The following is a 288,358-nucleotide window of genomic DNA, read 5'->3' as shown; positions in this document are numbered from 1 at the left end:
TGAGTAGCTTTATATCCTAATATCATGCTGATGAATCTCATATTGATATCTGTTACATCAGTAACTCTTAGGGACCTTTTGTCAAATGTTGCACCAGTTAGGTTTATAATTAGGTCATTGGAAACCTTCTTAGTTTTATCTAGTCTTTTACCAGTGGCCGGTAACCCTGTCACAACTTTCACAACTTCCTTGGTGATCTTGTGGATTGCATCTAACTAGAAAAATTCACCATGTACCCTGCTTAAGACTATCCTAATCACATCCTTGGGAAATTCAGGAATGCTAAGGATCTCTGTAAATTCTAGGGTCTCAATGATCTTGTGTTCATCTTTTATATTGCCAGTATTATCACATATCACAGTTTTAAACATGATTCTAATTTCTTCATCTCCTAACTCTTCAATGTTGTAGTGGATGTACATTCTGGGGTCTTCAACATAAACAACTCCCTTAGGAATTTGAGAAAAAGCACCTAAAGTATCATCCTTCTTTGCTATCTTGAGAACTAACTGAAATACGGGCTTAGGTCTTTTTATTACTTCAACAATAGTAGGGTTTGCTATATATTCAATTGCAGAGGTGGATGCCATGATTAAATACCTTTTACTGCCTTGGATGGATGATTGCTTGGAGTGCTCTTGCTTCTTGCTCGAAATGCCTTAGCTCGGAATCTTCGTGCTCTTCATAAATTTGAAATCTCGGTGAAATGAAATGGAGCCAAAACCTTAATTTTATAGTGTCTATTCGCCATCTACCACATTAATTGCATGTCGTTTAAGTATTCACTTAACATTGTTTGCCGGTAATAAGTAATTTTTAACTTCTTATCTCTAACCGAGGGAATAATAATACACGTGTCATTAGATTGCCAAACCCTCAAAGAAACTTTCTTCAATTAGATGAAGAACTTCCTGCTGGTGGAGCACTGCTCTGTCCTTCCAGTGAAGCATCACTCTATCCTGCCGGTGAAGCATTGGTTGGTTCTACCGGTGGAGGAGTATTCCCAATATTTAGATCAGCTTTTTTAATCCATTGTTTTGAGAATTCTTGCTTAACCTCTTCAACTTTTTCTTTACCTTTCGAGCTAGAAATTTTGTTGTCTACCGGTGTTCCTTTACTTCTACAGAATTTAGCAATATGCTCAATCTTGTTACATGCATAACAAGTTACATTATTCTTCTGAATATCTTTTCCATAACCTATGTCGGTTTGTGTTATGCACTGATTAGATAAATGTCCAAATCTTCCACAAACATAACATCTCACATTCATTCTGCAATTTTCAGAATTGTGACCTACTTTGTTGCATTTAAAACATTGACCGGTGGGTGTGTTGATATTCTGATAATTTCTAGATCTACATTCATTTTCTCTATGACCACACTTATTACAGTTAAAGCATTTTCCATTGAATTTATAAGCATTAGGTTGTCTTACTGATTTGCTGTGATCTTGAGTATTTGCAGTATCGGAGCTTTCACCAATTTCAAAGCCAATTCCAGAAGTGTCACCTTTAGGTTTTAGGTTTTTCAGCAAGGTGCCAAGTTCCTCTGAGCTTTTCTTGAATTTTTCTTTTTGTTGATTTGCAGTTTCTACTTCTCTTTCTAAGACTTCCTTTTGTCTCATCAGTTCATTTGAGTCATTCTGAGTATGCATCAGATCTGTCTTCAACATGTCATTTTCATAGCTAAGTCTTGTGTTCTCATTTGTTGCATCACTTAGTCTTCTGGTCAATTCTTCTTCCTATCCTCAATCTCTTTGCAAAATCTCATAGTCATATCCTACATTTCATTTTTTGTTGTCATGATCTCTTGTTTCAATTTGCTTATCATATCGTTAAGTGATTCCTTTTCATCATTCTCATTTTGCAATTTTTCACAAAGTTCTCTTCTCTTATTTCTTGCAACAGTAAAATTTTCTTGAAGTGCCTGAATGATGTCCTGAGCTGCCCTTAAATAATCTTCTAGTTTGATATTTTTCAATTTCTCTGCATCATAGTCTGTAAGAGCTTCATCAGATTTTCCATCTTTACCAGTGACAAGATCTTCCTCAAGCTGTTAGGATTTTGAAAATAGAGGACCAGGCTCTGATACCAATTGTTAGGGATCCCACATATACTGAGAGGGGGGCGTGAATCAGTATCTGACTAGTTAATGGAATTTCTTAACTTAAAACATGCAGAACATAATATAACAGTGTACCGGTATGCAAGAAATAATGCAATAAACAGAATCAAGAACATCCACATGAAAAGCACACCATAACACAAGATTTTAACGAGGAAACCCGGTGTGGGAAAAACCTTGGTGGGATTTGTGACCCACAATATTCACTCACTGGCCAATAAGAGAATATTACTTACAATAGGGGCCTGCACATGCAGGAAGGCCAACTGCCTAGAGCTCACTGCTCAAAGGGAAGTCTCACTGACTTACAATAAGGATTATACAAATCCAATAACTTGTATTACAATAGCATCTTCAATGCTTGATTCAGTACCGGTTCCTGCTCTGTTCTTTACATATACCCCTTGACCTATATTTCGCACAATAGGCCTGCCTAATATTTTCCTATATATCTTCTACATCTCATTCCAAATATCTACAATGATCTCTTTTATATATAAGATTCATTTTACAATTTGCCAAGTCGGCTTACACATTTTTACAATAATAAACAAAATATAGTATAACAAAATCCTGTTGGCCTCTGTGCCGGTATACTTCCTTTCTTCTGTACCGGTGTCGGTGTCCTGAGTGCCGGTGTAGAGTGTGATCTGCTGATGCCGGTATAATGCTTTTGCCAGTGCCATAGGATTGCAAGGTTGCCATCAATGACAAAACCTTCAATCACATACAATGTCTCATTGGAGTGTGCATATTTCAACCCTCTTACCAAGCCAAAACTCGCACGGGTTTTGAAAAACAAAAAGTACTATTCACAGTTCTCCATAACCCGCACGGGTTTTGAAAAACAAAAAGTACTATTCATAGGGTTATGTAGAACTAAAATCATTATTTTGTGTTTCACAAAACCCATACGGGTTATGAAGACATAATAATGTATACTTGTAAACTTAGCATTTACTACACATATGTATAGACATACATATATAATACATGTGTTTATGTATGTATATATGCATATAAATAGTTATATATACTTATATTTATATAGATATATGTATATATGTTTGTATACATGCATGTCTATCTTATTTTCCTCTCTCTCTCTCGTCTTCCTTCCCCCATCACCATCTCTGTCTATTCTGAGCCCTAATTATCCTCCTTGAGCTCTATCTCATCTCTCTCCCCTCACACTTCTCTCTCTGTCGAGTCTCTCACCCTTTTCTCCTTCTCCTTCTCTCTCTACCTCATCTCTCTCACCCTCCCCTCCTCCTGCTCTCTCTCTCTCTCTCTCTCTCTCTCTCTCTCTCTCTCTCTCTCTCTCTCTCTCGTTATCATATCCTATTCTCACCCTCCCCCATTTCTCTCTCTTTCTCTACCCCTCCCTCTCCCTCTCCCTCCTCTCCCTCTCTCCCTCTCTCTCTCTCTCTCTCTCTCTCTCTCTCTCTCTCTCTCTCTCTCTCTATCCTAGTCTCCCTATTATGCCTTGCATATCCATTCCCCATTAGTTTCCATGTCTTACAATATGGGTCTCATGTCTTGTCTTGTCTTTGCTTTTGCTCTTTTCTTTTGGTTTCTGACCTCGGAACTCCGGAGTCTTGAGGTCCCTTTTCTTTTGTTCTTTTCTATTTTCTCAGAACTTTGGATTCTTGGAGTCCTGAGGTTGGTCCCTCTTGTTCTTCTGTTGTCGTCTTGCCTCAGAACTCTAGATCTCCGAAGTCCCGAGGTACGTGTTCTGCGTCTTTTGCCTTGGAGCTCTGAATTTTCGAGGTTTTGTGTCTTTTTCCTTGGAACTCCGGAGTCCCGGGGTCTTGAGGTGGGGCCTTTTTTTTTTGCTAGCTCGGAATCTCGGAACCTTGGAGTCCCGAGGTCTTGTTTAAAGCCTTCGTACAGACTGGCTTGGGAGGGGGTATAAATAACAATGATGAAATTTTAAAGTTCATTTGCGCATTCAGAGTTCCTTCTTCCTTGCTTCCAAGCCGCGAACCTCCAGACTTCTGAGTTTTTCTTGGCGTTTTGGGCATTTTGATTCACCAGGTTAGTGATTTTTCTTGCCCCTTTTGGTTGTTTTGTAAATTAGATTTTTCTTTCCTTGCCAAGTGTTTGTTTTTGCTTGCTTTCTTTTCGTTTCTTTCATCCTTTTTCTTTGCCCACATGCCCTGGTTTTCCCAAGCCCAGAACCTCGGACCCCCAGAGTTCGGGGTGGTTCTGGGATTTATCGACTATATTTTTAATGACCCCGAATCCCCAGAGTTCTGGATTATTCCTTTTTGCGAAGGATTTCCTATCTCCCACCCCAGAACCTTGGAGTTCCGAGGCCGCTCTTTTTTGAAAGTCTTTTTGCTAAATCCTTTTTGACTCGAGACCTCAGGATCCCGAGATGAGCTTGATTTCCCAAACCCGGAACCCCGGAGTTCCGAAATCAAGTGTTATTTACCCAGCCCAGAACCCCGGAGTTCTGAAATCAAGTGTTATTTACCCAGCCCGAAACCCCAGAACCTCGAAGTTCCAGACCGCATCAGTGACTATTTATCCTGGAACCCCGAAGTTCCGGACCACATTCATATGTACCTAGCCCAAGACCTCAGGACCTCGAAGTCCCAAAGTAAATAAACTTTTATGATTATAATCAAGGACTAAAAATTTGTTTTATCTTGCAGATTCGAGTGTTTAGATGGACTCATCCTCCAACAAAAGAGGCAGAGAAATTGATAGACTCCCAAACACCATGAAGTATCATTATCAAGGACAGGTCTACGCTTTGAAGCTGGATGATCACATCAGGTGGGTCACGGTTACAAAAATTGGCCATATAGAAATTGAGGATATCCAAACTCAGTTAGAAAAACCTAGATTGGAGGCCCTCCACCAGAGAATCAAAAGATTGGGCCTGGTGGAAGCCACTATCTTTCCGCAGTCAGTAAAAGCACCCGAGTTCATAATGACAATTGCCCCATTTTATAACCCGGATACTAGAAAGTGCACATATGCACAAGGGAAAACATTTATAGACTTGTTTCCCAACATGCTAGGGTTCATGTTTGGCATCCCAAACAGAGAAGAGATATTCCTTTTAATTGAAGAAGAGGCCTTAAAGGCATGGAATGACAAAGTTGCAGCAAATAAAAGACACATGAAGGAAAATTGGTTGGAAGAAGAAAGGAAAACATGCCTCAAGGCAATAGAGATCTTGAGGGCAGACTTCAAGGAGCCTCAAAAGGACTTAATCATTATGTTGAGTAGGGCCTTTGGCAAGCGTGATTGCAAGCATTTCCATCCCTCGATGTTCCAGTTTATGACCATTATCTTAATAGGGAAGCAATATTTTGATTGGCCACAAATCCTCTCTCATAATATCTGCAAACAAATGAAAGAAGTTCACCAGGCCCAAAAGTTCTTTTTCACATCTTATGTCATCTGGGTAGTTGCCAGAGTTGGAAAGTTCCCAGGGCTACAGGTAGAGGGTCAATTGGGAGAGGAGGAAGGATAGAAGAAGGTATGGGAGTATTATTCCCAACTCACTCTAGCCAATGTAAAGGCTCATTTCAAGAGAATTAATGATGCCTTCATTTTCCCAGTAATAATCAAAACTAACAAGGGATATAGGATACCGAATTAGCCCGGAGGCCGTGGCAATTATCCGAGGGTGGGCATGTTGGCTCATCCAAAACCCACGCTCAACCTACATCAGGGTTAGCGGATTCACAGGGAACCCAATGTTGCTGCTCCGATACTGCAATGATAGAGTAATTTCGTTGGAGTATGTAAGGCGACTTTTGGGCCTCCATTCTCTTTTGTCTTCAAAACATGAAACAGGTATTGATTTCTCGGTATCAATTGGATATTTTGCGTGGTCAAAAATACATGTTGCAAAATTAGCTGAGCTAGAGCTTCAAGATTTGAACCTGAAGGAATATGATTACGCTAGGGAGTTCTATGATCCCTATGGGAAACTCAAACAAGCTATGCCTAAGGCATATGAAGGACACAAGCCAAGACTGGAGGATTTTTGGGCTAACCTTAAGGATAGTTTTGAAGTCAGAGAAAAGAGTTATAGTTGGTTGTCCATGCCATAGATTAGAGATTTTGGAATTGAAACCAATCTCCCCAAAGACCTCAAAGACAATTGAGACTTCCTCGATGTGGCATACAAAGGACTAGAAATTGATAAGAAACCTCTCACTCCAATGAAGTGGTCGGTGAATGAAGATCTAAATATTGAAAAATTTTCTCAACTGGTCATCAATAGGACCAAGCAATGGTTAAGCCAAAGGGTAAGGCCCAGTGCCTCAAAGGAAAAACATAAGGAGTCCACTTTAGGGGTACCCCAATCATGGGGTTACAAGGAGTATGCTCGGAAGACAAGGTCAAGCTCAAGACAAAATACATCCACCGATCCGGGTGAGGGGGAGAAACCTTAGGAAAGCACTGAGGACTTAATGAAGAAACTCCAAGAGAAGATGAAGGAGTCTGAGTTGTTGAAGAAGGGAGCAGACCTTGGACTGACCGATAGTTTAGGAGCAATACCACTTGCCAAAGTCCTTCCACCAAGGACAACTATAGGGTAGAGTGTAGGAGAGGGTACCCAAGAACAGGAGGAAGAAATAGAAATTACTGAGAACATACCTACTCAACCACCTTCAATAGATGCCAAACAAAATCCAGGTACCAACGCCCCTACACCACCACCAGTTAATATACCCACAGGGAAGCCTGGAGTGCAAGGCTTCAGGTCTACCACTGAATGAATAAAAGTTAGGAACATTGAATCTGATTCAGATCAGGAAGAAGAGGATCTTGAGAAACATCGACCACTTGAAGGTGAGAATGAAGGGGATGAGGCAGAGGATCTATTGAATGAAAGAATAGTTCTAACCCCTCAAGATCAAGAGGACCTCCTCAAGGATATAGCAGTCGAGCAAGGTGAAACAAAGGCAGGTGAGGGAGAGATGACATTTAATGAAGAGGTCAGTGGCAAATTGGGAGAGTTACATAATTAACAGGCCCTCCAAACAAATCTATCTCGCCAAGTTACCTCACCTCAAGATCTTGGGCAAACAGAGGCAGAGGAAAGAGATGAAGCAGTGGAGCAGGTGGAGGTCCATGTAATAACTGCAGACATAGTGTCACATCAAGGTGACAAGGATGAAGATATACCACAATGGCTCGAGTTCACTTTTGAGAAGAAAAAGAGAAAAGTGGAGCTTCCCAAGGTCACTTTACAACAAGTAATCACTGAGGAGCCACCAAAGGCTAAGAAGCTAAAAACCGTTCATCATTTATCAAAAAAGGGCTCTGGTGAAGTGATTGTGAATGTGGCAGTTCCACTCCAAGCTGAGGGACAAGCTTCTCCTAAGTATCAAATATCCTAGGTAAATTTGGGTAAAAAAACCAAGTGGGGAGAGCTAGATACTTTGGAGCTAGCCACAAGTGTTGTCAAGGGGCGTGTAGAAAAAGAGTATACTTCAAACATGGAGCTCAAAGCGCAACTAGGGCAATACAAGTAGCTCCTGATTGAAATGAGTAAACCTCTAGACTCTTGTATGGCTGATGACCTACCTTCGACCTCATCACTGCCAGAGGGAGAAGTGAAGGCACTAGTGGAGGTGAGACGAGTGGCTGCTGCAGCCAAATCATGGACCCAAGTAACTGGAGCTAAGATTAGACTATTTCTACAGGATATAATGAAGATATACTAGAGGGCAGTACAGGCAGGTGGAGCTTTAGCTTCTTGTGCTACGCAATGGCAATGAAAGCTAATTATTTTTAATAAGCAGTTCTGAGTTTTGAATAAAGTATTGCGGTTAGGGGCGAAGACAATAATGGAGGAGGACCTCTTAGGAGGGGACAATTGTGAAAACTTGCAATCCTATGTGTACATTTTGGAACTAAAGACTGAAATGTTTCAGCAGTATATAAAGGATTTGGTAGAGATTCGGGTCCCTCTCCTCAAGGAAATTTTGTCATATGAGAATTTTGTAAAACATATGCTTGGACCCTTCGGTTTAGGATTAACTAGTACCGGAATAATGGAGCAGCAACAAGTTTTGAATTAATGGGATGCATACGAGGCTCAACACTTAGGACCTTCGGCTCAATTCGATGTCGCCCTCATGGACAGGTATACATACTTGATCACTCAGTGCCAAGAGGTGGCAAAGACGATAGGGGAACTAGAGAAAGGAAAGAAGCATGCAGATGAAGTGTTGAAGAAATATAAATTTAGAGTTAAGCACGTAGTTGATCCTCCTGTTCAAACATTTGCATGTATAATTGTTAATTATAGAGCTTTTGCCAACAAATAAGGAATAAACGCACAACTGCTAAAGACAGTAAAGGTTTTTCATAAATCCTTAAATTTTGTATTTTTAGCTGCAGCTCCTACTCAAGTTCCAATTTTGAAGAGAAATCTCACATGACTATGAAAACGTGGCTCACTTAGCATGGTCTTCGTAGTGCTCATGCAATCCCCATTTTGTAGTTGTTAAGTGGAGTATCAAGGCATAAACTTGCAAGTTAACTACTACTCCTAGTTTCAGTTCTTAATTTAGGTTAGATTTATTTCCTAGATAATAGGGCAAAAAAATTCTATAAATTGAGAAGTTGGATTCATTTTTAAGGGTCCCCAAATTGATGATTTGTGGCCCACTTAGAGATCTTTAGAGTATTTTGTAGATTGTTAAGAAGTTTACTTATTTTTGTTATACATTCATTGAGATTAATACAAGAAGCAACTTGTAGATTGCCTGATCTACTTCTATATTCTACGAAATTGTTTTGTGTAATCTAGTAATGTCTATTATTTGGAGTTAGCAACATGGTTCGATCTTTTGTTTATTACTTTATGAATCATATTGCGCACGTCAGTCCTTTATGAGAATTATTGTGATAGGTCGTATTGTTGATGATTTTATTTCCATAAGTCTGTGAAATTGATGATTTTGCAGGTTTATTGGAGGTCCGTTGTTGAATGCTAACTTGGATGATATTTGATATTTTATTGGATTGTAGGGAACTAACTAAGTAGCTCATTAAGTTTTTATTGTATTGGTTCCATTGTTATTTTCTCGTTTCTTTGATCTATATTTTGTAGTTTATTTTTCATAAAATCTTAAATTTTAAAATACAAAAAAAGAGGAAGTTTGACCATTAATTACCATTGGGATTAGTTTCAACCAACTAGCCCCTTAACAGGTATAGCTACATCGACCATTGGGCTTCCCATCACCATCGTGACCCAACTATAGAGACCTTGGAGTAGTGAGTTTTCCTAAACTCATTGCTTTTCAGGAGAGATGGTGAGTGTTTACATTGGCTACCTGACTGTTGGCGGGTGTGTCAAAAACAAACGTCAATAGAAACTGGCGCTAGAAGGAGGGCCTAGACTAGCCCCCTCACTAGTTAACCACATATGGTACTTCTAAGAGACGGATTGATGCCCTTTACCCAAGCTAACCTCAACAACGAGCAAGACGATATTCTTACCTAACTATACAATTTTGCTTGGGATAGTACAAGAGATTATAACGATTAGTTACGAGCAAGACAAGTCTTGGAAAATGGGAGAGAAAAGGATATATGTATAGAAGTAGAGGCACAAAGACAACTTAATCCTTAGGTGAATTCATAAGAAAATCCACAACCATCTCCTCACCAGAGAATTAAGGTGCTAAGCTGGATCGTATATCATCTTTCTCTCCCGAGAGATTCCACTGAGTCCTTAGGAGTAGTTCTTCACCATCCAACTTAGTAGAGTTAGGACCTACCAGTAGGAGAAATAGGAACAAAGATAAGGAAAAACCCTCAACAACCTCACCAGTACAGTCATCCATACTCAATGTAGAAGATCAACTGATTCCTAGTCCTTAGCCTATCGTTGCACCTTTTGTGACTCAACATCCACCATCACCACCTTCAATGGCCTACTTTAAACATGACACCACACCACTAGGAACCATACCAGGGGGTATACATGACCTACCTAGAAACCCGGATAAATTTGCAGAAAATTTTATTACTTGGGGGGACGAACGACTGATGAACATATTGAAGCATTCAAAGATGCAGTCATTCGTAACCATATTGAACACCAAGATGTAGTATGTAGAATCTTCCCATATTCACTTGGGGAGAATGAATACAATTGGTACCTAACCTCACCTGCAAACTCTATCACAGGCTGGGATGTCTTGGAGAAGGCTTTCATCGATCAATTCTGAGTGTACGTAGACCTCGGAACACTATGCCACGAGTTCACTTCTCTTAAGAAATCACAAAATGAGCCATTAACGACTTTTAATAGTAGCTTCCAAAGGGCATTCAAGAGGCTACAAGATCCTTACCAGGTAGCACCTAATGTAGCCATCGACTCATATCTAAGAGCTATCGACCCTTGGACTACTATGTTTATTAAGAAGAGTGTTCCCCAAGATCAAAGGGACACTTTGGCAAAAGTCTTCGTGCTAGCAATCAATATGAACCATGAGTTGAATCAAACCCCAGGAGGGATCAAATATAATCTACCTATAGGGGTGAATCAAGGAAACTACAATCAACTACCAGGTGTACCCTTGCCTCTACCTGTAGGTGCCCCAACGATGAGCCCGGTGCCAATCTATGCACCCCAACCTCAGGTGAATCAACAATTTGTTGCCCAAGCTTTGACTTGGCAAAATAATACCAATAGCACCCCACTCAAATGCAATATGCTGGTCAAATGCAAGGGGGAAGTCAACAATTTGGTAATACTAACACAACAAACCAACCTCCAACCATGACACTTGAGAATCAAGGATCTCATTTATCTGCTGAAGTAGAAGCCTTAAAGAAAATGATCTCACGGGTTACTTCAGACTTGAGCCAGCTAAAAATGAATCCTCCAGGAGGGTATAATAAATCCCAACCATATAATAATTAGTGGAACTATAATAACCAGAACCAAAATCAAAGGTATAACAACAAACCTTATGATAGGCAGTGGAATATGGGTCTGAATAAGGGTGGGGTGAACCATGATCACCCTAAAGCACGAGATAACCCAAACCACATGCAAAGTGTTAACCTTGCGGATATGAATTTGCTAACAAATTGGTACATGTTGCACGACACATCTGCACATTCTAAGGTTAATTGTGCTCAGTTAGAGAAGATCATAAGAATTGCTCAAGCTGACTCTCAGCCAAAAGATTGTTCCAATGATGAACCCGATAAGGTTATTACTGCCATGCTGGTCGATACCTTCCTGTGCAAAGAATTTAAGGTTGAAGCTGAAGGTGAACCATGTGTCTACGATGCTCAGGCATTTTAGACCAGAAACAACTACTATCTTAGGAGTCAAGGCAAAGCTCCATTAACGGAGCCACCTCCCCCGACGGGTGGGTTTGTACCTCCTGATGCGAATGCAAGCAACAATCCTCACCCTCCTCAAACTTTTCAAGGAGCATGCCCTAGACAAGCTCAAGGGTAAGATTATGTTCTGAAAGGATCATTTGATGTTACTAAGGAGATGGAGAGGACTACCACCACTATGTCCCTAATGGAAGTACTGAGATATTGCCCTGAACAGAAGAGGGCTCTCCTTAGAAAGTTGGAATTGTTAGAGTCACAAAGCAATGAGGTTAAGATGGCATACCTTAATGAAGTCAACGCTGACATCAGCAATGATGTAATAGAAAATCCACCATTTTTACTAAGTTTGAGGATATGTGGAAAAAATTTACACAACTGTTTGGTAGATTCAGGGGCTTCAGGAAACATAATGCCCTACTCTATATGTCAGAAGCTCGGACTTAAACCAGTACGTGCAAATAGTAAGGTGGTACAACTAGACAAAACTGAGGTTAACATAATCGGAGAATTGAAAGTTGTATACATCCAATTAGGTGTTGATCCTAGAAAATCTCGTTATATTGACATTCAAGTAGTGGATATTCTGAAAGTATACAGGATGCTCCTTAGTAGGGATTGGTCAAAGACTTTGGGAGGATATTTCTTGACTTGTTTTACATACCTATGGCTTCCATGGAAGGGGGTAAGCAACCAGATTTGAATCGATAGTGAACCTAAGTTGAAGAAGTTAGTGACAGATTATGGTGCTCCCAATGAGGTGGCGTTTGCTAAAGTGAGTCCAGGAGTTTATAGGGTCAATGAGATTATCACTTTCTCTGCACCAACTCCTCTCCAGTTAGTTCGAGAAGACATGACCACATATAAAGGGAGAGTCAAAGGTTTCACTACAACAGTACAACAAGGAATGTGTTTGTTGGGGGATACTATGAAGATACAAGATTTGTTGCTTCCAAAATGGTGTCGGATACATCATGTCGAGCACTCAAAGATGTCATGTATCCCATGTCAGAATGAGATTATGAAGTTGATGAGTCTGGTTCCATACGAAGAAGATGACCATATCATCAATATGGAAGAAGTTCAAAGTCTAAGTTGTGAAGGATTAGAGCCCCAAACAATAGATTCTATAAGTAAGACTACCCTACCTAAAGAATTCAACCAGGAGATTCTTGTAGTTAAGATTGTCAAACATGAGAAGGAAGATATTCCTCTTGAGCAAGAGAAAGAAGAAACACAATCTCAACTTCAACCTCAATCAGAACAAATTGTTCCTAACACTACTGAAGCATTCATGCAACCAGAAATTGAACAACCTCAATTGTCACAAGACCTCGAGTCGGAGAAGCAACAATCATCTCTGGAAGCTAGTTTGATCACTGACCCTAAGGTGAAAAGGGCAAAGAGACCAAAAGATGAAATATGGTTTTTAAAGTTTGATGGGTCAAGATCTAAGCAAGGCAGTGGAGCAGGTGTAGAGTTAACAAACCCAAAAGGGAAAACCCTTTTAGCTTCTTACCGACTCCAATTCCCTTGTACTAATAACATTACGGAGTACGAGGCCTTAGTTAGAGGATTACTTTTTGCTCATAAGAAGGAAGCAAAGTGTTTGAAGGTGCAAGGAGATTTTGAGTTGGTGGTCAAACAAGTGCAAAGCCAATATGCGTGTCACAATAAAAGGATAGCAACGTATAGGAATGGAGTATGGGATTTGATTGAAGATTTTGATGCTTTCAACATTTAGTTCGTACCCAGGAAAGTAAATGGGATACCCGATGCATTGGTCGTAGTTGCCAATACATTAGAACCAGTAAGACAATCCCCTTTGAAGAAGTTTTCTGTAGAATTAATCTCCATACTTATTGTACCTGATAATATCAAACACTTTCAAGTTTTTTGGGATGATGCCCACATTCTAGCCTTTCTTGCCAATTCAGGGGCTTTTGAAGAGCAAATTATTGATGAGGAAGATAAATCAGATGATCTTAATGTCGAAAGTAATGCTGATATTTTGGATTTACCAACTAACGTTATTCCTAAAGGGATGGTCACCTTAGAGAGACTTTTTTATTCTAACCCCAGAATAAAGGAGAGATTAACAATAGATTCAGATGTCAGAAAGTACGAGCCACATAATATTGGTCCAAAAGGACAAGAAAGGATTGTCTATATTGGGAAGATTTGCACTCAAAATGAAAGAGAAAAACTTTTACAAATCTTGAAAGAGTTCATCGATGTAATAGCATGGGGGTATGAAGATTTAAAGACATTCGATACAAGGATCATCACCCATGTGATCCCCCTAAAACCTAACATAAAGTTGTTCCGACAAAAGCAACGGCCAATCAATTCACTAATAGAACCCTTGATTTTCAAGGAAGTACAAAAGTTTCTCTCTGCCAAGATTATTTTTCCAGTACGACATTCTACTTGGGTTCCTAATTTGGTACCAGTATGAAAAAAGAATGGAGAAATATGGCTTTGTGTGGACTTTTGCAATCTCAACAAAGCCTCCGAGAAAGATAATTACCCGCTTCCTTCTTTGGATGAAGTACTACATATAGTAAATGGTTCGCAAATGATGTCGTTCTTAGATGGTTATTCTGGATATAACCAAGTATTGGTGAACTATGAGGATCATATGAAGACAACGTTTATGACGAAGTGGGGAATGTATGCATACAAAAGAATTCCATTCGGGTTGATTAATGTTGGGGCGACCTTCCAACGAGTGATGGATATGGCTTTTAAGGAACTAATTGGAAAATGCATTATTATCTATATGGATGACTTGACGATATTTTCTAAGGTCAGAGAAGACCACCCAGACCACCTCCATAAGGTATTGGAAAGATGTCGAAGATATGGGATTTCCCTTAACCCCAAGAAATGTGTATTTGGAGTGGCTAAAGGAAAGCTACTTGGCCACGTAATCTTTGAGAGGGTGATATCTATAGACCTGAATCGGGTAGAAGCATTCTTGAAGTTACAAATGCCTGATAGTAAAAAGGAGATGAGATCTTTCTTTGGGAAGATCAATTTTGTCAGAAAGTTTATTACTGGGTTTGCAGAGATAGTCAAGCCATTGAATGAAATGATGAAGAAGGATGCTAAGGTCGAATGGACAACTGAAGCAAAAGAGGCTTTCGCCCAGATCAATAAATCCATCGTCGAAGCTCCCATGTTGACTAGTCCTGACTACACTCTGCCTTTTTACATATATTCTTTTGCTTCGTTACACTTGGGAGTAGCCGACAAGCAGGGGATGAGAAACCCATTGCATTTATGAGCTCTCCTTTCAAAAGTGCTGAGGTTAGATATTTTGCTCTTGAAAAATAGGCTTTTGCATTGGTGAGAGCAGTCGAGAAATTCAGACATTATATCCCGAGGAGTAAAATTTATGCGATTGTCCCTGATCAAGCAGTGAAGTCACTACTCATGCAGTCCAAGCTAGGAGAATGTCGAGGGAAATGGATGGTAATATTGCAAGAATTTAATCTAGAGATGCATCCAATGAAGTTGGTTCGAGGCCAAGGATTGTCTCAGGCCATGGCGACTGACATCCCTCAAATCCAGTGCCAATAGTATACGTTGGAGTCATTCACTCAGGACCCATGGTACACGAATTTGGCATTTATATTGCTGAATAATAGGTGTCTTGAGGGGTTGACAGCCACACAAAGATGAGAATTAAGGCTCAAAAGTACCAATTATATAATCAAGAATTTGACACTTTATAGAAAGAATTACGAAGGTATTTACCTTCAGTGTCTTGATCATCAAGAAGCCTGTAATATGATTGAAGAATTTCACGGGAAATATGGTACAAGTCATGGGTCGGCAGATGCCACTGCACATCAAATCTTAAAGGCTGGATATTACTAGCCTACCATATTTAAGGATACTCATGAGCATGTTCGTCACTGTCATATGTGCCAAACCGCAGCCTCCAGAGAAATAAATCCCGCCATGCCTCTCCAACCAATGTTCGAGGTAAGAACTTTCGCCCAATGGGCACTGGATTTCGTAGGTGTTATTAATCCTAAATTGTCTGCAGGACATAAGTTTATTCTTACTGCGACGGATTATTGCACTCGGTGGATAGAAGCCATTGTGTGTCGGAATTCTACTACTGAGGTAGTCTTGAAATTCATTGAAGAGCACATTGTCACCAGGTTTGGTATGTCATTTGCTCTGGTATGTGACAATGGCCCTGCTTTTACTTTTGCATAGTTGATGCAATGGTCATACGAATATAAAGTGATATTCAAATTTTCATCCAACTACTACCCACAAGGTAACGAAGTAGCTGAATCTACGAACAAGAACATCCTAGATGTTATTAAGAAGCTACTTGAGAAAAATCCCAGGGATTGGCATAATTAGTTGAGATACGCCTTATGGGTTGATCGAACCAAAGTAAAAGCCAACTTGGGACCTTCTCTGTATTACCTTGTTTATGGCCAGATAGCTATCTTCCCAATCAACTTACAAATATTGGTCCTCCAATTAATGAAAGAACTTGACATTGAGGATCAGGTAGAGGTTCGCCTCTTAAATTTATTAAGACCTGATGAAAAAAGGATTAATACTCTACAACACTTTGCCAAGCACCAAGCCTTTGTTAAGCGATGGTTTGATAAAAGGGCTAAGGTGAAAGCTTTTCGGATCTCTGACCTAGTCCTATTATGGGACAAGGCCAAGGAGAAGAAAGGTGATCACCACAAGTTTGAAAGGTTGTGGTTAGGTCCTTACCAAATAGCCGAGATTTTAGGTGAAAACACCTTTAGGTTAAGCTCCTTGACTGGAGAACTTGTACCATTTCCTGTCAATGGCCAGTTCCTCAAACATTAATTTGATTAACCCTCAGTGAAGCTTGACCTATCGTATATAGTAGATTAGTTGTTTCTTTTGTTTTTCTTCGTTGTTTCTTTGGGTTTTTGTTTGTTTGCTATGTTTTCATTTTGTTGCATGCCTGTTTCCCTTTTGTTTTGTTTGTTTTCCTTGTTTGTTTGTTTGATCATTTTGTTTGTTTGTTGTGTTGGGATATACATATTTTGTTCTCAAAGATTCTAAAAGGTATCATTTGCATAACATGTTGCCAAATTCTGAGAGACTTTGACTCTCTGCTATTTACGACTTCATTGTCATTTGGTTAATTTTGAAACTTTTGTCTATACTCATTCAAAGTGGTATATAATCATTTAAAAATGATTTGAGTTTTTGACTTTCAATTGGAAAAGGCTAGCTTGATAAACTCAGCACTAACGTCACATTAAGATACATCAGAAAGTTTTGTAAGATATCGGATAAACTGGTTTTCAAGTGAAAAATCCGAAGTCAGGATGTTTCACGTTATCCACCGTGGTTCCCAACCCAGTAATCGGACTTCAGTGTTTGATAAGTTGCTTTAAAGGTTATTTAAGGAAATAAGTCATTATATGTTTTATAATGTTTTCAAAAAAAAAAAGAGAGAGAAACAAATGATCCTCTTAAAGCAACTAAAATGGGTGTCTCAAGTAACCTCCACCGGGGCTATGGACGCATGGCTGGCAGTGGAGCACTACTTGATGGGAACCAGAGGTATCTCTGTCGGGGCTATAGACGCATGGCTGGCAGCAGAGCTATGCCCAAGATAACATTGCATGAAACACATTGGTTGGCTTCACCTATGTAGCTTGTGCCCAGTTTCCTCTAAGTATCTGCATTATTGAAATGATGAAGTAATAAATCATGCGCACAAACTTAAGAGTTAATTAGGTCCAATTCTCGACTTGGTTGCTTGTTCATTGGTTCACTCATCTTTTGCTTTTATACATCCTTTTGAATGATAAAAGCCTTAGGCGTCGGGTTAACCAGAGATTCTGAAATTCTAAATTGCCTAGAGTCATTTTTCCCAGATAGTCACCATTTGTTAAGCCTTGCATATCCATTCCCCATTAGTTTCCTTGTGTTACAATATGGATCCCCTGTCTTGTCTTGTCTTTGCTTTTGCTTTATTCTTTTGGTTTCTGACCTCGGAACTCCAGAGTGAGTCCCGCGGTCCCTTTTCTTTTGTTCTTTTCTTTTTTCTCAGAACTCTGAAATCTCGGAGTCCCGAGGTTGGTGCCTCTTGTTTTTTTGTTGTCTTCTTGCCTCAGAACTCCAGATCTTCGAAGTCCCGAGGTACCTGTTCTGCGTCTTTTTCCTCAGAACTTTGGAGTCCCGAAGTCCCGAGGTTTTGTGTCTTTTGCCTCGGAACTCCAGAGTCCCGAGGTGGGGCCTTTTTTTTGCTAGCTCAGAACCTCAGGACCTCGGAGTCCCGAGGTCTTGTTTAAAGCCTTCGTATGGATAGGCTTGGGAGGGGGTATAAATAAGAATGATGAACTTTTAAAGTTCATTTGCGCATTCAGAGCTCCTTCTTCCTTTCTTCCAAGCTGTGAACCTCCGGACTTCCAAGTTTTTCTTGGCGTTTTGGGCATTTTGATTCACCAGGTTGGTGATTTTTCTTGCCCCTTTTCGTTGTTTTGTAGATTAGATTTTCTTTCCTTGCCAAATGTTTTTTTTTGCTTGCTTTCTTTTTGTTTCTTTCATCCTTTTTGTTTGCTCGCGTGCCTTGGTTTTCCCAAGCCCGGAACCCCAGACCCCCAGAGTTCCAGGTGGTTGGCTTTTTCAAGCCTGAAACCCCGGACCCCCAGAGTTGCAGGTGGTTGGATTTTTCGAGCCTAGAACCCCGGACCCCCGGAGTTACGGGTGGTTCTAGGATTTATCGACTGTACTTTTAATGACCCTGAAACCTCGGATCCTCGTAGTTCTAGATCATTCCTTTTTGCGAAGGATTTCCTATCACCCACCCCAGAGTTTCGAGGCCGCTCTTTTTTGAAAGTCTTTTTGCTAAATCTTTTTTGACTCGGGACCTTGGGATCCCGAGATGAGATTAATATCCCAAACCCGGATCCTCGGAGTTCCGAAATCAAGTGTTATTTACCCAGCCCGGAACCACAGAGTTCCGAATTGCCTTACGCATACCCAACCCGGAACCCCAGAGTTTTGGACCATATTCATTTGTACCTAGCCTGAGACCCCGGAACCCCGAAGTCCCGAACCAAATGACCTTTTATGATTATAATCAAGGACTGCAAATTTGTTTTCTTCTTGTAGATTCGAGTGGTTAGATGGACTCATCCTCCAACAAAAGAGGCAAAGAAATTGATAGACTCCCAGCCACCATGAAGTATCGTTATCAAGGACAGGTCTACGCTTCGAAGTTGGATGATCAAATTAGGCGGGTCATGGATACAAAAATTGGCCAGATAGAAATTGAGGATATCCAAACTTAGTTAAACAAACCTAGATTGGAGGCTCTCCACCAGAGAATAAAAAGATCGAGCCTGGTGGAAGCCACTATCTTTCCATAGTCAGTACAAGCACCTGATTTCATAATGACAACTGCCCCATTTTATAACCCGGATACTAGAAAGTGCACAAATGCATGAGGGAAAACAATTATTGACTTATCTCCCGACATGCTGGGGTTCGTGTTTGGTATCCCAACCAGAGAAGAAATATTCCTTTTAACTGAAGAAGAGGCCTTAAAGGCATGGAATGACAAAGTTGTAGCAAATAAAAGGCACATGAATGAAAACTGGTTGGAAGAAGAAAGGAAAACATGCCTCAAGGCAACAGAGATCCTGAGGGCAGACTTCAAAGAGCCTCAAAAGGACTTCATCATTATGTTGAGTAGGGCCTTTGGCAAGCTCGATTGCAAGCATTTCCATCCCTGGATGTTCCAGTTTATGACCACTATCTTAATAAGGAAGCAATATTTTGATTGGCCGCAGATCCTCTCCGACAATATTTGCAAACAAATGAAAGAAGTTCACCAGGCCCAAAAGTTCTTTTTCACATCTTATGTCATCTGGGTAGCTGCCAGAGCTGGAAAGTTCCTAGGGCTACAGGTAAAGGGTCAATTGGGAGAGGAGGAAGGACAGAAGAAGGTATGGGAGTATTATTCCCAACTCATTCTGGCCAATGCAAAGGCTCATTTCAAGAGAATTAATGATGACTTCATTTTCCCAGTAATAATCAAATTAACAAGGGATAGAGGATACCAAATTACCCCGAAGGCCATGGCTATTATCCGAGAGTGGGCATGTTGGTTCATCCAAAACCCACGCTCAACCTACATCAGGGTTAGCGGATTCACAGGGAACCCAATGTTGCTGCCCCGATACTGCAATGATAGAGTAATTTTGTTGGAGTATGTAAGGCAACTTATGGGCCTCCAGTCTCTTTTGTCTTCAAAACATAAAACAGGTATTGATTTCTCGGTATCAATTGGATATTTCACGTGCTAAAATAGAGGTTGCAAAATTAGCAGAGCTAGAGCTTCAGGATTTGAACATGAAGGAATATGATTACGCTTGGGAGTTCTATGATCCCTACAGGAAACTCAAACAAGCTATGCCTAAGGCATATGAGGGACGCAAGCCAAGACTGGAGGATTTTTGGGCTAACCTTAAGGATAGTTTTGAAGTCAGAGAAAAGAGTTATAGTCGGTTGTCCGTGCCACATATCAGAGATTTTTGGAATTGAAACCAATCTCCCCAAAGACCTCAGAGATGATGGAGACTTGCTCGATGCGGCATATAAAGGACTAGAAATTGATAAGAAACCTCTCTCTCCAATGAGGTGGTCAGTGAATGAAGATCTAAATATTGAAAAATTTTCTCAAGTGGTCATCAATAGGACCAAGCAATGGTTAAGCCAGAGGATAAGGCTCAGTGCCTCAAAGGCGAAATAGAACGAGTCCACTTCAGGGGTACCCCAGTCAAGGGGTTACAAGGAGTATGCTCAGAAGACACGGTCAAGCTCAAGACAAAATATGACCACCGATCCTGGTGGGGGGGGAGAAACCTCAGGAAAGCACTAAGGACTTAATGAAGAAAATCCAAGAGAAGATGGAGTCTGAGTTGTTGAAGGAGGCAACAGACCTTGGAGTGACTGATGGATTAGGAGAAGTACCACTCACCAAAGTCCTTTGACCAAGGACAACTATAGGGAAGACTGCAGGAGAGGGTACCAAGGAAGAGGAGGAAGAAATAGAAAATACTGAGGATATACCTACTCAACCACCTTCAACAGATGCCACACGGGATCCAGATACCAACGCCCTTGCACCACCACTAGTTAATATACCCGCAGGGCAGCCTGGAGTGCAAGGCTTCAGGTCCACCACTGAAGGAATAAAAGTTAGGAACATTTAATCTGATTCAGATCAGGAAGAAGAGGATCTTGAGCAACATTGGCCACTAGAAGGCGAGAATGAAGGGGATGAGGCAGAGGACCTATTGAATGAAAGACTAGTTCTAACCCCTCAAGATCAAGAGGACCTTCTCAAGGATATAGCAATCGAAGAAGGTGAAACAAAGGCAGGTGAGGGAGAGATGAAATTTAATGAAGAGGTTAGTGGCAAATTGGGAGAGTTACATAATTAACAGGCCCTCCAAACCAATCTATCCCGCTAAGTTACCTCACCTCAAGATCCTGGGCAAATAGAGGTAGAGGAAAGAGATGAAGCAGGCAGAGGTCCATATACAGACATAGTGTCATATCAAGGTGACAAGGATGAAGATATACCGCAATGGCTCGAGTTCACTTTTGAGAAGAAAAAGAGAAAAGCGAAGCTTCCCAAGGTCAATTTACAACAAGTAATCACCGAGGAGCCACCAAAGGCTAAGAAGCTAAAAATCGTTCATCATTTATCAAAAATGGGCTCCGGTGAAGTGATTGCAAATGTGGCAGTTCCACTCCAAGCTAAGGGACAAGCTTCCCCAAGTATCAAATATCCCAGGTAAATTTGGGTAAACAAACCAAGTGGGGAGAGCTAGATACTTTGGAGCTAGCCACAAGTGTTGTTAGGGGGCGTGTAGAAAAAGAGCATACTTCAAACATGGAGCTCAAAGCGCAACTAGGGCAATACAAGAAGCTCCTAATTGAAATGAGTAAACCTCTAGACTCTTGTATGGCTGATGACCTACCTTTGACCGCATCACTGCCAGAGGGAGAAGTGAAGGCACTAGTGGAGGTGAGACGAGTGGCTGCTGCAGCCAAATCATGGACCCAAGTAAATGGAGCTAAGATTAGATTATTTCTGCAGGATACAATGAAGATATACCAGAGGGCAGTATAGGCAGGTAGAGCTTTAGCTTCTTGTGCTATGCAATGGGAATAGAAGCTAAGTATTTTTAATAAGCAATTCTGAGTTTTGAATAAAGTATTGTGGTTAGTGGCAAAGACAATAATGAAGGAGGAGCTCTTAGGAGGGGACAATTGTGAAAACTTGCAGTCCTATGTGTACATTTTGGAGCTGAAGACTGAAATGTTTCAGCAATATATAAAGGATTTGGCAGAGATTCGGGTCCCTCTCCTCAAGGAAATTTTGTCATATGAGAATTTTGTAAAACATATGCTTGGACCCTTTGGTTTAGGATTAACTAGTAGTAGAATAATGGAGCAACAACAAGTTTTGAATCAATGGGATGCATACGAGGCTCAACAATTAGGACCTTCGACCCAGTTTGATGTCGCCCTCATGGACAAGTACACATACTTGATCACTCAGTGCCAAGAGGTGGCAGAGATAATAGGAGAACTAGAGAAAGGAAAGAAGCATGCAGATGAAGTGTTGAAGAAATATAAATTTAGAGTTAAGCACGTGTTGATCCTCTTGTTCAAGCAGTTGCATGTATAATTGATAATTATAGAGCTTTTGCCAAGAAATAAGGAATAAATGCATAGTTGCTAAAGACAACAAAGGTTTTTCATAAATCCTTAAATTTTGTATTTTTAGCTGCAGCTCCTACTCAAGTTTCGATTTTGAGAGAAATCCCACATGACTACGAAAATGTGGCTCACTCAGTATGGTCTTCGTAGTGCTCATGCAGTCCCCATTTCATAGTTGTTAAGTGGAGTATCAAGGCATAAACTTGCAAGCTAACTGCAACTCCTAGTTTCAGTTCTTAATTTAGGTTAGATTTATTTCCTAGATAATAGGGCAGAAAACTTCTATAAATTGAGAAGTTGGATTCATTTGTAAGGGTCCCCAAATTGATGATTTGTCGCCCACTTAGAGATCTTTAGAGTATTTTGCAGATTGTTAAGAAGTTCACTTATTTTTGTTATACATTCATTGAGATTAATACAAGAAGCAACTTGTAGATTGCCTGATCTACTTCTATATTCTATGAAATTGTTCTGTGTAATTTGCTAATGTCTATTATTTGGAGTTAGCAACGTGGTTTGATCTTTCTGATTATTACTTTATGAATCATATTGCACACGTCAGTGGTGTATGAGAATTATTGTGATAGGCCGTATTGTTGATGATTTTATTTCCATAAGTCTGTGAAATTGATGATTTTGCAGGTTTATTGTAGGTCCGTTGTTGAATGCTAACTTGGATGATATTTGATAATTTCTTTGATTGCAGGGAACTAACTAAGTAGTTCATTAAGTTGTCATTGTATTGGTTTCATTGTTATTTTATTGTTTCCTTGATCTATCTTTTGCAGTTTATTTTCCATAAAATCTTAAATTTTAAAATACAAAAAAAATAGGAAGTTTGACCATTAATAACCATTGGGATTAGTTTCAACCAGTAGGCCCCTTAACAGGTATAGCTACATCGACCATTGGACTGCCCATCACCGTCATGACCCGGCTATAGAGACCTTGGAGTAGTGAGTTTTCCTAAACTCATTGCTTTTTAGGAGAGGTGGTGAGTGTTTACATTGGCTACCTAACTGTTGGCGGGTGTGTCAAAAATAGGCATCAACACTCCCCATCTCTGCCCTCCCTCTCCCTCTCTCCCAATCTCATTTCTTTCCCTCCCCCTCTCCTTATAATATTGTCTGCCTCTCTTCCTATCTCCTATTCTCTCTCTTACCCCCTCTCCCCCTACTCTCTCTCTCTCTCTCTCTCTCTCTCTCTCTCTCTCTCTCTCTCTTTCTCTCAATCTCCCTCCCTCCCCCTCTCCTTATCCTCTCTGTCTATCTGTCTCTCTCTCTCTCTCTATCCCCTATTCTATCTCTTACCCTTCTCTCTCTCTCTCTCTCTCTCCATATCCCCTTCTCTCTATGTCTCTAACTCTCTATCTTCATATCCCCTTCTCTCTATGTCTCTAACTCTCTCTCTCTCCCCCTCTCATTATCTTATCCTATTATCTCTCTCCCCTTCCCCCTCTCTTGACCCTACTCTCTCTCTCTCTCTCTCTCTCTCCTTTTCCCAATCTCCCTCTCCCTCTCCCCTCTCCTTTTCCTAATATATATCTCTCTCTCTCCTCCTCTTCCTATCCCCTTCTCTCTTTGTCTCTAACTCTCTCTCCCTCCCCCTCTCCCCCCCCTCTCGTTATCTTATCCTATTCTCTCTCTCTCTCTCTCTCTCTCTCTCTCTCTCTCTCTCTCTCTCCCTCCCTCTCCCTCTCTTTACCCTATTCTCCCCATCTCTGCCCTTCCTCCCCCTTCCCCCCTCCCCCTCTCTTTATCCTATTCTCTACCTCTCTTCCTATCTCCTATTCTCTCTCTCACCCCCTCTCCCCCTACTCTCTCTCTCTCTCTCTCTCTCTCTCTCTCTCCTATTCTCTCTTACCCCCTCCCCCCCTAATCTCTCTCTCTCTCTCTCTCTCTCTCTCTCTCTCTCTCTCTCCCCTTCTCTTTCTTTCCCTATCTCTCTCCCTCTCTTCCTATCCCCTTCTCTCTCTGTCTCTAACTCTCTCTCCCTCCCCCTCTCCTTATCCTATTCTATCCCTCTCTTCTTACCCCCTACTCTCTCTCTCTCTCTCTCTCTCTCTCTCTCTCTCTCTCTCTCTCTCTCTCTCTCTCTCTCCACTTCCTATTTGGTTCATAGTTCGGGTTATATAGAACTAAGGCCAAGCATAAACCACAGGTTTCTAAAAAATATAATGTTCCTCAAAATCCATATGGGTTTTGAGAAACTTTTTGTTTTTTTAATTGTTTTTGGCTAGGCTTGGTGTTACCAAGCCTAACACGTTTTTGAATTTCCAGAACACGCACGGGTTATGAAAAAATTCATATTTTTTTTGTATGTGGCCATTTTTTTGTTCACCATCTTGGTGCACTTATCCAGCTTGAAGAGTAGAGGGATTACTTATCCTATTAGTAATCCTTGTTAATTGGCCAATGATCTCATATCTCTGTTGATAGAGGAAGGCTAACTCTTAGGTAAATCTGAAAAATTATTTGGAGAACCAACACATCGAATATCAACAAAATAGAGGCAAACATAAAATGGAAAGCAAAAATGCTAATTGCCTAGTTAAGAACTAACTCACACCATCTTAGATGTGAAACAGGGAGGTGGAAAATGGAAACGGAATGGCATTACATCATGGATTGTGCGGAGCAAAAAATATACAGATATTCTAAAAGTTGGATCAAAATTCATAGCAAAAGAAATTTGATCAGCAAGGATTAGTGGCCACCCTTAGGTTGCTTCCTGGATTAGTCGGCCCATTCATTCTTTTAAGATCGGTGTGTTGTTCTCAGTTTTCGGTCCCATAAACTGCCTCCCTACTATTTTAAGAAGTAACCCCTAATCTCATGAATTAATCTCATGAATGTCATTAAAATCTTGCTTCATTCATTCATTCAATGCTTTTTTTTTTTCCCTCCTCTTTTGTTGGGAATATGTGTATATTAAGTATTTTATTTTTATGGAGAAGCGTGTAGAAGTTTCATTACCACAACAGCAGGTTAATAGCTATAACAGGGCAGTGTTTGTGTATGTATGAGAAAAACAGGGGCAAACAAAGATGAGCTGTAGCAACAGCAGATGAGAATATATGAAAGAGAGGATTTCGATTTTGTATTTTGCTGTGAAATCTGTGAGCAGCAGCTCCTTGATTCTGCTTTATGTAACCAAATTTTATATCTTGAAATTTATATAAATATACATATTTTCAGTTACGCTTTATTTCATTCTGTTTTATCTGTCATTTGTGCTCCATGTCTTGGTTCTATTTTCCTCTGCCTCTTACCAGCAAAACCAAGATTAAAATGACATAGCCGTCATGAAAATTTCACATTCCATAATTATTGGCATATAGCAGAATAATTTTATTACTATGGATACAAAATTATTATATCAACAGAGCTACAATTGCAATATTTGTAATTCATTTGAACCTGGAGATGAATATCTTTTTCTGCAGGAAGAGTGCCAGCAACTGCACCAAAATGTAAAATACGGTTTGATCAAACAACCAACCGTGGTAAATTTGTCCGTCCGCTTACTTCCAAAATTATATGCTATATATTTTACATTTGCAGTTCATTGATAGTCGATACCCTGGTGTAATATTGGCAGGGTGAACTTCAGAAAACAGCTAAGGCGCTGCATGAAATTAAGGTTAAGAATGTAAGTCCTTAATTAACAAATTGCAGAAACTGTACTCAAAACAAATCATTTTGGTTAAACACAAATATATAAAATGATGGAAAATATTTATCTCGTTATTTAAGATGAAATTACTTGTTCATGATGCAGTGGCTAGAAACAGAAATGGTGAAGCTGAGCAACCTGAGAGACCGAGCAAATGAGAAAGGTCATAGAAAACAATATCCTTAAATTTCAAACGTAATTAAGCAAGTTCCATTGGCTTGAAAACGTAATAAATTATCAGGGAATAATTCTAGATATGTGTAAATTTATGATATTAAGGGATAATTTAAGTTAGGTTTCAGTCATATATATTAAAGGCTTGGTACCATATATCCCTTCCTAAAGCTTAATTTTTTTTCTTAAAATATAAACAAGAAAATTTCAAGGGCTTGATATTATAATAAATTATCAGGGATTAATTCTAGATATGTGTAAATTTATGATATTAAGGGATAATTTAAGTTAGTTTTCAGTCCAGCAAGTTTGGCAGATACCTCTCAATCCTTACTGAATACATTCAACGCTTTCAGGCTAGAAACTAAAAATAATGTTTATCTAAAAATGAAGATAATCTCATTTTTTTTAACTTGATTGTTGGTCAATTATGTGTTACACAAAATGGAGACTGAATGATTCATATGGCATGCATTTGTATTGAATTTTTGAACACCAAGATTTAGATATTTTTGAGAGTTTGAGTTGGAAGAGACTTGTACTGCTAACTTGAAGTCGCTTGTTTCAGTATTCTATTGCTTGTTTCGATTTTTAAAGATTTCAGTCCAGCAAATTTTGTCAGATACCTTTCAATCTTTAATTCTAAACTGAAAGAGGTTGAATACATTCGATGCTTTTAGGTTAAAACTAAAAAGAACGTTTCTCCAAAAATAAGATAATCTCTTGATTTTACTTGATTGTATTGTCAATTATGTGGTACACATTATGAGGATTGAATAATTCATATGACATGCATTTGCATTGAAATTTTTGAGCACCAAGATTTAGAATTTGTTTTATAATTGTGTTAAGCTGGAAGAGACTTGAACTACTCGTTTGTAGTTTCTTATTTCAGTATTCTATTGCTTGTTTTATTATTTCCTTCAAATTTGTTTGACGGAGTTGTGATCGGTCTCCTCTTATTCCGAATTTGTTTCCAACTCAATGCTTGGTTTTTGTATGAGTCTTGGTGCATTACTGGGTTGATTGTAACAGTCAGAACACTTGCCAATCCTTAACACTTTTCCATCTAGCACATTTAAAGAATATGTGAAGAAGATCAAACTGCTAAGCAACCCTGAAGAGCGCGCTCGGATACTACAGGAGTTACCCAAAGTGATTGCTGGTCCATGCTTGCAACAAGACTCTGATATTGAGAACTTGGAGGAAAACCCAGAAAATTGTAGCCAAGGTAATCCAAACATTTCACTTCATATATTATTGTTCATATCCTTATATAGACTGCTAATCCAACTCATTTTAATTTTGCAGCGAATTGGGAGAAAGCCCCCAAAAGTTCAGAAAATATTAGGAATGAACAGAAAGGAAATGATCCTGGTTGGAGCTGTTCTAACTGGGAGAGTGATCAAAATAATGTCAGTGATCAAGATAATAATTGCAAGATCGTGGAAAAAGAATGGAGCGCAGAAGACCATTCCAAAATGGAAGTTAACAGAATGAAAGTCGCTTCTCAACCATTTGGTAAATCTACTCCATTTTCTTCAAGTTCAAGAGGGCCACAAGAAAGAATCCATGATATGCAAAAACCTTCATCTTCAACGCCACACATCTCAAAGAAACATCCTTCATGGAGTAAAGCAGGTAACAATGAAACAGACAAGGTTTGGCGTTATCGGGATCGTGTAGGTAAGGTACGAGGACCATTTACAATTGCACAGCTTCGAAAATGGCAAAAAACTGGCCTTTTGCCTTTAAATTTGAGGATTTGGAAAATATTTGAGCACGAGGATGACTCAATTTTATTGACTGATGCACTTGCTGGAAGGTTCTATCTGTTCGAAGAGTCTAATGATTACTCTGCAAGATTCAGTGTGAAGGTGCGTAGAATGGAATCAAAAGATTTGTCTTTGTGGTTGGATAATATTGCAACTACGTTTCCTGATTAGAAGCATCAACTAGTAAAAACAGAAGTGTATTAACAGATTCAGAAAACCAATCAATAACCTCATTATTAAATGTACAACCTTCCAGCCTTGGAGATGATTGAAAGATTTGTTCATTTGATACTCCTGGTATTAACCATTTTGAATATCTGATCCATATGGAATATGATAAGCTGCTCAGTTTCAAACGTGGAGTCCTGAACCAATTTTATATGGACAGAAACACTGATGAAACTTCTCAGGAAAAAAGACTATAAAACAAGCTCTATGTTTTGAGAAACTACGAGGATTTTTGCTGAAGAATTCTGTCATTTCCTCCATGGACACGTAATTACTTAAAGGGTACCATTGTGGATGGTCATAATTGTTCTGAAGTGTTGCTTAACATGATGTGTCTATAATTTGTTAAAAAAACAATTTCCATAAAATTAGTAAAAGCATACTCAAATTATAATAGATATTGTCTTAAAAATAGAATTGATAAAAAAATAATATATTTAAGAATATATAAGGTACTGTTTGATTATGGACTAATTTTTCTAAAGAAAAACAAGTATTACAATATAAAAGTTTAATCTAATTTGTTTCTTAATAACTTTAACTTAATTATTTTAATGTCTATATTTTTGTATTGAAAGTTATTTTTTAAAATATAATATTATTTTTATATGTAATTTATTTTTACTGGTGCACATCAAATCATTTCTTATAATTTTTTATTTTTTTATTTTTAATGTATTTATTAACATATCAATTATTATTACTTTTTTGTTGCACATTATTTCATCTACACAATTTTTTCATTTTGTTCACAAAGAAAATGATATTTCTACTTTTTGTATCCTTAGCTTTCTCATGAAACCTTGAATTCTTTGTCATCACTATGAAACTTTGATTATTACAACTCAACATCCTTGGTTGGGTTTGAGTAATTTCAATATCTTACAATAAATTTCTCAACCATATTTATTCCTTGAAGGTTCAACATGCTGCTGTATATTCTAATTTTGTGCTTGAAAGAGTAGTCATCAATTATTTCTCACTTGCACATTATTATGGAGTAGTATCTTGATGTTGATATTTGGTCATCAATGTTGCTTATCAAAATTGCATCATGTTATCTAACTAGCTTAAGAGAATCTTCTATTCTTCCATTAAATACAAATCCATGTTTAATAGTTCCTTGATGACATTTAAAAAATATGTTGATAGTTGCCTAAGTTGGGTTAACAATTGCTTGAAAATTGATTCACTAGTGTAATGCCAGTTCTATTAGAGACTATGGTGTTGGCTAATGTTGAAAGAACTTGTAAAAAATATTTATGTCTTATGCTCCCATGGTTGTTCTATATCCACTGGCACATAATTGAAACTTCACTCGAGAAACCCATCAATAGGCCACTTGATGCTTTTGTATCTTATGTTGAGATTCCCATCCAATTTAGTATTTATCTTACATATGAGTGATGAAATTTTTCATGGATGAAGTATTTTGGATGATCTTTTAGTACCACTACAAAGTTTCAAATGTCTAGTACAAATTTGTAATTCTTGAAAATTTCCTATCATAATCTACCTCCTAATCATTGTATATTATAGGGTTGTAAAACTCTCATGTAAGCGTGCAACATTTGTATATTTCTCATAGACCTCCATCTCTCATAGTTCATTTGAGACATTTTTATTCTTGGGTACAACTACTAATCATACATGCATCTTCACTTGTCTACCCCTCAACCTTGATGAATTCGTATTTTAAGGGCATGTAGAATTCCTACACAATTGTGTAAATCTTGTGAAAAATTTCATGTGCTCCCATCTATTAGCACATGCCCTAATATGCAAAATTTTATGTCTTGTTTCCTTGGTTGTATTTTTCCTACAATTGATATTTGATCAAAGAATTCTTTTAATGGGGCCCCTTGGTCAATTTGTGCTTAGCATTTTTCTATCTCCCCTCATCTCCTTGTCATGTGCCTACATGTTTAAAAATAAAACATCCTTAAGTACGAGGGACTTTGGGTCAGTTTCCAAGCTTAGGTAAAAAATTTAAGCTTTCTAATGTAATCATGATTTTCCCTCAAGTCTTTATTCCACAAGTTTTCTGTAGAGCTTGATTTTAGACTTTCAAGGTTTCCATCCCCTAAACCTTGATTTCTACAAGTGATAATTTCAAACTTTCAAAATTTCTCTTCTTGACACGTGTTTCCTTCGATTTTTTTAATTCCCTAAAAGTCTTCAATTCCCCACATTTTAGTATTTTGGGATTTCCCTTCCTAGTACATACCTCTTATTCAAATCTCATTTCCCAACTTCCCTCGAGCCCTAATTTTGAACTTTTGGGCTTTCTAGATTACTAGCATGCCTTTCTCTTAAGTCACCATTCCACTTTTCTATTGAATTTATGAATCATACTATTCAACTAGCTTAATAGATTCTTCTAGTCTCCCACTAAATGCAATTCCATGTTCAATAGTTCCTTTAAGATATTTAAACATTGTTTTGATAATTTCCTAAAGTTAAGGTTGATAATTATTTTAAAATTCCCTCACTATACCTACAACTAGTACATTCGTAGTTCAATTAGAGACCATGGTGTTGGACCATGTTGAAAGTTGCAAAAACTATTCATGTCTTATACTCTCGTAGTTTCCCCAGTCTTGTTGGTCCATCATTTATAATTGGTTTGAGAAACCTATTAATGGGCCACTCTATTGCTTCTTTATCTTATGTTGAGAATCCCATCCCATTCAATCTTTGTCTTAAACTTGAGTGGTGAAATTTCCCAACGATGAAGTATTTTGGGTGATCTTTTAACACCATTGCAACATTTCAAAGATTAGGTGCAATTTTACAATTCCCAAAAATTACTTATCAAACTCTACCTTCTAACCATTTTATACTTTAGGGTTGTAAAAATATCATGCAAGTAGCCAACATTTGTAATTTTTTATAGACCTCCACCTCTTATAGTTCATTTTAGAATTTTTATGCACCATGCAATTACTTATCTTACTTGCATCTCCAGCTTTATGCTCCTCAACCTTGATGAATTTGTATTCTATGGGCATGCATTTTATTTGTTTTCTTGGTTGTATTTTTATATCACTAATATTTCATCAAAGATTTCCTTTAATGGTCCCCTTAGTTAATTTTTGATTAGTGGTTTGCTATGCCTCCCCTCATCTCCTTACCATGTGCCTAAATGTCAAAAAAAAAAAATCTAAGTATGATGGTCGTTGGGTTAGTTTCCAATTTTGGGTTAGAATTTTAGGCTTTATCATGCCATCATAATTTTCCCCAAATTCTCCATTCCCCAAATTTTCTCCGTCTTATTTGTAGACTTTCAAGATTTTTCTTGTTAGCATTCCTTTCCCTCAAGCCCTTGTAACTTAAGTTCCCACAAGCATTGATTTCAAAATTTTAAGGATCTATTCCTAATATGCTTTCCCCTCAAATATTTAATCCCCTTAGTTCTCAATTCCCCACATTTTATGGTTTTGTGATTTCCCTTCCTAGTATGTTTTTCCTCAAATTTCATGAACCCCAAGTACCATTGGGTCCTAATTTAAAACTTTTAGGCTTTCCCATGCTAGAATACCCTTCTTTAGAGTTTATGACTTCCTAACACATGTGCCTTCAATCACTTTATGAATTTATAATTCTACTTATTTGTTTCCTACATATTTTCAAGGTTTTAGCAACTTGTTTGTCTTTCCTTGAATCTTGATCTTGTCTCCTCCATTTTCTTGCTCCCTTATTTTCCCACAAGTTTATAGAATCTCTTTCCTCTTTGTACTCCTTGTAGAGAACTGCCTAGATTTTATCCTCCATCAAGCCTTGTCTTTATACAACTTTAGGGTATCCCATTCTATCCCATCTCTTACAAAAAAAAATCAATGTTTCAAAACCCCATTGTTCAACTATTATACCTTTCTATGCTCACAAACCTGTTTTATAATGCACCTTGCATCTCTAGATCCTAACCTCCACTTCTTTGTCCATGTATGAATCATCTCATAAACCTCCTAGTCACCTCTTACTCTTATGCACCCTTCACACATGCAAATCATTACAACCTCATTGTTTGAATGTAAGGGCCCACATACCTCCTTACACTCTCCAAGATGACATCAATGGTTGAAATTAATTATAATTGATGTGTACACTCACTCAAATCCCATTGTAATTCCATTGGACTCCCCAAAGGCACACTTCCATGTGTGAAATTGTATGAAGTTGATTAAAAAGGGTATGAACACTTGAATACCATAAATGGAAACCTTAACATTTGTAGGCCTATAAGTAGGTATTGAGCTACCTCATTGAGTGTAGAAAGAATCTTTTAATGTTTTGGGTTTGTCTGATAATGAATTAATATGGATTTTAATATGTGGGTGTGGTGTTTCTGCTTCCAATTCTTTTCTCTATATGTGACGCTTATTTTCCCACCTGGGCCATTTAAGGATGTTGTAATGATATATATGTTATTTTTGAATTTATTGTGGTTAGTTGGTTGGTTGGCTAGTTGTAGGCATTCTAATACTACAAAGGTGCTCTCTATTGTTGATTGAAATGTTCTAGGGTGTCAATCAATGGTGCAATTAGTATAGTTTCTCATGTCAAGTGGATGATAGAAGTCAAGGAAAGACATCAAATGCATAGGTTTCTTCATGGCACAAATATCTCTATGATTGTCTACATTAGTTTAAGAGATGGGTATGTTTATTGATTCCCAGGGCCACCCTTGTTGGTTTGGTATAATAATTTAGTTATTTGATTCATGTAGGGGTTGTACAACGCATCAAAGTGTATTTTATGCAATCTTTCTAGTACAATATGTAGGTTCACCTTGTTCAATTATAGATTACTACACAAACTTTGTTATGAATATTCTTGTTTACATATAAGAATGCATTTGTTTAATCACAGATACTATATTATGGTTCATGAATGTACTCTTGGTTTCCATATTTTGTTTGCACATGAACTTGTGTGAGAAAATTAAAAGTTCAAATGTTGCTTTCCAATATGATCAAGACATCAATATGTTGCTAGTTGCCCACCACCAAATTTAAAATATCACAGCATCTTTTTATTTTTGTTTTAGTTTAGTGTCCTACTCCTTGTCCATGTTCTAGTTAGTTTAATAAATTTAGTTACATCTTAAAGGAGTTGCTCTAGAATGGGATCTTAAGATATTTATGTAGGTAGGATTTATGCCCACCTTATAACCCATTTCCTTAAGGTGTATAACATTAGTGACATTATGTCAAAATTATACCTAAAGGGCTATCATGGTGATTTGACAAGGTGTAAGTGTGTTTGAAACATAATGAAATTCATTCATTGTGAGGAAAAAGTGTTAGGTTTTTGCTCGTACTCTTGCATGCTTATCCATATCTATTTTTAATAAGGTCTAGTAGACGTGTTCCTAATTGCATTAAGGTTATTCTAATCCTTGTTCTAATTTATGTCCTATCTTAAGGTATTAAGGGAATACCACCTAGGTTCTATAGAGCCCAAAGAAGAAGAGGATATGATGTAATCCTATGTGTTTACTTGAAATTTTCCTCTTCGTATTGGTGTGTTATTCTCTCTATCTGAGGTACCGTGTTCCCATTGTGTCACTTTGAGTAATGTTGCTAAAGGATAGAGCCTACAACTCTTTCTTTATTGGGAAAAAACCAAAATGATCTTGTCTTGGGTGATTTTAAATATTGATGACTCTACTAATAAGAAGAACCAAAAGTAATTTACTTGGGTGGTTCTTTATCCTCCACTTGGATTTCCTCATTTCATGAGGTGGGAACTTTGCTATCATAATTTCAAAGTTTTTTGAATCAACCATGTATTGGTAAAACTCAAGACAAATGTCAAGATGATGCAGTAGTAGCACAAGGTATATGAAAAAAATTCTTATCTTCCTCTTCTTGGTGGGACAAGATTATTTCTTATAAGAGAAATTTGTTTATGTGAAAATGTTGCTAATTTTTCCTATTTTTAAAATTTGTAATCATGAATCATTGATAAAAGGATGACTTTAGGTCTAAGCCTTCATATGATTTATATTTGACCTATAGCCTATCATACAATGATGATGAATATGACCTCAATTATTGTGTCTACAAGTGCCCAATAATATTGAATAATGGCGTTTAATTATGAAAATGATGATTTCATTATTAATGTCAATGAGATAAGTACACGTGTCAATTACCCTACCTATTTTTCCTAGGATCTAGAATATTATTAGTAGGTAGGATGGTGAGCCAAATTTATATTTTTATCTCATTTTTTCTACTTCTATTGATAACCTCGTAGGTGGTTACATGCCTTAATATTTAAGTGTATGCATAAACACATAGTGTGAGGTTTTCCATCCTAATGTAAGTTTTCTTGCACTAGATTATAAACCAAAAGGTTTAGAGATGGATTTTGGTGGGAAAAAATTGTTCAAGAATAATTTTTGTAGACACTTCATGTCTAAAGGATAATAAGGATACTGCTGTAGCTCATAGAAATTATCTTTTGTGGACCAATTCATGAAGGAAGCAATATTGATGTTGTGGTTGTATGTGAGGGAATTGAAGTATATTTTTTTTCTATTCAGTTAGATTTGCTTCCTTTCTTTATTGATCTTGAAGTTGAAGTTGTTAACACCAACCTTATTCTAAATAAAAAAGATGGATATGAAGATAATTATTTATTTAATGAGATCCTTAGTTTGTGCTCATGGAAAGTCACATGATGAGTGTGTTGTGTCTTCCATATATTGTAACTCTTGTAATGACAGAGTGGTGAGAAGTACATTTCTAAATGGGTGCATTGATTTGAACATTATGTGGGTTATATTCGTAATTTGAGAGTGCCTTATTTGACTACTCTTAGTCATTTTGATTTTGTGCTTTATAGTTTTTTGGAACTTGGTTTGGAGGAGTTATCTTTTTCTAGTGAGGATCGTATTAAAGATACATTCATAAAATCGTTAGCTAAGTATTCTTATGTTGGACTTGTATGTTCTTAGCATAATTCAATTACTTGCCTTCGGAAAGAAGAAGATAACATTATTGAATAATTTCTTTCAAACAAAGGTGAATTTTTAGTGGATTGAAATAAAGGAAACAAAACAAAGAGGCAATTTAAAAAATTTGGATCTTTACATCAAGTGCCTCAATTTCCTAGTCATAATGTTAAGGGTATAGAAATGGATTTGAGTTAAGATTATGAGTCAATCATGGTAGAGTATATAAGCATTTATGCTGAAGCTAATTTTAAATAACTAGCAAAATATTTAAATTCACATGAGAGAGCCCATATTGGTGTTACACATATATAGGATAAATTTTGATTTGAAGTTATGGGAAGTCTTTTTCTTCATGCTAATTAGAGTGCTAATCAATGGTAAGAGAACCATGTTATTAAAACTTAGCATACTAAAATAATCATCTTATTTTTAGTCAATAATGAAAAATCCAATCATTTTATTTTTTTAATAACCTTAGAATAGTGGGGTTGTTTACTATTTTCACCCTACTTGTCACATTTCCAAAAGACTTTAATGGTGAGAATGCAACTCCTTAAATAAAAAATTAATTTAATAGCTGTTGCTAATTATTCCAAAGTTAAGTGGTAAATTAAGGTGAAACTACAATCAATATCTTCTCCACTTCCTAGTTTTTTTCACTTGTTTTAAGCTTAAATGTTTTGTCTCTTTTTCCAATTATACTTGCTTACTCTTCCGCCTTCTTTTTTTCTCCAAAACTCTCTTTCTAAGTTACACATATATAGGCAAAATCAAGCTCTACATGCATCCTCATCATTATCTTTCCAAAAGTAAGAAAATGAAAACCCTCTTTTCATCAAACTAAATGTAAATTTTACCTTTGATTAGCATCTCATAAAAGATCAATCAAAATCATTATTTTTTTTAAATGAATAACTTTTCAAATTGGGAGTGAATAATGTAGAAGGAATCATAATGGTCAATACCTTTTGCCAAAAGAAAATCCAAAAAACAAAAACACATTTAGTTTTTCCTTTTCCTCCTTTAATATGTTTTCTTTTGTTTGAAAAATTCACTTTTATTTTTTATTTATTATATTTCTTTAATTTTTCTTAATCAGTGAATATTTTTTGTATTGATTATAAAGTGATCAAAAAAAGATTACAATGAAGAAATCCAGAGTATCAAAAAGGGGACAAGGCCCCAACGGAAATATAGCTCATAAGAGCAAAAAGAAAGGAGTATCTAGAGTTAATAACAGTAAGCAAAAAAAGGTGCCCAATAAACCACTAATGGAGGTGTCCATCAGTGATATCGACCCAGGTGGTCCAGCCCTGTTCTCCTTCCATCCATGCAAATTTTTTCTTATTTGGAATTTCCGGAAGCATGGCTAAGATGTCTTTCTTGGAGTTTCTGTTTCTCTTGATTTCTTTGCTCACTTTATCCAAAGTCTTCTCAAACACTTGAAGGTTATCCAGGTTTCTCCTCCATTCATGTCCATTCTTGAGTTCGAAAGCAAAAAAGGTGGCATGTCCGTCCTGAAGAAATCTACAAAGTTTCTTATGATCCATCATCATAGTGGTGTGCACCTGCAAGGAAATTTTTAAAGATGTGAGTTTAAGAAAAAACTCAGTAAGAACCCGGGGAGTGTCCTGGAATTTCTCTTCATTTCTGCATTTCCAGATCTGCCATAATATGTTAGAAGATAAAATATTCCAAAAAATATTAGAATCAGCTTTGAGACCTTTAATATAACCAGTAACAATTTCAATAATGGAAACATGAGTAGGGTAGTATATGCCAAAAAGATTCCAAATATTTCTAGCAAAAGAACAATCAAAGAAGATATGTCTGCTGGTTTCCGGAAGATTACAAATTTTGCAAAGATTATTATCATGGTTATTTCTCTGAATAGGAAGTCTGTCAAGAATAAAGAGCCATTTAAAGCATTTAATTTTGGGTTCCACCCAACCTTTCCAAAGAATAACGAAAAACTTCTTCCAAGAAGAAACATCCAGCGAGGAGTACCAGATTTTGTTAATATGGCCACGGATGGAATCATCATATGCAAGAATTTTGTAAATGTTATTAGCTTTAATCTTGGATAGGATGGTCCCATCCGACCATTTGCATTGTAAGTACCTTTGAGAATCAACATGGCAGGTAGGAGGGAGATTTTGCGTTGCTTTAAGAATCATGTTATAAGTTTTTTTCTGAGAGTTTGGGAGACTAAAAGTATTTTTCAGTTCCTCCCAGCTAATTAAATTATCATGTTCAAAAATGTCAATAAAGCTAATGATACCTTTGCTGGCCCAATGTTTGGCAGAACAGCCCTGTAGAAGAGCAAGGGGTTTCCCTGAAAGTTTAAGATTCCACCAGATGGACCTTTCACCATAAATTTGAGTATCATCATGAAAGCCCTTGTTAACAATAAATGGTCTAACAATATTCCAGGCTTTCCAGATAGATTTAAAAACTTCCGACCCTTGAACTGAAATGGGGAAGTTACCAATGACTAAATCATTAAAGGGCATGTTATTCCAGAATTTAGCCTTAGTAGGAAAGCCTCTCTCAATATTATTCCTAACAAGAATCTTCCATGGGGCATCTCCATTCATGGAGTGAAAGATCCATTTGGCGGCTAGGGATATACCCTGGATCCTAAGGTCTTTCAGTCCCAGCCCTCCAGTAAGTTTATCAGTACAACACCATTTCCATTGGACAGAGTGCATTTTTTTTTTTCCTTGACCATCAGACCATAAAAAATCTCTAACAGCCTTCTGAATCTCAAAAATTTGGTAATTACTAAACATCCACGCAAAGGAGTAATAAATGTTGTAAGAGGATAAGATTTTTTGGCAGACCTGAAGTCTACCAGCAAAGGAAATAGCACGGTTATGCCACATATTCAATTTTTTAGTGATTTTACCTTTGACCCAAAGCCACATGTCTTTCAGTGAGGGATTTATGGCAAAGGGGATGCCAAGATATTTCACAATCTTTTGGGGACCTCCCCATTGGAATTCATAATTTTTAAACCATTCAGGGGGGTGTTCATTCCATCCCAGACAGATGGACTTAGAATGCGAAATCTTAGCTCCAGAAATTTTACAGAATATCTTTAACTTGGATTGCAGATTTTCAAAGTTATCAGCAGTATTTTTAAAGAAAATAGCCGTGTCATCAGCAAATTGGCTGTTGATGAGCTCCTCATTGTTGGGGAGAGATATGCCTTGGACAGTAGGGGAAAGTGTATTATCTCTAAGAAGATAAAATAGAGCATCAGAAGCAATGGCGAAGAGAGCAGGGGCCAAAGGGCAGCCTTGCCGTATGGACCTTCCCAAGGGAAAGGTATCAGACAGGGAGCCATTAATGTCAATTTGGGCGCAAGCATCCTGGAGAAGCATACTGACAGCCTTGCAGAAGAAGGGAGGAAAACCAAAAGCTTCAAGCATCATGTGAATGAAGCTCCATTCAATCCTATCGTATGCTTTTTCGAAGTCAAGGAGTAACATGCCCGAGTTCTGACTGGACTGAGAAGCCCAGTTCATGGCTTCCCAGCTAGTAAGGACATTTTCTAAGATATACCTACCTTTAATAAAACCAGTTTGGGTAGAGCATATGAATTTAGGAAGAATTCCAGCAAGTCTAGTGGCCAGAATCTTGGCAAAGATCTTATAGGAAACATTAAGGAGCGTAATCGGTCTCCAATTTTTGATGAGAGCTTTATCTCCATCCTTGGGGATAAGCTTAATAATGCCTTTGTTGATAGATGGACCAAGAGATCCCTGGGCCAAAGCTTCATTGTAGATTTCGAGGAGGTCTTTGGCAATCTAGTGTTGATTAGCTTTGTAGAATTCAATGGGGAGGCCATCAGGGCCAGGAGTTTTATCATTTTTGAGGGAATTAATGGCATTGTTGATATCCCCTAAAGTGATATCCTCTGCAAGACAAAGTGCATCTTCAGAGGAGACCACCTTAGGGATAAGAATTCTGCATTGATCTCTGAGGTAGGCGGCTTCCCTCATATCTTCAGAAGAGAAGAGCTTATGGTAGAATTGAGCAAAAGTGTACTTGATCATACCAATGTCCGAAATTTCATGGTTCTCATGGATGATCTTTTCAATAGTTTCATTATAATGTTTGTGTTTGATAAGGTTGAAAAAGAACTTGGAACCACGGTCACCATATTGGAGCCAGTGTGTCCGAGATCTAACCTTAGCACCTCTGGTTTTAGTCACAAGGTGTCTTCTGAGGGCGTCTTTTGCTTTCATAACCTGAGAAGTACAGTTAAGGTCGGTGATATTAGTTTGGTTATTCACTTCTGCCTTAGTTAGTTCAGTCGAGAGAGCTTTCTCAGTGAATCGGAAGTCCTTTGCTTTCTTTTGACCAATGGTCTTGAGCAGATTTTGCCAGGCAGGGATGTTCCTATTCCAAATGTCCCTCTTTAAATCCTTCGGAAAATTGGTCTTATTAATGATGTTAATAATGTGGATGGCAGCAAGAAGATCAGTATCTTTAAGAAGGCTAACATTAAGGAGAAATTTGGGATTAGCAGTGTTGGGTCTAATCGGGGCCCTGTTGAAGGTAAAAGATGCAGTGATGGGGTGATGATCCGACAGAGTGGAGGGAGTAACAAGAACGGAGTTACCAAGATCATTAGGGAGGAAGGAGAAAAGATTTCTGTTGGCATAAAAGCGGTCGAGACGGGAGTAAATTCTATCATTCCCCTGTTGATGATTGCACCAAGTATACCAAGGCCTGGGATTATTGTTTTTATTGCTAGCAAGAGGGTCATAAAGTTGCAGAGAGTTTTTCATCTTAAACCAATGTGATTTTTCCATATCTTTCCAAGCAAAAGGGAGGCCCCCACCTTTGTCGTCCTAGTGTTCAACCATGTTGAAATCTCCAGGAATGACCCAAGGAATGCAGGGGAGGGAAGTCATCCATTCCCAAAGGGAACTTCTTTCTTTAGGATCATTCGAAGCATAAATAGAGCAAATGCCAAATTCATAGTTATTGTAGTTGAGAGTGACCCAGAATTAATCAGTGAATATTGATTTATATTATATTAATATACATAAAATATAAAAAATTAAAGATTTGTGGCCCAACCCACCAGTAAAATAGACAAACTCTTCTCTTGTACGAAACTACTTACTATCCTACAATCTACCCATCTCTGTGTAACTACTAGATTTCAAAAATTTACAATAATCCACTACCACCCTTCATCATTTTGTCTACAACTACGAATATAGTCCATTACATACAATTTAAAGAATTACAATTCACAAAATAACTAGTCCACAGCCAAAAATTACTGCACATCCCAAACAATCAACATACTGATTAATTTTTCTCCTATGAAATTTCGCTCACGTCCTTCGAGAACTTCAGGGGCTTTTTCAAGCGCTTCTCTGCCTCTAGTCCCTTCTTTAGCTCTCAATCCTTGTCGCGAAGGTACTCTTTGAGAAAATTCCAACCCACTCAATGGCTTCTTCTTTGTGTTCCTTTTTATCACTTGAGGCACTCCAAAGAAGGAAATGCCACACTGGCAGTGTGAACTTCGCAACATGCAGTCTCTATGGCACACGATGAACCCTTCTCCAGGTTTTTCCATTGCTAAAAAATCACCCATACCATATGTCCATTCTTCCTTTACACATTCCTTCATTACCTAATGCACTTCCTCTTTCCCACCCAACTCTAAACACCAAGCCAAGAACAACGAAGCAATGCTAATATTTGTGCAACACCGATATTTAGATTTGATATACTCCTCTCCCAGCATCATGTCGACTATCTGTAAAAACATTGGGTGTTCAAATTTGAAGACGTTCTACAACCTCCCTTTCAAGATTTTTCCTAGAAAAGCAAGTTGTTTCCTTGTGAGTAGAGTAAAATTCACTTCCATATTCTTACACTCTGCAAATACCACCATCGCAGTGATATAAAATGTTCAACGTAATTCTCAAATGCAATCAAAAGACATGCTCTACTTTCCTAGCAACTTCCAAGATCGGCTGGAAACAAGGAGCCAACAATGGAGCGAGGAGAAAACTTAATGCAAATAAAGGAGATTCCATCAGCATTAGCAGATATGGAGTCAAAGAAAATCAGTTAAGAGAATAGATAGAAGAGGCCAAGTCATGGACACAAGTGGTAAGTGGTAAGTGGACCATCTAGTAAGCAGAAATGAATCATTGAAAAACAAATCAAAAACAACTAAGGGAAGAAAAAAATAAACAAAGCAAGGTTGCAAACATTATAATTAAAGGCTTAAGAGACTTTGATGAGAAGGAGAGAATTGGCATCCTAACAAGAGACTTCCTTAAAGACAAGTTGAAGTGGATAGGGTTTATCTAGCAAGCCAACAGGATTGAAACGAAGATAGATGGAGGAAGCGATAAGCATGTAAGAGTCACCATGAGAAGCTTAGAGGATAAGAACATGATTCCAAAAAATAGAGGGTTACTTAGAAGCACACACATTTACTTAGATGAAGATTTGACCTTTGATCAACAAGAAGAACAAAGGAAAGAATGGGAGAAAGTGAAGACAACAAGAAATGAGGGAAAGTGGGCATGGTTAAAGAATAGGAAAGCCCAAATCAGAAATTGTTTTTCAAACAAGAAATAGGGAATAGGGGTCCCACAAGAATACTTGCAAATTGTAAGTTGGAATTGTAGAGGATATCCTTGGAGGAGAGGACCTGGATTGGGGCCCATAGCAAAAGGAAAAGACATTATCCTTCTTATAGAAACACATGAACATGATGGTTGTAAAGTTCCATATTTCTAAGGATTTAAGAAAGTTTCAATTTGGAATGAAGGGAGTGAAACAGGCAAAGGTCACAGGGGAGTTATAATGCTAATAGATGAGAAATGGCAAGGAATTGTTAAAGTTGAAAAAGAAGACACTAATAAACAATACATATGGCTGCAAATAAGAGATAATGGGGTAACTTTTAGATTGGCTGCTTGCTACTTTGCTCCAAAAAATTCAAAGTTTTATAAGAAGAGAAATTTAGACAATGAAAACTCATATTATGCCTTAGTAAAAAATGATGTCCCTATTTTCAACAAACCTGGAGACATAGTGCTAATGGGTGACTTTAATGCAAGGGCAGTTAATAATGATGAATACTAAGAGGGGGGGTGAATTAGTATACCAAAAAATACTGAACTCAAACTTTTAAACAGTTTAGCAGTTAATCGGTATAACAGATTTACTAACAAACCAGTTAAGACAAATACAAACCAAACAGCAAATAAGGCATTCACCCACAAGAGCACAATCACCATAACACAAGAGGTTTTGATGCGGAAACCCAAATGGGAAAAACCACGGTGAGCAGAAACTCACAAGTAACTATCTGCAGAATAGAAACCAGACCGGTTAAGGTCATACAATGTTCTTCACCAGAACAGATCCTGTTAGGAATCTAGATCTCTATTAGGAGATAAGTCATGTTAAAGACTAGCTTGTGAGAGGATTTCAGATTCACAGTTGTGAACCACCTTGTTAGAGGATTTACAAAGGTTTTGCTAGGCCTACCCAGTTAAGGGTTTCAGACTTGTCGAAGATATGAGTAATCAACAAGTAGATGATCTAGATACTAGCACAGTATGGTTGGTTAGATCCTTGATAGCTCATTGTTAATGCACATTTAGCATTACTTCAGTCTTCAATATCTTCACACTTTGTTTCTTCACACAGGCCTAATCTTCTCTTCTATGATCGCACATGCAAAAACCCTCATGCACTAAAACCCTATCAACAACTAAAACCCTAGACATGATGTCCTTATAAAGGAATCTGATTTCATGTCGGTCCAATAGGATTACATTACAAGTTCCTAGGTTCAGTGCATCTAGACACATTTGGTAACACGACATAAAATCACCGCCAAAGTGTCGGTGGATGATAACTCATCACAGAAATACCAGTTGGTAACTCATCACAGAGTAGTACTAGTTCATTACCGATTACCAGTTCATACATTTTACTATTTACCTATTGTCATAAGGAAGACTGGAAAAATGTTAATTACCACTTTGTTCCTTCGTACCGCTTTGGGATCCTCGAACTGCTTGAGGTCTTCATACCGCTTTGGGTCTTCAGTCAATTTGTGACTGGTAAACACCATCTGCAAAACACCGATAGTCTAAAGACTATAATACATAATACCGGTTGGAACAATTTACCGGTTGAGCATAACTCATACATAGGGAAGTGATCATAAAAAAAAAGTGTGTCCATCAATGACAATCACAACATCATCAAAATGCCAACAATCTCCCCCTTTGGCATTGATGGCAACACTTAGGAAAATTTTGACATCTAAGTGTTTTACAACAAAAATATGCCATAATCATAATTGCTCCCCCTAAGCATATACACTATCCCTTTTTGTAGAAAATACAATGTAGACTGTACTTCCTTAACGAAATAACAAGAAAGTATACATAACATTCACCAAAATTTTAGATACTACTCCCCCTTTGCCAACAATGACAAAGTACTGCAGAATAACCCCTGTTTCTCATTATCATTAAAATATATAAGTGTTTATGACAATAATGAGTGAAACTTATCAAAAACTGATTTAAAATCTTGCATAAAATTCTTCATGGATAATGACCATGACTCAAGTAATGAGGTAGCCACCTCACTTTCCATCTACATCTGTGATACTTGTTCTTCCATGGCATCAATTGTACTCATCTCTTGAGTTACCGTTAAAGCTTCTAGATTGAGAAAGCACTTCTGAAGAATTTGCAGTCTGGGTAATAAAACCCGTTGAAGTTCCTGCAAATCTCTTGTCCTATTACTAATCTCCACCTCTATCTTAGCAGACTGAAGCTGGTACCGGTGAATAGTTTGCCCATATGTGGTGAAAGAATCATATGGGGTCTTAAAGTTGCTTATGTATGCCTGCAAATCATATTGCAGTTTATCCTTTTGTGCAAACACATCATCACAAAATGCCAACAAATAATCCGTCCCTAGTCAATGAGGAAAGAGGGAAAAACAATCCTTTATGGTTGGAGGAAGGTGGAAGTCAATACTGGGAAAGAACTTCTCAAGATGGTAATGTCAATGTGACACAGTTCGAGGCATAAATACTTGGTCTTTGTAGTTTCTTAGGCATGATCATTTGCAATGGCATGAGAGATTGGCCAAGATCAAGAGATATCACATGCAATACTTATAATGGTAAAAGTGTGGTGGACTACGTGATTTGTATACAAAATTTTATTTCTAGATTGTTGGAGTTTGATATCGGTGAATGTCTTATGGAGATGAAATCAGATCACTCACCTCTTGTCATCAAGATAGGCATTTCTTCAAGCAACCAATGCATTGGGTAGGTTCATCACATGCAAAAGAGAATTCTTCCCAAAGACAAAATACTCATAAATCAAGAGAACATAGAAATCTTTAGTGCTAAAATTAAGCAACACTTTCAATATCTAAAGAAGAACAAAGTGGATAATGCATCCAACAAGATAGGGGCCCACAATCATAGCAGTTTTCTGATTCCACTCATTCACAAGGCTTTGAATGCATGCAAAAGGTTTCACCCCAAGTTGGGGGCTACAAACACTTTTCCGGCAAACCCATGGTATGACAAGGAATGTAAGGCAACCAAGAGATCACTAAAAGAGAGAGGTATAGACAAAGAATATAAGAAACAATATGAAAAATTGGTGCAATCAAAAAAAGAAAAATATGTAATAGAAAGAAGGAATGAACTAATCTCTCTTGGAAAGCATAATCCCAAAGGTTTTTGGAAGGAACTGCAACTTTATAAAAAGAAGACCGAAAACTGTATTACAGATGCACAACGGTTGGAATATGCTAGGCTTCTTTATGAAAGGATTCACGAGAAGGACTACCCACCTATTGTTAACACAACAATGAAACTCTTCACAATGGATAATATTAAACAAGGAATAAAGAATTTAGCAAATGGTAAAGCACACAACATAGATGGGTTACATGTTCAATTCATAAAATAGGGGATTGAGACTCTTGCCCCTCCCATAATGAAAAATTTCAATAACGTCAATCAGAAAGGTTTTTTGGTGGAGTGGACAACTAGTGTGGTCATCCCTCTCTTTAAAAATGGAGATATCAATAATCCAACTAACTATCACACGATTATGGTAAATCCTCTCTTTGGGAGCATGGTAGAACAAAGGATCAACAGTTGGACAGAAAAGGAAGGTAAGAGGGCAAAAGGGTAAGTAGGATTTAGATCAAAGTACTCTGCCATTGATCATTGCATCACTCTTAGACACTTGATTGAATTTTTGTGGAATACTCAAGGAGAGGAAGCTTATTGTTGTTTTGTGGACTTCAAGAAGGCTTTTGATATGATTCTTAGAGACAAACTATGGCCCAGAATGGAGGAACTAGGCATATCAGATATGTATAGAGTTGTTGTCCATAGACTGTATGAGAAGGTTAGAGCTAAAACCAGAACAAGTGAAGGTATGTCAGAATGTTTTGGCAGCGATATTGGAGTTAAGCAAGGCTGCCCTCTATCTCCCACACTTTTTGGTCTATACATTGATAAATTAGAAGCATGGTTAAGCAAGACAGAAGGAGATGGTGTTCAGTTGGTTGGGTATGTGGTGAAACTAATTTTATATGTCGATGATCTTATCCTAATTTCAAAATCAGCTCATGGGTTAGGGAACATCTCAAAGCCTTAAAAGATTTTTGTCAGGAAGTTGGGATGCAAGTGAACATCACCAAGACCAAAATAATGATTTTCTCATTAAAAAGAAAAGATAAACAAATCACCTTTCTTTTTGAAGGCAGGCCGTTGGAAATAGTGAAAGAATACAAATATCTTGGGATTGACTTTCACTATAAGCTCAATTGGGAGACTTGTAGAACAAAACGGATACAGGGAGGTTGGAAAGCTTCATACTCACTTCAAAATAGGTGCAGAAAAGTAGAATTTTGGGATTGGAAAACTAGGAAAACTCTCTTTGGTTTGTTGGTCACACCGGTTTTCCTTTATGGGTGTGAAGTGTGGGGAAGTAGCATGTCAAATTGCAAGTGGAGACAACTAGAAAGGATCCAGAAACATCTTATAACAAGCAACCTCAAAGTTAAAACCACGGTTCCATATGAAATTTTGTTAGCTGAAATATGTACTTTCCCATTGGAAGCATTGGCATTAATCCAACTAATATGCTATTTAAAGAAGGTTGATAACATGGATAAACATCGTTAGCCTAAAATAGTTGTGGGAGAGATTCTAGATAGGAGGAAGAAAACTTGGATGAAGCAGAATAACAATTGGATGAACAAGTGGGACATCAAGTTGCATCAATATCCTAGCACCAATAGTGAAATAAAAAGCTATGTTATTGAAAGATTTCGAAATGCCATGTGGTCAAAACAGATTGGGTGGAAAAAAACTTACTACATCAAAGAGTTTAACTCAACAAAGGACCACGGTGAAAAAATGTATCTAGGGGCTATTAAAGGGAAAGCAGGGATGATAGTTGCACAGTTGAGAACGAGATCACATCACCTTAGATGTGTGACCAGTAGGTGGAAGATACCTAAGGAAACATGGGAAGAAAGAACTTGCATATTCTGCAATAAGGGGGCAGTGGAAACATAATGGCACTTCATCATGGAGTGCATAGCATATGAGGATATCCACAAACAATACAAAAATGGGTTAACGGTCGATAACATGCACCAATTATTTGAGGAAGATAGAATTAACCAAACTGCCAACCTCTTGATCAAAACTAATAGTAGGAGATCCAAAATCGCAAAGAGTTTGAAGTCAATTTAAGGATGTTATCTTTGGTCCCATAGACTATTTAGTCTTATGAACATTATTAAAATCTTTCATTTCATTTCCCATAAATTTCTGAGACACATTAAGTTAATAGCCTTTATCTTTCATTATTATTCCTATGTTCATGTCTATAAGCCACCTCTCCTCAAAATTAATACTCCTTAGATCCTCCCAAATCTCTATGGTCTAATCTTCATTAAATGCAGTCACCCACTTGGATAGGTTGTCCACCACATCATTTTCCTCCCTCAACGAAAGGGTAATTTTGAATTCAAAGAATTTCTTACTGATTTAATATATTTATTTAATTTCCAAGCTAATGCTTAACCTTTGATTATATCATTTATAATGATAAATGAGTCTCCCTCTAAATGAGGCTTTGAGAACGACAATCTTCTAGCCATATTTAGTGCAAACATAATTGCTTGAGCTTTGGCTTCATTATTTGTCATGTTCATTAGTTTGTTTTCTCTAAATGCAACACTACTTCCAAACCAATCCTATGCTACATATCTCGCACCTGACATGCTCAAATTACCTTTAGATCACCCATCAAAATTCATCTCTTTCCATCCATCCTCCAGCTTTGTCCACATAACAGTCTTGTGAGGTTTGTCGACTAGATGAACACATAAGGCCCATTAATAGGTTGAATTTCTTTATTTTTACTTTTATCTTTTTTTCTTTATTTATTTTTTTAAGGATTTTATTTTCCCTTTATTCATTATTCCCTTCAACATTTTTATTTTTATATCTTGGCATTATCTAAGATTTTGTTGGAAAAAAGTCTTAGACTTCTAAAGATAATTTTCTCAATACAAAAAAAAGTTTTAAAGATAAGATTATGGTGTTTATGTCTTTGTTGTTTTTATATATCCATATAATTAGATATAAAATGAGGCTTTTAAATATATTTTTTACAATAGAGAAAAAAAATTGTTGCAGAAATTTCATAAGGACAAGTTTGCACTTGAGTGAAGGAAAGATAGAATCCAACAAATGTGTGTGTAAACAAGGGGGCAAATTTGAGGTTAAATTTTTCATTTTGAAGGGTACATCTTTGAGGAGCTCAAATAATCTTTTTTGGCTAAGCATGGTGTTCTAGTGTGCACCTAGAGAAAAAGAGTACATCTAAAAAAATGTGAACTCCAATTCATACATCCCTTCCATTGTAGAGTGTCGGACTTTCAAAGGTATATATGCTAGCTTACATTCCCTATCATTCTCAAAACCTCACTTGGAAGCCTTGTGAGACTACCAAGAGTGTGGAATTTATTGGATTTTCAAATTGTTAGGGTTTCTTTTCCACTCATACAAAGTTTGAAATGTAAAGTCACTAGGTGCCATTTGTTAGTCTTTTCTACTTTTAAGAGTTTCCCTTCCTCATATTGTTTATTTAGCACTATTGACCCTTAAACTTTGAAATCTAACAAGTTTTCTAATGGTTGAATTTGTGAACTTTTTGGATTCTTCAGGCTTCCCTGCCACTGGTACCATTCCTTTGTTCTTCCCCAAACCTCAAAGCCCAAAAGTCTTCTACAAGCATAAGTCCTTTGTGTACCTCAAGCTTTCCAAGTTCATCCATTCATCCCCATCCTTGTCATTCCAAACATCCCTTCCCAAAAAATCTAACATATTGGCATCCCTTCATCACCAACATGCCTTTCCCTCCATGTTTGGTTTTGGGATCCCAAAGTTTCTTATACGATTGGACACTAGCTATCCCAGGGATTATTTGCATCCCCATGCCATGTTCCATTGACATCTACCATGTATGCCCAGCCTTCCAGCCTACTCTATATGTTCTTCTAGCCTGCTAGCCAAACCATAGACGGTACTATACAGGCTGATGGGCTTGTGTTTAGAATTTTGGAAACGTGTGAGAAAGGGAAAACGCGAGAGGAAACTCCATAACTTTTTTCACCTATGTTATATTTAAAAACTGCGACGTCAGATACGCTTTCGATTACATATATGTTAGATATATGCCATAGAGGCTTCACTGGCTAGGCAATATTATATCACGTGCATTCATATTGAGGGGTTTAATATCTTGAAAATTGAAAACAATATATTGCCTATCTAGTGAAAATAGGGGGGGTTTTTAATTCGAGCTATGAAAAAATATAATATCTGGTGAAAATAGGGGGGTTTTTAAATCGAGCTGTGTATTGGGAGGGGGTGAGAAAAAAGGAGTTCAGGGCAATATTTTTTGAAAATAGGGGGATTCTTTAGTATGCCATGAACACACGTGATATAACCCAGGTTCAATAAGTGAAGCCCTTGTGATATATGCTCTAAGAAATTAAATCAAATGTTTTCAATTAAACCTATTATTAAAGGAGACTTTTACTAAAATTACTTCATTAGATTTCTCATGCGTTTCTCTTGCATTTTCTTACAAGTTTCTAGAAGAGTTGAAAAATAGTATTTTTCAATGATAAACTAGGCGATATGTTTTAAGCCTTTTTTAAAAATTTAAATTCTTATTTCTTTTAACAATTATTATACTATAAAATATATAATGTATATCATATAGTAATGTGATTATTTAACTTTTAATTTTAAAAATAATTTATAGGTTTGATTTTTTTAATTTTTATTCTTATTTATTTTAATAATTATTATATTATAACCTATATAATATATAATTATGAGATTTTAAGATATATATTATGTGAAAATTTTAATGTCATGATTTAACTTTTAAAACATACGTATCTTAAAATAACTTAATTATATATTATATAAAAAAAATTAACAACATTATCTATATATGTATTTTAAAAGTTAAATAATTACATTATTAAATTTTTTATATAATTTATATTCTAAAATCACTTAGGTGAGAGGGAGCAATGGGTAATAGGGTATAAAATTGAGAGAATTTGAAATATCCACATACGATTTTGGAAAGTGTAATTATATATTACATGCTATTATATAATTATTATTAAAAAACACAAAATTTAAACATATACTTTATTTTTGAAAAGTTTAAAATATATAATTAATTGTTAATATATTAAATTTATCGTTTTACTAATACAACCTTAAAATTATTTGATTCGTAGAAAATTATATATATATATATATATATATATATATATATATATATATATATATATATATATATATATATATATATATATATATATATATATATATATATATATATATATATATGTTCATTTTAATAAATTATAATATTATAAAGTTTTAGTACTATTTATTTTATAGATTTATTTTAAATTATAAATTATATTAGATTACTTTATATAGTTTTAATATTAAAATTTATGTTTAAATATTCACATAAACTTAAATTTTGATATGATATACATTATATATTTTATAGTATAATAATTATTGAAATAAAAAATAAGGATATCTGCGTTCGCTGCGTTCGCTGAGTTCGCTGAGTTTAAAAAATAAGATCGCTGCGTTCGCTGAGTTCAGAATGATCTTCTAGGGCTGCGTTCAGACTGAGTCCGCTTGGTATCCTGCTGCGTTCGCTTTAAATCAGACTGCGTTCGCTTTAAATCAGACTGCGTTCGCTTGGTATTCAACCCTGACTGCGTTCGCTTTCTAGGGCAATGAAGGACGGCTCCAAATTTAGGGACACAAGGCAATCCAAAATGGCAAATCTGGTGGCTCGCACAGACGAAGTACAAAATCTGGCTGTCGTTTTTTCCACCCCCGCAAACAGTGACAAGGTGGCACCTGTTGCTGCTATGGAGATCTCCCAGGATGTGCGTTGCAATACTCAAACAGGAGATACTGCTGACGTCACTAGAAGCAATGGTAATTTTGATGATTCGGCGAATGGACAAGGAATCAGGTGTGATCCACCCTTAATCCCAAACCCTAAATTTAATATGCCTTCTAATTTTTCAGCTGTTTCAGTTCCCCGTAGCAGTAATGTGTCTGCTTTGAAATCAATTGATAACTCTGCTAATAATATGCCTAGACCTAGTTCAAACCCTGGCAACAAGCCGAGATCCTTTCTGGAGGCGATTGCAAATTCATCTCTTGCAATCGCTTCTGGTGCTCGCTTCGCCAAACCTACACAAGATGAAAACACAACAATCGGTAATCCTTCTGCATTTCATGTTACTCCTAACCCTGAAATGTTAAATGAGATTATTAAGGAAAAAGAAAGATTAAGAAATACCACCATCTTCTTCTCTGCGGTCGAAATTGATAAAGTGCCTGCTAGGAAATTCTTAGATGACTGGTTTTATAATTATTGGAACTTAAAGCTTGGCTATCAAATTTCTTTTTGTAGGCAGATACAGAAAGGATTGTTTGTTGTGTTTTTTATCAATAATGAATCTCAACAGGCTGTGCTAAAAAAAGAATATTGGACAGTTGGAAACACCACATTCAGGGCTCTGGCTTGGAATGCGGAGGCTAACCTTGATGAGGTGGTTGCTCTCTCAGCTCCAAGATGGGTTCTCATTAAACAAATTCCCCCTTTTTTGTGGCGTTTTATTCCTCAGTTGGTTGAACCCCTAGGAAAATTCTTACGAATGGATGACTCTGCTCGTTTAGTCCCTCATTTAGATGCAAGAGTTCTTATTGCTTTGAAGCCTGGGCAGGATTTACCCAAAGAAATTAACATTTCTATAGTTAATGAGCAGGTCTCCTGCCCTGTTGAAACCCTAGGAGGTTTGAACGCGTGTTTTTTATGTAGAAAAGAGGGGCATCTTAGGAAAGATTGCCCGATTATCAGAAATAAAACCCAAAAGAATACTAATCCTTTTAACCTCCCCATTTCTACCCAGTCGGTTCCCCCTTCCTCTGCTAAAACTAATCCTATGCCTTCCCCACTTGCCCCCTCACAATCTCCCCCCTCTCCGCTTCAAGCACCGTTCTCTCAAAATGTATCATTTACTAGCATAGTGGATACAGATGGTTTTCAAACTGTTACAAAAAAAAGGAAAAATCGGTCGAGTAAAAAAGACTCGACTCCAAATATGCCTTTTGTATCCCCTCCTTCTGCAGCTAATATGACTACTAAAGACAATACTAAACCCTCTGTCCCCCCTCTATCTGCTTCTAAGGCTCCCACCAAACTCATTTCTTCAAAACAGAATCCCCCTGTGAAAGATTTTCAAGAGATCTTGGATGATTTCATAGTTGAAGTCATTCCGGCAACCCCTGCTGTTGTTAATAATCAGTCTCCGGTGCTGGAGGCTTCTTCCCCTTCTCTGTCTGATAATGAGGATATCCTCACTACTAGAAGGAAAGGAAGACCTCCGGGATCCAAGAACAAAAACAAGAACAGTAAGAAGCAGAATCAAACTGACTCTGAGGATTTTTCTCCTATGGAGGACATCGTGGGTGTTGAGGCGTCTAATTCTCTTATTCTATCTCAATGAATTGCGTCTCTTGGAATATTAGAGGACTGGAATGTCCTGATAGAAAGTTTGTTATTAAGAATTTTCTCAGCTCTCGAATTAATATTGATATGATTATGCTGCAAGAAATTAAGTCTACTAGATTCAATCTCGAATCCAATCTTAATTTTATCTGGAGAGATGCTATCAAATTCTCCACTAATCACCCTCAGGGTAGAGGGGGAGTGGCGATTTTACTCAGCCCCAAATGGGGACCTAAAATTAAAAGTTTCGGTTTTTCACCTTGTAATAGAGCTATTTGGTTGATCTTTAATCATAATGATATGGATTTTGGTATATGTTCTGTTTATGCTGCCAATAATTATACGGAAAGGAGTATGTTTTGGTCTTGGCTTAGCTCGCTTCCTGACATTCCCTGGATGTTTGGAGGTGATTTCAATATGATTGAGAATCAAGAAGATAAACTAGGAGGTCTCCCTTTCTCTTGGAAAGAGCAGGAAAGACTTACCTGGAATAACTTTAAAAGGACTAAATCCCTTTTTGATCCTTTAAGGGGAAGCAAGAATAATAACCCTGGCCTCTGGTTTACTTGGTGTAATTTTCAGAAGGATCAGTATAGAATCTACTCTAGACTTGATAGATTCTATCTTGATAGCAATTTCTTTTCTGTGATTCCGGATAAGAATAATAACTTGGTGCTTGTCTCCCCTACCACTCTTTCAGATCACCACCCTATTTCTATATCTCTTAATCTTGGCTGCTCACCTATTTATAGCAATCATTCTAACCGTAAATTCATTCTCAACACTAGCCTTCTGGAGGATAATGACATTCTTGCTGCCATTTCCATTATTAGGCTCATCAATGAGTCTCATTTTCCCTCTTTATCCTATATCCGTAGGTGGAGTCTAGATGTCTCTGCCTGGCAGAACTTTTTAAGAACTATTGGTCAAAAGAAGGCCAAAGATTATAGATTTAAGGAATCCTGGCTTAATGATAATCTTTACAATGCTGAAATTGATATCCAAAATAACCTGGATGATCCTTATCTCTGTCACCAGCTTGCCCATGCTAAGAATGCTCTCAGAAAACATCAACATCAAAAAGCTCTAGGGGCGAGAATTCGTTCAAGAGCCCATTGGTTACATTATGGAGATAGAGGTAGTAAATTTTTCTTTAATCTTATTAAACATAAGCAAGCTAAGGAATCTATTGATAAACTGCTTATTGACAATCAATTGATTACTGATATTGATATTATTAAGAGTGAATTTGCTGAATTTTATAAAAATCTTTTTACTTCGGAGGATTCTCAGGAGGCTAGGGCCCTTAGAGATCAATGTATGAATCTTATTCCTAAAAGGATCTCGGCTGAGGATGCTTCTATTCTTGAGCAACCCTTGTCTCTTGAGGAAATTGAGAAATCTATCAATTCCCTTAATAATGATAGAGCTCCTGGGCCTGACGGGCTACCTGCGGAATTCTACAAGGCTAACAGTAAATGGATCAGCAAAGTCTTAATTAATATTTATAATGAAGCCATCGATACTGGAACCCTGGGTAGGGATATTAATTCTGGTATCATTAAACTCATCCCTAAGGAGGGTGATAAATCCCTTATTAAGAATTGGAGGCCTATAACTCTTTTAAATGTTTCTTATAAAATTTTGGCTAAGATTATGTCAACTAGGCTTGAAGCCATTCTCCCCAAATTTGTTTGCCCTACCCAAACTGGATTTGTGAAGGGTAGATATATATTAGAGAATCTTATTACTAGTTGGGAAGCTCTTAATTGGGCTAAGCATACTAATCAAAATGTTTCTATGTTTTTACTAGATTTTGAGAAGGCTTATGACAGAATTGAATGGAATTTTATTAATATGATGCTCGAGGCTTTTGGTTTCCCATCCTTCTTTTGTGGTATTGTGAAAATGCTTCTCAAGGATGCTCATGCTCAAATTGATGTTAACGGATCCCTGTCTACCATCTTCCCTTTGGGAAGATCGATTAGACAAGGGTGCCCTCTTGCTCCCGCCCTTTTTGTTATTGCTTCTGAAGCTCTTTTTTATATTCTTAGGGACAACACTTTATCCCCTGCTGTTAAAGGCATCATCCTTCCTAATAATAAGGAAATTATAAACTGTCAGTTTGCTGATGATACTTCTCTGTTTCATGAAGCCTCTGAAGAGAATTTTGTTGCCATGATCAATAAACTTAATTTCTTCTGTAAAATTTCTGGAGCTAGATTATCCCATGCCAAATCTATTTGTCTTGGTTGGAATGATCAACCTCCTGATTGGTTTAGTAAATTTGATTTCCAATGGGGTGGCCCCTCTAAAGTTGTCAGATATTTGGGTATCCCCTTTTCTGTTAATCCCTCTTTAAAAGAGATGTGGGGTTGGGTCAAGGATAAGATCCATAATAAGCTGAACAAGTGGCACAATAGGTCTCTATCTCTTGCTGGAAGAATCCAAGTTTGCCAAAAAATTATGTCTTCTTACAACATATATTATGCCTCTGCTTGGATGTTTAATGACTACCAAGTTTTGGAAATCCAGAAAGCTATTAGAAATTATCTCTGGTCTGATGGGAAGGGAAATAAAAAGCTGCACTCTGTCAATTGGAAATGGTGTCATGTTGATAAGCTCCTTGGGGGCCTAGGGTTGAAAGATCTACGACTTTGCGGTCTTGCTTTGGCCTCCAAATGGATCTTTCATGCCTTAGAGGGAGATGATCCTTGGAAAGTTTTGATTCGTAATAATATTGAGAGGGGATGTCCTAAAAATGCTAAATTCTGGAAAAATCTTCCTCTCATTGATCTCATTTGTGGTGAATTTCCTATTATGGTTCAAGGCTCGGCGGTTTTTAAATCCATCTGGAAAGCCTGGAACCATGTTAGGCAATTCATCACTAACAAAGACTTCTATGATAATAAAACCCTCCATGGTGAAAGATCCATTTGGTGGAACCTTAAGCTTGGTAATAAACCCCTTGCTCTTACCCAAGGGTGCTCGGCTAAGTATTGGGCTAACCTTGGAATCAAGCAATTCATTGATATCTTTGAAATGGACAGACTTATCCCTTGGGATGAATTAAAGAATAAATTTAAGCTTCCTGATTCTCATAAAAAGACATATAGTATGATTGTTAAAGCTAGTAAAAACTTTCCTACCCTATGTCATGTGGACTCTAATAGTTATTTGAAGATAAAATGGCCTGATGGTATCACCATCTCCAAACTTAAAGCTAAGAATATTTATTCTGTTTTAAATTATAATGTTGACATCATCAATCATATTAACAATATTTGGAATACTGATTTGGATATTTCTTCTTGGAAGAAAGTTTTTAATTATCTTTGGAAAAGTTCTATTGATCCTAAAATTAAATATTTTAAATGGTTACTTATTCTCAATAAGCTGCCTATTAGGAACTCTTTTTCTGATATTAACTATTGCAGCATTTGCAGTACCCCAGAAACGGGGAAGCATATCTTCTTTGAGTGTAGTTTTTCCAAAGAGATTTGGCTAATGTTTGGTATTTCTATCCCTTCTAATTTCAATTTTTTTGAAGTTATTACTGGTTTTATCTCTAAAGCTAGAAAAGATGATAATATGTTTTGGGATATTACCTCATCTAACATTTTATGGCAAATTTGGAAGTGTAGAAATGAAGAAAGATTTCAAAATATCCCTAGAATGCTTACTGAGTCTTTTCGAAGTCTCACATACTTTAAAATTTTTTCGCAGATTCAGATGACCATGAAAATCAACAAGGCTAAATTCAAAAGGCTGCTCAAGGATGGTCATGCTACCTTTTTTACAAATGAGGTTAAAAATGGATATTTCTGGAGGCTGCACCTGGATAATATACATGCTTTCAATCAAACCTTCAGCAGAATTAGCAAGGAGATTAAAAGAAGACCTCACAATGCTAATAGTGAAATGGCTTACACGCTGAAACAAATCCAAGATCAGAAAAGCATGGTATGGATGGATGGCTCCATGGGATGGGTGGCTTGGGTGGACACCTGAGATGAAGTGCTTTACTAGGTGTCTTGGTTTATGATTTTGTCCTGCTGATTCGTTGTATATACTTCTTTTTTGATGGTGTGAGGCTTGGCCTCTGAACTCTGATACTCTGTGATCTTTTGTATTTTTGATCTCCTTATTTCTAATACAAAAAAATAAAAAATAAGATATAAAATTTAAAAAAACCTTAAATATATAATTTGTTATTAAAAAATATATATTCATAAAAAAATATTATATACACATATGTATATGTATTTTTAAAGTTTAAATATTAATACTATTAAAAAAAATAATAAAATTAAATATATAATTTATTATTAAAAATTTAAATATATAATTTTAAAAGCAATTATATTTATGAAAAAACAATTATATGTATTTTTAAAAATTAAAATATTTCATTATTAAAATTCTCATATAATACATATCTTAAATCACTTAATTATATATTATATATTTTAATGATATTATTTATTAAAATTAGTAAAAAATTAAAATAATTTTACAAATCTATAAAATAAATAAAACAGTAAAAGTAGCTTATAAAAAATAAAATAATATAGACTATTAAAAGAATAATAATAACAATATATAAAACATAAGAAACTTAAAAACAAATTAAGAATATGAACTATATAAAAATAAACTATTAAAAAAAATAAACATTAAATCCACCTGTACTATCTTCTGGTAGGCTGGAAGCACATATAGAGCAGGCTGGAGGGTGGTGGGTTGGAAGCATGTACGGAGCAGGCTGGAGGCTGGGCATACGTGGTGGATGTCGATGGAGCATGACATGAGGGTGCAAATAATCCTTGGGATAGCCAATGCCGCAAACCTTCAATCTCAACTACAATTTGATTTGCTTTATCAATTGACTGGTTGCCCTTGCTTCTGCAAGATTTCCTCTTCTTTTCCAAATGCTCTTTCTAGTAGCTACTGCTACAACAATTTCCTCACATTACCCACAATCTGATTTGGGTCTTCTACTTCAGCATCAAATTTCTCTTAATCTCTAAGCTCTTTAGGCTCTTTTTCAATCTTTAATTTACTCTTTGATCTCTTTTCGACCTCATGCAATGACTAGCAATACAAACTCTCCCCCTTAAGCTACAACTTCACCATGACCCATTTGTAAGCAAAGAGAACAAAATCAAAACACGATGTAGAGGAAATTTTAGGGCTGAAATGATGAAAACCTTGACAAGATGGCATGGCCATTATTTGAAGTTGCAAAAATTGCTAAATTTAGGGTTCTTTGTGCTTGTCTAAATGTTTCCTTTCTAGACACTTGCAGAATGGGATATACATCTTTTTTCACTTCAAAAGGGGTTCCTTCTAAATTTCTCTTCAGCAACTTGCATTCTCTACAATTCTTCTAATATAAAGAAGCTTCATGCATATGAATCAATAAAATCACTTTATTTCTTGCAATTCCAATATGTTATGTTATGATTTTTGCTAGCCTTTTTAAAGACATATGTTGTGCAACAACAGTTTACAAGAGCTATCTTTGGATTCCCTCTTTCTTCCTAGTGATTGTCGAATCTCTTATCTCTATATCTATGTGTAGGAGTTGTTAAATAGAGACCTGTGTGAGTTTAGGTGATTTTGTTAGTTCTTTGTGCTATTGTGAGCAAGGAGCATACTTAGTTAAATTTCAATATATTGCCTCTTTTTCCTCTTCTACGTTCCTTCTATCCCTTTTCCTTGACAAATTAGTAGAATAGGATCAACTTGTACAGTTACACAACACATGTATCTAGGTTTAGAAAGGAATTAACCCTTTTTATGGAGGTTTGATCTCAACAGTAAGGTCCCACACTTTGAATTCATTCAAATTGTGTCATTAGAATGTTGAGCTGAAATCAACAAAAGATGCAATTTCAAGTGGCAACAACTACCAATATGGAATCAATGACTTTACTTAGAATAGATGCCACCCATTTTAAGAGAATTGTGTTTAAATAAACCCTTTTCACGTTCATAATCTGACACATAGCAACTCACACAAAAGAGCATCAAAGTATAACAGCAAAACTTCAAGGTGCATTAATTGATTTATTTATTTTTGCAAGTTTAAGCAACCTTTTGGAACAATAGTACATTGATTTTGAAAAAAATCAAATAATCATCAACAAACAATAGTCTTCTTCTTGGAATCTTCTTTATTTTATCACTCTTCAACCATCTTGAGGTGAAAGAAACAAAATAAGTAGATTAGTCTTTAAAATAAGTAGTTTTGATATCAACAAAACAGTAAACACTAAAATTGAAGTTAAGTATACCATTACAACATTCATCATGGTAATATAGTAGTGTAAATCTTCCTTTTTTATATGAAATAGATCAACAAATTCAAAGACAGATTGGAAAAAGGGGGTAATTTGAGAAGGATATCTAAAGATTCAAAAAAAGGGTACTTGCAAACACACTAAAGTTTTAGAACATTTAAAATTGCACTTTTCAATCAAGATTTGATGCAAATCAACAAAAGAAAGTTCTTTTGATTGAAGCATCGAGATGAATGGTCAAAGTTCAAAATTTCTACCATGATTAGAACACAAAAAGGCTTCATCCAATCATCTAAATCCACCTATCTAAAAGTCCAATCTTAACCTATGCTAAAAACAACTTCACATTTTCACGGAGAAAAATGTGTTATGTGTTTGCTATTTTTAATCAACACTAGTTATAGCCTGTCATTTATTGTTTTCCTCTAGTTTTAGTGTTCTTTATTTACATCGACTATTTTAAAATCATTTATCTTTAGATATCTTGCCATGCAAGAGATGTGATCTTTAAATATTAGTTTGAAATAATTGAAGTATTATCAATTTAATTAATTATTACATGGTTTTAAATTAAGTTTTTGTGGATATGATTTTATAATTAAATTTGCATTGCATGCAAGCAATTAGTAGCTAAATAAAAGTAATGTTTTATAAATCTTGTCAGTAAGTGTCATTTATGCTAAGATTGCCTTTATCAATTTTTATATTTGCTTGTTGCTGCAATTATCAATCATTGCATATTATGATTGATAATTCAAAATCTACTACACTTTGAATCAAATGTAGCAATCCCTATTTTTCTTTTAAATTTCTATTAAGATGTTTTGTATTGTTTGTTATGTGTATTGAGGAAGATCAAATTACTTTTAGCTTATTTGCAAGCTTTGTAATGCAAATTTGATTGATTGGAGATTTTCGCTTTGTATTAATCTCTTAATTTAATTCTAGAAAACATTTGTCTTTATGTTTAAACCTACCTAGTCTTTATGTTTGTTTGCATTGTTAACTCTCAACACTTAACTAAGCAATTAAATGTGTAGATATCATAAGATTTTTCTTCAATAAAAAGGATAAAAATAATTTTCATTAAGTTGAAGCATTGCCATAGTATTTGATCCTAAGTGAACTTAAAAAAACACCTTTATTTTTATTTGACATGAGGATGAAGCACATTGAAATATTGAAGGAAAAAAAAACGCTATAAAACTTGTAAATAGCAAGTACATATTGTTTGAATTTAGTTTTTGTTTACAAGGAGCTTTCCCTTCTAATTCAAAGAGCAATTTGCATATCTATTATATTTTGTGTCATACTACAAGGTACAAATTAAAACACTAACAAACTCACATTCAATATTAGATGTTTAACTGACATTTAGACATGGTATACACAAACATAAGCTTAGGTTTACTATTACACCATATTTTCAATGTCAAACATGAAATGTGTAACATCACTTAACACAAGTAACACTTGCAGTCCAAACTAATAGCTTTTATAACTTGACATAAAAACAATGGTCTAATGCGAAGGAAATGAAACAATACTTTAATCATACGTGTTGGGTGAATATTTTGTCGACGACGTACCAATGACAAAATATATATTTCACACACAACTATGATAAGACATATTCTTTCCTCTCAACAAGGGGAGGTTCCCTATTGGAATTTTGGGTATCTCAACAACTTATACAAAATAAAATTCGGGTGTAAGCTTAGGGCATGTAATTCTCTTTTTTCAAAATTAATGTATTTTCCCTTCACTTGGTGATATTTCTTATAACTCAATAAACTTAACAATTAAATAGAACTTCTTAACAAAGATTCTTAATATCTAGACAATCATGTAAGCTCAAAGTCTTACGTGAGTGCAACTAATTTAATCACCACTATTTCAACTTGAATCACAACTTGTAGCTCAAAGTCTCCAAGATGTGATCAATGATTCCTAAAACTACAAGTAATTGGTAGCAATACAAAGCTTCCTACGTAATCACTTAATTGTCAGAAGATTTCCCAAATATGTAGATAGCACAAAGTCTATTTTACACAATTAGAAATCTCTTTCATTAGCATTCACAATTTCACCAAAAAGATTCAAGTGTATAGGAAATGATTATGAGAACATAGACATCAAAATTATTCCAATCATAATCACAATCTTCGGCTCACTCAAAGTTGAGAACTAGCGGATTGCTATCTTATTTCTCTTGAATCAATATCTACATCAAAAAGCACAAAAATCTTTGTTGAGACAAAAATTTGGCACAATTTTGCTAAGCATAATAAAAGATAAATATGTACAAATGAGGTCCTCCTTATATAGGGAAAGTAGTTGAGAAAAAGGTGGGCACAGTTGACTAATTCAACTGCATAGTCCTACTTGACTACAACTATTGCATAACATGAAAATGCAACTGCAAGAAAATTTGCAATAACTAGGAATGCAACTACATGAAAAGATAGTGTCAATGGGGAAACTTTAATTCATCTTTCTTCTCATTGATTTTCTTGAATTCCTCGAACTGAGCCAAAACAACTTCCATCTTGGCTTTGTCCGGCATTGTGGTAGAACTAGTGATGACATGAACTCTAGAAACTAAATCTCCATCTTTCACATTCTTCTTTCTTCCATCTTTCAACATTGAGGCAAGAACCTCAACTAACCTATATCTCAAGTAGTTTATCAAATACATTCAATGAGAAGTCCTTTTCTGCCCAATGAGTAATTAGGGAAAGAAATTCTTGTATGATGTTCTCACTGGATATTAATTTTTGACTCTCATCATACAAGCAACAAGGAATCTTAGCTATCCTTGCCAAAATCTGATCAATCTCATTATCACATTCTTTCTTTTCTTGATCTATTTTTGAGATTACTGACCTTATTATTTTACCTTTATGAGACAATAACGACAAAATTTGGATGTATTTCTCTCGTGTTGTTATTACCTTGTTTTCTACAAGAACATCAATCCTGAAATCATCCATTTTACTCCAAAGAGATACTCTTTTCAATGTCTTCCATTTCTTTGGTCAAAGTGGTTTTGGTACCTTGCATATGACTTTGAACAATTTCAAAATCCATTAATAACTTGATCGTTGAATTCAAAAGAAGAGAGCCCTTTGATTTCAAATGATCAATCCATTCATCCACGACTCGGCCCTTGACGCCCACCTGTTCCACCTTTTTTAGAGCCTCAATATCAATTGAGGAAACAATAGGCTCAACCTCCTGGGAAGATTGTGTGACTTTGAGAAGCACACTTGTCAACTGCTCATATTTCTGCTTCCATTCATTATTTTCATCTCTTTCTTGATCAAACCTGGGCACAAGAGAATTGAAAGCAGTTTGAGAGTCTAACTTGACACTCTCATGTGTCTCCACACCAAGTTCTATAGTTTGCATAGTATAATCTGCAGGTTGGATATTATCCTTGTTTTTATCTGAAAATGGCACCATAACCTCAACATATTTTCTTTTTGTAGCAGGATCCACAAACACCTGAAAAACAGTCTTCGACTTTTTAGTCCATTTTTGCTTGGATAGAACTAACTGCTCGAAATCAAAGTCATCTGGTGAAATCACTTGTTTCTTCCTTTTAGGTGCCAAAACATGCATCCATGATGGAAGATCTGCTTTGGTGGTTGGAGTTGTGGCCTCCTTCTAAGTAGTCACCGACACCTTAGACACATTCTAAATTGTTGACGCAGCAACAGAAGATGGAATTACCTGCACTACAGTTGTACTAACGGATGGTGGCTCTGATGAAGCAACGATAGTCATTATTGGTGCCTCCCCAAAAACAATTGTGGTCACAACCGTTGATGGTGTTTCAGTAGTAACAATGGTATTTACAATAGGTGAAGCTTCAGCCATGATAGTTGTAGAAGGTAGGGCAATAGACTACTACTCTACAACTATTTGCTCCAAAGATTCAGTAAAATCCAGAATTGAAGATTCAATAATGGATGCAAGATCATCATCAAAACTTGGGAGGCTGGACAATGTCACATATTCCTGATCGCCCTCTCCTTGTGGTAATTCTATATTCAATCCTTCACCATCATATTCTTCTACATCTTGATCTGAATCTAATTCAATATAATGAATAACAACTTGTGTGGGGGTTGATACCTGTGAAGTGATGAGAGTATCACTTTCACCTTGATGAGTTGGTTCTTCAACTTGCATTTCCTCTTCATGAGGAATTTCTCCTTCTTGTTCTTTTTCTTTCTCAGCCTCTTCAACAGCAGGCTACTCAGGCTCTTCTGCTTGTGTCACTTGTACAACTGATGAAGATTCACCTTTATTTAACCCTTTGACAGTGAATTTGATTTTAGGTCCTTTTCCCTTATAGATTGTATCGAAGGGATTGATGGAGGTGCTTGCACATCTACTTTGTTCTCAGTCCTTAATTCAACTATTTTGCCAACTGGGCCTTCACTTTCATCATCATCACCCAAACTGGAAGAAAGCCGCTTCATTCTAATCCCTTTTTTCAACAACCATATATTGGTATTAGCCAAAATAGGAGCAATTCTTTGGGTAATAGACTTACTTTCCTTTTTGGACCATTGGATGAGTGGCAAGGGAGAATCGGCAATCTTTCGTTCAAAGTAGACCAGGTCTACTATGTCATCAGTATCTTCCATTGTGTCTGGGATCTTAGCCAAATTCAAGTTCTCAATCTGTTCCAAAGTAAGGCGACTGAAATCCATTCTCCTTACATCTTCCTCGTCTTCACAATCTACCCAGACATCTTCAAGCCGATATACATGTGTATAGCTCCTTTTGATTTTGTTCTTCATCCCACAAAAATCAAAATTATCATGAGCTTTGAACCTCCTCATAGTGACCCACTACATTTCATCTTCCATATTTTCAGCCTTTGGGTTAGTCAACACTGAATATCGATCGATGGATTCTAGAAATTTGAGGCCAGTTTTATGAGTCTGCGACTGCCTCTCATGCACATGAATCAATTGTCGACATAATTCCATGAGGACAATTTTATCCGAAGGATACCTTGGTAGCATGAATGGTTCACCTGAAAAACATCCTATGCAGATATATGTAAAAGTGGGAAATTGAAGGAATACACAACCAAAGAAAGAAACTTTGTTGTATGTTGCTTCTGAAAGTCTTTTCTTCTCTAACCCTTTATCAAACATATGCTTCCAAACAACAAAGAAAGCATCATTAACCCTTCTGAAGTGACTTCTTTGATTATTAATTGTAAGTTGATAATAATAATCCCACTGGCATTAGCCTCCTATCACCCTTGGTAGACAAACTTGGATATTGCCTCATGGAGGCGGCTGCATAGACAAGGTATGAGATCATATAGAATTTCAGTGTTGTTTTGACCTCCTTTAGCTATGCACATAACACATCACTAATTTGCTCTCCCCAATCAATTTTGGTAGTCCCTTTTTTGATTATGCTCATATAATAACACATCCAATTTTGTAAGTAATGAGAATCTCTCAGACCTTTTACTCGGGAAAGCATAGTAACCATATCATTATATTCTTCATTAAAATCACTTATGTGAAAGTATTTTGGCCATCTTGAAGTAGTGGAAACCTTGGCTGAAGATAAGAAAACTGTATAAACCATCTTCTTACAGTTTTCTTCATTCTTCTCATAATACTCTTGAGTACTATCCTGGGTTACATCTGCTACCTCTTCTACTGGATAACCCTTAAACATGTTGTTAAAGAAAATGTTGTCTAATGCCATAACAACATTGTTATCTGCATCCTTCACCTGTCTTGTATTAGGATCAAAACGATCCGCCACTGCAAGTACAAAGTTTAGATCATAAGCTGCTACCGGGAAGGAAGCATACTTATGCAACTCTAAAATCAAGCGTGTCATATGAGATGGAGCCTTTTTAAATCGATCAAGAAATTCTTGCATGTCCACATGACCAATCTCAATGTCCCTGATTTCCTTCACATTTGATTCAATTGGGCTTTCTGGGAACTTATGCAAGTATTTATCATACTTGTTCTTCATTTTCTTCATAGACAGCATGCTTGGCAAAGGTTTTAACTGACTTGAAGAAGGCTTTGATTTGCCTTGAGTGGGCTTAGACATTTGCAAAGCACTGCATTCAATACCGATCATTAGTATTTTGAAGATTATCAACATCAGAAGGGCAAACTTCATCAATTGGAACAAGAATCCAGAGCCAAAAAGGACTTGGGAAAAAACTAGACAAAAAATCGCAGGTTCGACTTTAAAGTCCGATCTGCAAATTAGAAGACCAATACTTGCACATCGGACTTTAAAGTTTGATGTGCAAGAGAAAAACATCATGAGTTGCATATCGGACTTTAAAGTCCGATGTGCAAGTGGGAAGAACAACTTTGCAGGTCAAACTTTAAAGTCTGATCTGCAAGCAAAACAAACATCATACACAGGTCGAACTTTAAAGTCCGACCTGCAAGTGGAAAACTTTACAAAGGCAGTTGCATGTCGGACTTTAAGTCCGACCTGTCAATCAAGGAAGAGCAAAGGATTTGACAAGTCGGACTTTAAAGTCCAACATGTCAGTCGAGGGAAAAACTCAACTTCTTCACATCGGACTTTAAAGTCCGATGTGAAGATCATGGGCAAAACAACTCCCGCATGTCAGATTTTAAAATCCGACTTGCGGGAAGATATAAATTTGGGAAAAAAAAAACTCTAGGGTATTTGGATTTCAAAATCCGACATACCCTAAACAAACAAGAAAAACGAAAAACCCTAATTACTGAAAAACAAACACAAACCAAAGAAAAAAACGAAAAACACACCTGAAGACCGAAAAGAGGGAGAAAATCGGCTCACCACACCTTGAACAAGCTTGCACAGGAGAAAAATCCGAGAAACATTAAGCTTGGAAGAAGAGCAGAGCGAAAACTAAAGAAAATCGACTCAAAACAAATTAAAAATGACCCAAAACCTAATTTAAAACCTTAACAAAAAGGTTATTAATGACTAATTAATGCAAAGCGCGCCATGCAGGTCGGACTTTAAAGTCCGATCTGCACATTAGAAACCCCTACAGGTCGGACTTTAAAATCTGACATGTAATTAAAACTTGACAAGACTGCACATCGGCCTTTAAAGTCCGATGTGCAGTTAAACCAGAAGCTTACCTTCTCTGTAGGTCGGACTTTAGTTAAAAACTACAAATCACGCACATCGGACTTTAAAATCCGATGTGCAGCTACTTAAAATATAAACACCCTGCATGTCGGACTCTAAAGTCCGATCTGCAGGTAAAACTACAAAAAACACTAACTTAAAAATGACAAAAAGAAAATTTTGATTAACCAACGGAGTAGGTTAGCCTCTCTCGGAGGACATGAGGTACGAAACGGACAAGTTTCATAGGGCTGCCTCACGATTTCGGCCAAGCTGAAATCGATGAGAACAATACGAGTGGTTATGTCTCAGTGGTGTTCATTTGCACAAGGTTTACACAAGATTCACAACCTCTCTTTAAAAGTTATAGAGGACTAAATGGCTTGGCACATAGGTTACTGTTCTAAATTTTGGCATGTTTAAACCCATGATTTGTGTACGCAAGCATGCCAAATACATTAATGCTAAAATATAGCTGAAGCTACATACAACACAATTAATTGCCCAAAATAAAAGAAATAAAATCAGATATAAAACATTTAATTTCTATCACCACCAAATACATAATTATTCAAAATAACATTATAAAAAAATCATAATGTTTTAATTATAAAAAATAAGAAATATAAAATCCAGATGTTTCCAAAAACAAAAATTCAAATAAGAAATTATCATTAGCCTAGACAAATAATACTACTAAATGATCACCCCAAGATTGGGCCTTGAACCTCCATGTAGGAGAATTATAAAGATCACATAAACAATGAGTATGGACCAAAACTTCTACACAAGACTTATAAAAAAGGCTACCATTTACCCTAATAAAATTAGGTTTGACAAATCAATATCCTCTTATATTTATGGGCATTCGAGAACTATGGATTTGAATAGAATATTGGTAGCAAAAATCTCCCTAAAAAGACCTAAAGGCGTCTAGAAACCAGATATAGAGATGAGAATTAAAAATAAATTTTCTAAAATGGATGCGCACATTGCCTTAGTGAAGCTATGAGAATGTCATTATCTATCCATGTATTGCTCTGTTGGTGCCTCCATTTTCGCCGGTTCATCCCCTGCACATAACGGCTATATAACTTAAATCCATTAAGAACAATTAAAGCTAATCAACATCAATAGTATCTAGTGAATCCATTAGAAGTACCTCTCGAGTTCTAACTGTATTTATGTTTGAGCATCACCCATTATCTGATTCAACCAATTATAGCGATTTTCATATAAACCATGTTTACAATTTCCTTGATTTATTAAGCATAAGTATATTGTCCCTGTTCTCACATAGAAATCAAATGTCTGAAGGTTTGCACATGTTACGGAAGAGATCTCAACAATCATAAAGCAAACAGAATTGATTTATGTTTACTTTCATATGCATTTGGAACTTGTTTTTCTTTCACCAAAAAATAGTAGAAATCATTAAGGAAAGGACCACTCTCCGCTACAAGATAACCTTAGAATTCAATAAATTGAGAATGTTATTTTGATATTTTCTAATCATTCCTTTAATCTGAAACAAGGTTATCCTGAAAAAATCAGTAAAATTAAACGGGCATGAATTTTTGGATGGATTTTAAGAAAGAATTGGCTAGTATTCAAGTAATCTACAAAAGGTATAAAAATCACATGGTCAGACATCAATCATTGCTGCAAGATAGCCTTGATACTTAGACGAATTGAAAATATCTGTTCATTATCTCGTTATCGTTCCTCTAATACAACAGAAGGTCCAATGAAACAACAAATGAAAACAGGCATGAATACTAGGATAGACCTTCAGAAAGCATTTAGGATTCAAGCAAGCCTTCAAAACACCAAAACTTGTCACAGCAATGCATGATATAGTTTGAGTTCCACACTATGACAATAGTAAAAAGTTACATTAAGAATAAAATAGCTTTATTGAAAAACAAAGATGATTAGTAGACCCATTAAAATAACTTACGCTAACAATGGCCGAAGTTTTAACATATGATGTATGGATATTGTAGAAGGCTGATCTTTCATATGCTAGGGATAAACTTTAAAAAACGAATCGTATTCACTAAGCATAAAGCTTCAACATTTGAAAAACAAAAAATAATTGTCTACACCTAAAACAGATGATGAAGAATGATAGCATCAAAATGCTCAAATTGAAACCTAAACATCTATCTTATGTTTAGTAAACTATTCAATAATTTTGGTCACAATCTGGCAAGGTTTGTATACCTAAGTAGAAATAAGCACCTGATTTTGATTCATGTCCAGATATACATTTGTATGTCTATGTGATCTAACTGTCATGCAGAAGGCAAACATACCTGCATCCTCACGAGCAGTAATTTCACTCCACTCTTGAATAAGAGCACAAGGAAAGCATAAAGCATGCGCCCAGTAGTCATCACATGATCCTCCCTGCATTACAGGCCATAATATCTTATTGAGTGAATGTCATACTTGAGCATGGTATATATGTCCCGAGTAAATCCAAGGGTAATACTAGCAACATACCTAGAAGACTACAGTGGATTTATTAGCAATTGTGGTGATCAAATTATATTTCAAATCAAGTATATGAGTAAGTGCATTTATGATATGTCCAACAAAACGAATATTCTTAATGACTATGTTCAACACAGATCGAACCTCCAAAATGTATTAAATTTTAGATATAGCAACATTTTTTTTAAAACAGAAATAAAATTCAGATAATTTTCCTTGTTATTGTAGCCACGGTAAATCTTCTCTCAACCTATACATTTCAACTTACAAATTATATGACCCAAATCTCTTTCTTAAATGCAATGCCTAGCAAGAACAAGTTTTCGTAATGAGTATGCTTAAAATGGATCGAAACTCCAAAAATTGTTGAATTGTAAACATAGCAATGCATATTTTTAAAAGTGGAAAGAGAATCTTTTGAAATTTCTATAGTAATGTAGCCACAGAAAATCCTCGCTTAACTCGCTTATAGTTAAGTTTCCTGCTATCACAGAATAAGATACATGCTTGGAATGTAACCATTGATTTTTGAAGTTAATACCAGGGGTGGTAACCCATGTACCACCTCATTTATGAAAAAAAAATTCTAAACCTTAAGATTTTCACTTTCACATTATGATGACCCAATTCTATATAATAAACCAAGTCTGTGTAAACGCATTCATGTGATGTGTAGCAAGAACATATTCTCTTAAATGACTAAGTTTAAAACAGATTGAACTCGAAAAAAGTGTTCAATTTTAAACATAGCAACGTATGTTCCTAAAACAGAGTAAACTAGCACTTGCACCAAAAGGAGGCGCAATAGTAACACCGATAGTAAAATATAGTTAAATATATTGGAATGTGAAAATTGAATTTAGTAGTGAATCAATGTATGGTTATTGACAGTGTTCCACGGGCGTTGGGGACGGGGGGACGCGGGGACGGGGGGAAGCGTTTCCGGGACGGGGGGACCAAGGGCCTAAGTTTGGGGACGGCGGTGGGACGGCGGTGGGGGGGTGGCGGGGTGGTGGTGCTGATATAGTTATACATATACATATAGTACTTTAAAAACTAGTTTTGAAAAGATGTATGACAGTATTACAATGTAAGAATTATATTTCAAATGAGACTAGGAAATTTGAAATACTAAATCTAAATACCAAGATTTCTAAGTTGTGTTGTTATATGGAGCCTAATCAGACTCGGAGGTTAGATTTTCCCTACTTCTATCGGCGCGGTTTCCCCCTATATTTTTCAGCGGGGGTTTGGGGGCAGCGCCCCCAAGTTGGGGTCAAGGGGCATCGCCAATTAGAGTTACCCCTTAACCCTCAAAAAACTTAAAAAGTCACTTTTTTTTTAAATTTTAATATTAAATATTGCATATACGTGGGGGCGACATGAGACGTCTGGGCGTCTCCCTGTCCTTGGAGAGACGTGCAAACGTCTCTCCAAGGACAGGGAGACGCCCAAACGTCTCCCAAGGAGACATGGAGGCGTCTCCATGTCTCTCTGGGAGACGCCCAGACGTCTCCCAAGGAGACATCTCCACATCTCCCCGTCTCCCTGGGAGACGCGGGGATGCGGGGACGTCTCCGCGTCCCGGCGGCGCTTGGGTGGCGGTGGCGGGACAGCGGGGGACGTCGCGTCCCCGTCCCCGTCCCCACGTCCCCAAGACGTTTCTGATGGGGGGACGCGCCCAAAAAGGGGGGGGACGCGTCCTCGTGGAATGTTGGTTATTAATTTAAAATCCCAAAACCACACCTAATTTACATCCCACTAAAAAAGGTATGGTCATTAACTTAAAAATAAGAACCACATTTAATTTACATCTTAGTAAGGAAAACATACTTTTATTTACATCTTAGTGAAAAAAACCCAAACTTAATTTTCCTCCAACTTTTCATATAGATCTCGTGTCCATAGATGTGATCTCTCTCCTCCAGAGAAAGCATGTACCATTTTATGGTCTTCAATCCAACTACATCCAATTATCTTTTTAATTCGTCTATCTTACTCTTTGAACCTCACTCCACCTCCCCAGATTTGCATAGATGTTTAATAGAAGAATATAAGTCGCGGTGTTGTTAGAATCCAACTCAAAAAGGAGGGTTGTTGTAAATACTCCTAACCTTATGTTTTTATAAAATCTGCAAACAAGAAGACAAACACGTCCACACAATCACCACGATTTTAATTGGCATTTTAATGATAGAATTTAGTGTTTCCTCAAAATAGCTAACATGACCAAGAAGATAAACCATGCACACATATTGATCAATTGTAGATGTAATGCAATAAGAGAAGCTCATGTCATTGAAGTACTTGCAACCCTCATCTGCTAAACTTGCATGACTGCATGCAAATAAAACAGAAGACTTATATAATTAAAGAATGTTCCAAGAGTACTCCATTGATTGAAAGAGTTTGAGACCATCCTTGCAAAATTCATTCTGTGCATATCCTCCAATCATAGCATTCCATGAGAGTATGGCTTTTTTAGGCATTTTATCAAACAATTTTATGTATGCTTCCATGTCAACCAAAGCACTTGCGATTGCGACATCTACTAAAAACCTGCTTTCAATTATGCTTCCATAGATGTCCATACTCAGTTCTAAAGCTCCCATTTTGGTACAAGCTCTGAGGATGCTAACAAAGGTTATGGAGTATTTTCTAAACCCACTAATTGCATTTGGTTAAAAGTCTCCAAGGCTTTTTCAGAAAATCCACTTTGTGGATATCCTGCAATCGTCAAATCCCACGAAGCTACATCTCTTTGAGTCATCTTCTCAAATAGAATGCGTGCTTTGAATATGCTTCTACATTTTTTATCCATGTTTATCAGGGCATTAATAACTAAGACACCTGATGAAGAACCACTTTCAATAATACTTAAATGGATTTTTATACCTTGTTCTAAAGTTCCCATTTGGGCATAGGCAGGGAGAACGCTCTCAAAGGTTGTAGACTCTAGCTTTACACCTGCTAGTTGCATTTCCTTGAAGGTTTCCAAGGCCTTTTCAAAAAACCTATTTTTTGAATATTTTGCAGCCATTGTAGTCCATGAGACCACATTTCTTTGAGGCATATCTTTGAAAAAATGGAAAGCCTATTCAAGAAATCCATATTGGGCTAATCCTATAGTCATCACAATCCACGAAACCACATTTCTTCGAGGCAGTTCCTAAAAAACGTTAGAGCCTCATTGAGAACTCCATTGTGTGCAAACCAGCAATGATTGGAGTGACATTTGGTTGAGGCATGATCTTTTAAAAGCCTTAAAGCCTCTTCAAGAACACTATATTGTGCACACTGCATGCCTTGCAATCAGTGCATTCCATGAGACCACATTTCTTACAGACAATTTGTCAAACAGTTTGCATGCCTTGTATAACCTTCCACATTTTGCATACATGTCTAGCAGTGCACTTAAAACTACAACATAAAATCCCCTTTCAATTATGCTCAGATGATGTACATACCCTGTTCCAAAGGTCTTATTTTGGCACAAACTGGCAACATAATGGAAAAGGCAAACTGATTAGGTTTGACGCCTATGCATTGCATTTGGTGGAACATTGTCAATGTCTCGCGAGGATAGGCATGTTTTCTATAAGATGCAATTATGGTGATCCATGAGGAGACATCTCCTTCTGCCATGTCATTGAACATTTTACGTGCATCCCTACTGATGAAGTGCGTGTGGAACAGCAAAGATGTTCAAAAATCATTTGAGATTGATGCCCTCATTTGGGAAACGGTCTCCAATGGCCAAATATCTTGGTTGCAAAGGACCATTGCTAACTAAATACACATGCCCTTCAATCAAACTTTGATAGAAGAGAAGGGCAAAGCTGAGATCTTTAAGCATGTGGAGAGAAAGAGATTCCTCCTAGTATGGGGTGTTGCCCAACAAAAATGATCACTTCTTATCCCATCTAGAAGTGCCACCCAACAATGTGAATGAATCAAAAAATAGTTGTGGAGATAATTTGGCTAAATTCCCTTCCAAGGAGATCAGCCAACACAAACACCAATGGATCTCTCTTGTGCAAGCACATATCTTGTCTCCTTGAAGAGGTTAATGTTGTGGACTGCACTCTTTGATCCTCTGCTACAGTGAATGCCTTTTTGTCATTCTGCCCGACTTTCTCAAGGGGATTGACTTGGCTGAGAACACTCGATTCGAGCATGATAGGGATTGAACCCTTGCCCATCACTTTGGGACACCTAAAAGGCTTCAGTATCTCAATGTCTCGCGGACTAAGCTGAAATGCCTACATGATGCCGTCACTCGCCAACAAAGGCTGACTTCTCTCAGCTTGTTTGAGTGTAAAGAGCTGGAATCTGACAACTGTACCTTTACTGGCAACTGGAAAAATTCTCAAGCGTGAGAATTGTGGAATCCAATGGGGAGTTCCCTACCATATATAGCCTATCGGCTAATTATTTGAATTTTCTTTACTAATGGTTGTTGTGAAATATGGATTGAAGAATAATGACAGCGATTCTGGAAGACTAATTGCCATGAGTTATTGATCGTCTCCATCATTGAATCCGGTTTAAATGCAAGAGGAAAGGTTGCCTACGTAGGGACATGTCCATATGTGGCAGTTGCCACGTATGGACATGCCCCTACGGAGGCAACCGTTCATAACAATTAGTTTGTTTATGTTTATTTTCCGAACTGTATGCTCTGTTAATATATCACTCTCTAGATAATAACCGATTTACCATCAGTTAGATTCACGAGGGCTATATCTTAACACTCCCTCTTAGCAGGAGTGGATCTAAGTAATTTTCTTGGGAGCATATTCTGTCATGACTTCCGACACAATTCGAGACAACATTTAATATAGTCTTGTCATGACAATAAACTCAATATCATGATATCCGGCTCAGTCCGGGACAATCACTTAAGAAGTCAATCATGAGATGATCACAAACTTTAGGATCAAGATATCCGGCACAGTCCGGGACAACAACTTAATGTAGTCAATCTTGACACTTGTCAACTATTGTCAAGATCGTCACCTTGAAATAGTAACCTTAAACATAAGAAGATCGTCATCTTCTTGAACACAGTTAGAATATTGCAATATACATTTTATTTATTTATTTATGAACAAATTACACATGGTAGGAATTTCATCCTAATAATCTCAATTATAATCTAGTCATACCAAGTTTACTTGTGAAGTATTCTATCTTCAATCTTGCAAGTGGCTTGGTGAAGATATCAGCATTTTGTTCTTCAATACTAATGTACACTAGTTTTATGACGTTTCGATCTACCATATCTCTTATGTAGTGATAAGGGATCTCAATATGTTTGGATCGATTGTGAAAAACTGGATTTACTGAGAGCTTGATACAGCTCTGATTATCACAATGAATTATTGTTGAATTTAGAGTTTTTCCAAATAATCCAAATAATAACTTTCTTAGCCATACCGCTTCACAAGCTCCCATGGAGGCTGCCATATATTCTGCTTCGGTGGAGCTTTGTGCAACTGCTGACTGTTTTCTGCTGAACCAAAATATCATAGCAGAACCAAGGCTGAAACAACACCCTATAGTACTTTTACGGTCAGTGGTACTTCCGGCCCAATCAGAATCAGAATATCCTTCAAGTTGAATCTCAACATTTTCATACTTTAAGCCAAGTCTGATTGTGCCTCATAAATATCTTAGAATGTGTTTAGCAGCCATTAGATGTATCTTCTTAGGTTTACACATGAAGTGACTTAATACATTTGTAGCATAGCAGATATCAAGACGAGTATTTACCAAATACATGAGTGAACCGACGATTTGTCTGTAGAGTGTGGGATCTGTAGGTTTTGAATCTTCCGCCTCAATTTTCAGCTTGTGCAAATTAGTTTCCATTGGTGTAGCTAATGGCTTACACTCCATCATCCCAAATCTAGTTAGAATATCTGTGGTGTACTTTCCTTGATTTAGGAAGATGTAGTTTTTCTTCTGCCATACTTCTAATCCCAGAAAATAATGTAGAAGCCCTAGATCCTTCATATCGAATTCTGCTGCCAAATCTTGCTTACATTTCTCAATGAGATTATCCTCTCTTGTTATCAAAAGATCATCCACGTAAAGGACCAATATAATCATATTGCCATTTGAAACCTTGAAGTAGATGTTGGGATCTGCTAGGTTCTTGGAGTACCCTAATTTGGAGAGATAGTTGTCTATCCTTGCGTACCAGGCCCTAGGTGCTTGTTTTAACCCATAGAGAGCTTTCTTTAGTTTACAAACATAGCAATTTTTATCACGTATGGTGAATCCTTCTGGTTGTTCTATATATACTTCTTCTTCAATTGAGCCATTTAGGAAGGCAGTCTTTACGTCCATTTGGTGAATTTTCCATCCTTTGGATGCTGCAATTGCAATGATTGTTCTTACTGACGTATACAGGGCAACTGGGGCAAATGTCTCTTCATAATCAATTCCTGCTTTCTGAGAGAATCCCCTGGCCACAAAGCGAGCTTTATGTTTTTCAATGCTGCCATCAGATGCATATTTGATCTTGAATAACCACTTGGATGAGACAACTGATTTGTCTTTTGGTCTAGGCACTATATCCCAAACATCATTCTTTAGTATAGATTGATATTCTTCAACCATAGCATCTTTCCAAGCCTGTTTTGATAAGGCTTCTCTGAGATTTGTTGGTTCAGAATTTGTGAGTTCGGTTAGAAGTGCAGCATAACATTTTAGAGTTCTTGTTCTCTTATTTTCTTTGGAAATTTCATTTGGTTCTACATTATTCTCTTCAATCATTTTCCTTGCCCATAGAGGTCTTTTCTTGTTATTAAGTGTTTCAATATTTTCATCAACAAGAGGTTCATTATGATGTCCTCCCTCTCAGTGTCTGAAGGTTCGGAATTTTCTATGATATTCTCCCTCTCAATCTCAGTTATGTGATCTTCTTCTTCTTTAGTAATGTTATCATCCTCAGGTTCTTTGAGTGTAGTGTTTTCTTCAAACTTTACATCTCTACTTATCTCAACAGATTTTTTCCCTGGAATGTAAATGCGATATCCTTTAGTATTTTCACTATAGCCAATGAAGATACCTCTTTTTCCGGATGGTTCTAGTTTTGTCCTCTTTTCCTTAGGAACATGGATATATACAGGACAGCCAAATATCCTTAAATGACTAAAGTCTGGTTTGTTCCCTGTAAAAGCTTCTTCAAGAGTTATGTTTTCTAGAACTGAGTGTGGACATCTGTTTTGAATGTAGACTACTGTATTTGAAGCTCCTGCCCAGAATGAAGTGTGTAAGTTTTGGTCATACATCATGGCTTTTGTTGCTTCAATTATGGTTCTGTTCTTTCTTTCTGCTACTCCATTCTGTTGTGGATTATATGGTACAGTATACTCCCTCTTAATCCCAACAGAATTACAAGTCTTTGAAGTTGTCAGATGTATATTCTCCCCCATTGTCGGATCTTAACACCTTAATTTTCTTCCCTGACTGGTTTTCTACTAGTGCCTTGAATTCTTTGAACTTAGATAGTACTTCATTTGAGTCTTTGAACTTTAGAAAATATATCCATGTTTTTCGAGAGTAGTCGTCAACAAAGATTATGTAGTATAAGGATCCAGTTAGGGATGGTGTTGACATGGGACCACATAGGTCTGAGTGAATTAGTTCTAAAATAACTTTTGATTTGTGCTCGCTTGAGGGAAAAGAAACTTTCACATTCTTTCCCAAGGCACATCCTTTGCAAATGCCTGTGTGTTCAGATTTTAGTTGGGGCAGTCCTGAAGTAATCTTCTTTATGTTGGATAGAGCCCTATATCTTAGGTGTCCTAATCTTTTGTGCCATAATTCATTATTATTTGAATCTTCAAGATTTAGTGCTTCCTTTTGATCACTGCATAGTTTGTATAGGCTACCATCTCTTGAACCTACTGTTATGGCATTTTTGATATTTGTATTTTTAGGCCAGAGTAGAACTTTATCTTCATTGAAGGTAACCCGATATCCTTGATCAGCTAGGCCTGAGATTGAGACTAGATTTCTTTTTATTCCAGGTACAAACAGAACATCCTTTAATTGTAGAGATACTCCATTTCTTAGTTTGATAGTACAGGTCCCAATTCCTTTCATAGGATATGTGGAGTTATCTCCAATAGTAACTGTAATGGACACCCCAGAATGCCCAAAAACCATACCAACTGCTGCTAGGAATTTTATCAAACAGTTTGCATCCAACTCCTTATTTCTCCATTTAATGTTTTAAATTCCCTTATGGCTCCAGAAATGAAATGTTGGTTTGTTTTACATGGAATTGAAATCACAGAATATGAACAAGAATGAAACTACAATAATATGCAACTGGAAATTGAACTACTGTTGATATGATATTATTTTCAGAATTAATCAAATACATAGCAGATTTTTTCAACTCACTAAATACTCCAGCAATAATGCTCCATCAAATGTTTTCCAATCTTGCTGCTACAATGACATGAATAGTCCTGCACGAATAGTGTCGCGTGAATAGTGCTGCGTGAATAGTGCTGCATGAATAGTGCCATGTGAATAGTGCCCACGTGAATAGTGCCCACGTGAATAGTGTTGCAGCCTGTAGCTGGAAATACACCCAAATAGTGTTGCTGCCTGTAGCTGGAAATGCACCCAAAATGCACCCAATCTGCCTGTTAATGAAGCTGAAAGCAATGGATTCCAAAGGCCAAACCCCAAGGGAATGACGTCTAGAATGCCACACGAGAGGATAGATGTCCTCTAATGCCAAGAAAGGATCTGCAACTCACACATCAATTTCTTCTCAAATTCAACATGCTGAATGAAGCCACAAAAGCTTCTTTTTATTCTTTCTCCAAGGGTCGACCCAACTCACTTGAGCAATGTGGGATAAAAGATGTGCAATATAAAACATATTAAAATATTCACTTATGTCTCCCTTGGGTGCCCCTTTGATTTGCACACATCCCCATAAAATAAAAATTAAAGTAACACTTTAATATTTTACAATTAAATTAAATGTTACTTTAATAACACTTCAGGCATTAAAATATATTAGCAATCGGACTCCGAATAGCGCGAGTGATAGCTCGTCGGAAAGCTCTCGCCAAGGAGTATCGAATCCAATCACCAAAACTAGCCTCCGTTGTGTCTTGCTGACTTACTAAAAATAGTAAGTATGCCTGAAACTAAGTAAATCAACTCCGTTTTGGCCCAAACTGGAAATGACTAGGCCAAAACACTCCGAGATCCCCTTAAACCCTTCGTTAGCCCTCGGGACCATGTAGAGATAGGCTAACGCACATACACTTGGTCAACTGCTAAAGTGGGGACATTACAGTCCGCCCCCCTTGAAATTGCTTGTCCTCAAGCAATCTCAGTCCAACCTGTTGTATCACCTGCTCATTCTCCCATGTAGCATCTTCCTCCGGTAGGTCTCTCCATCTGACCAAATACTCCTTCACTATCCTGTTTCTGAGTTTCCTCTCTCTGGTGTCCAGAATAGCCTCAGTTATTAACACAAGCTTCCCCTCCTCATCCAAAGGGGGTAAATCTGCAGAAGGTACTACACTTTGATCAATGGCTTTCTTAAACCTAGACACATGAAATACATTGTGTACCCGACTGTCCTTTTGAAGCTCAAGCTCATAGGCGACTTCGCCCACTCTGCGAGTCACCCTGTAGGGACCATAAAATCCAGGCTTCAGCTTCTCTGCTCCGCTCCTCTTGAGCGGTGACTACCTATATGGTTGTAGCCTCAAATACACCATGTCCCCCACCTCGAAACTGCGCTCTACCCTATGTTGGTCAACATACAACTTCTGCTGATTTTGAGCCTGCTGTATATTCTCCTTGAGCGCTCTCAGGATATCCTGACTATCCTGCAATAGATCCTTGGCTTTGGGCACTCTGCTGTCCCCCAAAGCCAAATCCATGAAGCTTGGTGCTTCATACCCATACAATGCCATAAATGGAGTCATCTTGATGGTCATGTGATATGTGGTATTGTAACAATACTCCCCCATGTGTAACCACTTGACCCAAGCTCTCTGTTGCGCAGTCACATAGTTCTGTAAATAACCTTCCACCCATTTATTTACTATCTCTGTCTGCCCATCTGTCTAAGGATGGTAGCTCGTACTAGGTGTAAGATCTGTACCACACAACCTGAACAACTCCTGCCAAAAGGCGCTCATGAACTTGCTATCCCTGTCACTAACAATAAATCTCGGTAGCCCATGCAACCTAAAAATCTCTTTGAAGAACAAATCTGCCAACTGAGCTGCTGTGTAAGAAGAGGGAATAGCAAAGAAGTGAGCAAACTTCGTCAATCTGTCTACCACCACATAAATGCAATCTCTTCCCTGCACTCGTGGTAAACCAATGATGAAGTCCATAGAAATCCTTTCCCATTTCCTGTCTGGAATGGGCAAGGGCTGTAGTAAACCTGCAGGAAACGTGTGCTCTCCCTTATTCTGCTGACAAACTGCACACTCCCTGACATACCTCTGAACATCATCCTTGAGCCCCCTCCATGAGAACCGCTCTCGAATCTGCCTGTAGGTCTTGAAGACCCCTGGATGCCCAGCTATAGGTGCATCATGAAATACCCTCAGTATCGCCTCTTTCAACTGTGATGACGGAATCAAATAAACCCTGTCCTGAAATCTGATCAATCCATCTATCACCTCATAGCGATCATCCTATATAGTACCTAAAATCAAACCAGAAGCCCAAGTATCTCCGACATACTTTGCTATAATCTTATCCCTCCAATCTCCTGTAATCTCTGCAAGAGCACAAATGTGAGGTCTTCTGGATAAGGCATCAGCTACTACATTCTTCTTCCCTTTGACAAACTCAATGTCAAAGTCATAAGCCTGCAATTTAGTGACCCACTTCTGCTGCCTGTCATTCAAGTCTCGTTGGCTCATGAAATACTTTATGCTGTTGTGATCCATCTTGATCACAAACTTCCCTCCAACCAAGTAGGATCGGAATTTGGCCAAGGCATGCATGATGGCCAACATCTCACGATCATAAATAGAATAGCTCCTCTCTACACCTCGGAGCTTCCTACTCTCAAAAGCGATGGGGTGCTTCTCTTGCATCAATACTGCTCCAATCCCATCACCTGATGCATCACAATGAAGCTCAAAAGGCTTCGTGAAGTCTGGTAGAGCTAGGACCGGACATGAAGACATCACCTGCTTGAAATGCTCAAAACACCTCTGTGTTGCCCCTATCCACATGAAGGCCCCCTTCTTAGTAAGATTTGTCAAAGGAGCAACTGTCTGAGAAAACCCCTTAACAAACCTCCTATAAAAACCACATAAGCCAAAGAACCCCTTAAGTTGAGTAAGGTTCGTAGGCGTGGGCCAATCAACAATAGCTCTAATCTTTTCAGGATCCATCCGAACTCCCTTTGCACTGATAATATGACCAAGGTACAAAAGCTCTGTCATCCCGAACTCACACTTAGACTCCTTGGCATACAGTGACTCTCTCTCCAAGATAGATACCACCTCCTCAAGATGCTGCAAATGCTCCTCCCATGTCCTGCTAAAGACCAAAATATCGTCAAAGAAAATCAAAACGAATCTCCTTAAATGCCCCCTGAACACCTGGTTCATGCAACTCTGAAAAAGTAGCAGGAGCATTGGTTAGCCCAAATGGCATAACCAGAAACTCGAAATGACCATAGTGGCACCGAAAAGCTGTCTTCTCAATGTCCTCTGCCCTCATACTGATCTGATGATACCCTGATCTCAAATCTATCTTTGTGAAGAAGCATGCCCCATGTAGCTCATCTATCAGCTCATCTATCCTGGGAATGGGGTACCTGTTCTTAATGGTTTTCTTGTTCAAGGCCCTGTAGTCAATGCACATGCGCATTGTTCCATCCTTCTTCTTAACCAAAACAACTGCTGAAGCAAAAGGGCTTTTGCTTGGCCTAATGTGCCCCATCTCCAACAACTCCTTGATGGCTTTCTCTATCTCATCCTTGTGTTTTTTTGGATGACGATAGGGCGTGATCATAATGGGCTTAGCCCCCTCTTCTAACTCGATGACGTGCTCTATCCCCCTATCTGGAGGAATGCCATGTGGAATACTGCCAAATACCTTGGCATGTCTATCAAGGATGTCCTGCATATCAAGCGGATGACTCTTAACATGTGGCTCTGGTGATGCTGGCATAATCAAGCACTCCGCTACCCACTCAACATCATCATGTCTGAACAACCTCTCCATCCTTCTCAAAGAAACTACCCTACAACTGCCATCTGATAATCCTCTGAGTACCACGGTCCTGCCCTCATGTTGGAACCTCATCTCTACTCTCTCCATGTTGAGAGTAAACACTCTCAACAATGTCATCCAAGTCATCCCTAAGATAACGTCATAATCACCCATGTCCACAACATAGAACTCATCCTGTAGCTCATAACCATCTCCCAATCTGATGCGAAGATTTGTAATCTTCTATGTGCATAGTAACTTGTGACCACTAGCTACCATGACTCGGAATCCTGAATGTTCTTCAGTTTGCCACCCTCTCCTAGCCGCTAACTATGAATCTATGAAATTATGTGTGGCCCCAGTGTCCAGCAAAGCAACCACCTTCTGTCCCTGTATGGTGCCACGCACCTTAAAAGTAATTGCCTTTTGAGCACCTGTCAATCTAGCTAGGGACTTCTCATTCCCTGAACCCTCCTCAGTGGCACTGCTCTCACCATCAGATTCTGACTGCTACTCCTCATCCTCTGACTGTGACTCCTCAGCAGAGAAGTACTCCATTTGGTTGGCCTTAGCCTTCAGAGGACACTTGTGAGATTAATCCCACAGTTCCCTACACTAAAAACATAGTTTTTTCCGCCTCAACTCGTTCAGTGTCTCATTGTCTAACCTCTTTGATTCTTTTTTCTGAGGCTGAGAATCCCTATGTAGAGGTTTATTATCCTTATCCTTCTTGAAGTGTGGATCCTTAGGAGTGAACCTACTCCTAGAAGCGGAAGGTGCAAGATCTCTCGCCTTCCGAATGGCATCCTGCAATGTGAGGGGATCATGTCCCTTCACCCAACCACAAAGAGGCTCTGACAATCCATCCACAAACAGTACAATCAACCTCCTCTCCGAAATGTCTGTAACCAACACTGATAGTCTCTGGAAATCTGAGATGTAACTGTCGATAGGACCCCACTGTCTCAACTGAGCTAACTCCTTGAAATGGAGTTTTGGATCCTTCGTATCAAACCTGTCAATCAACCTCTCAGTGAACTCTGCATATGTGTCTATCTGATTATGGCCCAATGTGACCATACCATGGTGCCACCACTCGTGTGCACTCCCATCCAAGTGCAATGCAGCATACTTAATCGCATCCTCCTCAAGCATGGGATTAAGCTGGAAATAAGTATCTAATTTCTGGACCCATGTCCGTGCTGAAGCCTTCCCTGTACCATCATAGTATGGAATAGACAACTTTCCCAACTTCTTCCTCATCTCATAATTCTGTTGTCGGTTTCCTCTCATGGGCATATTCTTGAGTTTAACATCCATATATTCCCTGAATGTCATCTCAGCCTGTAACTCAGGGCTAGAGTCCCTCCAATCATCCATAATCATATCTTGAATCTCTTGCTGTGTAGGACCGACATTATTCTGGTCATTCTGTCTCGAAGGAAACTGTGGCATGAGTGGTCTCATAGTAGAAGAACCTGCTCTAGCATATGTCCTGGTTCTCCTGTTAATTGATGCGTCTCCATTACCTCCATTACTCTGTCCACCTCCCTGATTAGCATTATTACCCTGATTGGTATTATTACCTTGGTTGCCATTATTACCTCGGTTGGCATTATTGCCTTGATCTGCTCTCGTCAAATGTTGTGTAAATGCTATAGCCATCTGCTGCAATGTAGCCTGGAGCTCCCTCTGACCCCTAGCAAGATCACTGAGCATCTCCCTAGTGCTAGGTTCTCCCCTTTCCCCATCTCTGTCACCCATGGCTGGTGCTGAAAAAGGGTTACCCTCCTCTTCAATCTCTGGTGAATTCTGTAGGTTTGTGTTTGACCTGTTTCTCCTCAAGTAATACTGATGTGCTGGACACATGAAACCCTCACAGGATGGCAGGAAAAACAAGCTCTGATACCACTGTAATGGACACCCCAGAATGCCCAAAAACCATACCAACTGCTGCTAGGAATTTTATCAAACAGTTTGCATCCAACTCCTTATTTCTTCGTTTAATGTTTTAAATTCCCTTATGGCTCCAGAAATGAAATGTTGGTTTGTTTTACATGGAATTGAAATCACAGAATATGAACAAGAATGAAACTACAATAATATGCAACTGGAAATTGAACTACTGCTGATATGATATTATTTTCAGAATTAATCAAATACATAGCAGATTTTTTCAACTCACTAAATACTCCAACAATAATGCTCCATCAAATGTTTTCCAATCTTGCTGCTACAATGACATGAATAGTGTCATGTGAATAGTGCCGCATGAATAGTGCACATACACTTGGTCAACTGCTAAATGGGGACATTACAGTAACCTCTTCACTTGAGTGCCCGTTAAGTGTTTCAAACTGATTTCTGAATCCAGTTATATGCCTTGATGCTCCACTGTCTACGATCCAAGTGTTTTTATTTGTATTTATTTCGCTTGATAGGGCTAAGAAGAAAAGTGAGTTTTCTCCTTTGACTTCGGCTAGAGTAGCTTGTGTTTTCTTCCATTCTGGACAATTCCTACGAGTGTGCCCATATTTTTCGCATTTGTAACACTGAATTTTAGACATCTCTCTTTTCTGATGGTTTTTATTTCCTCTCTTCCATTTGGAGAACTTTTTCTTTTTGTTGAAGGTATTTGTATTAAGTGTTTGGATTTCTCCTTTATTTGGCCCTAATCCTCTTGAGATTAGTCGAGATTCCTCTTGAATGCACTCATTCTTAAGTTGTTCAAATTTGGGTAAGGGGGGTGTTTTGCTAATACATTGAATGTAGGATTCCCATGAAATTGGTAATCCTCTTAGGGCTATGAGAGAGATTTCTTGATCATCTACCTCATTTCCAATAGTTTGTAATTGGTCTTTTACTTCAGATATCCTTGAAAAGTATGTAGATATTGTATCATCTTTATTCATCTTTAAGTTTAAAAGTTGTTGTTTCAAGGTTAACATTCTACTCACATTGTTAACTTCATATGTATTTTTAATGGTTTTAAATACTTCATATGCTTTAGGCAGTCTGGCTATAGATGGAAGAATATGATCTTTGATTGAGTCAATAATTATTTTCTTTGCTTTATTATTACGCCTTTTCCAGGTAGATTTCTCTGGTTCATCATTTGGCATGTCTAGATTTTCTTCTATGTAAGACTCTAATTCTAGTTCTTCAAGAATGGCAATGATTCGTATCTTCCAGGAAACGAAGTTGGAGGCTCCTTCGAGTCTATCTTCCACTCTCATATTACTTGACATTTTGAATATTTTCTTAGTCGGATATATCCTCTGCGTATATAGCCTCTGCGTCAATTTGTTATTTACTTCCGATAAATGCTTATGGGTAATATGGCTGTCTAATTTATTCTCTTAATATGCTGGCTCTGATACCATGTTGTGAAATATGGATCGAAGAATAATGACACCAATTCTGGAAGACTGATTGCTGTGAGTTATTGATCGTCTCCATCATTGAATCCGGTTTAAATACAAGAGGAAAGGTTGCCTACGTAGGGACATGTCCATATGTGGCAGTTGCCACGTATGGACATGCCCCTATGGAGGCAACTGGTCATAACAATTAGTTTGTTTATGTTTAATTTCCGAACTGTATGCTCTGTTAATATATCACTCTCCAGATAATAACCGATTTACCATCAGTTAGATTCACGAGGGCTATATCTTAACAATGGTAGCCACGGTAAATCTAGTCTCAAACTATGAATTTCCAATTTCAATTTATAATAAGACGAAACTCTTTTTATAAATCTACAAGAAATCTTTTACAAATAATACCACAATTAATTACAATCTTTTGAGTAATTTTGTAGACCTCACAAGAACTTTGGTTGATGATAAGAAATACTTTACTCATGTGAAAAATGAAATGGAATGATTAGAACACAGCTACACAAGTCTTACATAATATTGCACATGCCTTCGAAGAAAATTGTGCTAGATGCATAAGCTCCAACAACATCATGTGTGTCTTGCACACAAGTCACTGCTTGATGCATGCCACCACAGGACTCCATGTGCCTTCATGCACCACCTAGCAATTATTGCACAATCAGCAATCCTACATGTAGGGCGTCCACATAAGGTTTCTTCTTCAAAACGTAGGATTGGAACACCAACCATCAGGGAGCACAAGGTTGTCAAGCAATTGGAAGTTCAAGCAGTTCGGGACATGAACTATTTCAACTTGTTCTGTGTTGTACCCATACGAAGCTCAGTCTTTTTATCCTTTTTTGTTAGTCCATTGTCAATTGATCCTCGAATTCACATCAATACTGAGTCAATTGTGGTCCTCCTTGTTAGCCTACAGATGTCCCGTCTTTGTCTTTTCTGCGAAGTACTTTTGCAGGGTTAGATGCTCACCTCGATCCCAGTAAGGAATAAATGGTGATGATGTTCAAAGCCAAATCAGAGAAAGAACAGGTCACCATGCAAGAACAGCAAACAGGGTAGAAGCATAGGAATGTTTTGGTTATCATTAGTAAAGATAAAAGTTGAATATTTCACAATAGAGGTGCACTTATTGATGGCATGTTTAGACAAGTAAGATATGCGCCTATCTTTCAAGGAGAAATGTTAAGGCAAGAGGCACACTTTATCATGGCTCAAACCATTGTCATCTGTGGCCAAAAAATAGGCAAGGACGGCTGAAATCCATGCCTAGCATAAAAGGGAAGAATGATCATAAGTTTGGCACACAATTTGAAGGACAAAACCCTTATAACATCATACCAAAAATTGTGAAAAAATGGCAAGAGCTTAAGCAATTCGCATTAAGAGGCAAGAAGGGAAGTCAAAGATAACTTGCAAACTTTTGGAGTGCAAATGACACCTAAAGGCTTTGATTAACATTGTCAAAATAGGGAAACTTTTAAGTGAATTCCGCTACCTTTTAAAAGCAAGATAAAGCATCTAAGCCAGACTTTTTGCATGGCTTTTCCACCAAATAGTTTTGCCAAAGTCAGTTTTATCAATATGTGGAAGAAAATCAAGTGATGTGCACCTAGCAAGGGATATGAAATCAGGTTGAGCTGCATGTTTTAGATGTCAAAATCCTCGAATCTTTGCCAAAAACATTGGCAATGTCATGAGTAAAGCATGCTAGTTGAGGGAAATGTTTTAAGACATTCAAAAAGGTAGAAAACAGCTTAGTAAATTTGACCTAAGACAAGGGTATGAGAGTCAAATATGGGCATTTTTTGTGTGGTTGAAACCAGTAAAAAGTTCTGCCACAACTTAAGCAAAAAGTAGCAAAATTCTTTCGTGATCTTTGCGAAGGGTTGAAAGGGCATAAATGGAGTGCACATTTTTAATGGCTTACCCACCTATAAATTTTGCTCAGAAGATTAGAGTTGGCTATAAAATTAGAAAAGTGTGGCCAAGTAGGTAGCTTCAAAAGTGATGGAGTTTCACATTGGCATTGCTGTTCCTTTCTTCCGCCTTGAGTCAAGTAGGTCACCTTGTAGAGGAATATGCCTAAGTTTCACATGGAGAAATCATGAAAAAGAGGCATTCACCCATGACTCGGTCTGAAAAAGTAAATCAGAAATAAAAGCATGCAGTTCAGCTTATAGGAAAGGATTTGGAGATTATCTTCAGGACCTTGGTAGCGATGGTAAGGGAAGGCAAGTTGGGGCAATATCCAAAGCTGTTTGGCAGGGCTGTTTATCCTGTTTTAGTAAGCAGAAATGTGTAAAGGCGGATCTAATTATGGCCACTTTAGGAAAATCAGCAAATACCTCTATTTCCATCAATATGCATCAGATTTTATACATATTTTTGGTGGCCATGGAAACATTGAGTTGAGGTGGAGATTTAAGGATGATATCTAGGGTTCTGAAAGAAAGCTCAACAACTATTATGGTATCACCCATCACAGACTTTTGTGACAGTTTTCATGGCCTTATTGCAAGACTTCATTGGATCCTTGTGCTGAAGTTTTAACTTGCTAGGGTTTCAACTTCTAATTTTTTATCTTCTCAAACCCTAGACAGTAGTTTTGAATTGAAAAGATCATGTTGGGGTAAATAGTCATTTGTTTGTGGAATTCATCATGGCTAGGGATTTCAGAAGATTAGGAAGATTCGAAAGTTCTAGTGTGAAAAATTGCTTCAAGTTGTTTTTGGGTTATCCATGTGCAGCATGTGCCATGCTCTTAACCCATTGATTGTATTGGGATATTTGTAGCCAACTTGTGGCTAGCACAATCCAACACAATCCATATTTAAGTTATATAATCATTTATATAGTAATATATAGGTAGTTTGGCCGGCTTAGATGGCATCCAAGGTTTAAGCATAGTGTATATATAGGAGGTAGTGAGTAGCAGATCATCATATTCCAAATTCTATTTGTTGTTAAAGACTTTTGGAGGTTTGCCCCCTTTAAGTAGCTTATTATTATTGAGAATTTACAAGTATTACTATTTTATTTCCAGGTATTTGCTGTTTCATTCTTCTATTGTGCAATTTATTTAATTACAAGTGTTGTCAAAGCATGAAGTCATTCCTTATTGCCTTACTAATAATAGTAAGATCCACACAACTTCTAGGAGCTGTTATTTGAATTTCCATTTTTCTATTGCTGCACTTGCTGATATTGAGTTCAAACCAGGATGAGTTAAGGTTTTAGGAGCTGCTGCATTTCTAGGCTGTTAACAACAACTGAAACATTCATTTCTATTCTTGTAGACTTTATGCAGCCAGTTGTAACATCAGAGGGAGAGAGCTGGGCAGTCTCAATAGCACCTGTACAGCTCCAACCCTCGATAATACTCTGTAAGTGACAACAATATTCCACTTTTACAATACCATCTTGCTAACTCTACCTCCATATCTGACCAATTAGTTCGGAGGTTTTATGCTCAACTTTCAATAAATTGTTATAATCATCTAGAGGTGTATGCTGTTGTAATCAAGAAAATATCAGTGATCTTCCAATATGAATTATTATTTAATCATTTGTACAAATTGGATGGTTTACCGCCAATTAGAGGTTAATCATGATGTTGTAGGAAACTCTTGGATGGTTTAACCATTGGATCCATTTTCTAAATTTGCATATCATTATCCACCAACTTAGTATTGATCTAGGATCTGCTTGTCATCTATCAATTTTCTATTAAATTGGTCCTATTATAATCTACTCATTTGGCATATCAGGTCTCCTTGTTATTTTCCAGTTTGGCATTGATCAAATTTCCTTGTAATCTTCTAGTGATATTGCTTATATCTGCATACATAACTTTGATAGTAAACTAGACAACTGCTGCCAATAAGTTTGGAACTTTAATTGCTTATTATCCAGCTCCCAATTTTTGTATGCTCACATCAGAATCTTGGTGATCAAAAAGAGCTTGCGTTTGTGTTGAATTTTAAAAATTTGGTGAAATCTGGCCAATATTCTGGCTAGGGACATTACAAATAGAGTAATAGTGTTGATAGACAGGCAACACTCACAATTTCCTTAACAAGAAGTTAGCTTCTAGTCTAAATTTTTTTCTGTCCAGCTCAAATATTTCAAATCATGATTGCAGATGGGGCTACAATCAATTGTTCAAGGAAATGCCATAACATTAAAATTTCCATGGGAGATTATAGGCTAGGTTGCCCTATTTTTTCTATCCATATGGGTGCAGTAGACATTGATTTGGGAATTCACTATCTTACTACATGGGAAACAATTGAGATGAACTTCCAAAGTGCTATTCATGCAATTCCACTTAACGGGTAAGATAGTGGAATGACGAGGTTCGCATAGAGATTCTTGGCAAAGAGGCAAATGGGTTTGTGGCCCAATTATTTTTATTAAAAGTGCAGCAATCGAAGGCTTTTATACCATTGGATTTCCAAGCAATTCTAGATAGGAGCTTAGTAGTTTTAAGAAAGATGCTAAAAGGATTGCCTCACAAAAAAGATCATGATTATGTCATTCAACTAGTACCAAGGAGTCAACCACCCAACATTAGGCCATACAAGTATCCATATGTGCAGAAAAGTGTGATCAAGAAATGGTACAAGAGATGCTAGAGGTATGCATGGTCAAGCATAGTCAAAGTGCTTATTCCTCTCTAGTGGTAATGGTGCAAAGAAAGATGACACTTGGCAAATGTGTCTTGATTATAGAGAACTCAATAAGTGCACTGTAAAAGATAAGTTTTTAATTCCAATAATTGATGATTTGTTATATGAGCTTAATGGTGCTATTTATTTTACCAATCTCGAACTTTATTCTAGTTATCATCAAATTACTATTAGAGATTAGGATGTGCATAAGATGCTTTCCAAACCCATTAGGGCCACCATGAAATTTTGGTGATGCATTTTGGCATTACAAATGCATACTACTGTTGGTGGTAATATTGTACGGGAATAAACAGTAATTAATTAGGTAGTCCTTTGTTAGTAATGTAACCGAGGGTTGGTAGTTACGAGTGCGACGGTTGTCCCTCGCATCCCCTCGGTACCTTTATATACCATGTAAGGTAACTTGTAAGGAACACGATTATGAATGGAAATAGTATCTTTTCTGTTTGCTTGATATTATCATCTGGTATCTATGGCATTATTGTTTCTCGTTAAGCATTGTCTGTATGTTTTAAACTGTTCACCTAGAGGGTAAACATCTGGCGTCGTTTCCAAATTGAACTTGGAATGACAGGAACCCACTACATGGCACGATGATAATGGGGAAACTAGTGAGTGAGGGAATCAGCAGCAATCCCAAGGAAGAGCCAACAGAGTTGTTCGAAGGAGAGGGAGCATTAACGAGGGATTTCACCTGCATTCTCCAGGCATTCATTGAAACTTACGTACGGAGGGAGGCCACGACTGAGGACGTCCCTGAGAGCGCAGTGTGGAGTGCCCTTGGCATAAGCCCCGCCGTAAATCGGCTGATGAACAACTTGCCAAACTTGCTGGCACAAGCGTTCCTTGCTCTCCAAACTCGCCGGGAAGAAACCTACCGCAAGACTCGTCAACAACAAATTCTGCAACAATTTGAAGAAAAGAGTCGATGAGAGGAGGAACATGACGAAAGTCGTCGACGAACCTTCAACGCCACGGAAAGAAGGAATTGATGCCCGTGACACTAAATAAGGATAGGAATTGTGTGCCGAGGGAGGAAGAAGATGTGCACGAGGCAGCAGCAAGAACGCTGAGGTCAGAACGACAAGCAGAACGTCGGCGACGACTGAAGAAACTTGCTGAAGAAAACACAACTGGCAATGATGCTGCGGGCCAAGTTTCCGTACTAATAGAAACCACCAGGAAATGGTTGGGGGACCTGTTGACGTGTCTAGTATCGCATTGCTGCAAACTCCATACGGCCAACGCAGAATAGAATAAACTTGCTGAGTATCCTATCCTCTCTTGAGATAAGGAAATCCCTAATGCTATCTTTTACGTTTGATGAAAGGGGACAACCTCAAGGTTTCGTTTGTCAAGTCTTGACTGCGAGATTACTCAGTGGTTTGATGTGTTTTGCTGGAAACACAAGGGGGACTTATGGTGAGATAGGCGATTGATAGATGAGTTCCCTGGAATCTTTATGATCTTTCTTATCAAATGATTTCAGTTGAGTTGATACTGTTTTCAATGGGACTGCGGATTCTCTTGATAAAAAAAGGGGGAAAAGGAGGGAAGGATAGGGAGAGAGAGATACATGAAACATAAATTTTAACTAAGATAGCAGATTCAGAGTACAGATAGACACCTCCAAATAACTAGACTAAGCATCACCAACTATTTAAGCACAATACTTGCATAAATCTAGTGCAATCTTCAAAGGAAAATAGGATTTTCATGTTATCAACTACAACATTAGAACTTTTACATTCATAGTGAGCATTCAATAACTGAACTAAGCATACGAAAGGTTCAAACTAACCATGCAGAGAGAAAGGCGATCAGCCATTCCCTAATGGTGTGAATTGCAAGGATTCTGTCGGATGTTTGTTTGAAAATGCTATATAAAGGAAATAAACATAATTGAAAAATTTCTAAATTAATGAAGAAGGTGACCATGCACTCACAAGGAAATTTGGAAACAATCTTAACTTTGCATTAAATCCTGTAAATTTCGCTAGAGCTTTTGCAACAATTCAAGAACTTCTTACAAAATGAGGGAAAACCAGTCCCCTTTAAATAGGCTCCAAAATTGGATGAATGGCCCAGATCTAATCTAAACAAATGACCCAGATTCATCCAAAAAACATGGCTGCCCATACCCATAAATGGGAGGCAAATATCAACAACCACCCCAAAATGAGCAATAACTACCCAAAAAGGATAATTAAAACTCATCCAAAATTATCCAAAGAGGTACATTCATAAAGTTTTACATTTTAGTTGACTTGAAAGTCAAATATGACCCTTTTGGCCAAAAGTGCACTTTTCAAAATTTAAAAAGGAAAAAGGTGCATTTTTAGGAAAGCACTTTTTCTTTTCTTGTTTCAAATCCTTTTATCAAAAATTGACTTTCTTCATGCAAATGAGATCTCAACCTACTGCACGTTCCTCACGAACATAATCTTGGAACCTGATACATAATTGGAAAAGAAGACTGAATGGAGGCATAGGAGGATGGCGAATTTTATGTTGCATGCCTTCGAGGTATTGGTCTACCTACTTCAGACCATCTTGCCAACTGGAACAATTACGCTCAAAGCACATGTCCGAGTGGAATTGACCGGCAAAGCCTAGGTCCTTAGTAGAATAAGTGATCTTATTTGTTCCCAATCTTTCCTCCCAGTCTGGCAGTATTACTTCATCAGATTGGTCATTTACCCATCCCGAAACCATTGATCAAAGGATTATCTTGCCAAGTTCCTGCATGGTTTTCAGAATTACCTCGTATGCATTGTGTTCTCTATCGATGATTTCCTTCGCATCATTCTTCATGTTGATAGTCCAGTACCATTCTTTGAAAATGCCGATACCATGAGGGTGCAGGATGTCGGAGAGTGTACGGATCTGTGCCTGGGTCCAAAAAAGAGCGTTCATGAGGGGAAGAGTAGTGGCAGCCACTTCCTGGATGTGGAGGGATTCCCTCTTTACCTCTAATAACTTAACCAAAGTGGTTTCTCGGTGGCGAGCCATTTCCTTCACTTCCTCAAGGATTCGTTCTCCCCTTCTTTTGATACCTTGTATCCTTTCCTTGACGGCCCTTGCGGTGTCCCATACTCCTTCAAATTTTGTTGTGGTCCTCTGTGCCAATGTTGTCGGGGGAATGTGGGATTCGGAGGCATTGTATAATGGTCTCAGGAGTTGATCGATGTACCCTTCGGCCTGCTCAGCACGAGCCCAATACATATCCTTCTCAGTTGTTATCTCTTCAAGTTGCCTGAGTATGTTCTGCACTGAATCCTTGAATTCCTCCTTTTCCTGTGCCTTAGTGGCTCGTCCGATGGGGACGGTTGTGATGCTATAATCTGCCAGTGTGATCTAATCTGCTGGCTTATCTACAGGTGGGGTGGCAATGTGGAGAGTACGGTTCCTTTGCTCATCTTTAGTCATTTTGGAATATGCCTTGGGCTTTTTCTTCCCCTTAGCTTTAGCTTGGTCTATGCGTGAGAATATGTCCTCGAGGTTGATAGGTGGTTTGGTGGTGGCCTTGCGCTGGGCTCTGGCAATTAACCAGTCCTGAGGTATAGTCTGGGCTAACGCTATGGTTAAATTTTCACTCCGTTCTTTAATGTTTTCAGCCGTCTCATCACAAATTTGCAGCTGTTCTGTTACCGGAGGGGTGGAGGAGGTGCCAAGTTCCTTACTTGCAGCTGAACTTTCTCCCACTTCACTGAACAATTGTCTGGTGCCTTCGTGTGATGGTTGCTCTTCAGTCCTTTCGAGCTCGCGGGTCTCCTCTGCCCTTTGCTCTCCTTCAACGGTAGAGTCATCTTTGGTTGTATTATGGAGCAGCAGTTCATGGCGGCTCTATGGTGTGGGTTCATGCATTTCGATCCCTTGAATGGATGGAATCTCTCCTTCCTCTATTTGGTTACCCGGTTGGGTTGATTCAATGGCCCTCAGCTCAGCTTCTAGCATGTCGGGTGCGGGAGGATCATCAGCTCCAAATGCATCGATGTCACTCTGGGAAGGCGGAGCAGGTATATAATCTAATTCTACTACATCGTCGGACGAACTGGGGTCCTTTGACAATGAAGTGACCTCTGGTCTCCTTATAGGAATCTTCTCCCTTCTTGTTCTCTTCGACGTCCGAATCCCTCTGCAAGCCTTAGCCTTCTTTCTCTTCTCGGGTTTTTCAATTTCTTCCCTGGGTGCACTGGACGTTCCCTCATCTTCGGAGGACTGAGAATCGAGGCTACCCATTAGGTGGTAGGTGAACTGGACTCCTTTGTGAATTAGTCTCTCAATCTGCTGATGCAACCATTGGTCAATATATCTTGCTGGGGCTGCCATGACTGCATCAAAATCAGTGATAGGGTCTTGTGACCAATCAACGCCTGGCAAAAGATGCCTTACTGCCTCAAATTCTCGGACCTGGAGGCAATTTCCTAAATCTGTGAGTTGATCTAGGACCCGACGATATTCATAGAGTCGCATCTACTGCACACTCAGCCTGGAATATTCACACCTTTGGACTTCATAGTCATCAGAGCAGTTCTTCCAATAATCCTCCACTGATTCCTTTGCCCTGTCCCGCCTGCCATAGGCTCTCTTTGCCAGATTATCGTGATCGAAATATTTTCTCAGGAAGTGCTCTTGTAGGCCATAAGAGGCCAGCTCTGCAAGGGATTCCTCTGCTAGGGTGGGGGTCTTCAGATGGACATCCTAGTTGCCTATAATCATGGGGAACGCGAATCCAGCCTGCTTGCTTTCTCTGAGTAAGATGTCGGCTGGATGTGACTGCCTTGCGACCTCCATAAGAACTATTTTGTCGGTTGGGTACCGTGGAAGTCGGAGAGGGGCACCATCAAAGCCCGCTATTCGGATATAGGAGAACCTTGGGAACTGGATGAACCAGGCTCCGTATCTCTATATTAGAATAGTAGCTTGCTCTGAGAGCCTTATGTGTAATCCTCCCTGCATTAGTCTGACCAGGCGCATTGTGAAGGCATCATTAACGCGCTCATATTGGCCAATTGCATAAGCTGGGCTGCTCTTTTCTCTCTGAGCTATATCTTGGTAGTGCAGCTCCGGGTAACAATCATAGACCTTTACCTAATCAGGCCCATTCCCGATTTCACCTTTCATTATCAAACTTGGCAGCGGTTGGTTCTTGGCAAACATGTAGACCAAGTAAGAGGTCATAGTGAAGTACTTTTTGCTCTCAAGTTCAATTAGCTGAGCGTGGATGTTGTCGCTTATAATCTGGGCCCAATCAAACTTAGACTTCCTAGCGAAGACTTGCTCTGTGAAATAAAACATCCACTCTTCAAAGTAGTTGGATTTAGGAAGTCCCATAACCCGGCTGAGTAATGTGACCATATCCCCATGCTCATTATGAAAGTCACTTCTTGGGGTCTTTTTCCCAATTCTAGCGCTTGGAAGCCTTCTCTCCTTGTACCACTTCGTTGATCAGTGTTCTGCATCTGGCCGGATTCATATCATATGCCCCCTGTGCTTCATCTATAGTCGTGGCCGTGGGATTGTTTGGGAAGGGAATGTTGAATGCATCGCCAATGGCCTAAGGAGTGAAGTTGGCGAGAGTCATAGTTTTGTACTGCTGGAGGAAATCCCGCCGCTTGGGCGATGCCACTTTCTACCATCTGTCTAGGCTTGCCATATGCGTTAGGGGAGAAGACCCGATTCCTGAAGTCCTGGATGTCAATATGGCCGAGGTCAGTATCACCGACATTGTCCCAGATGCTTTGAACTTTTGACTCCCTCAATCCCCCTCTTTGATATTGGTACTTCATCCTTTCAACTTTGCATGGGATATCTGATTTGGATGCTCGCGATGTCTCGGCTGTAGCGGGCGTCTTTGATGATTCTACCGCTGATTTAGGCATTTATCCTGCACAGCCGGACGCAGATTACGAGGCGATATAAAAGAAGTAAGGCGGGTTAGATAAAGGATACTCCAGCATTCAAGAATTAATTCAAAATTTAGATTGGAAACAGAGTGATATTGCTAGCTGAGAGCTTGATTGAGCAAAACATTTATTCATGAAGCTTTTGATCGCGAATTTGTACTTAAGCACTTTCTGGATTAATTTTCAAAAGGGACAAAGCTCAAAAAATTCTCCTAAGTTTTAAAAAAAAATGCAATTTTTGGTCAAATTTTAGGAGCAAATTCCAATTTTCGACTGCTTTGAATGACGCTTTAATAGTCGGAAAAAGATGTGAATTTTGAAGACCTAAGCACTCTAATCAATTTTGCACAAGCATGCATCCAATTAAAAAAAAAACATTTCAGATGATCAAGAGAGACAAAGCGTACTTACCTGATGAAAAATGGATGGCGATAAATTGCCTGACTTGCTGCGCAAAGATGAATGGATAGTTCTTGGATACAAATCGCACAAAATTGGCTCTGCCTTTCAAAATCCTACACGATCCTCGGGTGCCTCCATGCTTATCACCTACTTTACTTTCTGCGCACCGATTTTCAAAGAAATGGGAGACTTCGGAGCATTCTGGGTTTTCGCCAGAACTGCCCTTGCTTCTTCGCGGCTATCCTCTAGCTTGCGACTTTGGTGGAATGGAGGTTTTTGGAGCCTAAACTGCGTTTTACCTTGAAGGACTTCGGCTCTTTATTTTTTGCGGACCTTTCATGCCCTTTACGATTTTCGGGGCTTTCACGTTCTTTGGTGACTTAACAAATTTCGGACCCTAAGGCATCTTTCGCGATTTTTAAACTTTGAAATTTCGGAGCTTTGAACGCCCTTTGCGAACTTCGGAGTTTTCACGCCTTTCAGCGGCTTAAAGTATTTTGAAATTTCAACGCCTTTTGCGATTTTAAAGTATTTTGAAATTTCAGCCCCAGGGTCCGAAATTAGATAACTCAAGTGAATTTCGGACCTTGGGGGGGGGGGTTTTGCAAACTGAAAGGTAATCTTCGGACCTTAAGGCCCCTTTTTAAACTTTAATACAAATTCGGACCTTAAGCACATTTTTGCAACTTTAAGAATTTTCAGAGTTTTAACGCCTTTTGCAATTTCAGAGCTTTAACGCCTTTTGCGAACTTCAGAGTTTTCACGCCTTTCGGCGACTTAAAGTATTTTGAAATTTCAATGCCTTTTGCGATTTTAAAGTATTTTGAAATTTCGACCCCAGGGTCTGAAATTAGATAACTCAAGTGAATTTTGGACCTTGGGGGGGTTTTTGCAAACTGAAAGGTAATATTCGGACTTTTTCAGCGATTTTGTCAATTTTGAAATCTCTCCTTTTGTCCCCAGGGTCCAAAATTTGCCCCCCTGGGCGATTTTGCAAGCCTTTGAAATTTCCCTCATTTTGTGCAAGCTTGGGCACTTGGGCGAGTTTGGAGGTCTTTGGCATTTTGCAACGAAATTCGCTCCTCCTTCTCTGGCTGTCGAAAATCGTCATTCGTTCAAATCTTGTAAACTCCGCAAAAACAAAACCTCATGCAATCTATCTCATTGCTCTTACACAGAAACGACAATTTTGGGTCGTCATGCGACCTTCAAACACGTTGCTCTTTGCTTGGCGGGCTTCGCCAACTTCTATCACCTTACGCCTATCCAAGGCGATTTCACAATTTTGAACAATCTCTTGGTATTCGTGCCCGAGGGCTAGACTAGCCTAATGGAATCATCGGCTCTTTTCTTTCAACATCATCACTTCACGGACCGGTCGCGGGCTTGCTCGAAAGGACGCGAGACACTCTGTGCGAAACTCAACAGGGCGAAGATGAAAGGCTCAACAAAAGGGAAGGGGGACCCTGTCGGCGACAGGAAGCGTGTGCAACGCACAATAGCTTCTTTCCTTGACATTGGAAGAGATTGGTGACGAGAGTACGGTAGAGCCATACATGCCATACAGAGGTGTCGAGACCAGAATGGAAGAGGAGACAGAGACCGAGAACAGAGAGGCGGAGGATACCGGTGCAACCGAAGGTGTCGGGAAGACACAAGGTCACGGTAGTAGAAGCAATCTGTTCGGTGCAAGCTCATCACACCCTGGTAGTCAGAGAAACTTGGTGGGACCCAACGGACCAAATCTTGATGGAGTACCTTCGGGAGGACTAGTGTCTGGAGGAGAAGTTCCTAGCGGGTCAAGTTCGAGTTCCGGAGGGCAGATTGGGCCATTGCCAAGGAATGTATTGGCGAATCGGCAAAAATTGCCGAAGTTCACCGGAGACGGGAAAGAAGACCCCGTACAGCATTGTCGTACATGTGAGACAATTTGGTCGGCCAATGGCGTGCCCGATATGATGGAATGGGTGGTGCAATTCCCCACCACTCTACAAAGAGTAGCCGTACTCGGATGCTGATAAAACCAAGCTGACAACTTGGGATGAATTGCACAAAGCCTTCGAAACAAAGTTTTGACTCCTCAGAGACGATAATGAAATCGTAGCAGAAATCCTGAGCACCAAGCAAGGGAAAAGTGAGACCATCCGAGCATATAGTTGACGCCCAAAAGGAATTGCTAGGAAGAATGGACAACCAACCCGACGATGGATTGAAGAAAAGGTGGTTTGTGGAGGGTTTAAAGTCGTCACTCAAAAGGAAAATGAAAATTGTACCCCACACATCCTACGAAGATGCCTATAACCGAGCAATGGACCTGGAAAGTGAAGGGAAGACATCCAGGAAAAAGAAAGACAGATCCTCTAGAGAGGACTCCTCCGACGGAAGTAGCAGCGATGAGGGGTCGAGTAAAAAGGTGCAAGCCCTTCAGAAGGATATGCATCGCATGATGAAGGAATTCAAGAGCATGAAGGGAAGCACCAACAAAAATGAGGAAGTGTGGTGTGCGGAATGTAAGGAGGAAGGTCACACAAAAGGCTCCTGCCCAAAAAAGGCCTTCTGCTATATTTGCCAAGTGTTGGGACACTCCACCAAAGAATGTCCCTACAACATGAAGACACAGGGAAACCAAGTGCTCTTCACCCAGAAGCAGCCGTCAATGACAGCAGGCACATCGCAGCCTCAAGCCAACACCACGACATCATCTGGCAGTTACAGAGGTAACCGAAGGAGACGGGGGCAACATCTTCTGCAGTTGCGCAGACAGCCACACCTCCACCTCTCGTAGTTGTGCCAGTAGCAGCCACACGGCCCTCGGGTGAGTTATCCTAGCAAACGGTCTCAGCAAGTGCCACTCGGACTCTGCCTGGAGCGGCAATATTGGCAGTGCCAGTTCCTGGTTTTGGGCAAGGTCGGGCACCAGTGATTATGATTCCCCACACGGGACTGCAACATTGGTAGCCTTACTAGAGCCTCAGTTGGTCGACGATAGGAGTCCCATGGCAGCAGTAGAGGTTGGGGACAATGGCAGGACAGTTGTTAGGGAGGCTACGGTACCAACAGAGCGTCCTGGAGGGAGTGGTACACCTTCTTAGAGGGATGAGTGCATGGATGAGTCGGTACAAAATGACACCAGTAGCACCGGTTGGAGCAGCAGTCCTCTCCCCACGGCGTGAACCGAGCCCTCACAAGATTGTGGACTTGGTTGGAGACAGTTCACCAGAGACTTCACGAATGGTACAAAGAGACCACTAACCCATTTGTGAGTTGGTGTTGAGTCCTAGGCAGGAGGAGGAGTTGATCCAGAGCCCCCCTCATGAAGAGCCACTGGAGAGCCCTCACGGGGATGCTTAGGAGCATGGTGTCCTAGCATCTCGGAGAGTGGAGGGTGACAGGGAATTGGAGCAGTTTCTTGCGGATATGGTTGACGGATCCCAGCGGATGGTAGCCTCTGCCAGGTCTCAGGGAGATGCCTGGACAGATGAAGAGTTAGAGCAGCTACTGGGGTTTATGAAGGGTAGGTACACTACACACTTTGCGCAGTGTTTTGAGTCTGGTGGATGGCCTACTATAGAAACCTTACAGATGTTGGAGGATTGGGGCCTCCCGGAGCAGGATGGCGAGACCAACAGACAATCATTGTTGCAGAGGATAGAGCAGGTTTTTCGAGAGACCTACTATGAGTTGCAAAGGACGCAGTATATTGCTGAGAGTACCGAGACCCAGTGCCAGGAGGCTTTGTTGGCACGAGAAGATTTGGCTGCTCGACTCCAACAGATGGAGGAGTCGCACAGAGAGCAATTGGCTCAGGAGATGGCCTCACGGGATGCAGAACGCGTACCTTGGACACAGTGTTGGCCGAGGAAAGATCGGCGAGGGATGTCTTGGGGGCACGGTTGGAGGAATCCCGTGAGGACAGGGCTATGTTGGAGAGCCGCCTAGGTAGTGCCTTAGAGATGGTGGAGTAGAAGGATAAAGAGGTCTTGTAGGCGGCGATGATGGTGAAAACAGTGATGAAGCGCCAGATGGTTGCAGAGCAGGACATCAAGCTGAGGACTAAGCAGAGGTCTATGAGTTACGGGCTCGCTTGACAGCCGCACCTCGCACATCAGCACCCTCCTCACCAGGGATGCTTCCTCCACCCCATTCTCAGTCCCAAATTCTATGTTGTTAATCATCCCTTTTTGTTTTTTCAGTCGTCAGGAGACGACCTTGTTTTTTTGGGGGGATGATGTTGGTGGTAATATTGTACGGGAATAAACAGTAATTAATTAGGTAGTACTTTGTTAGTAATGTAACCGAGGGTTGGTAGTTACGGGTGTGACGGTTGTCCCTCGCACCCCCTCGGTACCTTTATGTACCATGTAAGGTAGCTTGTAAGGAACACGATTATGAATGGAAATAGTATCTTTTCTGTTTGCTTGATATTATCATTTGGTATCTATGGCATTATTGTTTCTCGTTAAGCATTTTGTATGTATGTTTTAAACCATTTTCAAAGTTTGATTAACTCTATCTTCAAACCATTTTCATAAAAGTTTGTTTTGGCATTTTTTTATGACAACTTAACACATAGAGAAAACCTTGGGAGAAACACTTGCAACATGTGAATTAGGTTTTTGACATTTTTCAATAACATTAGCTTTATGTTAAGCCATCCAAATATGCTTTTGGAGTTACAAAGGTGGCATTCCTAAGTCACAGAGTTTCGCAAGGGAATCAATGTCGACTCTAACAAGATTGAAGATATAGAAGAATGGAAAGTACACAGGACCCTCAAGGATCTATATGGTTTTTTAGGGCTTACTAGTTACTATCACTAATTTGTAAAAAATTATGGCAACATAGAAGTGTTGTCCTCATTTTTGTTTTCAAAAATGAAGGACCATTACATGAAATTTTTGTGAAAAAATGAAAAAATTTACTCTATGGCACGCTTCCCGAGGTAGAATTTCGACTAATCCTTGGACTGGCTTAATCCTCAGTCCATCCTCAAACTACGTTTCGAATTTCATCAAATTCTGGGTTCGTTTGCTATGTGTTTCCTTCAGTCGGGTTTTAAAACCCCAACTGCAGGTGGAGAATTTTCTTCAAACTGCAAGTTTTAATGATATTCATTGTTTTGGTCTTTGTAGGGGAATTTTTGACTAATTACATGTGCACTTTTATTTCAAATATGTTACTTGTAATTTATTTTAAATTTCCCCTTTGTTGTTTTTATCTTTTTATTGTTTTTTGGTCATTTTTAGTTAAAATAGGGATTTTTTGGCTCAACTGCAAGTAAACTTGCAGTTTGGTCAAAAAACCCCTACTTTAATGGTTTTTGCATGTAATAGGGATTTTAAATCCCCATTACATATGTGCAAGCAAGTATAACTTGTTGTAGGGATTTTATTTCCCATTTACAAATATTTAAAACTTGCAGTTTGCTCCAAAAAACCCAATTTTGCCTTGTAAGTGAAAAAGTGACAATTTAAAACTTGCACTTTGGTCCAAAAAACCCGATTTTGCTTATAAAGTGCATTTTTGACATTTTAAACTTGCTATTTGGCCAAAAAAACCCGATTTTGCCTAACATGTTGAAAAAGTGAAATTTTAAACTTGTCATATCCTCCAAAAAACCCGATTTTCATTGTTTCATACATTTTAAACTTGCTATTTGTTCCAAAAAACCCGAATTGCAAGGAAAAACATGTTTTTTGAAGATTTTTAGCAAATTTTTGTGGAGATTTTTTGGGAGATAGAAGGCGTTTTGGATTCCTTCCTATTTCCATGCATTTTTAGACACCTTTCACGCCGCATGGAGGTTAAGTTTGCTGGTTTTTAGGTTTATAACAGCAAACACGTTTTTGCTAAAAAACCACGTTTTTCTTCATTAAAAATGCCACGAATCAGCAATGTTATGAATCGTTTTGGCTTGGTATGCTAAGGTATTGAGGTTAGAAAGAGTCTTGGCCATTTTCCATGCCATTTCTCATGCATTTGCTGCCACGTTTTTCAGTTTTTGCCATTTTTTCAAAAACGTGGCTAGGGTTTTGGAATACGGTTAGTTTCTTTTTAAGAGATATTCTTCTTTATTTCAAAGATTGATCATCTTTTGGAGAGGCATTTTTAGATTGGAGCAAGGTAAGATTTATTTTCTTCTTGTTTCATTTTTCTTGTTTTCTTGTTTTCTTTTTTTTTCTTTCTAGTTGTAAATTTGTAAATGGTTGGTTCTTCCCCAAAAATCAGATTTTGTGAGAGAGATTTTCCCTTTTGTAAAGCAATTTTAGAATTGCATTGTTCTTCCCCATTTTCCCTCTTTACTTGTATTCGGGATTTTAAATTCCGATTACAAGTTGGATGAAAATCATTGTTCTTCCCTTACGGATAAAAGATTTAACCATCTTTTTTTTGAAATCCGGGTTGCAAGTTGAAAGTTCTTCCCATTTTTGCATTGGCAAAGTTCCAAGTGATCTTCTTGAAATTCATTTTTACCTATCCGCTTCCAATTCCCTCATCCGTACATACCAATTCATCCACTCATTTCACACCTTCATTCATTTTCCCCATTTAAAGTCTACTTGCAGTCAGCCATCCAGAACCCGAAATTGGTCCAAAATGCACTCAAAAAACACTTGAAAATGAGTTTTAAAGGTCCAATTACAAGTGCAAACTTGTAGTTACCCATTACACATATGAAGTTGCATGTTTGTTCCCACATTTGCAAGTTAATGCTCTTGTTTTTCCCACACATGTAATGCAACTTCCAAAACCCGAAATTCACTTGTGAGCCCATTTTTGCATCAATTTATCCCTTCCCTTGTCAGTCCGGTTTGCACACACGATCTACCAAATCAATGGATTAAGGCATGAGCCTTATTTTGCAAGAAGATTTCAAGAATGAAGGATGATACAAAGAAGAGATACAACAACAATTCATGGTTGAGAGCATAGAATGCTTTCAAGAAAAAGATGGTCATGACATGAAAAGAGGAAGGCTACCCTTTCCCTCCTGAAAAGATAGTACTACCCCAAGCAAGAAGACAAGGATGCAAGTTCCCGTTCCGGTTCAAGATGTCTTTACCAATCTATAATACTTCAAGTTCTAGCATCCTGAAACGACATGAAGATCATCACAGACAAAGAATGATGCAGTTAGAGTCGTGTCTTAAGACACATGGAATAGTTTTAGTTATGCATTTGTAATTTCGTTTTGACAAGTTACATGTAAAAATATTTTTTGTAAAATGCAAGTTACACATTACTTGCACTTTTGTAATTACATGTAAGACAACTACAAGTTGTGTCCGATTAGGACTGTAGTTGGAATAAGTCTTAGTTAGTTGGAGTAACTCTTAGTTAGTTAATGAAGTCTCAGTTAGTTATTGAATGAGTCTTGGTGGTTGAGAGAATCTCTCAAGTTAGTTAGGATCCTCCCACCTTTTTCTCAAGGCTCCTCTTCTATAAATACTGGAGGAGTCTATTGTAATATATCTTTTGGAAAGCAAGCAAAAACTCTGCCAAATTTACAGCAAGAAGTCTTTGAGCTTATGTATGTGAATTGAAGGTTTTGAAGAATAAGAAAGAAGGATTACTCAAGTTTTGAGTCTTTGAGCTACATGTTTGAGTTTGAATCTTTTTATTTCTTCTATGCAAAGTGTTTCTAAAGGAGCTTAGTCCAATCTGATTTGAAGTCTTTGAGCTGCAAGTAGAGAAGATTAATTAAAATAGGAAACCCTCTTGAAGGAGAAGCAAGTCTTTGAGCTTGCGTCTATTCTTGAGGAAAAATTACTGTTTGATAAGAAATAGCAGCAAGTCTTTGAGCTTGCATTAGTTCTTGTCTTTATGTTAAAAGAATAGATTATTTCAGTCTTTGAGCTGTTATCTTTTATTCGTTGTAAAATTTAGTATAGCAAAGGGTAGATAGGACTTCCAATAGTCAAGTCTTTGAGCTTGATATTGCTGTCCCGTCCCGAAGGAAGTGACGGAAGTCTTTGCGCTTTCAGGAAACTTCATTTCCTTTCTCTCATTTCACTTGAAAGTAGTTACTGCTGTTCGTTTTCAATCGCTATCCTTTTCTGTGAAGAGAAAAGGATATTGTCTTTCTTGAAGAAAGAAGAAAGATTGCTGTTCCATCCCATTTTATTTCAGTTTTAGTTAGATAGGGGGAGCCTTCCCTTAATTAGGAGAGTTTTTACTCGTGTGCTGTGGTTGAAACCACAATTTTGTATATTTCCCCCAAGTGTACAAAATTTTCAACCAACAAGAAGCACCTCTCATGGCTAAACTGAAGAAAGATTCCTTCCAATGGAATAAGGCATCCACCAGGGCATTTGAGAAGCTAAAAAAACCATATGCACAACTCCAGTTATAGTTACCCCAAAATTTTCTAAAACCTTTAGTATGGAATGTGATGCTCTTGAACATGGCATAGCAGCAATACTCATGCAAATGGGAAGAACCCTTGCATTTGAGAGTCATAGACTCAAAGCTAAAAACTATTGAGGCTAGATTATGAGAAGAAAATGATGGTTATCCTACATGCAGTCAAACAATGGAGACCTTATATAATGGGAATAAAATACTTCTTAAATACTTCTTGGAATAAAATTTGTCATCTAGAGGATAACAATGAGTCATAAAGATATCCACATATGACTTTGAGATCACATATAAGAAAGGAAAGGAGAATGTTGTGGTCGATGCTCTATCTAGGAGGGATGAGCCCATAGAATCATTATTGTATATTATTTCTATATTGCAAGCAGATTGAGTGTTTGAGGCATAACAAGAGAACTCTCATTGAAGAACCCCAACAAAATGCAAGGGTCTCAAACAAATTTTCATGGAAAGGAAATGCTCTACAATACAAAGATAAGTTGTACCTATGTAAGAACTCAACCCGTTTAAGGTTTTGGTAGAACGACATTCTTCTCTAGTAGTCAAGCACTCAATTTTCTTGAAGACCTATCAAGCAATCAAGCATAAATATTTTGGGATGGGCTCAAAGGGGATGACTAGAAATTCATAGAAAAATGTTTTCATGCCAATAAAATAAAGGGGAGACAATTAATACTTTGGGTTTTCTACAGTCCTTATCCAATCCAAGCCAATGGTGGGAAGAGGTATACAGGGATTTTGTCATAGGTTTACTTGGGTCTAAAGGAAAAAACCTCATAATGGTGGTTGTAAATCGACTCACCACAACCCAGCAAGATTTATTCTTGAAGACCTATCATAGAATCAAGCAAGATTTATTTTGAGATGGGCTCAAAAGGGATGACTAAAAATTTGTGGAAAAATGCATGATATGCCAACAAAATAAAGGGGCAACAATTAATACCTTAGGTATTCGACAATACTTATCTATTCCAAGCCAAATGTGGGAAGAAGTATACATGGATTTTCTCATAGGTTTACCCAAGTATTAAGGAAAAAATGTCATAACGGTGGTTGTGGTTTGACACACTAAATATGTACATTTTTTTGATTTATCACACCTATTTGTAGCAAGTAGTATAGAAAAAATGTTTATGGATACCATTTAGAAGTTGCATGGGACTTAAAAAATCATAATTGTTCATGTTACTACTTTTGCAAGTAATTTTTGGGCTAACTTATGTGCTTTGGCACTTTGTTTGCTCATAACTCATCGTACCATCCCCAATTAGATGGATAGATTAAGGTGTTCAACAAGTTCTTGGGGCGTCTCCAATGTTTTGTTTCAGATAAACAAGAGAGATTGGTGCAATGGTTGCCACTAGTAAATTGGTGGTATTACACTATTTTCCACACTTCATCATATATGTCTCCATTTTTGGCACTATATGGGTAACATCCACCATCAATAACCTCTCAATTGTGGGCACACTGAAAGGTTAGTCAAATAACACATTCAACACCAACAAGTACTCTCTAGTCTTGGGGGGAACTTGGCAATGGCACAAACAGAATGAAGTAGCAAACTAATCAGCATGATAGTGAAAGGATTTTTCAAGTAGGAGTTGGGTCTTTGTATGATTACAACCATATAAGAAAATGTCAATAAAACAACAAAAGAAGGTAAACAAACTTGTACGCAAGTATTATGGCTTTTATAAGGCTTTGTAGAAGATTGACAATGTACCATACAAATTGGATTTATCCGAGTAAACAAAAATACATCTGGTCTTCCATGTTTTTTGCTTGAAGAAGGTTATCAATAAGCTCCCTTTTCCACCTATTTCACTAAAGGTATTAATGCCAATAGGAATCCCATGGAATATCACTATCTTAACCTAATAAATCCACTTATTTTTATATCATGTTTTCTAATGTGGAGTTTTTATGTTGTATTTGACTCCAAGCCGAACATCAACTTGATGAGTCTCTACCAATCATAAATTTGGTAACCACAGTGCTAAGAGAAACACCCTTCTGCAATATCTCCATTACAATTATTCATGATAAATTTAATCCATTGGTGACCAACTCTATAACTATGGCATCCTTACAAATGCAAATGTAAAACAAAAACAAACCAATAACAAAGTATATACCATGTTGCACTTATTACAAAAACAGCTCAAACCTTTGAGCAGTCTGTCATGGAAAGACATTTAATTGATGCTTTCACATTTAGCCAAATAGGCAATGAAGGGTACAACACAATTTGTGTTTATACTTCCCTACATGTATATTGATTTCTCGAATACAAGTATAGGTGATTAGGACTACTTTTTGTGTTATATTTTATTTGCTTATGAGATTGCATCTTCCAAATTAGTTGCTGAAGTGACTAAAAATCATGTCAAGTCTCAAAAAAAGGGGCATAGCGTTCTCAACTATGTAGTGCTACATAGGAAAGGATGTTGTTTCCAGTCTATTAAACAAGCTTGAGAAAAAGTAAAACAGAAAACAAGTATTAACCATTGCATGTATCTGCAACACTTTGCAAGCATGTCAAAGTTAAGTTATTGGAAGCGACATTGTGTTTTATGGATTTCACATAACTCAATGACTTCCTTCAGATATGATATCCTCTATGTTCTAGAATATGTACATGTGTCTCCAAAGATATTTGTGAAGCATGATGACACCTGAGCACAAGATTGTAGAAATACAAACCTTAGAAAATTCAATACAACACCAAATATGGTCTAGTTAGATGATAGGAATGACTCAATATATTGAATATAATCTAGAAATTAATGCATATCATGAAAAAAATTACCGGTATATTGAAACGCTTTCGTAATCTTCGACGAACACAACATGAATAGAAGAAGCAACTCAAAACAAGTGAGGCACTCAAAAAATTATTCAAAGCTTCCTCTTTAGCTGCACTTGCAAAGGGAACCATAGATTAGTGTCCAAAAAATATCTACCAAATTTCCCAAATAATATAGACATTAAATACTTCCAAAATGAAAATGTCTTTGTTAGGCCAAAACCATGTACTAGAAACCAACAATGAAAAACGAACAATCTAGAACACCTATTCTACTCCATCCAAATAATATTATAGGAATCCTAGAACCAGAAAGTCCAATAAAGGGATGAGTACCCCACACGTGTAACATATGAAGAGATATGAACTTTTTTGAAAAACTATTTTTCAAGGTTACTGTTATCACAAAAGCTTGCACCCTTGGTGAGCTATCAACTCAGCAACCTTGTGAAACATTGAAACAACCCCAAAGTGTGGGACCTTGCGCAAGGGGGTTGAATCTCCGGAGAAGGTTGACTTCCTTCCCAATCCAAGTGCAGGTGTTGAACCAACTCAACACTCCAAATCTTACTTCTAAACCTATCCTAACAACTTGCAGAGGAAAAGGGAAGAGAGAAATGCTTAAAATAAAAGGAGGTGATGCACCAAGATAAGAGATGTTTCTCTCCCCACCCGAAATGGCACAAAGAATCAACTGAAATACCCAGGAGATGCACAAAATTCAGTTGCATGAATGACCTTATCGCACGTATGGAGGTTAGAACTAGCTGAATGTCAAGAGGGGAGAAGGCTTCCCACAAGTCACACCCAGAAACAGGTTAACACAGCATATATGTGAAAGAAAGCCACAAACATACACTTATAATGAAGGTAAGAACACATACACAACATTCATAAGTTGAAGTAAGGCAAGAATGATGATTTCAATTCATTATAAGGCCAATGGCCAAACTTACAGTTGCAGAAATGCAAGATAAATACAAGTCTTCAAGAGAAGTGAAAGAGCATAGAATAGATCAAGCCAGCAGGGAGAGAACCCTTTACAACAAGGCTTAACAACCTTTATATAGAAAACTGGCCATATAGGAGAGACCATTGGTCAAGGAAGAGAATCCTTGACCCTTGTGTGTGCAGAGAAATGTCAGTCAGGGAATGCAGGGAAGTGCATGCACCTGACATTGTGTACATGCAAGCAACTTGGCCATACCCTGAAAATGCAATCCCAAGGAGAAAGGCACTTCTAGAAGGTGGATTGACTGGCACTCCAAAGCCAGAGCATGCAGGCATGACATAAGTAACCACAAATAAGCATGGCCATGTACTTCCCTTGATGGAAATCTTGCAAAAATCATTCAATGCACCCCTGTAGCTCCACAAAAGGTGTACAAGTCGCAAGAGTTGTTGGAGAATTAAGAGCCTTGAGTGTTGATCACGCCATTTGGAAGTGTTGCAAGTTGGAAGGAAGTTGGAAGACTTCGGAAACACGAGTTCCTGAAGTTGGGAAGACGGAAAACTTCGGAAACACGGGTTCCCGAAGTTGGGAAGACGAAAGACTTCGGAAACACGGGTTTCCGAAGTTGAGAAGACGGAAGACTTCAGAAACACAAGTCACCGAAGTTGGGAAGACTTCAGCAACACAAGTTACCGAAGTTGGGAGAACTTCAAAAACACAAGTCACCGAAATTGGGAAGACTTTGGCAACACAAGTTACCGAAGTTGGGAAGACTTTGGCAACAAGTTACCGAAGTTGGGAAGATTGAAGACTTCGGAAACACGGGTTCCCGAAGTTGGGAAGACTTAGGCTTGGGATTTCGGGATTCCAGAGTTCCAGGGGTCAAGGACTTAGGAACTTGGGGGTTCCGGAGTTGTGGGGGTCAAGGAAGAGAAGACTTAGGAACTTGGGAACATGGGGGTTCTAGAGTTCTAGGGTTGAGTAAGAAGACTTAGGAACTTGGGAACCTGGGGGTTCCAAATTTCTGGCAAGACAACACTTCACACTTCATGATTACATTGTTTCCTCTTTGATCAAACTGGGGCAGCGCTCGTCCATGGAACATATATCTAATCGGTTCTCACTGATGGACCAAGTGTGTCATAAAATGACAACAGTTACCAAGAGACGGGGGTACTTGGAGACTCCGGAGACTGGTACGGCTAATTTTCAAAAATAGGAGATGGGGGTAATTGGAGATGCCAATTTTTTTAATATTATAATTTAATAATTTCCAAAAATATCATGATAGAAAACTTTGAAAACAAGAACAGTGGTAAAGTTTAACATTAACTTTAAAATTGGTTATATTGTTAGTACCATAGCTAGTCTAAATGGTTTAGTGAAAGTAAGGTAATATAGGTGTTGAGCACACTCAATATTGCTGGCTAAATAGTAAAGACAATTTTTCTTTAGACAATTACAATGACAAGAAATCAGTCATACAACTGCTTATGTGGTGTAGTCACGACAAGGAGGGTCCTCAAAGAGAACAGTCTAGACCATGCAGCAAGAGTTAACACAACAAAAGAAACACAATGTGATGGAGGCAATGCAGAAACAAACTGTATTATATCATAAAAATTTGTTACAAACTGTCGGCATTTTTGGTTGAAAATTTTGTACACTTGGGGAAATATACAAAATTGTGGTTTCAACCACAGCACATGAGTAAAAACTCTCCTAATTAAGGGAAGACTCCCCCTATCTAACTACAACTTGGAAAATAAAATAAGATGGGACAGCAATCTTTCTTCTTTTTTCAAGAAAGACAATATCCTTTTCTCTTCACAGAAAAGGATAGCGATTGAATATGAATAGCAGTAACCACTTTCAAGTGAAATGAGAGAAAGGAAATGAAGTTTCCTGAAAGCGCAAAGACTTCTGTCACTTCCTTTGGGACGGGACAACAATATCAAGCTCAAAGACTTGACTATTAGAAGTCCTATCTACCCTTTGCTATACTAAATTTTGTTGGTTGAAAATTTTGTACACTTGGGGAAATATACAAAATTGTGGTTTCAACCACAGCACACGAGTAAAAACTCTCCTAATTAAGGGAAGGCTCCCCCTATCTAACTAAAACTGAAATAAAAACAGGATGGTACAACAGTCTTCCTTCTTTCTTCAAGAAAGACAATATCCTTTTCTCTTCACAAAAAAGGAAAGCGATTGAATATGAACAGCAGTAACTACTTTCAAGTGAAATGAGAGAAAGGAAATGAAGTTTCCTGAAAGCTCAAAGACTCCCATCACTTCCTTCGGGACGAGACAGCAATATCAAGCTCAAAGACTTGACTATTGGAAGTCCTATCTACCCTTTGCTATACTAAATTTTACAATGAATAAGAGACAACAGCTCAAAGACTGGAATAATCTATTCTTTCAACACAAAGACAAGAACTAATGCAGCCTCAAAGACTTGCTGCTATTTCTTATCAAACAATTATTTTTCCTCAAGAATAGACGCAAGATCAAAGACTTGCTGCTCCTTCTAGAGATTTTCCTATTTTAATTAATCTTCTCTACTTGCAGCTCAAAGACTTCAAATCAGATTGGACTAAGCTCTTTTAGAAACACTTTGCATAGAATAAATAAAAAGAGTCAAACTCAAACTTGTAGCTCAAAGACTCAAAACTTGAGTAATCCTTCTTTATTATTCTTCAAAACCTTCAATTCACATACATAAGCTCAAAGATTTCTTGTTGTAAATTTGGTAGAGTTTTTGCTTGCTTTCCAAAAGATAAATATTACAATAGAGCCCTCAAGTATTTATAGAAGAGGAGCCTTGAGAAAAAGGTGGGAGGATCCTAACTAACTTGAGAGATTCTCTCAACCACCAAGACTCATTCAATAACTAACTGAGACTTCATTAACTAACTAAGAGTTACTCCAACTAACTAAGACTTATTCCAACTACAGTCCTAATCGGACACAACTTGTAGTTGCCTTACATGTAATTACAAAAGTGCAAGTAATGTGTAACTTGCATTTTACAAAAAATACTTTTACATGTAACTTGCCAAAACTAAATTACAACTAAAGATTACAAAAGAGGGAAAATTCAACTAAGTGTTGAAAAACACTTAAGTTGCATTTTGTGAAGACACAAATCCTTGAAATTTCTAGATGCTCGTTTGTAGTTCCTCGGGATTTGGTTCATGGGTGTTCTTGGCAACAACCATAGTCTTCACAATAGTGTCATGACACCGGAGGAGTGCAGAATTGTTTTTATCCAGGATAGACTGGATTTCATGCAGAAAGACTTGGTGTTTCATCGATGTCTGAATTGAAGCAACTGAGAATTGTTCGCTCCTCCATTCATTATGAATCCTCATTTGTAAATCAGCAAGAACTTCTTCTTCTGGAATCAGCTCTCCATCCTGACTTAATAAGTTACAAGAGGCCCTTTCACAATGTGAGACAATATCTCGGTAAACTTCGCCTCGAAATCTCTTTGCATCACTGATCTCCTCGATGAGGGATTTAAGAACAAGGGCCTTGTTTTCCAGGAGTTCTTCAAATTCCAAGTACATGATCCTGGAAGAGATGATGACATGCTCCTGTAGAACACTCAGCTGTTGTTGGGGCATGGTACGCCAGATTGTCAAACTTTCTTCAACACTTTCCAGATTCTTTTTGAAAGTATTAGAAGTCTGATCTAGTTTCTCCTCAATGGTCTCTAGCTTAGACATTATTTGAAAAATGTCTTTCATTACTTGTACACATTGATCATGAAGTTGATCAACCCAAGAATCCAGTGCTTGTACCTTTTGAGCAACCCTTTCCACTCCACGAATCGATTCTTGGGAACCAGAAGAACCTATGGAGTTACTCCTTTCAGCAGCAGGTTTTGTAATTTTATGAATGGCTGCCATAAGCTGTCGGTTTTCCTCTTCTAGCTCGTCTTTCTTTGCTAGAAGATCATCACACCTTTGCATCAGTGAAGCAACAAAAAACTGAGCATCATGTTTAATGACCTCATGCGTTTGCTTGCCCAACTCTATCCTTGTAACCTTATAATCAGTAGCTGACATTTCATCAAGTGGCTTATCTGCAATAGGTTCCACAATCTCAGCTACTTTCATCTTGTTACTATCAACAGTTACTCTGGAGATAGTCTTGGCCTTCTTAGCAACTTTAGCTCTGGACTGTTTCAGTTGCTGATAGTCAAAGGGGTCAGGTGAGATTTCTTGCTTCTTCCTTTCCGGGGTGAAAGAACTAAGCCATGGAGGCAAAGTCATCAACTCCCCTCTAGTCACAACCGTAGGCAAAGGAGAAGCAGTTTCTGTTTGGACAACGACCATGGTTTGATCAGTTACCAATGGGCATGAAGATTGCCTCATGAACTCTTCAAAACCAAAAGTGGAAGTATCAATTTCTGACAACTGAATGCAAGCAGGATTATCCTCAGGAACTTTCAACATAGTCTCTTGTTGATGACCAGGAGATGGCTCGTATGCTGAAATAGGAATTGCATTCTGAGGAGAATCATCCACAAGCAAATTAGGAGGAGAAAGAGGCGTCTCAATGGAAACTAGAGGAATGACCTCATGAGGCGAGTCTGAAACTGGAGACTTAGGAGCATCATCAAATTGTTGCCCCTCTTCTGGATTATCCAAATCGATCACCTGAACATGGAATTGTGTTTTTTCCTTCCCATGAACAGTCGTCTCCTCAGGAGGAAGCACTACTGCACGACTGACTCGCAACTTGATCCTTGTGCCTGAAGATGAAGCACCCTCCTTGTTGTCAATCTGAATCTCAGACTTTCGTCCAAGAGGCCCCGTAGAATCATCTTCTTTACCAACCTTGATTTTGATAAGTCTAGCAGCATTACTTTTCAGCTATGAGTTGGTGTTGGCCAAGATAGGCTGAAATCTGTCAAGGATGGAGATGCACTCCTTGTGTGACCATTGGATAAAAGGAAGTGGAGCTTCCTCAACCCTCCGTGAAGTGTATTCAGGATCAAGTATATGCCCATCATCAATCATCCCTTGTGGGATATCCACCAAGTTCCAAACAACAATTTGCTCAACAGTGAGCCTGCAGTAATCCATCTTGAGGACTTGAGCTTCTGTGCGGAGATCTACCTAGATGTCTTCAATGCGATGAACACGCACAAAGGATTTCTTGATCTTCTCCTTCATACCCCTATAATCAAAATCAGCTCTAGGTTTAAACCTTTTAAGCTTGATTTCCTGCAATTCAGTCTCCATGGCCTTAGCCTTCACAGATGTGACAAGGGAGTACCGGCCAATTTTCAATGGGTTTGTGGTAGAGATCCCCATTCCAACCTTGTGCTTAGCAGACTGAAAAGTGTGGACAGCCATGATCTGTCTTCCTAATTCCATAAGAATGATCTTATCAGTTGGGTATTTGGGAAACATGTATGGCTGACCATCATAGCATCCGATCCTTATATAGGTAAAGGTGGGAAACTGCAGAAACAAACATCAATACTCGCACACCTTGTCCCATGCCTCATCTGATACTCTCTTCTTCCTGAGATTTCTATCAAACTGACACATGAAATATCCAAAGAATGCATCTTGGACCCTTTTGAAATGTAATCTGTTGGGTTTCAACGGCAACTGGTCATAATATTCCCAAACTGGTATAAGTGAGCGATCACCCTTGGTAGAAAAACCTGGAAAGTGTCTAAGTGATGCTACTAAATATACTAAATAAGAATTCATGAAGAAGGTCATGGTGGTAGGAACTGCTGCAAGTTGTTCCCACAAGGCATCGCTGATGACTTCCCCCCATGAAATGTGATGTGATTGCCGTATGAACATAATGAACTGATACATCCATGGCTCAAAGACATTGGAATGCTCAAGGCCCATCATCCTGCTCAGAAGAGTGATGGTATCTCCTATCTCCCATTTGAAATCACAGCGGTACAACTTCGCCCACCTTGAGAAAGAGGCTCGTGGCTCTTGGATCCACCTATTGATGTGTCGCTTGCAATCTTTTTCCCTCTTCACGTAATATTCCGCTGCACTTTCTTTGGTGATTTCCATATAAACAGGTGCAGGAGGTATTCTGAAGACCTTCTCGATCATATCTGCATCAAGACGGATTATAGCTTTGCCATCATCATTTTTGATGACTCTTGACTCTTTGTCAAAATGATGGGCGCATGCAAGAACGAACTCAGGTTCTAGGGCTGCCACTGGGAAGGAAGATGCATGATGGAAATGGCTGTCCAACAACCGCTGCAAGTTATTATCCTGTGAATCTTCTACCCTATTGACAAATTCTGCCATATCAACGTGCCGTATCTCCGTGTCTCTGATGCGATCCAAAGGAGAAGAAACTTGTGAAGGTGCAACCTCGTTCTGATATTTGTCATATTTGTATTTCATCTTCTTTGGAGTTGGAGATGCTGGCAAATCTGACATTGATTGTGAACCTGAGATACTATGATGAAGACTTAAAAGAGTTAAGGCAACATCATAGTCAGCTACAAATATCATTCTTCCTTCTCCAAATGGGTAAAACTTTGATCCTTGAATTTCACGATTTTGTGAGAGGAAGAGGGGAAATATGTAGAAATGGGAAAATCTTGACTTTGACCAATTTCGGATCTTGGGAGAATTTTCGCAAATGTACAAGTTGGAAAGGACATACATGCAATCGGGGTTTTAAAACCCAAATACAAGTACACTTGTAAATTCGAAAATGGAGAAATGGACGAAAAATGAGATTTTGACTTGCAGAAAATGACGGAAATGGAAAGTACGGATATGGCGAACATGGATGGATAGAAATGGGAAAATCCAGGAAAGTCATTTTCATGAAAATGGGAAAAATTCTTCAACATGTAATCCGGTTTTCAAAACCCGAATTTGCAAGGGAGGAGTATTTCACACTTTTCGACTTGGGATTTCAACCAAAAATGGTTAAATTCCTTAACCGTAGGGGAAGAACAAGAATTTCCAGTGAACTTGTAATCGGAATTAAAAATCCCGAATACAAGTAAAGAGGGAAAATTTAGGGAAGAACAATGCAATTCAAAAATTGCATACCAAGGGAAGAATTCTCTCACAAAAACCGATTTTTGGGGGAAGAACAATACATGCTAAAAATACAACTAAGAAAGAAAATCAAGAGAGCAAGAAAATAACAAAATGAAGGAAAGAAAGGAAAGAGAACATACCTTTCTTCAAACTGAAAATGCCTCTTCAAGAAATGCAACCAATTCTTGGAAGGAAGAAGGAAAACCAACAAATAGAAGCAATCCGCAATGCCAAACCCTTAACACATTTTTGCAAAAATGCCCCAAATTGATAAATGAAGCAGCAATTCCAAACTTGGAGAACCGAAATGCCAATGAGAGAGCACACCCAAGAGGATTGGAACAAAACGCCTAAGGAGGAGTAGAAGAAATAGTGACAAGTGTTTGCAAAACGTGGCCAAAGGAATCACGTGGAGAAAAACGTGGCCACCATTTGCATCTTCAATGGCATCATTAAATAGCTTAAAACTCTTCTCAAACTCCACGCATAGGTAAGAGAGGGCAAAACATTTTAGGAGATTGCAGCTTGTTTGGGATTTAATCAACCAAAATGTGGCATTAAATAAAAACGTGACTGCTGATCTAGGGTGAAAAACCAGTCAAAGCAACCTCTATTTGGCATGAAAGATGTCCAAGAATGCATGAGAATAGGATGCAAACCAAAATGCCTTCCTCCTCCAACAATTTCTCCACAAAATTGCCTTGAAATGGTCAAAAACCGTTTTTCCTTGCATTTCGGGTTTTTTGGAATGAAAGACAACTTCGATTTTGCACAAGGGAATGAAAATCGGGTTTTTGGGAGAGAATAACAAGTTTTCATTTCACTTTTTCCACTTACAAGCCAAAATCCGGATTTTTAAGACAAATAGCAAGTTAAAAATTTTACTTTTTCACTTACTAGGCCAAAATCGGGTTTTTTGGAGCAAACTGCAAGTTTAAAATTGTCAAAAATGCACTTGCAAGGCAAAATCGAGTTTTTTGGAGAGGAATACAAGTTTTAATTACTTGTAAAAGGGAAATAAAATCCCTACAACAAGTTAGAAATACTTGCACATATGTAATGAGGATTTAAAATCCCTATTACATGCAAAAACCATTAAAGTAGGGGTTTTTTGACCAAACTGCAAGTTTACTTGTAATTGGGCGAAAAAATCCCTATTTTAACTAAACAAGACCAAAAAACAATAAAAAAGACAAAAACAAGAAAGGGAAATTTAATACAAATTACAAATAACATTTTTTTAAATAAAAGTGCACATGTAATAAGCTAAAAATTTCCCTACAACAACCAAACCAATGAATATCATTAAAACTTGCAGTTTGAAGAAAATTCTCCACCTGCAGTTGGGATTTGAAAACCCGAAATTGAAGGAAAGACATAGCAAACGAACCTAGAATTTGACGAAATTCGAAACGCAGTTCAAAGATGGACTGAGGATTAAGCCAGTCCAAGGATTAGTCAAAATTTTGCCTCGGGAAGCGTGCCATAGAGTAATTTTTTTCATTTTTTCACAAAAATTTCATGTAGTGGTCCTTCATTTTTGGAAACAAAAATGAGGACAACAAGCATCATGCGGGCTCACGAGATTCGGCTCATGGGCCTGGGTACAAAATGTGTGTTATGCAACACTCGGGCTCAAGCAAGAGTGCGAGCCAACTTCGGACCTCCTAACCTTATGATTCTTCTTCTATATTCTCATAACTACCTTCTACATGCTTAATTACATTGATTTATATGATCAAGAATGATCTTCGTTAGCCCAAGATGAAACAAATGTCGATGAACAAGATGAAATGTGTAAAACAACAAAGCCGGACTCCACCAAAGAGATCCCTCAGGAAAATCCATAGAATGAAGTGTGGACCCAAGGGAAGGTCAGCCACATGCCAAGGAACATTGGAAACAACGAACTGAACCTGCGCAAGCTATGGAAATGATCCGCAAGATTTGCCAATGGCAAATAGGTCCAAGTAGTTCCGATGTTCAAAGCCAGAAAACTGTCTCAGATTCCGCAAGCGATAACTTGTTGGAAAAAGCTCCAAACGTCTCACGGACATAGGATAAGGTAGAAGAACATGTCCACAAACAAAATCCAACTCCGCAAGATCCGGTGAGCAAATGCAAAGAAACACAGAAAGAAATGTTGAAACTGAAAAACAAGAAACAAACTGAAAAGAAAATGTTTTTGGTTGATGCAAGATTGCCATGAACCAGGGATGCTCCTGCATCAGACATCTGGGGTTGTTGAAAAAGCGAGTCCCTTACTTTGCTGGGGTCAGAGGAAAACGAAGACGGTCTACCTCTACCTGAGAAATCCATGATGAATCTTCAACTGGTCTGCCCTTCCACTTCACAAGATACTCTCTGTATTGGTTGCTCCGGGTGCTACGCCCAATCCTACTGTCCAAAATGTCTTCAATCTAATCCGGTTCCCTCCCAGGTATCTACTTCTCCAAGTCTTCTCCACTGTCCTCATTGAATTCTGCCTCATGGTACTGATGTAGGTCTATAATGTTGAATATAGGTGAAATACCTAAGCTATCCAGTAACTCCACTTCATATGCATTTTCGGAACTAAATTTCCTCAATATCTTATAAGGTCCAAACTTCCTCATCCGCAACTTATTATAGGTTCCAACTGGAAATCTCTCTTTTCTCAAATATACCATTACTTCATTACCAACTTCAAATTCCTTGTGTCTCCTCTTTTCATCTGCTTTCTCCTTATACTTACTATTCATGTCTTCCAAATGTTGTTTAACCTGAGCATACACTATCTTCATATGCTTTGCAAATTCTTTTGCTTTCGCTCTCCTCTTGTCTTCATTACTAATGTCTCTCAACTCGGATATACCTCTAGGGTGTGCTCCGGTAACAATCTCAAAAGGTGTTCTTCTAGTACTCCTGTTCACTGAATTATTGTAGGCAAACTCTACTTGTGTAAGGATCAAGTCCCAACTTCCCGTTTTGTCTCCAACTAAGCATCTCAGTAAATTTCCCAAACTTCTATTTACCACTTCTATCTGTCCATCAGTCTGTGGGTGAAAAGTAGAACTGAATTTCAAGTCCTTCTTCATCTTCTTCCAAAGTGTTCTCCAAAAATATCCAACAAACTTAGTATCTTTGTCAGAAACTATGCTCTTAGGTAATCCATGTAATCTCACCACCTCCTTGAAAAATAGGTCAGCAACATGTACTACATCTGTCGTCTTCTTACAGGGTATGAAATGTGCCATCTTTGAGAACCTATTACCACTACAAATATAGAATCATTTCCTCTCTATGTCTTAGGCAATCCAAGTATGAAATCCATGCTTATGTCCTCCCAAGGTCTCTCCAGAATTGTCAAAGGTTTATACAATCCAACATTCAGACTACTACCTTTTGCAAGTCGACAAATCCTACATCTCTACACAAATTTCCTGATATCCTTGTGATTCTGAGGCCAAAAATAATTCTCACTAATCAATGCCACTGTCTTATCAACACCAAAGCGTCCAGCTAATCCTCCACTATGCTTCTCCTTTATCAGACTTGCCCTCATAGAACTCCTAGGTATACACAACTGAACTCCTCTAAATAACATCTCATCTTGAATGAAATGGTCCAACCACTTACTTCTATCTACCATAACCGGTTCCTTACAAGCTTTCCAAAGTTCTGCAAAATCCGGGTCATCCTCATACAAGTTTTTCAATTCTTCAAAACCTAATACCTCCACTCTCATCTCTGTCAACAATTCCTCCTACTCAAAACATCAACAACTCTATTTGATTTCCCACTTCTAAGCTTCAGAACAAAGGTGTAACTCTGCAAGAACTCCACCCATCTCATATGTCTTTGATTCAACTTAATCTAATTGTTCAAATACTGCAAAGCTTGGTGATCGGTATACAACACAAACTCCTTAGGCAACAAATAATGTCTCCACTTCTTCAATGCTTGAATTATGGCATAAAATTCCTGTTCATACACAAAATATCTCCTCCTTCCATCATTCAACTTCTCACTAAAATATGCTAACAGTCTACCTTCCTGACTTAACATTGCTCCAATTGCATTCCCACTTGCATCTTAGTCCACTTGAAATACTTTGCTAAAATCCGGTAAAGCCAACATAGGTTGCTTAGTCACCTTCTGCTTCAACAATTCAAAACTCCTATTTGCTCCGGTTGTCCACTTGAAATCTTTCCTATCTCCTCTCATTGCTTCCATCATAGGGCTACAAGCTGAACTAAATTTTTTGATAAACTTCCAGTAGACACTAGCCAATCCATGAAATGATCTTACCTCTCCAATGCTCTCTAGTGTAGGCCATTCAACAATTGCTCTTACCTACTCAAGATCCATCTTCAATCCATCCGCAGATATCACAAATCCCAAATAGACTAACTCTTCTTTCATGAAGCTGCACTTCTTAATGTTTATCAACAACTTTTCTTCTCTCAACCTCTGCAAAACTTGTCTCAAATGCAACATATGTTCTTCCTTGGTCTTACTGAATATCAAGATGTCATCCAAATATACAATAACAAACTTACTCAGAAATTTATTCAATACCTCGTTCATCAACCCCATAAAAGTACTCGATGCATTAGTCAATCCAAAAGGCATCAAAACCATTCATACAATCCTTCATTTGTTTTGAATGTTGTCTTCCACTCATCTCCTTCTCTTATTCTGATTTGTGTGATAACCCCTACGGTATCGCAAGAATTAAAATCACTTGCGGGGTTAAGGATATTGTAAAGGAATAAATTGAAATAAATAATCTAAAGGAAATATATTTAACTTATTTAATAAAGGGAAAAGTTATTTAAATAGTTAAATGGGAAGGTATTTAAATATATTCTTGATATGTAATATCGAATATATTTAAAAAGAAATGTATATATTAAAATAAAAAAAGAGAGGAAATTATATTCTTTTGAAATGTAATTAATATTTAAAATATTAAAAAGAAATAATATATGAAATGCAATTAATATTCAACATATTAAAAAGAAATAATATATTATGCAATTAATAATTAAAAGGAAATATTATATAAAATACAATTAAACACTTATATTTTATATATTAATATATTTAAAGGGGGGGAACTGGTATCTCGAACGGGCTGGGTACCTCCGCACAAAGTGGTGCGTAGGTAACCACAGCCTAGGCTACGGTTACCTCTGCACCCCTTCATGCGGAAGGGTGCCCGTGGGGACACAACCCCTCACAAGCTATAAGGAGGCTGCGGTCAATGAGGAGAGAAAAAAAAAAAAAAACAGCGCACGGCAGAGAAAAGGAAGGAGGTCAACGGACAGTAAGGTAAGAGTCCTGTCCCGAATTAAATTAAAGGTATAATATATGAAGGCTTTTATTACTACTAATATTAATAGGTAGTATTAAGGGTTAAAGCACATTAATATTAGTTAGTATTAATTAATGAACAATGGGTAATGGGTAGGGTCCATTAATAGGTAATGTTCATGGGGGTCTAGTGAATATTTATACACATCATAAGGTATAGTATTCACTAGTCATAAAATAGGGATAAAATGTAATCTTGTAAATGTCATATACATAAGTTGCATATCAAGAGGGATTATGAATATAAGGTATTTTAAGAAACATATTGCAAATGTGAAGGATGGAAAATCATGTTGATGCATATATATATATATATATATATAAATAATTAAAGGATGCATTAAGAATTCATGTTAACATAAAGGATCGTTTAAGAACTAAAACTATTATGCAAATGTATGGCTTGGTTGACTAAACTCAACCAAGGAGAGAAGGATCTGGTCTCTTCCCCTTGAGGACTTAGATGATGAAGGCATCACCCAAGACAAGGAAAGGCAAGGGTCTTCCTTGGCTGGCTTGGGTGTAAGAGGTTATACCCAAGACAGGACTCAAAGGTCGGACCGATCCCCTCTAAGGACTTGGATGATGAAGGCATCACCCAAGGCAAGGAAAGGCAAGGGTCTTCCTTGGAGGGCTTGGGTGTAAGAGGTGACACCCAAGACAAGATTCGAATTCATCTTCAATTTCCTAGAGGGCTAGAAGGTGAGCCTCACGACCACCTAAGGACATACTTACGTATGGCATTGTATCCTTTTTTTAGATAAGAATTATGATTATGTTAAATTGAGCATTGAAGTTAGATTGCCATTTGGAGTACTTATATAAATATATATATATATATATGTTTGTTATGTTCTAACAATCTGTTTTGCAGGTTAATGATCTCTAACTAGTAGGGACATTACAATTTGATGGTATCCACTCTTCAAGTCTATCTTTGTGTAATATCTAGCTCCACTCAAACAATCCCTTATGTCACCCATCCTAGGCAAAGGAAATCTATACTTCACTGTGATCTTGTTTCTCTCTCTAGACTTGGTACACATCCTCCATTCTCCATTCTTTTTAGGTGCTAACACTACTGGTACTGCACAAGGACTCAAACTTTCTCTGATGAAACCTTTCCTCAACAATTTCTTCACTTGTCTATTCAGCTCCTCATTCTCTGTTGGTCTCATCCGATGTGTTTCTTTATTAGGCAAACTAGCTCCGAGAATTAGGTCCATGCAATGACTGATACTTCTCACAAGGGGTAATCCATCAGGCACATTATTTGAAATGTTATCTCCATATTCTGTCAACAACTCCTTTATCTCCTCCGGTTGTTCTTCTTCATGCTCTGGATCTTCAGTCTTCTTAGGGACTAAAGCAAAACATACATTCTCCTGTCTCATCCCATCTAGGAATTTCCTTCCATCCACCAAACAGATTCTAGCACTTGTTACAAACTTCACTCTTCAAAGGCTCCTCCAAGGGCAACAAAGTTTGCTTCGTCCCATTTGCAACAATAGTGTATATGTTCTTCCATCATGTATTGCCTGTCTATCAAACTACCAAGGTCTACCCAACAAAATATGACAACTATCCATAGGCATAATATCACACCAAACTTCATCATGATAAGATCCAATTTTCAATTTCACCAAACATTGTTCACTTACTAGTATCTTATGATAATCTCGAATCCATGCTATCTGATAAGGTTTGGGGTGCTTCAATCTCTCCAAATTCAGCTTATTCACCATCTCTTTTGAAACAATATTATCTAAACTACCACTATCAATAATGACTTTACAACACTTACTGGATACCTTACATCTGGTCTTGAACAAATTCCTCCTCTGCAAGGGCTCCTCATCATCTCCAGTATGACACAAAGATCTTCTCATCACCAACAATTCTCCATCTTCCGGTTTATTAGCTGATCCGGTATGGTCTTCTTCCACCAAGGTTGTTCTTCCAGTGTGCTCGGTCTTCTTACATTCAAAAGAACGATGTCCTTCTCCTCTGCACTTAAAGCAAATTCCTCTAAACATCCTTTTATCTTGCCTTCTGACTTCTTTTCCATAACCCTCATTCCGGTATCCATTAGGTTCTCTTCTCTAGTAAAAATTTCTATCATCCTTCCGGTATGAACTGCCATCTCTGCTACCCTCCTTGTCTTTTGTCTGATCTGTACAGGGTCCTCTTCCTTCGGAATAGCTTCTTCCTCCTTGAAATCTTCCTCCGGAAAACCTTCCACCTCTACCTCTTTGCTTCTACTCATGTCTTTTGTTCAACTTCTCCTATGCCTTCAGGGCATATTAATAAGCTTCTTCAACACTCTGCAACTTGATTAGAATGATTTCATCTTATATTGACATCTGCAACCCATTCAGGTACCTAGCAACTTGTTCGATCTCGTCATCAATATGTTCGGATTTGATATTCAACTTGTAAAATGCTTCGATATACTCCTTCACATTAGATTCCTTCTGCTTTAGGTTCTACAACTTCCGGAACAGGTTCACTTGATAATCGGCAAGCATAAACTTTGATTTCAACTTGCTAACCACCCGCTCCCAAGATTTGATCTTCTCTTTACCTCTTCTTTGTCTATCAACCTACAAATGTTCCCACCAAAGAGATGCATGACCTTTCAACTTTGTGCAAGCATATCTTACCATCTTATCTTCAGCGGTGCCTTCAAAATCAAAATACTTTTCAATCTCTGTGATCCAATCTAACAACTCATCTGAATCCAACTTGCCATCATAATCCGGTGGGGTAAAATGTGGTCTAGGATTCGCTCTAGACAATGCTCTTATAAACCTCTCTTCATCCGGATCATTCGCCGATGGATTTGCTCCTTGTTCTCTAGCCACTTCTTCATCATCACTTACATCTTCAACGTGTCGACCTCTTCTCTGGGCCGTTTCAATAGCTTCCAATCGGGCTACAATTCCTCTCAACATTTCCATCCCAGCAGGGTCTACATTTCCACGCTCTCCAACACCTCTAACATTTCTCCAGGCCATCTTTACGCCAGTCCTCTGCAGCTGCAGGCTGGATCCTCAATCCGCCACCCCACAACAAAATCTTACAAGACTCCGCAATCTCTAGAACGAATACTCGCTCTGTACCACTTGGTGCAATCACGGCAGAGAGGTTCCTCAAAGAGAACAGTCCGGACCGTGCAGCAAGAGTTAACACAACAAAAGCAACACAATGTGATGGAGGCAATGCAGAAACAGACTGTATTATATCATGAAAATCAATTACAAATTGTTGGCATCATGCGGGCTCACAAGATTCGACTCATAGGCCTGGGTACAAAACATGCATGTTATGCAACATTTAAGCTCAAGCAAGAGTGCGAGCCAACCCCGGACCTCCTAACCTTATGATTCTTCTTCTATATTCTCCTAACTGCCTTCTACATGCTTAATTACATTGATATATATGATCAAGAATGATTTGTGTCAGCCCAAGATGAAACAAATGTCGATGAACTAGATGAAACATGTAAAACAACAAGGTCGGCCTACACCAAAAAAATCCCTCTGGAAAATCCATAGAATGAAGTGCAGACCCAAGGGAAGGTTGGCCACATGCCAAGGAACGTTGAAAACAACGAATTGAACCTCCACAAGCTACGGAAATGATCTGCAAGATTCGCCAATGGCAAATAGGTCCAAGCGGTTCTGGTGTTCTAAGCCAGAAAACTGTCTCAAATTCTGGAAGCGATAACTTGCCGGAAAAGGATCCAAATGTCCCGCAAACATAGGATAAGGTAGAAGAACATGTCCATGAACAAAATCCAGCTCTGCATGATCCGGTGAGCAAATGCAAAGAAACGTAGAAAGAAATGCTAAAACTGAAAAACGGGAAACAAATTGAAAAGAAAATGTTTTTGGTTGATGCAAGATTGCCATGAACCAGGGATGCTCCTGCATCATTATGTCCCTCTCAAAAAGTCTACACTATCAATAGATCCAATCACTATAACTTTACATGGATTCTTGTCTTCATCCAACATAGTTTCCTTATTAGTTATTACTCATTTCCCTATGACTTTGCTTTGTTGTAGGCTTATTTTATTTATTTCTTTCCTTTTTTTGTCTTTTACTGCATTTTGCACTCAGTTTCTAGAAAGAGACATCAATTTTTGGTTGGGGGACTTTGGAGACTTCAGAGATGGTAGCCAAAAGCACCCTATGCATCAAGAAGTTTCTAGAGACACGTCTTTGTCTCCGAGACGTGTCTCCAGGGGTAGGAGACGGGTCTGCTGGTAAATGTGCTATTTTTTTCTATTGTTTTTGTATTTTGCATTTTTTGGACCATTTGGATCAGAATTTGGCCATGCAGTTGTTGGATTTTCTTATTTTGTAATCCAATCCAAGTTGATAGGCTAGGAATCATAACCCCAACAAGTAGGGGTATCAAAACTAAATAAATTCAACAAACATTTTTTATTTTTTCATAAGTTTTTTTTTATCCAAGTATCTGTCTCAACTCCCAAGGACATGAAGCATGTAAGCAAAGTAGAAGTTTCATGCAAATTTGTATATGCTCTTAGTTGAAATAAGAATCTACTTTCTCTAACTATTAAGTAATTGTCAATCTTATTTTGCTTTATCTTTTGTTCAATTGCTACTTATAATTCACTAAGTTTCTTAGGGTATATTTCCTCATGCTTTGTCTTCACCATGCTTGTTTGTGGTACAGCGTTGTACAACGTCTTTAGGCCTCCACCGTACGGACTCCCTTCAACCAGCTCTGTATGGACTTCCTGCAATCTTGTACAGATATGGTCAAATCTTCTGCGCAGGCCTTCCCGTCTGGTATGGAGTTGTCGCTCGTACGATGATGCAACTACTTGATCATACAGATTTTGATTTTCAATGCTCTCAACTCATCCGTACGGTGTTGTTGTATACCCCATCGACTTACCCTGTCGCTTTTGTACAAAACCGTACAAAGACCCCTTCTGCTTACCCTGCTGATTCCATACGGTGTCATACGAGGACTTCTGATAACCTTGTTGATTTTGTACGGAGTCGTACGAAGACTTTTCCTGTTGTGTTTCTCATACAGAATCGCATGACAATTTCACCTGTTGCGTGGCCTGTGGTTCCTGTACGGAGGCTCCTCCACTAGAGATTTTTGATGGCGTATGGAATTATCCCTTGTATGGATTCCTCGAGTTTCTACGTCCATACGGCTACCCTTGCACCCTCCAATCCGTACGGTACCGTACAATCTTGCTTCTTCTGCTCGTACGTATTCGTATGATCTTGCCCTCATTTTTCCCCTCTTTACTTCGCCTGTCACCTTGCTATAGACTTCTGACCTGTTCATTGTGCTTGATTTGGCTGGGTAGAAGTATTTATAAATTTTCTCCCATTTCAAGGTTAGGGTATATGCCTTTAATTTTTTATAAAAAAATCTTTTTTTCACCACATGAAATTTTTCTTTCACCAACTTTATAATATTATTATATTTCCCCTTTGTTTTAATTTTTTAATAATTGCTTAACCCTTCCCCCTTACTTTTTAATATTTGCCTTGCTTTTTCTATCTCTAATCTCTTTCTTTTCAAATATTCTTTCAACATTTTCGCTTGGCAAAACTTTTTAAATTTTAGCCTTTGTACCTTTAATTTACCGTGGAGCCTGTCAATTTGCTTCCTCCCGGTGCTTTTTCTGTCGCCTCCTTGTACCACCTTTTCTTTTGGAGTTCATACTGTCTTCTTTTGTTTAAGCAACTTGGCTTTTTGTACTCGATGTTTCACGCTTTTGCTCAGTTTTATCCTATTGCCAACTCCTTTCTTTGACTTTTTGCTTCGTCCTTCTTCGGCCTCATTCTCATTCTCCAGATCCTGTATTTTCCTCTTTACCCTAGTGGGATCTCCCTGAAGTCTCACTCTGATCTTCGAGTCATGGAGCCATGCGCACATGTACGGTGGTCTCCTGTAGCATTCCTCTGAGCAACACGTACCCACATATTTAAGATCAAAAATTTTGTCCAACAAAGGTGCTAGTCCCACACCCTTGTATCTTCCATCCATGTATCTTTTGTCGTACTATTGGTACCAAGTTACCTTTTCTCCATCAACCTGGGGTGGGCCCACGGGATTGGGAATTACCTAGTAGAGCGAATTGGGGCCCGCTTCTTGTTCGTCGGGATGTGATGCTATCACAAATAAATCTTCGACCTTCAATACCGTCTTCAAACATGGTCTTAGAGTCGCACCGTACTCCTCCAAGTCTATTTCTTCTTCTAGGTCAACTAGCTCTTCCTCCTTCCCGACAAGTTCCTCCTTCCTTTTCGCCTCTGCTTCTTCGTCATGTCATATGCAATGTAGCCTTCACGGGGCCCTTCATACAGAGTTCTCTTCCTCCAATGTCCCATGAGCCTTATCCACACAGCTAGATCATCAAAATATGCATTCGTAAGGTGCTTATGAATTCGAGGCACTGCAATGCCTTCAACTTGCTTCAGCACCAACCTTTCTTCTATGAGTGTGAGTAGTTTGGCCCAATCTTCATTATGTCTATAAGGCTTTGCAGTGACCACAGGATCTTCTTCTACTTCCTTACTCCTTCCAATGGTCCAGTCCCCCTTCGTCGAGTACCCTAGCATGTTGATTGATACAACTTGTTTATCACATTCCTGATATAGTTTAACTTCGAGTTGTTTACAGGGTCGTGTATTGGGTTACTATCCAGGGTGGAAAGTTTTACTGCTCCATTCTTCCCCACTTCTCTGATTTTATAGGGCCCCAACCAACGAACTTTGAACTTACCAGGTCGAAGTTCGTTGAGGCTGTTATTCTTCAGGAAACCAACTGTCCGGGATGGAAGTTCGTCCGCTAGAGATGTTTGTCATGCCAATACTTCTGTCGCCATTGGGCCAATTTTGTCACCTACTGTGCCATCATCCGACATTCATCTAATTTCGTGAGGTTCATAAGATGGGCATTCAAACTTTCCTCCTCCTCGAGTCGATTGTCTACTGCAATTCTTAAGCTTGGTACAGTGTACTTTGTCGGCACCACGGCTTCCTAGCTGTACATAAGTTGGAACAGAGTGTGACCCATTGTCACCTTCTCTGTTGTATGGTACACCTAGAGTACTGCAGGAAGATGCTCCTCCCAGTCTTCCTATTCCACTCCACATGACTTATGAATGATTAATACGAGTATCTTGTTTGTAGCTTCCACATGACCATTTGCCCGAGGATAGTACGGGCTGGATAGATTGTGGAAGATTTTAAATTCTGTCGTCATCATTCGAATGACCTAGTTAACAAAGTGAACTCCTCGGTCACTTGTAATCTGAATTGGAATCCCGAACCTTGTCACAATTTGCTACTACAGGAACCTTGTCGTACTCACGGCGATGTTTTCTGGGAGATCTTGCTTCGGCCTACTTGGTGAGATATTCGGTGGCCACGACAATGTACCGACATCTATGTATGTTGCTCACCTTGAGAGGCCCTAAAAAATCCAATCCCCATCTTTCAAACAATTCCTGAGGCTGAGATGGAAATAGGGGCATGAAATACCGCTTCAGGGGTTTTCTCGTACACTGACATGTATCACATCCCACAACACATTCTCGTGCATCATTAAGCAAGGTTGGCCACCACAGCCCTGCCAATAGTACCTTTCGTGCAATAGCATCAGGTCCCATGTGGCCTCCCGCAAGTTCATCATGAGCTTCTTTTAGTACACTCTGAATTTCCTCCTCCATCACGCATCTGCGCAGGATCTGGTCAGGTCCCATCTTGTACAGTAGACCATTGATTAGCTGGAAAGTTTTTCTCTTCAATGCTAGCTTACGCCATTCCATTGGCGGCATGTCTCATGGAAATGTCAAGGTGGACAAGTACTTGCTAATGCTCTCGTACCAGGGAGGTAGTACAGCTATTTGGAACAAGTGAGCGTCTGGAAAGTCCTCATTTACCCCTGCGAGTTCTCCGAATTCAATCCTTGATAGTTGGTCAGCAATTACATGACTCTTCCCGAACCTTACTATGATGGTGAAGGTGAACTCCCGAAGTAATAACAACCAACGGCTTACCCGTCCCTAGATTATTGGCTTATTCACTAGATACATCAAGGCCTAATGATCTACATAAAAGGTGAATGGTGTTGCAAGGAGATAATGGCGGAACTTCTGTACGGAGTACACCATTCCAAGTGCCTCCCTCTCCGTCATGCTATAGTTCCGTTCAACCTTGGAAAACAGTTGGCTGGCGAAGAAAATGGTGTGATCCAATCCTTGTATGCCCACCTCGGCCAGAGTGGCTGTCATAACCCCACATTTTTGTAATTATTTAATAAAAGATAACATTTATACCTTCCTTTATTTAATCGGAAATGACTCCTTGTTTTATATTAATATAATGATCATGTTTTAATTATTAACTCTTAATTGAACTTTACCATAAAATGTTGTTAATATATAATTATTGATACATAACATTTACCATATAATGTATTACTAAATAAATATAAACTATAAATATACAATAGAAAACTTAATACATTATAATTATTATTATTAAGAAATAAGATCTTATCACCATACGATATCACTAAATAGAACCAATATCAATATACAATACAAAATACTTATAATATATCAAATACCTTATAAAGTAACAACTAAACCTTAATGTCTTTACACGGGCGTATTGCACCCAGCAATCGCATTGTATGTAATGTGGTGCGTATAGACTGAGGCGCCCGAAAGGAGTTACGTGGGACCAGGGAGCGGTGACTCCAACAGTCACCACCAATCACCCTCAGCAGTCACGACCCCTGGTTGGTTCTGCTCCAACACCCCCCGTTGGTATTAAAAGCATAACTTGAGGGGAAGAGGGAAAAAGGCAGGGTACGCAGGAGATAGGATAGGGTGAAGGATAACGTCAAAAGCGGAAGGGATACAGGTAAGTCACTTAGCCGCCATTATTAATTCTGCAGTAAGGTTATTTATAAATCAGTAGGGTTACATACCAAAGGATAGATGTTCATTAAATTCATCAGTACATAAAAGTATGTAGTTTATTTAATTCAGTACATAGCATATACATAGATGTGGCTGGAATACAATTGTATAGAGATTAATGTAATGGAAATCAATATAATATATTAGCACATAATATATATATATATATATATACATGTGGGTATACAATATGAATGAACCTCCATGTGCTAAATTAACTAATGAATAGATTACAACTACAAATTGAGAATAAACAGCATTATTCAATTAAGGACTAGTAGGAATGAATTAAGATATTACCATGTTAATGAATGAGGCAATTGCATATCCAAACCAATGAGATTTATGAAGAATAGAGTAACAAGGATAGCAGCAACTAGGCCTCTGTCAGGTAGGCCACCCACTGCGGATGACTAAAGGTCTGCCGGCAGTTGGGCCAAGGGGGAGTGTACCGCCCTTGGGCCTGATAAGCGCTACGGGCATCCTATTGCAGCTAGTCCTCTTGATCTCATTAGGAACTAAATATGGGATTGACTTATTGATAACAAGTGACCTTAAGAGAATTTACTAATTACACTCTAGATAAATCATTCACATCGAAATCAATTGTTGAAATGCATTGTTTATATGTTTTTTTTTAAGATTGCGGATTTGGGGACATTACAGTGGCACCGATGGCATAGTTGGAGGTGTGGACGTGGACATGGAACTCTTTGTCCCAATCAGGGTACACTAGGATTGGTGCACTCACCAATCGGGATTTTAACTTCTTGAAGGCTTCTTGCTTCGTCCCCCCCTCGAACAGTTCCCCTTTTCTCGTGAGCTTGTCCAAGGGACAGGAGAGTTGTGCAAAACTCTTAATAAATCTTCTATAGTACCCGACATGTCCGAGGAAGGATTTTACTCCAGTGACATCCATCGGACTCTCCATGTTCACAATAACTCCTAACTTATCGGGGTCCATCTTCAACCCTTCCTTGAACACAATGTGCCCTAGTAATTTACCTTGTGGTACCATAAATCGACACTTCTTGGGGTTCAGGGCCAATCGGGCCCGCCGACATCTCTCCCTACACTCCCCGAGTGCATTCAAATAGGTTTCCTGTTTACTATAGATAGACCAATTGTCGAGGAATGCCTTGAAACTTCCAACAGACATCCCATCATAAATGTGCAATATGATCCGTTGGAAGGTGGCCAGAGCATTATTCAGGTCGAAGGGCATCCGATTGTACACATATAATCCATCCTCCACTATAGATGTTGTTTCCAACTTGTCTTCCTCTGCAATGCTAATCTGATTATATTCAGAAAATCCGTCCAGAAATGAGTATATCTCGTGGCCAGCCGCCTACTCCAAAATACTGTCAGTGAACGGAATTGGGAATGGATCTTTAATTGTTACGGCATTTAGGCAGCAAAAATCAACACATCCTGATCTGATTTGCTTCTTTCTTCATAGAGATAACGATTGGCAAGACCCAATCACTGGTTTCCACCTTAAAGATGATGCCAGCCTCCAACAACTTCTCAATTTCTTCATTCACCTTTGCTGCATAATTCTTATTCATTATGTACGGCCTCCTCTGTACGGGTTGGGCACTAGGTACTAGGGGTATTCTGTGTACACACAGTTCTGTAGGTATTCCCTTCAAGTCTTTGTACGTCCATGCGAACACATCCTTGTATTCCAAAAAAAATTTAAATGTTGTCGCTTTCTGTACGGGGTTCCAATCATCCCCGACCAAGATCACCTTTGGGTTGTCATCATCCCCCAAGTTGACTTTCTTCACGTTGGATTATTCGTACTTGATGGATTTATCCCGTTCAAACCGATGCACGGGTGTATCATCCACTCGTGCGACACCCTCACAGTACTCCTCGTACTCTGGAGGGAAGGTTGTGTTCTCCGTAGCATCACCTGACTCCTCAATCTCATATATCTGTAGCATGTGGCAATCAAGGTGAAACACTTCGTAGCCTTCCATCTCCCAGTGGAAGAGTCCAACCAAAGAGCTAGTTTCGTTAGTTTCGTCCTCTGAGCACCCCTCCAATTCTAATATCCCTTCGTTGTTGGGTTCCATCTTTTCCCTATCATCTTGTTAACCGCATTCCCAATTATGCGAGCCATCCGAGTCAGAATCAAATGATGCCAATTCCTCGCTTACCGCCTGGTTCTTCAAGTCAATCACATATTTATGCCCTTCACTTTCGATGGAGAGTGTGTTCCTCTTCCAGTTATGATTTGCCTTTGCCATGATCAACCAACCTCTTCCGAGGAGGGCATCATAGGCCTTTCTCTCCAACGGGATGACCACAAAGTCAAGGAAGAAATGTTGTGTGCCAACCACAACCTTTTGTGCCATGAGCGTTCGTAAGGGTTTGATGTCGTGCTGGTCAGCACCGACAAGGTGGAATGTTGGCGGCCAGAGGGTTGGTTTGCCGAGATCCCTCCACGTCTCTTCTAGTAGTACGTTCACTCTGGAGCCACCATCGACAATGGTATTCGTTAGTTTTCGTCCCATGATCTCCATTTCCACTATCGCTGCTTCCGGCCAATACTTACAACAAGTAGCATGGGATGCGTGACAGACGTGCCAGGTAGTTCTCCTGCCGACGGGTCCGTGGCAGACCTACTAGATAATTTCGTCATCGGCTGGTTACATTCCGGGCCGACAATGTTATTACCGACTACATTTGTGAGGGCCATCTTCAATTGCGGCATTGTCTGCAGAAGGTCAGATACCCATACAGGTACAGTGGCTTGCAACATCTATTTGATTATAATTCTTTTAGACTCTGACCGAAGTGGGGTACTAGCAGCGTTATGTGAGGCCCGTCGTTCCTCTGCCATCGCCCGTTCAACATTAGCCTTTGCCTCCCAGAGCCTTTCTTTCTCTGTATGAGGATCAGGGTACACAGCCTTTTTGCTCTATAATCTTGTAATTGCAAGTACCTCCTTGTCTGGCTCTTTGACATCCAGCATATTTACCCCCTTCTATTTTGCGCAGTCAATATCCTCATGGTTCCTAGGACCGCAAGACTTACACAACAAACTGCCATTGTTGTTTCCGTTTTGACACTCTCGAGCAAAGTGGCCCCATTCATTACATTTGCGGCAATGAATCATAGGTCGCCCTTTTGCGTCATACTGGATTTTACTCCTTGGCATGTCGCTATTGGACCGATTATTCCCTCGCAGATTGTTGCAATATCCCCCTGGTGAAGCATCGAAGTTTGTTGGTTTGGGTGGTGTGGCTAGCGAAATGATTTGCTCCGGTTGGGTGAGGAGCACTTGTGTGCTCCACGTTTTTAGATTGTCCCAACACTTGATAGATGTCGCAAAAAGATTTTTGTGGGCATGTTCCCTTAGTGTGACCTTCTGCCTTGCAATCGGTACACCAGAGTTCTTTACCCTCTTTGCCATTCTCCTTGTCGACCTTCAACTCCCTCGTCATCCGCATCATATCCCTACGGAGGGCTTGGACGGTCTTGGACTCGCCATCACTATCTTCATCCATATCGTCGTCGCCCCTTGCCCTCCTCTTCCCTTTTGATGTTTTGCTTTCACTTTCAATATCCATTGCTCTGTTGTAGGCCTCCTCATATGACAGCGGAGGGACCACCCCCATCTTCCTCGTAAGGGACAGGTCGACTGATTCTCCATCTTGTTTAGCAACTCCTTCAGCCTACGTTTATAGGCCTGGACACTTTCACTTTTCCCTTGCTTAGTACTATAGATCTCGGCCAAAATCTCATTATCATCCCTCAGGATCTTGAATTCCTCCTGGAATGTTGAGACATGGACTAGCTAGGACTCGAACCTAGGACCTTCCATACGCTGCTGGAGTGCTCTACCACTGAGCTACTGGCCCCTCTTGGACCAGTCCATCGTCGGTCCGGGTGTGGCTTATTTCCAACACCAACACCCCCCCTTAAGCCACACATCTCATGTGCTTGGGACTCCTAGCCTGGACCTGGCTCTGATACCATGTTGAGACATGGACCAGCTAGGACTCGAACTTAGGACCTTCCATACGCTGTTGGAGTGCTCTACCACTGAGCTACTGGCCCCTCTTGGACCAGTCCATCATCGGTCCGGGTGTGGCTTATTTCCAACACCAACATGGAAGGCCCTCTTCAAAGCATTCCAACTTGTTTTGTGTTGGGCATCAAGGTCCGTATACCAATCAATCACGATCCCCCGAAGAGTGGTTGGGAACGCTTTCAACCAGTAATCTTGGTCATCTTGGCCATTCGCTTCCCATATGGTTAAACATGTTTTGCAGTGTCATACAGGATCCTCTAACCCGTCGCCCATGAATCTTGGAAGTTTGTCTCTCTAGAGTGTTCTCGTTGTGTGCCATTGCTTTTACCTGGAAGGTACTCTGTCCCACATGGGAGGTGTTCTATGCCGCCTGGAAGGTACCGTACGCGTTCGACCAGATTGGACCATTCGGCTCTGTACGCAAGCTTTATATGCGTCCCCCTCCATCCTCCGCACCTTGGTCACCCTCCCTCCCATAGTACCTCCTTCCTGGGGTTTTTGGCTCCGACCCTCCTATTATTGACTGTTCTGCGAAAGACAAATTCCCAATTCTATACAGATTATTTTCGAGGCGGATTGCTCCAACGGATTGCTCTCAGCCTGAGTTTCAATTTCTTCACTCCACGTCGAGTGAGTAGCCTAGTCGGTGAGATCTTCCTCCGCTATGTCCGGTAGTGGTAGGTTGCTCGCAACCTCTACCAACTGGTTCCACGTACACGGTTTCTGCCTCTCCCAACTACAGCTCCGACTCACTCCAACTCTTGCTCGGCCTTTCCGTACTCTCTGGGCCTTCAACAATCTCCCTCAGCCGACGTCTCCACTTGTTTTGTTCTCTGATACATAGGGATCTCCATACCGACCCCTCACCTACCTCTCCGTTGGTACTAGTACGTTGTCGATCTTTGTTGGGACGTAGGGGCATTAGTTGCCAGGGGTACAGCGTTTGCTCGTATCCCTCTCTTCCTCTTCCCTATGGCTTCGTTCTTTGTACTACTGCACAATTTGCTGCCGATGATGTTCACGACTGATTTCTTCCCTTTGCTCTTGCCGTTCAATCAGGTTTTGTGCCGGCAGTCTAGGAAGGCTCCCAAGAAGATCAAATACGACAGAATTTACTGTGAGTTCCTCAGGGACCGCTCTCTCCCAAGCTTCCCTCTGCACGTATTGAGTGACGGAAACGTCCCACAGTTCCACCAAATCCTCTGTCAGTTGATCCTCCTGTGCTTCCGCCTACGTGACCTCTTCATGTGTATCACCTTCAATGACTATCAACTGTTGTTTGAATGGTCAGCCCATTAGTGGTTACCGCCTGTCGCCATATTGATCTCCAGAATTCGAATTGGCAACAGCGCCAAAATGTTTGATCCTTCAAGTGTCAGGTTGAATTGCACAATACAGGAATTATACATAGATAATAGTCATAAAGTAAATAACATAACATCACACAATCATATAGGCCAGAAAGATGTCTTTATTGCACTCAGTAATGGATACACAATCAACAACACTTTCTTCCCGATACAATGCCAAACTATAAACTACTCGATTGGTTGGTAGGAATGCCAACTACCGAAACTACCAACTACCTTCGGAAAAGTACCCATTACATGCTAGATTATGCTAACAACTCAGTTTTTATTTAATGATGACATAATTGCCATCTACAGTGAGCACCATCATCATTTAGAGAATGGTTGTGTGGAGAAAACATTATTTCTAATGTTAAAGCTTCAAGCACCACCAAACGCTCTCTAGACAAAGTTCACATGAATACCAAAGTGGCATAGCTGATTCATTGTTGAGTATTTATGCAAGAGATCACTACCCAAGTATATTGGAGAGTAGTGTACCATGGAGGATTATTTGTTGCTACCATCATGCAAATCAACAATTGCATGAGTTCACTTGTATACATAAAGGTTGATTGGCAAGATAGGCATCATTTGATAAGTGGGAAGTTAGACTCTATAGGCATCACCGGCTGGTCTCAATCTTGAATTTATTGTCCCTCCTCATTTCCAGCCCCTTCTGCACTTTCCTTACAGCCATAGAAAGATTTTTAGACAAATTGTGGAAGATTTTCTACCTTATCACCATTGTTGATGTTAGTGGTTTAATCTTGGAACAAATATAGGATAACAGATTTCTACATGGTAATAGCCAACAGTCAAGGACTCCAAAAGTAAAAAGATAAAAAAAATCATGGTTTTTCAGCTTTTATCAGAGTGGCTCAGCAGAAATAGGGTAGCACAAAGTCGATGTTTGGAGAATTTTCTACATACTTGCAAAAGATTGCAGCAATTCAGCTAGATGTTTGAAGGAGGTTCAATTTGCAAGTGTGATGCAACATAGCACATCAATCAAGAAGATTCACAAACCTCCTAGGTTAATTCGGGATCCTAGGATCACGATGGGTTTATCCAAGATCAATTATTGATTGAGTTGGTATTCCTTGACAACAAGCAATTATGTGAATGGAGGACCATAATGTCCCCTTTTCGGTCCATCCAACATTGTTGGGAAGTTCCTCTTTTCTTGGAGAATGCCAACTTTATCGAAAACGAATTCTAACAATGACAGTGAACTCAGGTATTCAAAATGAGTCCAACAGTACTTTCTAGATGTTTCGACACTCTTGGAGCTCTCCAAACTTCTTTGAGAAGTTTTCTATTTTGGAAAGCATCAATTTTCTCATTTATTCTTCATCCTGAGAGCTTAAGAGTATTTTGGCACAATTAGAATTCATATTTGATCAATTTTAATATTTTCCATAACTTTGGCTAGATACATGTAAAATAATTTAAGGATTAAATGGTTAAATGTTAAGTTGTCGAAAAGTCAAATTAAAAGGCAACTTATGTTTACTTATTTAAAAAGGGAAACAATAAGTGACTTAAGAGATCAAAAAGTAAAATAATATAAAGTCATTTAAAAGGAGCTAAAAGGATTATTATTGTAAATGTGATTTTTTAATATAACTTCTAGAAAGTTCCATAGGGGGTCATAAAAGGACATTGAGAAGACTCAGTTCATTCATTCTTGGTTGTTCATTTTGGTGAATCACTATGATTCTGAGCTATTGTTCAACAATTCAGCCAAGGATGAAAATCCTAATGCAAATATTGGTTTCATGGACAAAAACCCACCTACCCAATCCTTAATGAATTCATCCAAAGTTCACATGTGTGCAGATTGATGTAGATTTAAACGATATTGTGCAAAAAAGATATATTATTTTCTCTCAGTTTGAGTTTGCTCAGATTGTTGTTGAAAGATTATTCGAAGATTAGCAACAACATGTTTTTGAGTTTTGGGAGGGTTTCAAACTCTACCACTTGTTGAGTTATTGTCATTCTTGTCAAAGGGCCAAATTAAGTAAGAAATTTATCTTGAAACTTATCTTGCCCTTCTGAATCGACTTTAAACACCCTTTCTTCACAACGCAGAGCCTGAACCTACTCTCTTTCCACCACTTAAGCCCGCTTAGCATTTCGAGGGTTATTTCAAGATTGTGAAGGAGGTTTGAAAAGAAGTTTCATTTCACCCCTTTCCCTTTTATTGCTAAAAATACTGATCTTCACTTTATTTGATTTTAAAAAGCACTTAAGCAATTTCAATATATTACTCAGCTTTATCCAAGGCAGTTTTGTTTTCGACATTCGAACTCTATCTTCTTTCCTTTAAACTCACGCTTTGTTCCTTTCCGGTATTATGAGGTACGATAACAAAAGCATTTTTGCTTTTTTTTTAAATGTTCGAAGTTTACTTTGTTATTGACCTTTCTACCTTGCCTTGACATTTTTGGTGTTTTTATCGCCTTTGGCAAGCGAAATAACAAAGACGTTTTACAAAGAAAAACCGAACTTTTACATTCATTTGACCCTTCCCGAATATTTTGTTGGCACTTGCGGGGATATTTTCGGCCCTTTTAGACAATAACAAAAAAGAAAAAAACATCTCTTTCCTTTTGAAAAGAAAAAAGTCCAAATTTTTTTTTGTTGCGATTGATTGTGTTGGCATTTTGTCATTGATGTCAAGTGTTTAATGGTTCTAGGCTTGCCATGTTTTTGCCGTGTTTTTTAGTTCATAAGTTGACACGTTGTTTTTGTCTCGATGTGTTTGAATCTATTTCAAAGACCGGATTCTACAAGTGATCAAATTTTTAAGACTAGATTTTACAGGTGTTCGAATTAATTCTTTTTGCTTGAGTTTTTGGGCTGAGATATTGTTTTTTTGTTGCGGTGAATCATTTTGCCAAGAACAAGTATCGACGCCATTTTTTTTAAGCCTACATGTTACACGTGGATGAATACTTGCTTATATGTGGGCATTTTTTGTTTAACTGTGTCATATCTATGGCGTTTTTTTTTCTTACTTGGCAAGAGTCTTCGAATTGGATCCTTTGATTTTTTTGGCATTCTCGAAAACGTGTCATGCAGCTACTTCAATTGCCAATAATGATAAATCTTTTTTTAATCTTTCTGAACACAATCTGGAAATAGAAGATGCAAAGCCATTTTTTTTAAATGTTGTATTGTTAGATCTCAGTCTGGAATCTGAAACCTTTTTTTTTGCTAAAAATTCGAAAAGCATCATTTAAAAAAAACACTTTTTTGAAATATCATTGGAGTCTGTCAAGTTTTGTAAGATGGCAGCATTCTTTTAATTATGATCTGCTAGGAAAACATTTTTTTAGTGAAAAAAGAGACTTTTTGTCTACTAAAAAAAAATTTTGAGATACCATTCATTAAAAAAAAATGCCTATGTATTGTGCATCTTTGAAATTGGAGGGTGGATACTAAATTTTTGTGATGACTGTGGAGTTATTAATATGAACAGATTGATGCAATGATTTGGTAATTTGAATACAAAGAGCTTTGTTTTAAAAACATATATAGTTGGGCTACGTATTTAAAAAAAAACATCTGAGCAATGATGAAGAGATGGGTATTTGTAGACTTAAGAGTATGTTGCAGACTGGCTGAGTTTATTTGGCTGTAAGTGAATAACAACGATGTGCAAAATTCCAGTCACATTGGTTTCAATTTATGTGCACAGAGAACCATGATTGCTGATAAAAATTTGTTGTCTTAGTTTCAAATGACATGATTATGTGATGAGTTATAAGAGTTTTACTTTAGTTAGAGTAAAACAAGGATCTCATTTATGATTAAGCCTCTAAAACTGTGCTTTGTGTTCATGAGTTGGTGCTCAGTTAGAGGTTGGAGCCTTTGTGAATTGGAGTTGGTGCTTCAAAAAGAGTTGTTGCTCTATATGTGAGTTGATGCTCACTTCTGTAACTTTGGGTTGGTGCCCATTTTCATATAATGGAAGCTAATTGTGTCGTGGTTTTTAACCCGAAAGGGTTTTGCACAAGATAAATATTGTGTTATGCTTTGAGATTGTTTATTCTACCTTTTTACTGCTAATTCTGTTAGAAGTTTATAAAATATTGATTCACCCCCCCCTCCTCTCAGTATTTTTTGGTTTTGCCTTCAATTGGTATCAAAGCAAGATACCTTCTATTTAAGATTAAAACCCTGATGGTTTGTTTCCTGTAGTCTAAGATGAGTGCCCTTAAAAGGTCTAGCAACCAACAGAGCTCCTTTGTTTGATGGGTCTAATTACAGATTTTGGAGTATTTGCATGAAGGAATACCTGATGTCACTAGGATTTGATGTTTGGATGAGTGTTGCAAATGGATATACAATCCCTTTTGTACCTCCTACGGAGGTTGATGGAAATAAGGCATTTGAAAGTAATGTTAAGGCCATGAATTCTATTTTAAGTGGCTTATTTGAGTCAGAGTGTGTTAAAGTTATGCATTGTGATACAGCTCATGTTATGTGGGATAAGCTTGAAAATGCATATGAAGGAGATGAGAAAGTTAAGAATGCAAAACTTCAAACTCATATAATGTTGTTTGAAAGTCTAAAAATGCGTGAAGAAGAAAATATTGCAACTTATTTCTTGAGAGTTGATGAAGTTGTAAACTCTCTAAAGGGCTTAGGAGAGAAGATTGAAGATAAGACTGTTGTTCCAAAGATTTTAAGATCACTACCTTTGCGATTTGGTGCTAAAGTTTCAGCTATTGAAGAAATGGTTGATCGTGACAAGATGACAATGGACAAGCTGCATGGTATCCTAACAGCCTATGAAATGAGAACAAATGTTGAATCTTCTTCAAGGAAAGAAATTGCCTTCAAAGCCTCGAAGAAAAGAAAAGATAAGCAACATGTATCTAGAGAAAGCTCAGAAGAAAAATCAGATTGTGAAGCAGCCCACTTTGTGAGAAAATTAAAAAAGGGCTTTGATAAATACAAGGGCAAGCTGCCCTTAAAATGTTTTAACTGTGGAAAGATAGGACACTTTGCATCAAAATGTCTATATGAGTGCTGGTTGAAAATTTTGTACACCTGGGGGATGTGCAAAATTGTGGTTTCAGCCACAGTGTGTGAGTATAATACTCTCCTAATTTAGGGAAGGCTCCCCCTATCTACAAACTAAACTAATCTAATATGGGTGAGACAACAGTCTTTCTTCTTCTTTCAAGAAAACTATACTCTTTTCTCTTCACAGAAAAGTAATAGCAATTGGAAATAAATAACAACAAATACAGAAATGAGACTTTTTTGTAGGATTTTTTGGAACATAAAGGGAAGCAAAGTTTCCATGAAAGCACAAAGACCTCCATCACTTCCCCAGGACGGGAAAACACAAATGAAAGCACAAAGTCTTCACCATTTCTACTATCCTATCAACCTTCTCAAAATGATTTTCTGCTAAGCAAGCACAGTATGTAGCAGCTCAAAGTCTAAATACATGATGCACTTCAGCTTACATGCACAAACATAGAAAATAAAAGCAGCACAAAGTCTGCAAGTTACTTTCTTACTTGAGCTTCTTATGCTAGCTTCAAACATGACAAGCATCTCAAAGTCTGCTAGACCAAGTCTAAAAACCAATCTAAAACTCCAAACGCAATAAGTAGCTCAGAGCCTACAAAATTGAGCTTGAATCCCTCTTGAACAATAGAACAAAAATCACAATCAACTCCAGAAAATGTCGTCACATAACAACTTGAATTGGCACAAAGTCTCAACATGACTTGTCTCTTTTATTGAAAGTAATCTGATTTACATCTAAGCTCAAAGTCTTAGAGTGCACATACAAACTGGCAGAATTTTGTTGCATTGCCAAAAGATAAAAATTACAATAGACCCCCTCAAGTATTTATAGGAGAGGAACTTTGAGAAAAAGGTGAGAGGATCCTAACTAACTTGAGAAATTCTCTCAACCACCATGACTTAGTCCAACTACAGTCCTAATTGAACTCAACTTGTAGTTGTTTTACATGTAATTACATTTTACAAAATGCAAGTAAAAGTGACACTTGCAATTACAATTTTTGACATTACATGTAACTTGTCAAAACAAAATTACAAATGCATAATTGAAATTATTCTGTGTCCGAAGACATGACTCTAACTACATCATCCTTTGTCTATGATGATCTTCATGCTGCTACAAGATGCTAGAACTTGAGGTATTCTGGATTGGTGAAGACACCTTGAATCGGAATGGGGATTTGCATCCTTAATGGTCTTTGTGTCCTTGGCCAACGAACTTCAATCTTATCTTCTTGCTTGGGGTAGTACTAGCTTTTCAGGAGGGAAATCCTTTGCAAGGTTGAAGTAAGAAGCCTATTGCTGTCTTGAAAGAATTCTATAATTTGCATCCATGAATTGTTGTTGTATCTCTTCTTTGTATCATCCTCCAACCTTGAAATCTACTTGCAAAATAAGGCCCATGCCTTAATTCATTGATTTGGTAGGTCGTGTGTGCAAACCAGACTGACAAGGGAAGGGATAAATTGATGCAAAAATGGACTCACAAGTGAATTTTGGGTTTTGGAAGCTACATTACATGTGAAGACACAACTGCAATCAGGTTTTAAAATTCTGATTGCAAGTAGATTTTAAATCGGAGAAATGAATGAAGGTGAAATGTGTTGTCCTCAATTTTTGATTTCAAAAATTGGACTATCACATAGAAATTTTTGTTAAAAAATGAAAAAAAAAAATTATTCTATGGCACGCTTCTCGAGGCATAAATTCGCCCCATCCTTGGACTGGATCGATCGTTGATCCATTCCCAAGCTACGTTTCGAATTTCATCGCATTTCGAGTCCATTTGCTATGTTTTTGCTTCAATGTAGCGGAATTTTTCAATTATTACAAATAACTGGTAATTTGTTTTTCAAAACCCCTTTGAAGCTTTTAGGCTTGTAGGGGAATTTTTCTCCAATTGCAAGTTTTTATAAAACTTGTAATGGGGGTTTTAAAACCCCCATTACCAGTAGCTTGACTTTACGTGTTTATAAAACTTGTAAATGGGATTTTAAAACCCCTTTACATGTCTTTATAACTTAAAGTTGTTTTTATAATGTTAAAATAAAACTTGTAAATGGGATTTTAAAACCCCTTTACATGTTTTAAGTGACATCACTTGTAAAGGGAATTCTATTTCCCTATTACAATTAATTTTACTTGTAATTTCTTTTCTAAAACCCGAAATTTGCCTTGGAGGCAAAAATATGAACATTTTGTAAAACTTATTGTTTTGTTCCTAAAACCCGAAATTCTTCCATGCCATTGCAAGCTGATTTGGCTTCGAATTTTTGGAGGAAATTTAGGGATTCCTCCCAAGTGTGGATTTCTTGCAACTTTGAAGGATTCAAAACCCATTTTTTGCGCATTTGTGCAAACCGTTTTTCGCCATTTCTCTTCTTGAAGCTGTTTTTTTTGAATCATGCATTTATGCGTTTTGCTATGATTTGGGGGATTGAATACATCTATTCTCAAGGCATTTTTGGCTCTACCATAAATGCGTTGGATTCTACGCTTTGATCAAACATTTTATGCGCATTTATGGTTTCGGATTTGCAAAAAAGGCCCTATAAAACAGTCACGTGTTTTGCTAAGTTACGCACTCTTCGCCTTTGAGGTATGCTTACAATCCTAAGTCATTTTTGTTTGGTCTTGTGATTAATGATGAATGAAATCAGTTTTGAACCATTTCATTAGCATTTTTACATGGCATTTTTATAGCAAATCGGCTTTTCTATTGTCACAATGCGTGGCTAAGTTTTTTCCATTGTTTAAATTCTATTTAAAGGGCTTCAACTTCCATGTTTGATTGATTCTTCAAGTTTGGATCTTTTCTCAGCTTTCCAAGGTTTTTTGTCTTTCTTTCTTATTTCTTTCCTTGCATTTTCTTGTTTAGTTTTAGTTTTGTTCATGTTCATAATGGGTTTATGAGAGAAGAAATTTGTAAAGTAAAGTTGTTCTTCCCCTTTGGAATTTCTCCTTCTTTACTTGCATTCGGGTTTTAAAAACCCGATTGCAAGTAAGAGGAAAATTAGTGTTCTTCCCTTTTTGGACAAAGAATTAACCTTCTTTGGTCCAAAAAAATCAAGTTCCAAAATAAGAGAGATGTGTTCTTCCCTTTTTGGACAAAGACTTAACCTTCTTTAGTCCAAAAATCAAGCTTCAATGATTAAAAAAAATCAAGTTCTTCCCAATTTTGGGTTTTGAAATCCGGATTGCAAGTTGAAAGTTCTTCCCATTTTTGCATGGCAAAGTTCCAAGTGATCTTCTTGAAATTCATTTTTACCTATCCGCTTCCAATTCCCTCATCCGTACTTATCATCTTCGTCATTTCCCGCATGCCTAAATACCATTTTTTTCATCCATTCCTTCGATTTTCAGTTTGTAAATAAGTTTGCATTTGGATTTAGAAAACCAATTGCAAATGCGTTCTTCCCAACTTCCAAACTGAAAATTCATTCTCCTTTCATTTATTCATGCTTCGTGTTTTGCGAGTATAGTTGCATTCGGAATTTGGAAACCCGATTGCACGTTTGTACTTCCCTCTTGTGTACTTGCAAAACATGTTTCAAAACCCGAAATAAGTCAAAAGCTTATCTTTCTACCTCTTATATTTCCTCTCACAAAGCCAAAGTTCGAAAGTTGAACTTTCCCATTTGGAGGAGTAAAAATGTCTAAAGATACTGACTTTGATATTGCCTTGATACTCAAGGATTTACATTGCAGCGTTTCCAGTTGTTTTCAGATAACAAATGTACCATCATCTCCCACTCCAAAAAAGATGAAATACAGGTATGACAAATACCAAAAATAAGTTCCGCAGTCACAGGTTTCCTCCTCCCTTGATCATATCAAGGATACTGAGATAGGGCATATTGACATGTCCGAATTCATACAAAGGATTGAGGATCCGAAGGAAGGGAACCTGCAACGGTTGTTGGACAATCATATCCATCATGCCGCATCCTTTCCAGTTGCTGCCCTAGAACCGGAATTTGTTCTAGCATGTGCCCATCATTTTGATAAAGAGACACGAGTTATTAAAAATGATGATGGAGAAGTGATCATTCGCCTGGATGTAGAAGCTATAGAGAGGGTTTTCACAATACCTTCTGAAACCATCTATATAGAGATCTCCAAGCAAAGTGCAGTTGAATACTTTGCCAAAAGGGAGAAAGACTGTAAGCGTCATATCAACAAATGGATTCATGAACCTCGCACTGCGCTTACTAGATGGGCTAAGTTATATCGATCTAATTTCAAGAATGAGATCGGTGATAATATTACCCTTCTAAGCCGTATGACGGGATTGGAGCATTCCAATGTTTTTGAACCTTGGATGTACCAATTCATTATGTTAATAAGGCAGTCTCAGCACATCTGTTGGGGTGAGATCATCAGTGATGCTTTGTGTGAACAACTTGCAGTCGTCCCTACTACTTTCACCTTCTATATGAATTCATATCTCGTGTATATTGCTGCATCACTTAGACATTTTCCAAGTCTTTCCACCAAGGGTGACCGAATGCTTGTACCGGTTTGGGAATACTATGATCAGTTGCCCCTAAGATCAAGTAGGTCTCATTTCAGAAGAGTTCAGGACGCTTTCTTTGGTCATTACCTGTGTCAATTTGACAAGAACCTAAAGAACAAAAGAGTCTCACATGAAACATGGGAAAGGGTGAAAGAATATGGTTGTTTGTTTCTCCAATTTCCAACTTTTACCTACATGAGAGTCGGATGCTATGGCGGGCAGCCTTATATGCTCCCACGATACCCAACCAATAAGATTATTCTTATGGAATTGGGAAGACAGATCATAGCTGTGCATACACATCAGTCAGTCAGGCACAAGGTTGGCATGGGTATTTCTTCCAACAACCCATTGAAGATTGGTCAATATTCTCTAATGACTTCAATCAAGGCAAAGGCTATGGAGACTGAGTTGCAGGAAATCATACTCAAAAGATTCAAACCTAGAGCTGATTTCAATTACCGAGGCATGAAGGAAAAGATCAAGAAGACCTTCATCCATGTGCATCGGATAGAAGATATCTGGGTTGATCTCCGTACGGAAAAGGAGATCCGCAAGATGGATTATTGTCGACTCATTGCAGAACAGATTTTGGATCTAAACCTCATGAACGTGCCACAAGGGATGATTGATGATGGAAACATTCTTGATCCTGAGTTTGTCAATCAGAATGTTGATGAGGCTCCACTTCCTTCTATCCATTGGTCCCATAAGGAAGGCATTTCTATCTTGGATAGATTTCAGCCAGTTCTTGCCAATACCAATATCTGGCTTAAGAACAATGGTGTTAAGCTCATTAAGATTAAGGTTGGGAAAGAAGATGATTCTACAGGTCCTCTTGGGCGGAAGTCTGAAATTCAATTGGACAATAAAGAAGGTGCATCCTCTTCTAGTACGAGGATCAAATTGCGAGTCAGTCGTGCAATGGTGCTTCCTCCTTAGGAAATAACAGTTCAAAGCAAGGAGAAGCCACAGTTGGAAATTCATGTGATTGATCCTGAAGCTTCAAAGGAAGAAACTCAATCTGATAATGCTCCTCAGTCGCTTTCTATAGAGTCCCCACATAATTCTCTTTCTTCACTTCCTATTGAGGTACCCATGTTTCCTCCTGTGATAGATGTGAACTCTCAATCTGCCCCTTCAGTTTCAGAATCTCCGCAGGACGTTCTTCCACTTTCAGCAACAGAACCATCTCAAGATTGTTCTCGGGAAAATTTGTTGAATATCTTTTCAGATGATCCTTCATATGTACCTTTATCTGATATTGATACTTCTATGACTTGTTTTGATGAGTTCATCACATCTTCATCACATCCTGTCATCACTCAGCAGACTATGGTGGCTATTCAAAAAAACACTTCTCCCAAGGTCACCACAGTTGTTCAAACAGAAACTGCTTCTCCATCTTTCCCAGAGTCAGAGTTAATGGCTTTACCTCCATGGATCAGTTCCTTCACTACAAAGAGGAAGAAGCAGGTGATCTCACCTGATGCCTTTGACTATCGACAGTTGAAACAATCAAAACCTAAAGCAGTTAAGAGGGCAAAGACAGTTTCGAGGGTGACCATTGATGAAAATCGGATGAGAGTGGCAAAAATTGCTGAACCAATATCAGATACACTAGTTGAAGAAATGCAAGCAACTGATTATCGGATCACAAAAGTGCAACTGGGTAAGCAGACTCATGAGGTTGTCAAACATGATGCTCAGCAAACAATGGCTTCATTGGTACAACGGTATGATGAAGTTTTAACCAAAAAGATCAGTTGAAAGTAGAGAATCAAAGACTCATGGCAGCCATCCAAAGTATTACTCAACCTTCAAATGGAGAAGGCCAAGTGCCTGTTTCTTCCAAAGCTAGTGAATGAATCCAAGGTATCGAGAGAGCCGCCCAAAAGGTTCCAGCCTTAGACACCTGAGTAGATCAATTGCATGACTTATGTTCACGAGTCATAAGACAGGTATTTGAAACAATGGTTAAATTGGAAATCATTGAAGATAAGTTGAATCAAATCTTGGGTGCTTTCAAACTAAATTTGGAGAAGGTTGAGAGAAATTTAGTTTCCTGGTGAAAGATGCCTCAACAACAGTTGAGCATTCTTCAGGTGCATGACATAATTCCTTCCAGAGTCATGTACATTGTATATGAGGAGCTTCTGGAGAACAAATCCCTTGTTCTGAAATCACTCATTGAAGAAATTGATGAGACCTTAAAGTTGCATGAAGCAGTCTTTCAAGATGTTACCTCCCACTGCAAAAAGGCATCCTGCGACATTCTAAATTAGAATGATGAGTTGCTGCCCGAGGAAGAAGTTCTTGCAGATCTGCAACTCAAGATTCATGACGAATGGAGAAGTGAGCAATTTTCAGTCACTTCCATTCAAATATTGATTAAGTATCAAATTGAGTTGCAGGAAATCCGGTCAGTGTTGGAAAAGGGCAACTCCATGCTATGCCAATGCCATGATGTCATCGTAAAGACTAGGGTGGCGGCTATGAACACTCATGAACCAAACCCTGATGAATTGCAGAAAGTTATTCAGAAGTTCGAATTGTTCATGTCTTCAAGAGGTGCAACTTAAGTGTTTTTAACACTTGGTTGTAAAATTCAAAATTGTAATCTTAAAGTTGTAGTTTCCCTTTCGACAAGTTTACTTGTAAACTCATTTTTGTAATTGCAAGTTGTCATCGCTTGCATTTTTGTAATTACAAGTAGGCAGGTTACAAGTCAATTTGGAATAGGACTTGTAACCTTGAATAAGTCATAATTAGTTGTTGAATAGGTCTTGGTGGTTGAGGGAATTTCTCAAGTTAGTTAGGATCCTCCCACCTTTTTCTCAAGGCTCCTCTCCTATAAATAGAAGAGAGGGTCCATTGTAATTTTTATCTTTTTGGAAAGCAAGCAAAAACTCTGCCAAATTTAAAGCAAGAAGTCTTTGAGCTTATGTATGTGAATTGTAAGTTTTTGAAGAATAATAAAGAAGGATTACTCAAGTTTTGATTCTTTGAGCTACATGTTTGAGTTTGAATCTTTTTATTTCTTCCATGCAAAGTGTTTCTAAAAGGTGCTTAGTCTAATCTGATTTGAAGTCTTTGAGCTGCAAGTAGAGAAGATTAATTAAAATAGGAAAATCTCTAGAAGGAGCAGCAATTCTTTGAGCTTGCGTCTATTCTTGAGGAAAAAATATTGTTTGATAAGAAATAGCAGCAAGTCTTTGAGCTTGCATTAGTTCTTGTCTTTGTGTTGAAAGAATAGATTATTCCAGTCTTTGAGTTGTTGTCTTTTATTCGTTGTAAAATTTAGTATAGCAAAGGGTAGATAGGACTTCCAATAGTCAAGTCTTTGAGCTTGATATTGTTGTCCCGTCCCGAAGGAAGTGACGGGAGTCTTTGAGCTTTCTGGAAACTTCATTTCCTTTCTCTCGTTTTCATTTTAAGTTGTTACCATTATTATACATTTTCTTGCTATCACTTTTCTAAGGAGAGAAAAAGATATAGGCTTCCTTGAAGAAAGAAGGAAGACTGCTGTCCCATCCTGTTTTTATTTCAGTTTTAGATAAATAGGGGGAGCCTTCCCTTAATTAGGAGAGTTTCATACTCACACAACTGTGGTTGAAGCCGCAATTTTATTTGCTTTCACGAGTGTACAAAATTTTCAACCAACAAAATGAATGGATGAAATGGGGTTTTGACATGAGGGGAAAATGGAAAGAATGATACCAATCGGTAATGGCAAACTTTATGTGACCATGGATAGATATGGAGAGGGACATTCTCATCTTGGCAACTTGGAAAACGGGAAAAACTCTCAACATTGTAATTTTTGTAAAAAGAAGGTTAACTCTTTTTACCAAAGGGAAGGACAACATAACGAAAGCTACTTGTAATCAGGTTTTGAAATCCTGAATACAAGTAGAAATGAAAAGGGGGAAAATCTTGCACATTCACATATTGCTTTGCAAATAACTTATCAATTTGGGGAAGATCTTGAAGAAACCCGAAATCTGAGCAAGAGCAAATGCCCTAGATCAAAGCAAATGGACTTGAAAGAAACCGAAATGCTCTTTAAAAAGGTTAGGAAGCCACCACATTATGATTGCAACCAGCAAACCAAATCAGTTTTGTCTTCAAATCTGCCCACTAAAAACGGCTTGGAGGAAGAAAGATACTTTATCTCAAACACTCATCAATGGGGGATGTGTTGCAAATGTGGCAAGGAGGAGATTCATGCCCCCAAAACGTGGCAACACCCAGCAAAGAAAGTCCAAAAACATCTATAAAAACACCTTCTATAATGCAAAATGTGTTTGCCCAATCCATTTTTGATTAAAAACGTGGCAACAAACATTAATCTCCAATGATTTTGCATGCATATTGGACGGATTTAGTGGAGAAACACCATAAGAAACGGATTTGGAAGAACAAATGTGCAGATCGGGTTCTTCATTTGCAACTCCAAGTAATATGTCCCCTCCAAAAGATGCATTCGGGCTTCTAAAACCCCTTTACAAGTTTTAAATTACTTCATTTTTTCCTTCAAAGGCAAATTCGGGTTTTAGGGAAGAAATGACAAAAAGAAAGAGCAAAACAACTTGTAATAGGGAAATAAAATCCCCATTACAAGTTTTTAAAAAAACACAACTTAAAGGAACAAAAAGACTTGTAATGGGGAAATAAAATCCCCTTTACAAGTAAAAAATGACTTAAAGGACATAAACCATGTAATAGGGAAATAAAAACCCTATTACATATAAAAAGGACATTAAAACTTGTAATAGAGAAAAAGAATCCCTACCACAACTTAAAATCACTTAAGCAGGAACATTCAAAAGAAATTACAAGTTCTTTTTAAATTTATAATTTTAAATTCACTTGTAATTGTTTTAAACTTTCCCAACAACACTAAAACAAGAGAAAAATAAAACTTGCATTCAAAGGAAAATTTCCCACATACAATCAGGAAGAAAAAACCCAAAATTGAAGAAAAAACACAGCAAATGAACTCGAAATGCGATGAAATTGGAAACGTGGATCAAGGATGGTCCGAAGATCAGTCCAGTTCACTAACGAGAAAAAATTTGTCTCGCGAAGCGTGCCTTAAGAGTAAAATCTTCAACCTGCAGTGATTGCTCTGAAACCCGAAATTGCACAAAAGGCTAGGAAAAAGAAGACCAAAACTCACCAAAATTTGGACAATGATGGCGAAGACACCCCCCAATGATTTGACACTAACAAATGTGAGTTTTGCACCTTGCAGTAAAAAAAAATTTTGTAAAGATTGTCACATTTTTTAAAATTGAAAAATAAAGACAACAATGAGAAGGAAGAGGACAGCAATAGTGAGGAGTCTAAATATAAAAATAAGAAGTTGTTAAGGAAACGAAAGAAGTCACGCAATTTCAAAAGAAGTTTCTATTCTAAGGAGGAAAACAGTTCATTAGTTGAAAGTGGAGAAGAGTCACTGAATGACGAAATCCTATTTATGGCTTTGGAAAATAGTTTAACTGAAAATCAAGAAGAAAAAGATATTTTTGATGAAGAAGAGGTTGAAGTTGATCTTAAACAAGAGCTTGTCAGCGCGCTTAATGAGATCAAAAAGTTGAGAAAGAAAAATCAGAACTTAAAGTTACTACTACAAGAAGAGAGTAAAAAAACTACTGAAAAATCTCTTGCATTAGAGGCTACTGAAAAAATGGTTGCTGATTTGAAAGTTCAGATTGTTGAAGCTAAGAAAATTGAAGATCTTAGATGACAGCTTAAAGATAAAGAAGAAAACTGTGAAAAGATCGAAGCTGAAGTTGTTTCTTTGAGAAAGTTATATAAATCTACAAAGTTGCTGAATCAAGAAAACACCTATCACGAGTGTACTATGTCTATGGATGGCTTGCTAAAATTCCAGAAACAATCTCTTGATAAGAGCAGAGTTGGCCATGAAGGAGGTGAATGCTCAAAACCTTCTAAAGGTAAACAACAGAAGTTTGACGTTGACAATATGAGAGATTCAAACTCTAAAAACAGAAATAGTACCTTTAAAGGGTTTACTAAAGCTAGACACACTCATATGGGCAGGTTTAATCACTCTTACTTCTATGGTTATTGCTTTACATGAAATTATTTTGGTCACAAAGCCATAAATTGCAGAATGTTTGCTAGGAGAGGTTTTAGTTTTGTGAGCAGAAATTCATTTGCACCTCTGAAGAACTATAATGTTATTTGTTATAAATGCAATAACTTTGGTCATACTGCAAAAGTGTGTAAAAATGGCATTGCAGATTTTTCTAAGGATGATACAAAAAGAAAAGTAAAGGAGAGTACTAAAGTGTGGAGGAAAAAGGAGAAACGAAGTACAAAAACTTCCTTGGTTGTGCAAACTGCTTTTCTTGCACAAAAAAAAAGGACATCTGGTATGTTGATAGTGGTTGTTCCAAACATATGATTGGAGATAAGAGAAAAAATTTTACTCTTAAAAAGATGAATGGAGGTAAATTTAGATTTGGTGGTAACTCTTCTACAAGAGTTGCCAGTAAAGGTACACTTGTTTTAAATGATGGTGAAACCAAGGTTGAAAATGTCTTGTATGTTAAAGGGCTGAAACATAATCTTTTGAGTGTTAGCCAATTGTGTGATCAAGGATATAATTTGGTGTTTAATTCAGATTGATATGTTATTAGTAAAAATGGAAAGCATGTAGGGGGTTCACCCCACAGCGTGACGGTATGTCACGAGCCCTAGAATAGGGTGGTCTTCGATTCGATTCTCTTCCTTGCAGGTTACGCTCGTTTCTCGTGTTGATACACACTGATAAAAGCTGAGTTTGAATGGTGTTAATACCAAGAAAGGATGCTCGCTGGCTGACTGACTGCCTACGTCAGAGCATAGTGGATTCTTGGGCCAGCAGACCGATATATGTGCAAGCCCACTGTGGACATAGGACACTCGGTGGGATATGGTCAAAGCTTCTTGGTGGTTGCGAAGTTGGAGTGCTAAGGGGTCGATGCTCCGAGCTGCACGGATGGAGAGATAAGGGGTCGCAGTTGGTGGAGCGATAAGGGTGCTCGGAGCAGAGTAGGAGGCATGTGGAGTGATAAGGAGTGGGAGATATAAGGAGCAGGAGGTATAAGGAGTAATATGGAGTGATAAGGGTAGAAGATAGATATGGTGAAGCTTCGATAGGTTGCACACATACGAGCTTGGAGGTGTTAATACCTTAGATGATACTGTAACCACGGGGAGGGGGTCCCCCAACTATGACCCTCACTGGTTAGAAACTCCAATATAAAAAGGACATTACCGACCCAAAAATAAAATTGAAATCATGTAGCTAATGCAAGTAGAGCTGCTAATAATCTATATATTCTTGATGATACTAATGGTGAAAAGTGTTGTTTAAGTCATCTGGATGAAGCATGGTTGTGGCATAGAAGATTTGGGCATATGAAATTTGAAAATCTAATCCAAATCAGCAAGAAAGAAGCAGTAAGAGATATGCCTCAACTTGCCAAGCCTTCAGATGTCGTTTGCAAAGATTGTCCGATGAGCAAACAAACCAGAATTAGTTTCAAATCAAAAGAGTTATCCAATACTAGACCTCTAGAGCTTGTACACACAGATTTGTGTGGTCCTACTAGGACTGCTAGTCTACAAGGTGAGAAATATTTCATGCTTTTAATTGATGACTATTCACGCATGACATGGGTAACATTTTTAAAAGAGAAATCAGAAGCATTAGAGATGTTTAAAGCTTTTAAAGCTCTAGTTGAAAATGAGTTGGATCTGAAAATAAAATGTCTACATTCTGACAATGGAGGTGAATTTACTTCTAACGAGTTTATCAATTTTTGTGAGAAAAAAGGTATTAAAAGACAGTTTTCACCAACTAGAACACCTCAACAAAATGGTGTTGTTGAGAGGAAAAACATATCAGTACAAGAAATGCCTCTGTTGGTTGAAAATTTTGTACACTTGGGGAAATATACAAAATTGTGGTTTCAACCACAGCACACGAGTAAAAACTCTCCTAATTAAGGGAAGGCTCCCCCTATCTAACTAAAACTAAAATAAAAACAGGATGGGACAGCAGTCTTCCTTCTTTCTTCAAGAAAGACAATATCCTTTTCTCTTCACAGAAAAGGATAGCGATTGAATATGAACAGTAGTAACCACTTTTAAGTAAAATAAGAGAAAGGAAATGAAGTTTCCTGAAAGCGCAAAGACTTCCATCACTTCCTTCAGGATGGGACAACAATATCAAGCTCAAAGACTTGACTATTGGAAGTCCTATCTACCCTTTGCTATACTAAATTTTACAATGAATAAAAGACAACAACTCAAAGACTGGAATAATTTATTCTTTTAACACAAAGACAAGAACTAATGCAATCTCAAAGACTTGCTGCTATTTCTTATCAAACAATAATTTTTCCTCAAGAATAGACGTAAGCTCAAAGACTTGTTGCTCCTTCTAGAGATTTCCTATTTTAATTAATCTTCTCTACTTGCAGCTCAAAGACTTCAAATTAGATTGGACTAAGCTCCTTTAGAAACACTTTGCATAGAATAAATAAAAAGAATCAAACTCAAACTTGTAGCTCAAAGACTCAAAACTTGAGTAATCCTTCTTTATTATTCTTCAAAACCTTCAATTCACATACATAAGCTCAAAGACTTCTTGCTGTAAATTTGGCAGAGTTTTTGCTTTCTTTCCCAAAAGATAAAGATTACAAAGGACCCTCTCTTCTATTTATAGGAGAGGAGCCTTGAGAAAAAGGTGGGAGGATCCTAACTAACTTGAGAAATTCCCTCAACCACCAAGACCTATTCAACAACTAATTATGACTTCATTAACTAACTACAGCTTATTCCAACTACAGTCCTAATTGGACACAACTTGTAGTTGCCTTACAAGTAATTACAAAAATGCAAGTGATGACAACTTGCAATTACAAAAATGCTTTTTACTAGTAAACTTACCGAAAGGGAAACTACAATTCTGAAATTACAATTTTGAATTTTACAATTAAGTGTTAAAAACACTTAAGTCGCACCTCTTGAAGATATGAACAATTCGAACTTCTGAATAACTTTCTGCAATTCATCAGGATCTGGTTCATGAGTGTTCATAGCCACCACCCTAGTCTTTACGATGACATCATGGCATTGGCATAGCATGGAATTGCCCTTTTCCAATGCTAACCGGATTTCCTGCAACTCAGTTTGATACTTAATCAATATTTGAATGGAAGCGACTGAGAATTGCCCATTTCTCCATTCATCATGAATCTTGAGTTGCAGATCTGCAAGAACTTCTTCCTCGGGCAGCAACTCATCATTCTGATTTAAAATGTCACAGGATGCCTTTTTACAACGGGAGGTAACATTTTGAAAGACTGCTTCACGCAACTTTAAGGTCTCATCAATTTCTTCAATGAGTGATTTGAGAACAAGAGATTTGTTCTCCAGAAGTTCCTCATATTCAATGTACATGACTCTAGAAGGAATTACGTCATGCACCTGAATAACGCCCAACTGATGTTGAGGCATCTTTCGCCAAGAAACTAAATTTCCCTCAATCTTCTCAAAATTTAGTTTGAAAGCACCCAAGATTTGATTCAACTTATCTTCAATGATCTCCGATTTAACCATTGCTTCAAATACCTGTCTTATGACTTGTGAACATAAGTCATGCAGTTGATCAACCCAGGTGTCTAAGGCTTGAACCTTTTGGGCGGCTCTCTCGATACCTTGGATTCATTCAATGACCCTGGAGGAAATAGGTACTTGGCCTTCTCCACTTGAAGGTTGAGTAATACTTTGGATGGCTGCCATGAGTCTTTGATTCTCTACTTCCAATTGATCTTTCTTGGTCAACACCTCATCATACCGTTGTACCAATGTAGCCACTGTTTGTTGAGCATCATGCTTGACAACCTCATGAGTCTGCTTACCCAGTTGCACTTTGGCGATCCGATAATCAGCTGCTTGCATTTCTTCAACTGGTTTATCTGATATTGGTTCAGCAATTTCTGCCTCTCATCCAATTTTCATCAACGGTCACCCTCGAAACTGTCTTTGCCCTCTTAACAGCTTTAGGTTTTGATTGTTTCAACCATAGATGACACACTCGCCGAAAACTCGGCGAGTGACAAAAACTCGCCGAGTTTTTGGGCCTGGCGAGTAGTAACGACTTCTACTCGCCAGGAAAACTCGTCGAGTTTTTGCCAAAAACTCGGCGAGTTTTTACCAAAAACTCGCCCGCGTTTCCTTATCAGCCGAAAACAGCTTAAAAATGCTTTTATTTTTTGTTTTCCAATATTGTTTTGGGCTGAGAAGGGGGAAACTCATTTGGAAGGCTTGGAAGGTGATTTGAGGTGGTTACTGAGTGATTCCAAGTGGATTTGAAGGGGATTTGAAGGGGATGTGAAGGGAAAATCAGATTCCAGGTAAGTTTTTTAATTTTTTTTTCTATACTTTTTTAAAACAATTTGTTTATTTCTTGTTGCATTTAGATTGATTACAAATGATTCCTAGGTAGTCTAAATCATTTCTAAGTTATTTACACAAGATTTAACACAAGTTTTGTTGAATTTTCACAATTTTTTTGAAGAATCTAGTTTTCAAAAAAAAATTCAAACCCTACTTTTTTAGAAGAAAAACTTCGAATGATGTCTAAATTTATTTAAACTAATGTAGATAGTTTGCTTAGTGCTAAATTGTTTAACTAAAATGTTAATTTTTTTTTTCACTTTGTATGTGTAGGTTAAGTAAGCATTAATCATGGCAAGGGAGCAATGGCCACTAGATCCATGCCCATCTGGATTTATAAGCACCCGTCCTAGAGGTGCTAGAGATGGGGCATGGAGGTATGCCTATGAGGGACCCGATCCTGGGTCAATTATATGCATAAAGTGTGAGAGAATACTTCATAGAGGCATCAACCGCCTCAAATACCACCTTGCAGGAATACATAGGCATGATGCTAGAGCATGCCCTGGGACCAGTGAAGAAATAAAAAGACAAATGAATGCCCTACTTGCAGCTGGGGAAGAGAAGAAATTGCAAAGGGAGAGGGCAAAGCTAGCCATGAGATCAACCATAGCTGAATCTCAAGGTGTTTCTATTGAAGAAGAAGCACTTGAGGGCATAGTGGGCTCTCGACATGGCCCACGTATCCGCAAACCCACCATCAGCTCGCCCATTGCTTCTGCTTCCTCTAGTAGAGTACCTGGCCCTATTCCACTTCCATCACAACGATCAGGGTTGATAGGTGATTATTTTGTGCCCAGAAACACACCTGGAGCACAACCATCATTAGAGGCTAGTGGATGGAATAAGGAGGTACATGAGAAAACTAACTTTGCAGTTGCTGATTTTTGGTACTTCAACAACATTGCATTCAATGTGGCGGAGAATGCTTATTGGCTGAATTTGGTGACTGCTATGACAGTTTCAGGAAAGGGGTACAAGGCCCCTTCTCGCAGGGATTTGAGTGGGAGGTTAGTAAATTACTACATAGTCCACTTGATTTCATTTTTAATTATTTTTTAGATTTCTTGTTTATTAAATCAAAATTGTGTACTAATACCTAATTTCACTTTGTACTTACAGGTTGCTCACAAATGCAGTTGCTAGGACAAGAGAAGTGATGGAGGATCAAAAAATTGATTGGGCAAATTATGGCTGCACCATTCTTTCTGATGGGTGGACAGATGGCAAGAACCGCACCATCATCAATTTTTTGGTCGCTTGCAAGGACAATGTAGTGTTCTTGAAATCTGTTGATGCCTCCAACAAGGTGAAAAATGCAGAAACATTGGCTGGAATGTTGGAGCATGTCATCATGGAGGTGGGGGTAGAGAATGTGGTGCAAATCATCACAGATAATGCAGAAGCATATGTGTCAGCAAGTAGAATCCTTTTGAATTATCACCTTTAGGCATTAGCAATATTCTCATTTGTTGTGGGCTTTGTTTTACTTGGTTGCATATTTCTTAAGAATAAATTCTTCTTTTGCAGGAAGAATCCTCCAAGAGAGGCACCCCACTCTTTTTTGGACACCTTGTGCAGCACATGTCCTTGACCTTCTTTTGGAGGACATAGGAAAACTTGAGTGGGTGACTCCAGTTGTGGAAGATGCAAGGAGGATCACCAAATATATCTACAATCACCCTTGGGTCCTAAATTTGATGAGACAACACACGCAAGGGAAAGATTTGGTGAGAGCTGGTGTCACAAGGTTTGCGACGATTTTCTTGACGTTGCAAAGCATTCTTGTTGCATTGACTTCTTTGAAACAAATGTTTGTGAGTGGAGAATGGCTTAACTCACCTTATTCAAAGAAACCTGAAGGAGAGGTTGTCACATGCATAGTCTTCGACAACCAATTTGCACAAAGGGCTGCAGAGATTGTGAAGGTTGTTACTTCAAAACTTTAATTTTTAAATTTTAGTTATTCTTGATTCAAGTCTCTCATTACTAATTTGTAACTTCATTATTTAAATTTTGATCTTTTTGTAATTTGTATTTTTCAATTGTAGGTGTCAGAGCCCTTGGTTTGAGTTCTTCGCTTGGTGGATGGGGATAAAACCCCAATGGGATATCTTTATGAGGCCATGGATAGGGCCAAGGAGTCTATCAAAAATTACTACAAGGGGGATAGGCTCAAATTTGATCCCATTTGGGAAATTGTTGATAGGAGGTGGAACAATCAGCTCCACCAACCCATTCATGCAGCAGGGTACTTCCTCAACCCTCGTTTTAGGTTCGGGGGTTCTTACTCAGATTCGAATGGAGAAGTCATGGAGGGCCTCAGTACATGCATTGAGAGGATGGTACCTAATGTTGAGGAGAGAGACCTCATTGTGAGTGAGCTCCAAAATTATGAGGGAGGAAGGGGTAAGCTATTCTCTTCAGAGCTGGCTAGGAGAGGAAGAACCACTCAAACCCCAGGTATAACATTTGCCATTTGGATTTTGGGATCTAAAAACTAAAATGATTGATAAATTATGTTTTCTCTTTTCTCTTTGCTTTCTAACTTTTCCATTTTATTTATTTTACAGATGCTTGGTGGCAAAATTGGGGTGGAAACACCCCACATCTCAAAAACTTTGCCCTCAGAGTCTTATGTCAGCCTTGCAGTTCATCCAATTGTGAGCCCAATTGGAGCTTGTTTGAAGCAATCCACACGAAGAAGAGGAGCAAGTTAGCGCAGAAACGGCTCAATGACCTTGTCTATGTGCAATATAATCTTCGATTGCGCGTAAAGAAGGTAGAGGAACTAGAAGGTGGTCCAATTGACTTGGATGATATAGATCCTTACAGTGATTGGACATCACAGGAGCAGCCTATCCTTACAGTGATTGGACATCACAGGAGAAGCCTCCATTGTTTTCCGACGCTGACATCACTGATTTGGAGAGGCAGGCTATGGAGGAGGGGGGTGGATTTGGTTTCAGGCTGGATGACATTGAGGAGGATGAGGATGAGGATTCATTGCCAGTGCCAGAGGCAGGTGGAGACATAGCTTCATCCAGGATGCAGGATGAGTCTCAATCAACCATACCGAGCAAGGAGGCACAATCACGCCCAGTCCCACAGCAGACTTATACGACTAGACAATCTAGACCCTCTAGTTCTACCTCTCCCCATGTTTTTGCTAGAGCTGGGAAGAGGAAGTTGTAATTGTAATTTGCAATGATGCATTTACTTTTGTTTTTACAAAAACTATTTAGTAATTTACTATTTTGCTTCAAGCTTCCAGCCATCAGCATTCCTCATGAGGATGCGATTTTGTAGACACTTTGCATTTAAATATATCTAGAATCAGCTTGTTTCTTTTGTGTTATCATTTATTGACTCATTGGATGCATCTTCTCATTAAAAATTGAAAAAAAAATGCATTTTTTACTAAGTTTAAGCGTGTTTTTAAGTTGCCAGGTTTTTCGCCGAGTTTTTCCGAGTTTTTCCCGACTTTTCGCCGAGTTTTTTTCCCAGGGGTTTGGTGAGTCGAGCTGAGTCGCGAGTAGTTCAACTATGGTTTCAACTGTTGGTAGTCAAAGGCATCAGGTGAGATCACCTGCTTCTTCCTCTTTGCAGTGAAGGAACTGAGCCATGGAGGTAAAGCCATTAACTTTGATTCTGGGATAGAGGGAGAAACAATTTCTGTTTTTATAACTGTGGTGACCTTGGGAGAAGTGTCCGTCTGGATAGCCACCATAGTCTGCTGAGTGACGACAGGATGTGATGAAGATGTCCTGAACTCATCAAAACAGGTCATAGAAGTATCAATATTAGACACAGGTACATATGAAGGATCATCTGAAAGGATATTCAACAAATTTTCCTGAGAACGACCTTGAGATGGTTCAGCTGCTGAAAGTGGAAGGACGTTCTGCGGAGATTCTAAAACTGAAGGGGCAGATTGAGAGCTCACATCTATCACAGGAGGAAAGCGACTGAGGAGCATTATCAGATTGAGTTTCTTCCTCTGAAGCTTCAGGATCAATCACATGAATTTCCAACTGTGGCTTCTCCTTGCCTTGAACTGTTATTTCCTGAGGAGGAAGCACCATTGCACGGCTGACTCACAATTTAATCCTCGTACTAGAAGAGGATGCACCTTCTTTGTTGTCTAGTTGAATTTCAAACTTCCGCCCAAGAGGACCTATAGAATCATCTTCTTTCCCAACCTTAATCTTAATGAGCTTGACACCATTATTCTTAAGCCAGATATTGGTATTGGCAAGAATTGACTGAAATCTATCTAGGATAGAAGTGCCTTCCTTATGGGACCAGTGGATAGAAGGAAGTGGAGCCTCATCAACATTCTGATTGACAAACTCAGGATCAAGAACGTTGCCATCATCAATCATACCTTGTGGCACGTTCACGAGGTTTAGATCCACAATCTATTCTGCAGTGAGTCAGCAGTAATCCATCTTGTGAATCTCCTTTTCGGTACGGAGATCAACCCAGTTATCTTCTATCCGATGTACATGGATGAAGGTCTTCTTGATCTTCTCCTTCATGCCTCGGTAATCGAAATCAGCTCTAGGTTTGAATCTTTTGAGTCTAATTTCCTGCAACTCAGTCTCCATAGCCCTGGCCTTGATTGAAGTCATTAGAGAATATTGACCAATCTTCAATGGGTTGTTGGAAGAAATACCCATGCCAACCTTGTGCTTGACTGATTGATGTGTATGCACAGCCATGATCTGCCTTCCCAATTCCATGAGAATAATCTTATCTGTTGGGTACCGTGGGAGCATGTAAGGCTGCCCGCCATAGCATCCAGCTCTCATGTAGGTAAAAGTTGGAAATTGGAGAAACAAACAACCATATTCTTTCATCTTTTCCCATGCTTCATCTGAGACTCTTTTGTTTTTCAGGTTCTTGTCAAATTGACACAAATAATGACCAAAGAAAGCGTCCTGAACCCTTCTGAAATGAGACCTACTTGATCTTAGAGGCAACTGATCATAGTATTCCCAAACCGGTACAAGCATGCGGTCACCCTTGGTGGAAAGACCTGGGAAATGTCTAAGTGATGCAGCAATATACACGAGATATGAATTCATGTAGAAGGTGAAAGTAGTAGAGATGACTACAAGTTGTTCACACAAAGCATCACTGATGATCTCACCCCAACAGATGTGCTGAGACTGCCTTATTAACATAATAAATTGGTACATCCAAGGTTAAAAAACATTGGAATGCTCCAATCTCATCATACGGCTCAGAAGGGTAATAGTATCACCGATCTCATTCTTGAAATCAGATCGATGTAACTTAGCCCACCTGGTAAGCGCAGTGCGAGGTTCATAAATCCATTTGTTGATATGATGCTTACAGTCTTTCTACTTTTTGGCAAAGTATTCAGCTGCACTTTGCTTGGAGATCTCTACATAGATGGTTTTAGAAGGTATTTTGAAAACCCTCTCTATAGCTTCTGCATGCAGGCGAATGATCACTTCTCCATCATCATTTTTAATAACTCGTGTCTCTTTGTCAAAATGATGAGCACGTGCTAGAATAAATTCCGGTTCTAGGGCAGCAACTGGAAAGGATGCGGCATGATGGATATGGCTGTCCAGCAACCGTTGCATATCCCCCTCCTTCGGATCTTCAATCCTTTGTATGAATTTGGACATGTCAACATGCCCTATCTCAATATCCTTGATATGATCAAGGTAGGAGGAAACCTGTGACTGCAGAACTTCATTTTGGTATTTATCATAACCTATATTTCATCTTTTTTTGAGTGGGAGATGATGATACATCTGTCATCTGGAAACAACTGAGAATGTTGCAATGTAAATCCAAGAGTATCAAGGCAACATCAAAGTCAATATCTTTAGACATTTTCACTCCTCCAAATGGGAAAGTTCAACTTTCGTACTTTGGCTTTGTGAGAGGAAATATAAGAGGTGGAAAAATAAGCTTTTGACTTATTTCGGGTTTTGAAACATGTTTTGCACGTACACAAGAGGGAAGTACAAACGTGCAATCAGGTTTTAAATTCCGAATGCAATTATACTTGCAAAACACGAAGCATGAATAAATGGAAGGAGAATGAATTTTCAGTTTGGAAGTTGGGAAGAACACATTTGCAATTGGTTTTCTAAATCCAAATGCAAACTTATTTACAAACTGAAAATCGAAGGAATGGACGGAAAGAAAGGTATTTAGGCATGCGGGAAATGACGAAGATGATAAGTACAGATGAGGGAATTGGAAGCGGATAGGTAAAAATGAATTTCGGGAAGATCACTTGGAACTTTGTCATGCCAAAATGGGAAGAACTTTCAACTTGCAATCCAGATTTCAAAACTCGAAATTGGGAAGAACTTGATTTTTTCGTCATTGAAACTTGATTTTTGGACTAAAGAAGGTTAAGTCTTTGTCCAAAAAGGGAAGAACACATTTTGAGGTAGAACTTTTCACACTTGCAAATTTCTTTGCAAATTAGGAAGATTGCAAATTGGGAAGATCACATCTTTCTTGTTTCGAAACTTGATCTTTTGGATCAAAGAAGGTTAAGTCTTTGTCCAAAATGGGAAGAACACAAATTTTCCTCTTACTTGCAATCGGGTTTTTAAAACCCTAATGCAAGTAAAGAAGGAGAATTGCAAAGGGGAAGAACAACTTTACTTTACAAATTTCTTTGTAAAATGGGGAATTTCCTCTCATAAACCCAATATGAACATGAACAAAACTAAAACTAAACAAGAAAATACAAGGAAAGAAATAAGAAAGAAATACAAAAAATAAAAATTACCTTGCAAGGTTGAGAAGAAATCCAAACTTGGAGAATCAACCCAACATGGAAGATGATGCCCTTTAAATAGAATTTACACAAAGGAAGAAACTTAGCCACGCATGGTGACCAAAGAAAAAACCGATTTGCTATAAAAATGCCATGAAAAATGCCAAGGAAGTAGTTCGAAACTGATTTGATTCATCATTAAATACAAGACAAAGCAAAAACGAATTAGGATTGAAAGCATACCTTAAATGAGAAAGGTGTGAAATCTTGCAAAAAACGTGACTAGTTTTTAGGGCCTTTTTGGCAAATCCGAAACCAAAAATGCGCATAAAATAGCTTGAATGAAGTTTAGAATCCAACGTTTCTATTGAAGAGCCAAAAACGCCTTGGAAATAGGTGGATTCCAACCCTTAAACCATAACCAAACGCATAAATGCGTGATTCAAACAAAAACGCTTCAAGAGGACAAATGGCGAAGAACGAATTGGATAAATGCGTAGAAAAAGGGTTTGAATCCTTCAAAGTTGCAGCAAATCTACACTTGGAAGGAATCCCTATATTTCCTCCAAAAAATTTGAACCCAAATCAGCTTGCAAAGGCATGGAAGAAATTTCGGGTTTTAGGAACAAAACAACAAGTTTTCAAAATGTTCATATTTTTGCCTCTAAGGCAAATTTCGGATTTTAGAAAAGGAATTACAAGTAAAATTACTTGTAATAGGGAAATAGAATTCCCTTTACAAGTGATTTTACTTAAAACATGCAAAGGGGTTTTAAAATCCCATTTACAAGTTTTATTTTAACATTATAAAAATAACTTTAAGTTATAAAGACATGTAAAGGGGTTTCAAAATCCCATTTACAAGTTTTATTTTAACTTAAAGTCAAACTACTGGTAATGGGGGTTTTAAAACCCTCATTACAAGTTTTATAAAAACTTGCAATTAGAGAAAAATTCCCCTACGAGCCTAAAAGCTTCAAGGGGGTTTTGAAAAACAAATTACCAGTTACTAGTAATCATTGAAAAATTCCCCTACATTGAAGCAAAAACATAGCAAACGGTCTCAAAACGCGACGAAATTCGAAACGTAGCGTGGTAATGGATCAACAATCGATCCCGTCCAAAGATGGGGCGAATTTCTGCCTCGGGAAGCATGCCATAGAGTAAAAATTTTCAGTTTTTAACAAAAATTTATATATGATAGTCCAATTTTTGAAATCAAAAATTGAGGACAATAGGCTCGAAGTATGATGAATGAGTCAAAGGTTAAAGACATTTTTTGGAGAGAAGTAGTTCACACTATCATCTACATTCAAAATAGAGGGTTGATAAGAGCAAAGCACAATTAAACACCATATGAGCTGTGGAAAGGCAAGCCTGCTATGGTAAAGTATTTTAGAGTTTTTGGTAGTCCTTGTTACATCAAAAGAGAAGACAACCTAGGTATATTTGATACTAGGGAAAATGAAGGTATCTTTTTGGGCTATTCTTCTAAAAGTAAGTCTTACAAATGCTTTAACAAAAGGCTACATAAGATTGTCGAAAGTGTTAATGTAAAAATACATGAGATTACTAACACTTGCGACAAGCATGAAAATGGTGACAATAGTGCTCAGAAAGATGAAATAGAAGGTGCAGTTCAGCCTTCTTCCTCTCATACACAAGCTGGAACAGCAAGTGGTAATGTACAGAATACTTCAGAAAATGTTCAATCGGAGGTAACAAACACTTCTTCAAGTATTCAACTTAGGACAGCAAATACTCTTTCTAAAAATGAATCTGAAATTGATCATGGTAAGACTATTTCTAAGACTCCTAACTTTGTGCAAAGGAATCATCCTGTTGATCAAATCTTACTTGAAAATAGAACTAGAGCAACTAGAAGGAATGTAAATTATTATGAAGATCATGATATTTCCTTGTTGTCCATGTTTGAACAAAAATGTTTTGAAGCAGCTGAAGATATATTTTGAATAGCAGCCATGAAAGAAGAGCTTGATCAAATACAGAAAAGTGAAACATGGGAGCTTGTGCCTAGACCCAAGGATAAGAATGTAATAGGCACAAAATGGGTTTATAGGAACAAGTTAAATGAAGAAGGCAAAGTGGTTAGGAACAAAGCAAGGCTTGTTTGTAAAGGGTATGCACAAGTGGAAGCTATTGATTTTGATGAAACCTTTGCTCCAGTTGCACATCTTGAAACAATTAGAATGTTTTTAACTTTTTCTTTTTTCAAAGGTTTTAAAATCTTTCAAATGGATATAAAATCTACTTTTCTTAATGGAAATTTGAATGAAGAAATGTATATCGAACAGCCTGATGGATTTGTTTTGTCATAGAATCATGAATATGTGTGTAAGATCAAAAAGGCACTCTATGGGCTTAAACAAGCCCCACATGCTTGGTATGACAAGTTAGATAAATATCTACAACAACAAGGCTTCAGAAGAAGAATGGCAGACAACAACCTTTATGTGAAAGAAAGTAAACATGTTTAGGTTGTAGTGGTTTGTGTAGATGATCTGATTTTTGGAAGTGATTGTGTAGATATGTGTAAAGTTTTTGCTGCTAACATGAAGAAGGAATTTGAAATGTCACTGTAGGTTGAGCTATCCTTCTTTCTGGGACTACAAATTCTACAATCAAAAAAAGGTATCTTTCTTTCACAAACCAAGTATATCAGAGAGATGTTGAAGAAGTTCAGAATGGAAGACTGCAATCCTTTGAGTACACCTATGGTAACATGATGTAAACTTAGTAAAGATGATGAGTCGCAAAATATAAATAAGACTTATTACAAGTCTATGGTAGGCAATTTGTTATATGTTACAACTACCTGACATTATGCAGGCAATTGGTTGTGGCTAGGTTCTAGGCTACACCAAAGGATACTCATGTTCAAGTTGTAAAGAGGATCTTCAAATATCTTAAGGGTACAATGGAATTTGGTTTATGGTATCCTAGAAGTAAAAAAAATTTTACACTCACCGACTTTACTGATGCACATTGGGGAGGTTCAGTTGATGACAAAAAAAGCACAGGTGGTGGTGCTTTCTTTCTTGGGAGTTGTTTCCTTTCTTGGTTAAGTAAAAAACAACCTTCTATTTATTTATCTGCAGCAGAAGCGGGATATATTGCAGTTGTTGCACTCAAGTACTTTGGATGAAGCAAACTTTAAAAGATATACAAATTGAGTATGATCATCCTATTTCTATTTCCTGTGATAATACGAGTGCTATCAATATTTCCAAAAATCCAATTTTGCACTCTAGGACTAACCATATTCCTATTAAATATCATTTTTTAAGAGAATGGGTTACTAATCAGCGGGTCAAGTTGGAATATGTGTCTTCTAAAAAACAGATTGCACATGTGTTTACTAAGCCACTACCAAAGGAGACTTTTGAGTTTTTGAGGTAGAAGCTGGGAGTGATCTCACTTCCTAATTGATTTTCCAATTGGAGTCAGGGGGAGTTTTCATTGATACTTTTAATGTCCTGTTTCTGGTATGCTGATTACTTTTAGATTTATAGTTTTGGTTCAGTCATTGATGTCAAAGGGGGAGTAGTGAAACAGGGGGAGCTTCTTGTTCAGGTTGGATTGCCATCAATGACAAAGGGGGATTATGTTGGCATTTTGTCATTGATGTCAACTCTTTAATGGTTCTGGGCTTGCCATGTTTTTGTCGTGTTTTTAGTTCATAAGTTGACAAGTTGTTTTTGTCTCTGTGTGTTCGAATCTATTTCAAAGACTGGATTCTACAAGTGATTGAATTTTTAAAGACTGGATTCTACAGGTGTTCGAATTAATTCTTTTTTCTTGAGTTTTTGGGTTGATGTTTTTTTGTTGCAACGAATCATTTTGCCAGGAACAAGTATCAACGCCATTTTTTTTAAGCCTACATGTTACACGTGGATGAATACTTGCTTATATATGGGCAGTTTTTTTTTAACTGTGGCGTATCTATGGCATTTTTTTTTTTTACTTGGCAAGAGTCTTAGAATTGGTTCCTTTGATTTTTATTGGCACTTTTAGAATCGTTTCATGCAGCTACTTCGATTGCCAATAATGATATAAGTCTTTTTTTAATCTTTCTGAACACAATCTGGAAATAGAAGATGCAGAGCTGTTTTTTTTAAATGTTGTGTTGTTAGATCTCAGTCTGGAATCTGAAACATTTTTTTTTGTAAGAATTCGAAAAGCATCATTTTTTTAAAAAGAATGTTTTCTAAAGATCATTGGAGTGCGTCAAGTTTTGTAAGATAGCGACATTCTTTTAATTATGAGTTGCTACGAAAACATATTTTTTGTGAAAAAAGAGCTTCTTCGTTGACTAAAAAAAATGTTGTGGTACTATTCATTAAAAAAAACATGCTTATGTATTGCACATCTTTGAAGTTGAAGGAGGGTAGATGCTAAATTTTTGTCATGACAGTGGAGTTATTAATATGAACAGATTGATGCGATGATTTGGTGATTTGAATACAGAGAGTTTTTTTTTAAAAACATATACAGTTGGGCTACCTATTTTTTTTTTTAAAACATCTAAGCAGTGATGAAAAGATGGGTATTTGTAGACTTAAGAGTATGTTGCAGACTAACTAAGTTTATTCGGTTGTGAGTGAATAACAATGATGTGCAAACTTCTAGAGTCACGTTGATTTCTGTTTGAGAGCACAGAAAACCATGATTAATGATAAAAATGTGTTGTCTTAGTTTCAAATGACATGATTATGTGATGAGCTATAAGAGTTTTACTTAAGTTTGAGTAAAACAGGGATCTCATGAGTTGGTGCTCAGTTTGAGGTTGGAACCTTTGTGAATTGGAGTTGGTGCTTCAAAAAGAGTTGTTGCTTTGTATGTAAGTTGATGCTCACTTCTGTAACTTTGGGTTGGTGCCCATTTTCATTTAATGGAAGCTAATTGTGTCGTGGTTTTTTACCCGAAAGGGTTTTCCACAAGATAAATATTGTGTTATGCTTTGAGATTGTTTATTCTAAATTTTTACTACTAATTTTGTTAGAAGTTTGTGAAATACTGATTCGCCCCCCCCCTCCTCAGTATTTTTTGGTTTTGTCTTCAAATTGTTTTAGCCCATCTTCGGTAATTCCTAAGGTCTTGTCAAGGGCTCAAACAAAGACATCCGCCCTTGACTATCATGTTGAAAAAGGCCGAAATTCTTTAAATCGTTTGTTTGCCCTCTATATCGAACTTGGCTTTTGATAGCCTTGAAGCTTGTCTTGTTAATTCACATTGCTTTGTCATCCCTTCCGAGGTTTTGTTCGGTATAAACTAGGCCATTAAAAAGGATTTTTAGACTTGCACTTTCTCCTAAAAAAGGCCAAACTTCAATTTTGCTTGTTTCTGCTTATCTGTAAGCATTTGTCATCTCAAAGCAGTTCTGAGTTCTGCAAGGCAAGGGTTACAGGCTTGCTAAATAAGGCTAAATTTGGGCTTTCTGCTCCAAGCCCTGGCCTCAATACACCTCTCAACTCTGCAACAACGATGCACTTCATCGCTTTGCAAAACCTAAAGTCATATTCCAGATATTGTCCCTTAATTAGTATAAGTCGGTGACTTTGCAGTTTCCCTAATTTTTGAACGATATCTAGCTTCCCATGGCAACTCTCAAACTTCCAGGATCACACTATGGACCTGCTCAAGTATGATTCTCATTGCATTTCAGGATACCTTTCTCTCTCTCTCTCTCTCTCTCTCTCTCTCTATCAAACCAAAGACTTATTTAGGACCTCGATGAGGCAAACCAAGGAATGAGGGGGTCCGTATCAGAGACGGGGAGTGTGTGCAAGGCACAGCAAGACCCTCTTATCCATTGGAGTTGATTCTATTTGTGAGACACAATTGTGACAATTTGTTGATGATTGGGCATCTTGCAAGCAAATCTTTTGGTTTTCATATTGGATCACTGATTTTACAGCAATTATTGTTGATTTTCATCATTCTAGGGCTGCACCCCTATTGGATCTACTATTTTCTTATGTTTCCAACCATTATTGCACTCCAAGCATCATTGCACAACTCAGGGGTTGATTGCGATATCCCCAAACTAAACAAGGAAGCTCTTATATTATCTTTACCAATGAAGATACTTTACAAACGAATACATGATGACCACGACAGCCAATCTCCATGTATGCAGCGATCCATAACATCAAATAATATCTACCCATGTATATGTATGCAGCTACTTGATTAAAGAGTAGCAATTCGATGGAAGGATAAAACAACAATAATGAAGACCATACAATGATTAAACAATTGAATATAGTGGTTAGAACATTATGCTTATTTGGTTAGACAATCAATTTTATGTGGACGACTTTGATAAGGAAATGATGGTATTATGCTAGAATTTACAAGAAGATAAGTAGTGACTAAAATAAAGGATGTGAAAATTATAATGACCAAGCAATGATAGAGGGCTACTGTATGATGGTAACCAAGATAAAGAGTATTATCTTAAAGAAACAACTAAAAGACAAGAAACATAGTTAACATAGGGAGGCGTTAAGATGCTGAATAATCATTCGGGGGGTGTGTTTTAATTAAGTAACTACTCTTTAAGATGCAATTTGATATCCTCAATAGGTGCGAACTAGTCCACATGGAAAGATACGATTTTGAATCGCATATGTTTACAAACAATTATTATATGGAAGGTTGAAGGCAGCAATTAGGAATAAAAAGTGTGATTTGTATAAGTAAGCATTATTCATGATGAGTCACGATTAAGGAAAGGATTTGTCTATTGCAGATCAAGAGACACAACCGCTTAGTATTATAAGATATTTAATAAGGATCCTGTTGATGTGTTTTTCATGCACATGCGAACACAGAATAAAATACCCAAAAGTATCTTATCCTCTCTTGAACAAAGTTACTCAAATGCTTAAGGTTAGCTTAAGGATCACTTGAGATAACTCCAAGGTTCTTGTATGTCGGGTCACAACGTGTGGATAAGCTCGTTGGTTTGATGTGATTATGCTAGAATCACAAGGGGACTTACGTTGAATTGTTGAATGCTTGAATCACTGGAACTTGATCATCTGATGTTGAAATCTTGTGATGCTTTTTATCCTAAACTAGCTTGAGTTGAAAAAAAAAGGGCAAAAGAAATAGGGTTGAGAAATTCTATCTTAAAGCCTAGAATGCAAGAAGATGGGTGAATGATTAGATGGAATCCTACTAGGCGAGGTTTCATCATCAAATTGAATGATTTGACACAAGCTCAGTGCAATCTTCTAAGGGCATTTCAAAGATGTTCAAATCATTATCATCAAACATTGATCACCATTCAAGTTAATGCATAAACAATGGATGCATAACAATTTGAGGTTAAGCTCATATCATTCCAGTTGGCCATGCAAGGCACTCTTACAATCAGCAAGGGGCTAGTGGTATGGACTAAACGGATTCCACACAAATGCATTCAACAAATTCCTCCATTCAATTTAATAACATGAAAATGAATAAGAAGTAGAAACCATGGGACTTGTTGAAATAACACATTTCACCATGACTTCAATGAAAAGAGTATCTCATTTACAAGTCCTAACAACAATTTCTTCTTATCCTACTCTATTCTAATTACTTACTATCCAACATCTATCAGCTATTCGCTATTTCTAAGCTACTAACTCTTCTCTGTTCACTATTAACATTTACAAATGACAGATTTGAGCCTTTTATAGTGCTCTCAATACAATTCGATGGCTCCGATTGATTTGAGGTCAATGGACGAAATTTTACAATGGAACCCTAATTAGGGTTTGTTACAACAAACCTTAATGTGGCCAATGAAATAATTACAATGCTTTGACACATGTCCTCTTTAGAATATTCGACCAATAAATAGTGGGGGTAGGTACATGGGAGTTTGTGCCCTCATGGATGACCTTGGTGCATTGAATCTGGACATGCTGAGGTGGAACTCCTCTGATTGTTGGAACGATGACTGGGATGCCACCTCAATCTGCTTGTTCTTGTAGACATGATTCATCATCATGAAAGAGTGTTGAGCAATATCTCTTGATACTCAACATTATCCAATTTTCTCAATGTGATGATGATGGGAAGCATTGTTATGATCTAACAATCCTTGATTAACTAATCTGAAACTATCTGCTTCCTTGAACATGTTTGATGAAGGCTGTGTGATGACCTTGATTGATCCGCCCTTTGATGAATGGTGCAACTGGTTGAGTTTAGCTCCTCAATGTACTGACTTTGATTCTTGGATTCCCGAAGGGAATTCAAGATTGTAAAACTTTCTTTGATCATGAAGTTGTCTCCTTCATGCTCTAGTGTCTCAACTTCCTCATGTTGAGCTGATATCTTGAAGGTCTTTGAGCTTGTCTTGATCAACCAACTTCTTCATGTTGCCACGATGCAATGAAAGTCTTTTGAATGTATTATACTCCTCTTGTTGTCACTTGCAAAACAAACAAAGATAGCATTAAACACACATGGATAGGTTTCACGAACCTACAATTTGGTAAATCGTCAAGACGATGATGAGATGGTGATTCTATCCTTCATTTCCATATCTGAATTTGAAGTGCTCCAAGGTCTAAGTCATATGTTTGGAGATCTCATTCCACCTTTTATATGCAAATGTAGGGTTGATTAAAAAGAGATTCTGATCTGAAAATGCCTTTAAAATCAGAATAATGATCTTCAAATTGATTCCACTCTTCTTGTCAATGTGTATTTGATCAATGAGATAATCAAATCTGCTATCCAAAATTGCTGCTATAGGTGAATTCGCCCCTTTGTAGATGAGTGTTTGATCAATGAAATGATCAACCCTTAAAATCGCTACTTGTAGAGAGCTTTGCCTTAAAATTGTGATTTTCGGACGTGCAGATTTGAATATCAAATTGATTTCTCCCTCCTTGCAAATGTGTAATGATCAGATTCGTTTTGCTAATGAAAAGAAATTCACCCTTCTTGATTGTAAATCTGAAAGTTGCCTTGAAGTTGATGTCTTCTTCACAATTGCTGATATAGAAGGAGTTTGCCTTACCAATCTGAATGTTGTCTCGTGTAGTTCGCTGTCTTTAAATTGCAGAGCAGATTGTAATGGTTTGCTTTGATTGATACTTAGAATGAAGGTCACCACTTTTCTTATATAGGTGCTGGGGTTGAAAGTGTGTGTCTCTTCATTTCAAAGTTTCCTAGGCCGACTTTCATTGTCAAAAAGAAACTTTTAATTGCACTTTTGGAGGCCGACTTTGTAGAAAAAAATTTAATTTTTCTTTGATCTTTCAACTTTGGCGGCTTTTAAGGAGGTCATTGCAACTCTTCATCAAATCGGATTTTAGGGGGGTCATTGCAAGAAAATCAGAAATTGAGGGGGTCATTGCAAATTTCGGAAATGAGGGAGGTCATTGCAAATTTCGGAAATAAATGGGGTCATTGCAAGTCTTGGAAATCAAGGGGATCATTGCAAGTCTCGGAAATCAAGGAGGTCATTGCAAATTTCGGAAATCAAGGGAGTCTTTCCAAATTTCAGAAATCAAGGGGGTCTGTGCAAATTTCGGAAATCAGGGGGGGCATTGCAAATTTCGGAAATCACGGGGGTCATTGCAAGTCTCGGAAATCAGGGGGGTCATTGCAAGTCTTTAGCTAGGCAGCAAATTGAGAGAACATTGCAACTTGCTTAGATTAAAGTTCTATCCTGATTTTAAGACTAAATTTGACAGACTCTCAAATCTTGATTCAATACTTTATCCTCAACCATTTCAAGACTCTTTCACACTAGAACTTGATGATACAAACCCTCATCTCAAACCCAAATTGACCTAGGTGACTTTAATGATCCTGATCCTTGAATGCACCTCTCAACTTCATGAAACTTACATCCTCAGCTACTAAGATTGACAATGCTCTAAGACAAAAGAAACTTCATTTGGAGCCTAACCTCGAGAGTTAACCATTTGACCAACTTTTGAGCAACTACATGTCTTACAAATGAAAGGCTAATAGCAAAGAATCAACAATTACTAAAGGCTAAGCTAAGACAACTACCCTGGAAAGCGAAAAAGTAGGGGTCCCCATTTAGAATGGGGAAATGTGTGAAGATGTCACAACAAATGCCTCACTCAATCCCAAAGGGGAGGGAATGGGATTTTGTCTTCTATTTGTATCCTTAACAGATCTGCTCTCTTGAGCATTATTTTCCATTGGCATATGAGGTTGCATGTTAAAGGGATTTATATCAGAAATAGCACCAAGATATTGCGTACAAGTACAAATCTGAAACAGCAATCAACCTTCTTCATTAAAGGATTGAAGGAATTTATCAGCATAATCCCATTGTCAAATCAGAAATAGCCAACATAGCATTATTGCTATCATTTGAGAAGGAGATTCAAAGCATACACATACAATTGCCCTATCAAAAAGAGCACAAATCTCTCTCTAAGTCTGCAGATTGAAACATCTCATCTACAGCATATCCTACAGAGTTATACCAGAAACGGCAAGTTGCAGACTCGATATCATCCTTGCACAAGCATCATCGAATATATTAGAAAGAGCAAAGATAACCCATCTTTGCATAACATTGATTACATTAGAGTACATACATTTATATATTGATCAAGACCATTTTGCATACACTTAACTGTCAAGTCAAAGATTGTTAATGATGTTCAATTTACATTCAATATGCAAGTTATATTCTACTTAGTATTATCTTGTTTTATCTATTACTGAATTATACTATGAATCTGATTATCTTCTTTTATGTGGCAGGTGAGAGGAGCATTTATAAACTTCTATGTCCATTCTCACACATACCATTTGACATATATAGTGGGCTGGGTACGGTCAAGCCATGCCTTGACCGGCCATGTCTTTTGGACATGGCCGATCAAGACATCACTTGATCGTGCCCCTTCGCTATAATAGTACATGGCATTTATTAACCAACCGGTATATGTTCAACACCCAATAACTATCGGTGTATGGCAAATGGTGTATGATTATATTTAACACCCGACGACTATCGGTGTTTGCATAATACTAACAGCCGATAATTTTCGGCATGTGTTTAGCCTTAACAGATGATAACCATTCGGTGTATACTTAACAACCGATAACTATCGGTAAACTTTATCATGCCACCCAATATATAATGGAGCAAATATAACCCGATATTAATCGATGTTTGATTAATCATTTATTATTATCAATTATGTTAATCGATACAAATCGGAATGCATGAACATGATTTAGTAATCGATGAACATAAACAAATGATATAGTATGATTATCAATGTTAAGGATTTGATCGAACTGAATAGGTTATTTATATGCAAATGTAGAATGGCTATCAAAGAGAAATTAATTGCTTGAAGGTTTCTATGATAAGTATTGATATGATAAATGATTGAATGAGAGACTTCATTTATCTCTCATGCAATCATTTATCTTACCGAAGCTATCATGCATTAACACTCCCTCTTAGCTAGGTAAGATGAATGTAAACAATATATTCAAGCATCACAATTCAATTGATAGTTAGCATTCTTTACTTAATTTAGACATTCTAGAAAATCATACCACCTAATCACATCATATGAAGTATCACCTAAACACGTGATATAGATGTCCATCACGTCAATCTTTTGATGACGGGATATCACTTAAGCATGTGATATCAGTATTGCCTAAACACGCAATACTTAAGGATAATCATATGAGGAGGATTAACTTCTAATCTTATCCAAGTTGTGATATGTGCACTACCACTTTATACAAATGTTTTATCACAACACAATCATGGCACATCCATGATACACCAGAGATCCAACATGATAACTGGTTTGGACATTATAAGATCGTCACCTTATAATGTCCCCATACAAGTGTTCATTATCTTGAGAGATCGTCATCTCTTAGATAAGAACTCAGGGGATAAAAATCCAAAATGTCCTATCATGACAAGAAGTTTACACATTAAACATCTTATTGATATGCAAAATACAGATTACAAAGCAAATTACCTTTCTATCATACCTAAACCTTTTCTGAAGTGATCAATCTTCACTTTGGAAAGAGGTTTGGTCAGAATATTTGCAGTTTGATCTCCTGTACAAACATATTCTAATTGGATCACATTCCTGTCTACCATATCTCACACATAGTGGTATGGAATCTCAATATGCTTGGATCTGTCATGGAACACTGGATTCACTGAAAGTTTTATGCAACTTTGATTGTTACAATGTATAACAGTGGGTTTCATAGGCTCTCCAAACAATCCCACAAGCAACTTCCTAAGCCATACTGCTTCTCGAGCAGCCATAGAAGCTGCAATGTATTATGTCTCGGTGGAGCTTTGAGCTACTGAAGACTGCTTCCTGCTGATCCAAGATATCATGGCTAAACCTAGACTGAAGCAACACCCTGAAGTGCTCTTTCTGTCAGTTACACTTCCAGCCCAATCTAAATCTGTAAAACCATGGAGGTTTATATCAACTTTCTCATATTTGAGACCAAGGTTTAGAGCAGAGTTCCCAAACTCGTCGTGAGTCAGGTGAGTTCGCCGAGTTGGCGAGTCGAGCCAAGCTCGGCAAGTTTTGCTGACTCGGGACTCGGACTCGGCGAGTTTTGACCATAACTCGCCTGACTCGCGTCTCATATTTGAGACCAAGGTTTAGAGCAGAGTTCCCAAACTCGTCGTGAGTCAGGCGAGTTCGCCGAGTTGGCGAGTCGAGCCAAGCTCGACAAGTTTTGCTGACTCGGGACTCGAACTCGGCGAGTTTTGACCATAACTCGCCTGACTCGCGAGTCAGGCGAGTTATGGCAAAACTCGCCGAGTCCAAGCTCCAAGACTCGGCCACGACAAGTCAATGTTTTGACTTGTTTGACAAGTTTTTCTCTCCATCAGGATTCATATATGGAATATAACATTTAAGTATAAGTGACATTTCCTTATGTCTTTTCTCTTTCTTATACTTTAAGTTATATTCCATATATATTGTCAGGATGTTTGAGAGTGGTTTCGAACCTCCATGAGTTATAATGCGAAATCTAGTTTTTGGAGGATCCTTCAAATTTCCAGACTTTGTCAAATTTCAAGCCATTTCAGGATCAGGATGACATTCCAGACTTTTAAGGCGAGTTCACTCTGACCTTGATGTAAGGGACGAGACCTAGGAGGACACTATGCATTACACCAAGGTTTGATTTAGCAACTTGAAGCGTGACCAGATAGTACACAAAAACCCTAGGAATGATCTAAATAACCCCTAATCACTCAACTGACCTAACCTCCTTCAGTCCACCTTGAGGAGATCCACTTGAATTGATGACCTTTGAGAAACTTAATCCCTTCAATGCAAAGGCTAAGACACTAAAACGACCAACAACAAAACTAAAAGAGCTAACCCTAGAAAGCAAAAAGTGGGGGTCTTCATTTGCAATGGGGCGATGTGTGAGTACCTAACAACAGGGATATTTCTTAAAATTTTGAAAAAAGAGGGTGAGTTGGGGACATTTCCTACCTATCCCCACATCCCAAAAAATCCCGCCATGGGGCACAAGGTTATTTTTGGCAAGGGACATGTCTCTGAAGAGCATAATTTCAAACCCTTATGGCCTCACAATTCCCCCTTCCATCCAACATATATATAGCCTAAAAACTAAGAGGTCCAAGAAAGACCAAGGTCAACTATAGTCCCAAGGTAAAATCTAAGTTCAACAAGCACGCTATTTAATGCTACCATACACAAGCACTCCTTACAGTTTCCAAGTGAAGATGTTCATGACGTCTCATGTTGGTGCTCCCAAAATTTCAATTTGGCCAAAGAAAATACTAAACAGAAGCCCCAAACAAGTAGATACTCTACCAACATGTCTTTCATGGCATAACAAGCTAGCACACATTATAATTGGGCTTTATTCAATAATGGGTGCATGAAACAAGTTTAAAATTGTTAAAAATCTCTTAATTTCAAGGGTTTTTTTATTTTGCCGAGTCATTGCCAAGTCGTTGCCGAGTCATAGCCGAGTCACGAGTCGAGTCGGCCTTGCCGAGTCATAGCCGAGTCCGAGTCTGGCAACTTTGGTTTAGAGTACCTTGTAGGTATCTCATGATGTGCTTTACTGCAACCAAGTGTATATCCTTGGGTTCACACATGAACTAACTTAAGGCATTAACTGCATAACAGATATCTGGCCTTGTATTCACCAGGTACATCAGGGACCCAATTATCTGTTTGTAATGAGTAGAATCAGTGGGTTGTGACTCTGCTGCTGCTTCTTAAAGTTTATGTAAATTGGTTTCCATAAGAGAGGTCATGGGCCTACAGTTCAGCATTCCAAATTTCTTCAACATATCTAAGGTATACTTCCCTTGGTTTAGTATAACGCTGTCAGAATTCTGCCATACTTCCAATCCTAGGAAGTAATGAAGGAGTCCCAAGTCCTTCATGTCAAATTCTTTGGATAGATCTTTCTAGCATTGATCTATAAGATGATCATTTCCTGTGATTAATAAGTCATCAACATATAAAATCAATATTAGCATATCATCGTTATTTCTTTTGTAGTAGAGATTAGGATCTGCATCATTCTTAGAGAAACCTAGTCCTGAGAGATAGGTGTCAATTCTTTCATACCAGGCCCTGTGAGCCTATTTAAGCCCATAGAGAGCTTTCTTGAGTCTACACACATGAGACTCAGCATCATAGACTTCAAACCCTTCAGGTTGCTCTAGGTAGACTTCTTCTGAGATCTCGCCATTTAATAATGTTGTTTTAACATCCATCTGGTGTACCTTCCACCCCTTAGATGCTACAATGGCTAATACAGCTCTTACTAATGTATATCTGGCAACTGGTGCAAAAGTTTCTTCATAATCTATCCCTTCCCTTTGAGAGAAACCTCTAGCTACAAATCTAGCCTTGTGTTTCTCAATACTACCGTCTGCAACATGTTTAATCTTAAAAAGCCATTTAGATGAAACAACAGATTTCTTAGTTGGCCTAGGAACAATCTCCCAAACATCATTTTTCATAATGCACTGATACTCTTCAGACATGGCATCCTTCCATACTTGATGTTCAAGAGCCTCTGATACATTGTTTGGTTCGACTTTAGAGAGATTATTCATAAGGGGAACATAGCTAGTGAATCTGTTGGGTCTTTTGCTTTCCCTGAAGGTTCTTGAAGGAGCAACAGACTTCTGAGCTTCTGCTACAGTTTTGGTGGCCCATAGTGGTCTTTCCTTGAGGTTTTCTCTAGGTGGACTTTGAGTATCACTTATAGTTTCCTCAGGATTCTCCCTCTGAAGCTCAGGAATAGGATCTCTATCTATGCTAGGGGTAGGTATATAGACTTCAGAGTTTAGAGAGCTTTGGGCTCTTTTGAAGGCTAAGTCTTCTTCAAAGATCACATCTCTGCTTAGTTCAATATTCTTTTGACCAGGTATATAGATCCTGTAAGCTTTGGAGGTTTCACTATATCCTACAAAGATTCCCCTTTTTCTAGAAGGCTCTAGTTTTAATCTTTTCTCCTTAGGTACATGAGTATAGATAGAGCATCCAAATATCCTAAGATGGCTAATATTAGGTTTTGATTTAGTAAAGACTTCCTCAAGGGTTTTATCTTCAAGATGAAAGTGGGGACATCTGTTTTGAATATATACAGCAGTGCTAGTTGCTTCTGCCCAAAGATTGATATTTAGATTATGATCAAGAATCATAGCTTTGGCAGCTTCAACGATTGTCCTATTTTTTCTTTCAGCTATCCCATTTTGTTGAGGGTTATAGGGTATTGTTAACTCCCTCTTAATCCCTGAATTTTTACAAAACTCTTTAAATAATTCTGATGTGTATTCCCCCCCATTGTCAGTTCTTAGGGTTTTAATTTTATTCCCTGAGTAGTTCTTTGTTAGTGATTTGAATTCTTTAAACTTATTAAGGATCTCTTCTAATTCTTTATATTTTAGAAAGTAGATCCAAGTTTTCCTAGAGTAGTCATCAACAAAAATTATATAATACAGAAATCACCCGAATGAAGGTACGGACATAGGTCCACACACATCAGAATGAACTAACTCTAAAATTTTACTTGTTTTCCTAGTACTATTCTGAAAAGCACCCTTAGTATTCTTACCTAGGGCACATCCTGTGCATGCCCCTGACTGATATTGCTTTAACTTGGGTAGACCTGTGACAAGGTCCCTCATTGATGATAAGGCTCTAAAATTTAGGTGGCCTAGTCTTCTGTGCCAGATTTCATTTGCATCTGTGGTCTCATGAATTAGGGCTAAGTTGGGTTCTGTACATAGCTCATACAAATAGCCTTGTCTTTGACCAATTGTTTTAGCTTTCTTGATGGATAAGTTCTTTGGCCAAGCCAGTACTTTGTTGTCCATGAAGGTTACTCTGTATCCATTGTCCTCCAGTGCTGATATTGAGACTAGATTTCTTTTGATGCCTGGAACATATAGCACTCCTCTAAGTTGTAATGATACACCCGACTTTAGTTTGATGGTGCAAGTTCCAACTCCTTTGACAGGGTGTGTAGAATCGTCTCTGATAGTTACTTCCTCATCATTCTCTTCTTTCATGGAGTCTAGTACTTCTCTAAATCCTGTGATGTGTCTGGATGAGCCACTATCAATCACCCAGGAGTTCACTTTGTTTGATGCATGATTTGTTAGTGTTGAATAGAGTACATACTTCTCGGAGTCTTCTTCCTTTTTGGATTTTCCTACTTTGGCAAATGTGGCTTGTTTAGCTCTTTCTGGACATTTGGCAACATAGTGCCCAAATTTGTCACATCTGTAACACTGAATTTGAGAGAGGTCTTTCTTGAAGGAGTTCTTTCCATGACGCCCTTTTCTCTTTTTGAATTGCTTCTGCTTGCCTTTCTTATTTGAGTTCGTATTAAGAACTTGGAGATCTTCATCTATATTCTTTTGTTTGATCCCTTTCTTATTTTTCCTTGATTCCTCTTGGAGATAGTCAGCCTTCAGCCTATCAAACTTTGGAAAGTTATCCCTTGCACTGATGCCTTGGACGAATGTTTCCCATATGCTAGGCAACCCATCTAGAGCAATGAGTGTTAATTCTTTGCTTTGGATCTCATATCCAAGGGTTGCTAGTTCATCCCTTAGGGCAGCTATTCGCATGAAGTAGGCATTGACTAATTCTCCTTTTGTCATGGCTATGTGATTTATCTCTCTTTTTAGAGTCAAGGTTCTACTAGCATTAGATATCTCAAAAGCATCTTCAAATGCTTTGAACATATTGAAGTTTGTTTCATGTTTCCTTATAATGGGCATAATGTTGTTCCTCACCCCATCAACTATGATTTTGATAGCTTTATCATTTCCTTCTCTCCAAATTGCTTTGTCAGGTTCAGTCTCAGGTTCTTCAATTTCAGTTTTTACAAATGTTTCAACTTTATTTTCTTTTAGAATCATTTGAATTCTGAATTTCCATGCGGAGAAGTCATCACCTCCTACAAGCCTGTCTTCAAATCTGATAGCGCTAGCCATTGATAGAATTGTGATCTTGAATATATGCTTGATTTGAATTTTACGTAAAATTGAACAGCCTCAGGTTCGATTTAACTATAGCTCTGATACCATGTTAATGATGTTCAATTTACATTCAATATGCAAGTTATATTCTACTTAGTATTATCTTGTTTTATCTATTACTAAATTATACTATGAATCTGATTATCTTCTTTTATGTGACAGGTGAGAGGAGCATTTATAAATTTCTCTGTCCATTCTCACACATACCATTTGACATATATAGTGGGCTGGGTACGGTCAAGCGATGCCTTGACCAGCCATGTCTTTTGGACATGGCCGATCAAGACATCACTTGATCGTGCCCCTTCGCTATAATAGTGCATGGCGTTTATTAACCAACCGGTATATGTTCAACACCCGATAACTATCGATCTATGCCAAACAGTGTATGATTGTATTTAACACCCGATGACTATCGGTGTTTGCATAATACTAACAACCGATAGTTATCGGCATGTGTTTAGCCTTAACAGCTGATAACTATTCGGTGTATACTTAACAACCGATAACTATTGGTAAACTTTATCATGCCACCCGATATATAATGGAGCACATATAGCCCGATATTAATCAGTGTTTGATTAATCATTTATTATTATCAATTATGTTAATCGATACAAATCGGAATGCATGAAAATGATTTAGTAATCAATGAACATAAACAAATGATATAGTATGATTATCAATGTTAAGGATTTGATCGAACTAAATAGGTTATTTATATGCAAATGTAGAATGGCTATCAAAGAGGAATTAATTGCTTGAAGGTTTCTATGATAATTATCAATATGATAAATGATTGAATGAGAGACTTCATTTATCTCTCATTCAATCATTTATCTTACCGAAGCTATCATGCATTAACAAAGATAGCATTGATATTGACTTCATATCATCATAATGCAAGCGGAAATTATTGTGTATTAAGTCATTCTTGCATCGCTATTATTATTTATAAGTATTAATACTGAAATGAGGAAAGAAGTCTCTTGCAATTGATCTTTGTAAGATAAATGTCCCTATTTCTTAAAGCATAAAATAAGGGGACATTACATTGATAGATTTTGACAGACTCTTGATGTTGCTTCTATTGTAGAGTTTGAAACTGCAATATAATTGATATTCAATGTTGCACCCTGTAATGGGTCGAAAATTAGGAATTAGAGTTTTAAGATAATAAAACCACTAAATAACCAAATTAACCCAATACATTGCAAGAGGAGTAAACCTAATTGATTTAGCCACAATCCAAATAAGAAAAGGGCTGAAATTCTGATTAGATTCACTAGTTGGGATAGTTATCCTCTTTCTTAGTTGAATTTGGAAGGTAATTATGAAATTAGGTTAAAACCATGAATAATTGAAGTCAACTATCCACAACAAACTGCTACAGATATCCCACGGAGCCACAAACTAAGATTTGGCCAAAAGATGTTTAGAACCTATTCCCAAAAGTTCGACCTAATTTTTCGAGACCAGGTAGTAATATTCGCCTTGGTCCTCTGAATTTTCTTCTATCGAAAGTTGAACCTATTCGTCGCTATCAACTCTGCCGAAATTCCCAAGTACAACTCCTACACCTGTTTCCTACACACAAAAAGAGAGGGAAAGATGTTGGGGATAGGGGTTCTCGGTTTAGGAATTAACCTTTAAATTGAAATATGAATTGAAATGGAAATTGCTACAAAATGTTTTGCTTTTGAGGGAAAGGTCAAATCTAAAACAACAATGCTAATAATTGAAATATACCTTGATGAAGTTGTGTTTGATCCTCATGCAAGGTTTTTAAGGTTGTCTTGTAGAATGCCTTCAAAGAAGATTGATCATGGATGTCATCTTGAATGCATAACTTGACTTTACTTCTGCTCCAATGCTTGATGAATGACTGATTGCTTGCTAACTTGAATTGAATTAGGATCATAGTTTTGCCTCTTGAGAAAGTTAGGTTTCAAATGAGAGGTAGACCTCCTTTTATACTTGACTGCCCAAATATTAGTTGAATTTCCGGAGTAGGCCGAAAAGAGGTCAATTTTCTCGCTCACATGAAGTGACCACTGTGGGGACCCTAAATGGGTCATGATTAGGAGGGCTACGGCATTGGACGCCCTGGTCTTGAGAATCAAGACTCCAGCATGAGGGGGGAGACAATGAAGGAGGTAAATGTGAGATTGATAGGTGGCATGAGCAGAATCGAGACAGACATTGAGCATCAGATGCCGAAGCACCAAAGTGAGGTCTAGGTGAGGAAGAAATTGTAAGCGAATACAATTTACGATGCTACACATCCAACCTTTTATCAGTATTCACATCCAAAACAAGTATTGTGCCTAGGGTTTCAAAGCATGTGTTGTTTATATCATTGGATCTACATAAATAGTGTTTAGTCCTAAATGTATAGTCGGTGAATAATCAGATAACACAGTATTTCCCGCACGTACCAAGTATTCTTGAACCAGAACAATTGTACATCATAACATAAATGACAATGATAATATTTAAACCAGAAAAGTTATATCTTTATTCTAGTGTCCAGAATTGTCCATACATAATCCCCCTGCCGAGGTTCCAACCAAACAATATATAGACCCGACCGTTGGTCAAGTTGCCAACCGTCACCAACTCCCAACTACTTGACGGGAACCTCTCGGCGACAAACATAACATAAACACAACATAACACACTTATAAATCTTATTCTTACTAACATACGTTATTTACCCCTAACAAATAGGATATCTTTTTTTCCATGCAATTAATGTTGTAGCTGATTTTCTAGGGTTTTTAGGCTTTCAATTGCTGGTATCAGTCATTTACAGAAGCCAATACCTTGCTGATTTCCAGGAATTAAGGTTATAATCCTTATATCTAAGAGTTGCTACTAGTTGATAGAAGTTTCAGACATGTTGGAATCTTTTAAGGGTGTTTACAGACTCAATCATGCATTTTCCAATCACTACTATATAGTTTGAGCTCCATTTTTGCATGCTTGACATCCATTTTAAGGGTTTGTACCCTTCCATGTAGCTGTATGAACTACTATAAATGAAATTTCTGGGTAAATAACTATTGAAGCTTGCCTAAATTGCTATCTAGAGGAATATTGTTGTTGAATATTTGTCATGGGATTAATTTAACATTTTAGCACCTCATTCTAGATATGATATCTGCTATAAAAGATGCTCATTTTCTATCATAACAATCAAATATGTCTCGCCCGTTAATGGGCAGGATCGGGTTAATCCGGTAGACACTGGGGTGAGTGGACACCCCCGGAAGATGGATGGACAAAGATCAATTTCGACGGTGCGTCCAAGGGTAATTCGGGACCATCGAGTGCTGGATGTGTTGCGAAGAACTCTCTAGGGGTCATAATTGGTGAAGGATGGCAAAGGTTGCCAAATGGTCCAAATAACGAAGCTAAGGCCAAAGCGGCCATTCTTGCTGTTCTTCTGGCTTGTCGAATAGGGATGACTAAGCTTCATCTAGAGGGGGATTCCCTTGTGATTGTTAATGCAATTATCTGTGGTAGTTCGCTTAGCTGGAAAATAAGTCTTGATATCGATATGATCTCGTATTGCTTGAAATCCTTTGATGATTTCAAGATATCCCACACTCTTCGAGGTGGCACTCAAGAGGCAGATAGACGTGAAAACGAGGCTTTGAATTTGGAGGTTGGGGTGATGAGGATATCAGTATCCGAGTAGAGGCGATATCTTGGGGCTAAATTTTGATAGAGACTATCTGTTTCAATTGAGATGACGAGCATTTAATGTTGAGTTTTGAATGCATCTTGGCGGCGGTACAGGTTGACAGACCATGGTGATTGATATTCTGTAATGTCCCCATTTAAGACTTACCATAATTTAATACTGAGACATCAATTTCAAATTAAAGTGAGAATGATAATATATTAATAAACATAAAATTATTTAAAAAAAACACATTTCATTAAAATATTGAATTTAAAAGAGTAGTACTTATCTTGGCACTCTCCCAAGCAAAATTCTTCAGCATGTTGTTGACTCCTCTTAAACATTTGTTAACCCTTTGGCTCAAATCACAAACAAAAATTCCCAGATTCCTTGTAAAAGCTTAAGTGGTGTTGAAATTGAAAACACAAACAATATCTCCAAATATTACAAGTGGGCCCCATTCCCTATAGTGGAGCTGCTGCTAAAACACACAACAAAAGTTGTGAAATCTTCAACCTTTTCTACAAATACTATTGGAAGATTCTTTTATTATAATATTCTGAATAATTATTGGGTGGGCCCACAAAGCACTTTGGCAAGCTCCTTCTAATATTAATTAACTTAAATTACTGTTGAAGTCTTTTTCCTTAAATTCTGATTTCTCTGTCAGATCAGAGGCCTCCCACGTGGTATTTCTTCCTTTATAATAAGATATGGTGTTCTCCCGGACTGCTGACTTTGTACCTTATGCAATTGATAGTATGCCCAAGGTAATTGCTCACAAGGAGCGATCCAAAATGGATCACTAATAATAGACAAACTTCCCCCGATCTATATGTATATATTCACGTATACAATATATTATTGACTTGTTGATGTCCTCCTCCCCTTTTTTTCCAAAAGAGATATATCATACTTATATATGAAACTTAAAGTCTTCCTAAGAGCTCATGACTCTTTACCAAGAGACCGATGGCTTTGAAGACAAACCGATTCGTAAATGTAATCGGAATTAATAACCAAACCGATACAGATATAATCGGTTATGTATAATTAATAACAAACAACCATAAACGATATTAACCAATACGTCTCCCCCCACTTAGAACGGTCAAGCATTAACACGTCTAAAAGACTAAGTTAACACGTTTTAACAAAGAGTCGATTCATATTTAATCATAACATAGAACTGATTTATATATTAAGCATTACATAGAATCGATTCATATATTAATCAATTCATATTAATTATCTCATAGAATCGAATCATATAATAGTTGATTCATATACATAATACAATGTATATTAATTAGTGAGCTAAGTTGACTCGGTCAGTGTAATATATTCAATATATCTATTTTATGTTTTAATGGTAAAACTTCTTTAATAGTTAATATAATATTAATAATTGAAATATGAACGTTACATTAAAATAAAACAATAATAATAAATAATAATCATAACTAATAATAAATATTAATAATCATATATTAAAGGAAAATCGTGAAGTCTCATAAATGAGACGATTTTCCAATATTATTAAATGTTAATTAATAAATGTTTTCATTATCGTTTTTATTTAATCCAATGTCCAAAGAGGGGTTATGACAGTTACATCACATTAATAATATTATTACATACTATCAGGATTGAGTTGTGTTAACAATTTTAAATTGTATTAATATTAACTGTATTAGTAGTATTAATATTGAATTGTATTAGCAATATTAGATTGTATTAGTAATGTTAATTGTATTAACAATACTGAATTGTATTAATAATATTAAACAGCATCATACAAAATCATTAGCAACACACATATTCATACCGTAGAGTTTTCTCAGTCAATGTGACTGCCAGCGTCTTCTTTCTTTCCATATTGTGCTCTTCTTACTTTCCCGTGTATCTTGCTGGAGGAAGGTGGTCAGGTTATTTAATTTTCTTGACAAGCCACGACCCTTCCTAAAGGATATGACTCCCCCTTGAGTCGTGCCTTCTCTAATTTAAATTTGTCATTATTAAACACAGCCCGATGCATTAATAATATGATCGGTGATTTTGTAATAAACAAGTTTTGATAGAGGTAATGCTCAATATTAATAAATTGTGAATAATTCTATTAATAATAAAATGTGATTCGCATATTACTAAATAATTTGTGTATAATAATTTTCAATATTTTGTGAATAATAATAATAATATTTAATAATTAAATATTAATAAATATTAATAATAATATTTAATAACTAAATATTAATAATTTCAAATAATCATTTGTTGATTATATTAATTTATAATAATAATTGTTTCATTTAGATTATAAATAACGATCAAGAAGGGGACATGACACATTCCTCCGCGTAGGCGGGTTGTTTTATCAGGCAGGGTGGCAGTGCTGGAGAGTTGGCCAGATGTGATGTACACGCGAAAAGGGTACTCGCATTAATGGTGTGCAGTCGGGGAATGTCTCAAGGATATCGAAGGATGATATGCAATTATGAAGTGAGTTATCGTGGTAAGGAAGCAAAACTGATCTTGGTTAATGAGCGTAGAGAAGTGAGTCTTTGACAACTTAGTTGCAGGAGTGTCAGTTGTGCAGGATTAGTGTTTTGTTTCAGTGATGGAGCCGAACTTTTCTCTTAAGGCGACGCGTCCTATGGTGGCCTTTTGGGGTGCCATCTCTGATGAGCATCTTTCAAACGTCTTCAGGTTTCAAGACCGGGATTTTCTCAACAGAGTGAAGATTGTTCTTGGGGACGAATATATGCGGGGTGAATTCAAATACCACACTAATGTGGATATAGCTTCCATGTTTACTACGTGGGCCTTTGAGCTACTAGGGGTGAACCGAGTGCATTGGTTGGTCTTGAATAGTGTGAAGGAAAAATGGAGAGGAGACTTGACAAGCTTCATCAAGATGGCAAGGGATGGGGAAGGCTTTGTTTGCCCGAATGGTGTTTGGCTGCATTGGTGTGATTTCCAACCCCCCTTACATTTGTTTCTGTTATGGAGTGTGAACTGTACTAAAGAAGTTCGTAGGGCTTCAGCCCAAATCGGTATGCAAGGAGTGCAGGACTACATAAGGTCGTGGGAGAATGCTGAAATTCAACTGGAGCTGGAAAAATGGAGCCCCTCTCTTGGAAGGCAACTAGGTGGGGACTCAAGCTCAAGTTCCTCTCCAAAGAAGAAACGCAGAAGGCCTCGAAGCTCCAAGAACATCACAGGTGGTAGGTTGTTGTGGATTGGCCTCCCCTCAGAAGCCCATGATGACCATGTCGATGAGGAGGACCAGCGTGTGCGTACCATGGAAGGATGCGAGAAAGGCAAGGAGATTGTGGTGGTTAATGCACCACAGTAGTTTCTGTTTGATGGTTTTTGTTATGAACATCTTGACAGTTTTTTGTATCTACTTAGCAGACTGTATATGTCTTGCTTTTTTGTAGCAAGTTTTTTTGGAGGGCTCTGTCTGGCTGTATATCATTTGTAATCGACTGTTTTTTGGAATATCAATACAAAGTACCGTTTACCGATCGAAAAAAAAACAATCAAATCTGTCTTAGTTAATAATTTATGGTGCATTTATGAGTGTACACAAGGGTTTCACATATTTTACCAGCTATTATACATCAGATCTGCTTGCACAATTATAATTCATGAATTTCATCATTTGAGGGTTCCAAAACACATATCAGCTTGTGCAGGATGTTGGAAGATGTGTATTTTGATTGAAAAGGGTTTTGCAATTATGACATATTGCTGATTAGCATTAATTTCAACAGGGTTTGGTATCTACATTTGGTATTTGTTTATCATTTCAGCTTGCATGTGTTCGAAAAATCATGTATTTCCTAAGGTTGTTCAATTGGGGACATCACACAACTTTTTTTAACTTAAACACAAAGTTCTCATTTCAGTGTAGGCCATCCATTTATCTTAAAGAATCAAAGATAATGTAATCCTATGTATGTAAAAAGACTATTTCAGGAGAGAACATACTTACATACTTTACCGTCAGAAACAAACTCTGCAATATCAACAAATGTCCCACAAGGATACATGCATGTAAAAAGGCCTGGAATGCAGAACATGAAATGACATGATTATATTTTTAATACAAATGATGCAACCATAAAATTCAATTGACTTTGATTCATTCATGACAATAGCAATGCAATTATCAAAGACACTTCAGTATTGAGATTTTGAGATGTAATCAGCCAAAATCCTTGCCTATGGATTTCTCTAGGGCACAATTTTTATGCACACAAATTTGGTTGGAATCATTTATGAGAATACCTAGGCAATTCCTGTCATAGGAAACAATTTCAATGCATTCAGTTTAACTTTTGATCTGAGTCACTATGTTTGTTGGATTTAATCCTTGAAATTAAAAATCTGGTGAACACTTAAAATCACCACAAAATTCATTTAAAAATTCTCAAAATTTACCTTGTACCATTTTTCGAAATAAAACATTATAAAATTGTTGGCAACATGTTTTGTGCTATTTTATTCTACCATCAACCACCACTGTTGAACATTTTATTGTACACTACGTTTGCAATTCAAAGGATTTCAGTTCTCTTTCACAACCAATGTCATATCCTTACACTTATGCCCTTGTGAATTGGTTTCCTATGAAGTTTTTTCCATCATTCAAAAACTACTTGCATTCATGTCTCCTTTGGCTTGGATCTCATCATTTGCAAAAACAAAATCAAATGGACCATGGTTGTAGGTGAAAACAAAGTGTGTGTGTGGTGGCAATGAAGTGACATTTAAAGAAGTTTTGTTTTTCAGTTTTAGCTTTAAGGTTTTGATTTTGCATTTGAAAAAATTACATGTTTGTTTTTCTCTTTTATGTTCTAATTTTTTATTTTTTTTATTTTTATTTTATGTTTTTTAAATTTATATGATTTTGTTTTAGTTTTATATTTAAATTAAAAACTCTTATAAATAAAGTTTTAAATTTTTCAATAATTTAACTTTTCAATTTTATGTTTAATAGAATTTATGTGATTTTGTTTGTAGGTTGTAATTTTTAATTACAATTTATAATTTTCAAGTATAATTAATATTTAATATATTTAAATTATTAAAATTAAATTATATTTAATAATTTAAATATTTTTAATGTTTGATTAATTTTGATATATTTGATATTTTAAATTTTATATACATAAAATATTACAATTATATTATTTGATGTTTTTCTCAAATTTTATTGATTGACCAATTTATTCTAAATGTTTTTTAACCAAATTTAAATAGAAACACAAACCTTGTGATATAGCTTTTGACCATCAAAATGGCACCTTAAACCATAAATTGATAGTCATTTAAGGAAAAAATAACATTACATTTTATTTGACGGAAAAGTAGTTCCACAATGTCAAAGTAAGAAATGCCACATATTTCCTCTCATTATGTAGCCATTCACTTTTTGAGGAATCAAACAGCTAGCATATATTTACTATGAGTGGGGGGGGCTGCTTATGGTTCTTCTAATCTACCTTCATCATCTAATGTCAATGATAATAATGATCTTGGTCTTGATGCAAACCCATTATATTATTCTTACATTGAATAATAAGTTTTTATCTTGACATTTGAGTTTGACAAATTGACGTGTATTTTGTACACTATCAAACACAGAATAAAATACCCAAGGGTACCTTATCCTCTCTTGAGTAAAGTCTCTGAATGCTGAAGATATCGCGAAAAGGATCAATCAGGATGACTTCAAGGTTCTTCGATGTAGGATCTCTACGTGTGGATAAGCTCTCTGTGGTATGATGTGATTTGCTGGAATCACAAGGGGACTTACATTTGATGATTGAACGTCTGATCTACTTTGAATATTGCTGGAACACAGGCTCTTACTAGCTTAGATTTGAAAAAAAAGGAAAAAAGATGAGGGTGAGGAAAAGATCTAATCTTAACACTAAGAATGTAAGAGCAATGAATGATCTTTGATGAAATTCTAACTAAGTCTTGTTTTGACATCACAGGAACATCTCCACAAGGTTAGTGCGATCTTCGAAGGAAAGCTTTATGATGTTCAAATCATCACTGCAGGCATAGACACCATCTGGTTGATGCATATCAATGAAGAGGTGACAATTGAAGTTAAGCTTAAGCTGAATGATTCCAGTTGACTACACAAGGCAAGTTTGCAATCAACAAACTGCTAGTAGTATGGATATACGAATTCCACCATCAATCAAGCACATTTCTTCCACTCATCTACTAACATGAAATCAAATATGAGAAGTATAAAGACCATGCAAATTGTCGAATCGACCCATAAATTTCACCATTTCTTCAATGAAGTTACAAGTCTTTTACAACAACATCTTGGCAACAATCTTTGCCTTCTCTCTCTACTCTACTCTAATTGCTATTCTCTCTCTATCTTCTAACTGCTTCCAACTATTCCTAACTATTCTAACTATTGCCTTTACAAAATGAAATGCCAGGGCTTATATAGTGCCCTCAATACAATTCGATGGCTAAAATCAATTCGAGATCAATGGCCAAGATTCAACAATGAAAACCCTAATTAGGGTTTGTTACAACCATTACATAACATTTAATGCTTGACCAATGATAAAATTGTATTGCTTGGACACATGTTCTCTCTAGAAAATTCAACCAATGGATAGCTGGGGTAGGTACATCGGAGTTTGTGCCACCTTCCATGAGTTAGGTACATTGAATCTGGAAATGCTGAGGTGGACCACACTGACTGGAGAAGTGATGACTAGGATGCCACCTCGTCTGACACTTGTAACTTGGTAGATATTCAACTTGATGTTGTTGAGAAGCTAGCTTTAATTAATTCATCTGGAACTATCTGCTTCTTCAACGAACCCTTGTTCTAACTTCTTGTGTCCTTGATGTGCAAGATGATTGTTGTACCTCGCCTTGGAATACTGGATTGGAGAAGTCGCCCTTGATGACGTTAGTCCAAAGAAGGCCGTCCTTGTCGATGCTAGGCTGGAGGAGGTCGCCCTTGTCCTTGCTTGATCGTCCTTGATCTGGCTTGATTTTCCTTGAGGAGAGTCTTCCGACTTGTAGATCTTTCGAGCTTGGGAGTCGCCATCTTGATACCTACACAACATTTCACAATTAATAATATATCTTGAAGTGTAGAAAGGAAGATTCAAGATTCTAATTTAGGAAACTTCATGATAAATCTTGAGTTATCATTTCCTAATTTAGGATTTTCAAAGCAAAATTTAAATCTTCAAAAATGGTGCCAAGGTGATTACGCCATACCTTCACTTGGGAATTAATTCTAAAAAATGATGCAAAAATAGGAGAATTCGCTAGGCAAAATGTAGATCAAGACTCCCTTTAGCAAAATGCGCCCCCTTTAGCTTGGAAAAGAACTCCATCTTCCACTAGCTTCTTCAAGATCTGGAAATTCGCCTTCAAATGTCTTCAAAAATCTGGAAATTATCCTCCAATCTAGCAAGAAATTTGCCTCTTCAATAGTCTTCAATATGAATTTCGCCCTCCTTAGTCTCCACACTTAGTAGAAATTTGCTCCACTCCAGCTAGATTTCGGGAAATTCGCCTTCAAATGTCTTCAAAAATCTGGAAATTATCCTCCAATCTAGCAAGAAATTTGCCTCTTCAATAGTCTTCAATATGAATTTCGCCCTCCTTAGTCTCCACACTTAGTAGAAATTTGCTCCACTCCAGCTAGATTTCGCACTTCTTCTTTGCCCTTCCAAATCGCATTTGAAATGATGAGTGAATGATGGATTAAAATCGCTCAACACACCTCTCTTATATAGGCGCTCACCATTTCATTATCCATAGGCCGACTTGGTAAAATAGAACCAAAAATAAACAAAATTAATAAAAGGAGAAGGCCGACTTGCCCCAAAACATTAAAATGATACCTTAAGCGCTCCCATTTTGAATTTTAATTTAATAATTAATTTTAAATGCCTTTATAATTAAAAATTTCGATTTTCTAAGGCTTAAATTAATTATCAAATACCAACGCACCCTTATTAAATGCCAATTTAATTAAAATATTTCAAGGTTTTAGTGAATTTGGCATTTAATGCGATTTGTTTGAAGAAAGCGCTCAAGCTTGGGGAAAATAATGGATATCAATAACATCGCTCTGGTCCCTTGGAGAGGGACAGGAGCGCCCTAGCCAATTTTCATCGAATTTCGTGGTCTTTGTAACTTCATTCCTCCTTGAAGCATTTTTAAATATCATTCCAATCTTGTGCCTTGACCTGGATTCGTCCCAATTTGAGGAGGAAGGCTTGTTAATGTGTTTTTCGCCCTGGTCCCTTGGTGAGGGACAGGAGCAATTTTGCAATTATAAGCTCACTTATGCTTTGCTAGTCTTCGAAATTATCTCCAATGGACCGATTATGCCTTTCTTCATTCACCTCAAACTTGAAATTCGCTTTACCTTTGCTAGAAATTTGTCCTGTGAGAAAATCGCTCTGGTCCCTTGGAGAGGGACAAAAGCATCTTTTGAAAATCGCTCTGGTCCCTTGGTGAGGGACAGGAGCGCCTATTATCTTTTGGGTTGATTTTCTCCTTCGTGGCCCACTTAAGTTATATTCAACGGGCAGAACACACTTCCCTTGACCTGTTCAAATCGTAAAATCACTTAAATCTTGCAAGGGTAATGCATATTTGGAATTCAAGCTCCGGTCCTTCAGTGAGGGACAGGAGCGAATTTTGCCCTCTAGGCCAAATCTTTTCACTTTTCATCTCGAAATTCTTTTGCTAGGGAAGATTTCACCTTACTTCATGCTATGAATAAAAGTTAATGTCCAAAAAAGGTCTAAAATTGTGCATATAAAGAAAATCGCTCTGGTCCTTCAGTGAGGGACAGGAGCGCTTTTACCTCTCTAGACAAAAACTCCATCATTTCATTGCTTTTAATCAAGTCTAGATGCTCTATCACGTTCATTTCGACCTTCACCATGCCTTTGATGTTCCAATTTGACCAAACAAGGTCAGGAATGACTCAAATAAGCCTTTTCGCCTTGGACCCTTGGTGAGGGACAGGAGCGCTTCGCCTTGGACCCTTGGAGAGGGACAGGAGCGAAATTCGCTCTGGATCCTCAGTGAAGGACAGGAGCGAAATTTGACTTTTTGAACTCTCTATCAAGATAATTTTTATGGAATATAACATTTAAGTATAAGTTCTTATACTTTAAGTTATATTCCATATATACTTTCAGGATGTTTGAGAGTGGTTTCAGACCTCCAGGAGTTATATAGCAAAATCTAGTTTTTTGAGGTTTTTCAGTTTCCAGACTTAGTCAAATTTTCAAGATCAGGACATTCCAGACTTACCAAATTTCAGGATCAGGACTTTCAGACTTAGCCAAAATTTCAGGATCAGGACTTCACTCCAACAGGACCTGCTATCCTATTGATCTCCTCGACAGCACTCAAAAATGCAAAGGCCAACTGACAAAACCCTAAAAGACCTAGAAAACAAACCCTAAAAAGCAAAAAACATGGGTCCTCATTTGCAATGGGGCGATGTGTGAAAACGTCACAACAATCATCTAATGTCAATGATAATAATGATCTTGGTCTTGATGCAAACCCATTATATTATTCTTACATTGAATAATAAGTTTTTATCTTGACATTTGAGTTTGACAAATTGATATTGAATCAATATACTATATTTTAAATTTGTAATCAATCTTTACTGTAGTTTTGTTTAGCATATGTGCATGCTATGTGGTATTCTAAACTTAACTCCTTTTTTTAGGCTGCAAATACATATATATTTATGATTTTTATGTTTTATTTTGTATGAATGCATCCAACCCTAAGAAAAATTGTTGTACCCACATACTTATACCAATACCTGATTCCATTTTGGTAACTTATGTTAAGATCTAGAGGTGTCACTTGATTTCAAGTAGGTAACTTCACATTGAATTTTGGAACTTTGAACTTTTTCCTTGAAATAGCAATCAACAACTAGCAATATTTCCGCATCATCATCTGCACTACCACATCACATTCATATTGACCCAATCCATCTTTTTGCCTTAGATTATGTAACCATTAGATCGCATCAAAAATAGTCCTTTTCTTCTCCATGATGGTTTGTTACACTAGGATGGTAGCAGAGAACATCATTCAATAATTGTTCATATGGCTTATTTCCATAGAAAATCATTTCCAATGGAATATTCTCATCTCAAAGATCCAAAATGGAATTTGGAATTATTTTTAAAATTAGAGACAAATACCTAAGACTTTGCCACAACTCTTATTTGGAATTAGGTGTAAAATATCTTTGTGAACTTCTAGGTAGACAAGACCTTGAAAACATTTAATATAGGAGCTTCAAAATCAACTCGATTTTGCGTTGGGCAAGAAATGAATAAAGTTTGAGTTTGTTAACAGAGATTCTTCGTAACTTAAGCCTCTTGACAACATTGGGAAGCAAATATTGGAATACAAAGAAATTGTATTTAAGATTAAAAGTTACTGTGACTATAGCCAACGTGCTTCAACCAACCAAAAGAAAGTAACAAACATTGAAAAGGCAAGACTGTCAACCAAAAATAGAAATCAAAGGTTTCTCAGATTGGAAGTATAAGGAAGAAAAGAATAAAGTTTGAGTTTGTTAACAGAGATTCTTCTTAAGCATCTTGACAACATTTGGAAGCAAATACTGAATTACAAAGAAATTGCATTTAAGATTAAAAGTTATTGTGACTATAGCAACGTGCTTCAACCAACCAAAAGAAAGTAACAAACATTGAAGAGGCAAGGCTGTCAACCAAAAATAGAAATCGAAGGTTTCTCACATGAGAAAGTAGAAGAGGAAGTTGATAAAATGATTCTCACAGGTGACACAACTCAAATTCCAAAAATGCCTAGAGCTGCATCAAGAATCTAAAATGGAACAGAAAGGAATAATTGAACAAAAAGACCTACACATCCATGTTTCAAAAGGACCCAAAACTACAGCTAAAATCTAAAATCAAAGAGAAACAAAAGGAAATAATCAAAACAAAGAGAACTAGAGAGAAAGGCTTATAGACCCAAACTAACCACAGTTAGTCCTACATGTTCAACAGTTTTATGGATTTCAGAAGTTGAAGCATACACCATAAGATTCCTTTACTACTGATCAAATGTTATAATTTATTGCACAATAAACATAAAAACCAGCTTCTTTTAATATTATATAAACCAAAGAGAGTGCTACTCAGAACCAACGATGTTTACCTTATTGAATTTGTGCTAAAATTTCTTTTGTGGTTGGCTATCTTGTTGAAGTGAAAGATATTATATATAATATACTAATCCATTTTTCAAATCTATTATTTCCAATGTTAACAAAGGCTACACCTTTCACCTTGTTGAAATAGGGATTGCTACCTTATTACCATCCTGACTGACATCCACAAATCCAAGCAGGTATTGCAAAGTATATATACATTGGCCTTTCCAACACTTGTGTTAGTACATGTCTTCCATTCACAGCTTTGTCCTTTCCCATTTACTTCAACTTGCAGTTTTTTTTATTTAGATTCTATGTCCTACAAATCTGCCTCATCAATCCTTTTACACCTAACATCTATACTAAGGGTGCTGCCAATGACAGATGAACCAGCACAAGTAAATGAATGTAGATCCTACAAATCACTAAAGATTTCACAAGATTTTCAAATTAATGACGGCTATAAATACTCCAAATAGACTGATTAGTATAGGTCTTTAACAATTGGCACGCCCATTTTTATTGTCAGATGCAATCACTCCAAAGGACTATTACTTCCACTCCAAAAGACTCCTTAAACATTGTACCTTCAGCATAAATGATTTTTCAACCAAATCTTAAGGTCTACCAGGCATCTTGAAAAGACCTGTTACAGACAACTCCCCTGACATAGACTATTTTCCAATTTTTTCTCTTGTTTTCTATATTAGGGAAACAAAATTACAAGATTATGACACCAATAAGAATTTTTTGTGTCAATTCTTTGATTACAGAGGTCATAAAATAGTTGCAAAGTTTTATACATCAGTTGTAGATACAAGACTGGATGTTGAAGGATTTTGAGAAATCTTACATAAACCAGGATCCCTGTAAAAATGGAAAATGCGATTCCTCCATCTTGGATAGGCAACATTATAAGATAAGGATGATGCATCTTGCCTGCAAAACAAAACATTGTTCAAAGTAAGTTAAAGAAGCATTTTCTTCTGTACAAGATAGAGCGCATTTGTTTCAAATTTGAAATATATACTGAATATTCCACAGCTTAGATTCAAGGGAATTCATAAACAATGTGTCAATGAGGAAGCACATCACAAAGATGATGAGATGACATTATTACAGGTTAATTCCTTAGGAAATTGTTTACTTTTTAGTTCTGTTTCTATTTGACACAGAAATCATTCTTCCTTTAATGAACTGTTGGACATATTGTCATTGATGTCAAAGGTGAGACAATCAATTGTCATTGATGTCAAAGACATTTGAATGATATCAGATGAAGGCCAAAAGCCACTAATCGTTGTCAAAAAAACTCAAGTAAAGAATGCAATTAAAAGACCAAAAGAAAAGTTTGTATGTCAAAGAATGCTGACTGACTCCTCTTCATGTTGATGCCTCCTCTGCACTATGGAATATAAATTAAATTGATAATCTCATGCTAGCCAAACTCCTTTGGAAAATGGCAATGAAACTTGTATTAATGAGCACAGATAAAGGTTAATGCAGTAATTCAATATTAATGAGCAGAGATAAAGGTTAATGCAGCAATTCAATATTAATGAGCAGAGATAAAGGTTAAAGCAGTGATACAATATTATAGAAGCAGCAATTATTTAAGAAAGGACAGTAATTAATAAAAGGAAGCAATAAATAGGCAGTGATTAAAGGGAGCAAATATAATAAGCATTGATTCCATATTAATATTGAAAGGTGGTGCCCAAGACAAAGTCTTCATGGCCGACCTGTTTGGTTGTTGAGTTTTGAAAACTAAAAGTTTGTATTATACTGATTTACCCCCCCAGTATAAGCATGTGCTCATCATGAGCAGACAAAGAAAGTATGTACTAAGAGTCCTCGTTACCATTCCATACATGGAAAACACTTTTAAGTTACTAGAGGCAAAAACAGGAAAACATAGATGCAGAAGAAACCTCAAAGAAATCAGAGAGTAACTGATGTTCTAACGAATTGCAATGGATAGACAAACTACTAAAAACCAATGACAGGAAAAACACAAATGCCTTGCAAAAAAACAATATTCATAGTTCCTTTTATATATTCACTCCTGCTCATTATTTTTGCCCAATATGCTGATAAGCATCGGCCTCTGCATAAAGTAAAGATTTTGGATGGAATTTTTATCAAGGATGTGTTTTAAAACTAAAAGATGAAAACTACAAACTTTTGTGAATCTACAAAACCAAGAACACATAGAAATAAAATTATGCTAAGTTCAATGGAAAAAGTACGGAAAAAAATTAGTCTTGTCGACGTCATTAAAATCTTTCATTCATTCATTCAATGGAAAGGTATGGCATGACAAAAATTAGCTTACTCTTTGTAAATGACAATTTCTGTGCCCAATGGTTCAATGTACACACATTCAGCATCAACCTTGTCATGGATAGCATTCTCTCCATTGGAATCTACATTAAACTTGACAATGGATTGCTTCTTATTGGTCTTTTCTTGAGGTTTGGTAGATGCAGACTCTGTGACACCAATAAGGTGCCTAATGACATCACATTTATCAAGGTCCATCTGAAGCTGCATATGCTCTAATTCATGACATAATTTCTCATTTTCTTTTTGAAGAGCTTCATGGAAGGAAAGGCCTGGATAAGATCGTGATAATGAATGCTTTAGAGCTCTAGTATCTGTTTCTGAGCATTCTGACTTCAAAATTGTTTCTTGAAGCTTTGCCTCCTCTGCACCCATTGTATACTCCTTTTCATCTTTTTCAATTGCATACAATCGTTCCTAGAAAGTTTTAATTCACAAGAAATATCACTCAATGAGATAGAAAATGATAGGAACTTCTCAAAATCCCTGATAAACTCCAATTCCTAATGATTGAATGAGAATCAATTATTAATGTTTTTCATTGAAGCCTAAGTAAGAACTAAAACAAGTAGTAGATTCAACAAACTAATTCCTACACTTCCTTTCATGCCAAGGCTAGAAACATGACACTTATGTTACAAATGTACTTCTCAAACAACAAGCTAAGGAATCTTGACACATTTTTACACATACTTAAAAAAATGTAGACAAGTTGTAAAGACTCAAAATTTCTTGGATCAGCTATGGAGCAAAGGATAAAATAAATACCCTAAAAGACCATAAATAGGATTATAAGGCAATATACTATTCGATAAATTGACAGTAGACTAGTTTAAGTAGATATTGAAGAAGTAAAACCATGACTGGAAACAAATAAACAGGAATCAAACTCGATATATGCTCATGTAATAAAAAGAGGAATACCTGTAATGTTAGAACAAAACAATGTGAAAAGTCAAATCCTAGAAGAGAAAATTAGCATTAATTTTTTAACCAATGTCACTGCACTTTGGAAAGGCTCTTTAAACGGAGCATTAGTACTCCATAAATACGTGAACATCAATGTCATGGAGGAAAGACTTATGTGGAATGTAAAACACATGAACATTGCCTCATATATAGAAAAAAATAGACACATGAAAGACCAAGGGAACATAAGCAAGAGATGATTAATAGAGTATTAGAGAAAATAAACCACATGGTTCTCAGCATGTGTCCAAATTTCAAAAGATGAGTGAGTGTTCCTTATGTGGAATGTTGTCAAATTTATACTATATATGTCTATTAACCTTGTTTTGAACTTGGAAATATTTGATCATTTCAATATAAATGTATCACAAAGTCCTTGTTCTTCAATGCTCATGCTATCTTTCTCTTCCTTGGTTGCCTTTAGTTAAGTGAAATCTTTCTGCCCTATGAATTGAGTTTCCCTGCTCTTAGATAAGCTAAGTGAGGACACCAAGTTTTTGTTTCCATACTTAGTCAAAAATTTAAATTTTAGGAGGTGTTCCTATTCACCATATTTTGAACGGTTGGTTGGTTCTTGGAGCCAAACAAACTTCTGACTAATTTCCCTTCAAAGGCTTGGAGCCTTCTATTTTGGCAAACTAAAAGAGTTCCCAAAACCACTTCAACAGCCAAAAAGTTCTGAAGAATATATTTGGCATCGAAAGAAGTGATTGGAACTGCAATGGTTCCCAATGAAGGAAATTTCACCAACAAAGCGTCATCATCATTTTACGAAGTTATTTCAGAAAAATAGATGGTTTCAAGAACCTCTATGGGACCCAAAAGTGTTTTGAGAAATATACAATTTCCTAAAAGAATGAAAATCATTGAAAGAATTAAATTTTACAAATGAAAGAAGCTTGCATTGTTTCAATGAATTGATGGTTCATGGCACCTCGCTTTCAGCTGATTCATGGTCCCAAGAACCAACTCAACAACCGATCTACACTTTTCAAATAAGGCAAAGACTTCACTTTGGTAAAAGGCTGGATTTTGGAACCAGCTCCCAAAGTGGTTCTTAGAAGTTAGAACCTGTAATATCCCCTGTACTGAGAACACGGAATATTTGACTTTTCTGACTGCGTGTTATGCGTTTTATATTTCTGCGTGTTATGCTGATGTGGTTGTCTCAGAATTTTCAGACTAATTGAGGAGATGTTAACCATAAATATTCTTCAACAAATGACTAACAAACAACTTCCAATGATGACATAATTCCCTAGTATGAATGTGCAACTAGAACTCGAAGTAATTACACCAATTTGGAAACAAATCACACTTTAACAGATGACTGAAATTTCGTCAAACAGTTGTCTTCAAACCAATGAACAATGAGCAAATGGTAGGCAAACTTATTTCTCCTTATTTATGAACCAAAAGCTTTTTACAATGATCTAATCAATGCTCAATCATTTAGCAATTAATCAAAGTTTTCTCAGAAAGTCTGAAATACTTGACAGCCATGGACATACACTTCTAACTGAGAAATACAAGGCGGTAATGATGCAAATAAAACCTGAGATGAATCGCCTAACCTTACAATTGAAGAAACAAGCAATATAGAGATGGTTGGAGCCTCCACCGTGCCAAATTAACCTATCTCCCAAAATCGCCCCTGCTGCTGGTCTGCAGATGATTAGCAATTTGTTCACATCTTAATCACAAAACTTCATCGGCATCCTTCCTAAAATATAGCGCCCATATCCAATGGTTGATTTGTTGTTTGAATCAAACAATATAAGCAAAATCGTGGGTGAATAGAATGAAGTCCGATTTGTTCCAACTGAACTGACACCTGCACATCCCCTTGTTCATCTTCAGTTTGCTGCTAGAGTTAATCCCTTATTGGAATCTATGCATTCTAGGGAACATAATGAAGGAGTGCTGAATACACCATAAACCTGAAGCACTGCAAACTAAGTTCGTGACACCTGCTTCAATGAGACTCAGATTACACTGTTATCGAACAGCTGCTTAGTCCTCCTTCCACACACAAACCATCGATCAATCCTTAGGAAGATTGCGCTACAGCCAAGGGATAAATTTTGCGGCTTCCTTCGGCTCAATGTGCACATCGTGGTCCACCTTCAAACATGATTAAATTCTGATTATACTGAAGCAATAACTCAGAGCTCTAGAAGGTGAAATCGGCATATGTGTAGTGCAACCAATGAAGACTTCACACCCAAATTGTCTCCCTTTGACTCCTCCAAAAATTGTACCTCAGCAAGTTGGCCCTTGGCCTCAATTAAAGCACAAATGAGATGACTGAAGTATCACCTCCTCAATGCAACCCCTTGAGAGATCTTCCACTCCCTCAGTTATGCAATCTATGGGAGTTTTCGTTCCCAAAGACTATGATCTGCATAAACCCTTCGGTCCTACAAAACCCAATCAATTCAATTATCCAAATCCAAGCTCCCTTGAAACTTCATCTACATCTCCCTTTATACTTTTTTCACCCCAACATCCAAAAGCTTCTAGAAGTGACTTTATGAAATAATATTTAATTAGTCACTTTATTAAATTAATTAAATATAAAGTCATCTTTTAATTTTTTATTTATTTGATAACTATATAAATAATTAACTTAATATTATTAATTAAAATAATTAATTAAGTCATCCATGAAAATTAATAATAATTTTTGGACAACTTAACTAATTAAATTAATTAATCAATCCCTCTCCAAAAAGGGGACATTACAGAACCTTATACTTTTCTCAAGCAATTAAATTGCTGAAAGCTTTCAGTGAAATAGTAGTACATTAGAACACTCATTTGGCAAAATAATTTCCTAACATGCTTAAGATCTCTAAGAAAGGTACGTAGATAATTAATTCAAAATTTTTACATGATTTTCATAGGCTTCACATAACTTGAATGAATTTGGAGATATTTAAAAACTTCAAAAGCTTATTTGAAGTCAAAAAAAGTATAAGAATCAAAGCTCTTATATCACTCACAATTTCCAACTTACACTACTCAAGAACTCTACCCAAGCATGTCGTACTAGTCATTTCAAGGATTATGCCCTATGTTGTTTTGATTCCTATAGCTCAATTTGTCTAGCCTACTGTAAGCCAGTTAATTAGTAAATAAGGCTTTTGTAATACTTTAAAAGAAAACAATAGTATTAAGTTATATCTACGGGTAGTTAGTTGTCTGACGGTTGATGGCCTAACTGTTGACGTGTCTGAAATCGCATTGCTGCAAACTTCATACGGCCAACACAGAATAGAATAACCAGCTGAGTATCCTATCCTCTCTTGAGATAAGGAAGTCCCTAATGCTATTTTTTTTATATTTGATCAAAGGGGACGACCTCAAGGTTTTGATTGTCAGGTCTTGATTGCGGGACTACTCAGTGGTTTGGTGTGTTTTTACTGGAAACACAAGGGGACTTACGATTTGCAACAAACTGGTTTGCTGTGATTCTCGAATTACGCAATAAAGAGCAAAAGGAAAGGGTTAGGAGATCTAAAAATAACAACACGGGTATGCAGGTAGACGGATTCAACATAACCAATTCCTGCTTGGCCAAAATAGCTCACAACCTTGCAGGAACGGTGCAATCTTCAAAGGGACTTAGAAGATTTTCAGACTGGAGACGCACGGCTAAGCACCCAATTCTAGCGCAGCTCAGACGAACACCTGCAATTGACCTATTAAAAGGCTCAGGTTAACCATACAAAAGGATACACAATCAGTATATCCTCAATGGTATGAGCCTGAATCTATCAAATACCTGCACACCCAAAATAGAAAGATCTATCTAAAATGCTGAGAGAAACCATGTAAACAGGATGAAAACAAGACAATAAACACCAAATCAATGTCTATATATTGATTTCAGCTGCCTATTACAACAATTTCTGCAGCATCTCTATGCTACTGCTTAAAATCTAACCTATTCTAACTCTTAAATCTAACTATCTAACAAGCTCTAATTATCTCACTATCTAACTATCTAACCCTTTACAAAAGAAAGGCCTCTGCCTTTTATAGATATTACAATTTTGAATCGAAGGCTAGGATGGACTGCATCCAAGGGTCCCGATCTGCCTTCAAGAAGCTGGCAGCTTTAACCCATGCCCAATTAAGTCTCAGTTATCCAACCAGCAACTATCTCAACTACCTGCCACTATTTGTCTTTAATTCAGGTCTATCCAATCTTCTTGGTGGTTGGGAATAGTTATCCACAAAAATATCTTGTGCGGGACCCATAGGTAGTTTACAATAAAGCAGTTTCAGTTTTAAAACTGAATTTCTGGACTTAAATCCAGTTGTGTGCTTTTTCTCGAGAAGGCATAAACTTGCAGCATTCAAAGTGTTCTTTGGTCTTTGGTTCCGGTGGTGGACTTCATCTTTGTTCAGCGGCACGGTTCCCAATGTTTGGTTGCTCTCGCGCTCCTGCAGCATGTTCCCACATCTTTTTCTTTTTCCAGTCTTCAGCACCTGGCCTTGATTGCGATCCTTCTTCGATTTGCGTTTGAGGCCTTCTCCTGGTTCTCCAATGACATCCTGCGATCAATCAACCAATTTCATTTCATTAAATCAATTTGAAAAATTAATTAATTAATTTAACAAATATTAAATCTAATTACGACGTCTGGCTTGAGAAGCTCTTTGTGAGATGTATCTTGAAAATGCTTCTCCTTTCTCTTTGAATGTGAAATCTGATCCTTGGTCTTGATAGTGTTTGGGCGATTTACTTCTGCGTGATTTTACCTTTGGAGTCTTGGGCATTTTGAAAACTTCTTATAGCGCGATTCTAGAGGTTTGAAGAGCTCCTGTAAATTTTAAAATCCTGACACTCATGCTTTTCTGGTGAATTTCGGAGAATGGAGGGGGGGGTTTATCAATTTCGAATTCCCTATATTTGGGCCTGTGCGTCGCGATTCTGGGTACTATGGCAAATTTCGGACCTTAGAGAGGTTTTGGCGATTTTGCAAATTTTAAACTCTTTAACTTAACTCTCCCACAATACTCCCTTTTTAGCGATTTTCGGCACTCACAAGGAAATTGCGAACTTCGGATGTTTCCTATTTTTGCCAATTTCAACAAGTTTTTATTTTGCCCTTAGGGTCCGAAATTTGGCCCTCTGGGCAATTTCACGATTTTAAAGATAAATTCGGACCTTTCCACGCTTTTGGGATTTTGAAGATTTTCGGAACATTAAACATGTTTGCAAATTCATTTAAAAACTTCGGACCCTAGGCCCATTTTCGCAAGTTTTTGCATCTTCAAACTTCGGAGCTTCAAGGTATTTTGCGATTTTGACGATTTCCAGAGCTTAACACCTTGCCAAAAAACTTCGGACCTTTCGTATGATTCCGCAATTTTCGGAGCATTAAGCGTTTTTGCAAGTTAGAAAAGTTTTTGGACCTAAATGCCTTTCGTAAAAAACTTCGGACCTTTAAATGTGTTTTGCAAATTCGAAGCATTAAACGCTTTTGGCGGACTCTATCATTTTCGGACTTGAACCACTCTTTTGCAAATTTTGGAGTGTTTGAATGAATTTTAACGCCTTTTGCGATTTTCACGTTTTAACAAGAACCACGGAGTTTCGGACCTAGACGCCTCTTCATGCAAACTTCGGAGCATTCATCGCTCTTGGGATTTCGCGGCTTCAGGGCTTTTGGCGAGCTTTAAAGAATTTTTGGACTACTTAACATGATTTGCAACAAGAAACTTCGGACCTTTTGCCACTCTTTACAAGTTTTTTTTTTCGCAAATTTTGGAGTGTTTAGATGTTTTTAGCGAACTGGAGGCATTTTCGGACCTAAACCACCCTTTTGCAAATTTATACAACTTTGAATTTCGGTTTGAATTTCGGCCCCAGGGTCCAAAATTGGACGCTTTAAGTGAAATTCGGACCTCTGGGGGCTTTTTGCAACTTTTCCACATTTTTAAATTTCGGCCCCAGGGTCCGAAATTGGAGGACTTAAGTGAAATTCGGACCTCTGGGGGCTTTTTGCAACTTTTGAACCTTTTCACATTTTAGCCCCAGGGCCCGAAATTGGAGGACTTAAGTGAAATTCGGACCTCTGGGGGCTTTTGGCAACTTTTAAACATTTTCCAGTTTTTGCTTCTGGGTCCGAAATTGGGCATTTTAAGCTTTTTCCTCAAGAAGTGTGAGCTTGGGCACTTGGGCGAGTTTGTCAAGATCTCGCCGAAGGATCATTTTATGGAACATAACATTTAAGTATAAGTGACATTTCCTTATATCAAATTCTAGTTTTTGTAGGATTCCTCAGTTTTCCAGACTTAGTCAAATTTCAGGATCAGGACATTCTAGACTTAGCCAAATTTTAGGATCAGGACATTCCAGAGTTAGCCAAATTTCAGGGCATTTGGAGATCAAGATGACATTCCAGACTCCTTCACTCACCAACTTGACCCTTCATATCCCCTTCCTCTTCCGCAAAGACAGAAAGGCACAAACTGGGGGGTCCCTGTCCAAGACGGGGATGGGTATACTGTATTGTGGGTTCTTGATTCCATGCTAATGTGTTACTATGTTTTGGTGTTATAACTTGGATATTGATGTTCTGTATACTACAACCTAACTCACTTAGGCTACTAACATTTTGGCGTCGTTGCCTAAGTCGAATCTGAAGGTCTTAGGAGGGAAAGCTGGCGGGATGGAAGTATAATGGGTCGTCCATTCGACCAAAGCATCCTGGTGACAGACAGTGACGTAGAGGATAATACGGAAGTAACCAGGGAGGATCAGTTGACACAAGACCTGATTCACGCGTGGAACGTTTTCGTGGATAGGTACGTACAGCGAGAAGCGGAACTGAGCGTTGTCTCGACTGGTACGGTACGAGCGGAACTCAACGTGAACCAGGCCGTGCACGATCTCTTGGGTAGCCTTCCACGATTGTTGGCACGTGTACTCGTGGAACGTGGAGGAACGAGAGAACACACGGAGGGAGCAACGAAGGCAGCAAGTGCTTCAACAGTATAGAGAAAGGAACCGAAGGGAAGAAGAACAGAGGGACTTCACTCAGCGACGAAATCACCATAGTCCCAACAATTAATGCCAAATACACTCAACAAAGATCGAAGCCGACAACCCCCAAAGGAAGAAGAAGGGAGCCACGAAGACATAGTGAGAAGGTCCCTGCGCATCCAGGAGCAACTGGAGAGGCGCCTGAAACTCTACCGAGACAAGAGCCATGACAGCCCGCAGGGAATAGAAAGTAGTGAGAATTGGGAACAAACAACCGCGCCGACCGAGTCAATCAACAATTCCCAAAGTAAAGTGGGGAGTACGAGAAAGATGGCACACAACCCCGAAAAACAGAAACTTCCCAGGTTCAACGGACTTGGATCAGAGGATCCCGCTCGCCACTGTAAAACTTGTGTCACCATATGGCAGGCCAATGGCGAGGATGATGAGGATAACTGGTTGAAAGCATTTCCGGCCACCCTCCGTGGAATTGCCATTGACTGGTACACGGACCTGCCCACCACTTCAAAGGATACCTGGAAAAAACTGGCCAAAGCATTTGAGGAGTTTCGGCTACTTAGGGACGATGACGAGATTGTCGCAGAAATATACAACACTAAACATGGCAAGACTGAGACCGTATGGTCCTATTACCGCAAACTAAAAGAATTAATTGGAAAAATGGACAATACGCCAGCTGATGGGTTGAAGAAGCGATGGTTCATCGAGGGTCTGCAACCATCCCTGTAGAAAAAGATGAAGGTAGTTCCTCCATCTACTTTCATGGATGCTTACAATAGAGCCATGGATATTGAAAGCGAGAACAAGACATCAAAAGGCAAGAAGCGCACAAGTGAGGAGGATAGTAGTGATCAGGAAAGCGAGGAAGAATCACAAACGATACAAGCACTCCGGAAGGATATGAGACAGATGATGTGGGAAATACGGACGCAAAAGGAAGAAAGTAGGGAGGGTAGGGACCTCTGGTGCACGGAGTGCAAACTAGAGGGACACACAAAAACCAACTGCCCAAAGAAAGCTTTCTGTGACATCTGCCAAGTGTTGGGGCATGCTATTAAGGAATGCCCCTACAACTTGAAGGCAAGGAGCGCCCAAGTACTATATACCCAAGAACAGGCAACACCACCTACTACACCCTCCAAGAACGCAAACTCAGATGCATCACCAGGTGGCTATAGGAGTAGTCGGAGGGGGAGTAACAACAACAGTAATAATAATACCTCACGGGGTCGCATCCAATACGATGCAAAAGGCAGACCAATGATACAATCTCGACGATGTAACGAATGGGGCCATTTTGCACGCGACTGCCAAAGTGGTGTCGGACAAGGGGGAGGGTTACTCTGCAAATGGTGTGGGTCGGGCAATCACGAAGATGTGGAATGTCCAAGGCAGAAAGGCGTGAACATGTTGGAGGTAGTACGGTCGGCACCAAAGGTACTGGCCATTACTCGATCCCATACAAGAAAACTAATATACCCTGACCCGGGTACAGAAAAGGAAAGACTAAAGGATGCGCAAGAGGAAGTAGAAAGGGAAATGAGTGAGGAACGGAGAAAGACAGCATCCTAAAAAACCACCAACACCATACGAACCGACTCCGAAGCAACCATAATGAAACAGCTGCTACAAACCACCGTGCCGGTCCGCGTAGTGGATTTGTTGCAGACACTACCACAACTGTGGATAGCTATAAACCAAGTGGAGGAGACCAAGAAGGAGGGGAAGACGCCGAGCCACAGGGAGGGAATGGAAGAAAGGAACCACTCAAAGGAGACCAACGACCCTATGTTGATGACAGTAGGGGTAGGCAGGACACCAGCTGTAGTAGAAATGGAGATTCTCGGGTTCAGGCTTACTAACACCATTGTAGATGGTGGGTCTGCTGTAAACGTGCTACCTGAAGAAACATGGAAAACCTTGGGAAAGCCGACGCTGTGGCCACCTACCTTCCACCTCGTAGGAGCTGACCAGCATGACATCAAACCATTGGGCACGCTTATGGGCCAAAAGGTAACCATCGAGACACAACACTTCTTAGATTTCATGGTCATATCATTGGAGCGGAAGGGATATGATGCACTCTTGGGAAGAGGATGGCTTATCACGGCCAAAGCAGACCATAACTGGAAGAAAGGTACCCTTTCCATTGAAAGTGAGGGGAACAAATATGTCATTTACCTTCGGAACCAACAGGTGAGTCAAGAAGTGGCCTCAGATTCTAGATCAGAGGAGGATACCGCAAGGGAAAAAGGCGAGATAGAGCCGAATGACGAAGGGGTACTCCGCCTCGGCAATTGTTCAAAAGATGAGACGAGTTCTCTCAGTGGACTATTCCACTGGCAGATGGAGGACTATGAGATCTTCCAGCCAGAGTGCAATGTGTTAGAAATTCTCGAGCTGGAAAACGATGACACCTACCCACCACAATTTGCTGAATACGAGGAAGGAGGGGCAGAGGTAGACAGAACCCGAGCACATCAATTTGATAAAGAGGTGGTACAATACGGGGAACCAAAGGTCCAGAGCACCAACCTGGGGGATGAAAAGGACCCAAGAGTAATAATGGTTGGAGATGACTAGGACCCTGTGCTAAAGACGGCAGCATTCAAGATATTCTTGGAGTATAAAGATGTGTTCGCTTGGACTTATAAGGATCTGAAGGGAGTACCCCCAGAACTATGTGTTCATTGAATACCTTTGATAGAGGGGGCGAGGCCTGTGCGGAAACGCCCCTATCGCATGAATAAGAACTATGCGGCCAAGGTGCAAGAAGAGATAGAAAAAATGCTAGAGGCTGGGATCATTTTCCAGGTGCAAACTAGTGAATGGGTTTCCCCCATTGTTATTTCCTTGAAAAAGGAAGGAAACCAGATCCGCATTTGCGTGGACTTCAAAAGCTTAAATGCTGTAACCATTAAGGACCCATTCGCAATACTATTTACTGATAGTATCCTCGAAGAGGTAGCGGGGCATGAGATTTATTCCTTCATGGACGGCTTTTCCGGCTATAACCAGATCAGCATCACGAAGGAGGACAAACTCAAAACCACATTTATTGTAGAAGATGGAGTTTTTGCGTACAACCGTATGCCATTTGGGCTATGCAACGCCCCAGCCACTTTCTATGCAACGCCCCAGCCACTTTCCAGAGGATCATACTCCACATTTTTGACAAAATGGCCACGAGGAACTTCAAGGCCTTTCTGGACGACTGGTCAGTATATAGTGATAAGGAGAACCATTTGAGGATACTGGGGGAATGCATGGACCGGTGCCGACGAGCAAGACTTGCACTCAATCCCAAGAAATGTCGGTTCCTAGTGCCACAGGGGAGATTACTTGGCCACATAGTTTGTAAGGCGAGGTTAAAAACAGACCCAGATAAGATCAGAGTTATCCTCGACATGGATAGCCCAACGGATGTTACAGGGATAAAATCCTTCCTTGGCCATGTTGGGTACTACCGACGGTTCATTAAAGGATTTGTAGAAGTGTCCCTTCCACTTGAACGCCTAACAAGGAAAGGGGAACCATTTGTATGGGACAAGGAGCAGAACGAAGCCTTCGAAGAACTCAAAACCAAATTGGTAAGTGCAACTATTTTGGCATACCCGAATTGGGAGAATAAATTTCATGTACATGTGGACGCTTCTAACTTTGCAATTGGAGCCACCTTGACGCAACCTGGATCCTCAGGCTTGGACCACCCAATATATTTTGCTAGTAGGTTATTGTCAAAGGCAGAAAGAAATTATAGCACCATGGAAAGGGAAGCCTTGGGAATGGTATATGCAGTACAAAAGTTCCACCATTATCTTTTAGCCACACCATTCACATTCTTCGTGGATCACCAAGCACTCATGTACCTGGTGAACAAACCTGTTATTCAAGGACGGGTAAGCCGATGGTTGATCTTGCTTCAGGAATTCACTTTCAATGTCGTGGTGCGACCAGGGCAAAGTCACGTAATGGCTGACCACCTATCCAGAATAAAATCTGGGGAGCCAGCAGAAGGAGGGGTGAGCGAAGATTTCCCTGATGGTCACTTATTCAAGATAGCCGTGTTACCTTCCTGGTACGAGAAACTCAGGCAGTATCTTTCTACAGCAACATTTCCAGGCGACATGGCCCCAAGCGAGAGAAGGAAGCTAGCACTAAAAAGCACCACGTTTCAACTGATCCAAGGGCTCCTATATGAACTAGGGCCGGACGGTATCCTGCGAAGATGTGTCCTGGAGGAAGAAATTCCTGGAGTCCTAAGAGAATCTCACGAAGGACTAGCGGGAGGACATATGGGGCCGAATACCACGGCACGGAAAATCTTGCTAGCAGGGCTCTGGTGGCCTACACTCTATGCAGATGTGAGGGAATGGGTGACCAGCTGCGACACATGCCAAAGGGCAGGTAAGCCACTCAAACGAGACTTCATGCCTCTTTTCCCGTCCCAACCACAAGAATTGTTCGAAAGATGGGGACTGGATTTTGTAGGACCACTTAGGACGAGCAAGGTGCATAGATGCCACTACATTGTGGTGGCTACAGAATACCTCACTAAGTGGGCCGAGGCCAGAGCTTTACCCGACAACACAGCCTTGAGCACCGCCAAGTTTCTCTATGAACACATTGTGACCCGGTTCGGGATACCCCTGCAAATCACGAGTGATAAGGGGGTACACTTTGTCAATCAAGTAATACGCAATATTACAACAGAATTCAAGATCTTCCACGCATTGTCTAGTCCGTACTATCCCAGGGTGAATGGCCAAGCGGAGTCCACCAACAAAGTACTTGTATCTATTCTCTACAAGACGTGTGGAGTAGAGCAAGGGGATTGGGAAGAGCGATTGCCTGCAGTATTATGGGCCTACCGGACAATGTATAAGGCGACAAGGACACACACTCCCTTTCAGCTTATGTATGGACAAGAGGCAGTGATGCCAGCAGAATACACTGTGCCAACCTTGCGGATAGTGGTACAGAACAGATGGGGGGACGAGGAAAGCCTAAAGGAACGACTCATGACCTTGCAAAAATTAGATGAGCGCCGCCTAATGGCACAATGGGCCATAGAAGTGGCTCAAAACAGAAGAAAAGCTTGGCATGGAGATGAAGTTCTTGCCGGGGCAGCTGGTACTCAAGTACAATGGCTGTAATGAACTCCGACCAGGTAAATTTCGACTTCGATGGCTAGGACCATACAAAGTAAGGGAGGTGGGAAAAAATGGAGCTATTAAATTGTCTAACCTGGATGACAGTCCCATCAAGGATCCAGTAAATGGATCAAAACTAAAAATCTACAAAGAAAGGGAATAGATAGCCATCAATATGGTGGCCATTAAAATGGTGGAACCCATAGGTGGTCACAAGGACAAGGTGATGGTGATGGAAAAAAATTAAGTAGCCGATTTCCACAAAGTCCCAACAGAAATATGGGAAGGTAGATTAAAGTGGAACAAAGAAAAAACGAAGAGAGAAGAGAACGGAGAGAGAAAAAGAATAAGAAAAAATACAAGGCAAAAATATTTAAAAATAAAAGGCCAAGGCAAAATATCAAAAAATAAAGACAAAACATTAAAAATTAAAGCAAGGAAAAAACATAAGAAAATCGTGAAGCACTTAGTGTACACTAAAACCAAAAAAGTGAAGGAGAGCGACAAGGAGAAAAGGCAACATATCAGGCATGCCACCGTACGCACAACCAGGGGAAGGAACGGGAGAAGGACGCAGGTAGGAAGCGGAGCAAAGAAGGCCACACGCGGCGTACGCGGGGTAAGGGAGAGCCGTGGTGTGCAGGGACGCAGCGCACGCAGAGTGAGCGTACACGGAGTGGGGGTGAGCGTACGTGAAGTGTGGAGCCGTGGCGTGGAACAAGGCAGCGTACACGGCAGCACATAGAGCAGCAGCGTGAAGGGGGAGAAGGCGGCGTGAAGGGGGAAGCGTACGCACCCACCAGCCGAAGGGGTGGCGTAAATAGGCTATGGCTTACGCAGCTCCCCGCGTGCGTAGCCCCCAAGAATAGTGTATACTATGGGTGTCGTGTGGAGTTTCAATCGCAGCGTACACAGCATACACGGCACCTAAAGTACGCAACACCTCAGCCACAGAGTATACGTCCACAGCCCTCGGGTACAGCAGCATACACGCACGAGATGGTGAAAGGGAGTCACGGGAACCCTAGAACGGGAAGTTACGACATAAATTACAAGACCTCTAACAAGCAAGCAATGGCTATGCCAGGAACCAGCAAGAAAAGCCAAGAGAGGGCATCAGAACAGGTGAATGTGGAGAATGTCACGTTTGAAGGAGTGCTTGGAAGCGAGTGCAAGAGGTGGTGGGAAAACAATGAGGAGGACCACCCCCTAAAGAGTTCACTGAAGAAAGCAGAGGTTGATAAAATCATTTTTATGCCCATCTTCAACCTAAAGAATTTGAGCCTATATTGCGGGCCATGGTCCATGGGTATGAGCAGGGCAAGCATAGATCAGTAATTGACTATTTGAGACAGACAATGGTCATTTCTTATGCACCCACGGAATTCAGCAAGGTTTTCGGAATTCCCAATAGCGGCAATTCAGCTATGAAACCATCAGCAAGAATGCCTACAGAAGAAAAGAAGTGGCTGCTGAAACACATCTGCGGCGATACACTTACAGAAGAGCAATGGGGCAGTTTATGGCAGAATAGCAATAGAAGGGGCCTGAAGAAATCTTATCTCACCTCACCAGAGTGGAGATGCGTCATGGATATCCTAAAGAGTAAGCTAACAGCAGCAAGCCGAGCATCCGATGTTGCAATATGGATGCTACGCCTCATGTACGAACTGAGTAATGGCAAAATTTACAACTGGGGCCGAGTCCTTTCCAGCCAGGTAAAGGAAGCCATGCTCCTCAAACACAAAACTCTATATGTGCCCCATCACCTCATTGCCCTCTTCTTGGAAGCATTGAGAACTCAAGTGGCGTTGGAAAATAGAGGAGGGTTTGTGGCCTCAAGCCAGCCATGTATTATTGGCTACACCTGGACACTTTTACAGTAGTAGCCACAGAGACAACACCGAGGAAGAAAGAAAGGCAAGAACTGGCACGGAGCATAGAAGATGGAGGAGAAGAAGATAACAACTCTGAGGAAGAGGAGGAAGAGGTAGAGACAGGGGAAGAAGAAACATACATATCATCTTCAGAGGAAGACTAAGGAGAATTTCGTATGGAGCAAAGCCACGGACCAGAAGGTGATAAGGAGGGTAGAACAGGACTTCCAACATTGGAGCCAATGGGCATGGAACAGGAAGGAGGACATGTAGTAGGTCGGCGGCAGGTAGAGACGAAAAGCTATATGGGGGGTATACCAGCCGTACCAGGATGGGGAGTAAGGAAAAAGGTACTTTTCAAACCAGCACAGATTCCCACCACGGCACAATTGGTACCTGGGGTCACAGGGACCCCATCTCAGTTAATAGACTTGAGGAGACACAGTGCGGGGACCCACACCCTCCATATAAACACACCTAGGGGCGTGAAAGCGGCTAGAGCTGTCGCATTGGTAGTGGCACCAATAACCGATCTGCTTGCAATCATGGAGGTAGGAAATACAGAAGAGGAAATACACCCGGAAGAGCTAGAGGGAGACAGAGGAAAGGGGACCAAGGAAACAGACATGGAGACAGAAACAAACAGCCTACTGGCCAGATTCCAGATGGACATAGAGGTTCCACCTCCTTCACCATCGCTGGGGCCTGACCAGCAGGAGGAGAGCCTGAGGATTGAAGAAATTGGGAAAGGGCACAGTACATCCTCGCCAGCAGAGGGGATCCGAGAATGGGAACCAATTGCGTAGCATTTTCTTTCCGAGTTGGAAGTAATGAGGACAGCCATGGAGAGGATGATAGATCATTCTTGAGGATCTGATATGCCTGCTATAGTAAGAGCAACGGAAGCACTACTGGTGTTTATGACAGAAGGCTGCGAGAGGGAGTTCTCAGAGAAAATTAGGAACCAAGGTTGGACCGACATGGGAACTCTGGAGATAGTAGCAGAATGGGGAGTACCACAGATCCTTAGTGGGCATACAGATACAGGAGGTAATCAGGAAGTAAGGAGAGCCCTCACTTCCATGGAACGGACTTTCCGTACTACATTCTTACAGCTCCAAGGGATGACCTGGAAAGCAAGCAAAATGGAAGGAGACCATGCCTTAGCCCTACAGCGAGAGAGTGAGTTGAAAGAAAGGATCAATGCTCTAGAGCAAGAAATGGTTCAAGAGAGAACCACACGACTGGAAAAGGAACGGGAGTTGGCTGCCTCTGAGAAAGACCCAATGGATGCACTCAGGCTTCTGAAAGCAACTCGGAAGAAGCAACTCATTGCTGAAAAGGATCTGAAGATACTCCGAGAGCGGACCACTACGGGAACAGGGACATCCTCTTGTCCCTCTAAGTAGATAATTTTTGTTATTTTGCTGTGGTGTTCGTCTGGAAGACGAACAAGTTTTGGGGGGGGGTGATGTAAGCTAGTTAATTAATAAATAAGGCTTTTGTAATACTTTAAAAGAAAACAACAATATTAAGTTATATCTACGGGTAGTTAGTTGCCTGACGGTTGATGGCCTAACCAACTGCTAACTCTTTATATTGTTAACTCGTAGCACATTTTGGGGAGATTGGATTGGAATGGATTGAAAAGGAATATAATATAGAAATTTGTGTTACATGAATATATTGTGGTATATTGTATTGTGGGTTCTTGATTCCGTGCTAATGTGTTACTATGCTCTGGTGTTATAACTTGGATATTGATGTTCTGTATACTACAACCTAACTCACTTAGGCTACTAACACCTACATTCATCAAAAGAGGTGCATTTTCTCATCCCTTCTTGCCAATTTATCCCTAAAACATCCATAAATTTAAAAAATTTAATCATTGGATATAATTCACACATTAGTAATGTCCCCTTTTGAAATAGGATTTAATAATAAATAATAATAAAATTAAAATATGAAAGAATAAAAATAAAATTAAAATTAAAATATAATATAATTCAAATTTAATAAGTTTAATGAATGGTCAAAAGGCATGAAATGAATAGTTGACTCCCTCAAACATGAGATATAAGAGGGAGAAGAGAACTTCATTTGAAAGGGGATATGGAGGAAGGAAGGAAGAATGCGCATGTGAATCAAGGAAGGTGTCATGTCCCCTCCTTGATCGTTATTTATAATCTAAATGAAACAATTATTATTATAAACTAATATAATCAACAAATGATTATTTGAAATTATTAATATTTAATTATTAAATATTATTATTAATATTTATTAATAATTAATTATTAAATATTATTATTATTATTCACAAATTAATATTGAAAATTATTATACAAAAATTATTTAGTAATATGTGAATCACATTTTATTATTAATAGAATTTAATATTGTTAATACAATTAATATTACTAATGCAATTTAATATTGATACTATTAATATAATTTAATACTGTTAATACAACTTATACAACTTATACTGTTAATATGATATAGGAGGCATGTATTAACATAAAAACACTATTAATTTAGTATAACTTAAAGGTGCCAAAATGACATAATGATGTTAATGTAACCTGAAACTAATACAGATCATGAGTCTTCAATCTTAAGAATAAAAACTTATACACCTTCCATCGCTCAAAATCATCTTATGCTTATTCGATTAAAATAAGAACTAGAGTAAGATGTATGATCAAGGTCAAAAAAAAAAAAATATTTTAAGAGTCACGATGACAAAAAAATGATTGCAAGAGTTATATATAGAGAGGACACGACTTCTCCCATCTAACCCCCTTTCGTAAATATTTAAGGGAAATAATAAGTTTGGAGGAAGGCATCGAAAGAAATATTTTTATTTATTTATTTCAGACCACAGTAGCAGAACTTTCTCACACTGCATAATAAGGGATATTAATCCACCCAATTACAAGGTAAAGACCCAGAAGCACAAGGTTGAATATTCAGATACAATGCCAACCATAGCAAGAATATAAAGACTAAAGTATACACGGAATATAACCAGATAATCATATAAGGATATCGTCTGCGATCATGGAATAGATGAGAAATAATTAAATATAGTCTTTGCTCATAAATGGAGGAGACGGGGGGAAGAATATCGGATGCTGGCAGTTGCTGGGCTATCGAACTGGTAAGCAGTTTCTCAGTGGTACGTGAAAATAAACTTACATTATTTATAATATGAAAACTCCTTTCTTAATAATAATTAAGGTAACATGGTTAGAAGGACATAAGCTACACTAAATATATGCTGGGAAATTACAATAACAGCAGTAAATAATATAATAATAATATGAATGATTAATTATTAACAGTGACAGCAGAAATTAATATAATATAAGGAATTCACATCCTAATTTAATAGTAGAAAGAATAATAATATGATATGGTAAATCAAGGAAAAAATAAGTAAACTATATAGAGAGAGAGAGAAATTACATGAATATATACACAGAAAATAATTAGTAATCCATTGAAGATTATAAGTAGAGAGTACTTAACCAGATTTACATTGACACTAAATGCATCAAATATAAATAAATAAATTTATCAAAGAACACGACTACCAATTAATTTAAGTATATCAAATAAGAATTAAATCAAAGATACAAATCAGAGGTTCATAAATAAATAGGTAACAGGATAAATAAATAATTGATAATTTTTGTTAAACGAAAACAGAATGTCTTAAAACAATCCTTAACCATAACCAGTTCTGTATTTTCTATTCTCCAAGGGAGATGGGTGCTACTAGGGAAGGGCAGAGTAAAACCACTTCAATTAAAAGCCCCAAGGGTGAATGGACTAAGTTCCGGTAAACTGGATCAATTTTATATTCCAATTCTCACTCTAGGTTCGAATGGTTGTCTCGGGATTAAATTAAGGGAATTATCAATTGGGGAGATATATCGGTGCTTATAAAAATGAAATTATTATCAATTCAGATCAGAACTATTATTAATGTCACAGGCAGGACAGGCTTATTTCCGATGGCATGCATGGTGGTGTGATTAATATTTATGCTTAGTATATGAACCCCAATAATTTCTTTATGCAGAATAATATTAACAGTCTGAAATATGTATTATAGGAATACATAAGTTCATGAAAGTGGCAGACCAGATCTGACACGCGTCAGATCTGTCTCCCACTACCAGCCACTGAATATATCCATCACTAGTAATATTTTAGGCAGCAGTAGTAATAATAATAGGTTATTAGGAAATATTAAAATCATTGTCAACACATATATATATATATATATATATATATATATATATACATAAACATATATATATATCACTAAGGAATAATATAAAAGTTATTAATAAGGATATTTATACAATAACAGATATTAATACAACAAATATAATTAATGTAATATCTTTTAGAAACTACTCTGCAGTAACATATAATAATCCATTAAACTCGTAATAAAAAATATGTAAATGATTTATAGACGAACTGGAATAAGATTAAATTATCTAGTACTTGATAGACTAAAGAAAGAATATCACAGATCTGCTTCATGTTAAGATAGCCTTGACTCTTAATTAAGATAGTTTAAGTCATCAGTACTTTGAAATAGATTAATTATGGTTCAAATCGGCCTAAACCTAGAAAGGGACATTACAGAAGGATAAATGGCAAAAGAAAGGAATGGGAGGTAAATAAGGAAGTGACTCTTCCAAATGGCAGAAATTATGAAGGATTGTACTCTTTGAAAGGGTGCTACTAGTGAAAGGTTGTCACTCTTTCAAAGGGCAGAGGTTATGAGGGTTTGTGCTATTTCAAAGGGTGGTAATTGTGAAAGGCTGTGACTGTTATCAATAAAACTTGCACCCTCACCAAAGTTGTGAACTTCAGTAACCTATTGAAACATGGGAACACTTCAAGGTTGTGGGTGACCTAAAATGAAGTGGACCTCTAGAACAAGTTGGTTCTTTCTAACTGGTTATCACCTAAACTTAATGATTTTTGCTGAGAAAAGAGTAAGGAGGAAAAAACATAAACTGAAACTACAATCTAACAGGTGATACACCAAATGATATCTTGAGAATACACAGCCAATAACACACAATATAACAGTAATAATAAAGCTCTCCTACACAACTCAGTAGCTCATAATCTCTGCATCAAAAATTCATAAAAAGGCTTGATAATCACAGTCCTAAGAAAAAAAAACTCTTTTTTCACAACCTAAGACTGATAATTACTGAAACACAGCTTATGACCTACAAAAATATATGTATTCCTATACAAGGCATCAACATGAAATGCAATTTTAAGGGGAGAAGCTCACCACAATGAACTCCATAACACTGAAGACACACAGTAACAAAAAAATGAGAAGGCACAAGCTACTATCACTGCCAAAAGGTCTCACCAATCTGTATTACATCTGAAAATGTGTTACAAAATTATCCACTTCTGCAGAAAGAACTCTCCAGGTTACAGGCTGCCAAAAGATGAACAAGTAAGAACCCTTATAATGAAGACTGAAGGAGGTATATATGCTTTTCCAAAAGCAAACAATGAATATTAAATTCCACCTCCTCTTGGGCGAGCAAAACCAAAAAACCCCCTTTCCAAGACCTAAAATAGGTCTGAAAGGGAAACTACTTGGGCAAAAAGTCAAGTCCCTCCATACTTTGCCATACAAGCTCTTAAATGCCCATTAACGACCCCTAAAATGTCACTGACAGGCCTGTAAGCCTTCATAAATATAAAAAATATCCCTTTGACTTCTCAATAAATGAAAATAAGGTAAATATCTCATAAAGTGATTTATAACTTATCACTTTATGAAATATTTATATTTTTTCCATTTTTACATTTAACAACTACAAATAATAAATTTATTTATTAAAGTGATAAGATAAATAATTCACTTAAATAAATAATTTTATTATTTGTATTATTAAACCAAATCTTTGTAAAAATTACATTTAATAAAGTGCTATATAATTCACTTTAATAAATATTATATAATATTAATAAGTGATTTATTAATCATCACTTAATAAATATTATATAATATTACAATGACAAATATTTATTAAGTGATCATTAATAAATCACTTATTAAATATTATAGGGGCACTTACAAAACACATCGACTCCCTTAGGCCTTTTCACGAGGCATAAAGAATGAAGAAGAAAACAAAATTGAAGGCAAAAATGCCTTATGTCCTCTATGATATTCAGGGAAAGCAAACCCTAAATTAATTCATTTCTTCCCTTCATTTGATATGCTCTATTCTGCTTCTGCCGCCATGAGGGTTTCTCTGGTTCAAACTGCAAAGTTTTTTCTGATTCTGAGTGCTCCATATGTGCCGCCATGGTTGATTTTCTGCGTAAAAAAAACGTTGAGGCTGCATTTATTCTCTTTTCTGCAAATTCGACCTCCATCTTCTGCGATTTGAAGTCGATTTGGACCTCAAAGGCCACAGCCTTGGCTGATCTTTGAATATTCTGCTCTCTGCTACCACCATGACTGGTTTTGGAGTTCGAACTTGCACTCTTGGCAATTTTCTGAGTGCTGCCATGATTTTTTTTTTTAGTGTTGGGCATGATTTTCTGCTCGCATCTCTCATTCTAAGCATGATTTTTGCTGCATCTCTCATTCTAAGTGCTCAAATGGGTATTCTGGAAATTTTCCTGCAGATCTCTTCCCCATTAACGGCTGCATCAGGTGTGTATTCCCTTCACAGGCAGCAACTCGAGTTTTCCACAATTAGGTGACAAAAAAAAAATAAAAGAAAAAAATATGCTTTTTTCCTATTCAAATATCTATTGTAGCAAAGGGCTTATTGTTTAACTTGACTGAATCTTCTTCTTGTCAAGGATTTTTTTATCTGTTTTTCACAAAATAACAATGAATAAGCAATGCTATTTTCTTTTGCTGCTATCCAGGGTATAATGGACTGTAATGATGTGACTATCGAGTCCAAGTCATTGGTATTTCTCAGTGCTGATATATGCTGCAATAATTTTTCTGGACTGAGTTTTGCATCTTTGATTTATTCTAAACCCTAAAAAATTTTATACGAAACCTTGATCACTAGGGTACGAAGACCCCACCGTGAAGGAGACGAACTTAGGAGACACTGCCACCCCTCGAAATATCTAGGTAGGAGACGATTGGAGCCCGGTGCTGAAGGCCGTAGCATTCAAAATCTTCATGGAATACAAGGACGTGTTCGCTTGGTCCTACAAGGATCTGAAAGGGGTCCTGCTAGAATTGTGCGTCCATCGGATACAATTGGTCTCGGGAGCCCAGCCGATACGGAAGAGGCCGTACTGAATGAATAAGAACTATGCGGCCAAGGTGAACGAAGAGATTGAATGGATGCTCAAGGCCGGCATCATATTTCGAGTAAAGAAAAGTGAGTGAGTCTCGCCGATTGTGATCTCACTGAAGGAGGAGGCCAACCAGATCCGCATCTGTGTGGATTTTCGGTGCCTCAACGCAATCACCATCAAGGATCCATTCCCTATACCTTTCACAGACAGCATCCTGGAGGAGGTGGCTGACCATGAAATGTACTTATTTATGGACGGCTTTTTTGGATACAATCAAATTTCAATAGCTGAGGAGGACAAGTTGAAGACCACCTTTGTGGTGGAGGATGGAGTCTATACGTACAACCGGATACCATTCGGGTTGTGCAATGCTCCAGCAACATTCCAGAGGATAGTCCTTCACATCTTCGATAAGATGTCTGTGTGAAATTTTAAGGCCTTTTTGGATGACTGGTCGATTTTTAGTAGCGAAGACACTCACTTGGTGGCACTGAGAGAGTGCATGGAGAGATGCCGGAGGGCCAGGCTGGCCTTGAATCCGAATAAATGCAGATTTATGGTACCGCAAGGAGAGTTGCTAGGCCATATTGTTTGTAAAGCCGGATTGAAAACTGACCCAGATAAGGTACGGGTAATTGTGGAGATGGAGTCGCCCATTAATGTGACGGGAGTCAAGTCCTTCTTGGGACATATAGGATATTATCGGAAGTTCATCAAGAACTTTGCCCAACTTTCATTCCCACTGGACAAACTGACAAGAAAGGGCTAACCGTACATATGGGGACCGGCACAGGGGGAAGCATTCGAGGAACTCAAGAGGAGACTGGTGGCCGCACCTATTCTGACCTATCCAAACTGGGACCAAGAATTCCACGTACACGTGGATGCCTCGAACTATGCCATTAGGGCTACGATAGCATAGGAAGGGGGACATGGGTTGGATCATCCCATCTATTTTGTCAGTCGGTTGGTGTTGAAAGCCGAGAAGAATTACAGTACCACCAAGAGGGAAGCCCTCGGAATCGTCTATGTCGTACAAAAATTTTGGCACTACTTGTTGGCGACGCCTTTCACTTTCAATGTGGATCACCAAGCGTTGATGTACCTGGTAAATAAACCCATTATCCAAGGCAGGATAAGCAGGTGGCTACTGCTCCTTCAGGAGTTCACTTTCACAATAATTGTACGGCCAGGCAAGAGCCATGTGATCGCTGATCAGTTGTCCCAGATTAGGTCGGGAGAGCCGCCAGAGGGAGTCAATGATGATTTTCCTAACGCACATTTGTTCCAAATTGCGGCACTACCACCGTGGTATGCGAACATTGGGGAATACTTGTCTACCTCTCGGTTCCCAACCGGGATGTTACCGAGTGAGAGAAGGAAGCTGCTCTTGAGAAGCAGGACATTTCAGCTAATTAATGGGTTGCCGTATAAAATGGGACCTAACCAAGTCCTTAGAAGGTGTGTGATGGAAGAAGAGATTCTGGGAGTGCTCCGGGAAGCACACGAAGGGCCCGTAGGAAGCCACATGGGTCCGGACACAACCGCGTACAAGGTATTGTTGGTCGGGCTATGGTGGCCCACCTTGTATAATGATGCATGGGAATGGGTGGTGGGTTGTGATACGTGCCAGAGGGCAGGAAAACCATTAAAGCAGGACTTTATGCCCCTCAATCCATCCCATGCCCAGGAGTTGTTTGAACGCTGGGGTCTGGATTTCATTGGACCTTTGAAGGTCTGCAGGACACGGAGATGTCGTTACATTGTGGTGGCGACTGAATACCTTACGAAGTGGGCTGAGGCACGAGCACTGCCGGATAACTCAGCTTTGAGTACAGCCAAGTTCATTTATGAACAGATTATTACAAGGTACGACATCCCAATCCAACTAACGAGTGATCGCGGTGGGCACTTTCTGAATCATGTCGTCAAGCTACTCACGACGGAATTCAAGATTTTTCATTCCTTGTCAAGCCTGTACTACCCGAGGGCCAACGGCCAGGTGGAGGCTACTAACAAAATACTGGTGTCGATGATCTATAAGTCCTGCGGAGTTGAACAGGAAGATTGGGAAAAGAAGTTGTCGTCAGTACTATGGGCATACAGGACCACCTACAAAGTCACCACAGGCCAGATACCCTTTCAGTTGATGTATGGCCAGGAGGCCATTGTGCCGACAAAATTCATGGTTCCAAGTTTAAGGATTGCGATTGAGAATCGCCTAGGAGATATGGAAAGCCTGCGGGAACGGCTGTACGCGTTAGGCAAGTTGGATGAATGTAGAATGATGGCTCAATGGGCCACTGAAGCCGTCCAACGAAGACGAAAAATTGTGGCATGACAAGCACATCCGACGCATGGAATTTCGTCCAAACCAGTGGGTGTTGAAGTATAATAGGCGGAATGAGATTAAGCTTGGGAAATTTAAAGTCCGACGGCTAGGGCCATTTAAAATCTGCGAAGTAGCTGCGAATGGAGCAATTAAGTTGTCAATATTGGGCGACCAGCCGATAAAGGAGACGGTAAACGAGTCGAAGTTGAAGATTTACTACCACAGGTAGCAGGGAGTGATCCAATTTGCCCAGAGGCAGGGCCCAGCTGGACAAATTGAAAAGGTAATTATTGATTTTTTAGCTGAAAAAAAAATTGGAAAAAAATTGAAAAAATTAAAAAATTGAAAAAAATTGGAAAAAAATTGGAAAAGTTAAAAAAATAAAATAAAAAATTGAAACATATCGTATGGTGAAAAGACCATACACCGTACGGAAGAGAGTAAGAAAGAGCACAATGAGGTCCTACGGCGGGGTAAAAATATATAAAGGTTGATCGTACGGTATGTACGGCAAGACAATTTAGAAATCCATACAACCAGTATGGTGATGGTAATTTGCAGGCATATATTCCGTACGGCATGTTGAAGGTGACCAAAGGGTAATCCGTACGAACGAAGGAGGGTAATCCATACAGACAATGGGGACGAAGGACGTACGACATGAACCATACAAAGCCACAGTTAATCGAGCCATAGTTGTACATCGCGTCAGGGTGCAGGGAGGAATTCCGTACAATCAAAAATCGGAGACAAGTGAACACCGTACGGTCGCATGGGAGATAGTTGGAAGCCAAAGGGTCGTACGGCATCGTACAAACGCTAGATAGAGTTCCTTCCATACGCGAGCAACAGGAGGAGAAATCATACAGTATTCCATATGGTAATTGGAGTCCATACAAACGAAATCCGTACAGTAGCAGTAGAGGACAACCGTACGGTGACTGGAAAGCAATGTACAGCGAAGGGAAGAAGGAAGACCACGGCGATTTCCGTACGACTAGAGTCGTACACGTCGTGCCTGTGAGCAAGTAAACAATTATGTATGGACGAATTGCAAAAGCCTAAGGGAGTCCATACATCACAATCATCTGTACAAATTAGAAGGTGCCAAAGTGGAATCCGTACTAGTGGCCTATGAAGCGAGTTGAATGAAAAGACAAGGGTTTCGTACAGTCCATACAAGGAAGTACAACACCGTACCAACATCGCTGTAGCCAGCAAAACAGAAAATAACGACTTTGAAAAAAAAAATTATTAAGTGTTGGCGCCAGCAACTAAATCATTCAAATGGAATTAGGAAAACTGAGATTAGGAAAGATGGACTGGAGAAAACAGTTGCAGCAATTAGACCAACTGTCGAAGTCAAGGAAAATGGCAGAGGGAAGCACAACAGCCAAGGACAAGGGGAAGCAACTGTTGCAGTCTGGAGTGAAAATTGCAGGGTCAGCGGATACAAGAAAAGCCAAGAAGAAGGCAATGCCGGAGAAAACCACACCTGACACTTACATTCGAAGGATTGAGTGGAAATGTATGCTAGAACCTGGTGGCTGGAAACCCCAGATGATTATGTAATAAAAGAATCTCTCAGGAAAGCACGGGTGCATTGGGCAATTCAAATGCCCATCTTCGCCATTAGGGATTTCGAATCATGTCTGCGAATGATGGTGGCTACATATGTCAGCGCGACCAGGGCATCAACTTTCTCTTACCAACAAAGCACTGTGACCGTCTCCTTTGCACCCGACGATTTTGCTAGGGTATTTGGCATCCCACACGAGGGCAAGAAAATAGACAAGAATGCCACGAAGATGTCACCAGAAAGGAAAGAACAACTGTTGCGGTTAATTTGTCGAAGTGATCTCTCAGATCAAGAATTTGTTGCGATCAAGGCACCCAAGGGCAGAGGGTTGAAGAAGTCCTACATTGTTCCAGGAGATTGGCAGTCTGCTGGATGTTATGAAAAGCAAACTTATAGGAGCCAGCAGGGCATCCGACACGGCGGTACCCATGATTGCACTTATGAATGGCCTGAGGAACGGGACGGTGTACAACTAGGCAACAGTTTTGTTTGACAGAATCCACGAATTCTTGATCCTACGACACAAGGCTTTTTACATGTCGTTTCACACCATAGGGTTGTTCCTCGACGTTGTACGCACACAGGTGTCACCGGAGAAGCATGTCTGGAAACCTCGGGAGATGAGGGACCCTTCACAACCATTCATTTTTTATTGGACCCACCTGGATACCATGGCAGGTAGCGGGGAAGCCCATTCTAGCAGGAAGCGACGGAGACCACCACAAGTAGACACAGAACAGGAGACGGAGACAGTTGTCGAGGATGTAGAAGAAGAGGCTGTAGAAGAGGCTAATAGTAGTGCAAAGGAAGGGGACGATTCCGAGAACAATTCTTCTCGGAGCAGCCAAAGTCATGACACGTTCCGCCTTGCCAATAGGAAGGAAGTAGAGAAAGCCCCTAGTACAAAGGAGAGTAGTGGCCATGCAGTGCCTTTTGGGCACGTGACGAGAGGAATCCGTGGATTACCGGCGGGTGGAGTGTGACCTGCGGGAGTAGGCCGACTGGTGTATGCACCAGTAGTATTGACTCAGGATGGAGGATTGACACCTCTCCAGACTTCGAGGGTGACGGTGGGAGCCATACCAGCCGTACCCATCCCAAGATTTCGGCAGTTGAGACCCCGACCTTCAATGCCTACACCTTCCAGGGTTGTCACAGCAGTTCCAGCAAAGGAAGTTCCAGCAGTGTCATTGGTTCCCAGCGAACCTCCTTGCATTGGGTCTACCGTACGGAAGGAACCGGTACATACGGATGTCTCGACAGCAGAGGGTACGGTGACCGGAGATGATGATGCCACCATGGATGCGTGGCTGGGTCGCTATGAGATGCCTCCCATGATACCACCGGGACCCCCGCCTGCCTCACCCCAGCCACGTCCTTTTCCTGAGATTGTGGACCTCGATGAGGGCAGTTCTCATCAAGAGGCGGGACAGCAGGAGTTGGCAATGGACTTCCTGCAGGACACCATTAGGTTTGAGGAATAGATGGCAGAGATGCAGCAGCAGGAGCAGGCCACTATCAAGAGCCAACCGGAGGGCATGGAGATATTCTTGGCAAAGATGGGAGCCAGTGCACAGAGGATGGTAGCAGAGGTTGAGGCCAGCGCAAGGAGATTGGCAGTCTCTATTCAGGAGCGGACCGTCGAGCAGTCTGTCGTTGAGGGACTCCTCACCTTTGCCACTGGCGAGTGTGCTGAGGAGTTTGGGAGATGTTTTGAGGCCAGGGGTTGGCCTGCTGTGGAGACTCCCGAGATGTTGGCAGGTTGGAGGAGAGAGGCAACGGCTGAGGGTGGTGGAGTCCACTTGCTGCTACAGCAGGTAGAGCAAGCCTTCCGGGACGGGTACTACCAGCTCAGACGTACCTAGCATGGTGCCTCGGCAGCAGAGACAGAGTGAGTGGCAGCCAGCACAGCTCAGGAGGAGCTAGCCACTCACCTGCATACAATGGAGATGGAGCAGGCACAACAGAGAGCCCGAGCAACCAGCCTAGAGGAGGAGTTGGCTCGTGCCAAGGCAGACTTGGCCCAAGAGACGGCGGGGCGTGCACACGAGGTAGCAGAACGGGCAGCCCTTGAGACCCGTCTCACATCTACTTTAGAGGCGTTGGATGGGAAACGGAAGGAGTTGATGGAAGCAGTTTTTATGGTGAAACGATCCAGGGAGAGGCAGTTGGTAGCTAAGCGATATCTCTAGCATAGGACACAACAGGTTCACCAGCTGAGGGAGCAGTTGGCAGCACCACCACCACCGGCCCCTTCTTCATCAGGGACGCCCTCTGTACCCCCTCAGCTTTGATTTTCATGTTTGGTCTTAGTGTCATTTCCCATTTTGTTGTATGTCGTCAGGAGACGACCTTTTTTTGGGGGGGTGATGTTGTCGGGTAATTATGTCATATTGTAATTAGAACATTACGTGTGTTAAGGGTCGGTGGTTACGTGACAGTTGTCGGCAGTTGGCACCGGACAACCTACACCGACACCTATATATATGTACTTGGTTTCCTATTTCAGTGTGTAGATATTGTCGAAGAAAGTTATGTTTTGAATGTACTGGCATTTGGCATTAATGAATACATACATCTGAGTTCTTCTGTTTACTTGCATTGTTGTATACTGTCATATTTCCTACATTTATGTATTGTTATGCACTGTTGAACACACACACCCCTCGGGGGAAAACAATGTCAATGCTTCTAGAGAGTTCGCTTAGCAAAGGAATGCAGAGCAAGAACTCCCTCAAAATCCAAAGTTTCATATCCAGGAATGACTCGAAACAATAGCAATTGGAGACATGGGAATTATTGATGAAGAATTCCATGAGGAAATAACGCAAGACCAAGAACAGCTAGAAATGCAAGGTCAGCAATTAGTAGCTCCAAAATAGCTAAGGGAAAGGATGAGAGAGGATCCCATAGAAGAAATTGATCCCACGCTTGAGTTGGGGGAATTTCTAAACCGAATAAATAAGCCAATAGAGAAGAAAAAGGAAAAGAAATTCTCCAAGATCACCAAGAATGAATCAAGATCCAGAATTCTACATGTAGCAGTGCTAAGGACTGACAAAGCCAAGGATGAAATCACTTCGAAAGAATATGATGTAACGACAGTTGATCTGGGACATGCAACCAAGGCATAGGTAATAGAAGATTTTGATGATCTCACTCAGGCATTGAAAGAAGAGATGAAGAAGATGGAAAAAAAATACAAGAGATTGAAAAGAGAGAACAAAGCTTTGTGTGGGTATGTGCAACGCCTAATGCATCCAGTTAGGCAGGAAGATCAGGCATTTGCTCCTCCTATATCTCTTCTGAAGGAATCAATTGATGGCCTTGAAGAAATGACAAAGATCACCCAAGGCACCAAGAAATGGGTGAAGAACATTTACACTAACGCATGTAAGTTCATTGAGATTTTGGCTCAGATGTACGAGAGAGTCCTAGCTATTCTTGATTGAATACAGAATGTAGATCAGGCATGGGAAGATACGCACATTTACCAAGATAAGACCATTCCACACTTGAAAGTATTAATTGAAATCCCCAAGCAAGCACTGATGGATGGCGAAGTCATAAGGGAAAATGAAGCATATGACTTCCCTCGATGGTATTGTGCAGTGACAACCAGGAAGGAATTATTTGAAAAGTCAAATGGAGAGTCAACTTGATTGAGGAAAGTAATTAAGAACATTCAGGAAGGAATCCTCAATACAGTTGAAGCATTGTTCACAAAGAGATTGACCGATGAAGAGATGGCAGCAAATAATTTGAGAAATAGGCTAGAGGAATTCTTTTACATGGAATCTTTCTTAGAAGATGATCTAGAGAATGTTTCCATATTCTCAAGCATCATGCGCAAAACTCAAGAGGCAATGTCAGGATGGGAAAAGACTTTTAGCAAGGGTGAAAAGGACATGGCCGTCATAGAGTACAAACTCAAGACTGTGCCAAGTGTCTCTATGGGTGAGCTTGAAATAGTCATGACCTGATTCATTGCATTTGCCACCAGAGAGAGGGATAGTGGGCACGCTATTTTAAGCGATGAGTTATTGAATGCTTAGTGGGCACATTGTTTCCTCATTAATTACTAGACCCACTACCTGTTGATGTGTTTTGTAGGCACCTTAAACACAAAATAAAATACCAAGGTAACTTATCCTCTCTTGAACAAAGTCTCCCCAAATGCTAAACTATGCGATCAATTGGAAGACTCCAAGGTTTTGAAATGTCAGGTCTTGACGTGTGGATAAGCTCAATGGTTGATGTGATATTGTTGGAATCACAAGGGAACTTACATTGAATGCTCTGACATTTGAATAATGTTATAACTTGATCATCTGATATTGCAATCTTGTGATGCTTTCTCTCCTAAACTAACTTGAATTAAAAAAAAGGACAAAAAGGAAAGAGTTTAGGATGTTACAAGTGCAGTTGTCGTTGCACCAAAAGATCGACCTATTAATGCTCGATACAACCACTAGACTTATAGAATCCATAGGAGGCAATTAAGCCATGTCACAAACCCGAGCGTTGCGTTGCACAACACAAGGAGACCAAGGGCACACACCTTGCAACAATCCCCCCCAGTGCAAGCGAGGGGTTTGAACCTGTGACCAAGCTCTGATACCACTTGTTACAAGTGCGGTTGTCATTGCACCAAAAGATTGACCTATTAATGCCCGATACAACCACTAGACTTATAGAATCCACAGGAGGCGGTTAATCCATGTCACAAACCCGAGCGTTGCCCTGCACAGCACAAGGAGACCAAGGGTGCATACCTTGCAACATAGGAAGACTAATCCACTCCTAGGAATGTAAGAGACAGTAAATGATTGGGTAAAACTCAACTAAACTTTTCTTTGCCATCAACAAACAACTCCACAAAGCTAGTGCGATCTTCTAAGGTAGGCAAATGATGTTCAAATCACCATTAACAACAAGGATACCATCAAGGCAATGCATATCAAGGTGTGAATAGCAATTGAAGTTAAGCTTATTTAAGGATTCCAGTTGACCACGCAAGGTGAGTTTACAATCAGCAAATCGCAAGTGGTATGGATAAATGATCTTCACCATTAATCATTCACAATTCCTTTCATTTGTCCAATCAACATGAAAGCAAATGAGAATTGGAAACCATGCAACTTGTTGAAACAACACATTTCACCATGTCTTCAATGAAAAGAGTGTATTCATTTACAAGTCTTAGCAACAATTTCTTCTTCTCCTACTCTACTCTACTCTAACTCCTAATTCCTAATTTATCTACTCTCCTAATCTCTAGCTCTCCAACTATTAACCTTTACAAATGAGAGCACTGAGCCTTATATAGAGGTCTCATTACAATGAATGACTCAGATTGATTCAAGATCAATGGCCAAGATTACAAGATAAAAACTTTAATTAGGGTTTGTTACAATCACCATTACATTGGCCAATGAGAGATGAGGGTAGGTAAGATAAATAATATTTGATGTAGCATCACGTGTCACCTATTCCCTCCTTGAATGAATGTTGATTTGGTACCCTTTGATTGAATGAATGGTGACCAAGATGCCACCTCAGCTTGCCTTGTAGACTTAATCAATTTGCCTTGAACATTCTTCATGATGTTTGGAATTCCTTGTGATATTTTGCATTTCATCCTTATGTTAGGGAATTCCTTGAACTAATTCCTACTTAACATTCTTTGACTTTGAGATCCTTTGATGTAGTCCTTACATCATAATGTGGAATCCCAAACGCTCATGTCTTGGATTTGCCTTTACTTCATTTGTTCACCACCATGGTGAAGTTTTCCTCATGTTTGAGCTAATCCACATCCTTACTTTTGGAATCTCTTCCCATCCTTGAAATGTTGATCTTCCTCATCGAAATATATCTTTGTCAAGTCTCGTCCCTGCCTTGGGCAATCCTCTTTCACCTCAAGCCTTGATCATCATGCTTCCCTTCCTTGCAATAGACCTGCAAAACAAACAAATACTGAATCAAACACCTATGGGATAAAACTTGTTTCAATTTTGGTGGGAAAATGATCCTTATAGGGACAGATCAGTTCCTTGAAACATCTATATTATCTTTGTCCATTTCTTCACTTGGTGGAAATCTAACCCCAATCGGGACTCATTGTCCCAAGATTTGTCCCAACTTGCGATAGGTAATTTGAACGAATAATTTAACTTAGGTTCCAATTAGAAAATTGTAGCACCAATTCTGGAAAATGTGAAGGTCCGCATTAAAATCTGGAAAATTCTCCTCGAGAACCTAGTTTTCAAACTTAGGAATGGTCTGATTTTGATGCTTAAGTCTGAAAATGTCCTTCCAAACTCAGAAAATGAATGGTATTGCAACCCAGTTTGCTATCTCGGATCTAATTTCCGAGTATAAATGTCTGAAACATCTCTGAAAATCGTGTTTTATCAGCTGGAAATCATCTCCCTCATGGTGCAATTCATATGTCTGAAGCAATTTTCCCTTACTTGGCTGGAAATGATTACATTTTGCCCGAATGTATGGCTGGGAATGATATCTCAGTCTAAGAAAAATGCTGGTAATGATGGTTCAGCAATGGCGTCTAACACAATGTCTCAAACCCCTTCAATAATGGCACCCAAAACAAGCTTAGGCAAAATTGCCCCTTCACAAACAATGGCACCACATGCAAATCACTTCAAAATCGCCCATTAATATGGTGCAATCAGCCACTTATAAAATCGCTACCCTTGAGTAATGGTGCCACAAGAACGAAATCGCCTCCAAAATCTGCAGTAAAGCTTGGAGATCCTTCCACCAATGGCGCAATCAGCCACACTTAGACAAATTTGAACCTTAAAACCAGCAATGGCACCACAATCAGCCTGTAAACTGTCAAATCAATGGCATTATAATATTACTTTAATGTTGGTTGAGTCCTTTTATTCTTTTTTTAACCTTCCAAGTTCACCATACAAGCAATGTGGGATAAAATTTGCTTTATCAGCCTAGTGGAAAAACAATTTGCATAGGGATTCCACACTCAGCATTAAATTCATTTTGTTTGATCATAAAATGTTTGTGGTATGGCAAAATTAATAATATTTGGGCACACTTTGCCATTAAAATTTCATTTGAATTCAATTCCAACCACATAGGGGAAAATCGCACCCCATCTGGATTAATTCACTTAAATTCATCTCCATTCGCAACTTAAACCCTTGAGGGGAAAATTGACCCTCATCTGGACAACTTATTTTCATCACATCATTCATTTTGATAACAAATCTATCCAGGGGTAAATTGAACTCCATCTAGACAATTAAAATTCATCAAAATTCACATTTTCATCCTAGTGGAAAAACGCACCTCATCGGGACAACACAAATTTGTCCACACTTCACTCTATCTTGCTTATTTTCTAGTCTGGTGGAGATTTGAACCTCATCTAGACAAGTAAATGCACTTAACTTGGCCATTTTCCGCTTGGTGGAAAAACGTGGGTCATTTGGACTCACCTTTCTTGTACATTTTTGCTCACAATGGACTAGTGGAAAAACGACCTCGACAAGACAACCTCAGTGGAGAATCCAGATGCATCGAGATTTTCCAAAAATACTTGAAACTTAGTGGAAAAACGCCTCCCATCAGGACAAATCACTTTTATACCTTAATTTCATGGGGGAAAAACGTTTTCCATTAGGACTATGATGATTTTTACCTTGTAAAAGCCCAAACTTGTCAATTTTTATCTTTTTGCTCAATGGAAATTCTATTTCCATCGAGGCTTTTAACATTATAACTAGATTTGAGGGGTGGAAAATTGGGGTCCATTGGGACTTTGTGCACATTTGACATATTTCACCTCCTAGGAGTGGAAAAATGACTCCTGTAGGGACTTTTAGCACCTGCGCACAAAAATCACACCAATTTGCAACATTTTTATCATTTGCGCCCACATTTCAAGGCAAAATTGAAACTCGACACTCAGCAAGAATAAATCAAAAGTCTAAAGCAACTTGACACTTAGGATCATTTTAACATTGCATTTTGAAATGACATCCTCTCATAAGCAAAGGCTAAAACTAGGAAACTACACAAAACATCTACCCTAACAAGCAAAAAAGTGGGGGTCCCCATTTGCAATGGGGCGATGTGTGAAAACATCACAACGTTACCTTGTGCCACAAGGGTTATTATTAGTCAAACCCTAAATAGGGTTTGTGTGGTGTAATCTCAGCCCTATATTTTAATTCAATCTCGGCTACTCATTATCATTTTTGAGGCCTATAAAAGGGGTTTGCCCCCTTCAATTTTAATAAAGGGAGAATTTTGTGAAATCGTTGATAGAAACTACCAAAATAAAAAAAGTAGCTCATTGAAGTTTTGGTGATTACTTGTATTGTTTTGGGAGTTTGCATGGTTTCCTCTCCCTTGAATAGATTAGATTTTCTTTCAAATTGCTAGATGTACTTTGATTTTAATGGAGAATGCGATGGTGTTTGACGAATTTCCATGGCTCGTACTTTTTTCATCTTATTGTTATAAGTTGCAATGTAAAGTTAGTCGAAGCCCTTTTATTATGGATAGCTAACTTAAATCGTTGAATGTTCATTGTTTGTTATGATGGTGTTCATTATGATATGAAAATCCTTTGCATAACCCTTGGAATATTGCACCAGTCCTTGTGGAGTTGTAGTTGATCTTGGCAAAGCAAAACTTGGCTTGTTTGGAATTCGTCCATCAAAGCACTATCCATTGACATCATTGTCCTTAGGAGTAGAATAGAATCCCTCAACCCTTACTCTCTTTTATTTTCAATATATTTCAGTGGAACATTTCAAAAGACTTCTCATTGCCAAATCATTCACAATATTTCCTTTTAGTTCAAAATTGTCTAAATCTTCTTAAGAAAGGATTGATTCACCTCACGTAAGTGCCCCTCGAATTACCAGCATACATCAAGACAAACGATCTCATATCCAACATAAAGTCACACATTAATAGTAGGAACCTGTTGACGTGTCTAAAGTCGCATCGCTGTAGACTCCATCCGGCCAACGCAGAATAGAATGTACTCGCTGAGTATCCTATCCTCTCTTGAGATAAGGAAATCCCTAATGTTGTTTTTTGTTTGATCAAAGGGGACGACCTCAAGGTTTTGATTGTCAGGTCTTGACTGCGGGATTACTCAGTGGTCGATGTGATTTGCTGGGAGCACAAGGGGACTTACAATTTGCAACAAGCTGGTCTGCTGCGATTCTCGAATTACGAAATAAAGAGCAAAAGGAAAGGGTTAGGAGATCTAAAACTAACAACACAGGTATGCAGGTAGACAGGTTCAACATAACCAATTCCTGCTTGGCCAGAATAGCTCACAACCTTGCAGGAACGATGCAATCTTCTAGGGGACTTGGAAGATTTTCAGACTACAAATGCACGACTAAGCACCCAATTCTGGCGCAGCTCAGACGGACACCTGCAATTGAACTAAGCACAATCGAAGGCTCAGGTTAACCATACAAAAGGATACACAATGAGTATATCCTCAATGGTATGAGCCTAAATCTATCAAATACCTACACACCCAAAACAGAAAGATCTATCTAAAATGCTGAAAGAAACCATGCAAGCAGGATGAAAACAAGACAATAAACACCAAATCAATGTTTATAAATTGATTTCAGCTGCCTATTACAACAATTTCTGCAGCATCTCTATGCTACTACTAAGATCTAACCTATTCTAACTTCTAAAATCTAACTATCTAACAAGAATCTCTAACTATCTAACCCTTTACAAAAGAAAGGCCTCTGCCTTTTATAGTTTTTACAATATTGAATCAGAGGCCAGGATGGACTACATCCAAGGGTCCTGATCTGCCTTCCAGAAACTAGCAGCCTTAACCCATGCCCCTTAAACTCTCACTCATCCATTCAACCATAATTTCAACTACCTACCACTATTTGGCTTCAATTTGAGTCTATTTGGTAGTTGGACATAACTGTCCACAACTGACTTGTTTCCCCTTTCTTTCAAAATATCTGAGTGGGACCTACAAGTAGTTTTACAATAAAATAATTTCAGCTTTTTAGAATTGAATTCCTAGAATTAAATCCAGCTGTGTACTTTTTCTCGAGAAGGCATAAACTTGTAGCATTCAGAGTGTTCTTTGGTCTTTGATCCCGGTGGTGGACTTCATCTTTGTTCAACAGCACGGTTCCCAATGTTTGGTTGCTCTCGCGCTCCTGCAGCGCATTCCCACATCTTTTTTCTTTTCCAATCTTCAGCGCCTGGCCTTGATTGTGATCCTTCTTCGATTTGCATTTCAAGTCTTTCTCCTGGTTCTCTAATGACGTCCTGCGACCTATGAACGATCAATTTCATTTCAATAAATCAATTTGAAAAATTAATTAATTTAATTTAACAAATATTAAAATTTAACGCCTGGAGGGTCATTTGAAAATTTCCTAAGTTTTAACGCTTTTACTCCTTCCGCGAATTTAGTTGTTCCTGGCAATTTCGAGCGAGAGGGGTGTTTGAAAAGTTTGTTTTTTTAAAGTTCATACTTAGACATTTTTGAAATTCGGCCTAAATGGCACTTCCGCAAACTTTGTTAACGCCTTACTATTTTATTTTCACATTTTCGAGGGGTTTGAGAGCAATTGCAAGGTTTTAAAAACTTTAACATTTTCACCCCTTAACAATGAATTTCGGGATTTTGGGTACTTTTGCAAACTTTAAAAACTTTGACATTTTCACCCCTTTATGGCCAATTTCGGGATTTCAGAGTGTTTTGCAAACTTTAAAAAACTTTCACATTTTCACCCCTTTATGGCCAATTTCAGGATTTTAGAGTGTTTTGCAAACTTTAAAAACTTTCACATTTTCACCCCTTTATGGCCAATTTCGGGATTTTAGAGTGTTTTGCAAACTTTAAAAACTTTCACATTTTCACCCCTTTATGGCCAATTTCGGGATTTTAGGGACTTTTGCAAACTTTAAAAACTTTGACATTTTCACCCCTTTATGGCCAATTTCGGTATTTTAGAGTGTTTTGCAAACTTTGGACCTTTTGAACGTTTTGCCAACTTTATTTTTTTCACATTTTCACTTAAAGGTCCAAATTTCGGCCCTTTGAGGCATTTGGCCAACTTTTCACTTTTCTAACATTTTGGCTAAAAGGTCCGAATTTCAGCCCTTTGAGGCATTTTGCCAACTTTCACTTTTCTAACATTTTGGCTAAAAGGTCCGAATTTCAGCCCCTCGAGGCATTTTGCCAACTTTTCACTTTTCTAACATTTTGGCTAAAAGGTCTGAATTTCAGCCCTTTGAGGCATTTTGCCAACTTTTCACTTTTCTAACATTTTGGCTAAAAGGTCCAAATTTCAGCCCTTTGAGGCATTTTGCCAACTTTGCACTTTTCTAACATTTTGGCTAAAAGGTCTGAATTTCGGCCCTTTGAGGCATTTTGCCAACTTTTCACTAAAAAGTGCGAGTTTTGGCACTTGGGCGAGTTTGTCAACCTTGGCACTTCCGCAAACTTTATCTCCTTTGTATCCCTTGGCAAAAATCGGCATTTCAACATCATTGCAGGCCTTAACTCTTTCTTCACATTTAGGCGATTTTGCGAGAATTGGGGAGTTTTAAGTTCGCAATATGGCCCTAGAGGCTAAATTTGGTTTTAGCGGCACTTGACCCTTCATATCCCCTTCCTCTTCCACAAGGACAGAAAGGCACAAACTGGGGGGTCCCTGTCCAAGACGGGGATGGGTGTGCGATTCGCACAACAGAACCTTGGAGTCACCTCTATGATCTTCGCAATCTTAGCATACGAGGGGTCTTTGTTCAAAAGAGGATAGAGTGTCCTTTGGCACTTTATTTTGTGTTGGTGTGGTCACAAAACACCCATCAACAACACCTAGTTTTGATGCTATCACAAATTTACTTCAGATGGCTACAACTCCCAAAAAGGCCACTATTGCATCTAGATTGATGATAGATACTTCTTCAAACACACAATATGTTGAGATTGCTAGGCCCACCATTGATGAAAACAAAGAAAAATAACAATGGCAGATTCAATGTCCCCAAGTTAGGCCTTGGTTCATCTATGCATTAAGGGGATATTCATAACTTCTTGGTGTCAGCTGCCAATCTGGTCTAAAGGACAATAGAATAAAAGCAAACTAGTGAGTAGCTGGAAGAATAATTTTTAACATTAACAGCCTATATTAGATCTATGGTTAGCATGGACAGACAACCTATAACTCCCATTGCCTCTGCCACAGAAGTTGCTCCAAGTAGTAACATCAATAAAGATACTAATGCTAAAATCAGCAAGTACCAAACATTTGGAAAGGTTACAAAAACCTAGGTTCAGCAGATAGTTTTAGATGACCTCAAATTCATTAAGGAGGCAGGAAAAATTTGTATTGCAATTGAAATTGATAAGAAATAGATAAATGATGAAATTCAGTCTATTAGAAAGGAAGAATCTCTGTAGCAAAGTGTGATAAGGGATGTCCAAGAAATGACATCCATAGACAAAAATTTCCTTGTAGTTGGACAAGTTTTTACCAAAACTAAAGAGAACTTTTCACAGGTCTAGTTCAAAAGTGTCAAGTGGAACTTGCCAATTCTCAAGGGAGTTCTCAAAGAATTCCAAAAGCCTGATAATTTTTTTAACAAAGTTAAAGTCCAATATTCAAGCTGATTTTGGATCAATTGACTCTGAATATCTAGAGGAGGATGAAACTAAACAATTGGATCTAGTTGAGGTTAAGAAAAGCTTTCAGAAAATAATCCCAGAATAATGTTTAATAAAGAGATGTTTGATCTTGAAGCTAAACAATATCTCATTTTCACTCATCAAATGTCACAAGAATTTACCTAAGTTCTTTAATTAGAGCATAGAAATGAATGATTCATTAGATACTTGGAAAATTCAATTGACTAGTGTCATTGTTCCCAAGAGCACAACAATGACCCAATATGTTCACCAATTCAAAACTTACAAATCGAAACCTTTACAGCAGCAACAGTGACAACTTCCAGTGGCCACTTCAGAAGGTCAAAGCTTGGAAGGGGACAAGCCCTCTTTTTTTCTCAACAAAGTTCATAACAAATTCTCTTTTTAACTTTTTATTCTACTAATGTATTGAACTTTTTCGATAACGTAACTTAAGTCAATTATAAAGACTTAAAGGTGAACTTTAACTTAAAAATTCTAAAGAATTAGTTACAATAGTTATGAGTCAGTTAGAAAGAAGAAATTATAAATACAAGGGATTTTTGGATGTAAAGAACCTTTTGCTTCTCAAACAATTGTTGTACAGGAATTTTAAATAGATTTTGCACTTCAAGAGTCAAAGAAATAAAGGAATATCACTAAATTTTGTGTTGATTTTATTCTCTATCAATTGTGGATTATTCATATGTTCAACTTACAATCTTTCTTTGGACTTCCTTTGCACATTGTGCAACAAACTGTCATTTCTATATAAAATCTTGAACAAATCTTTGGAATGACTTCTATTGATAAGTTAAGGTTTTCTTATCTTAGTTCAAAAATTATAAATTCTATAGGGTTTACACTGTTGAATTTGTTGCACAAGTTAAAGAACTTTTTGTCTTTGTTTTCTGATGTGTGTTCAACCCCATTACAAACTAGCACCAAACACTGTTGATTTTTTTTGTCATTGATGTCATGAATATTTGCTTGGTTTCAAATATAGCAATTTGGGGTGTTAGATGCATTTTATTGTCTGGTCGTGTGTCAACGTGGTTCAATGATTGTAGTATGTTTCGGCAGATTCAGGTTCAACATTAGTTTCTAGCATATGAATCTTCGGTATGAATCTTTAATGCATGCTAAGTATTATTCTCCTCGACCTATGCAACATGTGCGTACAGAGGTATCTTCTATGGCAGTGATGATGCAGTATTTATGCCAAAAATGTTACAATGGAATTTGAGTGTTTTTCTAGTCGTGTTTGGTAAAGGAGCAAGGCATTTTTTTAAGACCGTTTTGTCAGAACCGTTTTTTACAGAATGGCAGGTATTCCTAAGTGGATGGAATTTCTCTGGCGTAGCTGTTTCAATTCTGAAGTATTGTTTGTTTGTATCGTGGCAGTTCTGAGCAATCTATTTATTATCTTCTGCACCGTTTGGAGCATCGTTTTTTTTATGATTATCGTATGGTGGCTGTAAGGAATGAGATTAGAGGTAGATAAAATGTGTAGAAATATCTGAAGTAAAAATACGTTTTTTCAAAAAAGACAGGTTTCTACATTCTGAGTTTGTTGTAGATGTTAGGATTTTTTTTTTAAGACTATCATACTGTGTAGCAGAGAAAAGACGTATAAACAAAATAAAAATCGTTGGAGCTGTAATTATGAGCTGGAGCATTTTTTTTTTATAAAGGGGAACTTTGAGTGAAAAGCAAGTGTTCGTATTTTGTCTCCAATGAGGCTAGAATGAATATGGATATTATTGTTGAGCAGTGCGATTTAAAAAAAAATTCCTATACAATCATCTTAGTGTGCGATTTCTTTTGAAGACAATGAAGTGAAGTTTTGAAATAATGTCATGAGCTGCTGTATATTCCGGTGAATGCAGAGATGGGAGTCATGTCATGTTCTTCAAAGATATTGTAAAGAGTTGTTTTTGTGAACGGATTTGAATAGTGTGTTTATATCTGAAGTTATGTTATTGTTGGGCATGATAAACATCTGAACGTCTTGGGGTTTCTGAGAAGTTGTTTGTAATTCTGAAATATTTTTGTGGTTTTTCTTAAACCTTTCAGACAACAAATTGACTGAAAGTATTGTGGAGCTCTGTGAGTGGATTTTGATAGAGGAATTTAGATTAAAAAGAAGCTATAGTTTCAAACTGTATTTTCTATTATTGTATTTTGAGGTTGATGCCTCTGCTACTTTAGGTTTGTGCTTATGTTGGTTGAGGTTGGAGCCTCTATATGGGAATTGGTGCTCTAAACAGTTGAAGCTCTCTATTTTTCTGTTATGTAATTTGGGTTGATGCCCTTAAGGAAAAATGAGAACTGATTATTACGTGGTATTTTACCTGAAAGGGTTTTCCACGGGAAATCTTGTGTCACTATTTTGAGCCTTTCTTGTTGCTTTCTTGTTTGAGTTGCCTATTTCTTTTATTGTTTAAAAAAAAGGAATGAAATACTGATTCACCCCCTCTCCCTATCAGTATTTCCTATAATTTCTTCAATTGGTATCAGAGCCAATCATCTTCTATCAAAGCTTGAAAGCATGAAGATTTGATCTTGATAGTTTAATATGAATCCCCTAGAAGGTCTAGCAACCAATAGAGCTCCCTTGTTTGATGAGTCAAACTATGCACTTTGGAGTGTTTGCATGTATACATATATCATGTCTCTAGGTTTTGATGTCTATATGAGTCTTGTTAATGGCTACACACCTCCTCCTAACCCACCCACAAATCTTGACGGAAAGAAGGCTTTTGAAAATAATGCCAAGGCCATGAATGCTATTTTGTGTGGGTTGTCAGAGTTTGTCAAAGTCATGCACCATGACTCGGCTCAGGCTATGTGGGAAAAACTTCATAATGCATATGAAGGAGACGCGAAGGTGAAAAATGCAAAACTTCAAACACATAGAATGTTGTTTGAAAGTCTAAAATGCGAGAGGAGGAGAGCATAGCAGCATATTTCTTAAGAGTAGATGAAGCGGTCAATTCCTTGAAAGGTTTGGGAGAGAAGCTGGATGATAAAGTTGTTGTTCCAAAAATCTTAAGATCACTGCCCTTAAGATTTGATGCTAAATTTTTAGCGATTGAAGAGATGGCTGAACTTGATAAGCTTACAATTGATAAGTTGCATGGGATCCTAATGGCTTATGAAATGAGAACGAATGCTGAAGTATCTTCAAAAAGAGAAACTGCCTTCAAAGTATTGGAGAAGGGGAAAGAGAAAAGTCCTGTGATGCAAAGCAGGACACCAACTTCACAAAACAACCTGAACCAATCACCTACAAAGGCACATGTGACCATTAAATAGAGATCTTTCTCCCAACTCACCTATCTTCCTCACTAGGTCTCTTAGACATAGACCGATTTGGGCACAAACTTGGTGAAGGCTTGAAACTGGCTCAATACTTCAAGGGCAGACTTGTAAAACATCTTAGGGCATCAAGACAAACATCTTCCATGCATTGGTATGAACCTCCAACAAATTCTTTGATGAGTTGCTTCACAACCAGACTAATCTCCTAGTAGCCCTACTCAGAGGGTTTTCAAGGCATAACTTTTTGTACGAATGGTTTCAGGACAGAACAAGGGAATTTATGAGTACCCTTTTGGCTCATCTACAACATATAAACTTGGATCTAGGGGTTGTTTCATAAAGCACCCCTCTGTTTTTTACTGGTAATTTGCCAACTAGGCCTAATTAGGCCACTTTTCCAAAGCAAGTGCCAACAATTCAAGTGCCAAACTTCAAAACTCAACTCCACAAGTTCAGACACAACACATAGGGTCCAAATTTGCAGATTACAACACCTATTTGCACCATCCAAGTGTCAAAACCCAAACCCTTACTTCTATCTATGTTCACTAGGCCTAACACATGGAGATGTTAGGCTAATTTTGCCTCAAAAGTGCTCCAAACTCCACTTCCTGCAAAAAGTGCTCCAAAACCCATCTGTAGTACCCCTAGCCCTTCCATTCCACCAATTTTGGCAATTCACAAAGGTGGAATGGAGGTTTTATTAACATTTTTCTCTTCAAATCCTTGGAACTAGGGTTTCTGGGCAGTTTTCAGAAAAATGCCTACAAAATGCTCAAAAGCTTATGGAAATGAATGAAATTGGTGCCAAATGAAAAAAGTCTCAAAGCACTTTCAAATGCATCTGGTCTGAGAATGCAACTTGTCCGTACAGGCACGTGATTCATGCTGCAACAGAGCAAAAACAGGAAAAAGTACAGGAAACAAAGCTTGTTTTTATTATTTCTCCTCCAAATCTCTTCAACAACAACCACCTCGAGTCTGAGGAGCAGATACATATATGTTTTGCCTCCAGCTAACTTGGGAACCAACATTCATAACCACTTTTTGAATTTACAACCGTTGGTTCTCCAAAATACATCATAAAGACATAAAATAACATTGCAACTTTTACATCTTTTTGACACTATGGACAAACTAGGCCAAATGGACCTGACCCAAATATATCAAAAATGGTCCTAAAGGACCTTATTACATATAGAGAAACAGAAAACTCAAAATGAAACCCCTAAGTACATTATGGACTCAAAGTGACCTTGGTGCCCCTGCACCATCCTGCATCTAGTGACAGTTCAAAGGAAGAAAGTGATGGTGAAGAAGCTCATTTTGCAAGAAAATCTAAGAAAAATTCTAGTAAGTTTAAAGGCAAGTTGTCTTTAACTTGTTATAACTGTGGAAAGAAATGACATTTTGCTTCAAAATGCCCTTATGAGAAGGAAGAAGACAGTTGTTATGAAAATGAACACAAAAACAACAAGAATAAATTCTTGAAGAAAGGCAAAAAAATTCGTTTCTCCAAAAGAAGTCTCTATTCGAAAAAGGAAAGCAGTTTGTCAGAAGCTAGTGAAAGAGAATCACTAAATGATGAAGTCATGTTCACGGCTGTAGAAGAAACTTTGTCTGAAAATGATGAAGTTGTTGAAGTTGATTTGGAACAAGAACTTATTTCTGCCCTCAATGAAATTAAGAAGCTTAGAAAGAAGAAACACAGTCTAAAAATGTTGCTACACGAGGAAGGTAACAAGGTTTCTAAAAAAATTATTGCATTGAAGGTTGTTGAAAAACTAATTGAAGATCTTAAAGTACAGATTGAAGAAGCCAAAAAGCTTGAAGAAGAACTTAGAAAACAACTCAAGGATAAAGAGCTCATTTGTGAAAAGCTTGAAAATGAAGTTGTCTCATTGAGAATGTTAGAAAAATCCTCACAGCAATTTAGTAATGAGAACACTTTTCAAAAAGGGACTATAACTCTAGATGGTTTGTTGAGTTCTCAGAAACAGTCTCTTGACAAGAGTGGAGTTGGCTATGATAAAGGTCAATGTTCTAAATCCTCTAAAGGTGAACAACAGAAGTCTAATGCGGGTTCTAATCTGAAAAACAGAAATGGTAATAAGTTTTCTCATGCTGGACAAACTCATATGACTAGATCTAACAATGTTTATTTCTATGGTTATTGTTTTTCTTGCAACTATTTTGGTCACAAAGCTATAAATTGCAAAATATTTCCTAGAAGAAATTTCATTTTTGTGAATCAAAATCCTTTTGCTCCTCTAAGGAATTATAATATTGTTTGCTATAAGTGCAATAACCTTGGTCATTCTGCAAAGTTTTGTAAGAGTGTTTTGACAAATTCATCCAAAAAGGTGGATGCAAAAGGGAAAGCAAAGGAGAATGTCAAAGTTTGGAGGAAAAAGGAGAAGCTAAGTTCAGAAATGGCCTTAGTTGTACAAACAGCTTTTCTAGCTCAAAATGAGAAAGATATTTGGTACATTGATAGTGGTTGTTCCAAGCATATGACTAGTGACATAAGAAAATTTTTGACCCTTAGAAAAATGAATGGAGGTAAAGTCAGATTTGGAGGTAACTCTTCAGCAAGAGTTGCAGGTATAGGTACTCTTGTCTTAAATGATGGAGAAACTAAAGTTGAGAATGTCTTGTATGTTAAAGGTTTGAAACACAACCTGTTGAGTGTCAATCAGTTATGCGATCAAGGATATGATCTTGTCTTTAATTCAAACTGTTGTGTTATAAGCAAAAGTGGAAAGCATCTTGCTAATGCAACTACAGGAGCAAATAATTTATATATCCTTGATGATTCTAATGATGAAAAGTGTTGTTTGAGTCAGCTTGGTTGTGGCACAGGAGACTTGGCCATATGAATTTTGATAATCTGGTTCAAATCAGCAAGAAAGAAGTTGTTAGACACATGCCAAAACTTGATAAACCAGCAAACATTGTTTGCAAAGATTGTCAAATGGGTAAGCAAACTAGACTAAGTTTTAAATCTAAAGACTTATCCATTACTAAACCACTTGAGTTAGTCCATACTGACTTATGTGGACCTACTAGGATAGCAAGTTTACAAGGTGAAAAACATTTTATGTTATTAATAGATGGTTTTTCTCACATGACTTGGGTGACTTTTTTGAAAGAGAAATCTGAAGCTTTAGAAAAATTCAAACCTTTTAAGGTTTTAGTTGAGAATGAAAAGGATTTGAAAATAAAGTGTTTATGTTTAGATAATGGTGGTGAATTTACTTCTAACGAGTTTGTCAGTTTCTGTGAGAAAAATGGAATTAAGAGACAGGTTTCAACACCTAGAACACCTCAACAAAATGGTGTTGTTGAGAGGAAAAATAGAACAATTCAAGAAATGGCTCATAGCATGATGAATGAGGTCAAAGTGAGTGATGCTTTTTGGAGAGACGTTGTTCATACAGCAGTTTATATTCAGAATAGAGGTTTGTTGAGAGAAAAGCATACTAAAACTCCCTATGAGCTATGGAAAGGTAAACCAGCAAGTATTTCAGAATGTTTGGTAGTCTCTATTTTATAAAAAGAGATGATAATCTAGGTAAGTTTGATCCTAGATCTGATGAAGGTATCTTTTAGGGCTACTCATCTAAAAGTGTAGAAAGTGTCAATGTTAAAGTTTATGAGCTTATAACACTTGTGGTAAGAATGGAAATGGTGATAGCAGTGTTCAAAATGAGGAAACGGGAGGTGTTGTTCAACCTTCATCTTCATACACACAAGCTAGGACAACAAGTAGTAATGCACAAAATAGTCCTAAGAATGCCCAATCAGGAGAAACAGATGCCTCCCCTTCTTCTAGTCTGCAGTTTGGAACAGCAAATACTCATTTTGAAAATGAATCAGAAGATGATCATGGTAAGACTATTTTTAAGACTCCTAAGTTTGTGCAAATAAATCATCCTATTGATCAAATCTTACCTGAAAATAGAGCTAGAGTTACTAGAAGGAATGTTAATTATTTTGAAGATGAAGATGTTTCTTTGTTGTCTATGTTTGAACCTAAGTGTTTTGAAGAAGCAGCTAAAGTTAAGCACTGGATAGTTGCCATGAAGGAGGAACTTGACCAAATACAGAAAAGTGAGACAAGGGAGCTTGTCCCTGGACCGAAGGATATAAATGTGATAGGCACAAAATGGGCCTTTAGGAACAAGTTAAATGAAAAAGGTCAAGTAGAAAGAAATAAAGCACGATTAGTAAGCAAAGGGTATGCTCAAGTGGAAGGTATAGATTATGATGAGATTTTTGCTCCTGTTGCACGTCTTGAAGCAATTAGACTTTTTCTTGCTTTTGAATCTTATAAAGGTGTTAAAGTGTTTCAAATGGACGTAAAATTTGTCTTTCTTAATGGACATTTGAATGAAGATGTTTATGTTGAACAGCCATATGGATTTGTTTTATCTGACAAACATGACTATGTATGCAAGCTGAAAAAGGCACTGTATGGCCTTAAACAGGCTCCCCATGCATGGTATGACAAGTTGGATAAGTACTTGCAGCAGCAGGGCTTTAGAAAAGGAATAGTGGACAACAACCTTTATGTGAAAGAGGAAGGTAAACATATGTTGATAGTTGTGGTTTACGTGGATGATCTAATCTTTGGCAGTGACTGTGTAGGTCTGTGCAAAGAATGTGCAGCCAATATGAAGAATGAGTTTGAAATGTCTATGCTAGGAGAGTTGTCTTTCTTTTTGGGATTACAATTCAAACTAAAAAAGGTATTTTCATCTCTCAAACCAAGTACATTAGAGAGATGCTAAAAAGATTCAGAATGGAAGATTGTCATCCTGTAAGTACTCCTATGGTAACAAGATGTAAACTTAATAAAGAGGATGAATCTCCATGTGTCAATTAGACTTATTACAGGTCTATGGTAGGCAGTTTGCTTTATGTTATAGCTACTAAACCTGATATTATGTTGCAATTGGGCATGTTGCAAGATTTCAGGCTACACCTAAACACACTCATGTGCAAGTAGTAAAGAGGATCTTTAAGTATCTAAAGGGTACATTGAATTTTGGCTTATGGTATCCTAAATGTTCAGATTTTACACTAACAGCCTATACTGATGCAGATTGGGGAGGTTCGATAGATGACAGAAAGAGCACGAGTTGTGGTGCTTTCTTTCTTGGTGGCTATCTTGTTTACTGGCTAAGTAAAAAACAGGCTTCTACTTCTCTGTCTACAGCTGAAGCTGAGTACATTGTAGTTGTATCTTGTTGTACTCGGGTATTTGGATGACACACACTTTGCAAGATTTCAAGGTTGAGTATTCTGATCCTATTTCTATTTTTTGTGACAATACGAATGCTCTTAATATATCAAAAAATCCAGTTTTACACTCTAGAACTAAACATATTCCAATCAAACATCATTTTTTGTGAGAACAGGTTACTAATCAGGTTGTTAAGTTGGAATGTGGTTGCTGATGTGTTTACAAAGCCACTACCAAAAGAAACATTTGATTTTCTCAGGCAAAAGCTGGGAGTGATTTCACTCCATCACTAATTTTCAGGTTGGACTCAGGGGGGACTTTTAATGTTACTCTTCCTGCCCCGAATCAGGTTTCTCAATTGGTTTTCGTCGTTGATGTCAAAGGGGGAGTAGTCTGTCAGGGGGAGTGTTTCAAAGGTTGTCATCAATGACAAAGGGGGAGTTTGTTGAGATTTTTTGTCATTGATGTCATGAATATTTGCTTGGTTTCGAATATAGCAATTTGGGGTGTTCGATGCATTTGACTGTCTGGTTGTGTGTCAACGTGGTTCAGTGGCTGTAATGTGTTTCTGCAAATTCAGGTTCAACATTAGTTTCTAGCATATGAATCTTCGGTATGAATCTTTGATGCATGCTAAGTATTATTCTCCTCGACCTATGCAACCTGTGCGTACAGAGGTATCTTCTATGGTGATGATGATGCAGTATTTATGCCAAAAATGTTACATTGGAATTTGAGTGTTTTTCTAGTCGTGTTTGGTAAAGGAGCAAGGCATTTTTTTAGACTGTTTTTTCAGAACTGTGTTTTACAGAATCACAAGTATTCCTAAGTGGATGGCATTTCTCTGGCGTCGTTGTTTCAATTCGAAAGTATTGTTTGTTTGTATCATGGCAGTTTTGAGCACTCTATTTATTACCTTCTGCACCGTTTGGAGCATCGTTTTTTTTATGATTATCGCATGGTGGTTGTAAAGAATGAAATTAGAGGTCGATAAAATGTGTAGAAATATCTCAAGTAAAAATACGTTTTTCAAAAAAGACGGGTTTCTACATTTTGATAGTGTTGTAGATGTTAGCGTTGTTTTTTTTAAGACTATCATACTGTGTAGCAGAGAAAAAACATATAAAGAAAATAAAAATTGTTGGAGCTGTAATTATGAGCTGGAGCGTTTTTGTTTTTTTTAAAAAGGAGGTGTTTGAGTGAAAATCAAGTGTTCGTATTTTGTCTCCAACGAGGCTAGAATGAATATGGATATTATTGTTGAGCAGTGCGATTTAAAAAAAATCTTTGTACAATCATCTTAGTGTGCGATTTCTTTTGAAGACAATGAAGTGAAGTTTTGAAATAATGTTGTGAGTTGCTGTATATTCCGGTGAATGCAGAGATGGGAGTCGTGTCATGTTCTCTAAAGATATTGTAAAGAGTTCTTTTTGTGAACGGATTTGAATAGTGTGTTTATATCTGAAGTTAGTTATGTTATTGTTGGGCATGATAAACATTTGAATGTCTTGGGGTTTCTGAGAAGTTGTTTGCAATTCTGAAATATTTGTGTGGTTTTTCTTAAACCTTTCAAACAGAAAATTGACTGAAAGTATTGTGGAGTTGTGTGAGTGGATTTTGATAGAGGATTTTAGATTAAAAAGAAGCTGTAGTTTCAAACTGTATTTTCCGTTATTGTATTTTGAGGTTGATGCCTCCGTTACTTTAGGTTGGTGCCTATGTTGGTTGAGGTTGGAGCCTCTATCTGTGGAGTTGGTGCTTTGGAGAGTTGAAGCTCTCTGTTTTTCTGTTATGTAATTTGGGTTAATGCCCTTAAGGATAAAAGACAACTGATTATTATGTGGTTGTTTACCCAAAACCACGAGAAATCTTGTTTCACTATTTTGAGCCTTTATTGTTGGTTTCTTGTTTGAGTTGCCTATTTCTTTTATTGTTTAAAAAAAGGAATGAAATACTGATTCACCCCCTCCTCTCAATAATTCCTATAATTTCTTCAAACACTTCATCATTTTTAAATTTTCTCTTTGTCGTCTTCATCAGTTCCATCCCCAACAGGAACCAAGAGTCAACATCTTGTCAAGGGTATGAGTGGCAACAAGAACCATTGGGAGATCCCAGAACTGACCCCACCTCCAACCCTTAGCTTTACTTAGAGCTTTTCAATTGACCAAGAACTCCACAATCTTAAGGAACTCTACAAACCATTAAGTCTTCCATGAAATGTCGATAACTACCTTGTCTTCATGAAAACAACTAAGTGCTTCACCAAAAAAATCAACTCGCTCAAGAACTTGTCAGCGACTAGGAACCTGTTGGGAACTAGAGTGGGAACAAGAACCTATCAAGGGTTCTTGGAGTTCCAGGAACCCCCATAACCTCCAATTCAGTTTTAAAGAAGGCTGAAACCTCCGATTTGGCATAACTTCAACAAATTTCATCCTTTTAAACTGCTGGTACCCGTTAGACCCCTCTACAAGATAACACCATCACTTGACCAAAATTCAATCTACAAAATTGCCTCCTAAAGAAAACACCAAAACCAATAGAAACAAAGCAAAAACTGAAACAAAACTTAAAATTGAACCTGAAAATTTTTTTGGTTGATGCTGATCGCTCATGCACTCGAATGCTCCCACACCAATCTCACATAGACCATGATCAGTAGGGTACAAAAATCCGTATCCATAGAAACTAGGGAGTACTCTTATGTTGTTGATTTATGCGTGTCATTGCTACTATCTTATGGTGATGTTATTCTTTATTCTTTGCTGTTGTAAGTTCACATAAGATAGGTTTATTAAGCATGATATGTAGGCTGATTTTTGGCGTCATAAAGAAAAAGGATTTGATCATGGTTTTCCAAATTAAGGCAACTTAATTTCCAGATTTGCATATAAGTTGCAGATTTTCATGTTGTAGCTGTCTAAGCCTTGTATCTCATCCTTTGATTGATTTATTGGATAGAGGTTGATCTTCACAATCTTTGGTATTGAGCCTGTTTACTTCCCAGCATTTGGTATTAGAGTTGATGGTTAACTGGTTCTAGGTATTTCCTTTTTTTTCCTTAGCCTGGCAAGCTTGTGGGAATCTATTAGAAGGAATTAAAGGTTGTTGGAATGCTTTTGGGGCTGCAATAAAGGTTATTTGAGTTAACTTTGTTTTGCAGATTTGTGAGATTGAAAACCACAGATGTTATCAATGTGATCTATGTTGAGCATTGGAAGCACATGATTATGGATCTCTATGGAGTTAATTATGGTTTGGTAACCTAGAGCTCTTATTTGATTATATGTGGGTATCCTCTTGTTTGGTGGTTTTGTTCCTTTACCTTGTTATCATGTGCAGTAAGAAGGTGTTCGTGTTGGAAAAAGATAGAGATGAAGCAAAGGTCAAAGAAGGAGCTTTAGCAATCTTTTTTGCTTTTTCCTTAATTTAGGTTTAGAATAAATCCATATCACTAATCCAACTTTACTAATCTCTGTTGCTTTTCCAATACTTACAGTAGAAGAGTTTGTACTTGACATATTTTTTGAAGTTTGTTGAAGCAATAGTTCTGCGCTTGAGTCCTAAATCCTATTTTCTGTTATATGTCAGGTAGGAATCAGACAAGTACCATATAAAAAAATTCCATGGCCATCAAAGGAAAATTCCAACCAATGCCCAAAAACAGTTAGAGAAGTGACTTTTCTAATATTTATCAGAAATAAATTCCAAAATATAGTCATTGTTCTTCACTTTTTAAAATGGAAAAAGATTCTACTCCATAATAGTGTTCCAACAATTTTTCATAAAAAATACGGTAAGGATTTCATCCTAAATTTACTCACTTGGTGGTGTTCTACAAGAGTGATAAGTGGAATCAGCCTCAGCAAACTATCAATTTCTGCCTGTGTTTCTTTGAACTGATGGACAATGTTCCATCCAAACGCAAGCAAATATAGGTAGCTCTTATTCTCACAGCTATGCACTAGCACATAAGCTTTCCTCAGTGTATCCTCAAGCTGCTCCAAAGGTTCACTTGTCTCAGGTCGCTTCTTCAATTCAGGCAGTTTTAGTTGCTGCAGCAAATTGCCTATCAATTTCAGATGTTGAGCAAATTGCTTGCAGTTCTTTTTATGCATTCGAGCATTCTTTGCTACCTTCACAATAGCACCAATAAGACCAACAGCATCGAGGCCCGTTAACTGGGCAGCATTGCCTAGCTCTGTCATATTCCAACCCAAACCCATGTATCCTAATACAGACACAGAGCAACGCAGCTAGCCAACCCTAGTAAACAAGTCCCACCCACTACTACAATACTCCCAACTCCAACATCTTAGAGTGCAAAGTAGAGAAAGGTTTCACTTGTACAGACGAAAACCAAAAACCAGCATTAATTCTGTAATCCATTCAATTGTTGAAACTTGAAACTCGCAAGATTTTCAGAGACTGATGCAGGAACATTGGGCAATTCAAAAATAAGTTACAGCAAAGCAACTCTCCAACAATGTTTCCCCAATCTCAGAATGCATATCTGAAATCTCGGAACTGAAACAATCCAACACAGGCAACAGTTTGCCTTAACAGCTTCATAAATGGGCCTCTTGCTGAAGACCCTGTTTTGATATTTTGATTAGGAACCCACATTGACAACTATTGAATTACGAGATCATTTCACACCATCAAAACCAAACAAAGAGGAAAAAGCTGTCCTTCACTGTCATTAAACCGTCAAGAAGCCTTCTAACATTGTCAATCAGATTCTTTATTATCATAGATTTGATCAGTCTAAAACCCGGTTTCATATGACCTAATTATTTTCTGTTATGCAGGTGCAGTTTTCTGTTGGTAGTAAGAATATCTGCATGGAGTAGTTTCCCTAACAGAGCCCTATCTTCGTAATTTAGAATCCTAGGCAGCTATTGATCTACATTGACATGGTTTCAATTTGTGAAACATTTATCAATTTATCTTGTAAAGAGACAGCTTTTATTCTCGCTTAAAAAACCGGTCCAAAGGTATCTTTTCTTATATTTTAACCAGTTCACTATCCCTGGATAAAGAAAGGCGTTGTGTAAGATACGAATTCTCACCAGTACAGTAAAGTATCTCTTGAGCTATGAGTCGAACTTGTAAATTTATGGTTTCTTTATGCTTCAACTATGTGCTTTACCAGTAAAATAAAAGTTAAGTATTGCTCCGCCTCCAAGTCCCTTCAGCCGTATCGAGAAAAGGAGCAAATAATGCAGAAAAATGAATCGAAATATTAGAGCTCGCGTGGGCAATGGCACGGGCATTGGCAAGGGAATTTCCAAAATACGGCAATGGACTTGGCCATTCCTTTGTCAGAAGCATTTTGTCAAACGAGTCTCTGAAAATCATTTAGAATTGAATCAATCTAGTCTCTGAAGAATTTAAGCCTTCATAAATGATCAAACGTATCATCTTCCTACCAATTAAACTAAAATCCACTAGCCTACCATAAATAGAAATTTTGAAAGCCAAAGAGTATGCAGGTGGTCTGCTCTGTAGATAAAACAAAATTATAAGGTGGTACTTTCAATAACTCAACCTTTTGACTTTTTAAATCGAAAACCTACAGCCCATGTGCAAAATATCCGACTATTTTACTTGTGGAGCGGAAATCATGCAATCACACACCAATACAATAATGATTTTATTTGCTCTCCAATAATTACAAGAGACATGGAATTGCGTGAAGAGTGGATCGGTCCAGTCATCATTCACACTTCAAAAAAATTGAAGGTAAATCTGGTTGTAATTGATATAACTTAAGGTTTTGCTTTAGAAAAAATGATTTTTCTAACATCTTTAAAACTAAAGTGTATAAAAGGTTCAGCTAAAAAAGATTAAAAAATAGTTAAAATGATTAGTTCCATTAAAATAGTTAATTAGGTAAACATAACTGGTGAAGGATGGAATAAATAAATGATAGGGCATTTTTACTTCTACTTAGATTTGTACTTTCAATCCTAATTTGGATGTACATCATTTTTATGTTGTTGAAGTTTCATTCTCTTTATGAAATCTATCTAAAACTTTCCTACCTTTTAATATTCCCCTCATCAAATATGGTAGACAACAAGCTCGCCTACAAGGTGTCCTAATAATTATCTCAAATGCATCATATACAACTCATTCCATGATACAATTTATCATTTCATTTATGCTTTGCCCAAATTGCAAAAAATACATATTATAATATCTTTCCAACTTTCTTCTAGAACCTTCCACATACCCATCTCACATTTGCATCGGTGTGATCCAATCCTTAATTAGGCTCTCACCATTTTTGTTTTCCATTTGGTTTTTTTTTCTTATGTATTTTTTTTGTCATGTTCATAAGTGGGATTCAAGTCAAACATATGGTATTACTTTTTCCTCTTCAGTTGCTTTGTCTACATGCTTATTTTAAACTTTTTTCTCGTAGAATTTGGTGGTTTCACATTATTGTGGTTTAATTTTTAATCCATGACTTGTTTTGTTTAATCTATGTCCTCTTTTTTATGTTTGACTCTTCTGTCATTAGTAATTATGACCATATGTACTCCTCGTATTCTTCGTTTTATTTATATATAATGTTAGGTCTAAATCACTACTTTGAAATCCTACAAAACAATTTCACCTTTAAGGCCAAGGGATGTCTTCAAGAAGGTAAAACTAAAACCATCAACAAATAAAAGAGGATATAAGGCCAAGTGATGAGAGTGGTTATTATCTTCTAGACTTTAAGCTCAACTTACACAAAGGAGGGTATAGTGCCAATTGATGAGAGTAGATATTATCTCCTATACTTGAGGCTTAGCTTCGACTCAAGAGGGTATTCTAAGAGGCACTTTCAAAAGGTCAAGATTGTTGAAAGATGAAGAAAATTTTGATGCTCATAGATGTACGCTTAACCCGAATGGTTGTCAATTGGTTAAAGATAATCAACAACTCAATGACCTTTCATATAGTGTACATAGGAACTATTGCAAGGAGTGTAATATGCACCTAGGTTAACATAATCAGCAAGGTTACATAAATTGGTGGGTTTCACAATGATGTTTCCCCAATTAACTACTAATTCATGAACTACATTAAAATACTTCAAATCCTAAAATAGTGGTGAATGATTTATTCTTTTTTAGGCATGGGTGATTAAAACATTAGTTCCAAAGACTAGTGCCCATCTATTAGGAAACAAAGTCACAACATCTCATAAGAAAAGTAACTAAAACCATAGAAATTAATGATCTTTGTATATACATGTATCACATGAATGTAGTTATGAATATGGCACGCTTGATAATCCATCACAAAAACTAAATCAATCCATGTATATCATTGAAAAAACCATTATAAGTCACTCATAATGTGTTAGGACACAACCACATTCATCAAACTCAATATTACACTCATGTCAACAAATGTGGTAAAGAATAATCCCTACCTATGACTAGAAGACTCTCCTAGACTAACACAAGCTAATTTAAAATGTTAAGCCCTTATTGGTTTCACAAAGTTCTTGTTTTCAAAATAAGTTGGAACTAGCATGAATTGAAACGTTTGATTACTTTGATAACTATGGAACGAAAAATGATCAACTACCTAAAATAATCTGCAAGCCAATATTTATAACCCCTAACACCCATTGCCTAACAACCCATGGATCTCGAGGAAGGAGAGGAAATTAGTACCAAGTTTGTAAGAGATGACCAAATTTATGGACATGGTGTGCAAGCCTATTCCAAATTCATAGCAACTTTAAAACAAATAGTATAAATCTCTCATGGGTGGATTTGAGCGAGAAGAACTTTAGCGACCCTCATAATACTAGCAACATAGCCCATACCTCATCAGTAGATTTTCCTTTCAAATGTCATAAAACAACAAAAATAAGTATTTTTATGGGTGGTAAAAACCCTTGGGTGTCAAAAACATACAATAGAGCATTAATGAAGAAAACCAAAATTCATTACTATGGATTGAGGAGTGCATCGAGTTGTAGTGCAAATATTGAATATGTAGATGCCCAAAAATATTCAAGGTCAAGGAGGGACCTGAGGAAGTGCACATGAATGAATAGGAGTCAATAGTAGGGATGAAAATGGATCTATAACTAATAGGGAGGGGGGAAAGTTTTATGAAACCAAGGGGTCTTATTGAGAAAGAGCATCAAGGAAGAACTAAGAAAGGGAACTATGAAACGAAGTATGTCAAAAACTAGATCTTAGGGAGGAAGAGGAAAAAGGAACTGTATATGGTGAAAAGTGGATAGTGAAAAACAACAATATTGAAAGACTAACAAGGATCCAACTACAAAAACCTAGCCTATCAATGAAAGAAATCCACCATACACAATTGAAGATACCTAAGAGCATGTAAATCAATAAAATAACCAAATATACCATTCACATGTCTAGTAGCATTTCAATCTTCATCACTTCCTATCTCCATTGATCGTGTTTGATATATTTACTCACAGATTTTATGTGTGCACAAGAGCTCAACAAAGAACGAAAATGTGGTTGATAGCTTGGTTGCAAGAATGTTGAAGTTTGTCATTCATTAGAATGCTCATTAGGGTTGATAATGAAGAGGGCATCCTCTTATATAGAGAACACTGTAGGAAATGGAGGGATAAGATTAAGAGGTGTAAAGACAAATGGTCGGTAGAGGAAATAATTAAATGATAAAGGGTTAGGTAAGAGAAGAATTAAGAGATGAGTGACATGTGGCATGGGTAGAAAAGGCTAATGAATTAATTAAATAAATAAAGATTTGTTTAATTAATAGAGGAAGTGGGATCAATTAAAAAAATAAAATATTTATTTAATTTAAGAAAAGGACAATTTAAATAAATAAAAGTATTTATTTAAATGAGCAAAGGCTTAGAAGATGATTAAAGAATTAATTAAATAAATAAGAATTTATTTACTTAATAGAAGATCTAGGATAAAATATTTATTTAATTAGATAGGACAATTTTAGGTGTCTACATTTTGCCCCTCTTTGAGACAATGCAGCTTGGCGCGTTGGCTCAAAGAAGATAAGATAAACTGATACAAAGTTGCCCCATGACGGGAATGATATGCCCCCTTGAGAGATTGGATGGAAAGACTGAGAGGGGTTGTAGACAATCTCTCAAAAAAAGAGAAAGGCTAGGAAGGATTGACAAGATAGGGTGACAAGGTCACGCTGGAAAAAAAATGGACACTGGGAAGAAAAACTGACACGGGAGATTAAGGGTCAAGTAGCCTATAAGATAAGGCCACAAAGAAAACATCCTCATTTGCATCCACACACCTAAGATTTTAGAGTGCAAAGAGAGAGCTTAGAGCAGTTAGCACAGTCAGTGACGATGGATAGAGTTCACAGGTTCGATCGAGTCCGGCGATATCAGAGACCAGATGACATAGGTGAGTCGGTAAGTACCTTGAAGCCACTTTGTAATTTTTTGCATTTATTGTTGTCATTAATGCATTTTAGAGTAGATAAACAAAAACGCAAAATCAATATTTGCACTAAAAACGCGTCCAGGTTGGTGTCAGGCACATCTAGGATGGAAAAGTGTGTTTAGGTCGAATATGGTCGCATTTATGAATGTAATCACGTCTATGTTCAATAATGATGCGTCTATGTGCGGAAAGCACGTCTGTGTCACAAAGATGTGTTTGTGTAGGATAGTGGCACGTCTGTGTTGTTTAGGCGTGTCTAGGGCAGGAAATCATGTTTGGTTTGATAGAAACCACGTATGTGTTGTGAAAATGTGTTTGTGTCTTAGGGGGCACAAGTCGGCAGTTCTATGATGAACATACGTTGTCGATTGGATAAGCTGCTGAGAGGATTCACTCAAGCAGGTGCCCTAGAAAGACAAACTGAGAGATAGGCTAGAATTGACAATTATGTGATGAACATATGTTGCCAATTGGATAAGTTGTTGAGAGGATACACTCGAGCAAAGCCTCTAAATAGGATCAAGCACAATGTGATAAACATATACACTAGGATGCAGTGCCATGTGATAGACATAAGCACTAGGATAGAAGCAGCACTATGTGATAGACATGAGTACCACTAGGATTGACATGATTGATATAGTTTGATGCAAGAATACTTGCCCAGATAGAGTCTAGAGAGCGATTCCCTGTGACACAGAGGTTGTGACCAAAGTTGACCTTTGAGGAGCAGGCAACTGTCGAGGGTATGGGATTGAGACACATCATGTATCTGCTTGAGATTCGGGCTAATAGAGGATTACTGATTGCTCTAGCAAAGAGATGGCACTCTGAGACCTGTTCATTTCATTTTTCGACTAGCGAGATGTCAGTCACATTAGAGGATGTTTACAGGATCCTGAGCATATCGATCCATGGTGAGCTAGTGTCTTATGACAGAGAGGGAGACAGGGATGCACTGAGACAAGTCTTTGGAGACCCAGAGCTGGAGATGAGATCGGGTCATGTTAGCTGGGACGTCATGCTAGCTATTGGATGCAGACTACCGGTAGTAGTCAGAGGAGTGATTAGTGACTACCTATGTCCGGACAGGGTGGCATGAGGTATTGCTATTGGCTGGGGATGGACTCTGGAGACATTGGTGACATAGCATACTAGATATGCATGGGTCTCGTGTGTACTTGCACATTTATATCATGAGCTTCACCAATTTGCATATCTCAGTGGTTGCGGGTTAGGTTGCAGGGCGACTCTATTACAGGCGTGGTCATATGAGCACATTGCAGTGACAAGACCAGTGCACTTCAAAGGGAGAGGACATGGACAGTCCTTTGCACATTTGTACAGCATGATCACTTCCCAGCCATGGATTGGGAAGGTGGACCATTGGAGATGGGTGATAGATGACACATATAGTGTCATATGGAGACCCTATCTAGATTGTGAGGACTGGGAGGAGGATGCCACAAAGCTACCTTATGTTTTCAGGAGCAGGTATTTGATCGCGTTGGTGCCCTATATACTAGACAGGCATCTGATTAGCAGGGTATGCAGGCAGTTTGGACGACAACAAAGGATGCCTTGGGGTTCAGGAGAGTTTTTACAGTGTTACCCCTATATTTTTGCTCATGCCTAAAGCCTCATGATCAGCTAAAAATCAGCTATTGTTAATGTTTTAATGCTGAAGTTTTTATGGCCAAACTCCATGTCAGCTGGGAGATTTTAATTGTTTTATTTTTGGGTTACCCATAAACCCAAACAATTAAATCTCAAGTCTTATGTGTCCTATGGAAAAATTATTCTTGAGTTATGCTCTACTAGGCCCATTTATTCTACAGTTAAAATTTCATAAGAAACGGAGCCCTTTTCAAAAAGTTCAAAGTTCGAGTTCAAGTTCAAAGTTTGAATTTAACTGGAACGGGCTTTGTAATTTTTGGTCATTGAACTTGAACTTTGAACCTTTTTTTTCAAGGTTCAAAGGTTCAACACGCAACCAAAATAGAAAGGCAAAGCAATAAATGAAGCACATGGGTGCAGTTTGTGTTTTTGAACCTTGCAGGTTCAAGGTTCAAGGTTCAAGCTCTGCAGGTTCAAATTTCAATAGGTTCAATTGGTTCAGTGAGGTTTACCAAGTTCAACCAGTTCAAGAAGTTCAACATGTGTGTTAGAGTTTAAGCAGTTTAATTGTTCCACCAGGTACAGATGGTTCGACGGGGCCAAGTTCAAAAGTTGTCATGATAAGACAACTCAAATACTTTAGATGGATTTAAATCCCATATGAATTATCATTGTTCGTATCGACTATATCTATAATGATCAGAATCTATAGAAGGTCGATTCTAATTTCAAAGAAATTGGTGTTTATACACAGCATTGGAGTTGTAAACAAAAATGGTTGCAATAGCTCTTGTTTTGGCTCTTAATCAACTAATACGTATTCGACTAGTTATCAACTATGTTAAGCAATTTTATTTCAGGAAGTGGTTGGAAATTCATCATAACCAAAACATGGGCGACACTTACTGCAATCATTTAGAAATCCCAAGGAAAGCACCATGAGCATATATGGATGTCGTGCATGCAGAGAGAAAGAATGCACATAATCTGCAAAAAAAATGTTTGTGACATTGGGAAATAATAATGATGAACAAGTTACTCCACATATAACCTGATAAGGAAGTTATGGTGCAGTGTGTTTGAGAGCAGAAGATGTGAAAATCACTAAGAACATTATTTTGACAAGTCTGATTTTATGGCAGTCATATAGACCCGCACACAGTAGCACATATATTTCAACTCAAATATTAGTTTTAAAATCACTCCAGTCAAAATGCATAAAACTAGGTTTCAGCCAACATATTCAAAATTTAGAATAATCTAACGGTGCAAAAAATAGTTACGACCCCCGCACCGAGACATATTTTGACTGTCACAAAGATTTTCAGTCCGCCCAGCATAAATAATATTTTCATTTTGGAATAAAATATTCAAGTGCCACATGTCCAAATATTCTTATAAACTTTAGAGAATTATATTTCTAATGTTTATAAATATTTGATGCTATAAATAAGAGTAATGGGGAAAGTGAAAAGCATAAGTTAAAAGGCTTTTCAAGATTCAGTTATAAAACTGAATAAAGATCTCATGTAGCTATTTATTGCGAAAGGATTGAAGGAGGCAGGGTTTTTTTCTTTTCTTTTCTTCCAGCAGCCTGTGGGGGAGAGGGAGTGTTTTTTTTTATTTGTAAGAGAGGAGTTGAAGCTTTTCTAAGCAATGTTTTTGTGTAGAAAATATCAATCTTTGAGTTGATTTTCAGACATGAATAGAATGCAAATGATATCTTCAATCTTTGTGTTGTTAATATTATTCTCATGACTGTAGCTAGACTTTGAGCCTTTGCAGTTGTTTATTAATGTATTTTCTGCTATAATCGATTGTGTATATGGATTTATCACAAGACTGTGTGCTTGAAAGTGAGCCATATTGGAGCAACAACATTCTCTGTTAGTTTTTAGTCCAAATGTTATCCATAAGTGCAGACAATTAAACTTTGATTTAATGGTCTTCATTTATATTTGTTTTGTAAATATTTGGCATTCATTTTCATGGCTATGGATGAATGTTATTTTCCTTTATTGCTTTCTGGTTAAAAGTGTATCAACAATTTAATTCATTGTAAATCTTCTAAGAGGGAGTTGTACTTCTCAATTCAGAGGAAGATTATCACTTCAATGATAATCTATCCAACTGTTAGTGCTTTTTGTCCTTTATTCTGGGCATTTTGAGTTTATTTGTATAGTTATTTTAGAAGGACAAATCTGTTAACTAACAAATTTTTGGCGACTCTGCTGGGGACTCGGAATCAAAGATTAGTGCATTTTGTTTCCTTAGATTTTTAGATTTATCTCTGTGCAGGAGATTGGCGACTATGTATATAAACATCATGTTGGCAAGAGCAATGAGAAAGGGGAAAAGACCAGATCCTTCGATCTTGGAAATGATTGCAATAGGTGATAAAATACTGCATGACTTCTTAGAGCATTACAAAGAAAGTATTTCTTGTGCTGTTAGAAATAATATAAGTGTGGAAGATGATCATGCATCCACTCTTCTATGGAGAAGTATTTGCGTTAGATTTCACAAATTAAAAGAATTGAAAGAAAAGACAAGAGTTTTGCAAGTTTATGCAAGGGAAATATCGCAGCTGGAAGAGGAGTTAAGGGATAATGATGATGAAGAAGATCATGTTGCCCAAAAGTCATTCCATTTACAAAATTGCACAGTCTTGAGAGATCAAGAAATCCAAGCAACAGAGCAATTCAGAAAGAAACCTATTGTTGAAGAAATAATGGCTAAAAATGACCCAATGTTGCAATACCTTTGGAATGCTTATAAGCAAAGTATCTGTGAAGCTGAAAAGAGTAAAGTAGATCCTGCTAAAGATCACAAATCCGCCTTGTTGCTGAAAAATGTGTATCAAAGGTATCACAACCTCAAAAATCATGAGCAAAAGACTATATCTATTGTAGAAAGATTAAAAGAAAAATCAGAAAATGAAGAGTCAATTTGTTATATCTTCTCGGTTTTTGGAGAAAGAGATCTTGAGCCAACCTTGGTCAAGTCGTCAAAGGCTTGGAATCATAATCAACAGCAAAGAGAAAGGTTACGGCAAGCTGAAAGTGAAAAGCATGAAATTTCTTTGTCAAGTATCTATAACGGGGAAAAAGAATCGCCATGCACACCCGTTACAAAGCAAGCTTTAGCAGACAAAGATGATCAAGAAAACAATAGAGAAGTTGTGAGTCTAGAAGGTGAAGATATGTTGGAATCTTTTTCTTCGCCAGAAAGGGAGACTTTCAATTTTGAGGCCAGTGAAAGTGGACTTGTCCCAAAAAATTGTAAAGATGAAGATTTTCAAATTAGTTTGCAGCCAGAATATACAACTTTCAGTTTTGCACAAGAAAGCGGTAAGAATGATTCTTCACATTTAGAAGTTTTGAATGAATGTATGTTAGAATCATTTCATTTTGATTTATCAGTTGAAGCTTGTAACGAAGATAAAGAAAGATCATGCTTGGTTAAATATTTGTTAGAATCTGAAAATGAGGGTATAACAGAAATATTTGATGTAAATGTGGGACAAAATGATGGTCGGATCGATAGAATATTGCAGCCTCAATGATTGTTGAATGGTTTGGTTGACACTTCTTTTTGTAAAGAAATCATAGATCAATTTTTATCCTCCCTTGAGCATGAAGACTTCGCTACAAAAGACTCAGGTATAAATTATTGCTATGCTTTTGTCCTGGATAGAGGGTTTTCAGATTTGATTAATTTTAAAAAGGATGAAGTCTTTCAAACTTATGCTGATCATATGCTTGATGAAGTTTCCCTTTATACCAAAGGTGATGTAAATGTTGAAATTCCCTTTGAGTATGATGATTTTCACATTGAGAATTGTAAGAATAATGCAGCCATTTCTTAAGAAGTTTCTCAGCATTTTAATGTACAATCAAAGGTGGTGCATTTCTTGAATAGTGCTATAAAAGGTAGTCGAGAGAACTCAGAAATTTATGATGAAAGGTGGCTTTTGGCGATGAGAATTTGCACAGGTTATTCCTGCACACTATTGGTTTGATCGTTGAAAATTCTTTTAAGAATGATGGTCTTAGCAATGCAAATTTTAAATAAGAAGCCCCCCCTTTTCTAGAAAATCTTGGCCATTATTTTTATCAATTAGAAGGAGAAAATTGCTTGAGTAATACTATGCAAGGAGCTCAGAATGATTCAACATTTTTTGATGATAAGTGGTTATTTGGATCTGAGTACGCCTACATGCTACTACTGCACTCCATAAATCTAAGGTTCAACATTAAGAGAGTCACAGAATGGTAGGTATCTCTAGCTGCATCAAATGGCCACAATCCATTACTTCAGAAAGGTGCCTTTTTCTCACAACTGGTTAATGGATTTGCATGATTAGCCTTGTACATATTCTGATAGGGTCTTGTGACCATGTACATATTTAGTCTTTTTGTTGTTTCATAGGATTAGATGTTTTGGCTTGTGGGTTTGCCCTTCTCCCCTTCACCTTCTCCAAGAAGCTCCCTGTGCTTTGTTTTTCTTGACTCTGTTGCCCAATGGCCAGGCACTGATCTCTCTCAGAGACATTTGGGATTATCCTAGTCCTTTATAGTCCCGGTCCCCAATCAAAGCCAATGTTACCCCTATATTTTTGCTCGTGCCTAAAGCCTCATGATCAGCTAAAAATCAACTATTGTTAATGTTTTAATGTTGAAGTTTTTATGGCCAAACTCCATGTCAACTGGGAGATTTTAATTGTTTTATTTTTGGGTTACCCATATACCCAAACAATTAAAACTAAAGTCTTATGTGTCCTATGCAAAAATTATTTTTGGGTTATGCTCTACTAGGCCCATTTATTCTATAGTTAAAATTTCATAAGAAACAGAGCCCTCAGTAAAAAGTTATGCAGGTTTTTCTATGGCAACCCAAAAGAATAATTGTCATTGAACTTGAACCTTGAACCTTTTCAAAACGTTCAAAGTTCGGGTTCAAGTTCAAAGTTCGAATTTAACTGGAATAGGCTTTGTAATTTTTGGTCGTTAAACTTGAACTTTGAACCTTTTTGTTCAAGGTTCAAAGGTTCAACGTGCAACCAAAATAGAAAGGCAAATCAATCAATGAAGCATATGGGTGTAGTTTGTGTTTTTGAACCTCGCAGGTTTAAGGTTCAATTGGTTCATTGAGGTTTACCAAGTTCAACTAGTTCAAAAAGTTCAACAGGTATGATAAAGTTTAAGCAATTCAACTGTTCCACCGGGTACAGATGGTTCGATAGGGCCAAGTTCAAAAGTTGTCACGATAAGACAACTCAAATACTTTAGATGGATTTAAATCTCATATGAATTATCATTGTTCATCTCGGTTATATCTATAATGATCAGAATCTATAGAAGGTCGATTCCAATTTCAAAGAAATTGGTGTTTATACACAGCATTGGAGTTGTAAACAAAAATGGTTGCAATAGCTCTTGTTTTGGCTCTTAATCAACTAACACGTATTTGACTAGTTATCAATTGTGTTAAGCAGTTTTGTTTCAAGAAGTGGTTGGAAAGTCATCATAACCAGAACATGGACAACACTTACTGCAATCATTTAGAAATCCCGAGGAAAGCACCATGAGCATATCTGGATGTAGCGTGTGCAGAGAGAAAGAATGCACATAATTTGAAAAAAAAATGTTTGTGACATTGGGCAAAAATAATGATGAACGAGTTACTCCACATACAACCTAATAAGGAAGTTATGGTGCAGTGTGTTTGAGAGCAGAAGATGTGAAAATCACTGAGAACATTATTTTGACAAGTCTAATTTTATGGCAGTCATATAGACCCGCACACAGTAGCACATATATTTCGACTCAGATATTATTTTTAAAATCGCTCTGGTTAGAATGCAGAAAACTAGGTTTCGGCTAGCATATTCAAAATTTGGAATGATCCAATGGTGAAAACAATAGTTAGGGCCCCTGCACCGAGACAAATTTTGATTGTCACAAACATTTTTAGTTCGCCCAACATAAAGAATATTTTCATTTTGGGATAAAATATTCAAGTGCCACCTATCCAAATATTCTTATAAACTTTAGAGAATTATATTTCTAATGTTTATGAATATTTGATGCTATAAATAAGAGTAATGGGGAAAGTGAAAAGCATAAGTTAAAAGGTTTTTCAAGATTCAGTTATAAAACTGAATAAAGATCTCATGTAGCTATTTATTGCAAAAGGACTGAAAGAGGCAAAGTTCTTTTTCTTTTCTTTTCTTCTAGCAGCCTGTGGGGGAGAGGGAGTGTTTTTTTTATTTGTAATGGAGGAGTTGAAGCTTTTCTAAGCAATGTTTTTTGTGCAGAAAATATCAATCTTTGAGTTGATTTTCAGACATGAATAGAATGTAGATGATATCTTCAATCTTTGTGTTGTTAATATTATTCTCATGACTGTAGCTAGACTTTGAGCCTTTGCAATTGTTTATTAATGTATTCTCTGCTATAATCGATTATGTATATGGATTTATTACAAGACCGTGTGCTTGAAAGTAAGCCATATTGGAGCAACAACATTCTCTGTTAGTTTTTAGTCCAAAAATTATCCATAAGTGCAGACAATTAAACTTTGATTTAATGGTCTTCATTTATATCTGTTTTGTAAATCTCTGGCATTCATTTTCATGGCTATGGATGAATGTTATTTTCCTTTATTGCTTTCTGTTAAAAGCGTATCAGCAATTTAATTCATTGTAAATCTTCTAAGAGGGAGTTGTACCTCTCAATTCAGAGGAAAATTATCACTTCAATGATAATCTATCCAACTGTTAGTGCTTTTTGTCCTTTATTTTGGGCATTTTGAGTTTATTTGTATGGTTATTTAGAAGGACAAATTTGTTAACTAACACACAGACAGTGTGGGAGTAGGCTCATTGGGGGTTGTTTTTGCCTTATGATGCTGCACTGACATAGTTCGAGCAGATGGTTCTGATGCCTTGGGATATACTGAGGGATGTTGTTGATGGAGGTACAGACGCGGAGTATGATGCCTATTTTGTAGCACATCTAGTACCCAGGTTGACAGATCCAGATGAGCCTATGGCAGCAAAGGATGATGATGATGAGGATGATAATGACATGGGTGGAGGAAGATGGAGGAGGCGAAGGAGAGGAACAATGAGGATGGTGATGAGAAGAAGAGGTGGAAAGAGGGATGCTAGAGAGAGAGCTAAGGAAAGATAAGATCCACAGGTAGGGAGACCGTCAAGACCACCGAGGGGTAGAGGAGGACATGTGTTACAGGTTGGTGGAGAGGGATAGGGACAGGCACCAGGGAGAGATGCATCGGGACAGGTAGAGAGACAGGCTAGATAGGAGGGTGCTCGAGTGGGGATGAGGAGGAGGATGAGTTGCTAGCGTTGCGAGAGATTGCAACAAGATAGGATGATAAGATCAAGGATCTCAAGAGAGACGTGACTCGATTGAGGCGACAGTTAGCACAGATGCAGAGGGAGAGGGATCAGGCCATCTAGCGGTACACTAAGGCCGAGGAGGCTCTGAGGGTAGGCAGGAGAGCAGCTGAGGACACAGGGGCTAGCTATGCATATGTCCTTTGGGAAAGGGAGGAGATAGCCTACTGGAGAGCTCTGTACTATGCAGTTGTGCCTCCAGAGATGAGGGCTAGGACATTCAAGAGAGCTTTCAGGACTACTACCACAGGGGGAGGAGACAAACAACAAGTATCCATTGGTGGAGTTATGGGTCCACTTGAGAGATAGAGGGGGCAATCCTGGGGCAGGACCTTCGAGATCTCAAACTCCTTCAAGGCCAGCTAAATCTGAGGGAGGGTCTTCATCATAGCTCTCTTGGATCCCATTTTGTATCAGTTTTTTGTACGATGATATAGACACCTTTGGTTGATTTTGTAGCCTTATGGGATTTTGACATCATTGTATTATGGCACTTAATATTTTGTAATATATATATATGAGATGACTCATACCTTGCAGAATCTATATGCATGTGTACCTATGTGATGCTCTATATGTTTTATGATGATGTAGTTTATATATATGATGCTTATGATGATGTTATGATGTTTATGATCCTATATGATGATCTTGTGTTATGGATGCAAATATGCACATGATGATAGGGAATATGTTTTTCTTTGTTTTTTTTATAATGTAAATATGAATGTATTAAATGAAGATGGATGTATGATTATACACATGATGAGAATGCAAATGTATATATGATAGGCTAATCAGTGTTGTGTGCAGGATGTAATGCAATTATGATATCTATAAGCATTTATAAAATGAGATATGTTGACATGTGGTGATGCAGGTGAAAGCTATATGAAATGCATATATTTTTTACGTGTTATTATACTCAGTCATGTGATAGCGGGCTACATGGACTCAGGGAATGACGATGGAGGTCAATCGTGAAAGAGGAATGGAAGATAGCAGATATGGAAGTGAGAGAGCTTTTTGTACTTTATCATCATTGAGATTTATTATGGCAAATAGGTTATGACAATCGAGGTATAGGTTCGACCCAGAAAGTCATTGTACCCGTTTGCACGGAGATCAGACATTCACAAACTAGGAATGCCCCAGTTCAGACTAGACTCGCAATATCCTCATATCTTGGGAGAAGTCATAGTATTACTAAGAGACAATCCACAGACAACAAAACAATAGTAGGTGAATCATATCCCATCCTTGCCTTTCTAGTCAAAGACATCCTAGAGGTATAATCTCTAGTCAGAGACATCCCAGAAATGCTAAAAGACATGTCACCAAAAAGATGAAATCAAAATAAAACCAAGACTTGACACCAACATACACTAAAATCTTCAAGTTATTTTTGTTTCTTGCCACATATGTTAACATGTTTGATTTGGTCACAATGTTGTCATCCTGATAAAGGATAGATTATACTGAAAACCCATGTTGTTGCCAAAGTTTGTTGAAGGATTTGATTTGTTGAAATCCCACTGCTACTTTTGTCTCATCTGGAACTGACTGAATCCATGAAACTGATACTTTATTGTGAAGAAGAACGAAACTTTATTGCGGATTGGCGGTGCAAGTGATCTTTTATTGTAGATTGTGCGCGAAAAGAAGGAGGAATGAAAATATGATGCTCCTCAAAACATGTGATGCTTAGGGTACCACTTCCATCACTAGATTTAGGATTCTTCCCTAATTGTAGATTAGACCTAATTTATTATGGAAGGAAAGGGTGAAAAGAGAGTTTTTATTAAGAATGGCTAACCAATCTTAGGTAGATCAATAACAAGCCTTGATGGGAATGGGTAAGTTTATTATGGATGCGTAGGCTATGAGTGTGTGCAAAGTGAAGTGGAAAAGGGATTGAATCTTGAAGGAGGATGGAGCAATGTCTCTACACATGCGTCGGTAACCCGGTTTTCCATGGTACTTTCCTAGGGCGCCACCGAAGTGGTTTTCACTATTGGACGAGTTTATTTCTAATTAATTTTTTCAATTTTTTTCAATTTTTTGTGTCACAAGGCACCTGTTTGCCAGGTTTTCACCAAGTAACAATTTTTCTATTTTTATGATTTTTTTTATATTTTTTATATTGGGATATCTGAAGAGTTATGTGTAAAACCGATGAAGGTTCATGTTGTTGATAGGATCCTCCAAAGGTTCTCCATCTGGTGTTGAGAATTGATATGCACCTGATCCATAGACTATTGTGATGACGTAAGGACCAAGCCAATTTGGCTCAAATTTTCCTTTCTTTTCTCGATCCTGTTGATCCATAGGATTCTCTCTCAATACTAAGTCACCCACCTCAAATGTGCAAGGCTTTACCTTGTTATTGTAGTTGTGACTCATTCTTTGTTGATAAGCCTTAAGATGATTAAAAGTTGTTTGTCATCGCTCATCCAATAGTCTAGTTCCTGTAAGCAGGAGACCCTATAGTCTTCATCACTGAGTATATCGTGCAAAGAGACTCGTAAAGATGGTAACTCGACCTCAATAGGAAAGATAGATTTGACACCATAAACAAGTGAATAAGGGGTAGCTCTTGTAGGTGTACAAACACTTGTACAATAATCCCAAAGTGTGGGGTTAAGTTGGATGTGCTAATTTTGACCAACGTCATCGACTATCTTTTTGTGGATTCTGAGAATGGTTTTGTTAGGCGCCTCAACTTGACCATTACCTTGAGGGTAGTATGGAGTGGAGAAGTAGTGGTTAATATGGAAGCGATCACAAAGTTCATGAACATCCTGGTTCTTGAAGGGACATTCGTTATCTGTGATAATAGAAAGAGGGACACCATAGCGACAGATAATGTAGTTAAGGATGAATGTAGCAATTTGTTTTCCAGTGACTTGGGTGAGTGGAACGACTTCAATCCATTTTGTGAAATATTTTGTGGCAGTGATAATGAATTTATGATCATTGGAAGAAGGAGGGTGAATCTTCCCTATGAGATCAAGTCCCCATTGACAAAAGGGCCAAGGGGTCGTGATCGGTTGAAGTTCTTGAGCTAGGGCATGAATAAGGTCTCCATGAATTTGACATTGCTTACATTTTTTGACAAACTGATATGAATCTTTTTCCATACTGGGCCAGTAGTATTCAGTCCTGATGAGTTTCTTGGCTAAGGCTGGACCACTTGAATGAGCACCATATATACCTTCATGAACCTCTCGTAATACAATCTAAGCTTCGTCCCTTTCTAAACATCTAAGAAGAGTGCCATCTAGACCTCGACGGTAAAGGGTATCGGCTAAAATGACATAGCGGGAAGATTGTCAGATGAAAGTACAATGCTGGTTGTTGGATAGGTCAGGAGAAAGGATATTGTTGCAAAGGTATATACAAATGGCATCATACCAAGGGGAATCGGGACCAATGACACATCATCTCAACAGGAGTGATCTCATATGAGGGAACCAAAAGGTTGTCCACCAAGAACTCATAGCGAGTTTCATTCTGCGGTAGATCAATCAATGAAGCAATAGTAGCCATGGCATTTGCAGCTCAATTGTTTTGTCTCGGAATCTGCTCAAAGATTATCTCTGTGAAGTATTATTTGAAATCATCTACCATTTTCTTATAAGGCGATAGTTTTTCATCTTTTGTTTGGTAGTCATCATTTGCTTGACGAATTACAAGTTGAGAGTCCCCAAAAATATGAAGTTCTTAGAACTTCCACTGAACTGCAATTCGTAATCGTGTTGTCAATGCCTCATATTCTGCTATGTTATTAGTGCAAGGAAATGACAACTGATAGGATTTAGGAATGGAATCCCTTTGAGGTATGATAAAGAGGATGCTAGCTCCTGCACCATTCTGTATTTATGAACCATCAAAGTACAATTGCCAAGGCTTTGTGTGTGTCACTGTTAGAATGGATTCATCTGGAAACTCTAAAGTTATAGGAGTATCATCAACCATGGGTGCATCTACGAATTGAGTTGTGATAGCTTGTCCTTTAATTGCTTTTCTATCTACATATTTGATGTCAAATTCACTTAGGATCATAGCCCATTTAGCTAATCTGCCAGTGAGTATTGCCTTATTGAGAAGATATTTTAGTGGATATATCCTTGCGACGAGCTTAGTTTTATGAGTTAGCATGTAATGTCATAATTTCTGTGAGGCAAAAACCACAGCAAGACATGCATGCTCAACCGGTGTGTAGTTAAGTTCATAGCCAACCAAAGTGTGACTGATGTAATATATTGATTTTTCTTTGCCTTCATTGTCCTGTTGTGCCAAGAGTGCGCCCAGTGCTATTTGTGTAGCTGATATGTATAGTAACAAGGGTTTTCCTAGAATTGGTGACATCAAAACTAGTGGATTTAGGAGATAATCTTTAAGTGTCTGAAAAGCCTGCTGACATTTATCATCCCATTTAAATTTGATGTTTTTGTGAGAGTAAATGTTGAAAAGGATGACATTTATCTGCAAGTTGAGCAATGAATCTTCGTATAGACTAATGTCTTCCCTGTAGAGACTGAAGTTGACTGATATTCTTTAGTGGTGGAATTTCTAATATAGCTCTAACATTTGCTAGACCGGCTTCAATTCCTCTCTTTGAGACAATGTATCCAAGTAGCTTCCTGAAGGTTACTCCAAAGACACACTTCTTAGGATTTAATCTTACTTTGTATTTCTCTAACCGATCAAAGATCACTGAAAGAATGTCCAAATGTGTTTCTCTTTCTAATGGTCTGCCCAGGAGATCGTCAACATAATATTCCACGATAACATGCATAAGATCATGGAAAATGGTAGTCATAGCTATTTGGTATGTGGCACCCGCATTTTTTAGTCCGAAGGGCATGACATTCCAGTAGAAAGTTCCCCAAGGACAAGTAAATGTTGTTTTGTGTTGATCTTTAGGTGTGATTTTTATCTGGTTGTAGCCAGAAAATCCATCTATCAAAGATAACATTGCATGACCAGTTGTAAGTTCTACTATTAAGTCAATATTTGGCAGTGGAAAGTCATCTTTAGGACAAGATTTGTTGATGTCTCTGAAATCTGTACATATTTTGATATTGCAATCTGGCTTGCTAACTGGTACTAAGTTAGAGATCCACTCAAGGTAATCAATTAGTCTTATGAATCCAACATCCAACAATTTCTCAAGTTCCACCTTTACTAATAGTGTCACTTGTGGGTGCATTTTCCTTAACTTCTATTTCACTGGCTTTGCTCCTAGTGTAACTGTTAAATGGTGCATTACTAGATTAGGATCTAGTCCAGACATATCTGCATATGACCATGCAAAATTGATTTGTCATTCTGTGAAGAAACTTATGAACTTCGGTCTTTCTTTTCTGTCAGGGATTGTGCTAAGAATATGTTATGCAGAATCTCTTATGTGCCAGTGTTTGTTTTGATAGTCTCCTCCACCAACATGGATGATTTCTCCTCATATGATGTTGGGAGGATGTCAAGCCTTCCATCTTTGGGCACCTTAGAGAGGTTTTCACTCTCATATACGTCCTTTCTTTTTACTTTTTTAGAGTCAGATAGCGCCACAGTGTGGTTTTCACCATAAGATCCATGATTTGTTTTTATTTTTATATTTTTGCGACTAGAAGGTCCAACACCCTGACCGAAGTATGCCATGCTAATGAGTTCTATAGTATACCCCGCTTTATGATCCCCAAGAAGAAGATCATCTCGTATGCCCAAATAATCTATGAAAGCATCATCATTTTGAAATGTGTCTAATTGTAAAGGTCCTTTGTGGTCCCAATCAATGAGTTGTGGGTGAACGAGGGGAAGGCCATCAATGTTTTCAAAGTCAGTGGGAGTAAGTGTAAAGACATAATTGTCTTCAGGTATATCAAGGTTATTGTTAAGGTCATCGCTAGGACTCTCCTCCTCTACCTTGATCATGAAAGAATCCAAATTAGCATCATTAAAGGCACATTCGGCAATGGGATTCCTCACTCTTCGTGATTTCGACCTAGAACCTAGAAACGCATACTGTTTGGGATCCTCAGGAGTTTTTCCTTTATTATCCTCTTTTTGTGATATAGACTCTGAAGTAGTTTGACCAACCCTGAATTTCCTATTGAACTCTTCTTCCTCTATGGGTTTTCCTAGTTCTTTGAATGTTTCGGTGAACTCATAATCACTAGATGATTTGTCTGAATCCCATTCCAACTCATTGGAATTGGTGGAATGGTGTTTTTCTTGTTGATCGGTAGAGTCCATGATTTGCAATGCTTCTTGAGGTTTGTAAGTACCTAACATAAAAGGTATGAAGCCAAATCTTTTGGAGCACTGATTCTTGAATGCCAATTCTAGTTGCAAATGTTGAGTGATACCTTCTTTTTGTAAGCCGAGAGGGCTCTTACCATCATATCCAAATTTTTGCAAGATCTTAAATCCTTTGCCATAGTTTTCACATGGTATTTTAATGTGATCTTGTGTATCTTCTTCAAGTTCTTTATAAAGCATTTTATATAAGTCATCTTCTTCCATCTCACCCCACTTTTGGAATATAGTAGGATTCCATTTTAGTGCAATGATAGATACCCTTTTAGAAGGATGTGGGCATCCATATTCTTTTGGAGAATCCATTACTTGTCTTAGGTACATATTTTCATTTAGAGTATACTTGCCCATGCCTTTATCTTGATATTTCTCTTTAAACTCACCTTGTTTTGATGTTGAAGGTTTTAATGATTCAGGATCAATATATGCAAATGATGGAGTTGCCCCTCTGTTGATTGGTATTATTGTTTCCAGCTTTGATCATAGGTTGTTGCAATATATGAACAGATTTGGATCAACCATTAACATACACTTCAACTCCATTGTGTGGGAACTTAATACATTGATGATATGTAGAAGGAACAACTCTCATTTCATGAATCCATGGGTGTCCCAATAGTATATTGTATGTGAGTTCTAAATCAAGGACTTGACATACCACATCCTTAGTAACTAGCCCAACTCTGAGAGGTAAGGTGACTCAAGCATGAGACGCTCTTTCTTACCACCACTATTGGGCCTCCTTTGTCTATTATTAACTTGATTTATTTGGTTTGTATCATCGTCCAAAATCTGTGACATATCAAAATCACAGGGTAATCTTGTTCCAATTTGTGCCATAACTTGTAGGAAATAGTGTATATCCCTCTTCATGATTTCTTGAACTAGTTTATTAAAATGGGGATCCATGATAGTTTCCTCAACTTCTGCAGAATCCACAGATGCATTGTCATTGTAATTATCATTTCCATTGTTATTGTCATTGTCTGGTATATTACTATGATTTTCAAATGGATTGTAAAATTCATCTCCATAAAACTCATAAGTACTCGTGTTTAAAGACCTTAAAGCTTCTTCAACTTCCCTTCTAGACCTTTGGGAGTGGGTTTCAACCATGTACTAAAGTCTTGACCGAGATGAAAGGTCAGATGAAGATGCAAAGACTATGGAAGACCAAGAGGTGTATGAAGTGTAGATGAATCTAAGGTAAACTTGCAATGTCCAAGAATGTAAGACCAAAGTATGTACGTTTGAGAGTAAGGTATGGTTTCCAAAGAGATGATGGATCTCTTGATGAGGTAAGTTGACCTTGACTCAAGAAGACCAAATGAGACCCTAAGATGATAGATCTTGATACGGGAATCACCTAGTGTTGTGTTGTAGTATGTTTGCAAAGTGTGATGAGGACAAGAAAAGCTAACCTTTTGACTCAAATTTAGAAGAGTTGCATGAGGGCAATGCAAATGAAGGAAAATGATGGACTTTGTGTGACCAAGATAGGTTGACTGAATAATGAAGCCCTATAGGAAGCAACCTTAGAAGCTCTTTAGATTTGAAAACTTAAGTCTCTTTTTTTCTCAAGAGTTTTTTTGTAATCTTTCAACTGTGAACACAAACATAATTTTAACCAACCCATACGTGACTTCTGATCACAAACGTGGTTTCATTGAGTACAAACGTGGTTTCCTAATGATAATGACAATTTTATCTTGAAAAAAAAAAAATGCAATGCTGCTCTCCACAAACGTGGTTTCTCAACACAGACGTCGTTTTGACTGACAGAGACGCAGTTTTTGAAAATGTGACAATTTCTTGTTGATAGTTTGTTGTAAGACATATGCAATTCTATACCGTGTAGACACAATTTCCTGACATAGACATGTTTTTAACAGTCACAGACATGTTTTCTAATACTTTGTACAATTCTATCTGATTTTAAAGTTGTTTACTGTGACCAAATCTCAATGTTTTGACTCTTTTTGTGGCAAGAGGAGACAATAACAATGAAGACTCAATGTTTGAAGGTGTTTTGTCCAAACTATAAAAAATGTTTCCAAATCTGAAATGTGATGTGAAATGTTTTTGCATACACTCGAAAACACGGTAGACACAATGTTTCTTTGTTTGGTTTGAAAATGTTTGAGTGTTTTGATCATGCAAGCACAAATCCTAGGGCTGGCTAGGACAATAGCTGTTGAATCTCACTTGGGGGTTTACCTTGAGCTACGCAATTTAGAGCAAATACTTAGATGCTTGACCCCAATGGATCCACCCTCGACACTAATGGGATGGGGTTTGGGATAGACTAGCCTAGTCTATGCTCGTGGATCCTTCCCTTGGATCACCTAGTGTTCTCTTCACACCCTAGGGTCTCTAGGACTTCCCTTTCTTGAGGAATCCCCTGACCTTGCCCAATCCACCCACCAATGAGTTGCAATGCTGCTCATAAGGTCTCACCTACTCATGAGACTCAAAACCCCTTACTATGGCTAATAAGGGCTCGGCTTGTCCTAATGCTTCCTAGGTCCTAGCAAGGTTAGCACAGGTCTTAAACCATGTTTTACATCCATCCATGTGCCTCCAAGAAGTTTCAACCTTCATCCCTCCTACCGATTCCACCATTTTGCTCATTTCCCACAAAATAGGGCTACAAGGAGAAGCCCTATTAGGCCTCCAATCCGGACTTTTAGGGCTCTCTCTTGCAAACGATGCACAAACTACCCAAACTCCCAAAATGGACTACTATTCATTTGGAAAGGGCTCAAGGATTTCTCTGGTTTTGGGCCTCCAAGTGGCCATACAGTGCCTTGGGCAAATTTTGGGGTTTTTAAGGGTTTTGTGAGGGTTTTTATGGTCTGCCTGGGTCACAGTGTATGTTTTGTGTTTTAGCCACCTTGTCTGGATTAGTGGAGGCTCCTCCTTCATACCAGTGGTGCTTCACACACTCCTCTACACCTCCTCCAAAGGGTACACTCTCCTCTGACCAACCTTGCTCTCCAAGACCTCTGCACCAGCTACCATTCCTAACCGGGCATTGTCCAGTCTCACCTAGGAGTGGTTAAATAGTTGGCTTCCCTACATTTTCAAAGGCCCTGCTTGCATTGCATTATATTACAAGGTCTTCACTTCCATTCCCCATGGTTTCATGGTGGCTCCACGATGGAGAATGGAATGCTAACCCATTAGTACAAAATTGTCCGAAAACTGGGCAGTGACAGTGTATTATACAAACTATTTACAAAAGGACTTAAACCTGCACCACACACACTATCTAATTGCCAAAAATGAAAGATAAAACACTACACAAAGCTTTCCACATAGTTTATTCTTCAGATCAAACCATTAACTTGCTCGGATGCTTCATTGAAACTGATTGGTAACCAACAAAACAGTCACAGTCAAGCTTTCCTTACTTGGGCCATACAATAATGATTAACCCCCCCATTTTTTAGGGTTTGAAACATCTTATACTACCAAGACCTCGGTCGGTGTGCCAAAATTAGGGCTCTCCATGCTCAATAAGGGTCTTTGACCTTTTGGGTGGAAAAGTTACTTGACAACTTTTAAAAGTTGTCATGCAACTTTGCCATTGTTGCTTTTCATGACTCCTCGGCCTATTTTGAGCTATCCTAAAGACAACATCATGCAAATAAGGCCTAACACACATCCAAGGCACACTCAACCTCTCCTACACAAGAAATCACAACAAAAACACTAAGGATCTAAAACTAAGACCTAGTCAAGAACAAATGAGCTCATGGCTCTTATTACATATACAATGGCTTCAAAAGAAGCATAACACCAACAAAACAAAGAAGGAGGAAGAGCTTGGAAGGGTGCTCCTACACCATACTCCCCCTCTACACACAACTAAGAAATAGAAGAAGAGATGAGAGCTGGGTCTATGCCAAGTGTCTTGAACCTGCTCTCTTCAACCTAGGTAGCTTCAAACTCAGGCTGACCTGCCCACTTCACCAAGTGTTCCATGTAGACCTGGTGTCTGGTGGACTTCTTTACTCTAGATTCTAAGATCTCCTCTACTATAGGCTTCTTCACCTGTGGTAAGACATTGACATCTAGGTCCTGCAGCACCTTGGCTTGGTTCTCAGTCTGCCCTTCTATCTTACCCTTGTACATAATCAGATCAGCAACATTGAAGACTGGTGAAATGGCTAAGTCTAAAGGAAGTTCATCCTTATAAGTGTTCTCTCCATATTTTTCCAGAATTCTACAAGGTCCTACCCTCTTCATTTGCAGTTTGGTAGGCTTACCACTTTGCATCCTAGCTTTGCTCAAATGGACCATCACATAGTCACCCACCTTGAACTGAACCTCTCTCCTTTTCTCATCCATTTTTGCCTTTAGTTTTTGAGTGGATTCAAGGATGGCTTTCTTGACTTGCTCTTGGACTTCCTTGATGGTTTGAGTGAAGTCCTCTGCTTGCCCACTCTTCATTTCCAAAGTACCAAGGTCTCTCAACTCACATACTCCCCTCGGATGTCTGCCATACACAACCTCAAAAGGACTTCTACCAGTGGTCCTATTCACACTGTCATTATATGCATACTCTTCTTGAGGAATGATTAGGTCCCATGTCTATCCATACTCCTTAGTTAAACACCTCAACAAGTTGCTTAACATCCTATTGATAACTTCAGTTTGACCATCAGTTTGAGGATGGTAAGCTGAGCTAAATGACAAGTTAGTTCCTAGTCTCCTCCATAATGTTTGCCAAAAATGGCCCATGAACTTGTTGTCCCTGTCTGAAACAATGCTTAAAGGGAGTCCATGAATCCTAGCAATCTCCTTAAAGAAGAGATGTGCAACATATCTTGCATCATGTGTAGTCTTACATGGAATGAAATGGCTCATCTTGGAAAATCTATCTACTACCACATAGATGTTGTCCATACCTATCTTTGTCTTGGGAAGTCCATACTTATACATTCCCAAGGCCTATTTGGGACCGGCAATGGTTGATAGAGACCAGCATTGCTTGATCCTCCTTTTTCTCTTTGGCATACACCACATTGCTCCACATACCTCTTCACATCTCTTGGCAACTTTGGCCAATAGTAGTACCTCTGTACTAGATCCAAGGTTTTGTTGACTCCAAAGTGTCCACTTAAACTACCATTGTGTTTCTCTTGGATGAGGTTTTTCCTCATGGATCCTCTTGGCACACACAACTGATTACCCTTGAACAAGAGACCATTTTGGAGAGTGTAATATGCATACTCACCATGGAAATGGTTCTCAAACTCCTTACAAACCTTGTAAGCTGATGAGAAGTCTTCATCTCCTTCATAGAGGTCCTTGAAACCTTCTATTCCTATGCTCTGCAGCTATAGTTCTTGAACTGTCAACAACTTCTTGCTTAATGCATCTGCCACCTTGTTGAGTTGCCCCTTCTTATGCTTGATGGTGAAGGTGAAGGATTGGAGATATTCCATCCATTTCAAATGCCTATTGCTAAGCTTCTCTTGAGTGTTAATGTAACTCAATGCTTGGTTGTCTGTGAACACCACAAATTCCTTTGGGAGTAGGTAATGCCTCCATTTTTTAAGTGACTACACCAATGCATACAACTCTAGGTCATAGGCTGAGCACTTCTTCTTTGCTTCATTAACCTTCTCACTGAAAAATGCCACAGGTCTTCCCTCTTGACTCAATACACCCCCTACTGCAATTCCACTTGCATCACACTCCAATGTTAATAGCTTATCAAAAGTAGGTAGGAGAAGGATAGGTTTTGTGGCTACTTCTTGCTTCAACAATTGAAATGATTTGTCAGCCTGCTCAGTCCATTTAAACTTAGTTTTAAGGCCTCCTTTTATGGTGTCAAGGATTGGTGCACATATGCCACTGAAGTTCCTCACAAACTTTCTATAGAATTGGGCTAAACCATGGAAACTCCTAACTTTAGTCCCTATTCTAGGTGTAGGCCAATTCAAGATTGCCTCCACTTTGCTTGGATCTTCAAGGTTCCTTTAGACACCACAAATCCTAAGTAGACCAGCTCTTGCTTCAAGAATTCACACTTCTCTAGGTTGATGGATAACTTCTCCTCATGCAACCTCTCTAAGACTAACCTCAAATGCTCAAGGTGCTCCTCTTTGGTTCTGCTATAGATGAGAATGTCATCTAGGTATACCACCACAAATCTGCCTGTGAAATCCTTTAACACCTCATTCATCAACCTCATGAAGGTGCTTGGAGCATTGGTGAGTCCAAATGGCATCACAAGTACAATCCTTCTGTGGTCTTGAAAGCAGTATTCCACTCATCTCCCTCCTTGATTCTAATCTGGTGATAACCACTTTTAAGGTCCAATTTGGTGAAATACATAGCACCTCCTAGACAGTCCATCAAATCCTCTATTCTAGGAATAGGAAACCTATACCTTATGGTGATCCTATTGATTGCCCTTGAATCAGTGCAAAGTCTCCACTTGCTTCCCTTCTTTGATGCTAGCACTACCGGGACTGCACATGGGCTGATGCTCTTCTTAATCAGTCCTTATTCCAATAACTCCTGCACTTGCTTTGCTACTTCCTTATTCTGATCAGGTGTGAGCTTGTATGCAACTTTTTTAGGTAGGGATGCTCCGGGAACAAAGTCTATTTGATTACTTATAGACCTTCTTGGTGGGAGTGTTGCAGGTGCTCCATCTCTCACTATGTCCTTATACTCTTGCAACATTTGCTTCACCTCCTTGGGTACTTCTGCCTGCAACTTGTCTTCCTCCTTTGGTTTCACAAAGATGGCACACTTCACTATCTCCTCCTCATGTAGCAAGTTTAAGAACTCTTTACCAGTAGCCAATAAGACACTAGGTTTTCTTGAAGTTCCCTCTTCATTCTCTGTCAAAGACTGAATCTTAAAGGTCTTGTTGTCCTTCTTGAATGAAATGGAGTTCTCCTCTCCATCATAGATCACCTTCCTATCAAATTTCCAAGGTCTACCTAGTAATAGGTGACAGGCATCCATAGGTAACACATCACAAAGGATCTTATCCTTATATCCTCCAATAGAAAACTCTACCCAAGTCTGTTCATTGACTAGCACACTCTACTCATGATTCAACCATGTCACCTTATATGGGTTAGTGTGGGGTATCCTTGTGAATTTCAACTTCTTGGTTGCTTCCTCTGATACTATGTTATCAATTGACCCTGAATCAACTATCACCTTGCAAACTTTACCAAGGATCTTGCATCTCACCCTAAACAAAGCTCTCCTATGTTTAGGTTCATTCTTGACTGGCTGTCTTATCAAGACCCTATTGAACATCAGATTTTCTCTAGTCTCTGATTCAATATGGTCCACTTCAGGTGTCTTGCTGCTTGAAGAGCCTTCATGTGCATAAGCAACCCTCTTTCCACTGTTTGATGAGGTAGGCTTGTTAGGGCATCTATATGCTAGGTGTCCCAATTGTCCACAGTTGTAGCACTTCATAGTTGCAAAGTAGGAGTTACCCCTGCCAGTACCTCTACCCCTACTTGGACCACCTTGTGCACTTCTTCCTCTAGAATGGCCTCCTCTAAGATTGGTTTCACTGCCATGTTCAGTCAACTTGGCTTCTCCTTGGTTCCTCTACTCATTTTCCTTGCTTTGGTAACCACCTTGGTGATTCATTTGTTCTCTACCTCTACCTCTACCCCTGTTATTAGAGTCTCCTTTCCTTTTGTTCCTCTCTTCTACCTTGACAGCAAGTTGATGACATTTTTGAACAGTAGTAGGAGTCCATAGGCTTATCTCCTCTTGAATGTTCCACTTTAGGCCGCTTAGATACCTAGCCACCTTAATAGATTCATCTTCTTGGACTTTGGATCTAAGACAAAGTTTTTGAAATTCTTCGGTGTAGGAGGTCACATCAAGGTCTTTTTGCTTCAAACCCTATCTCTTCTTATGAAGTTGGACTTCATAATCTTCTGGTAAGTAGTTCTCTTTGATCTTACTCACCATGGCCTTCCAATTGGCAATAGGTAGCTTTCCCATGCCAACTCTCTCTCCTTCCAAGTACTTCCACCATGTCAAAGTTGCTCCCCTTAATCTTGATTTGGCAACCTTAACCTTTTGAGCCTTTGTCACTCCCTCACACTCAAAGTGGTTTTCCATGCCCTCAATCCATTCCATGACAGTGTCAATGTACATCCTTCCACTGAAATGTGGCAACCCTTCAAAAGCTTTGGTGTTCAAAGCCTTAATAGCCTTTACAAATGGTTCTTCATTAAATAAGGGATTTGGTTCAGGTATAATGTCATCTATGTCAATGATTTTCTTGCCTTTATCTTTGGTGTCTTCTCCCCAAGGTCCTTGTGTCCTCTGATCCACCACTTCCTATAGTTTATCCCTTATCTCACTCATAGCTTCTTCAAGGAGTCTATTCTTCTCCTTCTGCTCTTCTACCTCCCTAGCTAGCTCTGCATTACTAACCATTATACTCTCCCCTACTAATTCACCAGTATATAGAGACATACACAGTCCAACAAATCTTTAGCTGCTCTGATACCAATCTGATGCAATGGGGTTTGGGATAGACTAGCCTAGTCTATGCTCTTGGATCCTTCCCTTGGATCACCTGGTGTTATCTTCACACCCTAGGGTCTCTAGGACTTCCCTTGCTTGAGGAATCCCCTGACCTTGCCCAATCCACCCACCAATGAGTTGCAATGCTGCTCCTAAGGTCTCACCTACTCATGAGACTCAAAACCCCTTACTATGGCTAATAAGGGCTTGGCTTGTCCTACTGCTTCCTAGGTCCTAGGAAGGTTAGGGTAGGTATTAAACCATGTTTTACATCCATCCATGTGCCTCCAAGAAGTTTCAACCTTCATCCCTCCTACCGATTCCACCATTTTGCTCATTTCCCACAAAATAGGGCTACAAGGAGAAGCCCTATTCGGCCTCCAATCCGGACTTTTAGGGATCTCTCTTGCAAACAATGCACAAACTACCTAAACTCCCAAAATGGACTGCTATTAATTTGGAAAGGGCTCAAGGATTTCTCTGGTTTTGGGCCTCCAAGTGGCCGTACAGTGCCTTGGGCGAATTTTGGTGTTTTTAAGGGTTTTGTGAGGGTTTTTATGGTCTGCCTGGGTCATAGTGTATGTTTTGTGTTTTAGCCACCTTGTCTGGATTGGTGGAGGATCCTCCTTCACACCAATGGTGCTTCACACACTCCTCTACACCTCCTCCAAAGGGTGCACTCTCCTTTGACCAACCTTGCTCTCCAAGACCTCTGCACCAGCTACCATTCCTAACCGGGCACTATCCAGTCTCACCTAGGAGTGGCTAAATAGTTGGCTTCCCTGCATTTTCAAAGGCCCTTCTTGCATTTCATTATAGTACAAGGTCTTCACTTCCATTCCCCATGGTTTCATGGTGGCTCCATGATGGAGAATGGAATGCTAACCCATTCGTACAAAACTGTCCCAAAACTGGGCAGTGACAGTGTATTATACAAACTATTTACAAGAGGACTTAAACCTGCACCACACACACTATCTAATTGCCAAAAATGAAAGATCAAACACTACACAAAGATTTCCACATAGTTTAGTCTTCATATCAAACCATTAACTTGCTTAGTTGCTTCATTCAAACTGACTGGTAACCAACAAAACGGTCACAGTCAAGCTTTCCTTACTTGGGCCATACAATAATGATTAACCCCCCCATTTTTTAGGGTTTGAAACATCTTATACTACCCAGACCTTGGTCGGTGTGCCAAAATTAGGGCTCTCCATGCTCAATAAGGGTCTTTGACCTTTTGGGTGGAAAAGTTGCTTGACAACTTTTAAAAGTTGTCATGCAACTTTTGCATCTTTTGAGCAACTTTGCCATTGTTGCTTTTCATGACTCCTAGGTCTATTTTGGGCTATCCTAAGGACAACATCATGCCAATAAGGCCTAACACACATCCAAGGCACACTCAACCTCTCCTGCACAAGAAATCACAACAAAAACACTAAGGACCTAAAACTAGGACCTAGTCAAGAACAAATGAGCTCATGGCTCTTATTACATATACAATGGCTTCAAAAGAAGCATAACACCAACAAAAAAAAGAAGGAGGAAGAGCCTAGAAGGGTGCTCCTACACTAGATGCTCAATTCTTTGGGGCACCCAAGCACCAATAAGAATGTGAGTCGCTTTAGAGGTCCGACCTCCTACACCAACAACTAGAAGGTTTTGGTCTTCTAACACAAAAGGTTTCTAGTAAGGGAATCCGTTTGGGTGGCTATAATCAGTAGTGTGTTACGCTGTGTTAAAGTGAAGGCCTCCCATCCTATACAGCTTGCGCTCTATAGGGTTTATGGGGAGTCATAACATCCTTATAGCAACATTTAGCACCCGTTGCTTGCAACTTTCATCACAAACACTTATTTATAGTGGCTTGGAAGAGCTTGGCTTTAACTTCTTACTACTTGGGTCATTCCGTCTCACTTGGCCTTATGGGCTACTCGGGAGGCAGGTCATCTAAAAGGAAAAACAAGAGCCTATTGCTTAAGACACAAAAGACACTTGTTAATTTTAGAGCACCAATTGAAGTGTTTGCTAAACTAAAGAAGACAAAGCAAACAATTTTAAAATCAAATCTTTTCTAAAGGTCCTCCACCAAACTTGTTAGTAGTTTTGAAATAATACCCCTCCCGCAAGCACATAAGTTAGGTAAAATTTAGATCCCAAAAGACTTTGTAAAATAGGGGCCTTCGATAAGATGTTTTCTCCTTTTAAAACAACTGCACCAATTCGTTAGTCGGATCAAAAGAGATTAGCCCTAAAAACCAAATCTAAAAACCCTAAACAAAAGAAAAAATGGAAAACTGAAAACACAGATGCAATTGTACTAGATGTAGACGTAGGAATAGATAACAGACACAGAAAGATGAAACACAAACACAATTTCTAGATTTGAGACCTACAAAATAGACAGCAAAATGCAGATGCGACAGAAACCTGCACAGACGCAAGATTTGAGCACAGACGTGACAAAACAACTCATAGATACGATTCCAGAAACCTGCAATAGAAAAATTGAGAAAAAACCCTGCAAAAACAAAAACACAACTATATGCAATACAAACATGATTTTAAGACAAAAACATGACAATATGTTGCACAGACGGGATTTCAGGGTGACAAATCCGCAAAACAGCAGAAAGTTAGAAACGCAAAAAAAATAGTTGTAGACATGAAAATAGAACGCAAACGCGATTAGATTTGTCACAGATACACAAAAATGCAAAATCGTCGTAATGTCGAACCTGCAACTTTCAAAAACACAAAATCTGCAAACAAGAAGTCAAAATAAACGGACAAGGGTCCCACCTAGTGTGCCAAAATGTATATGGTGAAAAACAACAATATTGAAAGACTAACAAGGATCCAACCACAAAACCCTAGCCTAACAATGAAACAATCCACCATACACAAATGAAGATACCTAAGAGCATGTAAATTAATAAAATAACTATAGCGTCCTAAAATTGCGACACTTGCAATTTTGACTGCATTTGGGTCTTCACGATGGCGACGCAACGTTGAACCTGAATGGAGACCCTGAAACCTACTTGTGACACCAAAAACTGCATTTTTCTGCACCTTGGCATGATCCCTCCTTGCACCTTGCTGTCCCGGGAGGTGGGACCATGGCGCCCAGCGCCCTGGTCCCTGGCCCTATTTTGGGCCCGGTCTCTTGTTGGGCATCGGGTCTTTAAGTTTGCAAATTGGAAAATATTGTTTCTAGGTCGGCCTAAGGTCGGGAAAATCAGTCTCTCAACCCTAATTGACAACTATATAAACTACTTTTCCTCTCCTAGAAAGGGAGGAAGGAAATAAGAAAGAGCAAGAGGTGAAAGCGATATTCAAACATTCAAACATTCAAGCATTCAAGTATTCCTTCAAGCAATTGAGCATTCTAAGTCTCCATTCAAGGCTAGGTGTTGCATTCAAGACAAGGATTCAACCATTGAAGAGGAGATCACTTACAACACATAACACATAACATACATTACACCTTCGCATGTAAGAATACAAACATTCTTATAATAAGGTATTAGTACTTGTTTACATTACAAACATTTACATTTACAACATTCTTATTTCTTGGTTAATTCCAAAACCGGGGTTTGACCTAAAGGCAAACCCCTAATCCCTAACCCCCCAATCGTCCTCTCTTTTTTGTGTGTAGGTTGTAGGTACGCGGCTGTAATTGAAGATCTGGAATCCTTGTGCAGAGACGAACAGGCCCCCCTTCATTTCGCGGATTTTTCGGAGGACCGTGTGCACGTCGGGCGCCATCGTCCCGTCAAATTTCGCTCAAACTTGTAGAACAGCACCATCTCGACATTTTACTGCTAATTCCAAGTCTGCAGCTTCATCCCGTATCCCTATCTCTGTTTATAAGCGAATCTTTCTTGCTTCTACATACATTCCTAGTTCAATCATTCTATCTATATTCTTTACAAAAGAGGGTATCCTTGATGTCTTAACCCTTGAAACTCATTTAGAATCCAATCCTGCATTGTGTGGGATTGGATCTTGTGGGTTTCAACCCCTCTTTTGAATGTAAAGTCTCTCCTAAGTGAAAACCATCAACCCTAGTGACCTCCCTTCTCTCTCCTTGGAGTTGGGGAGGGGAGAACAACTAGGGTTTGATTTTTCCGCTTTACATTTTGGTGAACCCGACGTGAACATCCTCATTCTGATTATTCATGGTTAGATCTGAAAAAATTTGCTTCCTTAATTACATTTCCATGTTTGATCTTTTGCAAATTTTAGAGGTTAATTGCATAAAAACCCTAAAATTTTCTTTTTAGTAATTAAACTTGTGGAATGTTTAATTGTTAATGCTTGTTTTAGATCTACCCTTCTATTGCAAATTGTCAATTCATATTTGTGCTTTAATTCTAAAAATTAAGTGGTTAAATGTCAAAACCCTAATTTTTAAGACCTTCTTGATTCAACCTTTGACTGATAATTTCACTAATCAAAACACTTCCAAATCGGCTGTAACTTTGGATTCCGCAATAAAATCATAATATCTCTCATCCCTGAAAATTTGGAAAAAAGTTGCGAGGACCATGTGCACCCCGAGCGCCATCGTCCTCGACATTTTTTCTGAAATTTCGGGAGCTAGATCTTACTGTATTTTTCTGCTAAAATCCAGAATTTTGGCTGATTTTATCAATTTTAACATTTTCAAAATTAAAGTCAAAGTTGGTCTAGCGATTGCTCGGATAAAGGCTTATAATCATTCAAAAATCATTGAAATTGAAATTCATATCAAAATTGTGTTTCTTACAGTCCTAAATCTGAAAAGTGTGTTGGCATTCATTCAAAATTTCAGTGCTTTATTCAAATTTTTGCAGTTTGTGAGTTTTGAAATTAAGTGTTTAATTGCAACAACCTTGATTTCCATTTTCAAAATTGAATTTTGCGTGAAATTGAGTCAATTCTTAAAATTTCAAAACTTGCATTGCTTTTAGTATTCCCTCTAAAATCATAAAATTCAAAATTTCAGTTTCCCCCTCTTTTTCAAAATTCAAATTTTACATTTTTCAACAATCTTGGTAGGGTTCAATTTTGAGATTGCAACTTTAATTTGGCCTATCTACAGATCGTAAAATCACTCAATTTTCTCAGATTAGCTTTAAAATCATCATAACTTTCATCCCTGAAAATTTTGAAAAAAGTTGCGAGGACCGTGTGCACTCCGTTCGCCACGGTCCCCGACATTTTTTCCGAAATTTTGGGACATTGTTCTGATTGCATTTAACAGCTTAAATCTAGGAGATTGGCTGATTTTATTGAAATTTGCTACCTCTAAAATTCAAAATCTTCTCTCTCTCTTTAGTGCATGAGTTTTACAACAATAAGCCCTACTTACACTATTCCCGTTAGACGAAGCCTTAGAATTAAGTCCTTCCAAGGTTTAATTACTGAGGAGATGGAACCTAATTTGAATGGCCTATTTAACGAGGACATGGGTAATTCCTCTAATCCTCTCAATGATGAAGAAGCTCTCCATGAGGTTTCTGTAGAACAACTTTCAAAATTGGATAACCAATTTGATGATTTTCGACAATGGATGTCTCAACAATACCCTGATAGTGAAGCTCTTTCATTAATTGAGGGTCTAAAACGTATGGTTCAAAGTGATAAGAATGGAATTGATATTTTGTGTGGTATTGCACATATTGTGGATTCAAATGTGATGCCTATGAAGAGTTGTGCCGAAACTTTAGGTTATACACAACCTCCTACTCAAGTTAATCATTCTATTCCTTTGACAACTCCTATTGCTAGTATACCTACTTTTACATCAAACATAATGACTACTTCAATACAAGACATTCCTCCTACGATCACTAGTCATGGGGGCAATCCTTTTTCTTCAATCAACCCTCTTCCTTCATTCAATCCAACTTCTTCATTCATTCCTTCAATGAGTGTCCCTATTACATCTCCACAAATAAACATGACGCAAGGGGGCAATTCATTTAACCATTCCATTCCTCCTTGTAGTGTTCCTCCTTTCCAGTCATCTCCTATGACTAACTATCATAGTGTCCCGCCACCTTACTCTCAATCAATACATTCTTTCAATAACATAATACCTCCATCACAATCTAACATGTCTAATATGAACTCTTCGACTGAAGCGACCATCAACAATCTTGCACAAACTGTCTCTTCTTTACAGCAACAAATTGCCTCTATGAATCAATCTAAGTTTAGTGTGCCCACATTTGATGTTGCGAGCCCACTTTCTCTTGACATTGTTCGAGCTATCCCCCCTAAACATGTTGAAATTCCGCATTTGGAGCTTTATAATGGTAAGGGTGACCCTCTAACACATGTTAAGACCTTTCAAACAATATGTACTAATTTTGCTTATGACCAAAGGTTGCTTGCAAAACTGTTTACTAGAACATTAAGAGATAAAGCCCTACAATGGTATTGCTCGTTGCCTTCCTATTCTATTACTTCTTTCGAACAACTTGCAAATGCTTTTATTCAACAATTTCAAAACAATATAAGTCCTAAAGTTACTTTGATTGATTTAATGCATTGTAAACAAGGTGTTAAAGAAAAAGTGACTGATTTCATTGGTAGATATAAGCATTTGTATGCTCAAATTTCTTTTCCTGTACCTGACAATGACATTCAAAGAATCTTTATTTCTAATTTACAAAAAGATATTAGAGAAAAACTTCTGTTTTCTGAGTTTACTTCTTTCCAATAGTTGTGCGCAACTCTTCACAATTATCAACTGACTATGAGTCAAATGGAACAAGCAAATCCTATGGCTCCGAGTGATAAGGGTGATAGTAGTCAACAACCATTTGGGAAGTTTGAACTGAACAGAGAGTCCATTAAATTCAATGAAAACATCATCAACAACAATGTGAATGCAGCATCAGGTGTGCCTCGTATTTCTAAGTTTTTCAAGAAAGAAAGAAAGTTTACTCCTTTGAATGAATCATTGCATAGTATTATGAATAAGTTATTGGAACAAAATGTGCTTACTCTTCCTCCTATTAGGAAAATAGATCCTGCAAAGATTAATTGACCCTATTTTGATAACAAATCTTTTTGTCAATTTTATCGTCAACCTGGGCATGATACTGAAAAATGTTTTGCTTTAAAGGGTAAAATTCAAGATTTGATTGATAATAATACTATCTCTGTTTCTGGTGTGAATGATAAAGGCAACACATCTGTAGCTCCTCCTACCCAAAATCTTCAGATTTTTACTGATCCATTGCCTTCTCATACCTCTAATGCGATTGATACTAATGATTCCTCTATCTCACCTGATGATCTTGTGTCTATGACTCCGAATGTGATTAACTTTGTAGAGCAGCAGAAAATCCCTAAAGAACCTTCCATCACCTTTGATTCCAGTGAAACTATCAGGGCACCTGATGGTCCTTTATATATAGTTGCAAAAGTCAAGAATACACCTTGCCGTGGAGTGCTTATTGATCCTTCTTGTATGGTTAATATCATTACTGAAGAATTTCTTTTTACTTTGCAATTGAATCAAGTGATCTATGATGAAACAAATGTGGTTGTGAAATTATTTGATGCATTTTCTTCTCCTGCAATTGGTTCTATTACATTACCTATTGAGGTCCATAACAAATCCCTTGATGTGGACTTTGCTATTATTCCATCATCTGAACAATTTCGTGTGAAGCTAGGCTATCCTTGGCTATCTTCCATGAAAGCTATTGCTTCTCCTATTCACAAGTGTTTGAAATTTCCCCATAATGGTGAAGTTGTTACTGTCAATCATAACCTCTTTAAACTAGCTGAAAGAACTTCTAGCGTTCCTATTGATTACTTTTGGCCTGAACAATTCCAATCTCTTCCTCCGCGAAGTGATCATCTTTTTAAATCTTATCAAAGGTGGAAAAAAGATATGATCCTATCTCTAAGTGAACCTAGAACACCCAAACTTGATAATCCTATCATTCTTGAGAAGGAAGTTCTTCCTTTGAAAGATAAAACTAATGTCTTTCCTCAAGAAGATTCCCAACCCATCCCTATGGATGTGACTACATTTATGACTAATAAACTTCCTAAAAGTAGACCTATACCTCCTCGTCATGATGGACTTGGTCTCCTTCCTAAACCAAATATTCCTCCCTTATATGGAGCAGTTCCTCCTCCTTCCTCTTATGGAGAGAACAGACCTTCCTCTTCTCCTATTATTCAACCTAAGAGACCACAACCTAAACACCCAAGTGAAAAGGATGAGAACATGCCTCCTCCTCAATCTTCTCAACTTCCTACTAAGACTAGATGAAATCGTTTTGCACGTGAACACCGACGAAAGCATCGTCTTAGAGCTCAGGCAGCTGCTTCTCAAACTTTGCAATCCCCAAAAACACCTTCAGCCAGTATTATTCCATTTTCTCCTCAGCCGAAGATTGAGCCGAAATCTCCTAAACATAAGATGCATGATGGTCTTGATCCTGTGCGAGTTAAAGATCCTATTTTTATAAATCTTGATGATGATATAGATGAAAATGTTATTCATGATGAAAATGTTACTCCTCTTCATTTTGATAGTGAATATGAATATGTTGATGTTGATAACCATTTATCTAACGAATTTTCTAAAGCACTTATCCTAGCTCCTAGACAAGAACAACGTGGCTCGGATCATGAGCATAGCCCTTGTTTGGATCTTGTGATAGCTCCATCTGCTATGTTGGATGTTCCTCCTCTAGCATGTTTCCTACCTTCCCGAAATATTGATCAACAAGATCGGGGGGTAGATGACGTGCTAGACTAGTTTCATTAGCATAGCAGACTCTCTCCTCCTCTCTTGATCTCTTTTGTTACTTCTTCTATGTGTTATTCTCATTCTTCTATTTGTTGTCCTTAGTTTTGTCTACTTGAGGACGATGCAAAGCATTGAGATCTCTTTTGGTCTCTCTCATGTTGACTCAAAAGACACATGTGTTCCCTTCTTCTAGGTGACCTTCCTTGATTGGGGAATGAAGAACAATTATGCATACATACATATGATATACATGAATTATCATACAGCATACTGACCCCGAGGAAAGCGAAGTCACCTTGTGCTTTGTGTTTTGTGTCTATTATCCTTGGGCTTATCTCACACTTGGGGGCTAAATCCTTGTGATAACGTGCTCCTTTCTCATTTCTTATATGTATCACTACCTTAAAGAAATCACCCCCGGTGAGGCGTGTGCGATCACTTTAACGTAGGGGGGCATACATCCCGTTCATATCTTTTCAAGATACTTGAAAATTTCTTGGCAAATTTAGCTTTGCCTTGAAAATTTTTGATATCTTTCTTGCATGACTCATAGTGAGGGAACCTTACTACTGATAGTCATGGTTCTCCCTCATGATCTTCCCTTTTACTTTGTCAATCGAAGTCATAAGATCCTTAGTCCACTGGGGGCTTGGTGTATCTTGCCTCCTTGACGTGGTGAAAGTTTTTCAATGTTGTTTCCTTGTACTTTACCGGAAGTATGAGCGTACGCTTATACTCCTGCTAAAGTGGGGGCTAAATGAAGCGTCCTAAAATTGTGACACTTGCAATTTTGACTGCATTTGGGTCTTCACGATGGCGGCGCAACGTTGAACCTGAATGGAGACCCCGAAACCTACTTGTGACACCAAAAACTGCATTTTTCTGCACCTTGGCATGATCCCTCCTTGCACCCTGCTGTCCCGGGAGGTGGGACCATGGTGCCCAGCGCCCTGGTCCCTGGCCCTATTTTTGGCCCGGTCTCTTGTTGGGCATCGGGTCTTTAAGTTTGCAAATTGGAAAATATTGTTTCTAGGTCGGCCTAAGGTCGGGAAAATCAGTCTCTCAACCCTAATTGACAAGTATATAAACTACTTTTCCTCTCCTAGAAAGGGAGGAAGGAAATAAGCAAGAGCAAGAGGCGAAAGCGATATTCAAACATTCAAACATTCAAGCATTCAAGTATTCCTTCGAGCAATTGAGCATTCTAAGTCTCCATTCAAGGCTAGGTGTTGCATTCAAGACAAGGATTCAACCATTGAAGAGGAGATCACTTACAACACATAACACATAACATACATTACTTCTTCGCATGTAAGAATACAAACATTCTTACAACAAGGTATCAGTACTTGTTTACATTACAAACATTTACATTTACAGCATTCTCATTTCTTGGTTAATTCCAAAACCGGGGTTTGACCTAAAGGCAAACCCCTAATCCCTAACCCCCCAATCGTCCTCTCTTTTTTGTGTGTAGGTTGCAGGTATGCGGTTGTAATTGAAGATCTGGAATCCTTGTGCAGAGACGAACAGGCCCCCCTTCATTTCGCGGATTTTTGGGAGGACCGTGTGCACGCCGGGTGCCATCGTCCCGTCAACTTTCACTCAAACTTGCAGAACAGCACCGTCTCGACATTTTACTGCTAATTCCAGGTCCGCAGCTTCATCCCGTATCCCTATCTCTATTTATAAGCGAATCTTTCTTGCTTCTACATACATTCCTAGTTCAATCATTCTATCTATATTCTTTACAAAAGAGGGTATCCTTGATGTCTTAACCCTTGAAACTCATTTAGAATCCAATCCTGCATTGTGTGGGATTGGATCTTATGGGTTTCAACCCCTCTTTTGAATGTAAAGTCTCTCCTAAGTGAAAACCATCAACCCTAGTGACCTCCCTTCTCTCTCCTTGGAGTTGGGGAGGGGAGAACAACTAGGGTTCGATTTTTCCGCTTTACAATAACCAAATATACCATTCACATGTCTAGTAGGGTTTCAATATTCATCTCTTTCTATCTCCATTTATCTTGTTTCATATATTTGCTCTCAAATTTTATGTGTGCACAAGAGCTCAACAAAGAATGAAAATGTGGTTGATAGCATGGTTGCAAGAAGGCTGAAGTTTGTCATTCATTAGTATGCTCATTAGGGTTGATAATGAAGAGGGCATCCTTTTATGTAGAGAATACTGTAGGAAATGGAGGGATAAGATTAAGAGGTGTAAAGATAAATGGTTGGCTAAGATTAAAGGGTAGGTAGAGGAAATAATTAAATGATAAAGGGGGTAGGTAAGATAAGAATTAAGAGATGAGTGACATGTGTTATGGGTAGAAAAGGCTAATGAATTAATTAAATAAATAAAGATTTATTTAATTAACAGAGGAAGTGGGATCAATTAAATAAATAAAATATTTATTTAAGTTAGGAAAAAGACAAGTTAAATAAATAAAAGTATTTATTTAAATGAGAAAATTCTTAGAAGAGGGTTAATGAATTAATTAAATAAATAAGAATTTATTTAATTAATAGAAGACTTAGGATAAAATAATTAAATAAATAAAAATATTTATTTAATTAGACATGACAATTTTAGGTGTCTACAAGAACAATAGGAGATCATGTATTGAGAACAAGTACTTGGAACCAAGGTTGGGAGAAAAAGGATGTCAAGGATTAGGGACCAAGGTGAACTTGGTACTTGAAACTAGGTGTTTTAGTCTAACATTCCCCTATGACCCTAAGATCTAATGGGAAACCTAATTAAAAACAATGTTAGGAATAACAATGGGATTGAGACACTAAGATGGGACTAGACTTTAGGACCTATTCCCTAAGTCCAAGGTCCTTTTGAGAACCAACATTCAAGTGAAAAATGTGATAGTGAGGAGATGGTGAGGTGTAGAGCGACATAGGAACTTAGCACCTTGTATTAAGTATAAAGGTCCAAGTTTCCCCCATGGGCCCGAGGCCTAAGGAGGAGCTAAAAAAAGGATTATAAAAGGATATATGATGAGATCATGGTTTTGATAAAGGATCATATCAATAGGTCACAATCCTACCTAGTACCCCATAGGTAGAGGGAACAAGGACCACACATAGAAAACACATAAAAAATTATGAAAATGAAAGAACGCATCACTTCTAGCATGAGGGGATCCAAACATAAACATACACACAAGGAAAATTTGGGACAAAATATCAAGGAC

The 288,358-nt window shown here is 38.2% G+C and overlaps 4 protein-coding genes across 7 annotated transcripts; 2 read left to right on the top strand and 2 right to left on the bottom strand.

Moving 5' to 3' along the window:
• The first annotated feature begins 25,570 nt into the window (after nucleotides 1-25,570).
• On the top strand, nucleotides 25,571-26,096 carry LOC131072050 (uncharacterized protein At5g08430-like). Its single transcript, XM_058008080.2, has 3 exons — nucleotides 25,571-25,740; nucleotides 25,836-25,886; nucleotides 26,016-26,096. Exons 1-3 carry the CDS (start codon nucleotides 25,594-25,596, stop codon nucleotides 26,094-26,096), a joined length of 279 nt encoding a protein of 92 aa, XP_057864063.2. The 5' UTR covers nucleotides 25,571-25,593.
• A 443-nt stretch (nucleotides 26,097-26,539) lies between these two features.
• LOC131072048 (zinc finger CCCH domain-containing protein 19-like) lies at nucleotides 26,540-28,483 on the top strand. The gene is made up of 3 exons (XM_059217591.1): nucleotides 26,540-26,551; nucleotides 27,120-27,315; nucleotides 27,396-28,483. Exons 1-3 carry the CDS (start codon nucleotides 26,540-26,542, stop codon nucleotides 28,028-28,030), a joined length of 843 nt encoding a protein of 280 aa, XP_059073574.1. The 3' UTR covers nucleotides 28,031-28,483.
• Nucleotides 28,484-36,322: 7,839 nt separating this feature from the next.
• On the bottom strand, nucleotides 36,323-38,584 carry LOC131874292 (uncharacterized). The gene has a single exon (XM_059217590.1). It carries the CDS (start codon nucleotides 38,582-38,584, stop codon nucleotides 36,323-36,325), a length of 2,262 nt encoding a protein of 753 aa, XP_059073573.1.
• Nucleotides 38,585-66,288: 27,704 nt separating this feature from the next.
• Nucleotides 66,289-248,665, bottom strand: LOC131072047 (cell number regulator 13). Of its 4 annotated transcripts, none has more exons than XM_059218485.1 (7): nucleotides 246,868-248,660; nucleotides 195,489-195,913; nucleotides 194,007-194,092; nucleotides 185,909-185,980; nucleotides 106,037-106,143; nucleotides 68,025-68,118; nucleotides 66,289-66,779 (listed from the first exon to the last, which is right to left on the bottom strand). In XM_059218485.1, the coding sequence occupies exons 1-7, from the start codon at nucleotides 247,267-247,269 to the stop codon at nucleotides 66,727-66,729; spliced, it is 1,239 nt and encodes a 412-aa protein (XP_059074468.1). In that variant the 5' UTR covers nucleotides 247,270-248,660; the 3' UTR covers nucleotides 66,289-66,726. The 4 variants fall into 4 exon arrangements, with proteins under 4 accessions (XP_059074468.1, XP_059074470.1, XP_059074469.1 ...); XM_059218486.1 differs by lacking the exon at nucleotides 66,289-66,779 and adding an exon at nucleotides 66,868-66,912 and having other exon boundaries at nucleotides 246,868-248,663; XM_059218487.1 differs by lacking the exon at nucleotides 185,909-185,980 and having other exon boundaries at nucleotides 246,868-248,662.
• Between the last annotated feature and the right edge of the window lie 39,693 nt (nucleotides 248,666-288,358).

Source organism: Cryptomeria japonica, chromosome 3 (assembly GCF_030272615.1).
Source record: "Cryptomeria japonica chromosome 3, Sugi_1.0, whole genome shotgun sequence".
NCBI classification, from domain to species: domain Eukaryota; kingdom Viridiplantae; phylum Streptophyta; class Pinopsida; order Cupressales; family Cupressaceae; genus Cryptomeria; species Cryptomeria japonica.
The sequence above is the reverse complement of the archived record's forward strand: the minus strand, read 5'-3'. Positions and strand labels throughout refer to the sequence as shown.

Coding starts and splice junctions, on each gene's coding strand:
- LOC131072050 (XM_058008080.2), top strand. CDS start 25,594: ATGGATACAAAATTATTATATCAACAGAGCTACAATTGCAATATTTGT. Junction 25,741..25,835: donor TGATCAAACAACCAACCGTG/GTAAATTTGTCC, acceptor TAATATTGGCAG/GGTGAACTTCAGAAAACAGC. Junction 25,887..26,015: donor ATGAAATTAAGGTTAAGAAT/GTAAGTCCTTAA, acceptor TTCATGATGCAG/TGGCTAGAAACAGAAATGGT.
- LOC131072048 (XM_059217591.1), top strand. Junction 27,316..27,395: donor CCCAGAAAATTGTAGCCAAG/GTAATCCAAACA, acceptor TTAATTTTGCAG/CGAATTGGGAGAAAGCCCCC.
- LOC131874292 (XM_059217590.1), bottom strand. CDS start 38,584: ATGAACTGGGCTTCTCAGTCCAGTCAGAACTCGGGCATGTTACTCCTT.
- LOC131072047 (XM_058008078.2), bottom strand. CDS start 247,269: ATGGGTTTGGGTTGGAATATGACAGAGCTAGGCAATGCTGCCCAGTTA. Junction 185,981..194,006: donor TTACAGGGATCCTGGTTTAT/GTAAGATTTCTC, acceptor TCTGCATTCCAG/GCCTTTTTACATGCATGTAT. Junction 68,119..106,036: donor GAAAGCGTTTCAATATACCG/GTAATTTTTTTC, acceptor CCTGTAATGCAG/GGAGGATCATGTGATGACTA.